At 44.1% G+C, this 288,358-nt stretch overlaps 5 protein-coding genes and 2 long non-coding RNA genes across 12 annotated transcripts; 5 read left to right on the forward strand and 2 right to left on the reverse strand.

Moving 5' to 3' along the window:
- Positions 1–1,875: 1,875 nt before the first annotated feature.
- LOC142557130 (uncharacterized) lies at positions 1,876–15,460 on the forward strand. 3 transcript variants are annotated; one of them, XR_012822725.1, is made up of 5 exons: positions 1,876–8,700; positions 9,786–9,832; positions 10,249–10,540; positions 13,271–13,437; positions 15,341–15,460. It is a non-coding gene; the product is annotated as an uncharacterized LOC142557130 (long non-coding RNA). The 3 variants fall into 3 exon arrangements; XR_012822726.1 differs by having other exon boundaries at positions 10,249–10,382; XR_012822724.1 differs by lacking the exons at positions 13,271–13,437; positions 15,341–15,460 and having other exon boundaries at positions 10,249–13,263.
- Positions 15,461–24,577: 9,117 nt separating this feature from the next.
- On the forward strand, positions 24,578–52,122 carry LOC142558445 (uncharacterized). Its single transcript, XM_075670579.1, has 8 exons — positions 24,578–29,356; positions 30,329–30,728; positions 30,811–30,824; positions 32,387–32,868; positions 43,852–44,074; positions 47,324–47,716; positions 47,804–47,869; positions 49,673–52,122. The coding sequence occupies exons 1-8, from the start codon at positions 29,266–29,268 to the stop codon at positions 50,092–50,094; spliced, it is 2,091 nt and encodes a 696-aa protein (XP_075526694.1). The 5' UTR covers positions 24,578–29,265; the 3' UTR covers positions 50,095–52,122.
- Positions 52,123–54,639: 2,517 nt separating this feature from the next.
- LOC142558446 (uncharacterized) lies at positions 54,640–147,316 on the forward strand. Its single transcript, XM_075670580.1, has 17 exons — positions 54,640–60,479; positions 62,472–62,564; positions 64,673–65,061; positions 78,291–78,310; positions 78,873–78,982; positions 79,684–80,078; positions 84,313–84,379; positions 84,802–85,181; positions 109,975–110,125; positions 114,320–114,745; positions 126,729–127,290; positions 128,446–128,454; positions 130,903–130,967; positions 133,881–133,943; positions 140,150–140,538; positions 144,619–144,625; positions 146,539–147,316. Exons 1-17 carry the CDS (start codon positions 60,293–60,295, stop codon positions 146,964–146,966), a joined length of 3,741 nt encoding a protein of 1,246 aa, XP_075526695.1. The 5' UTR covers positions 54,640–60,292; the 3' UTR covers positions 146,967–147,316.
- LOC142557128 (uncharacterized) lies at positions 95,108–109,802 on the forward strand. 3 transcript variants are annotated; one of them, XM_075668769.1, is made up of 5 exons: positions 95,108–95,448; positions 100,550–100,590; positions 100,980–101,044; positions 103,758–103,820; positions 108,213–109,802. In XM_075668769.1, the coding sequence occupies exons 1-5, from the start codon at positions 95,383–95,385 to the stop codon at positions 108,317–108,319; spliced, it is 342 nt and encodes a 113-aa protein (XP_075524884.1). In that variant the 5' UTR covers positions 95,108–95,382; the 3' UTR covers positions 108,320–109,802. The 3 variants fall into 3 exon arrangements, with proteins under 3 accessions (XP_075524884.1, XP_075524886.1, XP_075524885.1); XM_075668771.1 differs by lacking the exon at positions 103,758–103,820 and having other exon boundaries at positions 108,213–109,801; XM_075668770.1 differs by lacking the exon at positions 100,550–100,590 and having other exon boundaries at positions 95,378–95,448.
- Positions 147,317–150,393: 3,077 nt separating the features above from the next.
- Positions 150,394–160,066, reverse strand: LOC142557126 (uncharacterized). Of its 2 annotated transcripts, XM_075668762.1 has the most exons (3): positions 158,942–160,066; positions 154,383–154,496; positions 150,394–153,552 (listed from the first exon to the last, which is right to left on the reverse strand). In XM_075668762.1, the coding sequence occupies exons 2-3, from the start codon at positions 154,471–154,473 to the stop codon at positions 153,161–153,163; spliced, it is 483 nt and encodes a 160-aa protein (XP_075524877.1). In that variant the 5' UTR covers positions 154,474–154,496; positions 158,942–160,066; the 3' UTR covers positions 150,394–153,160. The 2 variants fall into 2 exon arrangements, with proteins under 2 accessions (XP_075524877.1, XP_075524876.1); XM_075668761.1 differs by lacking the exon at positions 158,942–160,066 and having other exon boundaries at positions 154,383–158,831.
- A 13,786-nt stretch (positions 160,067–173,852) lies between these two features.
- LOC142557131 (uncharacterized) lies at positions 173,853–192,600 on the reverse strand. The gene is made up of 3 exons (XR_012822727.1): positions 192,332–192,600; positions 175,560–175,673; positions 173,853–174,036 (listed from the first exon to the last, which is right to left on the reverse strand). It is a non-coding gene; the product is annotated as an uncharacterized LOC142557131 (long non-coding RNA).
- Positions 192,601–261,417: 68,817 nt separating this feature from the next.
- LOC142558447 (venom serine carboxypeptidase-like) lies at positions 261,418–272,037 on the forward strand. Its single transcript, XM_075670581.1, has 5 exons — positions 261,418–261,608; positions 263,576–263,695; positions 265,625–265,811; positions 269,671–270,001; positions 271,232–272,037. Exons 2-5 carry the CDS (start codon positions 263,589–263,591, stop codon positions 272,035–272,037), a joined length of 1,431 nt encoding a protein of 476 aa, XP_075526696.1. The 5' UTR covers positions 261,418–261,608; positions 263,576–263,588.
- The last annotated feature ends 16,321 nt before the right edge of the window (positions 272,038–288,358 follow it).

Here is a 288,358-nt window from a genome sequence, read left to right on the forward strand (position 1 = left end):
ACCAATATAGTGAGCCATGGAATACTGGTATCTCAGTGTGGAGTTCAGCACAATAAGCGACCTGCTGGCAACTCGGGAGGAGAACCTACGCAAAACATCACAGAGAGCAGCAAAGGTTCTACATCAAGGTTCTGTTGGGGTGCAGCCGCTTCCGGATTGGCCGAGATGTGGAAATCTGTGCATGTCCCTGGGAGTGGTTGGAGCAAAGGCAGCAAGAGGTGGGTCGTCTGGCCCTTGGCTGTCATGAGTGCATTGCAATCGAGGCCATTCAGGGTGATCTGGATTGATCCACATGTGAGGCGTGTGAAGCAAAGTGTGAACTTCCCTACGAAGGACGTCTGCACCTCATGGATGACCCACAATGGCCCAGGCATGTGTTTAGATACATCTGCATAACAGGGCAACAGACCCAGTGGTGCAAGCGGGCTCAATTTCTGCTCCGCAAATATGGATTTCTTGCGAAACCAGTACGCAAGGACCGGGAGTCCAAGTGGGCAGCGGCCGTACAGACCATGAGGTGGCGGAAATGTAATGGTGGTGAAATCGACTTTGTGGACCTGCAGCACTTGCAAAACCAACATTAAAATGGAGGAGCTGTATGATAACAGTGGTAACAGTGTGCTCCTCTTTGAGGCAATAGTGGGATCACTGCGCACGCTTGTGTACCGGCACCACTTTGACCCATCCGTTGACCCCATATGTTGGGCATGTCTGGAACACCTGGTCCTCCAGTGTGCTGGTTTGAGCCCATGACACACAGAGGGCACCACGCTACCGCTAGCACTACAGTCCAGTGACTAGCTAGCTCTGTGATTTGGGAGTGAGAATGTAGTGCGAGAGCAGGTTCGGTGGTGTCGTAACACAGTGCGTGTAACGAAGGACAGACTGGCACAGTGGTGGTGCACGACTTGGCAAGAGCACGAAGTGACTAACTCTGGGAGGAACAAATGAATTCCAGTGTTTCAATGTCAATGTCTGTGCACCAGGTCGGGCTATGTGAACAAAAGAGCTGGGGATGCCCTCTCTTTTTGTTCTTTCTCTTCCCCCATTTTTCTTTGACAGGTATATATTTAGATATGACAGGTATGACAGGTATATATATTTGCGCGCTCGCGCAACATCTGGCAGAGCACGGTGCAGGTAACACAGCGCAAAAAGACACGGTCGCACCCGATGAATTGGCAGGCAAAAAGTAAAGCGCCACCTCCTCACCGCAACTCCACCGCTGCTGCTGGAGCAACACCTTCTAGAGGGTGTTGGCTGGAGTCGCACTTGATATGTCCACACTCTAAGAAAAGTTTGCACCCTTTGCAGTGTATCTCTGCCACACAAAGATAATTGTCATCTGCGTTGATACGTTTCCTTTCTTGAAAACGCCGCGCCCACTACTTTCCTGTCGGGAATGCTATGTCAGGCTGGGAACGCGCATGCCGTTCGTTACTGGAAAGTACGGGCTCGCAGCGTTAAAGAAAGGAAACACGTCAAGGCAGATGACGATTATCGTTGTGCCACAAAGACGGAAAGATCACAGAGACGTCGTCACAAAGACAGATGCACTCCAAAGGGTGCAAACTTTTTTTAGAGTGCATGCGCGCTGCAAAGACTCTTTTCTGCGTTTGTTGAAACCATCGCTCGATCGGCGCTACCCAATGTGCAGGTGCATCACAAGGTAAAGTAAATAAAAAGCGTAGTTTCCCGTTCCTTTGCTTGTATGTTTTCCTGCATTCCTGCGTGCTTACATGCAAAAAGCATGTCTGCGCTAGCCGGCGCGTTTTCGCGCGAGCGGCGGGCGACACCAATCTGTGCTCGGAAATGCGAGTGCAAGTACGTAGCGAGCCGCGCCAATCCAATGCAGAAGACAGAGGAGGAGGGGGAACGAGGCGCCGCGAATGATTCTATGCTGTGACTCTAAACTCGGCCCAATAGCTCAGCGTTTGCGCTACAGACGGATGCATCTCAACCTGTCGCTTCCCCATCGATCTTGCTTCCATCTTCAATATCTATTCAACCAATGACTGAGGAAGGAGACGCTACCGTGGACGTCTCACTTCGCGAATATGAGCCGGCGGGCCAGTGCGACGACCGGTATTGCGGACACAGGGCGCAGCGTGATCAAAGTGTCCTAGTGGATAGCACCACCAAGCTTGCTGATTGCGGAAAGAAAGATGCGCGAAGATCCAAATCCAGCAACTTCCACAGAGTTGACAAATATAAGCTGGAGCGTAATCACCTGCAAGAGGACAGCCTTGTGTGTGACATTTGCTTTTTTAATAGAGGCAGCCTGGCAGAAGCAACCTGCTGCATTTCTTCTGCGTGACCAGATGAGAAACTTCCGGGAAAAAAAAAAAAACGACTTGGTTTGAGGAGACAACTCGTCACTGTGTTGTTCTCAGGCACTTGTCAACAATGGCTTGTGAACATCAGCAGGGCAAGGAACTCGTGAGACGTACTGCCTAGTATAAACACTCTGTCTGCAAATGTCGGTGTACAAAATGTAGAGACAGGCTTCACAAAGCTGATTGAAACATGGCTGCGAACAGAATGCCAGTATTTGCTGGCGCCCCAGTCCAGGGTGCGCTCTCTCACTGTTGATGAGATGCGGGTAAAAGAAACTCCAGTACCACAAGCAGCAAGACTGTTTTGTTGGCCACATAGACCTTGGCTCGAGAGACCACAAGGATATTGTTTTAGCGAACTCGCTCCTCTGTTTTGTGATCAGCGGATTGTCCACAACTTGCAGAATCCCGGTAGGCTACTTTTTGCTGACTGGCATTCAACTCCATGAGCTGGTTCTCTTCATCATGAAGAAAGTGGAAACTTGTGGGTTTCGCATCACGAGGCTGGTTACTGACAACCACAAAGTAAATGTGCATGCATTTAAGATCCTGGGACATGGCTGACTTATCGGATCGAACATCCCTGTGACCCTGAGCGACCCCTTCTCCTTAGCTTTGATCTGTGCTACGTTCTGAAAAATGTGTGCTCCCAGTTCTTGGCCCATGACACCTGGCCAGAAGAAAAAATATCATCTTCGCATCTCAAAGCTGTTTAAGAGCTTCATAAAGACTTGAAAATAAGACCAGTGCGCTACCTCAGTCACAAGCATGTCTAACCAAACAATATTGCAAAGATGAATGTCGGATGGGCTGTGCAGGTGTTATCTTTTGGTGTAACTGTCAGCTTGGAGCGCCTGAAAGAATGAGTGGGTCACACTTGCAGCGTATCATTTGCAAGCACAGGCCCTAGTATTACATTCATGAAGTACTTTTATCGTTGGTTTGTTCTTCATGACACAAGCAAAACAATGCAGCACCTTTGTCAGAACTTCGCAGATGCCCGGCATCATGATGATGACCAGCTCGAGTGACTTGAAGCTACTGTGCTAATGTACTTGGAGGAGTTAAAAAGAAATATAGCCATCCGAAGGAGTTTTTGACCAAGGAAACATATTGTCAAGAGCACAGTTGGCTGTGTAGTGGATTTGCCGCTTCTGTAGATGCTGAGGCCGACAACGACGAAGATGCATTCTGAGTGAAGGTGTTGGGCGGGAACTTTCTGCTTCCATTTGATTAAACTCAGTTTTCGTCATATATATAGTAATGTGACTGGTGGAGGTGCGGGGTAAACCGTTCCATGCACTGTGACCAATAGAAAGCTCCCAACTTAGATTGCGACACCTTTGACACTGAGCTTCGGCGCAGCCGGCGACAACTAAGACTATCACCAGAGCTGGACCCTCTCTCAATAGTACAACCATGACAAGCAGTTCAGTGAATAGCCAGACTGGAGAGAGCACCACTCCGTCTGCTCCGTGGATTTGCAACATGCCGTGAACACCAAGGTTGTTTCACGGTGACGCATTCGAGGATGTGGAGGACCGGCTGGACCACTACAATTGAGTTGCCAGCGTCAGTGAATAGGAGGACCACTGGAAGCTCCGGTATGTCTACTTCGCCCTCGAAGATTCGGTATGCATCTGGTTAGAAAACCACGAAGCTAGTTTGGCGACCTGGCAAGAATTTTGTAGCCAGCTGCGCAATACGTGCGCTCAATTCCAGGAATTGAAGACCAAATGAGAGTGTCGCCGTGTTTGTTGAGGACATGCCGCGGCTGTTCCGGCACGCTGATCTCGGAATGACAGAAGAAAAAGTATGCTTGTTGATGCAGGGCATGAAAGAGCAGTTGTTCATAGGTCTAGTGCGCCACCAGGCTACGTTACCTACCAGGTAATGTAGCCGAACTCTTAAACGACGCAACAATGATAGCGTGTATGCTACGGCAGTGGTCATCGCAGTACAAGCACCAAAGCATCTTCACATCTCGTCGTCCATGGCCACCCAATTTGACGACCCTAAGGGAGCTCATGTGCAGTATTGTACGCGAGAAGCTGCAACAAATTCCTGCAATGTCTTCTCCATCCCACGTGACTGGTTTAAGTAATGTGGTTCGTGAAGAGGCCAGGCAGCTGGTACAACTGCTGGTCGTTCTGCCATTCGCAGCCCCTCCTTGAAGTATGCTGAACCCTTAAAATCTCCTATGTCATCAGTCAGCTATTCGTCCCGCCCACCCACGCAACAGAGGACACAGCACTTCTCAAGTCCTCAGTACTTTTCGAGCCCTCTGCCTTCATCAAATCCAAGTCAAAATATGCGGGAATCCAGTGTTTGGAGCACTCCAAACAATCAGCCGCTCTTATACCATTGTGGTGAAGCAGGCCACCTATATTGTGAGTGTACATACCGTCAGATGGGCCTTCCTGGGTTTCGCCCAGACGCACATCGACCCCGTGATATTGAGCATCCCCGAGCTATTGTCGAGTACTTGGCAAGCCAGCAGTCCCCGACTTTTCCACAACGCCAGTCCCGCTCTCCCTCTCCTTGACATTCTATGTACCCCGGCCAACGCTTGCCATTTGCTCATGGCGTTGGGGGCAGATCCTTTTGGTCCGAAGCCCATGCCAGGGAAACTAGGAGGAGCGACCTCCGGGGGTGGGGCCACTGTTGACGGATTTTTAAAACTTCCTCGTCCCCGATACGCCAGCCAACCACCAATGATTCCCTTTCACCGCCACATGCCGTTGGCTACAAAAGTGTTTCCGCAGACATCCCCATTCAAGTCGACACCTACCCGGTCACTGCCCTCGTAGATACTGGCACCGATAATTCTGTTATCAGTGCCAAACTAGCTGCTGAACTGAGAAAAGTCATGACGCCATGACACGGACCAAGCCTTCGGACAGCAGATGGTCATCTCTTGAGGGCGATTGGGAGATGCACCGCCAGGCTCGAAATCCGCCAGTCCAACGTACTTTGCTTTGTTTATCGTGTTGCATGAGTGCTCTCAGAAAGTCATCCTTGGAATGAATTTTCTTCGCGAGCACGGTGCTGTTATCGATCTTCGGGAACTGATTATAACATTTTCTGTCAACTGTGCCCCAGTACTGCAAGATAGTAACACGCTTAAGGCAGCATTGCGTGTTGTTGATGGCACTGTGACACTCCCGCTGCAAACTAGTATGTTCGTAACTGTTGAAAGTGACTGCAACCATGATAGTAGCGGCATTGCTGAAGGAAACTTGTCGTTGCTCTTGGCTCGGCAAGTCTGTGTCGCCTGTGGCATTATTCAATTGAGCTGCCGAATGGCTGAGATTTTAGTTGATGAACTTCAGTGGCGAGTACCAACACATGGCACAGCGAACTGCCATTGCTCACTTTGAAGATATTAGAGGTGCAATAGGTCCTACGCGTGCTAAGCTTGCTGCAGCCTCTAAGAGTGACACCATGGTTGTCAGTACAGTCAATATAAATCCTGAGCTGTCAGCCACACAGAAAGAGTGAAAGAGTATTTTATGCATGTGCAGTGGTTGTTCCACATCCACGCAAAAAGTAACACAGACCCCCATTGCGAAGCACCACATTATAACATCCGATCGAACATCCTGTGCGTCAGCACGTCTACCGCGTGTCACAAAAGGAGCAAGAGGAGATTCCTTGTAAAGGGAAGCAAATGCTAGACGACTATGTAATTCAACCCTCAACCAGCCCATGGGTGTCGCCCGTTGTACTTGTCAAGAAGGACGGCACTCTTCGGTTTTGTGTGTGTGTCTACTCTCTTCCCTGTATAGATGACTCTCTCGACTGTCTTTGACATGCCCAATACTTCTCCTTAATGGATTTATGTAGCGAATACTGTCAGATAGAAGTAGATGAACGAGATTGCAAAAAGACTGCTTTTTAACTCCTGACGGTCTGTGCAGATTTAAAGTGCTGCCTTTTGGATTATGCTCAGCTCCCGCGACCTTTCAAAGGATGATGGACACTGTGCTGTCAGGTCTTGAGTGGGAATCATGTCTTGTCTATTTAGACGACGTTGTTTTTTCTCGGACGTTTGAACAATACTTGCAGCCACTTCAGTCTGTGTTCCTTGCAATTTGATCTGCAGACCTGTCATTAAAACCTGAGAAATGCCATTTTGGTTATCAGGAACTGACGTTCCTTAGCCACGTTGTTAGTAATGAAGGTGTACAGCCAGACCCAGAAAAGAGTATGGCTCTTGCCGTATTTCCACCACAAGCCAACAAATGTGATGTGCGCCGTTTCTTGAGCGCCTGCTTAAACTACAGATGCTTTGTGGAGAATTTTTACAAGATCACAGAACCCCTCACTCGTTTAACAAAGGAGGATGTTCCATTTGTTTGTGGTCCAGAGCAGAGAGCCGCCTTCTCCGAGCTTCAGAGGTGCCTCCAGACACCACCCTTACTTGGACACTTTGATGAATATGCTGTCATTGAACTGCACACTGATGCTGGCAACATCGGCCTCGGTGCAGTCGTCATGCAGTGGCAAGTTGGCGTTAAACGTGCTATTGTTTACGCTAGCTGCACCTTAACCTCTGCAGAAATGAACTACTCTACCACTGAAAAGAAATGCTTAGCTGTTGTCTGGGCGATATCTAAGTTTTGGCCATATCTATACGGTCGTCTGTTTGGAGTGGTTACCGACCATCATGCCCCTTGTTGGCTAGCCAATCTCAAAGACCCTTCAGGACGTATTGCCAGGTAGAACCTTTGTCCTTAATAATTTGATGTAACAATCGTCTACAAGTCTGGCCGGATGCACACTGATGCTGACTGTCGTTTGCGCGCTCCACCTGCAATGGTGTCAAGTGATGCTGACGATGATGGTACTTTCCTTTGCACTGTCAGTATATCTGACTTGGCTCGGCAACAGCAAGACGATTGAGAACTCAGGCAATCTATAGACTATCTTAAAGGCCGAAGTTTGCATCCTCCACGGGCGTTCACGCATTCACCAACTTCTTTCTGTTTCCGCAACAATGACTTGTATAAAAACAATCTTAACCCTTCAGTGACTGGACATCTGCTTGTCGTTCCATCCGCGCTGCATGCCGATATTCTGTCCGCCTGCCACGATGAGCCTTCTTCAAGCCATTCGGGATTCTTGCGTACTTTGACCCCAATCCGACAATGCTACTACTGGCCCAAGCTTGCCGAGGAAGTCAAGCATTACGTGAAAACTTGCCGTGACTGCCAATGCCGAAAGACTCCACCTCAGCTCCCAGCCGGTTTCCTGAAACCTATTACACCACCAACACAACCATTTCAACAAATCGGCATGGACTTGCTCGGGCCCTTCCCCAAGTCTTTTTCTGGTAACTGCTGGATCGTGGTTGCGACTGATTACCTGACGCGATACTGCGAAACTGGAGCCTTCCAGTGAGCCACTACTAGTGATATGCACTTTTTCATCCACAGCATAGTCCTCCGGCATGGTGCACCAGCAGTAGTCATTACAGATTGTGGCACAGGTATCACAGCTCAGATAACGCAAGATGTCAGGATGCTTAATGGAACAGCTCATCACCAAGCCAATGCATATCATCCTCAGACCAATGGTCCTACGGATAGGTTAAATAAGACAATCGCTGACATGCTTTCCATGTATATAGACAACGGGACAATGTTCCTTTCCGTTTACTCTACGGCCATGAGGCAACCACCATGCTGGACGCCATGCTCCTCCCTGAACAATACGACATTACCATTGGCACGGAGGAATTTACCCGGCTCACAGACACAGCTCACAAGCTTGCACGCAAGCAAATCCAGAATCAGCAACCCATAGACTCCTAGAGGTATAACGCTCGCCATCGCGAGGTTGGCTACCAACCTAGTGATCAAGTTTGGGTATGGACCTCGATTCGCCAATGCAACCAGTCGGAAAAGTTACTGCACAGGTACTTCGGCTCTTACAGAGTCATCTGTAGCCTCAGCGAGGTGAACTAAGAAGTTCTCCCTGAAGACACCAATTGGCGATCCCGTCTTGTGCACCCTACGGATATTGTGCATGTTTCCAGGATGAAACCGTACCACTCGCATTGATGAGACCATTCTCACTCCCACTCGCCTTCATTCCTCTTGTGTGACACTTTCCTCTTCACAAACTTTTATCTGTGTTGCCTTGTATGGGCTTTGTTTCTTTCCCTCCATTTCACATTTGAAGCATCAAGACAATGCTTTCTGGAGGGGGTAATGCCACAAGCGCAGTTGGCTGTGTAGTGGGTTTGCCGCTTCTGCAGAAGCTGAGGGCGATGACGATGAAGACGCACTCTCAGTGAAGGTGTTGAACGGGAACTGTCTGCTTCCATTTGATTAAACTCAACAGTTCTTCATCTATTGCGGTCAGTACTATTCTTCCACGACTCCTTGTAAATTAGTTTTGAAGCAGCCCTGTCATGTTGATAAAGCGTTGGTCACGTGCACTGTCAGTATTCATTTTTCTTTCTTTTCTTTTTTTCTTTAATACTTGGAGAACAAGTGAAGTGCATCACACTTAATTAAGTACACAGGCACCACAGTGCACGGTCTAGACAATCGGTTTGTTCGTGACAGCTGCATTCCACAAGCTAGTGTTAGGTTGTGCACTTGCACTGTCTTTAATGCAAATCAAATGCTATCATTGGGTGCGCACACAGACTCCGTCCATTGCATAATGCTGATTGACAAGATGATGTGGAACAATGCACTTTGTTTAGTGGAAACTGGTTAAAATTTTGGTCCGAAAAGCGTAGCTGCTGCAGTGCTTGCTTCTGTAGCTTACCTTTGGCAGCGTCAGGAAATTCAAGATTCCTTGAATAAAACGAAACGGCGTGAGACATGGGGTACGAATGGAGCGCATCAATGTGTTCTTACCGTCCCCTTTCCTCTCTCTCTCTCTTTGTCAGTGTGAATTATCTGGCCCATCTCATTATAGTGTAAATCCTTGAGATCGTTCAAACACCAATAAGAGCTAGTGCAACGAGCGTTATTTCAGTTTGCGTAGTGCAACATTTCTGCTGCTTCAAATTGTGGAGACCACATGTTCCTCATGTGTATGCCACTAACACACACAAGCAAGCACTATATGATTTAGCAACTGAAACACTTTACAGAAAGCAAGAGCAACTAGCTTTTTCCATAGTATTCTTTGGAAGGGCTACAGAACTGCACCTCTTGAAAGCTTAACCCTTAAACTGCCAAGCTAGCATGGTATTTGGGAACGCAACAGTATGAAGAAAGATGAGTGCCGAACTACTTCAGGCAGCAGGTTGTTTTGCTTTGCTCACAGGATACAAACTCACTCAACTAATTTCAAGAAGTGCAGTTGATCTAGGCTTCACCGATCCTTCCCGCTTGCACGGTTTTGTTATGTGTTTATTTTCTTGTCGCATGCTTGTAGAATGTTTTTGACATATGCATGTGTGTTGAGCAAAAACCTCTTTTACAGAATACGTTGAGTATTTCAGCGAATAAGAAAGACAAAGCATCTCTATGGTATGTTTTGCATACAGCAACATTGTATATTATTTTTTTTTTAAAGGGCTAGGGATTTAATTATAAGTGAATTATCCTGGGGGTTTAACATGATAAAGCAACAGTAGGGTATTAAAGAAACCAGTTTAATTTTGACCATTTGGGATTCTTTCAGTATGCACCTAATTCTAACTACATGAGCATATTTATATGTCACCCCCTTCGGAGTGTGGCTGTGGTGACTATAAGAATTAAATCCTGGCAGTACATGATCAGTAGCAGAGCACCGTAGCCACTGAGTTGTCATGGCAGGTTTGGTAGTTGGGAGGTTATTGCATCGAGTACATTATAAAACCCAATGTCGCATGCACTGCACATTTTCATTGCAGTTCTTGGTTGAAATCTCTGTGTTTCACGCTCTCATATTTTTTTTCCAGATACCACAATCATTACGCAAGCCAGCGGAAGAAAGACTAAATAAAAGAAGCAAAGCAAACATTTGCAGAGATAACGTTAGATACTACAGTGCATTGCATTTCCTCCTATGATCCAATTGCAAATTTCTGCCAAGGTGCTGAAATTTGCACTTTAGCCTGACCTTCGAGGTTGTATTGTGTTGGTGAAAAAAATGTTTTTGAACATGTTTGCAACTGGGGCACGGAGAATCTTAATACACACCGAATAGCCATATTGCAGCCCACCACAGACCTACCAACCTGTAATTTTGAGGTTTGTGGTTCAATAGAATCGTATCAAACAATATTTAGTACTGTAAAGAAGAGCAGTCAGGTTGAAGCGTTAAGCAGCAAATTATTTCACCACCACCGACGTGCTGCTCCTATCGCGAGATAGATATTTGGGCGAGTTGGTAAGGTTTCATGACGAAGTAGGGGATTGCAATCAACACATACAAAGCCGCAGAAAAGGACAACATGAGCACTTTCAGCTTCGTATGTGATGATCGCGCTCCCCTACTTCACCATGCTATTCCTCTGTTGGCCGCTGCCACAGAAAGCTATGAAATTCTCTTGGTGTGGGACATGCACCACAAGTGTAGCACTTTTCTCTGTTGGATGCCTTCTTTCTCTTTTCTTGAGGGTAGATATTTAGACCTGTTGGGCAAGGCATAATTCACTGTACAGTCTGGAAAGAAAGTTGGAAAATCAGAGGGAAGAACACACAACATTGTGACATGGGACAAAGAGGACAAGGGTGCAGGGGGCTATGTCGTCTCTTCTGCTTATTTGTCCTGTCTTCCATGGCTCACAGTGAATTATTCACTTTCCAGTGGCCACTGCTGATTTCGTGAAACCAGCTTGCCATGTTCTCTCACTTAAGTTTTGATGTGAATTTGTCCATGTTTAAGTTGTTTAAGGTAGATTCACATGATGGATGCAATGTTCTGCTCATAGCACTCACTGAAAATAAGTGAGTGGAACTGAATCCTACTGCCAGCAGTTTGTCTATCAAGTCCAAATGCGCATTTGGAGCTGTTACCTCTACGCCACATCATAATCGGTCAGTAAAGTAAATTGGGGACCTGGCCCATTATGTGAATCAATCTTTTTCCACAATTGTACTTGGTGTTGCACGTCTTGTTCGTGGTGTTTTTTTGAGACTGTGGCCAACAGGAAAGGTTAACATTCTACACTGTCACATTGTCAACAGGAGATTATAGCTGATTTTTAAAGTTTAAGATAGGGTGTGCAACTTTCAAGCAGTATTTGTGGTTCCCTGTTTTGCAGCATAGGTGTAATACCTAAACAAAAGCTTTTATCACAACACTACCTAACAACAAGCAGACTTCATTTACTGTTTTCAAATAATGCTGCAGAGTCCTTCCAGAGAAAACACTTGGAGGACGCTTAAGCTTCAACTGTAATAGTGGAACACAATGGCACTCAAAGATCCCTGACTGCTTCCCACACTTCCCGGCAACTGCAGCTTATGTAGCCGTAATGTTTACCAAGAAACGCATGTGAAGAACGCTATGCACTAAGGCGAGCTTTCTGGTAGAAACATGGCCTCTTGCGTGGGCCACGAATGCGCGGAGGTGAGCACCATCTGGATGGCGTTGTCGCAAGAAACTGAGCTCGCCACACTGCTGTAGGAATGGTAGAAATGCTGGAAGAGGGGCTTGAGTTCCTGCATATCAGAATTACGTTTTCTGGTATATTCAAGTTCTAATACACAGCTATCATATCTGTGGGTTATGTTTAGGTTGTACTTTACGATTTTTCTGATGCATACTACTTTGAGGAATTCATTTATTTCAGTAATGCCTCTGAGCCATGCAGAGGGCCTGCATTGTTGTGGTTGGGAATGATCTTTCGGGCGTCTTGCGTCTGACGAAAGTGTTAAGCTGTGCTTAATTAATGCTTTCACAGACATCATTTGCTGCATGCCTCCAAACTTGGTGCGTGCATATGTGCTTACTTGCACAGGCATCTGTGTGGTTTTTGAGAATGTATGAATGAAAAATAATTAAGCAGTAACTTTGAGCGAAGAGAAACTTTCCTCTACTTCACTGTTTACAACAGCTCATAAGCAACGCCTTTTGCAAAGCACTAATTCTTGCTTTGATATTTGACTGTTTGACTGTAGCAGCAAAAGAAGAAATTCTTGTCATGTGTACTGATGTGATGTATAAAGTTTTGAAAGTGTACAGATGGTTGTTGTCCAGTATATAGAAACACACTTTTTCCTTGTAAAGAAGTTGCATCCAGCACGGAAATACCTTTATTATATCTGATCGTTATTATAAGCATATGTTTGCTGTATGCCAATGTTGGCAAATGTTGTAGCCTGCAAGGTGGCGTAAGGCTCATGCTATTGTCGAATAGATGCCAATTTTCCCTTTCATGCAGATGTCGGAGAGAAAAATTTCAAGTTTACTTTGTTGTATCCTATAATTATTTATGTTGGTATTTGTTACATCAACATTTAACTGTAATTATGCTAGTGTTTGGGGCACTGAAGTGTTCGGAAGGATAGCTGTAGTCAGGGTGGTGATGGCAAAGAGGAGGAGGAGGAGGAAATAGCATTTCCTAGTCTCACAGGCTCCGCCACACTCTCTTGGTAGGGTCAGGCCTCCAGGCCCAGCACATCCATAACATCCTGCATCACAAACGACCACCATAATGTTTTTTACATCTGTTGAGAAGTTGTCCGCTCCAAGCTGCTGGGAGTTGTACTTCTATACTGTCGAGATCCATAGAAGGTTTGATGACGGCACACACTTTGCGTCAATCCTGCATGCTTCCTTCTCTTTAAGCCATCACTAGTTACTTCTAAATTATTGAGCATAGAGCATACAGTGTGCTCTCTTCAAACTGTATATACATTTCCTGTTACCCGTACTTGCAGCCACTGTTAGCTGGCAGATGCAAGAAATGCAAGAGTTGTGCTGTTGAACCTCCCAGAGAGTGTAGTTACTACATTGAATTGTCTGTGTTGCAGGCAGCGCCAGATGGCAGCAAAGTGCTCATCAGCATGTAGACTTGTCTGCCAGACAAGCAGGTCCGGAATCCTCACTACCAGCAACTAGTGGCAGTGACCTGTGCCTCTCTGAAAATGTCCACATCAACAAGTTGTATGTTTGCAGCTACTGCCACAAGTCCTTCACAGTGCGTACCAAGCTGACCACTCACCTCCGCATCCATACTGGCGAGAGACCATTTCAATGCCACCTGTGCCCCCTGGCCTTCACGCAGAAGGCGCATCTTGTGTATCATGTGCGGACACATACGGGGGAGAGACCTTTCCAGTGCCGCTTTTGTCCCAAGGCGTTCGCACGCAAGTTGCGGCGGAAACACCACGAGATCTCCGAGCACTGGAGAGGGACCACTGCTCCTTGAAGGGCTTGCCACACATTGGTGACATTGGTTGATGATGTCTTTACCTGTGTTCAGTTGCTGTGACATTGTGAGACGTTGCAGAGGAAAATGGCAATGTTTGCTCATACTTAATAAAAAAAAAAGTTTCTTGAGCAGCACTACCAAGGCGTGGGAAGAATCGGCATGGATAGTCATAGGGAGCTTGCATAAAACTTGTTGCAGCCATATTGAATTACTAGGACAACAGTGGAAAGCTGCTTTATTCCTGTCTGCATGTATTTAGAAGTAATCTTAAAGCTGTGCTGTAAAATTTTGTGAAGTATGAATGTGTGACAGTAAGTTCAACTGACATTGCATTCTGATAACATCCTTTCACACTGGATCACTGCAGTTGTGTAATAAAAGCGCTCTGATCATTATAAAGCAGTTGCAGTTTGCTTATCCAAGGTTGCTACCAATACATCTTTTTTTCAGTACATCGTGAAAGATTCCTGCACTAAACACATACTCTGTGAGATGCATGAAAACCTCTGCAGTAGACAAGTAGTTCCTGCCTGGAAATCACTTGCAATTGACAGAATACATTTGATGATTCTGCAATTCTTCCCATCTGTACTTGTGATAAGACATTGTTAATGAAATGGTGAAGAGCGGCCTCAGTGTTCGTTTGTGTTGTTGCTCTGTTTTGCTGTGTGGCGATTCATCATCTGACCAAAGCGGGCGCAGACAAAATAAGCAAAAAGAAGACAAATACTCATGCTACTAACAGCCATTTAATGAGCAAAAAGCATACATATACAATCACGCAAGTACAAACGTGCCATGCACTAATATACCACAACATTTTACGTAGTGGCTGTTGCTGCCAGCAGTCATTGAGATTAGGGATGCAACACTGGTATAGTGTGATGTTAAATAGTGAGTTCCAATATGGAAGTAAAGGACTTGCATTCAAGACAGCCTATTAGTGTTTCTGCCCTAAAACAAGCTTTTTACAGGGTGATGGCTTTGACTTGAAGGCTAGATGGCAAATATCAGCAAGTAAGTTTCAAGCTTGGATGTCTGCTGCTGTCGTTACTTGAAAAGTGATGAGGTGTCCTTCTTGCATTCGAATGCCCTGCAGGTTGTGGAGCAGGCATGCATCTCGTCATTCAAGCACACACTCAACATAACATGGACAGGTTTAGGAAATGAGTACCTCATTCTGTATTTTCAGCTAAGTGCCCTGGGGCTGCAAGCCAATACTCTCATTGACTTGGGAAGCTGTGCTCCATGTGTGTTGCTTTTGACATCTTCGGCTGCAAGAATAAACTTGGGAAACATCCTCTGTGGCTGCCCTTGCTACAGCGTGCAAAGATGAGATGCTGATCATACTAAACGGTTTAGGATTTCCCCCTTGAATGAGAATAATTTTGGTATGCTTGTCCAGACTATTATCAGCTCAGAGGGCTTTAATTGCATCGCAGCTGTTTTTTCCTCACATGTGGGCTGCATGAAAGGCTGTAAGAGTTGTGCACTTACTGATATTTATGTGCAAGTTCTTTTCATTACCTCGTCTCTTATGTTTCATTGCCACCACCATCTCACCGCAGTGTAGAGTGGCAAGCTGCAGCTCATACTGGCTAACCTCCCCAGCTTTCCCTCGAATGTTGCACTCTCTTTTGCTGAGAATGCTCCAATTTGCTTTGTGCAGACTTTGTCGCTGTGCGTCGCCGCCCTGGCCGACCACCTCGTCAGGACTCGCACGTGGGAAGGCGTCTGCGGCGGTGTCTCGTGTGTGGGTACACTACACCTTTCCACACTACCATGAAAAATCACCTAAGAATACACACAGGTGAGCGGCCACACAAGTGCAACTATTGTGGCAAAGCCTTCACGCAGAGGAGCCACCTTGTCGTACATGTGCGCCTCCATACTGGCGAGAGACCATTCTGCTGCCACCTCTGTCCCATGGATTTTGTGCAAAAGAAGGACCTTATGTGCCACTTGAAAACGCACAAAAGCAGGACACTTTGCCTAACGGTGTGTAAAGGAGGAGACACATGAAGTTTGCTGCTCATTCTGCCGCATCAAGTGCTGATCTTGGAGGGCCAAGGTTGGGGCTATTTGTCTGCATATGTGGTTGCGACTGCTGCTACTGAGTCACAAGAATGATGGAAAGACACATGGCATGACACCTGGAGAAGTGCAAAGTGTACACAAAGCTACTTTCAGTTTATAATTAAATATTGAATCCTATGCTTATGTCTGTGTTTATGTATGCAGCTAGGGATGCGTCGGGAAACAAGAGATTAGGACCACGGAGAATTGAGACTGCAAACCTGCAAAGGGCAGACAAATCAGCGGATCTCTTAGGCATGTAGGGCCCTCTGGGCCTTACTTTTTGGCGACGAGGTAGCCTAGCCGCCTGCAGGATTATGTTATGTTGGATGCTCGGTTGTGGTAGGTTGAAGTTCAAATCCTCTCCCCCCCTCCCCCGTTTTTTTTTTTTTTTTTTTTACTATGGTGTATTTGAATTTGACATCTCCTGTGCACTACATCTGCAGGCTTGGAGTGACGCCTGACACCGGCGAACAATGCCGAGAGTGACTGGGGCTATACTAATCCAGGTACAACCAAATTAGGAAGGCCCACTAAGGTTGAACAAAGATTCTCCCTCACCAGAACAGGAACTGGCCTCCTTGGTGCAGTATTCAGCCACAACCTCCCTGATGATATCTACAATTAACCAATAGCCCTTAGTCCCCAACAGCTGCGGAGCACCTGACCAAGGCGGCGTTTCAGACCTGTAACGCAGCAGAGGGTGCTAAGAATCTCTGGGTCTAGACAGGCCCCCAATAGAAACTGACCCTGTCAACCTTTAACCGCCGAACTCTGTCGAGTGAGGCTAGCTTAGCGGGACTCTGAGGAATTATCAGACGTTGTTTGGGATATTATCAGCCTTAGTGAGATTAGAAGAACTGGTGAGGCTTATACATTGCTAAATAATGGCCATGTCCTCTGCTACAGATGTCTGCCAGATAAGAAGCAATATGGAGTAGGATTCTTAATCCATAATTACAGAGCGGGCAATATTGACGAATTCTACAGCATTAATGAGAGGGTAGCCATAGTCGTAAACAAACTTAATAAGAAGCATAGATTAAAGGTATTACAAGCCTACGCTCCAACATCCAGCCACGACGATGTGGAAGTAGATCAGTTTTATGAAGATGTTAAATTAGCGATGAGAAAAGTGCAAACGTGGTATACAGTGGTAATGGTTGACTTCAATGCAAAAGTGGGGAAAAAGCAGGCGGGTGAACAGGCAATTGGCAATTACAGCGTCGATTCTAGAAACGCTAGAGGAGAGGTGCTGGTAGAATTCACAGAAAGGAATAAGCTGAGAATAATGAACGCCTTTTTCAGGAAGCATAGCAACAGAAAGTGGAACCTGGAAAAGCCCTAATGGTTAAATAAGGAATGAAATTGATTTCATACTTTGTGCCGATCCCAGCATAGTGCAGGATGTAGAAGTGATAGGTAAGATAAAGTGCAGTGATCATAGGTTAGTGAGGGCTAGGATTTGCCTCAATGTGACCAGAGAAAGAGTAAAATTGGTCAAGAAGGAACAGGTCAACCCAGAGGCAGTAAGGGTAAATGCAGGCAAATTTAGGCTGTTACTTGCAAACAAATATGCAGCCTTAGAACAGAGAGATGATGATGATGACATAGAGGTAATGAATTAAACCGTAAGGAGGCTGGCTTCAGACGCAACAATTGAAGTGGGAGGCAAGGCACCAAGGCAACCAGTAGGCAAGCTTTCCCACGCAAAAAGGACCTAATAGAAAAATGACAATGAATGAAAGTGTCGAACTCAAGAGATAAGATAGAATTTGCGGAACTGTCAAAACTGATCAATGAGGCGAAAATAAGTGATATTCTAAATTATAATGCGAAAAAGACTAAAGAAGCCTTAAAAAATGGGCACAGCCTGAAATCAGTGAGAAGCAAACTCGGCATAGGGCAAACCAAGATGTATTCACTAAAAGATAAGCAGGATAATATCATCAGCAATCTCAAAGGTATAATAAAAGCAGTGGAAGAATTCTATACTGACTTGTACAGTACCCAGAACAGTTAGGAGTACTCCATTCGAAACAATAATGAACAGGATACAGAAACTCTTATAACTAGAGATAAGGTCAAAAGGGCCTTGCAAGACATGATAAGGGGAAAAGAGGCAGAAGAAGATGGAATAACAGCCGATTTAATCAAAGATGGAGGAGACATCATGCTAGAAAAACTGGTGGCTCTCTATAAAAAGTGTCTATTGACTGCAAGGGTTCCAGAAAACTGGAAGAATGCAAACATTATACTAATACACAAAAAGGGAGACGTTAAAGAACTGAAAAATTATAGGCCCATTAGCTTACTCCCAGTATTATCCAAAATATTTACGAAAATAATCTCCAATAGAATAAGGGCAACACTAGGCTTTAGTCAGCCAAGGGAACAGGCTGGCTTCAGGAAGGGATCCTCTACAATGGACCACATCCATGTCATTAATAAGGTTATCGAGAAAAATGCAGAGTACAATAAGCCTCTCTATATGGCTTTCATAGATTACGAAAAAGCATTTGATTCAGTAAGGATACCAGCAGTCATAGAGGCATTGCGTAATCAAGGAGTACAGAATGCTTACGTAAATACCCTGGAAAATATCTATGGAGATTCAACAGCCACCTTAATTCTACACAAGAAAAGTAGGAAGATACCTATAAAGAAAGGGGTCAGACAAGGAAACACAATCCCTCCAATGCTATTCACTGCGTGCTTGGAAAAAGTATTCAAGCTATTAAACTGGGAAGGTTTAGGAGTAAGAATCGACGGCAAATACCTTAGCAACCTTTGGTTTGCCAATGACATTGTTCTATTCAGCAACACTGCAGACGAGTTACAACAAATGATTGAGGACCTTAACAGGGAGAGTGTAAGAGTGGGGCTGAAGATTAATATGCAGAAGACAAAGATAATGATGCACAACTGGGCAAGGGTACAAGGGTTCAGGATCACAAGTCAGCCTCTAGAGTCTGTGAAGGAGTACGCTTACCTAGGTCAACTAATCACAGGAAACCCTGACCATGAGAAGGAAATTCACAGAAGAATAAAAATGGGTTGGATCGGGTACAGCAGGCATTGTGAACTCCTGACTGGAAGCTTACTCTTATCATTGAAAAGGAAGGTATACAATCAGTGCATTTCACCTGTGTTGACATATGGGGCAGAGACTTGAAGACTGACAAAGAAGCTGGAGAACAAGTTAAGGACCGCACAAAGAGCGATGAAACGAAGAATGCTAGGCATAACTTTAAGAGACAGAAAGAGAGTGGTTTGGATCAGAGAGCAAACAGGTATAGACGATATTCTAATTGATATCAAGAGAAAGAAATGGCGCTGGGCAGGTCATGTAATGTGCAGATTAGATAACCGTGGGACCATTAGGGTGACAGAATGGGTACCAAGAAAAGGGAAGCGCAGTAGAGGACGGCAGAAGACTAGTTGGTGCGACGAAATTAGGAAATTTGCGGGTGCTAATTGGAATCGGTTGGCACAGGACAGGGGTAATTGGAGATTGCAGGGAGAGGCCTTCGTGCTGAAGTGGATATAAAACAGGCTGATGATGATGATAATTTCTTTAACTGCCCTTATCCTTATATGATGATGATGATGATGTGTTATGCCTGTGTGATGCATATGCTTGTCTATGTGTTTACACATATCCTGAAGTCACCTTCAGTAAACTGCTTTGCAAAGTACTGACTTGCTCATGTGTAGGATTGCCTCAGTACAGCACTTGAGTACAAGTCACTCGACATTTTGCTGCAAGAACAGGCACATTTTGTTCTTCTCTCATATCTTCTCTGTGTGAATGACTAACTTTATGTTTTATTTCGGTACCCAAAGCTCTCTGTTCTTCACTGGTCTCTTCCCTGTCACAAGTTGCATAATGGTTTGCTTCAAGAACCAACACATTTTGTTGTTCACTTACCTTTTTTCTGTATGAATTAGTGGCCTGAAATTTTGTTTCCAGCATGCTTTGATGACCAACACCATGCTTCTTCATCTTCCTTAATAAGGCTGTGCCTTAGTTCCATTTTTACTAGGATACTATTCACACATTCGGTGTTAGTATATGGAAGGGAAGGGCGAGTATTCTGTGATGTATAAACTGGATGCACCAGTTGCTGTTATCCATCCAGCACACTGCCTATGCTAGCATTGGGATTGAAGCACTGTCTGGTTTTATTGAGGCAAAGTAGTCCGGACTTGATTCACGACCCCGTGTGTAGCCCCCTGAGATTGGAGGCAAAGCTCACTCTGAGTGTTGCAGCAGTTGTTTCTCAACATATTATTACCATAATCATTTACAAAATTATGCTCTTGAGGCTCAGTATTTGTTGCAGCAAAGATATTTTGGGATCATTCGTTGTTTCATAGCATCATTCCACCAAGAATGGAGCTGCTCACTTACATGTCTGTAAGGCCAATACCCAAACCAATTCGCCTATCTTCATTACGATGCAGCATGCTTCCTTGCCAGTTTTCTCCCTTCAGTTATATGCCTTTCGTCTCATTCATCGTCATGCGTCAGCTCCATCTGTCCACTGCAGGTAAGAAACGAACATAGTGACACCAAACCTTAGCGTAGTAGGCCAGGAAGCTTCGTTTAATTGCCCATCGGAAACATGAGCACAACAAACAAAAGTTCTAAAAGCCGTTCTGTTTGCATGTTCAGCCATTAATACTGCACTACCACATTGAACTGTACTGCAGAGGCTCCAGAAGTGTATCTCGAATAGGGGGAGCAGGGGCTGGGGCTTATGTTGCCCCTACATGGTTTTTTGTTGCAAAACCCAGGCCTAAATTACTATAATAGAGCAGGAGGGGTGTATCAGCAATTTCCTCACATGGTGGATAGGGCAAATTGCTCCCTTGTAGGGACCCTTCAACAAATGTGCTTGGTCCCAAAAGTGTGTACTTTGCAATTGTATACATTAATTATGTTAATTAAACTTTCAAACTACCACACCCCTGTTCTGGACATTCTGGAATGGCTATGGAGCTTCTACATGGCTGTAGATCCTATTCTACAGACCCTGTTTATTTTATGAGCTTTTGCTTAGTAACTGCTGCCTTTTTGCTGCTCATCAGAATCTCACTTCAAGACCTGTAGAAATTCATGAGTGTGGCAGTTCTTAATTAAAAATCAGCACTAACAACGCTTCAGGACATTCGATGATTTTCACTACTGCTTTTTGCATGGTTATCCCAAGAACGTACAAAGTGGTCCGATTGCTGAGCTGTGATGGAAGCTACTCCCCACAAATGCAGAAGCCTTTTCCTGTTGTTGAACACTTGAACAAACAAGGAATAAAAATCTGTGAACAAAACAAGGAAGATGGGCTGTGTTGGTTGTGCCAGTTACGTTGCACTCTTTCTATAGAAACACTTGCATAAATTACTTTTAGTATGAAACTTACTATAATGTCGTGGTAACATTTGCCTTAATTCACAGAATGCTTAAAGGATCGAGCGTTGATATAACATCTTTTATTTTTCATTTTTAGCTTTTAATCAAGGTCCTCGACCTCAACACCCTAGAAATAATACTGGCAAACCTCAATGTGGCCAAAATAATTCACTGTAATGGCTTTTCCATGAAGCAGTTTTGATTTTGTTTCGCCGGAAGCATGTGTGTCATGGCAACATCATGACACACATGGTGTGCTTAAATGGGAGCAGAACATTGGGATGCCATATTCCTTGCTGGTCCACCTTACTCGGCTGTCTGCTACACTGCTACATGGGGATGTACCAGCCAGACTTGTACACATTACAAAAAGGAAAAAAAGTAATCGATTACAATTACATTGTTCAAAAATGTAATTGATCACAGTGACAAATCACTGCCATACAAAAGTTAGTAGTCAATTACTTTTACGTTAGTTTCCTCCCAACTTTTATCAACAAATGGAGAAAATTGTCATTAAACCAAGTGTAGCATGTGTCTTCAAAGGAAACCCATATGGTATTCTTCTATAAAAAGCTTTGCAGTTGAAGAAAAAGAAAAATGCCTTGAGTGGCCAGTTGCTCAGCAATTTTGCGTGTTTCGCAGGCTTCTTTCAAGCTCGGAAAAACACTTATATATGTATCACGTTTTGAGGAACAGAAATCTGTATCGGAAGTTTTTCATGTTGCTCCAAAATTTTCTCATTGACTCTTTTCATCTAACTATAATATTTCAGAAGTTGATTAAGTAACTAAGACTAATTATGTAATTAGGCGGAACACAAAAAATAATCTGAGTATCTCCAAGCAATGGCAAACATTGCCTTGGTTCTGTCCAGCTACGTGGTGTTTGCATATTTTGAAATCTTGGTGCATATTATACTTCGGACACCATGTATATATGTATACAGGGTTCTGAATATTTGGCTGCGCCTATCTGTGCCACAAGTCCATGCCAGGGCCAGCTTTTCAGACGCCATTTTTCTCATAGGCGAAAACAGTTTCTCATTTTTGTCTTAAAAAACAGGCAACGAATTGTGCCAAGTGTTATACTAAACGAAACAGGCAACGAAATGTGATCGTTCTGCAAAATTTGAGCAAGAACAACAGCGTGAGTGCAACATCTTTTTTTGAACACGCGCAGCCAAATATTCAGGACCCTGTGTGTATATATATATATATATATATATATATATATATATAGTCATATCATAATTAAGAAGCCAACAAACTCTGACACAAAGGAGACAACATAGGGGAAATTACTTGTGCTAAATAAATGAATTAAGTAAAAAAACCATAAATTAATGGAAATGAAAGTGGATGAAAAAACAACTTGCCGCAGGTGGGGAACAATGCGAAGCTTGTGGGATTGTTCCCCACTTGCGGCAAGTTGTTTTCTCATTGACTACTTTCATTTCCATTAATTTATTGTTTCTTTACTTCATTTATCACGCACAAGCAATTTCCCTTATGTTGTCCTTGCTGTGAGTGTTTGTTGGCTTGTTATGATATGACTAATAAAAATCGGGCCCCTCGGTTAACTCCCTTTCTTCTTGTTCATATATATATATATATATATATATACACACACACACACCGATTCGTTGTATGTGTGTTGTCACAAGTGCTGGCTTGGAAGGCGACAGAGAGAGGGCTCCTACAGCAGCATGTGAACAAGTGACTGAGTGCAATTTGGTGAGTGAATAAACTTTTATTGGGTCCAGCAAAACGTGATCCGACGCCCACCCAGCTAATCCCACGTGACATAGGGGGGTATTGGGGGTACGCGTGCAACGGAAAATTGCAAAAATCTAGAGCTAATAAAGCTGAAGTGTATTTTCCGCGTTACCACCATGCGTCTTACGTACTCCATGTTTCTTTCCTTTTGACCACAACAAACGGCCATCGGGTCCATAGTGTTTGTCCACGAGATGTTCATTTGAGGGATCGCCAGCCATTTGTGCACAGGCGCGAGAGAGAAACTCTGGGGGCTTTTGCTCCTTGAATAATGACTCTGCCTAGGCATTGCGGAGTGGAGTCGAGTTTGTTTACGCTCGGACGCTGGCTGCTGGCGTGGTAAAATAGGTGAAGCAGCGGGCACTGACGCCCGATTTGACGACCGCTGTGTTGGACAGACTGTCTCGCACCTGTGGCACTCGTGCTAAGTCAGTCGTGGCGAAACACAGCTTTGTCGCTCCTTACGGCGAAGTGCCTTGCAAATAACATCACAGATGTTTGTGTGGGAACAGTAGCGACCGTAGTAGAGCCCGGGCCGCATATATTGAATATCTATAAGGCAAATCGAGCGCCTTAACAACCGCGTTTTAACACAGGTGGCTGAAAGGCTGCCGGTGATGATGACTGACTCAGCACCGGCGCCGCAGGCGCAAGGAAGTCTGTCCGACGTACCTTCAGAGGCAAAGTTTTTACTGGTGTTGCAGAAGACACGGGGCGCGGTAGTGCTGAACTTAGCGTCACAAGTTGCCGGCTGGACGTAATTATATTTATTCAATAGTGTTTTTTTCTTTTTCTTATTGTAACAACGTGTCATTATTTCGCATTATTTGCGGCGCCTACAGGACACCAAAGCTAGAACCCGGACTACTCTGTGGGCGTGGGCTTGCCGAGGCCTGCGCGTGCCAGGTGTGTATAAGATCGGCTGTCCGCGACAACGGACAGCCATTTTTTTTTTTTTAATGCAAGCACATCCTGGCACGCTTCGGCCTCCGCGGCTTCAACCCACGGGCCGCCCTGCTTCCAGCTTTGACTCCCCCCCCCCCCCCCCCCCGCTACCCCTTGGGTGCCGCTGCTGGAGATCCTGCGCCGCCTGCTTTTTGCTCTCCTGAGGCCTCCGTTTGCCGGTTACATGTGCCCTCCTGGAGTAGTGCTTGTAAAAAATCCAATCTATCGTCGCGACGAAAAAAGCGACCCGCTACTTATACAACACCAGTCGGAACATTGCACCTTCGGACACAGCGATCACCAAAAAGGGACGTCCGCACCAACTGCCTCACCGCGCGGGCAGCCAGCGGCTGAGCGTGACCGCACACGGCAATGCCGGCATGTCTGGGGACAAACGAATACAATACGCACTAATATAAGGTCTCCGTAGTGCCTAGGCAGAGTCATAAATTCAAGAAGCAAAAGCCAAAAGCCTCCAGATTTTATCTCTCGCGCCCGCTCTTAGTCGCGTCTGCGCACAAACGGCTAGAGATCCCTCAAATGAACGTCTCGTTCCGATCATTATGCGTAGATTTAAAATGTAATTTCGTTTTCGTGAGACTCAGCAGTAGCTAAAAGAATGGTCCTGTTTCTGTCGTTTGTCCTCATAACTATTTTTACGTAATGCGTCCGCTAATAAAAAAAATTCAAATCTTTTTCACGCCAGGAAAGCCCCATGGTGATCAGCAGCAGCGAGAACGAGTTCCATCGGTTCTATCTTTGACAGATGTTGACTGTTTACAACGAAACTTCGTTGTTTTCCCGAGTGTTCGTGGCGCGTAGCTACAGTGGGGGATGCAGCCTTGGATATTTGTTGTGCACTCGACCGTTAAAAAAAAAAAAGAAAGTGTTTCTGCGCTGGCGCTGCTGGTGAATTGACGACAGCGTTCTACACCACTCCACACTGCTCTCGGCCGACGGCGACAACCGATGCCATTGAAGCTTGTTCGAGCAATTATGATGAGCAGCTTTTGAACAACTTACCTGAATAGTGTAGCAAAAGTTGTCTGCACTTGATCTATTGCGGTCAATGCTAATCGACTGTGACTCCTTGTAAATTAATTTTGAAGCAGCCCTGTCTAAATAGTTAGTCACGCGCACAGTCGGTAGCCGTTCTTTCTTTCTTTTCTATCTTTTTAATACTTAGAGAACAAGTGAAGTGCATCGCACTTAAGTACGCAACACTACAGTGCACCGCATAGAAGCTCGTTTTGTTCGCGACGGCTGCATTCCACAAACTTGTGTTAGGTTGTGCACTTGCGCTGTCTATCACGCAAATCGAACGCAGTCACCAGCAGCTGTGCACACAGAATGTGTCCATTGCATAATGCCTATTGGCAAGATGATGTGACAATATATGCGCTTTGTTTAGTGGAGACTATTTAAAAGTTTGGTCCTAAAGGCGTGGCTGATGCAGCGCTTGCTTCTGTAGCTTACCTTGGGCAGTGTCAGAAAATTCCAAATTCCTTGAATAAAACGAAATGGCGTGGGATGGGTACGAACGGAGCGCATCAATGTGTTTTTACCGAGCCCTTTCCTTTCTCTCTCTCTCTCTTTGTCAGTGTGAATTATCTGGCCCATCTCATTATAGTGTAAATCCTTGAGATCGTTCAAATGCCGATAAGAGCTAGTGCAGCAAGTATTATTTCAATTTGCGTAGGGCAACATTTGCCTCTGTTGCTGCTTCAAATTGTGCAGACCACATGCACCTCATGTGTATGCCACTAACACATACAAGTAAGCACTATGTGATTTAGCAACTGCAACACAAAGTATGTCTATGATATGTTTTGCAAGTAGGAACACGGCATATTAATTTTTTTAAGGGCTATGAATTTAATTATAAGTGAATTATCTTGGGGGTTTAACATGACAAAGCAACAGTAGGGTATTAAGGAAACCAGTTTAATTTTGACCACCTGGGATTCTTTCAGTATGCACCTAAATCTAACTACACAAGCATATTTATATGTCACCCCCTTCAGAGTGTGGCTGTGGTGACTATAAGAATTCAGTCCTGGCAGTACACGATCAGTAGCAGAGCACCGTAGCCACTGAGTCGTCATGGCAGGTTTGGTAGTTGGGAAGTTATTGCATCGAGTACATTATAAAACCCAATGTCACATGCACTGCACATTTTCATTGCAGTTCTAGTTTGAAATCTCTGTGTTTCACGCTGTCATTTTTTTTTCCAGATACCACAACCATTCCACAAGCCAGTGGAACAAAGACTAAATAAAAGAAGCAAAGCAAACATTTGCAGAGATAGCTTTAGATCCTACAGTGCATTGCAGTTCTTCCTATGATCCAATTGCAAATTTCTGCCAAAGTGCTGAAATTTGCACTTTAGCCTGACCTTCGAGGTTGTATTGTGTTGGTGAAAAAAATGTTTTTGAATATGTTTGCAACTGGGGCACGGAGAATCTTAATACGCACCGAATGGCCATATTGCAGCCCACCACAGACCTACCGACCTGTAATTTTGAGGTTTGTGGTCCAATAGAATCGTATGAAACAATATTTAGTACTGTGAAGAAGAGTAGTCAGGTTGAAGCGTTAAGCAGCAAATGATTTCACCACCACCGACGTGCTGCTCCTATAGCGAGATAGATATTTTGCCGAGTTGGTAAGGTTTCATGACGAAGTAGGGGATTGCAATCAACACATACAAAGCCGCAGGAAAGGACAACATGAGCGCTCTCATGTTGTCCTTCAGCTTCGTATGTGATGATCGCGCTCCCCTACTTCACCATGCTATTCCTCTGTTGGCCGCTGCCACAGAAAGCTATGAAATTCTCTTGGTGTGGGACATGCACCACAAGTGTAGCACTTTTCTCTGTTGGATGTCTTCTTTCTCTTTTCTTGAAGGTAGATATTTAGACCTGTTGGGCAAGGCATAATTCACTGTACGGTCTGGAAAGAAGGTTGGAAAATCAGAAGGAAGAACACACAACATTGTGACATGGGACAAAGAGGACAAGGGTGCAGGGGGCTATGTCGTCTCTTCTGCTTATTTGTCCTGTCTTCCATGGCTCACAGTGAATTATTCACTTTCCAGTGGCCACTGCTGATTTCGTGAAACCAGCTTGCCATGTTCTCTCACTTAAGTTTTGATGTGAATTTGTCCATGTTTAAGTTGTTTAAGGTAGATTCACATGATGGATGCAATGTTCTGCTCATTGCGCTCACTGAAAATAAGTGAGTGGAACTGAGTCCTACTGCCAGCTGTTTGTCTATGAAATCCAAATGCGCAGTTGGATCTGTTACCTCTGCGCCACATCACAATCAGTCAGTAAAGTAAATTGGGGACTTGGCCCATTATGTGAATCAATCTTTTTCTTCCACCATTGTACTTGGTGTTGCACCTCTTATTCGTGGTGTTTTTTTTTCTTTTTTTTTTGAGAATGTGGCCAACAGAAAATCTTAACATTCTACACTGTCACATTGTCAACAGGTGGTGATAGCTGATTTTTAAGGCTGAAGAAAGGGTGGGCAACATTCAAGCAAGATTTGTGGTTCTCTGTCATGTGACATAGATGTAATATCTAAACGGAAGCTTTTTATCACCACAGTACCTAATAACTAGCAGCCTTCATTTACTCTTATCAAGGAATGTTGCAGAGTACTGCGACAGAGAAAATTTATAGGACGCTTAAGCTTTGCCTTCAAGAGTGGAAAGCAATAGCATTAGAAAATCCCCGACTGCTTCTCACACTTCCCAGCAACTGCAACTTATGTAAGCATAATGTTTACCAGGAAATGCTGGTGGCGAATGCTATGCATGAAGGCGAGCTTTCTGGTATAGATGTGGCCTCTTGCATGGGCTGTGAGTGCACGGAAGCGAGCGCCAGCTGGACGGTGTTGTAACAAGGAATTGAGCTTGGGGCACCACTCTATGAATGGTAGCAACGCTGGAAAAGCGGTTTATATTTGAGTTTCAGCTTAGCAGAATTAAGTTTTCTGCTACAGTTAATCCTCAATGTAACGAACTTCAATTTAACGAAAATCTCAATATAACAAAATATTTAAAATTTCATAACCTTTTGTCCATAGAACACCATGTAATTAGAATCCCAATACAACAAAGTGTGTATGCGATTTCAATGTAACGAAATTTCGCTTCCACAGCAAAAGAATCCCGAGACAATAAATAGAAACTTCCGCGGACGCAGTTGGTCACATGATTGAATTACTAGCGACTGCTTGTAAACGCACCTCTCGTATCGCGCGCGGCGCGACAAGAGCAACCGCCGAAGTGAAGCCGCATTATGTTCCATGTAAAGTCCAAGTGCGATAAGGTCCTATCGCGCCCCGCGCACTTTGGTGCTTTAGGTGCGAGGGAAAGTGCGAGGGTGAGAAGCAAGATGGTGGCTTCACGCGCGAGTGCCGCCTCCCCGCGTGAGCAGAGGGAAATAGGGGGAGGGGAGCTCGCTCGCGGTAACGCGATCAAGCACGCGTGAGGAGAGGGGGGAGTTGGCGCGCATCGCGATTTCTGGCGCGCGTCTCTACCGTGGCTGTAAGCGCAGCTGATCGTATACGCAGCCGCATACCCTGCTTTAGAGGTCGTCTGCCACGCGTGCCAAGAGTAGGCGTGTCGAGACGGCGTGACATCGTGTGAGCGGTCTTCCCGCGCGTTTAGTATTGGTTAATTGCGTAATCTCCAATTTCGGTGACCCGTTGGAGCGAGAGGCAGACGAAGCATTCGCTCCCCGCTGCCGGCGCTTTTCATAATAGCGTCGTCCCAGTGCGGACGACGCTATCAGCCGCGGGGGTGGAATGCACGCGAAAGCATGGCTGGCTTCCCTTAATTCGTGCCGCCTATGTGAAGATATCGTCGACGTGGCATGAAACCGTATCATTCGTCGCCTGCTCCCAAACTTATATCAAAGTGAATGGTTACTCAAATTTGCTTTTTTTTTCGATAGCCCGATAATTCGGAAAATTCTGCTGCACCTTTCCCTGCGGGAAAGATAGATCGGCGGCGGCACATATTTGCATAAAAGGTCGAATTTCATTCAGTACAACGAAATTTCGGTACAATAAAGCAAATTTCTGATTTTATCTACTTTGTTATGTCGAGGTTTAACTGTATATTCAAATTACAATCCGAGGCTATCAGATCTGTAGGTTGTGTTGAGGTTGTACTTTACGATTTTTCTGATGCATCTTTGAGGAATTCAATAAGTTCACTGACGCCTCTGGGCCTGCGTGGTTGTAGTTTGGAATGAAATTTTGCCGAACGATGTCCAACGCAAAATGCCGACATCGAATTTTTTGTGACACAGGCCCTTAATACTGTCGCATTAAAATTTGTTGCTCAGATGCAGTTTTATAATTTCCTGCATGCCTCCAAACTTAGTGTGTGCATATGTGTTTATTTGCATAGGCATCTGTGCGGTGTTTGAGAATCTCGTAAAGAAAAGTAATGAAGCAGGTAAGCTTGAGTGAAGAGAAACTTGCCTCCACGTTACTGTATACAACTGCTCATCACCAATGCCCTTTGCAAAGCACTAATTCTTGCCTTGGTGTTTAACCGTAATGTGCATTGATAGCAGTGAAAGAACAAATTCTTTTCGTGTGTACTGATCTGATGCATGCTGTCCGGTGTGTAGAAACACACTTTTTTTCTTGTTATAATTAAGTCGTTTCCAGCACGACGATGCCTTCATTGTATCTGATCATCAGTATAAGCATATGTTTGCAATATGCGAATGTTGGCAAATGTAGCCCGCAAGGTAGAGTAAGGTTCATGAAAGCGGGAAAAGGCATCTGCCTGACAGCTTCATGCTGTTGTCGAATGGATGCCAATTGTCCCTTTCATGCAGATTGTGGAGAGAAAATTTCGGGTTTACTTTGTTGCATCCTGTAATTATTTATGTCAGTGTTTGTTATACTAACATTTAACTGTAGTTATGCTAGTGTTTGGGGCACAGAAGTGTTAGGAAGGATAACAGTAGTCACGGTGGTGATAGCTTAGAGGAGGAGGAAATAACATTTCTTAGTCTCAGAGTCCCCACTACAGGTCTTTTTGGTAGGGTCAGGCACCCAGGCCCAGCACATCCATGACATCCTGCACCACAAGTGACCGCCATGATTATTTTGCATCCCTTGGGAAGTGTTCCACTCCAAGCTGCTGGGAGTTGTACTTATATGCTGTCGGGATGCATAGAAGGCTTGATGACATAACACACTTTTCATCAATCCTGCATGCGTCTTCGTCTCTAAGCTGTCTATAGTCACTTCCAAATTATCGGGCAGAGAGAATACTGTGTGCTCTCCGGAAATCTTCTATACATTTCCTGTTGCCAGCACTTGCAGCTGTTAGCTGGCAGGTGTAAGAAATGGAAGTTGTGCTATTGAACCTTCTATGCAGTGTAGTCAGTACATTGAATTGTCTGTGTTGCAGGCACCACCAGATGGCAGCAAAGTGCTCATCCCTGTGTAGACAACTTGTCTGCGAGACAAGCTGGTCTGCAATCCTCATTCTTTGCAACTAGTGGCAGTGACCTGTGCCTATCTGAACATGTCCACGCCAACGAGTTATATGTTTGCAGCTACTGCCACAAGTCCTTCACAGTGCGTACCAAGCTGACCACTCACCTCCGCATCCATACTGGCGAGAGACCATTCCAATGCCACCTGTGCCCCCTGGCCTTCACGCAGAAGGTGCATCTTGTGGATCATGTGCGGACACACACGGGGGAGAGACCTTTCCAGTGCCGCTTTTGTCCCAAGGCGTTCGCACGCAAGTTGCGGCGGAAGTACCACGAGCTCTCCAAGCACTTGAAAGGGACCACTGCTCCTTGAAGGGCTTGTCACGCATTGGTGACATTGGTTGATGATGTCTTTGCCTGTGTTCACTTGCTGTGACATTGTGAGACGTTGCAGGAGGAAATGGAAAGGTTTGCTTATACTTAAGAAAAAAACAAAACAAAGATTTTTGAGAAGCACTACCAAGGCCTGGAGAGAATCGGCATGTATAGTCATAGGGAACTTGCATAAAACTTTGTTGCAACCATATTGAATTACTATAAGCACAGTGGAAAGCTGCTTTATTCCTGTCTGCATATATTTAGAAGTAATGTTAAAGTTGTGCTGTAAAATTTTGTGAAATATGAATGCGTGACATTAAGTTCAACTGACATTGCATTCTGACGACATCCTTTCACACTGGATCACTGCAGTTGTGTAATAAAACACTCAGATCATTATAAAGCCGTTGAAGTTTGCTTAACCAAGGTTGCTACCAATACTTTTTTTTTTCAGTACATCGTGAAAGATTCTTGCACTAAACACATACTCTGTGAGATGCATGAAAACCTCTGCAGTAGACAAGTATTTCCTGCCTGGAAATCACTTGTAACTGACAGAGTACATTTGATGATTCTGCAATACATCTCATCTCTGCTTGTGATAGGGCATTGTTAATGAGATGGTGTTGAAGAGTGTCCTCAGTGTTCATATGCGTTGCTCTGCTTTGTTGTGTGGTGATTCTTCTTCTGAACAAAGTGGGAGCAGACAAAGGAAGCAGTAAATAAGACGAGCACTCTTCCTACTAACAACCAATTAATGAACAAAAAGCATGCATATACAATCACACAGGTACAAGCGTGCCATGCACTAATATACCACAACATTTTACATAGTGGCTGCTGCGAGCAGCCATTGAGATTAATGATGCAACACCGGTGTAGTGTGATGTTAAATAGTGACTTCCAATATGGAAGTAAAGGACTTGCATTCAAGACAGCCTATTTTCTGCCTATTTTTCTGCCCTAAAATCACAAGCTTGTGACAGGGTAATAACTTTGACTCGGAGGCTACATGGCAAGTATCAGCAAGTAAGTTTCAAGCTTAGATGTCTGCTGCAGTCATTATTTGAAAAGTGGTGAGGTGTCCTTCTTGCATTCGAATGCCCTGTAGGTTGGGGAGCAGGCATGCATCTTGTCATTCAAGTGCACGCTCAACATAACATGGAAGGTTTATGAAATCAGTGCCTCAGTCTATATGCACAGCCAAGTGCTCTGGGGCAGCAAGCCAAAACTCTCCTTGACTCGGGAAGCTGTGCTCCATGTGTGTTGCTTTTGACATCTTTGGCTGCAAGAATAAACTTAGGAAACATCCTTTGTGGCTGCCCTTGCTTCAGCATGCAAAGATGAGATGTTGATTACACTAAGCGGTTTTGGATTTTTCCTATGAATGAAAAAAATTATGGTACGCTTGTCCAGTCTTATCAGCTCGGAGAGCTTTAAATGTATTGCCGCTGTTCTTTCCTCATGTGGACTGCATGAGAGGCTGTAAGAGTTGTGCATTTTCTTGTGTTTATGTGCAAGTTCTTTTCATAACCTCATCTCTTATGTTTCGTTGCCACCACCATTTCACCCCAGTGTAGAGTGGCAAGCTGCAGCTCTTACTGGCTAACCTCCCCACCTTTCCCTCCAATGTTGCGCTCTCTTTTGCTGAGAATGCTCCAATTTGCTTCGCGCAGACTTTGTCGCTGTGCGTCGTCGCCCTGGCCGACCACCTCTTCTGGACTCGCACATGGGAAGGCGTCTACGGCGGTGTCTCGTGTGCGGCTACACCACAGCTTTCCACACAAGTATGCAGAATCACCAAAGAATACACACGGGTGAGCGCCCGCATAAGTGTGACTACTGCGGCAAGGCCTTCATGCAGAAGGGCAACCTGGTCGCGCACCTACGCATCCACACTGGCGAGAGACCTTTCCGGTGCCATCTCTGCTCCATGGCCTTCACACAAAAGACAAGCCTTGTGGGCCACGTGCGAACGCACACGGGCGAGAAGCCGTTTCAGTGTCGTTTTTGCCCCATGGTGTTCGCACGCAAAATGCAGTTGAAGAGACACGAGGAGATGCACACATGGTGTGCAGATGATGCTGTGGAATCAAGGGCGGTGGCTCTTCCCAACCAGTCTAATGGTCAGGGCTAGAAAAGCTATGGGCTGTCACACTCGCTCAATGAGTGAACTCGCTTGTACTCACCCTCTTATGTGTGAGTGGATGTATGAATGTGGGCATAAATGCGGGTGAGCATAAGTGTATGTAAGTGAATGCTGGTGAGTGTGAGCAGGCAGGAATAGAAGTGCGAGGGAGTGCATATATTGAAAAAAGTGTTCGCTCGCAAGTGCCACCAGTATTTTGCCGACCTGTGAAAAAGAAAGCAGACAGTGTTAACGAATAAGTCTTTGCAAGTGGCCAATTTTAAGTATTTTCAGGTGGACTGCCAGAAAATGATCTCACTGACAATTCTTGCCTCCACTCTTCAAACCCTGCACACACACATATGCACACACATCAACAATAACTGATCTCTCTATTGCCAGTCTGAAACTGATAATGGATGCATTTAGTGGTTCTTACAGTAATACAGTATGATTCTTTATCAATATGGCTAGGGGTGGATCCAGAGTAGCACTGGTTATACCAACGAGTATGATTAGAGATAGCCTTCATCAAAGTATGCAGAGGGAGAATGGAGGCAGGAGGGAGACCCCCTCTGGTTCCACCTTGTGCAGATGCGTTTGCATGAGGCTCACCCTACGTGCAACGATCAGTAAAGGGCACGATGCTCCTCCAGTCCGCAATGTACAAAGGTGCTATGGCAGGGTTCTACTCTCCAACATGGCACAGAGAAGACTCGTGACTGGCGCAGAGAACGTCAACAAAAATGGGTTTATGCACATCGATCCCTGCAACCTGTGAGCATGGCTTAGGACACCAAAATGTGGAATTTATGCCTAATGAAGTTCTTTATCCTAGCCTTCAAACAACGTCTGCCTGTGCATAGGCATTAGATCTGCATACAGATTGATACCTACCATAATGGTTTAGAAGATATTTTTCCTCCTGTGAAGTGCAAAGCTTTGTGTCCAGTTCTGGGCTTTGGTGGCCGCTGCATTCTCATAATGGTAGAACACACTTGCATGCACATTAAAGAACCCTTAACAGTTAAAATTGATCTGGAACTCTACAGCATGGTGTCTTTCATGGACATAGGTCAACATAACGGGGAGATACTCGCTCATATTCGCTCACCAATATTTTTGCAGGTTATGTACCCACATTCTCCGACATTCACTCGCATTACTCGTGCTCTCTCATACAAGCACTCACTCGCATTCATAGTGACTTCCATTAATACCTACTGGCACCTAATCACGCCCACATTTACATCCACTCAATCTCATACATACACAGACTCATTGACAGTCACTCACACTCATACTAACGTCCACTCAGAGACTTTCATTAGTACTCCTGTTAATACTGGCATCCACTCACACCCTTCATTACTCACGTACTACCTCGGGGCTGTGATATGAGGGTGGAGTGAGTATGAATCAGTGTACTCGTGAGTGAGTAGGCCAGCCTATGCTCATAGGCCATTCTAAACCCCACCAGTTATTACTATGCTCTTCCATCCTCGTGCTGCCTGTGTGGGCTTCTTGCCAGAACAAAAGGTCCGCCTTGACATCAGCGCCCGTGAAAGTGCAACAGGAAGCTGGTACCAGCCTGCCTCACTTGAACAGTGTAAATCACAAAGTAGGTCCAAACTATGTCTTTGTGTGACAAATTTTACCATTTGAAAGGGTTGCAGGCATGTGGACCGGCTTTTTATGCTGAACCACCGTCATTCGACCTGTCTAAATTTAGCACTTGTGAATAAATAAAGAGTTTTGAATATGAACAAAATTTTGAACAATAAGGCCTGCGAACAAGCTGTTTACGGTATAAATGTCCTCCTGTTACCTAACTAAAGGTGGTAAGGTGTTCCACTCTGCAAAATAATACAGCTGCATGCTGCTGGATGACCCTTGACAAACCTTTCTGCTCTGCATGTGTGTTGTGACAGTTACACAAACAACCATAAACTAATTATGATGCATAGACATTTCAATGACTACTATACAAATGTTTCTTTCATTGCACTAGCCTTGTGCTACTCACAATATGTCTTGCATATTTATTACCTTCCTATGCATTTCCAGTTCAGTGTGTTTGTGTCTTTATAGCCTTCTTTTTCCTCTCATACTTTGCATAATAGAGATGTACAGTCAGGCCTTAAGACAACGAACTGCTTCATATTGGAAAATGTTTGCATAAGGAGAAGTGCATTATGAAAGGCTGGCATCTAAGGCAACCTTTTGGAAAGTCACCAAGTTCCAGAATTAACATCTGACTTGCAATTTTTTGCAAGAGACATAATGCAGTATGCTCCTCCAGTTCCTACACAACAATTGCACTCTCGTGGTGTGCGAGGCTGTCTACTTGCTTGCTACCTGTGGCCTATATATAGCATCACAAATTTGCGCAGTGCAGACATCTTGTAGCATTAAATTAATTGTAGGCCTTTCACTCTGTTTCATGCTTTTGCTTTAATAAATTCATGCACACTGGCAATGGCTCAGTGGCTATGGCATTCTGTTGTTGAGTGTAAGGTCGCTGGTTCAATTGCCAGTCATGCAATAATCGGAAAGTGTGCACCTGTATATGTATGTACGTACATACACGCATACTATACCAAGCTAAGGGTGCAGTCGGAAGAATCTCAGGTTAAAATTATTCCAATGCCCCTTGCAACATTTATTCTCATAGCTCTTGTTATGCATTTGTATGTTGGAAATCTTGTCTGTCAGTCAGTCAGTCGCAAATTTTACGCCGTCTTTAACAGCTGTGTGTTTTAGTCCTTTATTCCTCTCACTTTGTTGGATACCTCAGCATTTACGATTTTATCAAAAATGCTCTATGTTTAGCGCTAATTTATGATTGTCGTATTGACACAAATATTTTGCAATATTTTTCATTTGCAAATAGCTTAGGGCAAAAATAACTTTGAAGAGGTATTGACACAAATATTTTGCAATTTTTTTCATTTGCAAATAGCTTAAGGCAAAAATAGCTTTGAAGAGGAAGACAAGTACAGTCACTGAATAAATTATGCAGTCCAATTTTTGGGAGCCATTGATTACACGCACATACCCGTGTGGCAACGACATCAACTGATAGAGCCATTGTAACACGGCAACCGAATCTTCAGCAGCCATTACATGAATATTGCATTAATAAACTTCATAAACATTCCTGCTTGTCTGCGGCATAGATCATTGTTGCTTTGACTTATATGGAGCACAATGCTTAATCACAGCATCCCTGTAAAACTTAGCCTGCAAATTTGTAACAAACAGTCAACATATTAAATGTTCTAATCATTTTTACTAATTTCTAGTAAATTTCAGTATTTCTTTTTGCCTTCCACAGTTGTGCTTTTTGAATTGTATGATTGGCAAGTCTCCTTTGTATGTTGGCAAATCATGATGCTGCACCACAGTTTTATTTGCTTTAACTGAACTGGTGCAGCAAACAGAGCTTGTGTTTTATGACAGTTGATTTCTTTTAACCACATTAATTTGTTGCCTGCAGGACTGAGCGGTCGGACTGGGCGACTTGGGTATGGTGTGTGCTAACGTCGCGTGATGAACAGAATGGAACTTGGTACTCGGCACGCGAAATGTAAATTTTTTCAGGTGATGAAAAGTTATTTGTACTAAGCTAGAGTTGATTCTAAGTGGGGCCTATTTACGTGTGCTCTACAGTATGTAGCATACTTTAATTACACTGTCATGAGCGTGATCAGACAGCATGAGCAGACGACACTCTCTATCCATCTCTCACATTGTAAGCAAAGAAAAGGAAGATGGGCAGTAAGCTTATGCGCACGTGCTAGCACAGAACAAAAGAAAATGGAAATGGCAGTTACTGCCTGGGTTCCATGGTGTCTGGATGTGTGTTTGCTCTCACCCGAGCCCTGAGTTCACCAAGAGCTGATGTATTGCAAATAGAAATGCCCAAGTTCGCTGTTTCATCTCATTTATTCCACTGACATTATGTCTTGTATATTTATTAAGGTTCCACACATTTATATGCTAAGTGGAACTGTGTCCTGGTGGATGTGTTGGTCCTTTATTTGCAGTTGTCTTTGTAGGCTCATATCAGCAAGTGCACTGGTCAGTTATTGCTGCTTTCTGTACATCTCTTTTGTTTTTTTCCTGTTTTAAGTGCATAGTGCATTGAATGTCATGCAATGCACAATTTGTTCTTTTCTTTACATGCTACCGGTTCATTTTTACAGCCCTCCCTGTGTAATAATTGCGGGCAAATAAAACACCTTTCACGTTTTTAAAAGGTGGAAATGACTGCTGGTGCATGTAGGAATTGCACTATACCTACCATCTTCATGCTACATGCCCAAACCTTCCGGAATATTAAGGCAAACGCCTTATATGCTCCGTAAACCAGAAAATCCTGCGAGCGTCTGGCCTCAACATAGAATGGCAAGAAAATCCATGTTTTAGCGCTGGGCCTGCTGCGGCTTGCACTGCGAAATACCACGGTGAACAGCCATGGCATCCATCTGACGCCGTGGCCCACTCCCAAGATGGATGGTGGATTAAACTTGGTACAAATTAGAGCAAGGTGAATTAGGGTGGAGATTTAAATTAAGGTGATAACCTAGACAAGCCCTGATGCCTTCGCATTCAAATCCCGTAAGGATACTTGAGTGACTAAATTTAAACATTTTTTTTTCAAGGCTGTTGTGTTTCATAAACCTTACATAGGTTAGCATACACTATAAGTATAATTTATACCATGTAGTTTTATACTAAGCTTCTTAGCATAGAACGGGTGGGAGAGATCAGATCTTGTTTACGAGTGCACCGTAATAAAGATGGTGAATGCAGCCAGTGTTGCACTCCCCCCCCCCTTTTTTTTTTCGCATTCCGTTGATACTGGCCTTTGCTTTCTTAGAACTGAATTTCCCATGTCACGATCTCTCTCCTAATCTGTAACGGCCAATAAAATTTGACTAAAGATATTTCTGGCATGAAGAAATATTGGCGATTATAGATGCAGCTAAAAGAAGAAGTGACAAATGCTATATAGCATGCATGAACTAGAAAACAAGTACAGGCTAGTAACATTCTAAATCTGAAATTGGAAAGAAAAATATCAGCATTAATTTAACAAGAAAAATCACAAAATGCATATACGAGCAAAACTAGTCATTATTGACAACAACTTTGCCCTAAAGCCACTTATTTGTTTTTTTATAAGCTGTATTAATATACAGCTTATTGAAGAAGCTACATTGTTTTGAATGACCGGTCAAGTTCAGAGAGGTCAGTTGTACTTCGGTGGGCTGGTTTGCTGTATTTAAAAGAAAATGATGTCAGATGTAAAGCCACCGCAAAACAGCTTTGTGGTGCGCCTTGCAAGATGTTGCCTACTACCAACGGCAGTAACAGTTGAATGCTGCATCTGCAGCACTCATATTCTTTTTTTAAACAATTATACACACACACACACACACACGCACAGATACAACAAAAAAGACAGGCACAGAAAGAAGTGGCAATGCACTCAAGCACTCTTATGCCCAGTCTTTTTTATGCTGTAACCATGAATTCAGAATAGAGCTAACTTGTGCCAATCCTTTAAAAAACCAGCTCCATGCCACGCAAGTGCAATCAATGCTTGTTGTTGACTGCACTTTCAAGGTACTCAAAGTACCTGTAATATGAGCATAACTAATTACCATATTAATTAACAACCTTTTAACTTATTGATTTAAATGCAAACTCTTCAAAACAAAAGCTCCAGAGTATATTGAAAAATATCCACATGAATTCTTTCCATGAATATAACTGTTTATTTTTTCAGGGCTCCAAAGAAAGCTCGTGAAATCTGAAACAATACCTTGTGACTACAGGCACTTGCTCACAGAATCTTTTGTGCCCTCAAACATGGTTTGAATGAATAATCAATGCTGCATGCAAACAAAGTGTATGAATAAGCCGTAAGCAAGTGAGATAGATGGATGGATGGAATAACTTTACTGAAAGGTCCTGCGAGCTACGAGGCGCAAAGGCCCCATAGAGTGGGCCTTGTGCTCTGCCAGCGATCCCAGGTTGGGACAGGGAGTTTTAACTCCCTCGCCACATCGGGGGCTCACTGGACGGCCCAGAGCTGCTCCACCAGGTCTGTGCCGCGTAATGCTTCTTGTAGCCTGGCCGAGTCTTGATTCTTGTTTGCGTGGTTCAAAGACAACAGTACTGGCCTCCACTTTTGCCGCGATTATTTGCCTGTTGATAGAGCAGATGGTGCTGTTAAATGGGCTATAGTTGGTTGCAAGCTTCTTCATTCATGTTACCAGTGCAATAGAAACAAGGCACAAAGTGGACACACAGATACCACAAGCACTGCAACGAAAAGCAAATGCAGCCATGTGATGTAGCAATAAATAGTTTTAAAAAATTCTTGAAGCCCCAGCCATCGGCCTTTTCTGCAGATTGCACAGGCAAGGAGGGTGGTGATGCATCCGATGCAATGGTCGTGGCCACCACATTGCAGCCATAATTTTCGCTTGTAGCCTACATTATTGTATTATTATTGTTGTAGCCTATATTATTTATATTATTTAGGGTTATATCATTCATGTAACACATTCATAGGCATGTTGCCTTGTGCTCGGGGAACAATATGCTAGTGTGAAATAAAGCAATGAGCACAAACCTGTTGATGTTATGAAATTTGGCCCCTCCTGGCAAACAGCAAGGTGAATTTAGTTGATTGTATACACTGTGTTGACAAGAACAATATAACTATGCTACACCTACAGTCCCTTCCCAATGTACGTAAGTCGAAAGGCAAGCTCTTCGATGAGCGGAAACAAACCTGTATCATCAGCACGCACACTTTGCTTCGCACATGTAACCAAAAGCTTGCTACAGGCTTGATTGCAGGATCATTTAAGGTTGTTAGGTTATAAGATTCTCTGACATTAGCACTGGAAGCAAATGGAATTCCAGAAAGATAGTCCAAGGTTCGACGAATACTCGCCAGGTGAGGGTGATACAGTCTCAAAATAAAACAGGCCCTCGCCCCCTAAGGTTTAAAAGGAAATAAAACATTTCAAGACCTCTATGGCTTCCATAGCAATCTCGAAACGTCACTATATGTTTTATTTCCTTTTAAGTCTGAGGCAAGTGCTTGTTTTATTTTGCAATTCCAGAAGGAGCACAAACATATATTGTCACCTGACTTGGGGGCCATTGCAAGGACTGTCAATGTGTAGAAAAGAGGCCAAATTAACTTCGCCAATTGTGACAGCCCACACATTGTGTTCTGCATGAGCATACCAGGGAGGAACATGAGCGACTCTAAAATTAGTGGCCCTCTGGAGAATCGGAGCCCAGTGACGAGTCCAAGGTGAATAACTTGGCTCCTTGCTTGCTTGCCTTCTGTCTTCTTACTATGTGCCATAACTCTGGCATCTCGGAAGCCAATAATAAAAAAAAGAAAGTCATAGTTTCGCCCAAAAGACGAAACATTGATAGCGATAGCCAAGTATTAGACATTTACATGTAGCAAGGTTCTTGCGCTTATAGGCTAGCTGTACAAAATGTACTAGCAGCTCACTTATGCCGGTGTCACATGGCCGCTTTCGATCGTGATCATGCCCGATCCGGCTCGAATTTCTCGGTCGCGATTGGTTCCTTTGCGCAAGCTGCATGAGCGAGCCAATCGCTGTCGAGAATTTCGATGCGGATCGGGCATGATCACCATCATAAGTGCGCCGTGTGACACCCGTATTACTAACTAAATAAGCATATATGATGTCATGTGTGCACAGGCAAACACGAACAGATCTCCGTCAAACAGCACTCACTGTCACTATGCTGGCATAATGAGGAGAGCTGGCAGCAGGGAGTCAACGCTCCGTGCTGCTGCTCGATTCATTATATCAACTCTGCCGACCGCATATACTAAACACTGATAATGTGATCTCCAACACTAGGCATGAGGGGAGTGACAATGCGCATTCACCTTAATGAACAGGGAGCTACCAGCCATCTTGGCTCGGCCTCAACTTTTCACCTGCCGCAGACTGCCTTCAGCATTTGGAGAGGAGGAGACGCGCGCACTCAACCACGTGACCGCTAACATTGGACGTGAAGACTGCGCGCATCAAGCCATCCTCTTTGTAGGCTCAACCTCACGCTTGAGCAGGCCACTCATGCTCCTTGAACTCGGAGCATCACGGCGACGGCAAAAAAAATTGGAGTTTCCATATATGTTATAATTGCTACCGCAATCATAATTATGAAGATCCCACGCAATGTGGAAATCGCTGTACGCGAAGCCAGACAAAACATACACGCATGTACAAATCGCAAAATGGGGGGAATTGCCTAAGAAAGCCATCGCTTAAAAAGTGAACTCGGTACGTACGTGTGTCGTCCTTCGCTCGCGTGTTGGATGTGCGACCGCTATCGCCATACGCTAAAAGCATCCTACACTACACAACAACTTTAAACACATGTAGAGCCATTCATGTTATTTAGTTAGCTTTACGCAGCAGAGCAACTACATACGACTTTTTAGTTCCGACCGCTTCGCGGGCAGTATTTATGACAGTACATTGACGGAGCAAGGTCGCGCTCTTCTGCGCCTCGCTTGTTTTCAAAACACCCGCGCTACGTCACGATCCTACGTTCGATCACGTGGTTGTTGATTAGGCCATTCACTTTGTTCGTTGTTATCGCATGGTTCTTGCCCTTTATACCTCCTCACTCGGCCCCATAGAGTTTCATATTAGTATATGCTCGGCCCCAAGTGGGCGCCAAAAACCACCTTCCACAATGTGTATTCCACCGATCCGATTATTTTTCACACTCGTTTCCTCACATGTCTAGGAAAGCTCCATCGTGATTAGCAGCAGCGAGAACTCGTTTGACAGTTTTGGGCAGATAACTGTTTACCCATGCTGTTTACAAACAGTAGGCATGTTGTAGGTGTTCTGTGCTACAAGCGTTACAAGGGTGTTCTTTATAACAACTTGATACAACAGCGCGATCATAATCAGTCTTTGTTAATGCGTGCCCCGTCTTTACGTGAGAGTTGTGCCCTTTGCGCCGACGTTGCTTTGCGCTGCGCACTGGATACTCTTCGTGACTGCATAGAGAAAGAAATTCGTACCAGTCTACTGTTGTGCACTGAGCCGAACGACGACGACCTAAGCCGGCAGAGCTTCGCGCATTTGTGATGAGCAGAAGCAGTCTTTTCAACAGCTTGACTGAGTGCAGTAAAGGTTGACTGTGCTTGATTCACCGCAGTGAATGCTATTCGACCTTGTCAAGTGCTCTTAAAACAGTGCTGTCATCTGATAAAGCGTCTTGTAGAATTGGCGCGTGCTGGTTTTTTAGAGAGCAGAAGGTAGGGGGCACGATGGAAAATGTATTCTTGCGGCCATTGTGTTTAAATGCATCGCACGAAAGTGTGGCGCGAAGAAATTTCTTCGCGATCGCTTGCCTTCACAAACTTTTTGCCGGTAGTGCAGCGATCTCTTCCGCTGCATTTTATGCCACATCCACCGTTCGCGGCCCGTTGATACCATTAACGCGGGCGGACCGTCGCTCTGGCCACTGAGGAAGCGCGAAAAGGAATAGCATCGAAAACGGCATCATTACAATATCGCACCCCTGCTGTCCCATTATGCAAATGAACGCGATGTGGCGGCATGAGCATTGTTTAGTAGAGACCGTGAAGTCATTGATAGGAGAAGGCGCACACGGTGGTCTGCATTTTTGGCTGCGCCTGGAAACTTGGTTCCTTGGATAACCAAGAAAAAAACAATGCGAGACCTAACACGAAGTTTGATACAAAGACACCTTTTTTGCCATTCTTTTATTTTTTTTTGTCAGTGTGAATTAACTGGTTCACCGCTGTGGAGCCTAAATCGTCAATATCTTTCAAATGTTAATAAGAATGCAGCAATCGGGAGCTCTAGTTACAGTGCAACATTTCCCCTAATGCTGCATCAGGTTGGGAAGCATATGACATGAGTTCATTGTTTTTGTGTTGCAGACACACTATTTCAACCATTAATGCTTACATACTACTTAGTAACTGCTCCTAAACTCACCGGATATGCTTGCTTTAAAGCAAATACAGCAACTTAAACTGCACTTGGCTTCCGGTGTATTTTGTGTAATCTGAAACAGCTTCCACGTTCGACCAGCTCAGACACTTCCCCAGCAAAGCAAAATGTGCTAGATTTTCAACAGCACATTGCAGAAAGCTTTACCCCTGGAACTCTGAAGCGGAGTAGGCAACTTTTTCAAGTTTTTCTTTCTTTGCCAGATGCAAACTAATCTCTGCATGTGAGGTTGCATTAGGCCCCACTGTGGCCTCCACCTCAAGCATATTGTTTCGTATTTTATATTAATCTTTTTGCCAGATGTGAAACTTGCATGCTGAGGGAAAGTGTCTTTTATCATCATCAGCGTGGTTACGCCCACTGCAGGGCAAAGGCCTCTCCCATACTTCTCCAACTACCCCAGTCATGTACTAATTGTGGCCATGTTGTCCCTGCAAACTTCTTAATCTCTTAAGCTTTAAATATATTCGGTGAGAAAAACTATGCTTTTCAACAGAATACCTTAAAACGTGTGTTTTACAGAGAGGCCAGAAGTTATTTGGAAATTTTTCAGCATTTCTCTCGGGAAAGGGTTAGGGAGTTAGGTGGGAGCACTTGTTTTCCATGAGGTTTAATGCCCCAAGGCAACACTGTGGCTAGCAAAAACAACCTGTTTATCTGGAAATATTATTATGTGTGCCTAGGTATAAATAACACATGCGTATTTGTACATGCCACCTTTTTGAATGTGTTTGTGGCTGCCAGGTATCGTACCTGTGACCTTGTGCTCAGAAGCAGAATAGCTGCAACTTCGAATAGTGCAAGAGGGCAGAAAGATGGACAACTGCACAGGAAAAATGCCTGCATTGCTTTTGTGCTAAGTTCTTGGATCCATACCAACTAGCTTGATCGCAGTGCTTGTTTAGCAAAATAGCCACTGAGCCACGGTGGTCTGCTAGAGATTTTGGAGGTCAGCATAGGGTATATTAACCAATGTTGTATTTGCCACCCATTTTTATTGCAGTTCTCTCCTGCTGAAATGTGTATGCTTCATGCCCTCCTGTTTTGCAGGTGCTGCAGTGATTCCACAGGCCAGCAGACGGAATACTACAATAATGAAGCAAATTCAACATTTAGAGAAACAATTTTAGACCTTGGTAGTGTAATTGAACAAGTTCGCTGGCTGCAATGCCATGTTCTGGATTCAAGCTTGTAACCTGGTTGTGAAATTTGCTCCTTGAGAGGTTCAAGCGTAGGCATCATGCTAGTGAACAAAAAAAATGTTGATCAACTTGCAACTGGCATGGAGAACCTCTAGATGGACAGGACTGACATCTTGCAGTCTACTACAGACCTGTCGCCTGGCAATAGTTCATAGTGCACCTGAATTGCATCGGTGCATGGTTTGCGCTCCAGCGAAGGTACCATTCAGAATTCAGGACTTTGGTGTAGAGCACTCGCACTGAAGTGTTAAACAACAAAGTATTTCACAATCCTTGAGCCACTGCTCGTACTTTTGCCACTACTACATTAATGAAAGCTATGAAACCTCTAGTGTTGGATATCCAGCACAACTCTTAACTCTTTTTGCTGGATGCCTCCTTTCCTCAAAGGAAGATACTTTCACATGTTGGTAAGGCATAATTCACTGTACAGTGTGGGAAAATTTCTAGCAGAACTCATTCATGGCAACTATTCAACTGCAAATGGCTGAAATGCATCGTGCATGAGGCATGTACTGCAGCCGGACTCCTCTCTGGATGCTGCGCCATCTAGTGGTTACGTCGCAATGTCCGCACATACCCAGTGGCACACGCCCAAGTTGGTGTCAAAGAGGTTCACTGAAGAGTGGTACATACTCGGTGGCACATCCCCACGGGAACAGCCCACATATTTATAGACTGTACTACCTTTGGGATTGGTCCATATGTTTGGTTAGGTTAGAAACTGGTCTCGCATTGACAAGAGTGCTATTCACATTAAAACACTGGACAAAGAACAAGAGGGGGTCAACGAACAGCATTGTGACATGGAACAACCAAGCAGAGGTTGGGGGATGAGTGAGCCTGTCCGTCCCCTCTATTTATTCGTACTGTGTATTGCACACTGTAGAGTGAATCATTCACTTTTCAGTGTATCTAAAGTGGTCACAGCTGATTAGTGGATACAACTTGCCATATTCTTTTAACATATCGCAAAATATTTTCCAAGTTCCCATTGTTTGAGGTATTTACATGTGATGGATGCAATTTTGGCTAATTTCACTGAATCGGCTTGATGATGAATGGCACTGATTCCTTCTGCTAGCGCTTTGACTGTAGTACCCATATTAGTAATGCTTTAAAAAACTTTGCCTCCAAAAGCTGGTAATGTTCCATGATGCCACATTGTCAACGGTCAATTATGGTTAATTACTCATGAACAAGTGTGCAAACTTTTAGCAATATTTCATGCTCTCTGCCTTGTACATAGGTTTAATAATTAATATTTGTGCAGCAAAAATGTTCATCAATACTCAACCTAATAACTAGTATCGTTCATTTACTGTTTACAAAATGTGTTGCACAGCCCTTCAAGAGAAAATTAGTTGCTCGGATACAATGATATTCTTTTATGTATGCCTCCAACGTTGTGTACTTACTCTGTCTGCGTGTGTGTTTGTGTGTGGGTGCGTAGACAGGCATCTCTGCAGTTTTAGAAATCAGTAGAAAGCTACTGGAGCACATAAGCTTGACTGATGAAAGAAATGCTTGTCTCCACGACACTTTATTCAACGTCACTCAACAGCAGTTTCTTTTAAATGTACTGATTCTTCTTTTATATTCGATTCTCATATCCATGCAGTTATTTGGTGCATGGCTAGCACTAGAACAAATTATTGTCATGTTTACCAGTGTGATCTGCAAAGTTTCAAAAGTATGCTGCTATTGCTGTCCTCTGTATGCAAATAATTACTCTAGTTTCTGATGCGTAAAGTTGTTATTGAGAATAACAGTATTCATGGGGGTGAGCGTTTAGAGACAACAAAGTATGTAGGATCAATGTACAATGTTTTCTAGCTTATCCTTTGTTTCACGCATCCAAAAGCTGCACAGGCTGTGCGGTTAGGCAAGTCTCGTTAAAACCAAGAGCGTGAAGACAACAAAGACACAGACAGACATGAACACCACAGCATTTTAGAATGTGCCATGGTGTTCATGTCTGTGTATGTTTTTGTTGTCTTTGCACTCTTGGCTTTAGCAGTGCATTACCAGCATCCACTCTAGGGAAGTCTCAATCCATGCGTTTTGCAGTGCTGTTCTTGATCTGCAGCATTTTGCATAAAGCAACTGCTTCAGATATTACAACTACAACTTCTGTATGCAATTTTATGTCAGATCACATATTACTTGTGCTTTTTTGTTGTTTTAGTAGGCGACATACTGTGTTTTAGTCGTGAGCTCAAAGGATTTGCTGTGGCCGCTGTTTGCCAGGAACATATTACTCCGCTCATTTTGTGGTAAATAGCTTTATATCCGATTCCTTTCGTGTAATACATATGTCTTATTTTGCAGCATAAAGGTTCATTCATTTCATTCATTCATAAAGGTTCAACTTCATTTTACATTGAATTACATGGCGCATACCTAATAAATTTATATCATATGGTATGCACAACTGTTTGGACGCAGATGCAGACAGCGAGAGAAGTCTCTCTAGCCTTTGAACCATTGCCTTGTGCATGAAATAGAGTGTATACATAGTATGTGCTGCTGCCAAACCTATGCATTCACTGCTATTAGTAATTACATTCACAGTTAGCTTGCAGACGCATAACTGTCAACCTGTGAGCATTAAAATTAGTAAAAATCCTGCGCACACAACACCGGATAGAGTTGAAGTGGGGAAATGGGGGCACATACTTTCTTTTCTTTAGCTTTGCCCTGAGCACACACCTTTCTGGGTTACCACACACATTGTGGGGTACCATTAATGATGATTCCTTTTAAACACAGCACGTAAGCAAACTTGAAACACACAAACTAACATGCAACACTGTATTTAGATCACTGTGAATTTTTCGGTGACATTGTTATTGCCAATTTCACCTGCCTGAGGAACTCATCTGGATAAATGTGCTCGAAGCAAGTACCCCTCCAGTGTCCCTCTACCGTTAGTAGACTTCCAAGGAAATGGTTGGATACTAAGGAAATGGTTGGGTACCGACAAGTAACAAATTCTCACAGACGTTTTTCTGAAGATTTGACAAGACACTCGTAAAATCTTAGAATAAGCCCAAAATCATGAACTTTCCTGAAAATTTGGGAGATTTGTAGGTATGGGGGAGATGTAATAAATGCAAATTGCACCGTTGAACTTTCCATAGAGCGTAGCTCTTGCATTGAAGTGCACTGTCTGTCTTGCAGGCACCTCCAGACGGCACCGCAGTGCTCATCAGTGTGTACAAAACTCGCCTGCCAAGAAAGTGGGAACACAGCTCGCAGAAACTAGGGGTAGTGACCTGTGCCCCTCCGAAAACGTGCATGTCAACGAGTCATACATTTGCAACTATTGCAGCAAGTCCTTCAATGCACGTGGCAACCTGAACACTCACCTCCGCATCCACACTGGCGAGAGACCATTTCAGTGCCACCTGTGCCCTCGGGCTTTCACGCAGAAGGTGACCCTCGTGCATCACGTGCGGACACACACAGGGGAGAGACCTTTCCAGTGCCGCTTCTGTCTGAAGGCATTTGTACGCAAGTTGGAGCGCAAGGACCACGAGATCCGCAAGCACTTGAAAGGAACCGCTGCTTATTGAAGGGCTTGCCACATGTGGCTGACATTTGCTAGTGATGAACCTTATAGGAAATCTTTGCAAAATAGGTGTCTTTGCTTGTGTTCAGTTGCTATGACATTGTCAGACTTTGCAGAAGGGCGGTGTTTGCATATACATAAAGAGATGCACAACAGTGAGCTCCAATATGAAAGGAAACCTGGTTTGCACTCAAGAGTGGCTATAATCGGTGTGCCTGCTCTAAAGTCGCAAACACACCTTAGGGTACTTTCTTTGACACAGGGGCTGTGCGACAAGTATTGGCAAGAGAGGTTCAAGCGTGCACGTCTTCTGCAATTATTGACTAAAAATAATTATGCAGATCCAACTCATATGTTGGAATTTATGTGAAGCAAAGCTTTCTTTATTGGTGGTGACTATATTATGCTATATGTAGGCTGGTGTGGTCATCTTTCAATGTGTGTTTTAAAGGTCTTGCACAACATTATAATTTTATACAGTATTAGTTAAAATAAATTTTGACTCATTTGGTCATGAACATTTGAGTCAGTTGGTGAACAACAAGTGGCTTATGACTAGGGGTGCGTCATCGCATGATTCCATGGGCGATTCTTATTGGGATGATGGTGTATGTAGAACAGTGAAAAGAGGTCTGTGAGTATTAAAGTATGAAGTGTCAAGGTGAATGTCGATCGCTTTCATATCTAGCACAAACACGTGATCTGCTTCGGTACTATGATGAGTAAGTGCAACAGCCATACGCTCTGACAATTTCAGTTACGGCCGTAACAATGTTCTCACACGAAGCACTTACTCAGTGGATTAATATTGTAGTAGGCAAAATGTGCAAGAGAATAAAAATGAAAAATCAAAGAGGGCATGGGATGTAAAGTTGTATTACTTAAGAGTACTGAGTAAATCAACTAAAGCTGTTAATTATAATGATCTTGCGTGTCACATATTCACATAAAGGCGAATACAGTTAATGCCTCTACACCTCCCCTGTCATGTGGAACGTATGCATCATAAAGGACTAGCCAAGAGTGGGCACAAACCCAGTGGCACATAACGAATGCTTAAATCTTGGATTATCAAGGTAATTGAAGAATCCGTTGAGTATAATGCCAATTTTGATTAAGAGATGTGTGCAGTTTGGCAGTACATATGGGCCTACTTTATAAGTTCAGGTTTTACATATGAATTTAGCGTTTTTATTACACAAAAAAGAGGTGCTCATAGTTGCACTACATTGTTGGTCAGTATACACGACTAGCAATCGGCGCATACACCAGCCTTGTGTACATATGCACAAATATATCTGCTGAGGTATTTACCGACCCAACAGCCACCAGTAGCCACTCGAACCCTTGCAGTGTAGGCAAAACAAGCTTCTCTGTAATACTAATTAGTCGTCTATTTCACATATGACTTTCCTCCATGTCACAGTGCAGGCCTTAATCTTGTTGCTCGCACATGCTTGCCATATAACAGGGATAAGTTTGGCGAGAATGCCTTATTTCATATTCACAGCCAAATGCTTTGGAGTAGCGAGCTAATGCTCTCATAGGCATGGGGAGCTGTTCTCTGTGTGGGCTTCTTGCACTGCTTGTGATATCTGCTGCTTCAGGGAGAAAGTTGGGCTACATCCTCTGTGGTTGCCCTTACTACAGTGAAGATCTTGACCATGCTAAACACTTTAGAATTGTGCCAATCGAAGAAATTAATTCTGGTACACTGGTCCAGACTGTTATCAGCTCACAGAACCTTGAATGTGTTTCTGCTCTTCTTACTGACTTGTGGACTCTAACAGGCTACAAGAGTTGTGCATCTTTACGCGCGAGCTTTTTTCTTTTGATAATTTTGTCCCTCATGTTTCACTATCAACATCCCCTTATCCCAGTACTGAGTGGCCAGCTGCACTATATAGTGGCAAACCTCCCTGTCTTCCCCCTCGTTTGCCTGTTTTATTATAGTTGAGAATGTGCTATTTCGATTTGTGCAGACTCTGTCGCTGTGGATCGCCACCCTGGCCGACCACAGTCTCTTCAAGACAAGCACATGGGAAGACGTTTGCGGCGATGTCTCGAGTGCGGCTACACCACAGCTTATCACTCGAGCATGCAGAATCACCAAAGAATACACACGGGCGAGCGCCCGCATAAGTGCGACTACTGTGGCAAGGCCTTCATGCAGAAAGGCAACCTGGTTGCGCACCTACGCATCCACACTGGCGAGAGACCTTTCCACTGCCACCTCTGCCCCATGGCCTTCACGCAGAAGATAAACCTTGTTAGTCACATGCGAACGCACATGGACAAGAAGCAATTTCAATGTCGCTTTTGCCTGATGGTGTTTGCACACAAACTGCTGCTGCAGAATCATGAAATGACTCACGCATGACGTGCTTTAGATCCTGCGCCATCAAGTGCAGGGGCTTTGCCGCACCACTCAGTTGGTTAGGGCTATAAAAGCAGCGGGCTGACACATTTATGAGCGAACTCCCCTAGACTCATTAACTCATTTCTCAGGTGTGAATGATAGTGAGTGACAGTGAGCTTGAATGGATGTGATCAGTGGCTGACCTCATGATGACAGTGGCATGGCTGAGAGGTCTATCGACATAAGAGGGAAAGAATGAAAAATTAATAGAGTACTTGGAAAATATGACCTCAGGTTTATTCATGTAAGTGCCACTCGGTATACTATAGCCATAGGCTAGAATATAGAATAGGAATGCTCAGGTCCACCGTTGTAAAGCATTTTGCCTTTTCCCCCCCCAATTTGCAGTTGGTAGCTTTTGTCCTTCAGGATGGGTCGCAAAAGGTCACAACTCGATCTCATGGGCCATTTAGTTTTGCTGGTTGGCTAGTGGGCTTGGTTGAACACAGTATTGCTTTTAAGCGAAGGTTTCTTTGCTTCTTTCATTCACTTCGTGGCTGCTGGCTACAGTCTTGCAGGGTGGGCTGGTCCCGGAGATACTGCAAATCGAAGTGGCCCAGGAGAACCAGGGGTATCGGGTGTGAGCTTTAACAAAAACTAAATTGGCCTGAAGCATCTACTCGGCATGGAGGAAACCATAGAGTTTACTACAATAGTTACTAGGGGGAGCTTGGGTGCTGCAATCGTTCAGTGACCATGGGCATGGTGGGTGGTACATGGATTTGTATGATCTTTGTGATTGTGGACTCTTGTTCACTTTGTGGCTGCTGGCTACAGTCTTGCAGGATGGGCTGGTCCCAGAGATACTGCAAATCGAAGTGGCCCAGGAGAACCAGGGGTATCAGGTGTGAGCTTTAACACAAACTAAATTAGCCTGAAGCATGTACTCGGTGTGTAGGAAACCATAGAGTTTCCTACAATAGTTACTAGAGGGAGCTCGGGTGCTGCAATCGTTCAGCGACCATGGGGATGGTGGGTAGAACATGAATTTGTATGGTCTTTGTGCTTGTAGATTCAGACATTTATCTGCATGCTTTATCTGCCTTCATTGTCCTAAATATCAAAGCAATCTATATTTTTCTAAATGCAGAAGGCTCTGTAAAATTCATAATCGCTGCTAATTGCAGTGGTTCAGCCTGTCGAGATGGCCAAAATCTAAATGTGCCAAGCGATTCAATGCGCTGGTTTGCTTGCCTGCAAGAAATTCGTAAGGGTAATCTATGCGGCTTATTGATTCATGCGTCTATGGCATAATCGCTTCAATGTCGGGCTTCTGTGCTAGAGGTCCTGTGTCTAAATTCAGCCGTCTGTCAATTTTATTAATGATTATCTAATTATTTATGATGCTGTACTCTGTTGAAAATGATCAGTTTAGAAAGTCACAAAGCCATTTGAAGCCAGAAGGATGAAGTTTAGGCAAATCTATGTACTAACCATCATTCCCACGCTGGTTGAAGCGCCCTGTAAACCCTAGCTCCAGAGTACCCTCTAGTATTTATTGTATGAAACTCTATGGAGGAGACAGACGTTCAGAAAAAGTGCTAAGTAGAGCAGGAACGTCCTCTACCTACAGCGAAACATGGTTGGAACTCAAGCGTAAGCTTGCTCGTAAATGCAAAGTAGAAAAATGTTGAATAGAACCAATCATCTCTGAGGAGTGCAATGAACATCTCGCCCAGAAACGTGAAATGGAGAAGTATCAAAAAGCAGTGAAGAATGACTTGGAGCATGAGTGCACTCTTGCTCAAAAGGTGAAGCCGGGTGGCGTCGATACATAGTGATGAAACATAAGTAAAACAGGACCGTAATTTACGATTGCAAACAAGTACTTTGAGAAATTTTTCGTGCCAGATTAATTCGGTTCAATGTGTAATATATTTGATAGACTGTGGTTTGTGTTGGACACTTCTGGCTGTGGTGGAGTGTCAGAAGTCTACGTCGAGTGAGAGTTGTATTTTTTTTTCTTATTAAAATGTGTAATGTTGTCAAGTGGTCTATACTCTCTAATTGTTTGATAAACAAGAACAGTATCCATTCCCAGCACCAATGAAAGCTTACCTTAAATTGATTCCCCAGTGCAAGGGTTCTCAAAGTTTCTGGCCTTGGGAAACCCCACCTTCCTTCCCAGGGTGCTGCAGAAATTCACCCCCCCCCCTCCTCCCTACTTCTTTATTCAACTATGTATTTATCCACGGCCTCACGATGACTGTCGCTATGAATCAAGTGAACAATTAATTGAGCGAACATCCTAAGTGCAGATGTGGGGGTTTTAATTATTCAATACCAACTCTAATCTAAAAACCCACCAAAGAGGGGATGGGGTTTGATTTGTTTTGGCCTCTTGCTGAACTCTAAAATGTCGCTATTTGGACCCCTGGGTTCCACAGAATCTAGTTTGGGAACGCCTTCCTTAGTGCATGGGATCCACATAATTTTCATTTCATTTATTCCATGAACATTTCTCTTTCATATCTATGTGCATTTAGAACTACGTGCTTCATGAGAACCAATTATTTTGTTCCTTATATAATTTCCAGTTGGATGCATTAATTTTTGTTTTCTTGCGCCGTTGTCTTTGTAGCAATGCATCGGCAAGTGCACTGATCTGTTATTGCTATTCTCTCTCTCTCTCTCTCTCTCTCTCTCTCTCTCTCTCTCTATATATATATATATATATATATATATATATATATATATATATATATATATATATATATATATATATATATATATATATATATATATATATATATATATATATATATATATATATATATATATATATATATTTCTTGAACTGCAAAATTTGGCAATATATTTTGCTAAGTGTCACATCGGAAACAATTTGGCCTTTTCTTTATATATATGCTATAGGTTCATTTTTTTCAGCTGTCAACATGTAATAATTGTGGACAAATAAAACAGCTTTGACTTTGTTAATAGGAACAATCGCAAATACCTACCACTTTCGTGCTGCATGCCCAGACGATCGGGAATGTTTATACACATCTTCAAGGCCCCTGTATTTGCTTGATAAACCTTGAACATATGAGTGAGCACTATAGTATAATTACGCCCCTTTTTCTTGTTCCCAGTCAAATACATGCCTCCCAAAAAAAACAATTCCTGGCTACCCCACTGCCTTTCGCTCATTGCCCGTACTGGAAAGTTGGGAAGCCTGATTAATCTCGTGAAACGTGATTGCTCACACACGAAATTGCTGTATGGGTGTGCTAGGCCTAGAGCAACATGCATACAGCTACTGAATAGATTGGTCCCACTGGAGAAAATCTCAGGGACGATGGCAGTGCCATGACTACAAGATAAATACCTCAGCTCCTTGCCTGCTTGCTTTCTGCCTGCTTAATCCCACACCAAACTTGGGTGGCTTGGAAGCCAGAACAAACTGAACTCTACGCATGCTATGTCTTACGTTCGTGTGCTTCTTATGTGCATGAGCGCTCTCACCGAATGCAAATGCACCAATTAAAAAAGCCTACACAGCAGCATTACCAATGCATGTAGAGTGATTTATGCCACTTAGCTCTGCGTGGCAGAACAACGTGTGACTTGGTTTTTCAAGCCACTTTGCAGGCAGTGCTTTTACAGAACAAGTTCGTAGTCTGTTGTGCATTATTTGTTTTATTGCGATAGCAATTATATAGACACTCCAGGCGCATTTCTGTCGTCGGCGTCGCCGTGAGGTTCCGTATAAAGTCTAAGGCCGATAAAATCGTCGCCGCGTGCTGTATGCTGCATGTGCGAGTGAGAGCGTGCGAGAGTGAGTCGGCAATCGCGTCTCGATCTCGCGCACGCAAGAGAGGAAAGCGGGGAGGACGCGCGCCGTCTTCCGTCGCGCTCAAGGCTCCGGGGGGAAGATAGGGCCAATTTGATAGGGCCGGAGGGCGCGTTCTGTTCTACTCCAGGCGGCTGTCCGCGTCCGGCGGGCCGCTGTATCTTGAAAGCCATCTGCGACGGGGAGTCCGCCGAGCGCTGTGTTTTCGCGGCTTAGTTAGCGTTTGGGACGCGAGACGCAGCAAGAAGGCCAATTCGCTCGCTGCTGCTTCCTCGCCCCAGCGTTTTGACAGCGCTTTGACAGCGATTTTCCGCGGCCATCAAGCGAGATATGTTCATGTTTGCTTGTGCGCGCCTGACAGAATGCGTGTTTATTCAGTTCGTATGTCTGTATTTACAAGTTTATACGGCCTATAAAACTACTATCCTTACTTCGTATAGCTGTCTACTAATTTGCTGTCGCAATCGGTGCTTCGCTTTTCGGTCGATACTGCTACTTTTTTAAAACACCCGCGTCTTACGTCACATGCCTGCATTCGGTCACGTGAATTTTAGGCTGCGTGCTTTTTCTTTTTTTTTTCTTTACCTCTCCACTTTAATTCTTTAAGCCTTAAATTTTTTTTTCCCTTCCTGATTTCTGCTCGGGGAAGCATGGGGAAGCTCCATCGTGATTAGCGGGACCGATAACGAGTTTGGAGTTTACCGGTTGGTTCTTTATTCTATGAGTTTACTTTTATTGCTTTTACTTTCTTTGTGGAGTTTGCGCTTGTGCAGCTGTCTGACAGATGTGCCGTCCGGAGTCCCTTGCCGAGCACAGCGAAATATGTGTATATATATATATGTATATTTATTTATTTCTCTACTCTGCCGAGTCCCTTCGTAGCATCGTAGCATCGCGCGCAGATGCGTCTTTTGGCGACAGTCAAACTGCGTTCACCGGGGAGCTACTGAGCGCCTCGTCCCGCGTCGTTCCCCATGCTGGGGCAAGCCCCTGCACAAGTGATGAACTCTGTAATCAAGTTTGCCCCCTGTCGCATCAAGCGAGACTGCCCATCGTGGATCGCACCGTAAGGACGCCGACGACGAGTACACGGGCCACTTTCGATCGCGATCGAGCAGATCCGGATTGAATTTCTCGATCGCGATTGACTCGATCCTCTCCTCAGCCTGGGCAAAGGAGCCAATCGCGATTGAAAAATTATATCCAGGTCAAGCTCGATCGCAATCGAAAGTGCCCAGTATGACACCGGTAACAAAATACCGACGCAAATAATTGCGTGGATATCGAAAATGCAGCCGGCAACGTTAAAAAAAAAAAAAAATATCACAATCGTGAATCTGCACGACAGGGGTCCCTGTCCTTATCCAACCGTCAGACTGTCAGCAACTGCAGAAGATTAAACCACCCTCCTCAGCGCCAAGGTGCCGGGGCCAGCCCACCGTTCCACAGCGCACGCGGAGGCCGTTAAGTAGATTTCCCGTTGCAAGACGCAGTGATCCGACTACTCAAATGTTACAGCTTATGTGATGTCGCCGTTAAGTCCTTCATTCCGCTCGCCTATCAAAAGAACAGGGGCATTATCAGCGCTGTTCTAAAGTGGTGTTCAAACCAAGAGTTTCTGGGGTACCCGCATCCCCGAGGGATCGTGCAACCGCACCGCCTCATAACGCATTTAAGGGACAGCAACGACGATATTCACACCAGTGCAACAGACAGCTAGAGTTGTTCTGACTTTCCATCTGAACAGTGAACAACTTGCAGTCGTGAATCTGGGATTTATAAAGGTACGAGGTGAGTAAGTTCTTTGAGCCTGCACCGATGTGCTTCAAATGCCAAAGAATGAGACATGTCATGGAGTATTGCTGTAGCCTCATTGGATGTGTGAAGTGTGTCGGGGAGCATGACTTCAAAAAGTGCCAACTAGAAACTCCTGCGAAATGACCAAACTGCGCAGAAGCCCATATGGCTTTGTTCAAAGGTTGCAGAGTCTAAAAGCTGTCTCTAAGCATGCAAGAGCTCTTGTGGAAGGGTCAAAAGAATCGGCAGGAGTTACTACTGACAGCCACAAAGATGGATAAACAGACTCACGTGAATACTAATGACACTACAAAAACAAAGAACGAGACTGAGATAAATAAAGAACACTAGTTCAGATGCTCAAGTGGACAAATTGACTTACGCAAGCAAGAAGCCAACTGCCAAGATTAAGCTAGATGCGCTAAGAAACAATGCGCCTCTCGTATGCATCTTTAGGCAGTGTACAGAAAATTGACAGCTAGCAGGTGCAGATGGCCATGTCGACTCCTCCTGTGGGCAAGACGCCAGTGTTTATGACATCCAACTGAAGATCCCTGGAAGCTGTAATAACACTGCTATCACAACTTCATGAATGCTCGCTGTAGTGCGTGCCAGCAAGCCTGTCCCTAGAAGCGCCACATTGCCTTAGCCTTGATACATACAGAGGCTTCTGTTTTTCGCTTAAAATTGCAGAAAAATGATTTAGCCTCTAAGTGAAAGTTTGTAGAAAGATTGCATTTTATGGTCCAGATCATTAAATGTAGCACTTTGCAAGTTACTTGCCTCGCTTTTAAAAAATAAAAATTATGCAGATCCGACGCACATATTAGAATCATTACGGATTGGCAATTACAGAGTTCTAATGATTATGGAATCGCTCTACATGTTCAAACACCCGGAATGGAGGTGGAATGGAATGAGCAAGTCGTCCAGGAGCAGTAAATGGTGACATTTAAGCAGGACCACTAAACCAGTAAATTTGCTAATTAGAATAAGCTAGACTTGTCCAATTTATTACGTTTCTAAATTTTTACCCAATGACTGTTTCGGCATCTACCTATATGTGACTACATCAGCAGTGGTAATTTTAAACAGTACAGTATTCTACACATTCTGCACTTTTGCGGACCTGGAAACCTTTTTCCATTGCAAGGTAGAAGTGCATGTAAAGACAGCAACTCTTCATTGTCAAGAATGATTTGATGTAGTGAAAGCATGCTTGATCTACAGCACAAGGGTGCAGGCCATACATTCTTGTGTTGCAACCTGTTCAAGTTGACTCTGAATTGGAAAAGGCACCATGTTTTTTGCCTGCAGTCGAATATCCATAAGGAGTGATAACAGGCAGTTGGAGAGGTATGCTGGAACTAGTGGTGCCTGCTAATACGCCAGTAAATGCGAAATAAATAAAAAAAAGGCATCCTGCAAGACGTATAAATGCATTTTGATTTTATGCTAGTCTTCAAAGTGACAGACAGTTTAGCTGAATACACTGCACAACAATGTAAAATTATTTTGTACCTTAATCGAATAAACATAGTTTTGGATGCATTGTACATTTTTGGAAATGGTCTATTTCATTTAGAAGGCAAGTCTTGCTTATATCACGGTGTGCAATGTGGTTGTGAATCGCCTAACAATACTTTTTAAAACAGTAGATGTTAGGTCACAGGCTACAACACATTGTAGATAAACAGGCCACAAAGCATGTTTGTTACTGTGGAAAATATAGTACATAATATTGTATGTAATATTAAAAATTCACAAATATGTTTTCTGTTATCAGGCACGCAACATGCAAGTAGTAAACAATTAAAAAGAAATTGCTTCACTTACTGGAATTGGAGGAATAGAATAGATTAGCTCAGCGACTCCAGGAGGGAATGGCAGAATTCTCACTATATAAGGAGTTATAAGTAGTGAAATTACAGAGATTTATGCTCTCCGGAAAGGAGTGGGAATGGAATGAAAGGCCCTACTCCAGAGCTCTGCTTGGAATCTATGTGAAGCGAACCTTTTATGAAGCAGCTAACCAAATGCTATAAATCTGCTGATTCATTCCTGCATCTTAGGTGTAATGGAAACTGGTACTCAGTCGTGTTCGGGCGCACCTGTGCTGCGCAATGTGGCAAGCGGCGGTCATCTTAAAGAGCCAGTCAGCACGGTGTAAGTTATACGTGCGATTGTGGCCTAATGGTTAGAGCATCAAGATGCTTGATCCCAACATTGGGCATGCAATTCAATTTATTTTATAGTGTGAGCTATTCAATAAAACGGCAGCAGCACCCAGTAGCCATGGTCAGAAAAGTCTGGGAAGGTCCGCAAAGAAAGCTTTGCTTTGAAATGCGAAGTTTCCTGGTCTATGGAGAAGCTAGCCGCTGTGAAGGTGGCGCTAGCATAAACTTGGGTCACCTGTCGGCAGCTGTGGGAAACAGCCGTTCTGGGAGGGTTGCCACATGTAGCCTACCCCTCTGGAACATGGCCAACATTCCAGAGCCTGGTTCCAGAGCGCTCTTCCTTCTGCCTAGCAGGAGTAACTTTGCCTGCTGCATCATACCAACGTGTCTCACCCACTTGTATAACACTGTTCGAGGAGTTCACGTACAGCACCAAGTCTGCTAATGCTGTTGAAACTGTGGAGTTTCTATGGCTGCATGTCAGGCACTGTCAAGCCCCAGCCACACTGGAGGAAAAACGCATGGGGTGCATCACCGCCGATAAAACATTGCAGTGCGGCCACGCCGACTGGCGGTTGGTTTACCTCTGTGGCAGTCATGTGAAACCATGAAAAATCTTTCCTCATTTCTTACTCTGCGTGTAGGTGCGAGATGTTGTGCGCTTTCTTTCTTCATCTAATGAAAGATTGGTGCTGTGTTTACATTCTCCATCCTCTGTTTTTAACGTGAGTCATGCCAGGCGATGACGACGATCGACATCATTGCCACTGTGATCACAATCACATTGGTGTGCTCCTTTTTGTTGCGGTGTCGCTACATTCAAAAGAGAAGGAAAACGAAGTACTGTGTGTCGCCTCCACGTCCTTGTATTCAGGATCCGTCTTTTCATATAGAATCCTATACGGCCTACTGTCTACAAAGACATTTCCATCAGAACGTCTCAGTTTAGACTATCATTGTAAAAACAATTGCAAACCATGACAGTCAAAACAAGCACGAACGAGCACGCGTCACTGAAGGGACGTGTGCGCTGGAATTACATTATGGAACTCCCATTAACCTGCGGCACATGACAAGCCACAAAACATTGGTCCAGTACTGATTCCTCCTGTGGCATGAAAAAGATGTCACGCTGGAGCTTCCGCGGCATGCTGTGCGCGTTTTTCCTCTAGTGTGTTTGGGATATCACATCTTAGATGGGAAGCAAAACAAACGGCTATCTCCTACAAGTAGTCAACCATGGCAGAAGACTGGTTTTGCTTGCATGAATTCAACACCCCTCGTGCGCCTGAAAAGAACTCTAACCCCAGCAGTCATACAAGTTGAGCTGAAAACTGCTTATATACAGCATTACCCCTACCATTTGAGGGTCTGTACAAATAACTTGGTCAACAGACAGCATCATAGCATGACGACAGCTCTTTATATGCTTGATACCAGCAAAGAATGGGCTGATTGTGTGAAATATTTTGTATCATCCTCACAAACAGAAATCATCGCAATTAGCACAGCATTGAACTCCCTTATCTGCACAGACAATGTCTCCAGAGTGATATAATCATTGACTTCAAAGCTGTTGTGCAATGCCTTCAAAAGCCCGCTGACAAAACAATGTTCCTTACTCTTACGAAACCAAAGTGACTCCTTCAGGCTGGAAAAAAAATGTCGCCTTTCAGAGGGTGCCATCACCCATGTTGGAATAGTAGCAATGAGTGGGTCGACAGTGTTGCTAGGCCTGAGCATTCTTATCAGCCGACATCACAACTCCACCTGATGACCCTGGAGAGCTCTGATGCATGATCCATGGCCATATTGTATCCCTATCACCGGTCCTCTTGGCAGAGAAGCCGGTGTTGGTTACAGAAGGTTTGAACCACTTGGAGAGTTCTACATGGTTTTGACTGCATACCAACAGTGCTCGCACATTCAATTGGCATCCTTCCGGCACCGTCCATTCTCAAACTGTACTGAATGCCGCATTAAACCCGACCAGTTGCATGTGCTGTGGGAGCACTCAAAATACAGCAACAAGAGAATAACTTTGAACAAATGGCTTCATCACTTAGGATTACCACTACAGGACACCCATGGTAGATTTTTCTCACAAGGCAATATTAATTGGTGCCTTGTGGATCGGTGCATACTCTAGGATATTATGAAATTGGCTTCAGGTCTCGACGTGCTGCGATTTTCTGTGACTATATGTGACTGCCATATTAGTGTTTAGCTTGAGTTCTCGGCAGCCCTTCCCTGTACATTTATGCAACTCTTCTATATATATATATATATATTTAGAAGGGTTCAATCTCTCAATCTCTTTCAATCTCATGAATCAGTCTCTCTCTCTCTCTTTCTTTGACAGGTGCTGATTGTTTTTAGCAGCAACACCATGAGAAACATGAGTCTTCATTGTTGCATGCCTGATTTTGCACTGACACTGCTGACTCAAAGACAGTGCACTACACTCCACTGTTGTGCACTAAGCCAAAAGACGTCCACCAATGCCAGCGAAGTTTGTTCGAGCGCTTGTGATATACAGCACAGTCTTTTGAACAACTTGACTAAGTATAGTAAAGGTAGACTGTTCTTAATTCACTGCAGTGAATGCTATTTTTTAGAGAACAGAAGCGAGGAGGCTCCATGAAAAATGTATTCTTGCAGTCCGTGCATTAAATGCATTGCATTTGAGTGCACTGCAAGAAGCTCACTTTCTTTGCGACTGTTTTGCTTCACAACCTTGCGTCGAGTTGTGCGCTTGTGCTGTCCTATCATGCAAATTGAGTTTGATGTGTCAGTGTGCGCATGCATTGCTTACTGCTGTAGGTTACCGTGGGCTGTCTCAGTATTCCAGGTTCATTGGATAAATGAGACAGTGCAAGACTGTACATGAAGTTGGACACAACAATGCCTCTATACCAGTTTCTCTTTTCTTTGTCATTGAATTAATTGTCCCACTTCACTGGAGTTTAAATCATTGAGGTCCTTCAAATACTTACAAGAGTGGAGCAAACAGTAACTCGGGTGACACAGCACAACATTTGCCTCCAAATCTGCTTCAAGTTGTGAAGTACACAACATGAATCTCGTGCGTTTGTGCTGCACCCATCCAAGATGAAGCATTAATTCTAGGGTATCACTGAGTGGCTGCTCGTAAAGTCCCTGAATATGCTTGCTTTAAAGCATATGCAGGATCTTTAACTGCTCTTGGCTTCAAGTGTATCGTGCAGAATCTAGAACAGCTCCCATGTTTGTGCAGCTGTACACTTCTATGGAAAGCAAAAACGTAGCACTCTGCAGAACCCCCAGGCCTTAAGTGTTATTGTCATAAAACTACCAGTATTGACAGGGATGAGTTCAAGTTGTTTCAACTGAGGGGTGGCAGGGGGTGGGGTCTTGCTTTCTTTGCCAGGTACAGACTAATTTCAGCAGGTGCATTTGAATTAGGTCCTACTGCCCTTCCACCCTATGCATAATACTATATTTTGTATTTTACAGTAATTTTCTTGTCAGATGTAAAACCTAAATGGTGCTGAAGAGCCTGTTTTACACAACTAGCTTTACATATTTGGGATGGTTAAGAAATACAAAGCTTGTCTACGTTATAGTTTTCAAGTATGTACAATATGCAACAAAGACGAAGTGCAAAAAGACAACTGGGAGGATTTCTTTTGAAAAGGGCTCAGGAGTTAAACATGTCTCATTGACCTTTAACAGGTTTAATGTTCCACAGCAATATTGGGGTTGTCAAAGACATCTGAGTGGAGGACTGCAGATTAGTTTTTATTTGCCTGAGAATTTTTGTAGTTTCCACCATTGGAATGGGGCTGCAGGAGCCAGGAATTGAATTGATGATATTGGGCTCAGCTGCAGAATAACCAATGAATTACCATGGTGAGTATAGAACTTAAAAGCCAATTGCAACGAAATTTCACTTTTGCTAAATTGATTAAAAATGGGTAGTATGTACTACTGATGCTATCTTGGTAAAGCTGCAGGGCTGTTTATTGCATAATTGTCTAATCAGTGGTAGCCTCTAAGCAGCACCTGGTAATTAGCAGTTATGATACAAGTCACAGCATGTTGCCTCCAAGAGATTGCAGTACGCCACAGGTAGACGGTGGATGCTGCATAATCTCTGACGTCATGCTGGAGAGCCGTGCATTCTAGGTCATGCGTCACTTCTGGCGAACGGTAATGGTGGAATGTGTTTTTTTCTTTTCGATTTCGTTATTAAGTATGCCTACTTTTGCTGGCTTTTTATGACGCTGCTGCTAGCAAAATTTTATATGGATGCTCCTCTGTAACTACTCTAGTTTAAACTAAGCTTTTTACGTGGTCCGAAATTCTGTTGCAGTTGGCCTTTAAGAGGTTAACAAAGTGCATTGTAATATTCAATGGTGCTGTGCCATCCATCTTTATTGCAGTTCTTTTCTGTTGAAGTTTGTGTGCTTCGTGCTCTCATCTTTTGCAGATCCCACAGCTATTTCACAGGCCAGCACAAGGAAGACAACTTCCAAGAAAGAAATTCAACATTTAAGGAAAATCCTTTATGTATTTTGGTTGTGCAGATGAACAAGCCCAGTGTCTCCAGTGCTTTGCACTTACTCCTTCGGTTTGGGTTCACGTTTGTGCCAAGGCATTGAAATTTGCACCTGGGCCTGGTCTGTGAAGTTAAGTAGGCATCGTGCCAGTGAAAAAAATTCGTTGAGTATACTTGCAGTTGGCATAGAAAAACTCATGTATAAAACTGACATCTTGCTGTCCACCACAGACCACCTGATAGCTTGTACTGCACCTTAGAGGTAGAGTTTTTGGCTCCCACTGATTGGTCATACCACACACAATTGAGAACTTTGATGAAGAACACCCACACTTTTGAAATGTTTAACAGCAAAGTAGTTCACCACACTTGAGGCATTATAGTACTTTTGCCACTGCCGTAATATTGAAAGCTATGGAACTTTGTCAGTGTAAGATATGAAGCGTAACTCCAACACTTCTTTTTTGTTGGATTCCTTTTTTCTCATTCTTCACAGGCAGCGAAGTAGTTCACCACACTTGAGGCATTATAGTACTTTTGCCACTGCCGTAACATTGAAAGCTATGGAACTTTGGCAGTGTAAGATATAAAGCACAACTCCAACGCATCTTTCTTGTTGGATTCCTTCTTTCTCATTCTTCACAGACAGATATTTGGACCTGTTGGTAATGGTTTAATTCACTGTGTAGTGTGGAAAACGCGGGGCGAATGACAAAAGGGTGTCAACAAACAGCATTGTGACATAAGACAAACAGGCGGACGCGGTGTGTCATCCCCACAACTTATTCGTCACGTGTCTTCCGTGCTGTGCAGTGCATTGTTCACTTTCCAGCACATCTAAAGTGGTCTTGACTAGCTTTGTGAACAGAACTTTCCATATTCTGTCGATTATGAACACAACTTTGTCCTTGTTTTCGTTGCTTAAAGTAAATTCACACGATGGGTGTAATTTCTGGTTTATTGCACTGACTTGTCTTGATGTGGATGAGTACGTGGCACTGTATTCCACTGTCAGTAGTTTGTCTGTGAATCCCACAAGTATAGTGCAATTTGGTGCCATTGAGCCACATCACGATTGGTTAGTAAAATTAATTGGTATTCGGCCTGTTGTGGGAATTTCTTTTGTTGTTGTTATACCACTGCACTTGCTCTGGTGGCTCTTGTTTGTGATGTTTTTGACACTGAGGCCCTCAGGAGCTGGTAACATTCTATGATGCCACATTGTTAGCAGGGAATGGTAGCCAATTCATTAGGAAGCTCAGGAAGAGGTGCATCAGTTTGAGTAAGATATGTTCTCTGCTGTGTGTATGTGTTCATGATACCCAGCCAAAAATGTTCCATCATTGCAACCGAACAACTAGTACCATTGATTTAATGTCTTCATTATTTGTAGCAGAGCCCTTCCAAGAGAAAACTTGTTGCTCAGATGAAGTGGTGTTTGTTTGTGTATTCTTCCAAAGCTGTGCAACCTGTCTGTCTCTGTGTGTGCTTTTGTATGTGTGTGTGTGCAAGCTCACAAAACCTGCTCGTTAGTAGTGTTTTTCACATAGTACTAATTCTTGCTTTGATACTTGACTGTCGTATTGATACAGATCTCGGGTATAGGGATAGCAGTGAAAGAACAAGCTCTTGTCATCTGTACTGACATGATGTGCAACATTTAAAAACTGTAAAAATTGCCATTGCTTTCTGCTGAATAGAAATAACTATCTAGTTTTTGTTGGATAAAAGTGTTAAGAAAGATAATCGTGGTGACATATTGGAGACAAGAAAGGGGGCACGATTGATGTACAGCTTTTTCTAGCACAGCATGTGCTTTCATCAAACTTTCAGTTGATTCTTTGTTATTGTAACTAGAACTCTGTTAGCTGGCAGATGTGTACCTGCCGCCTGTGAACATCAAATTTGGTAAAACTGGTGCTATTTCGCCATCCCTGGCCCTTGCATCATAATAACCCATATATCACCGTCAGAAAATTGGTAGAAAACTCACAAACACTACATCAGAGAGGGGTAGATGGGGCAATAGCACATACTTTCTTTAAAGTTTCCCTGAGCACAAACCCTTTGTGGAGTACTCTCACAATTAATTAACGATCATATATTTCCTCAAGTGGAGCACACAAGACAACATGCAACCACACAAAGTGCTAAACAGCACACTAGAGTGCCAACTGTGCTTTCCACAGAGTATAGTCCTTGCACTAAATTGCATTGTATGTCTTGCAGGCATCACCAGATGGCAGCACAGTGCCCAAGAGCATGTAGACGACTTCTCTGTCAAACGAGCGGGACAATATTTCCCACCCGCTGAAGATGGTCGGGCCGACCTCTGCCCCTCTGAAAATGTGGACCTCGAGCTGCACCTTTGCCGTTACTGCAGCAAGTCCTTTGCAACACGGGGCAACCTAAACGCACACCTCCGCATACACACTGGCGAGAAGCCGTTTCAGTGCCACCTGTGTCCCCGGGCCTTCACACAGAAGGCAACCCTTGTGCACCACGTGCGGACACACACGGGGGAGAGACCGTATCAGTGCCGCTTTTGTCCCATGGCCTTTGCACGCAAGTTGCCCTGCAGGTACCACGAACTCCGCAGGCACCCAAAAGGGACCGCTGCTCCTTGAAGGGCTTTCCACATTCCAGTTACATTTACTGGTGATGAGCATTGCAGGAAACCTTCACATGAGAAATGTTTTTGCCTGTCTTCAGTTGCTATGATGTCGTCAAATTTAATTGAAGAAAAGGCCATTGTTTGTGCATTTTTAAAGAGACACTAGAGAGCAATGGTAAATCAGTTTAGATTGATGGTGTACTCCTTCAAAACTTTATCTTTAATTTCATGGAAAGAGGTTTATTGATAAAAGCAAAAGTGAACAACGACTTTCCAATTCTTAAATTTCGCAGCAAAACCCTGTCACCAGTAGGTCAATGTGACATCACGGGTTTCAATGTATTTTCTTGTATTTTGGCTGTTGTTGCTCCATGGAAGCCATTGATGCTTGTTACGTTCAGTTTATCTCTTTTAGAATACGGTGTACGCTGTCTTTGCCAATAAAGTTTTAACTAGGCTAGAGCAGACACCATCGAAATTCATGATGTCATGGCAAACTTCAGTGTGGCGATGCCACCTGCCCAATATTTTTGCATGTTTTCTGGCTCAGCAAGGCTCATCTCTTGGTATCAGTTGCATTGCTGGTATTGGACAAGTGTGACTAACTAATACAGATCATAATACAGATTACATATGAGAATTCTGCATTACATCCATCTGCATCTGCAAGTCAGCATTGCTGAGATGGTGTTGAAGGACTGCCTTGATGTTCATATCAATATTTACTCTGCTGCGCTACGTGGTGGCGTTTAAAGGTTTGCCTCGTATATGCCCAATTAATCTCTGTCCTTGGATTATTATTTTTTTTTGCCAGCTGCCATTCTTCCCCAGAACAAATGTAAGTCTTGAGAGTTACTTATCAAAGTGTAATGAATGACAGTTTCGCTGTCATTTTATGCACAGTAAATAGCAGTCACACTTGACACACTATGGGTGGATGACAGTATTTGAGGTAGTGCTTGTGTTTTATTTTTGCCCGCAGTATTGTTCACTTCCTGCTTTTCACAGTCACAAGTGGCACGTACATGAATGCGACAGTCGCGCGCCGCATTTCCAAGTGCATTTGGGAAGTTTACATGTAGAGCATTAACTCTCATGAAAATGTAGCACCACATGCGTGGCTTGCACCCTTAAATTTACACTTGCATGGTGCATTAATGCAACGTACCTTTCTAGCACATTACCTCTGTTTACATGAATGCGATCCACTAGAAATGCGATGTGGTGCACCAATGTTGCATTTATGTAAATGTGGCTACTCTGCGTAGGAAGGCAGAAGCATGCTTTTAAAAGCATTGTGGAGTGCTGAGTTTAAGTTGCACAATGTGCATCTAAAAGGTGCGTTGCTGGCAAAATTTCTGGCCAAATCAACAAAAAAAGTTTTAAGCGAAACATTCAAGCCGCAGTCAACCTCACTGCCACTTTAGTTTGTGCAGGTTCATCTTTTATCTTTATGTAAAACTTTGAAACATGCTGAAATGACCTTTTAACAGAAGTTAAGGCAAAAAGCTGGGCTAGTTGAAACCTAGACATATTCAGACATTTCCAGCACCTCTCTTGTCTTTTCTTCCTCTAAGGAGTTAGCTTATCTCTCTTAAGTGATGGTAATGTCACAGGACTTCCTATGTTGCAACATTCTGTGTTAACTAGAAAAGGTGTAAATTTCACGTTAAACACAGTTCTAAGGGTGGCGGGTCTGAAGCTCACACGACAATGTAATTTTGATTTCAAACTGTTGGACTACAGTTGATACTCTTTATTAGGAACATGAAAGAACCTAGGAAGAAATTAATCTTATCTGAAGTTACACCTTTCTTTTTGTACCCAGGTTTCTCTGTAATAGAACAGTTTTATAAAAAAGCATTCTTTTCTTTTTCTACTGATGCAACCATAATGTATTCTAGGTTAGTGCAGTAGTTTGATGAGCTGAACAATCTCCTTGATTTGTTAGTTTGGCCTGTCAGAATACGTACATCTTTTTGTGATGCAGTCATTTGAGCGAGTTGTTAAACCAAGGCAAAGGGGAATTTTAGGCTATTCTAACTTTTCGTGCATAGCAGTTGATTCATGACAACAACTTGTGTTTGTAAAGTGTCCAATTCTTTTATTCACCGAGTGCTGTTTGAAAGTAGCAAATCAGTTATTAATAAAGTCATTTAATATGTTTGTTAGAGCTGTGACATCAGCCCTACTGTAGCTTATTCTCCTTTGCTGACAGAAGCCCTGCTGTATTTGGGAGTCTTGAACATCCTCTTTAGTTTCTTAAGCACGGGAAACTGTGTTTGCAAGGTAAGCTGAATTAGTGATTGCCGATAGCTCTCAGGTACGTTGCAGATAAAGCAAGGTCATTAGCTGTAGTAAAAAAGAGTTGTAAGATGTTAGCAGAGGTGGCAGTAGTGCTTGTGAGCTCAAGGACAAACTGGGCAAGGTTAAAATCATGATAAACGCTTTAAGAATCCCTACATTCAAGCAAGTTTTATTTAAGGGTTACAGAATTCTCTTCCATATGAGATCTTGGCCATTGTCACTGTAGCTAAGATCCCCTCCACATATGCTTATATCATCAAGCTTGTGCAGCAAATAAGAGTAGATGCAGGATTCGTAATCACTGCATCTCATAGTATACCACAGTGGCATGTTTCCACAATAAGGTGTGCATTTTCTCTGGTTGTTTGCATGTGTATCCTACCATTTTGCTGTAATTTACTTTGCCTTCTCTCAGTTATTTTAGTGCTTCAGAACACACTGAATTCTAATGAACTACATATCATCTTTGGGGCACCGAATATTTTGCTCTGAAACTACGGATTTCTTCACAAATATGTTTCTTTACCTTAGTGAGGCCTGTTGCTAAAGTATCACAAGATCTATGTAATTTTAAGGCAGTGTAATAAAAAAAAATGATGAATGCAAAATGTAGTGCTATTACTTGTACTAGTATCTGTGTGCTTAGTCAGTTTTAAGTAACTGACTATTAGAAGAATTAGTTTGTTTGAAGATTGCATACCAGAAATACAAGCAATTCCATGCAATATTGCTGGAATAGTTTTAGCAGTAAGTTATTGTGCCCGGAATCAGTACTGCTCCGACCAAATGCCAAACAAACACCTTGTAGCTTAGCCATTAGAGCTGTGCTGCTGGCGTTGTAGAAGTAGTGCTGGTGTTCACAGATGAACAAACATTTGTCCAACAAACCATTCTGTGATGACGTACATAGTGGCTGTGACCTTCAGTAAGCCCAAATGTAATCTGAAAGACTTTGATGAACCTCACCTTCAGGAACCATTGAGGTGGGCAGTTCTCATTGGACAGAATGGGTAGCATGCCAGGTTGTTGTGCTGAGTGAACACAGTTCGAACCCACTGGACCAATTTGGATCACTGGGTATTTGACACGATGTACCACTCCTCAACAAATGCCGACAAGGGTCACTGGGGATGTGCGACTTGGTATGTGGCGTACGAAAACTGTGTATGTGCCACTTGGTCAGTGCTGCTCTCCAATGAACATTCTTGATGCCAGTTTGGGTAACTAGGCAATTGCCACTGCGAATGTGCCGCTCTGCAACTTCAAAGAAACAGGCAGACCCAATCTCATGATGACTGTCGACGGTAATGCGTTTAGCATTGAATCACTATAGCAAGCGACGCAACATATTGTTGCCATCAAAAGCGGGTTGTGTATGAGGTGTGCACTGCAGGCGGGACTCCTCTTTCCCGCATCCCCAAGAACACTCGGTGCCATCTAGTAGTGATGCGGTGAAGCCTGCATGTGGACTCTGAAATGCATGGTGCATGGCGAACGCTGAGCAAAACAAACCGTTCTGCAGTGGAAACCAGGCTCCTCGCTCACGCTTATTTCTGGACACGCTGCACCATCCAGTGGCGCTGCCGAGGAGTCCATCTGTAGCCTCCAAGACAAGTGTGGCATGCCGGTGCCTGCGAACGCTGAAAATTGTTCCCTCGCTTGCCAAACGACCCAAGTTGGCGAGAGGTTCATTGAAGAGCAGTACATACCCGGTGCATTTGCGGTGCAGCCTGCTAAAGTGTCGGGTTGCTGTCCCTGAGGAACCCTTGTGACATGGGTTTGATTTAACTCAGCATTGGATAAATTTAAGGGATCTTTTTCATGATTGTAAATGGCACATTCCTAGTTACCCAAGTTGGAATCAAAGAAGTTCATTGTAGAGTGGAACATACCTACTTGCACATACCCAGTGACCCAAATTGGCATCAAAGAGGCCCATTGATGACCAGCACAGACCGAGCAGCATGTGTCCAGCAGCACTCCAAGTTGGCATCAAAGAGTTTAATTCAACAGCGGCACTTACCCAGTCCTGCATCTACAGTGACCCATGTCAGCATAAAAGAGAGTCATTGAAGAGCGGCACATAATATGTACACATTGCCACATACTCAGTGAGCCAAGTTGGTCCGATGGTTGGTTTCAAAGCTTGTTCCCTCAGCACAGAAGCCTGATGTGCGAACCATTTGACCATGGACTGCCCCGTGACACAGGTAGGCGGGAATACAGTTAGATATGTACATACATAGCTGCCTGAAAGTGTGTGAAGTACCCCAAGAATGCCAACACATTGAAACCCTGTATATACATGCACATGAGGCCAACATGAGAATGGCAACTCTGGGAATCAAGCATAATTCCAAGGAGTGCCACCACATATTCTCACCCGACCCCTTGCACCCATTACCCAGACTAAACTCGTAGAGTAACCCAAATAACAATTAACCTCTTGAAATGGGAGTGCCCACACATGGAGTTCTGCACTGTAGATCGACATCCAGCTGAAATCAGCAAATTGGTGGCCCTCTTGAGAATTGAAGCCTGCGTGAAGAGGGCCGCAACAAGAGTCCAAGGTGAATACGTCATCTCCTTGCCTGATTATTTTGTGCCAGAGCTATGGTGTCCTGGAAGCCAGTGAGAAAAATCGGCAGTACTCATCTCATGATGACTGTCAACGGTAATGTGTTTAGCATTGAATCATACAGTGACACAACATATTGCCATCATCGAAATGAGTTACAAGGCATGTACTGCAGTGGGACGCCTATATTGGGCTTCAGTGATTTACTGCCATCACCTTTGAAACAGGGCTGTGACAAATAATCACCTAATAATCACCTGAGTTAATCAGGAATGCTATACATTCTTTTTATTCTGGCATTTTTGTATACATCTCCTTCATCTTTCTTCTCCTCGAAGCTTTTCCATCTACCTCATACTGCTACCTATGCCTACAGCGGATCTGGTCGTATCAATCTCTTCCCTGCTTTTTCTCCACCAATACCCTATCATCTCTTGCTTATCTCGGCTGCTGACTGGTTGATGCTTCTGTCTACTTTAAATCCAAGTGCTTCTGAAAGGTGTAAGTCACCTACAGGTGGGTCTCACTGGATGAAAACCTTTGCATTCCATTAGGATGTACAGAGTGATCTCCAGATTTTTGCTGCAGCAGACATATGTCTCGTTGCGAGTATTTGCTCCAGTATGTTTTTGTCCTTAGGCAACCAGCTCGAGCATTCCCTAGGAAGACTAAACGCTATCTTGTGGAGATGCCGCAGGGCCTGCGCGTGACCTCCGAAATGCATGTCGCTCCGAAATGTGTGAACGCTGAGAAACGCATTATGCGGCAACTGGGTTCCACTCTCGCGCTTCTCTCTGGACACGCTGCACCATCTGGTGGCGCTGCCAAGAAGTCCGCACATGGCCTCCGAGACGAGAAGCATGGTGCGCTAGGGCCTGTGAAAACTGAATTGTTCCCTTGCTTGCCGCGCACCCAGTGCGTTTGTGGCACAGCTTGCTAAAACATTGTGTTGCTGTCATTGTGGAACCCCTGCGACCCCTGTGTTCGGTTCCGCTCAGCAGGAGAGAAATTTAAAGGATATTTTTTGTCATTGTAGAGCGGCACATTCCCAGTGGCTCATGCCCATCATCATCATCATTAGCCTGGTTACGCCCACTGCAGGGCAAAGGCCTCTCCCATACTTCTCCAACTACCCTGGTCATGTATTAATTGTGGCCATGTTGTCCCTGCAAACTTCTTAATCTCATCTGCCCACCTAACTTTCTGCCGCCCTCTGCTACGCTTCCCTTCCCTTGGAATCCATTCCGTAACTCTTCATGACCATCGGTTATCTTGCCTCCTCATTATGTGTCCTGCCCATGACCATTTCTTTTTCTTGATTTCAACTAAAATATCATTAACTCGCGTTTGTTCCCTCACCCAATCTGCTCTTTTCTTATCCCTTAACGTTACACCTATCATTCTTCTTTCCATAGCTCGTTGCGTTGTCCTCAATTTAAGTAGAACCCTTTTCGTAAGCCTCCAGGTTTCTGCCCCGTACGTGAGTACTGGTACGACACAGCTGTTATAAGCTTTTCTCTTGAGGGATAAATGCAACCTGCTGTTCATGATCTGAGAATGCCTCCCAAACGCACCCCAGCCCATTCTTATTCTTCTGATTATTTCAGTCTCATGATCCGGATCCGCAGTCAGTACCTGTCCTAAGTAGATGTATTCCCTTACCACTTCAAGTGCCTCACTGCCTATCGTAAACTGCCCAGGCCAGTGTCAAAGGTGTTCATTTAAAAGGCACACACCTACTGGCATATACCTAGTGACCAAAGTAGGCATCAAAGAGGGTCTTTAAAGAACAGCACAGACCAAGTGCCACATACCCAGTGCTTCGTAGGTGATGCGAACCAAGATTTAGTTGAAAGACAGCTCTACTTACATTTGTAGTTTCGCCTGCATGCTTGTGCACTGTCTCTTGCTAATTTACATCGTCAGTGCCACCTCTCCTTAACGCCAAGGTGCTGGAACTCTAAACTGTGAATAATAATATGAGTGGTGTCGCGCAGCGAGAGCCGGCAGACCAAAATTGGGTGTGGGGCACTGATACAAATGTTGACAAATGTAATGTTTTTGCCTTTAATGCCTCAGCATGTTCCTAAAGCAGAGGGTGACTAGTAATGAAACTAAAAATCACTGTTTACTCCACATGACACCTAACATGCTGTGCAATTCAGTGTAGTCCTATCAAGTAATTCACATAGAATGGTGTCAGTAGTTTTCAATGTCTGTTTGCTATATGAAAGGCTACTAACGTTTTCTGAAGGCTAATAACAATTCATCTGTTGTGTTTAACCAGTGATTCATTTTATTACTTAAAATGCACAAGAAACATGGCAAGGCATTGCTACCACATGCAATATGAAAGCATACTATACACCAGCTATTAAACTAAGTATGTGTACTAGACATTCAGAGATGAAGAATCTCATGTGGCTATAAGTTCATCACAGTAATGTTTACTAATGCTTGATAAGCTATACTATGCACACAAAGATATGCTACTTTTTGGAAAAATGATTGGTCCCACATTAGCCTTGAAAGTTAGATAACCCATAATTTCACTCCATTTTGTCCCCAGCAGGAACACTTCGTGACGATAGCAAACACAAGTGCAATTTTCATGCTTTATTTGCCAGCTCTGCTATTTTAACTGCACATTGCTTTCTTGAGATAAGCTTAAGTTCGTACAACTCGCGACCTTGTTTTGCTGTTGTGCACAATGTTGCACACAAAAGGTGACATTTCTCATTTAAGTCTGAATTTCAGAAAAGGTTAGGCAACCCTTCCCAGTTATTTCGAACTTAATATTTCAAATACTATATAGAAACAAGTACTTATAGCTTTAACTATAAACACCTGACAGGCATGAGATATGATGCACCCTCGATGTGTATGTCAAGGATGTTGAAATTAAAAGCAAGCATTGTAGCCTTGGGGTTGCAGCCGGAATACACATGGTGACCATGTGGTGACAGCTGAGTTTCTTTTTCATGCTTGCAGTCTGTAGGTTTACATTGATAATGCCCTACTTAAGCATGTGCCTGAAGGAGAAGCAAAGTGTGTATCAGAAATGCAGAGAACAAATTCAAAGGCAAATAACACTAACACAAAACACAATAAGCAAAGTGATTAGAATATTGACAGCAAAGTGTGACACGCATGAAAAGATACTTTGCTTGGCTTTGCGCACTTACTGCAGCACTTTTACTGGAGAATTCTTCTTTCTTTGCAATTTAGTCTGCAGCGATTGTTTCTGCAGGTGTGATACATTCCTGATACTCGCTGTTGCAGTGAGTATGGGGAACACAGTGTCTATTTTGTAAGCTGACGTTCCATACGCTAAGTTTCGTCTGACCGCTACGCAAGCAGTGACGTCCAAGCAAAGACTCGCCAGCAGTATGCCTTTCACAGAGTTGTAGCAGTTTCAATCCAGATCTGCGTACGATGGAGACAGCGCCCTGCACGGCTGAAAAGCTCTACTTCTCTGCTTCCAAACGCATCACTTCAAATAGGCAAAACAACATGAGAAACCACAGTGCAAAGGGCTGGTTTTAGCTCATGAACCCAGAAGCCACGTGGCAAACCTTCAAAATTTTGAACTGTGACGGCATAGGTCACGTAGGAGGTTGATGATGTTGAACATTATTTTGCATTTGCGCTGTCTAAACACCACACGGTACTCAGGATTACTACATATAATTAAGAATAATAATTTTGTTATTTTTATCATGTAAAGAAAACGCCATAAGTATTATGGCACTTTTAGCGGGAGATAGTGCACTCATGGGGGTAAATATAAAGTAGAGGTACAATGCTGGTTTCTTGTCCTTCGTGGCGATTTGTTGAACTTGAGAGTATGCAAGGCCTCCAATAGCGTTTCCTCGCCTTCTCAAGTCACCTTTTTCATCTCCTGCCCTCCACTCATGAATGGAAACTGCGAGCTCCATGACTGCGTAGGCTCTACCCATTCTCTACTCTTTACAGTGCTTTTGCGAGGGGTCATGGATAATTACAGCTGTCAAGACGGTGTTGTGTCGATGCCCAGGGAGCTCCAGAGGGCGTGCACATGCGACACGATGGAAAGGTCCAAACGAATTTCTTGCGTCGGCTTTCCTCTCTGCCATGCTTCTGCCATGCATGTATGCTCTGGACCACCTCCAGACGCGGCGTGCAAGACAGCTGCAGCCGCATCAGCACGGCAGTGCAAAAATTGAAGGAAGAAGCAAAGAAAGCTTCGCTTTATGAGGAAGCTTTAGCTCGGGTCCAACTCCGATGCGGTCTATTCAAATAGATGTAAAACGCAAAAACATCTTTCTGAGATAGCCCCTGGACCGGTTTTAATGAAATTTGTTGCATTTGAGAGAGAAAGTTAAATTCTAGCGACTGTTGGAAGTGGAAATTTTATTTATGGCCTGAATTTTGTTAAAAAGATTTTTCAAAAATGCGAAGGTTTAAAAAAAATACAAGCACGAAGTTTACAAATTAATAGCTCTGCATCATGAACAGATATCGCGGTTCTGTAAACGGCGTCCATTAGATCATTGGAAGCGGACAAATTCTATATGTCATTGTATATGTTACGTGAATTTGTAAAGTTGTTTACAAGGTTCTGCAAAAGCTGTATTTCCATATTACTAAATGTTTTGATATTCTTTTGTAACATATCAATTTTGTCCACTTAAGATGACTATTACATGCAACTCACAGAATTGTGGTATTTTTCCTTGCCGAGTTACAGAGTTGTAAACTTAATTAGTAGTGTCGTTTTCTGAAAATTCTTTTACCTCTGCTAATGTTTAATAAAAAAATTGACGACTTAAAACAAAAATTCGAAACAAACAGCCATTAGATTTTACGTTTTTGTTTTTCATGCAACAAACCTCGCCAGATTTGGTGCAGTAGTTGCCGAGAAAAACGAATTCTCATTTTACGTGTATTTGCTAGGAGCACCCGAGCTAGAGCCACCTCTTAAGATGTTAGTTGAAGGGCGGCCGGCACACATGTGCAAATTGGCTCAGTGATCCAAGTCTGTCCAAGGTTTTAGTTTCTAACCCTGTTCCCTCAGCACAGCAGCCTGTTGCGCTACCCATTCGATCACGGGTGGTGCTAACCTACATACATCGATGAACAGCCAAAACTAAGCAATATGCCGTGTCCTGCAGTCGTGCTCTGGTGTACTTGTGTTCGCGTCATTGCGTCTATTTTTTTCAGGAGGCGCTGGTCCGCGCTCGCGGTCCGAATGCAAACCGTTCATTAGTACCCTACAGGCCTACACAGCAACTTTAGGCACTGATTTAGGGTAATTTATATGACTAAGTTAGCTTTTTGCAAAACAGGGACGACATACGGCTTTATTATTCCGGCCGCTGCACCGGTACGGTTTTTACGGAGGAAGTCCGCACGATCTGCTTCGCGCATTATTTGTTTTCAAGGCACCCGCGTCCACATCACATGGCTGCCATTGGCTGCGTTCAATCACATGGGTTTCAATAGGGCTATCACGCGCCTGTTTGTTTTTGCCTTTGTTTTTTTGCCATAGAGTTTCATACAATAATTACGTGGTTTTTGTTTTGCTTCTTCTTCCTTCACCTCCTCACTCGATCGCCGCAGGTACGCGCCGGAAACCGAATGAACTTGAGAGCAGATTGAAATATTTTTCGCTTATCTTGTTTTCCAAGATATCTGGGGAAGCTCCATCGTGATTCGCAGCAGCAAGAACAAGTTTTTGACATTTGTGTTCTGCGATTTCGGGCTTTTTGACTGCCGACGGATTGTAACGTAACAACAGCACTGTCTTCGTTGTCTCGTGACCTATATACTATTTTCATTCTGCCTTACGCACTCCTGATGACTGGACGATAGTGTACTACTGACAAATCTGTTGTGCACTCAGGCGAACGACGACCACCAATGCCAAGGCAATTTTTTCGAGCTTTAGTGATAATCAGCAAAGTTGTTTCTCTCTCTCTTTAAGCGAACAGCTTTCTTTGGATTTTCCGCCTGTTTTCGATCAGGATTGGGCTCGATCGCAATCGAAAGTGGCCGTGTAATACGTCGCCGAAGGCCAGTTAAACGCGCGAGCTGTCGCGCAAGAGCTTTGGGGCGTCTGAAGGTTTATGCCTTCAAGCGCATCATTCCTTTAATAAAGCGAATAACTCTAGAAACGTTCGGCTATTCACTTACATTTTCACCATCATTGTCGATGGACTCAGCATTTTCTTTTTTATTGCGATGACAGTTGTATGGACCCTAGAGGCGTATGCTAGGTCGATCCATATTATTGAAATGCTGAAGTTCTGACCAGGTTTTATGGCATTGACTGACATATTCATCAGAATTTTGGTGATTGCAATTAAAAATAGCCAAAGAATGTTAGTGCCTGCTATTTGAAATTGTAATTTCACTGGGCGCAGAATAATTCTGATGGCTCCCCATTTGCCTTGTCTCGTGCAGCGTCGACATGCGATGCCTGCAATGGCACTGGCACTTAATTTTCCTTCTGCCCAGCAGGAGTTGCCTTGCGTGCTGCGTTTCGTCATGTCGCGCCCACATATAGTTACAACACAGCACAGTCTGAGGAGTCCAAGTGCAGTGCTTAAGCTTGTTATTGCTGTCACTGCTTCTCCCTTCAGGCAAAATTGCCAATTTTTTCATGGCTTGACTAAATGGAGCTGTAAACTGTACTTGATCTACTGTAGCGATTATTAGTTCTTGTAAAGTAGTTCTGAAGCAACCCTGTTGTGGTCTGATAAAGGGTTTGGAAGGATTCGCATGGGCTTGTTGGTATCAATGTTTTATTTAGAGAAAAGGAGGAAGGGTGCCATGGAAAATGTTTTCTTTTATCTATACAGCGAAGAGAATAACTTTATTCGCGACTAGTTCTTTTCACAGATTTGTGGCCTGTTGCACATTTGCACTGTACTATCATGCTGTTATGCCAATCGAACACAATGTGGCAGCATGCACATTGATGGGGGGACTTCTAAAAGGTGCAGACTGGATGCTAATGTAGCTAACGATGGGATGCCGCTCAACATTAAAGACTGCTTAGATGAAAACGGAGAACAATGCAAGACACGACACGAAGCCAGGCACAGCAATGCCCTTCGACCTCTGTTTTTTTATCCTTGTTGGCGTGAATTATTTGACTCATCTCACTGGAGCTTAAATTTTTTAGATACTTCAAATGCTATTAAAAGTACAGGAAACAGTATCACAGGTGACAGCACATTTGCCTCCAATGCTGTTGGGAAGCACACTACATGAGTTACCCGTGTTTCTGCCACAAACACGAGATCAAGCACCATTTCCAGAGTACCATTCAGTATACTACACCTGAAGTCTCGGAATATGCTTGCTTTAAAGCATATATGGAAAGTTGAACTTCACGCATATTCCATTGCGTGGTGAAAAATCTGAAACAACTTCCATGTTTGAGCAGCTCCAATACTTTCATACAATGCAACAGCTATTAGCTCTTCCATGGAGTTTTGCAGAAATTCTCGCCCTTGAACTTCCCAGCCCTAAATGTTATTTTAGAGTGTACAAATAGCACCCGAAAGTGGCTTTGTGTGCACAAAAAATTATCGTGGTCTCTTGTACACCAGATGACAACATCCCCTAACTTAGGCTTGTCTACCTCTAAAACTCCCTAGTGTCCTAAAAGTACCAATGTCACCAAAGTTCAAGCAATACGTTGTTTTGCTTCATTTGGCCAATACAAACTAATTTCAGCACCTTTGGTTGATTTAGGCACCTCTGTCCCTTCACTCCACCTCAAAGTTCGTATTGTAAAATAATTTCTTTGTCAGATGCAAAACTTGCGTATGTCAAGGAAGAGAATCTTTTATAAAACAGCTAAATTTCTAGATAACTGAGAAAGACAGAGCTTGCCTACAGTATATATCTTAAGTAAATTATATACATAAAAATTTATTAAGTGCAAATAAAAAAAAATAATTTGGAATTTCTTTTTTTGAGGGCTAGGGAGTTGAGCGTGATCCATTGATCTTTAAGGGGTTTATTTTGGGTGCCGGAACAACAACTGTAGCTATCATGAACTGTTGCGGATGCATTCTATTAATTTTCTTTAGCTGTGATTTTCTAATATCGCCCAAACCTGAGCACACGAGCATAATTTTTTATGCACCTTCGTCAGAGATGTGTATGTGGCAACAAGAAATTGAACCCATGACCTCAAACTCGGCAGCAGTGTAGCCACTTAGCCACCATGTCGGGTTAGGAAGTGCAGAGGTGAACACAAAGTTTGTTATAAGACCCAGTGCCACATGCCAACCATGTCTGTTGCTGTTCTCATGTGTTGAAATCTCTTCACTTTGTGCTCTCATCTTTTACAGATGCCACAGCCATTTAACAGGTCAGCAGAGGGAATACAACATCAAAGGAGCAAATTGAACATTTACAGAAATAACTTTGGATCTTGGTTGTGTAGATGAACGAGCTCAGTGTGTGCAGTGCTTTGCAGTTACTCCTATGGCCTGTGTTTGAATTTCTGCCCAGAACTGACAATTTCAACTGAAACTCATCTGCAAAGAGTAGGCATAGGTGTCATGCTGGCGAATACATTTCCTCGCACTTGGCTCTAAGAAACTAGCTGCACGAAATCACCATATTGCAGTCCACCCCATACTTGCCGGTAGTTTATAATTGGGGATTGGATTTCGCAGATTAATACAATAAAGTCGTAGATGAGGAGAAGCACTGTGACATCGCTAACTGACCTCCTCGAGTATTACACCACTGTTGCAGAAAGTGGAGCCATACTGTGTGGCGAAACGTTCCTCACAAATTGTGGTTGCAGTAGACCAGCAAGTCATCGTTGTCAGCAACTTTACTTCGTGAACCGAAGCATGAAGACTTAACTGTTGACAACCGTTTGATTTGAGAGTTGCTTGCTGCTGTTTCACGACTGGGGTGTGACGCTGCCACACAGTTGATGTAGTGTCATCATTACCAGGAGTGTGCCATCGTCATCATCAAGCACCCAGTTTTCTTCAAAATGCATGTCCGAGCAGACCTGCCCTTTCAAGTACTGTGCTTGATCTACTGTCATTTGCTGTATCCAGTGTGAACATTGAAAGAGCATTCTTGATGCTTTATTCTGTAAATTGGGAAGAGTGTGCTGCAAGTTTGAAAATGGCAGAAGGAAAGATGCTGGAGGTTGTAAGTCTGACTGAAGGAAGAAAATACTTGCCTCCACTTAGGTGCTTACTACTGCTATACAGCATTATCTTTTGCATTTACTAATTTTTGAATTGTCTTTTGCACGAAGTACTGATTGTCGGCTTGATATTTGACTAATATCGAAGCAGCTATTAGATGTATAGATAGCAGGGGAAGAAAGAGTTCTTGTCATGTTTACCAAGTGATGTGTGCAAAGTTTTTCAACTGTACTGATATTGCTGTATGCAAATCTAGTTCTTGGTGACATGTGCTAGGGTGGATAACAGTAGCTATGGTGTTGGAAGCTGGTGTTGGTGTTATGGTGTTGATGAGCAAATATGCAGGATCCTAAAATCCTTTCTTGGCTGGTGTTCCCTGTTTTGTAAGGAGCGATGTATGTACAGTTGGTTCTGGCATAGTGTATGCTGTCATCAAACCTTCCATGCATTCCCTAGCTCTTACCAGCGCTTGTAGATGTCATCTGGAAGATGTAATAAAAGCAAATTGTTCAGTTTAACTTTAAACACAGTGTAGTTCTTGCACTAAATTGAATAACTTATCTTGCAGGCACCATCAGATGGCAGCACGGGACTCGTCAACACGTAGACAACTCGTCTGCCAGACATGCTGGACAACATTTCTCGCACACGGAAATTAGTGGGAGCGACCTGTGCTCCTCGGAAAATGTGGACCCTGAGCTGCACACTTGTGGCTACTGCAACAAGTCGTTCACAAAGCGTTCCAGCCTGACTGTTCACCTCCGCATCCATACCGGCGAGAGACCATTTCGCTGCCACATGTGCCCTCGGGCCTTCGCGCAGAAAGTTAATCTCACACATCACTTGAGGACACATACAGGGGAGAGACCATTCCAGTGTCGCTTTTGTCCCATGGCCTTTGCGCGCAAGTTGCCGCGAAGATGTCACGAGCTCCGCATGCACTTGAATGGGGTTGCTGCCCTTTGAAGGGCTTGCCTCATATCTCTCGCATTTGCTGGTAGTGAGCGTTGTGGGAAATCTTTGCAAGCAAGATGCTTTTGCCTGCCTCAAGTTCCCATGAGAGTGTCAGACTTTGCAGGAGAACTGCGTTTATGCATACTTAAATGGATTACGGACACTAAAGCATAACAATAAATTAGTCTAGTGAATCAATGAAATTGGCAAATATACAAGTTCTGAGGGAATATTTTATTCAAGTGTTCCTTCAAGACATTGCTTTTGTCAATTTTGTGGCAAGAAGTTTATTGCAAAAAATGTAAATTGAGGACAAACTACAGTTTTTTTTTATTTTATATAAGGACACCACCTCCAGTTTGTTCATGTATTGTCGCTGATTCCAAGGTATTTCAACATTTTTGGGCTTGTGTGGCTCAAAGAAGTCCTAAAAACTTGTCTGTTTTAAAATACAGGGTAGAAAATTTTTACTGATGAAAAATTATGGGTATCGGATTACGTGCTGTCACAATCGCATGTCACGACGTTGCCACTTGTTTTTTACCAAGTGTTCTCTTGCGGTAAGAGTGGCTTTTCTGGTATTATAGGAGAATAATTTAGTGATACAGATCAACCTATTTTTATGTTTAGCGTCCTTTCAAGAATAAACCACAACAAAGCTTCTTTAGCAGCATTCCAAAGGTCTGGTGAGAATGGTCACAGCTAGGCATATAGGAAACTTGGATGTTGTGGCAAGACAATTTATATTGCTTGTAGGACGGTTAAAAAGAACTGTGATTTCATCCTATCTACTTAATTATAGCAGTAATTCAGAAGCTGCACCACAGGGTATTGTGAAATATAAATGTGTATATCATTAGAGAGATATTTGGAAGAGACTAACATGCTCAGAAAGCAATGAAGTAGTGGCAGGCCATTTGCTGGAGCTGTTGGTGTCACCTTGCAAGTCTGTCTTCACGTGCGGCTAGTTTATATGTACATTTGTGTCATATGCTTCCTCTCCATACACTTTCTTTTCAATATTTTCGCACTAGGTCAAGGCTTTGTGTGATGAAAGCATCCCTGTCATTACAACACTGTTGCAGTTGGCTTGTCCAAGGTTGCTACTGTGGAATTTTTCAATTCATTTTGAGAGATTCACACACTAAAGCATACTAGATCTATGAGGTGCCTGGAAATCACTTGCAATGGACTGATTATATCCAACACTTCTGCACTACCTCCATTCGTGCCTGACAGTGCTGTTCACATGATGTTGAACTGTCAGTGTTCATTATGTACTGTTGCCCTGCTGAGCTATGTTGGGTTGTTTAGTGGTTCACCTTGTATGTGGCCTTAGAATATTTTTGCTTTGTGTCATTCAGCCTCAGAGAAAATATAGGTCATGAGAGTTCCTTGTCAAATCGTAATGCACGAGGTGACCATTTCGCTGTCACGTTTATGCGCAGTGATTAGTTGTTGCCCTTGTCATACTCTGTGTGGATCACAATGTTTGAGGTTGCGTTTGTGTTTTATTTAAGCATACATTGTTGTTCACTTCCTACTATACACAGTCAGTGTGCTGGCAGAAGCAATTCTTGAAGGCACTTCAGAACGCTGAATATAAGTCACAAATAATAGCACCGAAAATGTGTATTGCTGGCAGTTGGGGCCAAAGCAACAACAAAATTTTTAAGCAAGTCATGGGAGGTATACTAGTTAACGTGGCTACCATTTAGCTTGTGTATTTTTGTGTTTTATCTTTACATACACTTTCAAGACATAATGCAATGACCTTTTTAACAGTAGTTCAGGCAAAAAGCAGGGCTGGTTTGAACTTGGAAATTAAAACATTTCCAACATATGTCCTCTTGTTTATTCTTCTTGCAAAGTGTTCTTTTCCCACTTTAATTGCTGGAAATGTCACAAGGCCTTCTGCATTGCAATGTTCTACATCAGCACCAAAGGGTGTAGATGGGCTGGATTTCCTTTTGTTTAATATTAGATGTCTGAAAAATGGCGTTAAAAAAAAATTTTTTTTTTTGCAAGATTGCATTTCAACATTCTATTTTATTGTGTACAAAAATAGTGCATTTCTCCAACCTGAAGACTGTGAAAAATGGTTAGGCATGGTAGCTGTAGGGGCCTCATGTTTCCATTCATGCTCTACTGATTGCTCTCTGATGGTGCTCCCAACTAGATGTTTGCCAAAATGGTGAGCTTTTCTGATCTGACAACTAGCTAGCTCTAGCCCTGACTGAGTCTCATTCTTATTCTCAGTCTCATTCTCATCAGCTCATTCCCTACTTTTTACGGCCGTGCGTCCTACATATGAAAGAATTGCATGCAGAAAGCTGTTGCATCGCTGTATTCAGGGCAAACCCCAAGCTGCAGCCAAGTCTCTCAACATCAATATTTGGTTGTGTCCCAAAACAAAATTTGTTTCGTGCACGGTTGTGGAGATGGCCACTCGGGCCACAAGTTGGACATCTTTCAAAATTGGAAGTTGACCATTCTGAGGAACCAGTGAGACCAGAAATGAATCAAAGGAATCTCTGAAAAACAGACAGCTGAAGCTAAATCTCATCGTGGCAGTCTATCAAAAGAAGCCCGGTTGAAGGAGCAGGCTTGCAGAGGTTCTGAAGGTAACGCCTATGCAACAGAATAATTTTGAAGCTTTGCACTTCTCGTAGAAAGCCGAATTGCATTCTGGCCGAATTTCATGTATATTTATTATCTTTAATATTATTAAGCACGTGTAGAAACTTTCAACTACACCTTTTTTTTTTGTTTTTCATTTTAGACTGTTTTTACTACTCCACAAAACTTCTGTGACTCAATCTCGGCCAGAGTTTGCATTCACAAGTTAGCATGCACAAGTTTGCATGCACAAATTTGCATGCACGAGTTTGCATGCACAAGTTTGCATGCTCAAGGATGTGTGGAATGCAAGTGTATAGGCTTCACTGAATTTTTGATGTGTCTGACCAAAGTGCATGCATAGGAAATCATTGCATAAACAGGGGGGGCGCACTGACGTGATTACCGCCACTCGTTTAGCTCAAATTATTTCCACAAACTTGTCTTCAAGCTTCTGCCACAACTAAGAGACTGGCAGGTTTCCTCACTATGGTCTGCTTTTTCTCTAGTGTGCATGTGTGTGTGAGCAATGTTGATCAGAGATCAGCCTTGAGTACACGTGGATCCTTCAGTTTTCTTGGAATTTATATCGCCTTATCTCAGTTATATTAGTGCCTCAAAACACGTGTTCAATGGAACAGGATGCCGCCTTTGGGACACCAAATATTTTGTTCCAAAAGCCATAGGTGTGCTAATAAAAGCTGCTTCAGTTTATTGGAATATGTTGTTGCTGAAGTACCAAAAGACTCGTGTCATTTTATGGCACTGTAATAGGACAAATGCAATGAATGCACAGAAAACTGCTCTGCTTGACTTTATTGACTATTATTTGTGATAGCACAACCGCAAACTATAAGAAAACATTTGCATTAGATTCATTAGTAAGCACAAGTTGACAGAGAAGGAAAAAAAATAAAACCAGGCAATATCTGCACTAAAACAACCATACATATAGATGGCTTAATGACAATACATTTTGTCTCATCATCATTTAGTCTCCATTTCTGATATTCATAACTTGCATGGGTCCAGAATGTGGGTGCTTCTTTTTCACAGACTTCTAAAGGAATTAGTACGAAAACTGCATGCTACAGGTACAGATGACTACTCGTTGAAATGCGTGCATAGCTTCAGCAGTGCTCAGATCATTTACTGTTGTAGCTGAACCCTCCCCCCCCTCACACACACGCCCGTGTACATAACAAAAAGGTTGCAGTTTAGCCCTATTATGTCAGTGCTGTGTCATTAGAGCTGTGTCACATAAGTAGTGTAGATGTTCAGTTAATGTCAAACATTTGTGTTACAAACTACTCTGTGATAACTTGTATATTGGCTGTAAACTTGAATAAGCCCAAATAAAGTCTGAAACACATTGTTAGGTATCACTGTTGACAGCCATCCATATTAACCATGCAACAAATGTGCACACTGAACAGCAGTGCGAAATGGAACATGTGATTTGCATTCAAGACTGCCTAGCTGTCCCATTTGGCTGCTGTGAAATCAGACGCATGCCAAGGGACATTCGTCTTGCCAAGTGGGGTTCAATCTCGTGAAGTTCAATCTTGCAGGTCTGCTGTAATCAGTCAGGTAGTTGTCCATTTCACACTTGACTGCACTCTAGGTTGCAGAGCAGGTATACATCTTGCCACTGACATACACTCACCATTCAACGAGGACAGGTTCAGCACGTGAGTGCCTCATTCTATATTCACAGCTATATGACTTGGAATTGCAAGCAAACACTCATTGATTTGGGAAGCTTTGCTCCACATGTGTTGCTTTTGACGTGTGGCTGCTAGGAAAAATTTTGGCAACATTCTTTTCCCTCTCTAAAACGTTGCACATTGTAGTCTTTGCCCATGCTAACATGTTAGAAATTCCCCCATCAAAGGAAAAAAATTCAGTACACTAGTCCGGACTGTTATCAGCACACAAAGCTTTAGATGCATCACTAGTGTCCTTGCTGACATGGGGACTACATGGTAAGCTGCAAGAGTTGTGAATTTGGGCATGTTTATGTGCAAGTTCTATTCCTTGAGTACTGAGCTGAACCTTATACTGGCCAACTTCACTATTTAATTCCCTTTAATTTTCCTCTCTTTTTGCTGAGAATGTGCCATTTTGATTTGTGCAGACTCTATTGCTGTGGATCACTGCCCTGAGCAACAATCTCTTCTAGAATTGCACATAGGAGGTCACAAGAAGGGGAGTCTGCGGCGGTGTCTTGTGTGCGGCTACACCACAATTTTCAAGTCGAGCATGCAGAATCACCAAAGAAGACACACGGGTGAGCGCCCGCATCAGTGTGACTACTGCAGCAAAGCTTTCACACGGAAAAACAACCTCATTGGGCATCTACGCATGCATACCGGCGAGAGACCTTTCCCTTGCCACCTCTGTCCCAGTGCCTTCACGCAGAAGAGAATCCTTGAGGCCCATATTCGAACACACACGGGCGAGAAGCCATTTAAGTGTCGATTCTGCCCGATGGTGTTCACACATAAATGGCAGATGAAGAAGCACGAAGACACGCACCCACTGTGTTCATAGGGCGGATATGCTTTGTCACAAGACTCAAATGGTCCGGACTAGAAACGCTGAAGTCTGGCCATTTTTGAGCGGACAAGTGCAGTGCATACAATGTGTGCTAATGGTAGCGTCTGCTAAGTATTACATCCCTACCTTCTATGGAAAGAGCTTAACTTTCAAACCAAATGACGTTTGCCCTTCTCACAGGTGCCATGGTTCCAGCCGGAGAATCGACTGTCAACATATTCGCCGTATTGGCAGAAGCACGTGTGCCTACATACATGGCAGTGTTGTGACGTCATGGAGGAAGGAAAAAATATAAAAGGGAGCATTACGTCATGCAGCCAGCCTTAGCAAGTGAACACTCTGTGAAGCCACAGTGGTGGCCCAACACGTGACCTCTTGTGTCGCAATCACAGGGCAAGAATCAAGATTTGCCAAGATGTTTGGTTCCCAGTAGCTGTGCCAGTAGGTTTTATTCGGTGCGCGCTTGTTCAGATGTCCTGCATTCAATCTGCTTGCAGAGCGGGAACACTAACACCATCCGCACGCTTTGACGTGCGATCAAGTGTTGGACCACCAGTTTGGCTTCAATGGCATTGCGGTATGCTCCCTCCTATCTTTTTCCTTCCTCCATGTGTGACGTCTCCCAGTGACACGTGGCTTCGAGAAATATTAAAGGGAATATCAGTTCTTTGTTTAGTATGTTACTTCAACAGATTAATTACAATTTAGAAAAATAATAAAACATACAAACCAAATGTATTCGCGTTTCGTTTTACTTCGTACTGTAGCAAGAGAGATGTACTTCCATTCCGTCTGCTCGTTACCAACCTTGCACATAGAGAATGAAACTGTGTCATTTTCTACCGTGTTCCAGTGCTGCAATCATGCTCTTTCATCCTCTCACCTCTGACTCAATACTCGTGACTGTGGCACTGACTTGTACTGCTAATCAGTTGTTCTTGTAAAGAATGGTTGCGATTGTCACCAGAAATGCGCCACGCTGCAAGAATGTGCGCAAGAGAGAAAGAAAAATGAAGGCTGGGCCCATAGCATATTTTTCACGCGATCCTCTGGCTCCAGTATGAGCAAAAGCAGGGAAGGCATATTGCTTGCAGAGGCTAGACGGGGAAAGTGGAGAGAGTGTCTGTATTGGCAGCACTGACATCAGTGGTTGGCGGTGACGCTCACCTCCTGAAGTCATGGATTCGCAATACTTCAAGTATTTCCATCTCTGGTATTAATGAACTAATCTGAAGAAATGGCGAGGTTGAAAACTCCTCAGAGGCTGCTTAGCACAAAACCAAGATTTCCTACGTGGCCTGGTGAGGGGCCCTTTATTGATTGCACTTTCATACTCGCTCTGTACACAGTTGCGATTGATGAGTGTGACTAGATACAACTAAAAATATGGTAAGCAGTAGATGCGGGTGTGAATGTACGATTGCATAGATGAAAATAAAAGCAATTGTCCACAAATGTGAGCTTGTGTTTGTCCATTTTGCAAATTAACCTACGAGATAATACCAGACAACACCAAACATCCTAAGGACATCCAAAACAAGTACTAAAGTCTCGCGTCCAAATAAGGAAATTGTAGGGATGTCCTATGGGCTTCTGCAGAAGGATACATGTCCAGTAGATGTCCTGGCATAGTACTTGAAGAAATGATGCACTCTTTCTAGTGTCATTGTTTGTAACAAATACTTCATGAGCCATCCCGGTATACATTCCTTCTTTGTTCATGCTCAACTTAAACTTGTGTAACCCAGCACAAATTACATACGCTAACTATAATTTTCTATATGAATTCTCCTGCAGCGTGGGCTTTAGCAATTACGCAGTATGTGTAACAAAAATCACGGGATAATGCTACATTAGTAATTTCCCACATTTATAGAAAGCTCAACCTTGCGCACTGTATTGGTTCAATGTGCTGCTTTGATTGCACACGACAAGTTCAATGTAAATAACCATTAATGGGCATTGAAACTGTCCGTGTGACAGACCCTACATACAGGCTTTCCATTTGCCAAGTTCTCCAAGAAGTGGCAAGCAGTTCTGGCTTCATTTCTTTTATATTTGTATATATATATATATATTTAGACACGTCTTGCCACGACTGTTGTCTTGTAAGGTGAAGGCTTTTCCCTCTTTTACATCTGTTGGATTCGTGACCTTAGTGCACAGTTTGAATGGTGCCAAGCAAATAGTGCTAGGTCATAATGTTTCTACCACAAAACTATGCTGCAAGTATAGGCGAGCCCCTACTCTTTTTCTGAACTATGATCCACGAGTATTTAATTAATGTGAGATGCTCAATTACACCTGATCCATCATCATGTTTGTCAGTGACATTTTATTCTTTGAAGATTAATTACGACCAATTTACCTGACTTCAATTCCTTTATCTGTAAGTATATATACATATATATATATAGGGCAAGTAGTGACCCCGGATCCAGATCATGAGACTGAAATAATCAGAAGAATAAGAATGGGCTTGGGTGCATTTGGCAGGCATTCTCAGATCATGAATAGCAGGTTGCCATTATCCCTCATAGGAAAGGGTATAACAGCTGTGTCTTAGCAGTAGTGGCGTACGGCGCAGAAACCTGGAGGCTTACGAAAAGGGCTCTACTTAAATTGAGGACGACGCTACAAGCTATGGAAAGAAGAGTGATGGGTGTAATGTTAAGGGATAAGAAAAGAGCAGATTAGGTGAGGGAACAAATGCGAGTTAATGACATCTTAGTTGAAATCAAGAAAAAGAAATGGGTATGGGCAGGACATGTAATGAGGAAAGAAGACAACTGATGGTCATTAAGGGTTACAGACTGGATTCCAAGGGAAGGGAAGTGTAGCAGGGGGCGGCAGAAAGTTAGGTGGGCGGATGAGATTAAGAAGTTTGCAGGGACAACATGGCCACAATTAGTACATGACTGGGGTAGTTGGAGAAATATGGGAGAGGCCTTTGCCCTGCCGTGGGCAAAACCAGGCTGATGATATATATATATATATATATATATATATATATATATATATATATATATATTTATTTTTTTTTGAGCATTATTCATACACTTCATCTTCTCATTGGTACATACTCATCATCACCATTTTGGGACTGTGTTGTGGGGCCGGAAAGAACACCAAAGTGTTGGGCCACCTTATCAGTAGAAAAGATGGCGTTCGACCAGATCCTGACAAAGTTGCTGCTGTGATTCGGTTCCCCCATCCTAAAAAATCAAAAACAAGAAGTTTCTTGGGTCTGGCATCCTACTTTCGCCGCTTCATCAGTCATTTTGCTTCCATGGCATCACCCCTCCATAAGTTGCTGATGTCAGGCACTGCTTTCACTTGGGCAGATGACTGTGAACTTTCTTTCCAAGCCCTCAAGCAAGCTTTAACATCCAACTTCATCCTCTGTCACTTCAATGAGAATGCACCAACTTGTTTGCACATCGACACTAGTGGCCATGGGATCGTTGCTGTCCTTCTACAGTGTGATACCACTACATGAGAGAGTTGTCACTTATGCCACTCGCACATGAATGGCTGCCGAATAGAACTACTTGATAACAGAGCAAGAATTCCTTTTTTTATAGATACAATTTCTGGTCGAGATTTTAGTAGGGTGGGAAATGAGCAATACATTATTTGCTTTTCATTTCATGCAATTTTCATTGCTACTGTTTTTTCAAGATTGAAGGACATTTGCCAATTTTCACACCATGACACAACCCTTTGAGACGCTTGATTTAAGAGCAGCTGGTCAGATGTGCTTTTAACCTGAGAGTATAAAACACAGTCATCTGCGTATAGTTTAATTTTAACTGGGATGTCGTAACAATTTCATTTATAAAGATGAGAAAAGAAAGGGGTCCTGGACGACACTGATACTTTACCTGAGCAATGCTGGTCAAAAGATACAAATTGTTGGCGGTCAGTAATGTATGATGAAATCCATGATATTGGCTTAGAGTTTTGTAGTACCAAGCTTAATTTATAAAGCACTTTATTGGGAGAAACTGTATCAAAGGCTTTATGAAAGTCCAAAAAGATTGCATCAGTTTGATTTATATTACTTATAGAAACTGCAAAATCATGTTTAGTTTTCATTAATTGAGTTTGTGTAGAAAAGCCCCTGCAAAACCCATGTTTTTCTTTGGTGAAAAGTTGTGCCCCTCGATAAATACTGAAATGTGCTCATGTATTATGTGCTCCATCAATTTGCAAGCGATTGAGATTAATGATTTGGGATGGTAGTTTTTTTACACAGCATTTGCTGCCATTTTTGTGTAGGGGTATCACCTTAGCTATTTTCCACTCTCTTGGAACCCCTGCCTCCTGCAACGATTTCGAAAAAATTATGTGAAGGTACTTTGCCACCCACTCAGCACACCGCTTTAAAAATTCATTCGGGATGTCATTGGGACCACATGATTTTTTTATATCAATACTTAGTAGCATATTAAATATGCCCTTTTCGCTAATGACCATATCGGGTATGGGCAGAAGAAAGGAGCTGAAATTGGGCATGAAATCATTGTCTCTAGTGTAAACAGATTGAAAATAATTGTTAAATGCATTTGCTATTTTTGAGCAGTCTTAGGTAATTAATTCAGCCCTCAACATCAAAAGTCTTGCAATTGCATGATGAAGGAGCAACCAGACGCCAAAATTTTTCTGGGGATGCTGAAATAAGATGCGCCAATAGTACCCCATGGTAATTCTGTTTATGTTTCACAACTTGATCTCTGAGTTGAATGGTTAAGGTGAATATTGTACTCAAAAATTCGTTAGAGTTTTTTTTTTTAGTCTTTTCAATTTCCTTCTGAGCTGTCGCGTAGCTCAAGTTATCCAAAGGTTCTTACTTTTCTTTTTTTACAATACTAGGCACAAAACGATCAACACATTTTTTTAATAATATCCTTTAAATGGTCCCAGAGATTGTTTACATTACTGTCACTGCTTGAAAACATATCAAAATGAAAGGACAACATGTCTGTTATTGAAACATCATCTGCTCGCAAAAAGTTTGGAAAATGACAGTTTGTTTTATTTGCGTTCATAGATACGCCAGAGAGCATTAGTAGTATCATCTGGTGATCAGAGATGCCGGGATAAATTTCGCATTTAGCATTAGAAGCAGGAACACCACATATAAAAAAAAAGTCAAGCGTGGATATGCCCTTGTATCCTAGTAAAGTCATCAACAATTCGTAATAGGTCGTAGGCAAATACCTGGTGGATAATTGCTTTGCTTGCCCTGTCTTATTGCTTCTGAACTGTCAACGAGCTCCAGCCATTGTTAGGTAGGTTGAAATTGCCAGATAAAATAATGCGATCCCCTTGTTTTACGTGAATGCTCATATATTTTTTTCAATTAAACAAGATCGGCAGGTTCAGAGGAGGGTGGCCTGTAAACAACACCAATAATGTACATAACATTTCTGCGATAAGTTTTACAGAAAAGGGACTCAACGTTAGGTACATCATGCATTTTAATAATGTTCAAGAATGTTTAAAAAGAATGCAAACTCTGCCTCCTCTAGCTTCGCGGTCTTTCATGAATACATTGAAGCCAACTTGTACAAATTCACTGTTGAAGACATCATTCAACCACGTTTCCGTTAGTAATGCAATGTCGGGATCGTGAGAAAGTATATTACCTATCAGTTCAGTGGTTTTTTTAATACTCTTCTGCTGCATTTTATGTTTAGGATTCGTAATGAAGTGCAGGGTTGTGTTATTGGTCATTTACTGGACTGTTCATTTCTTAAAGCAGGAAAGCTGCTGTTCCATCCCATCAATTCTTTCAGTTAAGGCAGTGATCTTTTTTTCATTTCTTTTTGTTTGATTTGGATATTTTCTATGGTAGCACTGATATTATTTTGGCCAGAAGTGATGTGAAGTGAAGTTTATTTTCCCTTTCCTACAAAGGAGGAAGCCAGGGCTAAAGGCTAGAATGCTTGAAGAAGGCCTCGGCTCCCCTGTGCAGTCCGACATCAAAATACACAAAGAGATAACCGAAAATATAACTATATATAAATGCAAAATCACCTGCACTTGCAAGTGTTGCATGATTCATTTATTTAAGCATACTAAAGTAAAAACGGCGTTACACCAAACCAAAACCAGAATCGATAAGATATTTCTTTTTCCTTTTTAAACATTTTGAATGAAACATCAAAATCAACATATGTCGACATTTTAGTAATAGCCGCAGTTACTTGATAATTTAATTTTTGTTTGCCATAGTTAGTACTTATGTGTCTTGAGGACCCGATGAATTTGTTTTCGAAAATAGTATGTGTCATTAGACAAAGTATTGTTTTGAGTGTGTGACTTGTTGGCTTTAATATGCTGCAGCAAATGAAAAAGGTAGACTTGGTTCGCTTTACTCGAATCGTCACTGCGAAACGGCGACACGGAAAAATCTTTTGGTCTGCCATAGCAACCATGAATGCACCACAAAGCTCTCTTTTGAAGTACTAATAGTTTCTGATAGTTAGTGGTTGGAGTTGTTCCCCATACTAGAATGCAATAGGTTAACTTATTAACAATAGGCAGACTCAACCACACGGTTACCAGATTAGCTGCTTTGTAAAGACAGCTACCACTTTTACTTATTGATACTAATTTTGATACATGTGCGTTCCAGGAAAGGTTCTGGTGGAACCAGGCACCAAGAAATTTAATAAAATCAACTTCACATATTATTACGTGTCCAAAGTTGATGTTGACCTTATAGAAACCAGGAGTATTAATTGGCCTAAGAATAATATAGCTGGTTTTGGATAAACTTAAGGAAAACATGTTGTATCATAGCCAGGATTGTAAGTTACCTAAATACCTGTTTACCATAGCCTCAGCTTGGACAAGAGATTTGGCTGTAAAGAATATGTTTGCGTCATCAGCATAAATAATCATGTCATGAAGATAGCAGTTGCATCAACATTTCTTTTTCAGTCGAGCCAGGGTTAGACTCAATATCACCACATACCAACAAATCTTTGACATAGCAAAAAAAACATAAAAATGCACTTAGCAAAAAACTTGCAACTCCTCGCAATAGTTAGGGCCATAAAAAAATTTCGGCCATACCTTTATGAACGCTACTTCACTCTCATCACCGACCACCACACCTTATGCTGGTTATCGTCATGAAAAAATGTGTCTGGAAGCCATGTTCGCTGGGTGCCCCGGTTGCAAGAGCACGATTTTGATGTTGTTACGTCTCAATACGGCCAAAAGCATTAATTATACGTTTGCCACGAGGCAAACCCCACTCATTCATCAGCCCCTACCAAGAAGTCAATGCAGCATTGACACCGACTGCTGACAGCCCCCCCCCCCCCCCTCAAAGCATTACCTGACAGCCTGAACTAATGATCACCGTTAGAGGTTGCTATCACCGCTAGAGGGTACTCACACTCTATCTTCCAATCGTGGCACTCAATTTTGCCTAGGGTCAACGTTCTGGTCCATACTGCAACCACATTTTCCATCCCCTGTGCGGAACTTCTCCTGCACCTAATGCCAGGTTACGTTGACTACTGCAACTATTTAAACTCAAAAACGATGTGCTGCGCTGCTACATTTACGACACCAACAGACACCGCTGGGTACCGGTTCTTCCATGTTCGCTGTGCACACAATACCTTGAATCCTTTCACAACGACCCATCTGCTGGCCACTTGGGTTTCCGCAAAACATACAACCGCCTCCTGCTGGTCTTTTACAGCCTGTCCCATGTTCCGAGACACCTTTTGCCATCGTTGGGATAAACCTGGTCGGGCCTCTGCCCATATAATGCCAGCAGGTCATCAATGGATTGTGACAGCTGTCGACTATCTCACACAGTATGCAGAGATGTTCCTCTAAGCTCTAGTTTGGCCTCAGACGTTGCCGCGTTCTTTCTGGACGCCAGTGCGCTGCGTCATGGTGCACCTCGTGCACTGTTGAGTGATTGCGACAATACTTTCATGTCAACTATGATCAAAGAAGTACTCAGAGCTTGTGGTACAGTTCATAAGACGACATCCGCATGCCAGCCTAACAAATGGCTTAACAGAGTGATTTCATCACACACTAATGGAGAGGACATCGATGTATATCGAGCCAAACTATGACAACTAGGACATGCTTTTACCTTTTGAGACATTTGCTCACAGCATCACTATCCAACGAACTACAGGGTACTCACCTTTCTACCTCGTTTACAACCGTTCACCGACATTCACCATCGACGGTGCTTTCTTAAATGCCCCTACTGACACCTCGACCAGTATACCCGAACATGCAGTTAGTCTTGATACTTCACAAATGTCACCAACGTGCTCGCCTCAACACAGGAGTCAGTCAGTCACAGTAGATCGCAAGCAACGTTGCATCTCTTGTCGAGACATCTCCTTTCGTCCTGGAGAGGAAATGCTCCTTTGGACACCCATTCGTACACCCGGATTGTGTGCGAAGTTTGAATCACGCTTCCTCGGACCCTACATTATTACTGAACAAACATCCCCAGGGAACTATCGTGTTGCTCCTGTTGAGGTTTCTTCAGTCTGTCGTTACCGTGGTTCGGAGATCATTAACATTTCACCCCTCAAACGATTCGTTCAGCATTTCATTCCTGGCTAAGTCCAGGCCTGGCTGGCCACTCCGTGCACATGGGTAAATTAGTGTGAGCATTATTTTACGCTTCATCTTCTCATCTGTACATACTCATCATCACCGTTTTGGGCCTGTGCTGTGCTGCTCTCGCTCCACAGAATAAAGCAGAGTCTGACAGCCTAAACATTGTCTCACAATATAATTGGTTAAGCTTCAAAAGCCTAGCTTCATGCTTGCAACTAAACTGAAAGTACAATAATTACTATTAATACACTTTATCACACATGATTTGTTAAGCAACACGTGAAAGTAAAACTTCATCATTTTAATATGCAGATCATTTGGAAAGTGCTTTATGTGTTAGGTAGTCTAATGTGCAACTATGTGTGCACCAGATAAAGGTACTGTTGTGCTGTATAGCATAGAATAGCTATGATATTGGATTCCTATACTGACGATTTAAACTGTTGCATGCTAAATTTCTAAAGTGATTTTTTTTACTCAGTGGTGTTCATTTTAGTGATCATCCTGCAGAGGTAGCAATTAGTCCCACAATATATACTTAAGCCCAGACACTGCTGTATTCCAGCACTTGATTTTACAATCCTGCACCACCTGCTTTATTATAATCTCAGGTGCTCTCCTGAGGCCTCCGTTTGCTGGGTTACATGTGCCCTGCTGGAACAGTACTTGCAAAAAATCCGATCTATCGTCACGACAAAAAAACAAAAAAAAAAAACAAAAAAAAAAGAAGAAGAGAAAGGAAAGAAATTGCCTCGCAGCGCAAAAAGTGGGCCGCGACCTCTGCAACACCAGTCAGACCCTTGCCCCCCACCCCACACAAAAAAGAATTATTTATTCGGTGCTAGGTGGAATCGAACCCGTGTCGCATATACTCGGATAATGCCGTCTGAATATATATTCAAACACGATCTACGCGCGGACTTCAATGCGGTGCCGCTGGATGGCGCAGCGTGTTCAGTGGGAGGCGCGAGAAAGGAACCCGGCTGCGTACGCGACCCACAGAGCGCGTCTCTACGGTGGCAGTATAGAGGTCACTACATTGCTTCAATGCTAAGCATTAACGTCGGCATTCACCATGAGGTAGGTGCTGCCGTAATTTCTTATACGGAAGAAATGCACAATCGTTCGTGCATTATTTATTTTCAAAGCACCCGCGTTCGACGTCACATGCCTACGTTTGATCACGTGAATTTCCATGTGTACGCTCATGTGTGCCCTTATCTATTCACTTTGCTTCTTCTCAAACGAGCCAGTTATTGAGCACAGTAGCAGGTGTGGCTGAAACCGCATGGGAATCACCTGTCGCAATTTCGGCACAACCAAATATTTTTCGCACTTATTTTACGCGATACCTAGGGAAGCTGCATCGTTACTAACAGCAGGGAAGACGAACTTGACCAAATTTGACTGTTGTTATGACAGCTGCTGACCTGTCGCGTGCCAGTATTCACGTGAAGAAAGTGCGACTCAGCGACGATGCTGTGCTCCATTCCACTGTCTTGCACTCAACCTAACGATGATGACCGATGCCAGTGAAATTTTTTCAGCTTTTGTCCTCCGCATTTGTGATGAGCAGCAAAGGGTACGTTCGATTCCTGTGTTCACAGAACCGGCGCTTAAGTTCCGGCGATGCCGGCGCAGCTGGTGAACAGTGCCGCGGGTGCTGAAGCAGCACGCGCTGTGCAGGCGGTTTTGAATCAAGTGCGGAGGTACAGGCCGTGTCAGCTGCTTTTTAAGGCGAAAGCCCTACGTGGCTTATACCCCCGATGGCCTGGAAATCGTGGCGTGGGCTACAGAAAGTCATGTGAGCTCGCCTTAGGCAGACACGCGCTCGTACCACTTGTTCGCGCGTTCGTCGTAATCTTCCACAGCTGGCTCCGATGTCGCTCATCATGCCACTCGTCACGCCATTCATCATATCGGAAAGAGAGATAGATAGATAGGCAAAGTTAATTAAGATGGAGTTCATTCAGGCATTCGAACCCGCGACCTCCGGTGGTAGTCGAACCCGCAAGCTTATGTGGAAGTCGAACCTACTACCTCTGGTTTAATTAGGGCGCAGTTAATTAAGGTAGCGTCAATTAAGGCACTCGAACTCACCAACTTTGGTGAGAGAACAATGTATTCGAATGAGAATGTCAAGTAATTTAATATCTTTTGAGTGCGCAGGCTTTTGCTGTATGCTGAAGTGACTCAATTTCTTCCATCAAGTTCCAAAACATTCCCCGGTGCTGTGCCATAAACTATGTTGATTGCTCGGTCTGACAGCGCAGATAATCAAGCAAATCTGACAAGAGCTGGGAGGAAAAAGTTGCAGGCCTGCGCGGCTCACGCAGCACAGTCACAGTGTAAGCTGTAGGAGTGGCTACATAGGAGCTCTATTTTCGGTACTACGCAATACAGGTCTTCGTGGCAAAGTATCTTCGCGTTGTTTTCACATGAGCAATCTCAACTGTCCGCCCGGTGTAATGGCGAGCTGTGGCATGTCCTACTCTCTGCACAGTGGCCTGCTGAGCCTGATGTTGCTTGGTTGCAGCTGTGCGCATAGCTCTACAAATCGCTTCAGGTTCGTCCCTTGTGAGGAGGCGCCATAATGTGTACCGAAGAGTAAATACAGGTGTCCAGACTATGTGGCGCACATGTCGCATCCCTTGACCCGTGGCATGGTACGTTGCTGTTGATGATGGTGATGATAATGATGGCATCCCCTTCGAAACGCGATGGTGACAAATAGTCACCTAGCCTGCTACATCCAGGATCAGCTACATTCAGCAGGCAACTACATGTCGGGACACCTTGTGTAATATAACGGAACTGCAATGCAAAGTTTGTACGCATCGATGCTATGCGGTGCACATGTCAAATGGCACATTACAGTGGTAATGATGATGATGATTTAATGGCACCCCCTTTAAACTGGATGGTAAAAGCAGTCACCTAGCCTGTTTGAACTAATCAGGTGCATCATACATTTTATTCATTACATCAATATTTACACATCTCCGTAATCTTCTTTTCCCTCCTCAAGACTTCTCTGTCTACCTTGCATTGCTACCTATGTAGCTGCTACATGGCGAACCACCTGGTGTAATAATATGCAACTGCAATGCAAAGGATGCACGTATAGACGCTACGCGGCACGAATCTCGCATTGCAAAGCAAGTGGTACCATGTGATGCTAATGATGATCATGATTTATTGGCATCCCCTTTGAAACGCGGCTATGACATAGTCGACTAGCCAGCTTGGTTAGACAAGTGGCGTGATACGATGCTAATGATGGTGATGATGATGATTTTTTGCGTCGCCTTTGAAATGCAGCCGTGACATGTCACCTAGCCAGCTTGATTTAATCAGGTACACAATGTATATTTTTTCTAGCATTCTTGTATACAGCTTCTTGAACTTCTTTTATTTTCCTCAAACCTTCTTTAACTGCCTTGTACATGCATCATGCGCGTAGCTCTACAAATCGCTTCAGGTTCATCCCTTGTGAAGAGGCGCCATGCACATGTAGCAGATGCTACATGTGCATCTGCTACATGGCGTTCTACTTAGTTTAATAATGTGCAAGTGCAGCGCAAAATGCGCACGTATAGACGCTACGCAGTGCGCATGTCACATCGCATGTCTCCTTGCTTACTAGGACGCGTTTGTAGGGCTTTCTTCTGCTGCATGCTAGCGAGCGCTGGTGTGGCTCAGTTGGTCAAGATGTTCCTTGCTGTGTCTGCAGAATGGGCATTACACCAGCAGTAAAAACATTTTTCTTTATGCTGCACACCTCCACCCTGCCAGTTAAAACATGGATTCAGGAAAAAGGACTATATATACTCGTAATGGCAAAGTCTCTAGTACAATTAAAAAAGACAGGGACGTGACAGAGACACAGGACAGCGCTGTCATGTCCCTGTCTTTTTAAATTGCGCTAAAGCCTTTGCCTTAATGAGTAAACCGTACCAACTAGCCCAAGAATCAGCCATGTTGGACTATATATACCCTGGAATACAAATTGTAGACTTTGTAATCAACCCGAGACAATAGAGCATTGCTTTATATCTTGTCGCAACGCATTTCATTTTTGGGACATATTACAAAGAACTATCAAAAAAGACCTTCCTCTCGCATCTTATGGTATCCGCTTCCTTCCTTTCAAAAAGACAGCCAGTAATACATCATATGATTTGTTCATGTTATTGGGACTTCATTCATTATGGAAAAGCCGAATGATCGACAGACATGCTGAGTTATCTTGCTCGACAAGGTCTATCTTTTGAGAAGAGGCTGCTCAAGTGCGTAGTGTTGTTGCTACCTTTGATCCCGTACCTAAGTGGATTTTGCGTCTGGACGCTTGTGTTTGTTTGTCCGAATTTTTTACTTTCATTGGACTGCATACCATATGTGCACTTGTTTCTCATGTATGTTCAAATGTACTGTAACCATTTTGGATTGACACTACTCATAATTCCATGCAATAAAGAAAAAAAAAGTGCTAGCGTGGCTCAGTGGTAGAGTAGCTGACTTCCACACAGCGGGCCTGGGTTTGTTACCGGCAGGAACTGGGACATTTTTTCCCCATTCTTGGTGATAGCTGCTATGGACACTGGCGGCAGCAGCAGTGCACACCATCGCCACCTGAAACAGCTGTTGGAATGAGCCCATAACAGCTTGCGCTGTAAAAGCACCATTATATTCATTTCCACATCAAATTGCGATGTCGGACGCTTTTCCGGTCGTGAAAAGTCGGGAGAGGGTAGGGAGCACGTACTTGTCCACTTGAAGTGCCCACTGTGTATACAAACATCACCCATAGGTTTATTCAATTCAGCAAAGTTTTTTTGCACCTATTAACAGTGCGCTGTACCTACACCTTTGATTCCCCGAGGTGCAGCGTTGCACCCTGCAACCCCATGCTCAATTGAACGGGGTGCAAGGCAAGGTGCCACTGCCGTGCCGTGAAGCCTTAAACCTTGCAGTGAGTGGGTGCAGCCTGGCACACCATAACTGGCACCACCTGCACCTTTTCATTTGTAGTGACGTTCACCTTTTCTGATATGAACCAACCTTCTTGCGAGCATCGTCTGCATGGTGTTGTGCAACTTAGCTGCACAACCTCGCCAGCAGGTATTGAGGATTTCCTGCAGCTCGCCTGCACCCAGTCGCAATCGGTTCACCACATGTGAATCTAACAGACCTTGTTTGTTTGTTTGTTTGTTTGTTTGTTTGTCCTCTGTCACTGGCTCATTCATACCCACTATGACGGATCGGCCAAGATGCGGATAGAATTGGAAGGCGATGAGTAGTTCCAAGAAACAGGAGAGATGAGTAGGGGAAAAAAAGAAGGAAATAACAATATGAATTTAAAAAAAGAATCGTTTTGAAACAACTATAAACTCTTCAGCGGTTGAGCAAGCAACCTTGTGACATTGCCCAAGAGAGGAGGCTCTGAGAAAAAGAACTTCAGAAATTGCTAAATTCACTCCAATTTTTCTAAATGTTGCTTCTTAAATGACTTTTCTTGCACGTGTGAATCGTCTACAGAGTAACAAAAATAGTCAATTGTCTCCTCTTCACCACAGAATGAACACAGCGGGGAAGGAGCTAGACCAGCCCTGTGTTTATAAAATAGTTAAGGAAGGTATTTGACACTGTAATCGTGTGAAAGTTGCTCCAGCTTTATGAGTTTGAAGGAAATTGCTGGGCCAAGGGTATCGTTACTATGCAAAATTAGTTACAGCTGGCTTTAAAAAGTCAAGCATGATAGCACGTTACCTGAATCTAGCTGTGGTAATGCAAGCTGACATTAGCAGTACCGAGGGAAGCAAGCCACCGAGCGCCGCTCTCGGCAGGCTATCTACCATTTTATTCATAAATAATCCTTTATGCCCTGGTATCCAGACAAGTCTAACTTTGATTGGGCAGGCACAAGAGAATGGAATATATCAAATATGTGAGATTCACTATTGGCAGTGAGTGTTGAACATTAGGATGACTAATCTGTTAGGACTTCTGATGAAGGTGGTACACTTAGCTTTCTCACGGCTAATATTACCACGAGTAATTCAACTAAACATACTGGTATGAAATTGGGAATCCTGAGGGCGAAAGACCTATCAAGGCAGTGAAGAAAATGCCAATATCCGACTTCACATTTTGACACATCTGTAGCAACAATAGTATCTGCTGCACGAGTTGTTAAGTGATTGTGCAACAACCCATTTAAAATGCTATAGGAAAGATGTTTAGCATTAAAGCGTTCTTTTCTTTATAGCGGATGCACAATGCACACGCACTATACATGGCATGCTAGGCAATCGATGATGGTTGTTACAAAGTTAATCAGGATAGCCGACTGTATGTCTGTGTTATAGCATGCCAAGCTTATTCTTATCGGCTGCGGAAAAAGGTAACGATGGTGCTACAGTTTAGGAAACAGCTGTCTATGGCAGACATGATGAATTGCCTCTTACCTGTGGAGAAAAGGATCCTGTGCCTAATAGAAGGCAAGGAAGTTCTGTCTGTTCTGGCATCTGTCAATGCATGCAGTGCCCAAGTCGTTGCTATTCAAAGATGGTTTGTACAGATGTCGCACGATCAAAGGAAGCTTCATATATGAATTTGAATTTATTTTTGATGAAGGCAGCCAATAATATCAGTATGCCTGAGCTTTTCATTGCATTTTTCAGCGCCATGCTGTCTGCACTTCTTGCAATGCCTTGCGCCCTGCGTAAGTACATAAATCACAGTCTTAAACTGCTAAGCGACGAGGTTGAACTAGTTAGCTTGTCTTTTCATGACGTGTTTAACCTACCGTTCACAAAAACTACTGCCACAACGTCATAAAGGCTTTGTATATGTTATCATGATCAATGTTGACAATTAGCATTTTGCTTACCGACGCTGCTCGAGGAAAAGTTTTCGGTGAAGAAGTGAGTGCTACATATCTGCATTGGCCTCATCATCAGCTTGCCGATCCAGAGTTACACTACCGTGTTCTGTTTAGACATGCATCTGTTGGAAAGGAATGAAGACTTATTTAATCCTTTGGCGCTCGATTAGTGCGCTGAGGCATGAAATATATCTTGTTGCTTTTAATTGCTTTCTTTTATGGCTTAGATACAAGGTGTCAAAACATTGGAAACGCACCTGCATACATGGAGTCATATGGAGACACTGTGCTGGTAATCCTTGAATTATTTCTCTCTCTGGCAGCTCCGTTGCCAGATCATCTGTCTGCATTGTGAATATCCTTCTGTGGCTCTTTCTCCCACGTTTGTGGAGGTTGCACTTTCACTGCTGATAACAAAGGCACCGATGCATAGGCGTGCACACAACAGGTACTGGACAAACATGCTGTTGTGCGAGAGCTTTAGGACGTCTGGAGGTTTAGGTGCTGCGGTGGAGTGCTTGGTTTATGCAACCGCTAACAATGTGTTGGTTATGCAGCTATGTTCTCAACTGAATTATGCAATGAAAGAACCAGCTCTACCTAAACATCCCTACTGCAACAAATATAAGTGAATGGTTTCTAGAAGCACTTGGCTATTCACTTACATTGACAATCGTTGTAGATGGTTTCTGCAAAGTTATATTTTAACTTGACTAAGTGAAGTATATGTTGATTGCACTTGATCCCTTGCAATGAATCCTATTGGTCCTTGTAAAGTATGTAATTTTGAAGCAGTCTTGTTGTGGTCTGATAAACAATTTTGTAAAGGTTTGTGTGCACTTTCAGTAGCAATGTCTTATTTAGAGAGCTGCAGGAGTGAGGGTACCACGAAGAATATTTTCTTGTGGCTGATGCATTATAGGTCCACCGCAAGTACAATAGCTTTATTCACAACCGCCTCATTTTGCAAACTTGCAGCCAGTTGTGCCCCAGCATTGTCAATCATGCAAATCGAACTAAATGTGGCAGTATGTGCATTGTTTAGTTAGGGCTAAAAGGTGCACACCCCAAGGTTGTGTCTCAATAATTTAGACTTCTCAGTTAAAAAAGAATAGCATGAGTCTGGGCACAAAGTTGCATGCAATGACGCCTTTCTAAATTAAAAAAAAAATATTTTGTTTGTCGGTGGGCATTCATTGATTTACCTCACTGGTGCCTAAATTCTCTAGATACTTCAAATGCCAATGGGAGTGCAGCAAGCAGTATATCATGGGATGTGGCACGCTTGCCTCTAATGATGCTTCATGTTGTGAAGTACACAACAGGGGTCTCATGTGCTTATGTCACGAACACACAAGATCAAGCACTAAGCTTTGTTTCATTCATAGGAGGCAACACTATGAAGGCTCAAAAGACTTCTCTCACTATTTGCATTTGTGACCAAAAAGAAATGCATCACATATGAAAGAAAAATATTAGGTACCCGCTGTGTAATTTGAAGTGAAATTAGGTTTCGTACTTCTGCGTCGCACAACGTCACATATTATTACATAAATGGCGTCGGAGATTTACGCCTGCTTACCACTGCACGAGCAGACTAACGTTCCTGTGACCAGCAGTCACAATGCATCACTTGCGCCGCTACCAGAACATAGTATGTCGCCTACTAGAAGCACAAATATGCATAACCAGTGTGTGATATGACGTAAAGTTGCATCCAACAAGTAGCATTGGTAATGCATGACATAGTTACTTCGTAAAATGTTGCACGTCAAGAATAACTGCTCTGCAAAACGTGTGGAGTGAGACTTCTGTGGCCACACTGCTTCCGTAGCTTCCACAACGTTGCCTCCTATGTATGAAATGAAGTATAATTCTGGGATACTATTCCTAAAGTCACTGGATATGCTTGCTTTAAAGCATATATGGGAGCTTTAATTGCACACAGCTTCCAGTGCCTCATGCAAAATCTTCCACATTTGACCTTCTATAGAAAGAAAAAGCTTTTAGGTCTTCCATAACAGTTTCCACAAGGCGAACCTTGAACTGCCAAGCGTTAACTACTATCCAGAAGTTTTTGGAAATACTGCCTCCAAGTGACTTTGCATACCCGAAAACCCATAGTCCTGTGTATACCTTTTGCATTCTTTTGTATGCCTGCCTGATAACGTCCCTTAACTTTGAATCTAATTATTTTGAAAACTCCTGATTGTCCTAAAGATCCCATGCAGATAATGTTCCCCGAAGGACTGAGAATAGTTTGCAAGGAGATCTCGTGCCTTCTACTCACACATCTACAAGTGGTTGCAGGTTCCCAAACAGCAAAAGAGGTGGAGCAATTGCCTGCCCATACTTCCAGGTTAACATTGCCTGCAATATATACCTTAACCAACCATGCAGTTTCACAAAAAGCAAGTGCGACGAGTTCAGGCTGTGGGTAGTTATGCTTTGTTTCTGAGATACAAGGCAATTTCAGCACCTGCAGTTGTATTTGGCCCCACCTTCTCTCAACTCCATGCATGCTATTTTGTATTTTGCAATAATTTCCTTGTCATATATAAAACTTGCACTTGTTGAGTAAGAGCCCCTTTTACAGAACAAGTATTAGATATTCTGGGTGGCGAAGAAAGACAAGACTTGTATACAGCATATTTTTCAAGCATATGCATTGCTCATGAAAATTTGACAAAGTGCAAAAAAAAGATTTTAAATTTTGCATTTTTTTTTTGGTAATGGCTAGGAGATTGAGCATGATCCATTGATCTTCAAGGGGTTTACTTAATGTATTATAAGACAGCACTGTGGCTGTCAAGGACACCTTAGCAGACACATTCATATCATCTTTCTTTACCCGAGTAACCACTGAACTACCGTGGTGGGTTAGGAACTTGTAAGGTTAACACAAACTGCATTATAATAACCAATGCCACATATGGCACCCATTTTCATTGCAGTTCTCGTCTGCTGAAATATCTGCTTCATGCTCTTGTGTTTCTTTCTTGCAGATGCCACAGGTGTCGCGACACAGGGTAGCGTTCAGGCCAGGAACCCTCCAGGAATAGGGAAGAGTATGTCCGAGAGTAGGAGCGAAAAGAAGAGGTTTATTTGCATATTGAAGCAAAAATAGTCAGATTCTAGTCAGTGCTCCTCAGAAAACTGCAGCACGCTAAGATTTGGTTCTGCTGTTGCACAATACTTGCTCCAAAAACCTCACAATTCGCAGTGCAAGTAAAAAGAAAGTCACAGTTTTGCCTGAAAGGCAAAGCATCGATTGTGATAGCAAATTAGTGGATAGGTATACGAAGTAGGAATAGTAGTTTTATCGGCCGTATAAACTTCCAAACATAGCCATACTGACTAAATTAATAAGCATGGTGTCACGCACACATGAGCAAACATGAATACATCTCACTCGATGACCGCAGAAGCTCACTCTCAAAATGCTGGGGTGAGGAAGCACGTCAGCAGCAGCGAGCGAATTGACCTTCATGGCACGTCTTGCTAAGCCGCAAAAACACAGCATGTGGGAGACTCTGTCCTCGTCGCAGATGACTTTCAAGATACAGCAGCCCGGGCCGGAGCACGCGGCTGCACGGGCTGTCTCGAGTAGAATGTGCCCCCCTCCCTACCCTGGCACCGGAGCCTTGCACGTGATGGAAGACGGTGCGCTTCCTCCCCACGTTCATCCCTTGCGTATGCGAGATTGAGCTGCAATCACTGGCTCACTCTCTCACGCTTTCACTTGCACATACGACATGTGGCGACAATTTTATTGCCGTTTGACTTTATACGGAACCTCATGGCAACGCCGCCTGCAGAAATGGGCATGGAGTGTAGATTTATTGCTATCGAGATTTATCTATTGGAGTGTAGGTTTATTGTTGTTGAGGTAGATTTATTGCGATAGCAATAAATCTACCAGCCTGGTAAACATTACTGCAGAAACCAAATGCCTACCCACCAAAGTAACACCATGTTCCCGTGTCTTTCACCATATCAAATCAGTTGCAAGAAGTTGTTAGTCCTAAGTTGCCTTCAGTTGATTGGAACTCCAATAGCTCACCATTTCCCACTTATTTCCACATTAATATGAGGTGTGGCTTCAGTAGCTGGTTCAGATCTATGCTGAAAGTTGCTTTCTGCTGAGACATGCAACAGTTGTAATTTCTCTAGGCCTGTACACACCCTATTGGCCTTTAACAGTTCTAGGTTAAATGATGCAATGCATCTCGAGTGTAAGCCAGGCGCTCTTCCTATACTGTGCAGTCACGATGCACTGCATTCATCCTGCCGCTCACCATCCAATAGTTGGTGATTGGAGTTGGTCAGGGGTTCCGTTTCACCACTGTCAACCTGCGGTTAAGACTCTGGTTTTGATTTGTGGTTGAGAGTCTGGTGTCAACCAGAGGGTCGCTTGTCTATGCCACCAAAGCACCTAGAATGTGGTAACTGGCTTGTGTTATACCAGGGCGCTGCACTAAGCCAACTAAGCGGACCCAAGCCATTGTCCATCTGTGTCATCGTTAGTTGCTTGTTGGTGAGGAGGTGAGGTCGGAAGATTAAAGCAAATGAATGGTTTTGTGTTACATATTTACAAATGACTCCATGGTTATGGGAGCACACTACATGTCGGAGCACTACGTCTCGGAGCCCAGCTGAGATACACTGAAAAAGTATTTTTAAAGTAATTGTTCTGTCTATGTTCCCAGACGAGGGAATTCAATGACCTTGTCCTGGCCAATCCAAGTGGTCAACTCTTCGCAGCACTCTGCCTATCTTGTTGCACCACCTTGTCAGACTCCGCCCCTAATGTTGTGGCTTCGCTGCTGCATATGACGCCATCACAAGGCAATTGGAAAGTAGGACCTGGCGCCGTTCTCACAGAACTCGTACATTGGCTCCTTGTAGCAGTTAATTGGCTGTCCGTGACGGTCAGCTTGGGCTGCTTGCAGCAATTGCGGTCGCACGTGAACAATGCCAGATGACAGCCTCTTAAGAAACATGTAGGCTTCGGCAGACGAGTTCCACAATGACAGTGATGTGGAGTTGCTTGAATAGAGGTTCTTGACCTCTTCACAAATCTGATGCACCTTCCCTCAGGAATGCTGAGATTATCAGCAGTCCCATTACCTCCGCACCCAGTCATAACACAGGCCAGCCGAAGGACTACGTTAGAAGAAGGAAATCTAACATTTACACAACATCAAATCTTGCTGTCTGATTAAACAAGCCCACTGACTGCAATGCATTGCAGTTCCTCCTATCATTTGGACGTAGATTTCTGCCAAAATTATAAAGCTGGTACATCACCCCTGCTTAATTGTCCTATGGCTTCCAGGCTGTGTAATAAATCTAGAGTTGTCACAGTTAGTTTTGTACAACTTGCCACATTCTTTTGCTTAACATTTCGCCTGATTTTGACCTTTTCTTTTTTGCATTAAGGGCCACTCTGGCAATATTGTGAGGTCCATGGATCGTAACAATATTTCTGCTACATGTTCTCTTTGGCATGTGTAATATTGTGACAGAACGTTATTCAATTTAATTCAAAATGAATGTTAAATATCATCATACATGCTCTCGACTTATGCACATGATTGTGTGATTTTTTTTTTAATTGCCCTGTGCTTGCTGACTTCGGCACTTACTAGCTGACGGTGGTGACCGAGCAGTGTGTGTTTGCCAAGTAATCGTTTTTGCACATGTGCTCGTCTTCACTGCAAGGTTCATTCCTTGGCCGTTACACACAGTATTAAAGCACACAGAGCTCCTAATACAATGACACATAACATTCAGTGGCTTTTGTTGTTGTTGTGGTTGTTGTTGTTGTTAGATGTCTTATATTTGAACTTGATGGAAGCATTCAGGCTCACAAAGCCAAGTTTTAGTAGGCACTTGAAAGAGGACACTCTGTTGGCGCTCACTGTGTTCACAAAGGGTAGGCTCTGATGTCATCACACATAGTTAATCTTCAAGCTACCCTGAGTAGTCTTGGTTTCAATACATTGTTTTTTATGCTATTTAAAGTTAGTTCTAAGTTTCTAAGCTTATGAACCTCCTGTACTTATGGTAACGGGATCTATGTAAATTTAAGAACAAAATTTCTTCTACAGTTATCCTTTAAGGTAAATTTACACTGTAATGCAATTTCTGACTCGGTGCAGTTACTCAACTTGGTGTCGATTACTGTGGACAGCGCAAAACTGGTACCTTGCAGCCATGTCACGATTGATCTCTAGAATCAATTGATATGTGGTCCATTTTGTGAGTCTGTCTTCAGTTTTTTCCCCCACCCTGTATTTACTCTGGTGGGTCCCGTTTGTTAAGTTTTACAGGATGTGGCCAAGAGTAGCTGGAAACATTCTACAATGTGCATTGGCAGCAGGCAATGACAGCCTATTCATCAGGAAGCCCAGGAAGAAGTGGACAATGTTATAGCGAGATTTTATGCATAGGTTTAACAATGAATATCTGTGTAAAAATATTCTTGGTTATGTAGCCATGATAACCAGCATCAGCTGGTGAACAAGGCAAGGTAGGCCACATAGCTTCCTTGTCTGAATAGGCCAACTGCAAGGAAGGTGACCAAACAACTTAAGTTCAGTCATCATCATCATTATGTAACCCAATACCAGCTGAATTCATTTGTTCGATTCAAAATGTGTTACAGAGCCCTTCAGTTGAAACAACTACTTTACTTATTGCTTACTTAAATTACCCTCAGGCATTGGAGAAGGAGCTACTTGAAAAGAATAATGAAGTACTAAAAACAAAAAGTAACAGTATCCATCCAAAGCCATGCTGACTTTCCTTTTGTATACATGTGTATGTGTGTGTGTGCACGTGCAGACACTAACACGACTAAAGCATTCAACAAGGCTGGTAATACATCACATTGTTCTTGTTGGTTTCTTTATTATGAAAACTACAGCTACAAAATGAGACATAGGTGACAACACCGCACCATGTTGTTTTGTCTTCATCTCGTGTCCCGTTCCCTACCATTGGCTCGCATATTAGTTCAGCAAGGTTTCATGCGAGACACTTTTCCCATTTCTAAAGAGCTGGGGTTGCTGAACCTAAAAAGCTACAAGACCGTCATTTATCTTGTTCGTGGTTGTGTAGTTACCTTGCACTACGCCCCAGCCTGGTCAGGTTCTTAGGCTTACTTCCAGTCTTTTGTGTCATGTTCAGGTGCCTCAGGGCTTAAACCTTGAGCTCTTGTTGCTATTGGTATTTATTAATAATTTACATAAGAGATCTGCAATTCAGAAATGTGGCTTGCTGGTAGCTTATAGTAATTGTATTTGAAAGTAAAATTACTGCCATTTTCTGCAGAAAGACATCACATAGATTAAGCAATGGTGCTCGATAAACAGGGGTCAACGTTGAAGAAAACTTTCGTTGTATATATTTTAACAGAATGATTCACAACATAATATTCTAATATTTTCTTGCAGGTGGATCAATATGGTGGTTGAGTCAAGTCAGGTTCATCGATCTACAACTTGGTTGCAAGCTGGATTTTTGCATGCATCTATCCCATGTTGTTAACGTTGCACTGTAATTGCTTGGAATTGTTTAATAAACAGATTTCACAGGATGAAAACACTTTTGCAGCCTCTATTGTATTCTCATCCAGCCCTGCTTTGTATTGTGGAACTCTGCATGTATATTACAGCAATTTGATGGCAAATCTGCTTCAGAAGTTTGTGTGCATAGCATGTGACAAGACATGTAGGCCAATGTTTTTACAAGTATAAGTCTGCCCTGACAGACAGACCTGGAGGCTGTATGTGTCAGGAGGCTTGTGCATGATGTAAAATTTTTGCATCTATATAGTAGTACACGGTATGGTTTGCTGTGATGGCATTGTCATATTTACGATTCTGTGTGCCGCCTACCAAAGCATAGAAGCGTTTGCATATATTGTACACAGACAAACCAGCTGCCTGCTTTATGATGCATTTACAACAAACTTGCAACACAGTGTCTTACACTACAGTTTTATTTGAATGTTTACTTGTGCTATTATTTCTCTGTCATGAACTCCTCACTGTGTCATAACGTATTGTATAAATTACAGGACACTGGTACCTATTTTTTCCGATCATCACCATCATCAGACTATTTTTATGTTCATCGCAGGAATAAGGCCTCTTGTGCTGGCTGATTATAAGTTATGCCTGCAAATTTATTAATTTCATCATGCCACCTAGTTCTCTGCCCTTCTTGACTACACTTCTGTTCTCTTGGCACCCATTCTGTAATTCTGATAGGCCACTGGTTGTCTGCCCTACGCATTACATGGCCTGCCCAGCTCCATTTTTTCCTCTTAATGTCAACTAGAACATCGGCTACTGCCATTTGCTTTCCAATCCACACTTGTCTTTTATTGTACGGTAAATTTCTATAAGACATTTTATGCCATATTGTGTGCAATATGCATTTTGTACATGACATTGTATACTGTCGCAGAGGCCTCTGGGCTGTTGAGAAACACAGAAATCTGTCTGTCCGTTTGCCCGTCTAGTTAAAAATTGTTTTTAATGGCAGAAAGAGAGGTACTTGAAGACATAAGATTGAGCAATGAAGAAAATACTTGCCTTCATATAAGTGTTTACAACAACTCCTCAACGGTGTCTTTTGCTAAGTACAAAATCTTGCTTTGATACTTGTCTGTATTGCCTATGTAGCTTTTATATTTATAGATAGCTGTGGAAGAGAGAGTTCTTGTCACACTCATCAACTCATGTATGCAAAGTTTTAAAACTGTACTCCTATTGCTGTTTGCTCTATGCAAATAATGATGCTATTTCTTGGAGCATAAGTGCTAGGTACCACAACAGTAGTCATTGTGGTGAGAGCTTAGAGGTGAGGAAGAATGGAGAATTTATGTGCAGTTTCTTCTAGCATAGTGTGTGGCGTCATCAAACTTTGTGCATTCTCTAGCTGTTATGAGCGCTTGCAGTCTCTGTTACCTGGCAGATGTAAGAAATATAAACTGTGTCTTGAACTCTCGATACTGTAGCCCCTGCACTAAATTAAATCGTTTGTCTTGCAGGCACCATCAAATGGCAGCACAGTGCTCATCAGCACGTAGACGACAACTCTGCCACTCAAGCAGCACAACATTTATCACTGACAGAAGTTAGCAGAAGTGACATGTGCCCCTCCGAAAATGTGGACATTGAGCAGCGCACTTGCAGCTACTGCAACAAGTCCTTCACAAGGCGTAGCAACCTGACTGTTCACCTCCGCATTCACACCGGCGAGAGACCATTTCACTGCCACCTATGCCCTCGGGCCTTCACGCAAAAAGTGACCCTCAAGTATCATATGCGGACGCATACTGGGAAGAGACCGATCCAGTGATTCTTTTGTGGCATGGCCTTCGTGTGCAAGTTGTCGCGGAGGTACCATGAGCATTGCATGCACTCAAAAGGGACCGCAGCTCCCTGAAGGGCTTGCCACATAGTACTGGTGACAATTGCTGGTGGTTAGCATTGCAGAAGACCTTTGCAAGAGAGATGTTTTGGCTTGTCTTCAGTTGCTACGAGATTGTCACGCTTTGCAATATGGCAGTGCTTGCATATGCATAAAGGGATGCTGAAGCGGAACAATTAAAGCTACTTCAGCAACTTTCCAGAGGCCTGGAGAGGATGGACCCAGCTAGTCATATAGGGAGCTTGAATATTGTGGCGAGCCAGTTTGGTTTACAGATAGCACAGTGACAAACTGTGACGTGATCCTATCTGCTTAATTATGCAGTGATTTTGCAGCTGCAGAAGAGAGTATTGTGAAATATATATGCGTGACAGTGGGCACAACCGACAGTGCGTTTTGATGACTGATATTGTTACGGAGGTGTTTGGAAACTATGCTTGTGTGCTGAAAGTGGTGGAGAAGTTGTGGAAGACCATTCATTAGCTGGAGCTGTCAGCGTATCACCTTCTTGTGTACCTTTACGTGCGAATAGTTTATATGGCAGATGTTTCCATGAGGACTTTTAGTAATATTTAAACAAAGTTGTTTTGAAATAAAAGGACGGTTCCTTTGGAGACATGCTGTGAGCAGTGGGGACCTTTAGACTGTTAATTTCAGTGGGCTTATCATCATCAGAAACTTGAAGCGAGCTCTTTGTACAAGCCATATCAACTTATAAAAAAAGAAAAAGAAAGATTACATGCATAACTTTGGCATGAGGAATCTTTGCTATCTGAACATATGAAACCAAAACTGGGAGGTTGCAGTGTGCGCACAGTGTTACGTTTGGCGTATTTACTCAACAGCAGAAGCCGGAGTCATTGTGGTACCGACGTCAAACAACATCCCACTGAGTGAATGTGGACACTGATATGCTGACAGTGACGGCAAATTAGAGGTCGGTGTGAAATTGAGATGGCAGAGGTTTTCCTAGAACTTCATTGAAAGACGCCAGGACGTGGAGGAGCTTTACCTTCTTGTGAGCTTAGGCCATTGGTAGCATAGGCCAGCCCGCCTTTTCAAGATGCACCGGTGGCGTAGGCCAGAGAGCGACCTTCAGTGTGACGCCCGGCTCCAAGACAACACCCTGAATCCTACAGTAGCCGTGCCCCACGAAGCAATGTTGTGCTTACTTCCAGTGGTGGACAGCCTGTGCCTTGCGACAGCCAGGAGCAAAGAGCTGTAACCCATTGGCATGTAAACAATTACCCACCACTAGGTGATGTAAGCTGTACATTGCCTCGAGGGGTTGTGCTAGGCATGGGCTACAGCCTCCCAGTTCCAGTTTTGCATGCTCGGATGGCTGAATTGGGTTGTGCCACAGTTCTGCAGCAAATCACATCTATTCAGAAGCAAAAGTTGTGGCTTTTCCAGACGGCTTGCTTCAGTTTGCTGTATACAATGAGCCCACTGAAATTAAAAGTTTAAAACTTAATTATTACTGTAAAATCTCGAGAGATGCCCAACTCCCGAAAGATAACCCACCACTGATTAGGCTCCTGGCTTAAAAAAAGCTGAAAGTTACCCACCACACCGAAAGTTAGCCCACCTGACATTTTCACTCATTTTCTCTTAATTTTAGGCGGGCTAACTCTGATATTTATGGTAAACTATTGTTAATTAGTGACCAATTACATCATTTCACTTGCCATCCCATGGAAGCCACTGGTCACGGCTCATTTTAGAAGGAACTGCTCTTTCATTTCAAAACTGCTATACTTAAATATTACTTAAAATCTTTGTAGAAGCGCCAAGTCTACATTTCTGTCCTGCGAACTCTGTGTAACAGTATGTTTTCATACTGGATGAAGACTTTGTGCGATGAAAGCATTCCAGTCAAATTTGCCGTGCTTGGCTTATCCACAATTGCTACAAAATGCTCTTTCCAGCTTGCATTGAGAGATTCACATACTCTGTGAGATGCTTGCACTTCTAACTGGAAATCAATTGCAACAGACGGATTACATCGAAAGTTCTGCGCTATATTCCATAAATGCCTCTAAGACCATTGTGTAGGAGATAGTGTTGGAGAGTTGCCTCGGTATTCTTAAGTATTGTTACTATGCTGTGTTATGCGGTGGTGTTCAATGTTTTACCTTCCTCATATACGTCCAATTATTGTTCATCCTTGGGATGTTTTTTTTGCTTTGTGCCGGTCTGCCTCAGAACAAACGTAGGTGTGAGAGTTCTTTATCAAAGGGTAATAGATGACGATTTCACTTTCATGTCTATACGTAGTGAATAGTAGTTGCACTCAACGCAGTGTGGATGACAGTGTTGAAGGTTGTGTTTGTTTTATTTTTATCTGCAGTGTTGTTTACTTCCTGTGTTTCACAATCAGTGCGCTTAAAACACCAAAAGCATCTTTTAACGGCACTTCAGAATGCAGAATATAAGTTGCAAATGTGCATTTAAAATGTGTTTTGCTAGAACTTATGGCCATAGCAACAAAAAAGCTTCCGAAGCAACAGTTTGCTTGAGGCAAGGACTGTTGCCTGCCTTTGGTATTTGTGTACTAATAAAAATGTCATTTCTTCATTTTATTAGAGCTTGTTGTTGCTGTAGTACCAAAAGACGCATGTAACATTAAGGCAGTGTAATAGGATAAATGCAATGCACAGAAAATAGTGCTCCATGGATAACATTAATTTAATCTCTCAACTGCAAACCAGAAGGCATAGAATGCATGTAATTCATTAGTAAGTACAAATCACAGAGGAGAGCAAATAAAGCAAGGTAATTTCATACTCCAACAACCACAGTAAATGACTTGACATTTTGTCTCATCACTTAGTTTCCATTTTCGACCTTCATGGGTCTTTGTTGATCTTCGTAAGCTTCATGGGTTCAATATTGTGCGCTGACTTCCCAGACCGACTTTCAGTGGAATTAGTTCACAAGAAAATTGCAGATGACTACCCATCACCACAATGCATGCATAGCCTTAGCAGTAACGTTTACTAGGCCAATACCATTTACTGTCATAATTGAACCGCCCCATAAACAAGAAGATTGCAGTTTAGCACCCATATGTCATTAGAGCTGTGCTACTGATGTCGCATGAGTAGTGTCAATGTTTACTGGTTAACAAACATTTATTTTATGAACCACTTCGTGATGACTTGCATAGTGAAACTTCAATAAGCCCTAATGAAGTCTGAAAGACTCTAGTATTTGGGTTTATGTTGACAGTGACATCTCCAGCACCAACAGCTGTCAATATTAGCTATGCAGCACTGGTAGAGTGTGAGTGAAAACGCTGAATATCAATGTCAAGAGGAGAACCTGATTTGCATTGAATACCACATGTTCATAGAGTTTCTACTGTGAAATCATAAACACCCGACAGGGCATTTGTTTTAGCAAAAGAGCTACTGCAAGTGTGTTTCAAGCTCTAATGTCTGCTGCAATGGTCACTTGTACACTGTTAGTTGTCCGTTCCATATATGACAACCGTCAAGGTTGCGGAGCAGCTGTCCATCTTGTTGCTCGCACACACTTGCCATTCAACAGGTTTGGCAGAGGAATGCCAAACATTATGCCTTTCATTATTCACGGCCCAAAGCCATGGAGCTGAAAACAAACTCTCTCATTGACATGAGAAGGTATGCTTCATGTGGGTTCCTTTTGACATTGGCTTTAATTGCGATAAGAAACTCGGGCAAAATCCTTTATGGTGGCCCCCATAGAGCATACAAACATGAAATTTTGGCCATGCTACACACTTTAATGCTGCCCCCCACCCTCATAAAGAATTCTGATACACTAGGTCTAGATTGTTATCAGCACAGAGTGCTTTAACTGCATCACCACTGTTCTTTCTCACATGTGAGCTGTGTGACGGACTATAAGAGTTTTACACCTTATGTTTTTATAACAGTTGTGTAATAAGATGACAAGAGTTGTGCACTCTGATGTTTACGAGCAAGTTTTCATAACCTTATTGCTCATCATGTTTCACCATCACCGCCCCTTTAACCCAGAACAATGTATACTAGATAATACTGGCCAAACTCCCTGTCCAATTTCCTTTAATTTTCCTTTCCGTTTTGCTGAGAATGTGCCGTTTTAATTTATGCAGACTCTGTTGCTATGAATCACCGCCTTGGCCAGCCATGTGTCCCAGACTCGCACATGGGAAGGCGTCTGCGGCACTGTCTCGTGAGCAACTATGGCACAACTTTCCGAACAAACATGCTGAATCACCAAAGAATGCACACAGGCCCACACAAGTGTGACCTATGCGACAAGGCCTTCACACGGAAGAGCAGCCTGGTCATGCATTTTCGCAAGCACACTGGCGAGAGACCTTTCCCGTGCCACCTCTGCCCCATGGCCTTCACGCGGAAGAGAATCCTTGAGGCCCACATTCGAACGCACACGGGCGAGAAGCCGTTTGGGTGCCGCTTTTGCTCTATGGTGTTCGCACATAAATGGCAGATGAAGAAGCACGAAGACGCACATCTACAATGTGCATCAAGTGCAGACACTCTATCGCATTACTTACTGAAATAGGCTTTCATGGGCTGGCACACACGCTCATATTCACTCTCTTCTCAGCTGTGAGTGACCAGTGTGAATGCTGAAGGGAAACACTGTTTGAAGAAACAGCTGCTTCGCAGAGCTTTATTGTTTAATTTAATAAAACCAGCCTACTAATACAGAAAATATGTCTTGCATCATTATTAGTTTCGTACACATTTCAAATTCAGTGTGTTTGTGTTTAAGAGCCTTTTTTTTTTCTCTTGCACACTTTGTACACTAGACATGCATCAACTCTATAGACAATGCACTGCTTCACGTAGGAAATCATTCGCTTTAGCCCTTTAATCCCTAAAATAATTCCAGAAAGACGTATCAAATTTCCCCATTTCTTATTGCGATTGAAATTATATGGACTGTCCAACTTATGTTGTTGATGTTGCCGTGAGGTTGCATATAAAGTTAAAGGGTGATAAAATCGTCACCGTGCACCATATGCTGTATCTGCGAGTGAAAACATGTGAAGGTGAGCCAGTGATCGTGGCTCAATCTCACATGCAACGGTGGGAAGCAGGGAGGAAGTGGGCCAACTTACGTCGCACACAAGGCTTCAGGGGGAGGGGAGGGAGGGGGGGCACATAAATTGGGAGGGGGGTGCATAAATTTGCATAATGAGGGAGGGGGGGCGCATTCCACCCTGGGTGGCCCGGGCGGCTGCATGCGCCTGGCCCAGCTGCTGTATCTTAAAAGCCATCTGCGATGGGTACAGAGTCAGCGCTGCATGGTGTTTTCACGGCGTAGGTCACGTTGATGCAAGCGGCAGCACGAAGGTCAATTCGCTTGCTACTGCTGCCGCATTTCCTCACTGCATCGCTGTGACAGTGAATTACCACGGTTGTCGAGTGACGTGTTCCTGTTGGCTTGCGCACATGACACCATGCTTGTTAATGCAATTAGCATGCCTATGTTGACAAGTTTATACGGCTAATAAAGCTACTATACTTGCTTCATATAGCTGCCCACTAATTTGCTATCACAATCGATGCTTCGCCTTTCGGGCGAAACTGCTACTTTTTCTTATGTAACTGTGAATTTTTCTGTCATTCTGATTATGAAAATTTATTACTTAGTTATCTATACTTGATTATGTGCTTCCCAGACTTTTACCGCCCTCTAATGCTGAAAATTTAACCCTAAGCCAATTACCAACTGTAACTCGTCTTTGGCGGGAAGAGCATCACAACATCAAGTTGAGCGAGAATGACTTGTTATTGGCGATATTGGTACAACCTGCCACGATGAGTATAGCTTGCGATTCGAGGTTAAAAGTTTAAGAAAAGTGCATTATTAAAGGTTGCCCCGAAAAGCTGCTTTCCCAGAAGGCAAGTTGAAGGATAAACGTTTGGCGTGCAAAAATGGTGCACACGGACACAAGATGCAGTGTGTGTGGTATTGCTTCGACGGGGCGGCCGGACAGGAGTCCTATTAGGTGAGGCCTAATGGCCGGGGCATTGAGCGCCACAAGAGAAGAGCTAGACGGCTATAGTTGTTGACCAGACAAAGAATGTGTTTATTCCAGTAAGGGGAAAGGAAACACGGCAGGGTACACTTTTAGCATTGGGTACGGAGTAGCGCTAGCAGTCATAACCATTCGAAACCGAAACTGGGTATCAAAACAGGATATCACATCACCTCTCCCTTAAAAGAAAATGCACCACTCGCTCTCCTCGCACAAGAAAAGCCAGAACCATGACTTACCGAAGAACACAGAATTGTAAGCAGTTATACCATTAATAGTGGATGACATCTTTATGCAGTCAAAAATTCAGGAAAATCTTTGGTTTTTCCTATTTTTTTAAAGAAATAAAGCATACAATATAAAGATAATCAAAATTAACACGAGTTCATGAACACAATTTTACTGAAGTTCGCAAAAGTACTCGTCTTGGGCAGACAGTGAAGGCATATGTTCTTGCAAATACACGCCGTGCATGGTAATAATTCAGTGAATACAAGAAAGAAACAATGCAAACATCCATTTACCCCTTGGACAACACAAATGGGTGGCTCATTCGCTCAGAGCCTGAGTCTAGACAGCTCTGTGGCCGTCGTGGATCGAAAAATGTGCGCATTGCACATTTATGCTGCCAGAAATGCCCCCTTTGTAGGATACTACTTGTATACTGTCTACCTAACAAACATGTAAGGAAAGACATTTTTGGTGTAAGAGCTGGATTCGCATGGGAGGTTTGAAACCTCAGTACAAAATAAACCAGGGCAGTAAAGCTACTTGGAAACATAATCCTTAAACTGTACTGGGGGTTGTCTATGACATGCAGACCTTTGGAGAACTGATTCTGGTTGTGGAGTAGGAGCAGACGAATTATTACTAGTAAATGAACTGTAATGTGTGTCAGTGTCCCGAGTTCCTTCAGGAGCCCTATCTTTGGAGAGAGTGTCAGACAGGAGCTCAGGAGATTCTTCTGCATGGGATAAACCCGGTCGCGGGGGAGAAACAGGTGGTTGTAATGACGTGGATGCAGCAGGAAAACCGGTACCAGTAGGAACTAAAGTGGGAAACTATCATCAAAGAATGTGTAGTCATTGAAATGACTCCTTTCATCTAAGCTTTCAAGAGAATCCTATTGTACCGGGTATTTCACCAGTTTAGAAGCATTCCAACGATTGCCATTTTCAAGCTGGAAAGTACTTCGACCTATTTTACAATAAATCTTGAACGGACCGGAGTATTTAAAACCGGATTTCCGTGAGGTACGTATTCTGACAAGATCTCCTGGTTGAAACTGAGGGAATTTGGTTGCGCGGCGATGATCTACATACTTTTTGGTATCTTCTTGTTTTTGACGTACTAGTGCTTCCTAGCGCAACTTCAGAGAGGCAAATTCTGGATGAATTGGAGGCATGTTTGCGACGTCGAGTCCTTGGATGACGACTATGGAGCAGCATAGCTAGACACACCCGTAGTCATATGTGGAGTAAACCTGTAAATTGCCAAGTATTCTAAGACAGCAAACCTGAGGTCTCATTGTTCCAAAGTAGCAAACTGTATGAATTCTTTGAGGAGCCGGTTGAATCTTTCTACCTGGCCATTGGCCTATGGGTAGTAAAGACAAGACAAGAAATGCTTAATGCTTCTCTCCTTCAGGAAGTTCTGAAATTCTGCAGAAACAAACTGGGGCCCATTGTCGGACACCATGGTATCAGGAAATCCTTCTCTACTGAATATGAAAATAAGACTGCGCATAATGGTTTCAGATGTGATTGAAGGCATAAAAGCAAGTTCGGGCCATTTGGAATGATAGTCAACAATGACTAAAGCAAAACATTCATACTGTGGAGCATGATCAAGAGGACCTATTACGTCTATGGCTAATTTTTTCTATGGTCATAACTGCCATTCGACAGGTTGTAGTGAAGCAAAAGATGTTTGGCAGATTTATCTGCTTGTTGACACACAAAGCAGTTTCCCACAAGTTCCTCAACTTGTCTATCTATGTGAGGCCACCAGTAGATGCCTCTCAGTCTGAGCTTTGTTTTAGTGATGCCCAAATGACCCTCATGAGGAATAGACAGGAAATCTGGCATAAGGACGTAGGAGGAACGGTGTCAAGTGGGGTTCAATCTGGTGAAGTGAAGTTCAATCTTGAAGGTCCGCTGTAATCAGTCAAATAGTTGTCCATTTCACACTTGACTGCACTCTAGGTTGCAGAGCAGGTATACATCTTGCCACTGACATACACTCACCATTCAACAAAGACAGGTTCAGTACATGAGTGCTTCATTCTATATTCACAGCTGTACGTCTTGGGGTTCCAAGCAAACACTCATTGACTTGGGAAGCTTTGCTCCACATGCATTGCTTTTGTCATGTGTGGCTGTTAGGGGAAATTTTGGCAACAATCTTTTTTCCCTCTCTACAATGTTGCACGTTGTAGACCTTGCCCATGCTAAAGATGTCAGAAATTCCTCCATCAAAGGAAAAAATTTCGTTACGCTAGTCCAGACTGTTATCAGCACACAAAGCTTTAGATGCATCACTAGTGTCCTTTCTCACGTGTATACTGCATGGTAAGCTGCAAGAGTTGCGAATTTGGGCATGTTTATGTGCAAGTTCTATTCCTTGAGTACTGAGCTGAACCTTATACTGACCAACTTCACTTAATCTCTTTTATTTTCCTCTCTTTTTGCTGAGAATGTGCCATTTTGATTTATGCAAAACTCCATTGCTGTGGATCACTGCCCTGAGCAACAACCTCTTCCAGAATTGCGCGTAGGGGGTCGCAAGAAGGGAAGGACTCTGCGGCGGTGTCTTGTGTGCGGCTACACCACAATTTTCAAGTGGATCGAGCATGCGGAATCACAAAAGAAGACACACGGGCGAGCGCCCACACCAGTGTGACTACTGCAGCAAGGCCTTCATATGGAAAAACAACCTCATTGCACATCTACGCATGCATGCTGGTGAGAGACCTTTCCCACGCCATCTCTTGCCCGATGCCTTCACGCAGAAAAGAATTCTTGAGGCCTATATTCGAACACACACCATTTAAGAAGCCGTTTAAGCGTAAATTCTGCCCGATGTGTGTTCACACATAAATGGTAGTTGAAGAAGCACGAACACACGCACCCACTGTGTTCATTAAGCACATTTGCCTTGTCACAATAATCAAATTTTCCGGGCTAGAAAAGCTGAAGTCTGGCCATTTTTGAGCCGACTAGCGCAGTGCATACAATGCGTGCTAATGGTAGTGTCTGCTAAGTATTACATCCCTACGCACTGTGGTAAGAGCTTAACTTTCAAACCAAATGATGTTTGCCCTTCTCGTAGACGCCATGGTTCCAGCCGGAAAGTCGACTGTCAACATATTCGCCGTGTTAGCACAAGCATGTGAGCCTACATACATGGCAGTTCTGTGACGTCATGGAGGAAGGAAAAAACATAGGAGGGAGCATTACGTCATGCAGCCAGCCTAGCAAGCAGACACTCTGTGAAGCCACAGTGGTGGCCCAACACGTGACCTCTTGCGTTAGAATCACGGGGCAAGAATCAAGATTTGCCAGGATGTTTGGTTCCCAGAAGCTATGCCAGTAGGTTTTATTTGGTGCATGCTTGTTCAGCTGTCCTGCGTTGACTCTGCCTTCAGAGCGGGAACACTAACACCATCCGCACGCTTTGATGTGCGATCACGTGTTGGACCACCAGGTTTGGCTTCAATCGCGTTGCGGTATGCTCCTATCTTATTCCTTACTCCATGTGTTATGTCTGTCGGTGACACGTGACTTTGAGAATTATTCACGGAATCAGTTCTTTGTTTAATATGTTGCTTCGATAGACCAAAGAAAATTCAGAGAAATAACAAAACATACAAGCCAAATGTATATCTGCATCTTTGTTTTACCATACTGTAGCAAGAGAGATGTACTTCCGTTTCGTCAGCTTGTTCCCAAGCTTGCATGTAGAGAATGAAATTGCGTCATTTTCTACCGTGTTCCAGTGCTGCGATTTCAGCATTTCTCATTTCTCAGCAAAAATGCAAGAGCGAAAAAAAAAATGGCCTGTGGCGTATTTGTCGTGTGATCCTCCAGCTCCGGTATGGGAAAAAGCAGTGAAGGAATTTTGCTTGCAGAGGCTAGACGGGGAAAGCGGAGAGAGTGTCTTTGTTGGCAGCACTGACCTCAGTGGTTGGTGGTGACGCTCACCTTCTGAAATGACGGATTCGCAAGACTTCAAGTATTTCCAGCTCTGCTGTTAATGAACTAATTTGAAAAATTATTGCGGAATTGAGAACTCCTCAGAGGTCACGTAACAGTTTCCAGCACAAAAACAAGGTTTACCATGTGGCCTAGTGAGGGGCCCATTAATGAGCGCACACACTCATACTCGCTCTGTAAAACACAGTTGCGAGTGATGAGAGTGGCTAGATACAAATAAAAATGTAAAAAATAAGCAGTAGATGCGGGCGTGAATGTATGATTGCATAGATGAAAATAAAAGCGATTGTCCACAAATGTTAGCTGGTGTATACCCATCTTGCCAGTTAACCTATGAGATACTACCAGAAAACACACAACGTCCTAAGGACATCCCAAAGAAGTACTAAAGTCTCACATCCAACAAAGGAAATCGTAGGGATATCGTATGGGCTACAGCAGACGGATGTCCAATAAACGTTCCAGTATAGTACTTGAAGAAATGACACACTGTTTCTAGCATCATTCCTTACGACGAATATTTCACGAGCTATACCAGTATACGTTCCTTCTTCATTCACACTCAACTTAAACTTGTGTAACCCAGCACAAATTACATGCCTTGCGGAAGAGAGAAGAATGCAAAATGTCAATTATTAACTATAATACTGCATATAAATTCTCCTGCCATGAAGGTTTTAGCGATTGCACAATTTGTGTAACAAAATTGCAGGTAATGCTAGATTAGTCATTTCCCACATTTGCCGATAGCTCAATCTTGCGCACCGCACTAGTTCGACCTACTGCTTTGATTGTGCATGAAAAGTTCAATGTAAATAAACATTAATGAGCATTGAAACCTTCCTTGTGAAAGACCCTTCATACAGGCTTCCCATTTGCTGAGTTCTCTGAGAAGTGGCAAGCAGTCTTGGCTTCATTTCTTTTATATTTTTATATATATTTTTTAAACACATCTTGCCGCGACTGTGGTCTTGTAAAGTGAAGGCTTTTCCCTCTTTCAGATCGGCTGGATTCATGACCTTGCTGCAGTTTGAATGGTGCTAAGCAAATGGTGCTAGGCCATAAATTTTTTACCAGGAAGCTATGCTGCAAGTATAGGGTGGCTCCAATGCGGTGATAAAAATATGCCCCTACATTTTTTAACTGTGATCCACGAGTACTTACTCAATGCGAGATCCTCAATTGCACCTAATCCATCATCACATCAGTGACATATTATTATTTGAATATGAATCACAACCAATTTACCCGACTTCAATTTCTATGTATATACTATATATATAAATAACGTAAGTTTCAAACGCCGTCATACTTGCAACAAAAATGAAAGCGCAATAATTACTATTGAAACACTTGATCAGAAATGATTTTTACACAACATTTGAACGTAAAATTTCATCATTTTAACTTGCAGATTATTTGGAAAGTGCTTTAGGTATTAGATAGTCTAATGTACAACTATCTGTGCACCAGATAAAAGCGCTGTTGCACTGTATAACATAGAACAGCTGTGAGACTGGAGTCATAGACTGATGATTTAGACTGCTGCATGCTAAATTTCGAAAGTAATTTTTTACTCTGATGTTCATATTAGTGGTCGTCTTGTGTAGGTAGCGATTTGTCCCACACTACACTTAAGCCCAGACAGTGATAAATTCCAGCGCTTGATTTTACAATCGGCAAGCTGTAATCTCTCGAAAATTGTAAGTATGCCCTCTACTTTGCGGTTGAAATGATGAAATTTTATGATAATACACCTGCTTACTTTGTGGCATTATGTACATGTGCACCTTATGTTCACTTCGCAATCACAGAATGCAAATCTTAGTAGCAGGCAAAATGAAAATAGAGAGAGGCAGAACATTTTCCATGTGCTTGTGAAGCAGCAATCAAACGTTATTATTTCATACATTACTAACTTATGGTCAGCTTTGGCAGCGATACGCTTTCAAGGCAGGAGACAATGTATTCACCTTTGATGCCCTACGATATAAGTATAATGTCAGTGTTTTAATCAGCCTTGGGAGCATAAAAGAATGCAGGTTCAAAGGTACAGGGCAACAAAACGTTTGACACATTAACTTTGTTATTTTTCTACTTTCTTTCTACACCTCGATAATGACATCCAATTATTTGCATCGATGCCACATTTTCTGCCTTTGTTCACACAGAGCTAAAATGCCTATGGAGGATCGATCTGTAAAGACTCGGAATGAGTTGATTGTATTATCAAGCGAATGCTCACACGCCTGAATTATAAGCATTGTGTCATCAGAGGACCTCTTTCTTCTTTTTTTTCTATTTGTGGTGACTGTGTCTTCTCCACTAATACGAATTTAAAGAGCTTTTAATTCTATGTGACCCCAAGCACCGTATATTCTCCGTGCTGCGTTGTGAAAAAGACAAGTGTAGCATTTGCAAAATATACAGAGCTTTTGAGGAATGCAACAGAGACGCTAAGCAATTTTAAATGTACTAAATGTCATCATTCGATTATTTCATTTATGCAGCCTGGGGGCTCAGTGGCTATTACATGCTGTTGCTGAGCACGAGTTTGCAGATTCCATTCCCAGGAGCACTGGCCACTTTCCGATGAAGGCGAAATAGAAAAAAGAAAAGCCTTTTATTGCGGTGCTTTTCTTAGCCCGGACATTTAACTCTGCAAATCAATCGACCATTTAAATTCTCATTTCTACATTGCTCAGCAGTCGTGTTAAAAAAAGCTACTTCTTACATGTTAGTCAAGCTACCTCCCACATTTGAGATTTCATTCAGTAGAAAAAAAAATTGTGTGCTTTCTTTTCTTTACGGACACTATGTTCATTGCATATTTATCCACGGTTCCGTAATATAGAGCTTGAAAGTCAGACCCGGCACATAAAGGGCCTTCGAAGACAAACTAGCAGTTAACTTAAAAAAAGAAAAAAAGGCTATGCTGGCTGCAAGAATGCTGCTTGGTCACATTGTTATGAGACTTGTGAATGCATTTTCCGTGACCAATTACAGTGAATAAGTACATAATTGCTAACATTTTCTTCAGTAAATTCTTGAATATTGTGTCTGGTAAATGCTCATATTAGACACTTAAGAAAGTTCTCTTATCTGAAGACAACTTCGTATTTTTGTATATAAAGACTTCAAGAGCACTTCTGTTCGGAGATTTCACAATCAACTATCATCTCGAACTCACAGGCGGGAGCTGTTATAAGGCAGGTGGTGCTTATCACAACCTTGCACCTGCTCACGGCTGGCAAAAACAAGAGTGGTTTCCCCCTTTTCACAGCAAACATATGCAACACATCAGACAGCCGCCTCCGAGTGTGAAATCAGCGTTCTGAATGTCAGTTGCCTTCTAATATGATTGTCTTTGAGTTTCTATTACAAACATGCCATAATCGTTACGTGAATTTTGTTTAAATATAAATCTGGTACCTTTGCGTAAGCGCAAAAATTTAGTCTGCCAAAGCACATAAGCACCTGTTCAAGCAGCATTTATGCAGCCAGCATAGTTTTGTTTATTATAGTTACAGATGCCTTTTTTCTTGATATCCCTTGGGCCCCTCTGACCCCAATATTTTTCTCCGCTCAGCTACCTTTCATACTTTCTAACACTCTGCAATGCCACCTGCATTGGACATGAGACTCTGTTATTTCTTTCTCTGCTTTCGTTGCTTCAGATTTTGTTTGGTTGCTATTCACGGCTTTGTTGCCCTTTACCTATTTGTTGGGGCGTTCAAAGGTTTCACAGTCATACACCAGGCCACTGATATAGCACTGGAATACCATGTGTGACACTGTGGCATCTTGTTAAAAGACCGGTTGTTAAAAAGAAAATTGCGTTTCATCACACCAGGTGGTCTCCTTTAGCCCAAACAAAATTACACTTCATGATGTGGAATTTACTAGAGTGACAAATTGCACTCTTGTTAGCTAAGTAATAAAAGGCTTACACATGTCTGTTCATTTCAATACATTCTTGTTACAATTTCCACTTAACATATGCATCGAGTGGCCATTTATTGAGGGGTGATAGTGTACCGGGCACTTTTTGGGCTTTTCCGGTTACTCCTATGCAAGTCATGATGGCAGCAGAGTCCTGCGCATGACATCACCAGAGAAGAGGCTGTCAACAATAGCAGGTGTGATAGCATCTATGCTAGGAGTGCCGACTGTGCTTTAGGATAAGCGGGGGTGGGGCTGCCCATTTTGTACTACCGGACCTTCCGTGTAGCTTTCATTGAATCATCGAGGGCGATTAGAGGCGGGCAATGGAGGCGCCTTTCTTCTGGTGTGTAGCCGTAGCTTTGGGGTACATGCTAATAAAATTTCAATATGCAGAATATTGTGAACGAGCTGAGCAGCCTGGTGGCGAGACGGGACTGCGTGAGGAAGTTGCACAGTGTTTTGTGAGCGATCCTCCTGTGTGCGAGAGGAGCCACAGCCCACATAGTTATAATAGCGACTCATTGCTATTGGCTTGCAGCCTGTGTGCATGGTAGCGGCTCAAGAGTTCCTCCTGCTATGCCTTGAAAGTATTGCACCGTAGAAGCAAATGTTTGAGAGTGTTAACATAAGCATGCAGCTACTGAAATCGGTGACCCTCTGGAGAATCGGCCCCCAGTGATGAGGGCCATAACACAAGGCCAAGGTGATCGATGTTGGTTCTTCTTAGCCTGTGCCAAAACTTGGGCATCTCCGAAGCTCAGCAAAAAAAAGAACAAAATTAGACTGCTAAATTATTTTGTGTCCTGTGCTTGCGTATGGTTTTGCAACAACATTCACCGAATGCAAACACATCAAAGGCACCCTACACACAACTTTGCAGACTCATGTAGAGCCTTTTGAGTCACACAGTTGGCTCTTCATAGAAGAGCAACAACATATGGCTTTGTTGTTCCAACTGCTTCGCAGGAATGCGATTCGCATTCTTTATTTTCCTACTAGCTTCGGTCAACAAATGCGGCGGCCGTCTGCATCGCATCACTTGTCACTTTTGTGTGCAAGATCACTTACATGGGGCTGATACTTAATGACGAAAAGTGGCAAGGTTTTGACGACTGGTGTTCCAGAAGTTGCGGGACACGGTAGTGTTGAACTTAGTGTCCCAGGTTTCTGGATAAGCATGATTATACTTGCATGTATTTTTTTTTATTCATTGCAGCAACGTGTCATTATTTCGTATTGACAGTGCTTCCAGGACACCAAAGCACCAAGAGGGACTCCAAAGTTAGAACTTGAACTGGTCCGTGGGTAGGGGCCAGCTTAAAGACTGCCCAACTCCTCCCAGCTTCAATGCCCCCCGCTGCCCCTTGGGTGCCCTGGTGATCCTGCTCCACCTGCTTTATGATAATCTCAGGTGCTCTTCTGAGGCCTCCATTTGCTGGGTTACATGTGTCCTCCTGGAGCTGCACTTGTAAAAAAATCCCATCTATCGTCACGAAAAAAAAAAAAAGAAACACAGTGCCCTGCGACTTCTGCAATACCAATCAGAACCTTAATTGCCCGTCGAATATATATATATATATATATATATATATATATATATATATATATATATATATATATATATATATATATATATATATATATATATATATATATATATTCTGTGCTGGGTTGAATCGAACCCGCATCGTACATACATAATTCCGTCTGAATATATATATTCAAACACGATCTACGCGCGGACTTCACCGCGGTGCCGCTGGATGGCGGGAGAAAGGAACCCGGCCGCGCACGGCGACCCACAGAACGCGTCTCTACGGTGGCAACATAGAGGTTAATTGCTACATTGCTTCAATGCTATTGTCAATGCTAAGTATTAATCTCGACATTTATCATGAGGGGGTTCTGCGGTAATTTCTTATACGGAGGAAGTTCGCGCTCGTTCGCGCATTATTTATTTTCAAAGCACCCGCGTTCTACGTCACATGCCGTTTGATCACGTGAATCTCCATGCGTGCGCTCATGTATGCGCTTATCCAACGCTTATCTGCTTTTGCTTTGCTTCTCGATCTCAATCGAGTTTTGGCAGGTACTGAGGACCATTGGTGAGCACTATAGTGTACTAGAATAATGTCCTAGTGGCGCGAGCAAGAGGGAGAGGCAATGGGCCGGTTGAAGCAAACGCCAGTAGCCGCCGCCGGTGGCGCTGCTGCGCCTTTTTCTAGCTGCCGGTGCGCCGTCAGGCTGGCTCAGACACGCTCTGCGGCTGTTTGCTCCATGTGTTTTCCGAGCCGTGTTACGTTGAACGTGTTCATTCTGTTGACAAACAGTGGATGTGTTGAAGAAGAAGGCGTCTCTCTGCATCTACTTCACCACAGGAGGCACGATGCCAAAAAGAAAAACGGACTCCCATTGCTACGCTCCGGGCTGCCACAGTGGTTATCCGGGTGCTCCGAAAGCGTCACTGTTCGCCGCACCAACGGAAGAAGAACTTCGGAAGAAGTGGGAGCGCAATCTGCGAAGATCAGACAAGCCTCTCACTGAATCTTCAGCGGTATGTGAGCGCCACTTTGAGCGTCGATATATTTTGAGGGATTATGTCCACATTATCAATGGCACCGAAGTGCGACTTCCACGTGGGAAGCCGTCGCTGGCGCCTGGCGCGGTGCCTACCCTTTTGCCCGACTGTGCGTCCTACCTTTCTGTCGCACCTGTCAAAGAGAGGCCGGAAAGGAAGAGGCCAGCCGCAGCAAGTGCACCGGCGGTAAGCACCAAGCCACGCAAGAGTGCACGGACTGCACAAGATGAACGTGCGGCAGACGGTCAGCTCCGCCAACCACTTCACGAGATCCAGGCCGAGAGTGCTCAAATTTTGGGGAACATTTTGAGTTTGTATGTGCGCAATTGTATAGTCAAAAATAAATTCCGGGGTTTAATGCGCGAACCACACTACAATCTAATTACTGAGCATGCAGTAAAGGGGGGAGGGGCACTTGAATAATTCTGACCACGTGGGGTTTATAACCGGCAACAACACGGATATTTTTGCATTTTGCCACCATTAAAATGCAGCCAACGAGACCGTTATTTAATTCAACGCCCTCGTGCTTAGCAGCGCAATGCCGAAGCCGCTACGCACTTTCGTGTCACTCGTGATGAGCACGCGACTTAAATGGAGTAAATATAGCTGCATAGAAGCAAAGCAGGCTCAGATATACTGGCTTTCAAGCAGTAGATGAGCAAAAATAAGCTCGGTAAATTGCCAGCTGGCACAGGCGATGTCACGAGCGTAATCAAAGCGCCGGACTTCGCTAGCAGACGAAGTTGTCAATGCTACAGTATCGATGTGGCCTTAAAAAACTTCTTTTACACAATAATTTGTTAAATACAATCCTTGTATGTCATAATGAAAGAATTATATGTCCGTAAGAAACGCTTAGAAACACGGACCGCCTCAAAACTAGCGATTATGAGAGCAGCCGGTCTGCTAGAAAAGGTCGCAGTGGCGACACCTGGTGGCGTATACGGAAAGAGGCACGCGCGCTCCTCCTTGGTCGCGTCACTAGGCTAGTACACTATAGTGAGCACAGTAGCTGGTGTGGCTGAAACAGCATGGGAACCACCTCTCGCAATTTCGGCACAACCAGATATTTTTCGCACTTGTTTTCCCAGATGCTTTTAGATTTGCTTTGCCTCGATCTCCTCAAACGAGCCAGTTACTGAGCGCAGTAGCAGGTGCGGCTGAAAGCACGTGGGAACCGCAATTTCGGCGCTACCAAATATTTTTCACACTTGTTTACCGAGATGCCTAGGGAAGCTCCATCGTGACTAACAGCAGCGAGGGCGAGTTAGACAAATGTTTTCAGGTGCTTACTGTTTACAACAGCAACACATATATGAGCGTTGTCGCGTGCCAGTATTTACGTGAAAAAAGTGCGACTCGGCAACGATGTTGTGCACCACTCCACTGTTGTGCACTCAAACAAACGATGATGACCTGTGCCAGTGAAATTTTTTCGAGCTCTTGTTCTCCGCTGTTGTGATGAGCAAGAAAGGGTACGTTCGATTCCTGTGTTCGCAGCACCGGAACTGAAGTTCCGGCGATGTCGGCGCAGCTGGTGAACAGTGCCGCGGGTGCTGCAGCAGCACGCGCTGTGCAGGCGGTATTGAGTCAAGTGCTGAAGTACAGGCTGTGTCAGCTGCTTTTTAAGGCGAAAGCCTTGCGTGGCTTATACCCCCGACGGTCTGCATGGAGAACGCGGCATGCGTTATGCGGCACGCGCTCGTGCCAGTGCTGCTCGCGCGTTCGTCGTCTTCTTCCACAGCTGGCTCCGATGTTGAGGTCGAGCTTATGTTGAGGTCGAACCCATGACGTTTGGTGTTAAGGCGAAGCTAATTGAGGCACTTAATAATACATAGTTGATTAAAGTACTCGAAAAAACAATCTACAGTGTTGATTATGGCGAGGTTAATAAAGGCACAGTTAATTAATGTAGCGTCAAAAAGTAATGTGGGAAAAAAGTAATGAGTAATAACTCATTTGAATGAGAATGTCAAGTAATTTTATATCATTTAAGTTTGCAGGCTTTTGGCGTATGCTAAAGTGACTCAATTTTTCTGCCAAGTTCCAGAACATTCCCTGGTGCTATGCCATAAACAACGTTGCTTGCTCAGTCTTACAGCGCAGATAATCAAGCAAGTCTGACAAGAGCTGGGAAAAAGCAGCATTATAGTAATTTCCCTAACAAATTGTGATGGCAGACACTTTTCCCGTAGTGAAAAGTTGGGAGAGGTAAAGGAGCACGTACTTGTCCGCTGGAAGCGCCCGCTGTGTCTACAAACGTCACCCATAGGTTTATTCAATTAAGCGTAGTTTTTTTGCACCTATTAACAGTGCACTGTACCTATATGCCTCTGATTCCCCAAGGTGTAGCGGTGCACCCTGCACCCCTGTGCTCAATTGAACGGGGTGCAAGGCAAGGTGCCGCCAAAGTGGAGTGCATCCTTGAACCTTGCAGTGAGTGGGTGCAGCCCGGCACACCGTAACTGGCACCACCTGCACCTTTTTGTTCGTGGTACCGTGCACTTTTTCTGAATCGAACATACCTCCTTGCAAGTGTCGTCTGCATGGCGCTGTGCACCTCAGCTGCAGAACCTCGCGAGTAGGTGCTGAGGATTTCTTGCACCTCAGTGGCACCTCAGCGGCACCAGGCTGCACCTCGCCTGCACCACATCGCGATCGATTCACCACATGTGAATCAAACAGAGCTTGCCTGTTTGTTTGTTTGTTTGTTCTCATCACTGGCTTTTTCATGCCATGGATTGGCAAAGATGCAGATGGAATCGGAAGGCGATTAGTAATTCTGAGAAAACAGAGATAAGCAGGGAAAAAAATGGAAAAAAATATAGAAAATAACAAATAAGTATGAATTTAACTAACAAATTTTTTTAAACAAATATAAACTTTTCATCGATTATGCAAGCATCCTTGTGACATTGCCCAAAAGAAGAGGCTCGGAGAAAAATAATTTCGGGAATTGTGAAATTCACTCCAAATTTTCGAAATGTTGCTTGTTAAATGACTTTCCTTGCATGTGTGAATTCTCCTTCTAAAGAAGAATTCACACATGCAAGAAGATGAAGCATTCTTCTTTATAGCGAATTTGCAATTCACACGCACTATACGTGGCATGCTAGGCGATCAATGATGATTGTTGCAAAGATAATCAGGATGGCCAACTGTGCATCCGCGTTGTAGCACGCCGAGTTTATTCTTATTGGCTGCAGAAAAAGGTAGCGATGGCTCTACCATTTATGAAACAGCTGTCTTTAGCAGACATATTTGATCGCCTCTTGCCTGTGAAAGGATCCCAGGCCTAATAGAAGGCATGTAAGTTCGGAAAGTATGCTTTCTTATTTGTTGCGGCATCTGTCAAGGCATGCATTGCTGAAGCTCTTGCTATTCAAGGACGGTTTGTACAGATGTCGCACAGTCAAGGGAAGCCTGATATACGAATTGGAGTTTAATTTTGATAAAGGCAGCAGGTGATATCAATAAAACTGAGTTTTTTGTTGTATTCTTCAGTGCTGTGCTATCTGCACTTCTTGCAATGCCTTGCACCCCGCATAACTACATAAATCACAGTCTGGGGATCGAACTTATTAGCTTGTCCTTTCGTGCCGTGTTGAACCTACCGTGCGCAGAAACTACAGCCACAATGTTGTAAAGGCCTTATGTTTATATTTTCTTGATCAATGCTGACAATTAGCATTTTGCTTGCCGATGCTGCTCCAGAAGAAGTTTTTGGTGAAGAAGTGAGTGGTGCAAGCCTACATTGGCCTCATCATCAGCTTGCCGATCCAGAGTTACACTACCCCCTTCTATTTAGACATGCATCTGTTGGAAAGGAATGAGGACTTATTTAATCCTTTGGCGCTCGATTGGTGCGCTGAGGCACGAAATATATCTTGTTGCTTTTAATCAATTTTTTTTTCATGGCTTAGATACAAGGTGTCAAAACATTGGAAACGCACCCGTGTACATGGAGTCATATGGAGGCACTGTGCTGGTAATCCTTGAATTATTAATCTCACTTGCAGCTCCGTTGCCAGACCATCTGTCTGCATTGTGATCAGCCTTCTTTGGCTCTTTCGCCCATGTTTGTGGAGGTTGTACTTTCACTGCTGATAACAAAGGCACCGATGCATAGGCGTGCGCACAACAGGTACTGGACAAACATGCTGTCGTGCGAGAGCTTTAGGACGTCCGGAGGTTTAGGTGCTGCGGTGGAGTTCTTGGTCTATGCTACCGCTAACGATGTGCTGGTTATACAGCTATGTTCTCAACTGACTTACGCAACTAAACAACTAACTCTATTTAAATATCCCTGCTGCAACAAATATACGCCTTCGAGCCCATAATTCCTTTAATAAAGGGAATGGATGTCTAGGAGCGTTTGACTATTCGCTTACATTGACAATTGTTGCGGATGGTTCCTGCAGTTTTATTTTAACTTGACTAAATGGTGCAGTAAATCTTGACTATGCTTGATCCTTTGCAGTGAATGCTGTTGGTTCTAAAGTATGTAATTTTGAAGCAATCTTGTCATGTTCTGATTAGAGTTTGTAAAGGTTCATGCTCACTTTCAGTAAATATGACTTACTTAGAGAACAGCAGGAGGGGTGGTACGATGGAAAATGTTCTCGTGTGGCTGTTGCGTTTTAAGTGCACTGCAGGTACGATAGCTTTATTCACAACTGCTTCGTTTTGCAAACTTGCAGCCAGTTGTGCACATGCATTGTCCAGTCAGGCAAATAAACACAATGAGGCAGCATGCGCATACTTTAGTGGGGGCTAAACTGTGCACACTGCAAGCTAATGTACTTAAACATGAGCTGCGTCTAGATATTCCATACTTCTCAGTTAAAAAGGAAGAACAGCAGGACACTGGGCACGAAGTTGGATGCAACGATGCCCTTTTAACACTATTCTTTTAAATTTTACTGTGCATTTATGGGTTCATCTCACTGGAGCCCAAATTCTCAAATGCCTATGAGAGTGCAGCTACGTAGTATATCGTGTGACACAGGTTGTTATGCATATCATGCTTCAGGTTGTAAAGCACACAACATGAGTCTCGTGTGGTTATGCCGTGAACACACAAGATCAAGCACTAAACCACGTTTCATTCATAGCAGACAATGCCTTGAAGGCTTGAGAGACTTCTCTCGCTGTTTGCATTTGCGACCAGAAAGATGTGCGTCACGTATTAAAGAAAAACATTATGTATGCACTGTGTTAAGTCTCGTAGTTCTGTGTCACACAATATGACGTGTAGTGAAGAGGAATGTTCGACGCTGCAGCCACATCACCAGTTCTCTGGGGTGGCATGAGCTAGAGATTGCCTGGGCTGCTCGGACTGAAAGAGCAGCTGCCTGCTGCTCTCATGTTCTTTCCCTTGCTTGCTTTATGGACGTATTTATTACAGGAATAGTGTCGGAAATTTAACTCTATTTACCACCATATGAGCAAACTAATATGTTTCTACAACCAGCAGCCACAGCGCATTGCTTACGCCACGACGAAGACGTAGTACGTCGCCTACTAGAAGCACAAATTTGCATAACTAATGTGTGATTTGACATAAACATGCATCAGCAAGTAGCAGTTGTAATATATGAAGTCATTATTTTATAAAAGAATGTTGCAGATCAAGAATAACTGCACTGCACAACACGCAGTGAGACTACTGTGGCCACATTAATTGCTTAGCTTCCACAGCGTTGCCTCATATGTATGAAATGAAGTATAATTCCGGGATAATACTACTTCTAAAGTACTAGTCACACTACTCCTAAAGTCACTTGATGTGCTTGCTTTAAAGCATATATGGGAGCTTTAACTGCACCCAACTTCCAGTGCCTTTGGCAAAATCTGAAACAATTTCCACATTTGACCAGCCCTAACACTTCCATAGAAAGCGAAAGCTTTTAGCTATTCCATAACAATTTGCACAAGGTGAACCCTGAACTCCCAAGCATTAACTATCATCCAGAATTTTTGGAAATGCCGTCTCCAAGTGACTTTGCTTATCCGAAAACCTGTACTCCTTTGTACAACCTTTTGTATTCTTTTGTACACCTGCCTGGTAGCATCCCATAACTTTGGGGCTCACAATTTTGAAAACTCCTAATTGTCCTTAAGGTCCCATGCAGATAATGTTCCCCGAAGGACTGAGGATAGCTTGTAAGGAGATCTCGTGCCTTCTACTCACACATCTACAAGTGGTTGCAGGTTCCCGAACAGCAAAAGAGGTGGAGCAATTGCCTGCCCATACTTCCAGGTTAACATTGCTTGTAATATATACCTTAACCAACCATGCAGTTTCACAAAAAGCAAGTGCGACTAGTTCAGGCTGTGGGTAGTTTTGCTTTGTTTCTGAGATACAAGGCAATTCCAGCACCTGCAGCTGTATTTGGCTCCACCTTCTCTCAACTCCATGCATGCTATTTTGTATTTTGCAATAATTTCCTTGTCAGATATAAAACTTGCACTTGTTGAGTAAGAGCCCCTTTTACAGAACAAGTATTAAATATTCTGTGTGGCCAAGAAAGACAAGGCTCGTATACAGCATATTCTTCAAGCATATGCATTGCACATGAAAATTTGACGAAGTGCAAAAAGAGATATTAAAATTTTGCATTTTTTTTTTGTAATGGCTAGGAGATTGAGCATGATCCATTGATCTTCAAGGGGTTTACTTAATGTATTATAAAACAGCACTGTCGCTGTCAAAGACACCTTAGCAGACACATTCATATCATTTTTCTTTACCCGAGTAACCACTGAACTACCGTGGTGGGTTAGGAAGTTGTAAGGTTAACACAAACTGCATTATAATACCCAATGCCACATATGGCACCCATTTTCATTGCAGTTCTCGTTTTCTGAAATCTCTGCTTCATGCTCTTGTTTCTTGCAGATGCCACAGGTGTCGCGACACAGGGTAGCGTTCAGGCCAGGAACCCTCCAGGAATAGGGAAGAGTATGTCCGAGAGTAGGAGCGAAAAGAAGAGGTTTATTTGCATATTGAAGCAAAAATAGTCAGATTCTAGTCAGTGTTCCTCTGAAAACTGCAGCAAGCTAGTTCTTGTTAAACTCATAAGGGCATGGTCACTACTTTAAGGTTTGATTCCGCTGTCGCACAATACTTGCTGCGAAACCCTCACTATTCGCAATACAATTAAAAAACTACCAGCCTGGCATACATTACTGCAGAAACTAAATGCTTACCCACCAAAGCAACACCATGTTCCCGAGTCCTTCATCGTATCAAATGAGTTGCATGAAGTTGTCAATCCTATGTTGCCTTCAGTTGATTGGAATTCCAGTAGATCATCATGCTCCAATTATTCCCACATTAGTATGAGGTCTGGCTTCAGTAGCTGGTTCAGATCTATGCTTAAAGTTGCTTTCTGCTGAGACATGCAACAGCCGCAATTTCTCTAGGCAGTTGTGTATGCTCTATTGGTCTTTAACATTTCTAGGCTACATGACGCGATGCATCTAAAGTCTAAGCCAGGCGCTCATTCTATGCTGTGGAGTTAGAGCATAGGATCATGCTGCCATTCGCCATCCAGTCGTTGGCGATTGGAGTTGGTCATAGGCTCCATTTCACCACTGTCAACCTGCGGTTAAGACTGGTTTTGATTTGTGGTTGAGAGTCTGGTGTTAAACGGAGGGTCGTTTGCCTATGCCACCAGAGCACCTAGAATGTGATAACTGGCTTGTGCTATACCAGGGCATTGCACTAGGCCAATAAGCGGACCCAAGCCATTGTCCATCTTTGTCGTACTTAGTTGCTTGTTGGTGAGGAGGTGAGGTCGGGAGATTAAAGCAAATGAATGGTTTTATGTTACATATTTACAAATGGCACCATGGTTATCGGTGCACACTATTTCTCAGCAGTCTACACAACTGTATGAAAGCACACTACATGTTGGAGCACTTTCCATCTCGGGGCCCTCCTGGGACACACTGAAGAAGGCTTTTAAATTGTTCTCCCTATGCTCCCAGAGGAGGGAATTCAATGACCTTGTCCTGGCCAATCAGAATAGTCAACTGTTTGCAGCATTCTGCCCATTCTGTTGCACCACCTTGTCAGGCTCCGCCCCTAATGTTGTGCCTTCGCTGCCACATATGATGCCATCACAAGGCAATCGGGAAGCAGAAGCTGACACCATTCTCACAGAAGTCGTCGTACATTGGCTCCTTGCAGAAGTTAGCTGGCTGTTCATGATGGTCAGATTCGGCTCCTTGCAGCGATTTCGATTTTACACGAACATCCCCAGATGACAGCCGCTTGAGAAACATGTAGGCTTCAGCAGATGAGTTCCACAATGAAAGCGACATTGAGTTGCTTGAATAGAGGCTCTTGATCCCTTTGCAAATCTGATGCACTGTCCCTCTGGAATGCTGAAGTTGTCAGCAGTCCCATGACCTCCACACCCAGTCATAACAAAGCCAGCAGAAGGACTACATAGAAGAAGGAAATCTAACATTTACACAACTTTAAATCTTGGTGTCTAATTAAACAAGTCCATTTACTGCAATGCATTGCAGTTCCTCCTATCATTCGGGAGCAGATTTCTGCCAATTTTATAAAGCACCTTGGCCTGGTCTGCAAGTGGTAAGCATATGCATCATGCCAGTGAATACAGTTTGTTGAATATTCTTGCACTTGGCATGAACAACCTCTAGATGGATGGAGTTGCCATTTCACAGACTTGCCTGTAGTTTAAAGTTAAGATTCTGCATTTGCAAATTGATCTGATAAAGTCCTAAAAACATGCTCCGCTAAACAACTTGATAGTTTAGATTTAACTTAAAAACTCTGAATTTCGGGACCCTTCCAAATGTGAAGATGAAACTGTTGAGAGGGTTTGACATGTTTGAGCAGTTGTTTTCTGTTGTTTCACTACTGGGGCATGAAATTGCCTTGCTGGCAAGGTATTGTCATCAGGAGTACGCTGTTGTGAAATCCTTGAGCCTCTCATGTTCAGGAAGATGCATGTTCAAGACAGGCCTGTCCTTTCACGTGTTGCACTGTATCTACTGCCTTTTACTGTATCCAGTGTGAATGTTGAAAAGGTGTTCCCAATGTTTCATTCTGTAAACTAGAAAAAATGTGCAGTGACCAATCCAAGCATTAGTAAATATGCATGTATGTGTTACTTCTAACGACGATAAACCATTCTGCGATTGTAAATTTTGACTGTAGGTAAGAATGTTCCTGGAGCTATATGCTTCCCTCCTTTTTCTTTTTGCGGTCAATGGTGTTTTTGCAGTAGGAGAAGGTGGACGGCAAGTAACACTAAGAAGGCAGAAAAAGACTCCTAATTTCATTACACTGTGAGGGGAAGTTTCGATAAAATCTGACATTTGCTAACAAAATAGATAAAAAACAGCATCAGACTTGCTCCTCAAAAAACTAAAAAAATGCAGAATGTTTATAGTGCACCTGAGACGCATGGTGTGTGGTCCAGTAACGGGCCATACCACACAGCGATTCAGGACTCTGGTGAAGAGCACCTATGTAGAAGTCTCAACAACAAAGTAGTTTACCACCCTCGAGGCGCTTCTCGTGCTTTTGCCACTACCACGTTACTGAAAGCTATGAAATCCTGTGGATGTGGAGAATGCGCCATAACTCTGTAATAGTTTCCTCGGTGCCTTCTTTCTTTTTTTGTTCAAGGGTAGATATGTGGATGTGTTACTAAGACATAATTCACTCTGAATTGTGGAACACAGGATGAAGCAGCAACACACTGCATTCTGACATAAGACAAGAAAGCAGAGGGGAGAGGGGGATTCTGTGTCGTCGCCTCTGCTTAATTTTCGTATGGCTTCCAGGCTGTGCACTAAATCTAAAGTTGTTGCAGCTAGTTTTGCACAACTTGCTACTTTCTCTCACTTCACGTTTGACTTTGACCTCTTTATCTTCTTGTGAAGAGCCACTCTGGTGATATTGTGAGGTCTGCAGATCTTAACAAAATTTCTGCTGCGTGTTCTCTTCGACACGTGAACTTTTATTAAAGAATGTTATTCAATTTCACTTAAAATGAATTTTAAAGATCATGATACATGCTTTTGACTTACGCAGGTGATTGTGTGATTTTATTTTATTTTTTTTTACTAATTGTCCTGTGCTTGCCGACGCCGGCGCCTAATAAGTGACGGTGGTGACCGAGCAGCGTGTGTTTGCCAAGTAATAATTTTTGCACATGTGTTCCTCTTCACTGCAAGGTTCATTCCTTGGCTGTTAGACACATAGTATTAAAGCACACAGACCTCCTAATAGAATGACACATAACATTCGGTGCCTCTCTTTTGTTTTGTTAAATGTTTTATATTTTAACTTGATGGCAGCATTTGTGCTCACAAAGCCAAGCTACGGTAGGCACTTGAAAGAGGACACCCTGTTGGCACTCACTGTGTTCACAAAGGTAGGCTCTGATGCCATCACACATAGTTAATCTTCATGCTACCCTGAGTAGTTTTGGTTTCAGTAGATTGTTTTTTCTGTTTAAAGTTAGTTCTAACTTTTTAAGCTGTACGTGTGACGACAGGATCTATGTAAATTGAAGAACAACATTTCATCTAGAGTTGCCTTTTAAAGTAAATTCACACTGCAATGCAATTTCTGGCTCAGTGCAGTGACTCATCTTGGTGTCGATTAGTGTGGACAGTGCAATTTGGTGCCTATGTGTTACAGAGCCCTTCAGTGGAAACAATTACATTACTTATTGCTTACTTAAGATACCCTCAGGCATTAGAGAAGGAGACAGCTGAAAAGAATAACAAAATACTTAAAAACAACAAAGTAACAACATCCATCCAAAGCCGTGCTGACTTTCCCTATGTATGCATGTGTTTGTGTGCACGCACAGACACTAACACGACTGAAGCATTCAACAAGGCTGGTAATACATCACATTGTTCTTGTTAGTTTTTTTGTTATGAAAACTACAGCTAGGGAACAAGGCATAGGTGACAACACCGCATCATATTGTGTTGTCTTCATCTCGTGTCCCATTCCCTACCACTGGCTTGCATATTAGTTCAGCAAGGTTTCATGCGAGGCACTTTTCCCATTTCTAAAGAGCTGTGGCTGAAAGGTTTCAGAAGCGGCGCGTGGCCAGTGTGTAACACTGCATGTGCAGGATGGTGGCGCCATCTCTTGAACCTTCTTGTAACAGTTGCTAAACCTAAAAAGCTACAAGACGGTCATCCATCTTTTTCGTAGTTGCATAGCTAAGAACCTCGTCAGGTTCTTAAGGTTTCTTTGTCTTTTGTGTCATGGTCAGGTGCCTCAGGGCTTAAACCTTGGGCTCTTATTGCTATTAATTGGTATTTATTAATGATTTACATAAGAGATCTGCAATTCAGAAATGTTGCTTGCCGGTAGCTTATAGTAATTGTATTTGACAGCAAAATTACTGCCATTTTCCACAGAAAGACATTACGTAGGTTGAGCAATGGTGCTTGATAAACAGGGGTGAACTTCTTTGAAGAAAGCTTCAGTTATATATCTTTTAACAGAATGATTCACAGCATAATATTCGAATATTGTCTTGCAGGTGGAGCAATATGGTGGTTGAGTCAAGTCAGGTTCATCAATCTACAACTTGGTTGCAAGCTGGATTTTTGCATGCATGTATCCCACATTGTTAACATTGCACTGTGATCGCTTGTAATTGTTTAATAAACAGATTTCACAGGCTGAAAACACTTTTGTAGCCTCTATTATTGTACTCTCATCCGGCCCTGCTTTGTATTGTGGAACTCTGCATGTATATTACAGCAATTTGATGGCAAATCTGCTTCAGAAGTTTGTGTGCATAGCATGTGACAAGACATGTAGGCCAATGTTTTTACAAGTATAAGTCTGTCTGGACAGACATCGGCCTGGAGGCTTATGTGTCAGGAGGCTTGTGCATGATGTAAAATTTTTGCATCTATATAATAGTACACGGTATGGTTTGCTGTGATGGCATTGTCATATTAACGATTCTGTGTGCCACCTACCAAAGCATAGAAGCGTTTGCATATATTGTACACAGACAAACCAGCTGCCTGCTTTATGATGCATTTACAACAAACTCGCAACACAGTGTCTTACACTACAGTTTTATTTGAATGTTTGGTTGTGCTATTATTTCTCTGTCATGAACTCGATCTCATTGTGTCATAACGTATTGTATAAATTACAGGACACTGGTACCTATTTTTTCCGATCATCACCATCATCAGACTATTTTTATGTTCACCGCAGGAATAAGGCCTCTTGTGCTAGCTGATTATAAGTTATGCCTGCAAATTTATTAATTTCATCATGCCACCTAATTCTCTGCCCTTCTTGACTACACTTCTGTTCTCTTGGCACCCATTCTGTAATTCTGACAGGCCACTGATTGTCTGCCCTACGCATTACATGGCCTGCCCAGCTCCATTTTTTCCTCTTAATGTCAACTAGAACATTGGCTACTGCCGTTTGCTTTCCAATCCACACTTGTCTTTTATTGTACGGTAAATTGCTGTGAGACATTTTATGCCATATTGTGTGCAATATGCATTTTCTACATGACATTGTGTACTGTCGCAGAGGCCTCTGGGCTGTTGAGAAACACAGAAATCTGTCTGTCCATTTGCCCGTCTAGTTAAAAATTGTTTTTAATGGCAGAAAGAGAGGTACTTGAAGACATAAGATTGAGCAATGAAGAAAATACTTGCCTTCATATAAGTGTTTACAACAACTCCTCAACGGTGTCGCTTACTAAGTACAAAATCTTGCTTTGATACTTGTCTGTATTGCCTATGTAGCTTTTATATTTATAGATAGCTGTGGAAGAGAGAGTTCTTGTCACACTCATCAACTCATGTATGCAAAGTTTTAAGACTGTACTCCTATTGCTGTCTGCTCTATGCAAATAATGATGCTATTTCTTGGAGCACGAGTGCTAGGGACCACAGCAGTAGTCATTGTGGTGAGAGCTTAGAAGTGAGGAAAAATGGAGAATTTATGCTCAGTTTCTTCTAGCATAGTGTGTGGCGTCATCAAACTTTGTGCATTCTCTAGCTGTTATGAGTGCTTGCAGTCTCTGTTACCTGGCAGATGTAAGAAATATAAACTGTGTTCTTGAACTCTCCATACTGTAGCTCCTGCACTAAATTAAATCGTTTGTCTTGCAGGCACCATCAAATGGCAGCACAGTGCTCATCAGCATGTAGACAACTCCTCTGCCACTCAAGCAGCACAACATTTATCACCGACAGAAATTAGCAGAAGTGACATGAGCCCCTCTGAAAATGTGGACGTTGAGCAGCACATTTGCACTTACTGCAACAAGTCTTTCACAAGGCGTGGCGGCCTGACTGTTCACCTCCGCATTCACACCGGCGAGAGACCATTTCACTGCCACCTATGCCCTCGGGCCTTCACGCAGAAAGTGAACCTCAAGTATCATTTGCGGACACATACTGGGGAGAGACCGTTCCAGTGTCACTTTTGTCCCATGGCCTTCGCACGCAAGTTGTCGCGGAGGTACCATGAGCATTGCATTCACTCAAAAGGGACCACAGCTCCTTGAAGGGCTTGCCACATAGTGCTGGTGACAATTGGTGGTGCTGAGCGTTATAGAAAAATTTTGCAAGAGAGATGTTTTGGCTTGTCTTCAGTTGGCATGAGATTGTCAGGCTTTGCAAGATGGAAACATTTGCATATACAGAAAGGGACGCTAAAGTAGAACAATCAAAGCTACCTCAGCAACATTCCAAAGGCCTGGAGAGGATGGCCCCGGCTAGTCATATAGGGAGCTTGAATATTGTGGCAAGCCAGTTTGGATTACAGATAGGACAGTGAGAAAGGGTGACAGAATTCTATCTGCTTAATTATGCAGTAATTTTGCAGAACAGAGTATTGTGAAATATAAATGCGTGGCAGCAGGTGCAGTCGACAGTGTGTTTTGATGACTGATATTGTTACACAAGTATTTAGAAACAACAATTTTACACCGAAAGTGGTGAAGTAGTGACAGGTAATTAGCTGGACCTGTCAGTTGTATCACTTTCTTGTCTACCTTTACATGTGAGTAGTTTGCATGACGATTATTTATAATATTTAAACAGAGCCGTATTGAAATAAAAGGACGGTTCCTTTGGAGGCATGCTCTGAGCGGTAGTGGCCATGGTGTGTGCAGGGGACACAAATAAATAGTCACTAATTAACAAAAATCTAGTAACACTTAGACTGTTAATTTCAATGGGCTCATCATCATCAGGAAATTGAAGTGAACTCTTTGTACAAGCCATATCAACGTGTGGATTGGAAAAAAAAAATTTTGATTACCTGTGGAATTGCGGCACAAGGAATCTTGGCTATCTGAGCAGATGAAACCAAAACTGGGAGGTGGAAGCGTGCGCATAGTGTTACGTTTGGTGTATTCGCCAAAGAGTGGAGGCCAGGTTCACTGTGGTACCAACATCAAACAACATTCCACTGAGCTAAAGTTGACACTGAGAGGCTGACAGTGACGGAAAATTAGAAGTCAGCGTGAGAACGAGATGGTGGAGGTTTTCCCAGAAGTTCAGCAAAAGGTGCCAGGACCTGGAGAAGCTTTACCTTCTGGTGAGCCTGGGCCATTGACCTCTCCGTGGTCGTCAGTGAAACACCGGGTGTTGTGTGCTTGTTTCCCCCTTTCCAGGATGAGCTCGCGGGTGGTGCATGAGCATTGCGTCAACCTTCTTCTCCTTTGAGGCGGTGTGCTTTGCCGATACGAACCACGAGACTGGTTGATTGAAACATTACCCATTTTCCTAGTGAGTGATCTAGGGAAGACTGACGATTTTTGAGACACCCTATTAGTGTGTGGTTTACTCTTCCAGTCTGCTCTGACATGTAGCTCATGCTATGAGAATGATGTGTTCCTGCCAGTATGGATATCTTGTGCCTTTTCCTGTAAATAAGTTTGCCCATTTTCCCCCATGTGAATAAACCCCCTGTCCTATTCCTCCAACCTCCTGACCTCCTACTCATAAAAAAAATCACCAACCATTACTATTCTCCCCAATGCAAAATTTGAACACAGCTGTATAAGTGTACGAGGGTTGCAATGTGGGCTTGTTGGTAATGCATCTTCAAGGGGAGTATGGTAGCGCGATTCAAAGACGGGACAAGAGAAGACACAAAGGGACACACACAGCGCTATGTGTCCCTTTGTCTTCTCTTGTCCCGTCTTTGAATCGCGCTACCATACTCTCCTCTATAAGTGTCTTCATTTTGCAATATAGTGAGGCATCACACCGATTACCACACCGACTGGCAGAGCTGCGACGGATGGCGTTATATATAGAGAGTCCACACAGTTGCCACTTTCCGGCAACTGCAGCTTATGTAACTGTAATCTTTACCGGGAAATGCTTGCAGCAAGCAATATGCGTGAAGGAGAGCTTTCTGGTTTTTTTTCCCCTGCATGGCTGGTGCCGCTGCAGACATGCACGCCATCTGGTGGTGCTTCAAGGTGACTTGCTCCAGTTTCCTCCTCATGCTTGCACTGAACCCTCCTCCGCTTCTCTCCTTGTGCTCTTGATGTACAGTTAAACCTCGGTATAACGAATTTCAATATAAGTAAATTCTCGATATAGCGAAGTATTTAACTTTTCGTGACCTCTTGTCCATAGAACATCATGTATTTAGAAACTCAATTTAATAAAGTGTTTGTATGCGATTTCAATACAACGAAATTTCGCTTCTGCCACAAGGGAATGCTGAGACAATAAATTGAAACTTCCGTAGACGCAGATGGTCAAATGGTTGAGTTACAAGCGGCTGCTTGCAAACGCACCTCTAAAAACGCGCACGGCGCGACTGCCGAAGTAGAGCCACATCATGTTCCGTATAAAGTCCTAGTGCGATAAGGTACGCACCCCGTGCACTTAGTGCTTCAGGCGAGAGTGATAGCATGTGAGGGTGAGACAAGATGCTGTTTCGAATGCCGCATTGCCGCGCGAGCAAAGGGAAAGAGGGGGAGGGGAGCTCGCTGCGGTAACGCTATCAAGCGCTTGCGATGGGCGGGTGGCGCAGAAAGTTGGCACGCGTCTCGGCCGTGGCTGCGCATCGCTGTAAGCGCAGCTGAGAGCACACGCACCCACGCACCCTGCTTTAAAGGTCATCTGCCGCGTGTGCAAAGAGTAGGCGTGCCGAGACGGCGTGGCATCATGTAACCTGCCTTTCCGTGCGTTTGGTATTGTAAGTTGTGTAATCTCGAGTTTCGGCGACCCGTTAGAGCGAGAGGCAGACGAAGCATTCACTCCCCGCTTCGGGAGCTTCTCATGATAGCGTCGTCTCAGTGTGGGCGACGCTACAGCCGCGGTGGCGGAGTGCGCGCGAAATCGTGGCTGGCTTCGCTTAATTCGTACCGCCGATGTGAAGATATTGTTGACGTGGCATGAAACCGCTTCATTCGTCGCCAACTCCCTAATTCATCAAAATGAATTGTTTTCTCATTCAAATTTGCTTTTTCCGATTGCCCAATAATTAGAAAAATCCTGCAGCCCCTTTCTGCATAAGAAAAATTGATTGGCGACTGTACTTATTTGCGTCAAAAATTCAAATTTAATACAACGAAACTTCGATATAACGAAGCAAAATGCCTATTTTACCTACTTTGTTATATCGAGGTTTAACTATTTCATACCCCGCTGCAATCCGCGTTCGCTCTTTCATCCTTCACTGGGCTCATTTGCTTGGTTACGCCAATGTACAAGGCCAAAGAACGCCGACACAGCTGAGCTGCGCTCTAAATGTTGGCAACTCCTATCGAGAAAGTTCTGATGATGGTGTGGACCTTAGTCACCCTGCGATGCCCTGGTAGCATAGGCCAGCTACCTGTTGCGAGGCACGTCGGTGGCATAGGCTACAGAGCGACCCTCAGTGTGACGCCCGACTCCAAGACCACGACAGCCCCGAGTCCTACAATAGCCACGCTCCATGAAATAACGTTGTGCTTACTTCCAGTGGTAGGCAGCCTGTGCCTTGCCACAGCCAGGGGCAAAGAGCTGTAACGTGCTGGCTGCCCAGCGCTCGGTGATGTAAGCTCAATTTGCCTCGAGGTGCTTTGCTGAACTTGGTCATGCCACAGTGCTGTGGCTAATCGCATCTTTTCATGTGTGAAGGTTCGTGCGGCTTTTACGCAGGGCACCCTTCCATAGAGGTACAATTATTTCGGTGCTGCTTTTTAAGGTCTTTGTAGAAACCCCCAGTCTACATTTGTGTCATGCGAGCTCTGCTTAACAATATCTTTTCACACTGGATCAAGACTTTGTGTGATAAAAGCATTCCGGTCAATAAGTTGTTGTGCTTGGCTTGTCTAAGGTTGCTACAAAAAGCTCTTTCCAGCTCACATTGAGAGATTCACATACTCTGTGGGATGCTTGCACTTCTACCTGGAAATCAGTTGTAGCAGACGGATTACATTGAGAAATCTGTACTATATTCCATCTGTGCCTGTAAAACCATTGTTTAGGAGATGGAGAGTTGCCTCGGTGTTTATAAGTATTGTTGTTCTGCTATGTTATATGGTGGTGTTTAATGGCTTACCTCATATACGCCCAATTATTGTTAGTGTTTGGGATATGGTTTTGCATGTGCCGTTCTGCTACAGCACAAATGTAGGTTGTGAGAGTTCTTTATAAAAGTGTAATGGATGATTACTTGACTGTCATATTTATGCACAGTGAATAGTGTAGTTGCACTCAACACAGTGTGGGTGACAGTGTTGGAGGCTGTGTTCGTGTTTTATTTTGATCCTTGATCGTGATATTCTGATGTAGTTTACTTCCTGCATTTCACAATCAGTGTGCTTAGAATGGCAAAAGCATTTTTAAAGGCACTTCAGGATGCTGGATATAAGTCACAAATTCACATCTAAAATATGTGTTGCTAGTAGACGGTGTGGCCAAAGCAATAAAAAAAAAATTTTTGAAACAAAAGTTTGCTTGAGGCAGGGTCTACTGCCTGCCTTTGGTATTTCTGTACTAATAAAAAAGTCATTTCTTTATTTTATTAGAGCTTGTTGTCACTGTAGTACCAAAAGATGCATGTAACTTTAAGGCAGTGTAATAGGATAAATGCAATGCGCAGAAAATAGTGCTCCATTGATAACATTCATTTAATCTCGCAGCTGCAAACCATAAGGCATGGAATGCATGTAATTCATTAGTAAGTACAAGTCACAGAGGAGAGCAAATAAAGCCAGGTAATTCCATACTCCAACAACCACACTAAATGACTTGACATTTTGTCTCATCACTTAGTTTCCATTTTCAATCTTCATGTGTCTTTATTGATCTTCATAGGCTGCATGGGTTCGATACGTGTGTGCTCACTTCCCAGACTGACTTGCAGTGGAATTAGTTCACAAGAAAATTGCAGATGACTACCCATCACCACAATGCATGCATAGCCTTAGCAGTAACATTTACTAGGCCAATACCATTTACTGTCACAATTGAACCGCCCCATAAACAAGAAGATTGCAGTTTAGCACCCATATGTCATTAGAGCTGTGCTACTGATGTCGCATGAGTAGTGTCAATGTTTACTGGTTAACAAACATTTATTTTATGAACCACTTCGTGATGCCTTGCATAGTGAAACTTCAATAAGCCCTAATGAAGTCTGAAAGACTCTAGTATTCGGGTTTATGTTGACAGTGACATCTCCAGCACCAACAGCTGTCAATATTAGCTATGCAGCACTGGTAGAGTGTGAGTGAAAACGCTGAATATCAATGTCAAGAGGAGAACCTGATTTGCATTGGAATACCACATGTTCTTAGAGTTTCTACTGTGAAATCATAAACACACGACAGGGCATTTGTTTTAGCAATAGAGCTACAGCAAGTGTGTTTCAAGCTCTAATGTCTGCTGCAATGGTCACTTGTACATCGTTAGTTGTCCATTCCATATTTGACAACCGTCAAGTTTGCGAAGCAGCTGTCCATCTTGTTGCTCGCACACACTTGCCATTCAACAGGTTTGGCAGAGGAATGCCTCTTTCATTATTCACGGCCCAAAGCCATCGGGCTGAAAACAAACTCTCTCATTGACATGAGAAGGTATGCTTCATGTGGGTTCCTTTTGACATTGGCTTTAATTGCGATAAGAAACTCGGGCAAAATCCTTTATGGTGGCCTCCATAGAGCATACAAAGATGAGATTTTGACCGTTTTTACTTTAACATATGATGCATATGATAACATGATACAGCAGGTTCAGCTTGTTATCAGCAGAGAGTGCTTTAAATCCATCACCACTGGTCTTTCTCACATGTGAGCTGTATGACGGGCTATAAGAGTTGTGTGATACGATGAAGAAGAGTTGTGTAGTCTCGTGTTTACGAAGTTTTCATAATCTTGTCGCTCATCATGTTTCACAATCACCACCACTTTGACCCCCCCCCAGTAGAAAGTACAGAAGCTTATACTGGCTAACCTCCCTTTCTGTTTCTGAAGTGAAATTCCCCTTTCATTTTGTTTCCTTTCTTCTATTTTTCTGAGAATGTGCCATTTTAATCTACGCAGACTTTGTTGCTGTGAATCGCCGCCCTGGCCTCCCATGTGTCCCAGACTCACACACAGGAAGACGTCTGCGGCGGTGTCCCGTGTGCGGCTATAGCACAACTTGTCGAACAAAGATGCTGAATCACCAAAGAAGGCACACGGGCGAGCGCCCGCACAAGTGTGACCTCTGCGGCAAGGCCTTCACGCAGAAGAGCACCCTGGTTGTGCATTTTCGCAACCACACTGGCGAGAGACCTTTCCCGTGCCACCTGTGCCCCATGGCCTTCACGCGGAAGAGAATCCTTGAGGCCCACATTCGAACACACACAGGCGAGAAGCCGTTTGGGTGCCGCTTTTGCCCAATGGTGTTCGCACATAAATGGCAGATGAAGAAGCACGAAGATACACACCCACAACGTGCATCAAGTGCAGATACCCTATCGCATTGATTACTGAAATAGTCTGTCATGGGCTGGCACCACTCTCGCTCATATTCAGTCTCTTCTCAGCTGTGAGTGACGAGTGTGAATGCTGAAGAGAAGCACTGAAACTGCTTAGCTAGCCTAGTAATACAGAGAATATGTCCTGCATATTTATTAGTTACGTACATTTCAAGTTCAGTGCACAATAGACATTGAGTCAAGCCCACAGATAACGAACTGCTTTACATAGGAAATTGTTGACGTTAACCCTTTAATCCCCAAAATAATTACAGACAAACATACCAATTTTCTTTCTTTTATGTAACTGTGAATTCTTCTGTCATTCTGATGATGAAAATATATTACTTGATTCTTCATACTCGATTATGTGTTGTTTTTCAGCCTTATACCACTCTCTAATGCTGAAAATTTAACCCAAAGCCAAATACTCACCGTAACTCGTCTTTGGCAGCGGGAGCATCATAACATCGAGCTGAACGATGTGACCCATCATTGGTGACATTGGTACAACCTCCCATGTTGAGTACAGCTTACAGTTCAGGATTAAAGGGTTAATAAAAGTGCATTATTTGAAGTTGCCCTGAAAAGCTTCCTTCCAAGAAGTCAAGATGCAGCATTATTGTTCAGCGTGCAAAAATAGTGTACAGGCTAATTTTTCTTCCAGGCACAAGATGCGGTATGCTTTATCAGTTTCTATACAGCAGTGACCCTCACGATGTGCCTTGTTATCGGCACGTTTGCCGTGCGTATATGCCTATCCCAAACAAATATGCAGAGGCACAGCAAGTTAGATTGTATATTTTGTTGTATAAAATTCATTGTAAATGTTCACTCTGCCTTTTGTACTTTTGCTTTTACACACAGTGCAATGGCTCAGTGACTCAGCATGAGATTGTGGGTTCATTCCCCAACGGTGACAAAATTAAAAGGTTCGGCAGCATGTTGAATTCCTGTAACACGTGAAGGTGAAAGTATGCTGCACGCTTGGTAATGTGCCGTCTAGCATTCTCACGTTGCCGCTTTCACAGCTCGGCTTCTTTGGCTCGTTTTTGATGCTTAGCTGCGGTTGGCATGCTCGCATAGCGGGGCAAGACTTGTGCCAAAAACACTTCTCTTCGACTTTGCGTTGCATCCTCTGAGCAGGGGATTGAATTCTGTGTGTTGCATGGGCGATTTTCATGATTGTATGCACTGTTTGCTTCACTCTGCTGAGCTTTTGTAGCCTCAGTCTTACGGCAATATGAGCCATTGCATTTTTTGCTTGCTCATGGGGGTATGCGCCATTGAGTTCACTTTTTTTTTTTGTACCACTTGTCTAGACGCCGCATTTCTGTTCATTGTATGTGTGACTTCAATGAATGTATGTGCTGTACACTTCACTTTGCTGAATGCTTGTAGCTTCTGCATTATGAGAGGGATGAGCCATTGCATCTTTTGATTGCTTGGGGGGAAGGGGGTGGGAGGGGAGTATGAACCATTGCTGATGATGATAGTTTTTGTACCAGTGGACCGAACTGAGCATTTTTTTTCTTTGTTTCAAAGCCATCAGTGGTATCAGCCACTTAAGGCTTTCGCCCCCAGCCATAGGGGCTGCATTTCGATGGGGGCGAAATGCGAAAGCCCCTGTGTACCAAGATTCAGGTGCATGTTAAACAACCCCAAGTGGCTCAAATTACTCTGGAATCCCCCGCTACGGCATTCCTCATAATCGCATCGTCGTTTAGGCATGTAAAACCCCATTATTTAATTTAAGGCTTTCACCTTAAAAGCGCTCCTGTACCAAGCTGTGCATCCCGGTTGGTCAAAGTTTATCAGGGGTCCCTTGTTACTGCACCTATCATGGCCCCTGTGCTGCTTCCAAATGTTGAACTCTGTCAGCAACGAATGTCGGCCATGAATACATAAGAAAGTTGGAATAGTCTGTAGGATCATATCTGGTGCCCTTGCCATGCATGAAGCATACTCTTTCACTAATTTTTTGGGTGACCAAGTTAGTGAGGCTTCTGTTTTGCCTTTTAAGTTTCTGCATCCTGAGTTCATTCTACCTGTTTTGACCGAACAGGTGTGGAAACCAGAGCCCATAATGTATAACAGTTAATTTTCTTTTGTTGTCATCTGTTGGGTCCAGTGGCTGATGACCTCGGCAGTAATGGTGAAATGACTGTGTGCGAGCCAATGGCATGGGAGAAAATATAAGATATGACTCAAGGTTGCATTAAATGACTTACTTGGTAGGCTTGATATAGAATACCTGGATCAACAAAAGGTTGTTTGTGCAAAGTTATAGTTTACCCTAAGTGCGCCCTTTTTAAGTGGACTTTTATATATATATATATCTAAAAAAAAACTTCTATTTAGTGCCACAAGCACAAGATGCTCTCCTTGCATCTCTCACATCATATACATGATGAAGATTGGTAGTTAGCTCGTGCATGCTTGTGCTTGCATGGAGAAAAAGGAAATAAAAGGAAACAGGTCCTGCTTGGCTTCTTAATGTCTGGGTGTGTTAGTCCACTCCTGAACCCTGAATTTATCAACAGCATGTCACATATAGGAACGCACAGGCCCACTATTTTGTTTCAGTTATTCCATTAACATTATGTCTAGCATATTTATTAAGGTTCCGCAAATTTATTCACTTAGCGGAACTATGTCTCGTGAGTGCAGCTTAATTTGTTCCTTATAAACCTTCCAGTGGATGCAGTAATTTTTGTTTTATTCCCCGTTGTAGGCATGTGCCAGCAAGTGCACTGATCTGTTGCTTGTTCTGTATTTTCTTTTATTTATGTGCAGGGTGTGGAAATATCCTGTATTCACTTTCGTTTAATGCACACATTATTGTGATATGAATTATATGGACACTCCAAGCACATTTCTGCCGTCATTGTCGGCATGATCCGTATGAAGTCGAAGGGCGATAACATGTGTCGCCGCACGCTGTATGCCATATGTGCAAGTGAAAGCATGCTTACGTACTCAGTGTTACATGCCCATTGACCCAAGCTGGTCCAACTGTTGGTTTTGAACCTGGTTCCCTCTGCGCAGCAGCCATTAAAACAGTTTTCGTGCAGTTCAAAAGTTGCAACAAACATTTGTGCATGCAACGACTGCAATTCGCCTGTCATTTCCACATTGCATGCCCATACCATAAGGACGATTTCATGCTCACTAGTATGAAATCTAGCACTGCATTAGCCACCAGCAGAATGGTGAAATTGTCATGGGAATGATATTCAGGGGATTGATTTGTCTATGCTTTGTGCTGTCCTCATGCCCTTTGTGCGTTCCTTATAGATCTGTTTGAGGCCTCTACATATTTCATGCAAGGAAAAAAGTTTGTCTCATTTTGTCCCCAAGTGTAACAATTCGACTGCATTCAGGACACTATGGAAGAAAAATAATCGTTTTGAATATCAAAAATAATTTACCACTGGTGAACATTACTGACCATATATCATCTTAGCAGCACACTTGCTCTCTAAATGTGATTGATTATTGTGCTCAACCAAGCTGCTTACAAAGAGCATTTACTTGGCAAACATGCAACACAATTGAACCTTGGAGTTCCTTGTCAAAGAGCTGTCCAAAACATTTAAGAAGTCTATGTACCACCCATGATTTACACTATGACTGAATGACTGCAGCCACCATGTTTCCCTCCAGTAATCATCGCAAAGCCTTATGCATCTGGCATTTCATGTAGATTGCAATTGTCTAAAAAGACACTAAGTCAGAGAGGTAGGTCACACCTACAGAAAAAAATTATACAGAACAAGGCCGATATAAGGTAAAGCTATTCCACTCTGTTTTTATTCCCAATCTGCCATTAGCCCTCCGTGACAGGTCAGAATGGTTTGAGTTCAGCCTATATGGTTGGGCATCATGCCCAAATGGGCACAGCCCAAGCCATTCTGACCTATCATGGAAAGCTAGTGGCCAATTTGGAATAAAAAGAGATGGAATAGTTTTATGTTATACTGGCCCAAGTCCCTTTTGCAAGAACCAATGACTGCGAGTTACTGAAAATGACTTGAAAGCACAACAGTCCAATGTGTGCCAGTAATGTCCCAAAATGAAATCGACTTCTCTTGTGTGTGAACGTACAAGGTGTACAATAAATGGGTGGAGAATGCGAAACAGCATTTGTTCACAAACTGAATTAACACACCATTCCAAAACAACTTGGCCTTTAGGCCATGTGGTAATCGCAACCAAATGTGCGCAGATGAAACACCACAGGGGATGTTGACAATGAAGTACTACCAGGGTGCAGCGGCACTCTGTTGTTCCATGTTCTGTTCACAAGGGAACACAATGAGTTTGATGAAAGAACATGAAGAGCAGACAACAGCCATGCACTACCAGTTAATAGCAGCACTTCACCATCACCAGGCGTGTCCACAATGGAACGTGAATGCGGACAAAACGTCACAAAGAAGACAGGCAGCAATAAAGCGCTACCAGTCGTTAGTAGCACTTTGTTGTACCGTGGTGTGTTCACAATGGAACCTGTTGAGCACAGACGAAACACCGCAAGAAAGGCAGACAACAACAAAGCACAACCATTGGTTGCACTCTTGTCCAATGGTGTGTACACAACGCAAGTACAGATGAAGCATTACAAAAAAGACAAATATGTAACAGTGGTGAACTACCATTTGGTAGTAGCAATCCATTGCCATTCTTAGTGGAATTTCATCTATGCTCAATATTTTCTATTGTGAACACACAATGGTATGACAAGGCACTGCAGTCGACTGGCAGCATTCCAATGCGTTTCCTTTGTGGTGCTTCATCTGCACTCATGTTTCATTGTGAACATACCATAAATGGCAGTATCTGGGACTGAAAGTAAGTTCAAGATCAGAAACTCTGGAACCGTATGTCAGCTAGTGCTGAATTGAAGAGGCCTTGAATGAGACATACTCTTGTAGAATTTCTATACTATTCTGCAACTTTAAGTGCAGGTCAGTTTGCAGATCTCACCAGAGGCAAAGCCGGGTGGGTACTTTCATGTAAAAACATATCTGTTTAACAGTGTGCCAAGTAGGGATAGGTGGTACATAAGCGAAGAAACAGTGATTTTGAATGTAAGTGAACCCTCTATGTCTTTACTGTGGAAAGAGTTATTGGATCTTGATTGCGAAAGGTAAACATGTCATGCTCTTGTGCACTTGGTGACTACTGCATATATGCGGTTTTTCACCACACAAATAAACTGTATGGTTCCTAGTCAGTGCTTGAGTCTATCATCTGCCTCTGTCCCGTTCAAAATGGCTGTTTCCTTGCATATCTGTTTACCCTAATCAAAATGCCTACTCAAGCGGACACTCATTGAACAAGTACTACAGTGAACACGCTGAACAACTGCCTGGATGGTTAACGGTTTATGAATGCCTCTTGTACCATGGCAAAGCGAGTGATGTACTGTGCTTCAAGTTTAGAAAGAAAATGCAAAGGGTTTTAAGGCACAGACAGAAAGCCGACAGCATCACTGCCAAGTGTAGCACAAACAGCTGTTTCTTCATGCACATGACACACAAATAACTGCACACAACAGCACTCAAATATTTATGCAAGTAACCCATCACAGCTGTCAGCATTTGAACAATATATTCAGGAACAACTTTGTTTGCATCTTTGGTCATTAACATTGTACGTGCTGCCATGTTGAATCGCAGTGTGACCTTGTGAGAAGTTTCAGTGAAGCCACACCATGCATCAACAGAAGGATTTGCATGTAATTTGCATACCAACTTTGTACTTGAAGGTGTGAAAATATTTGGAGAGGGTAATGTGCATTAAAATATATTATGCACCGTGCTTATTTGATGAAATGTACAAACTCCTTTGGGGACCATTGCTAGAGCTTTCAAGAGAAGTGATTTCATCAGAGGCACCTGAAGTTAGTGTATGCCATCCACTCTGGGTACTTCAGAACTCAGGCCGAGTTCAGGTTCCATGCAAGCTGCTGACCCGATCCTTTGGATATGCTCTGTTGCATCTGCTGCTCATAAATATATTAAGGAGCTTTAATGTGCCCAAAGATAGCATCAGAGCCAGTGTGCATATGCGAAACCTAAACTCTGCTTAATATATTTTTTGTACAAGGCAGCTATCATTCACTAACTTTGGGTCTACTATATTTAAAACTCTCCATTGTCACTTGTTCACTGGTCGGTTTCACACAAGCGGTCTTCTCAACTGTGCTTTTGCCGTACGTGCCGGTAGAGGTTCCTCTTTACCGTAAACCTCTTGTAACAGTGGGTGCACTGGAATGGGCTCTCTTTGGTATGTGATCTCAGGTGGTCTTCCAGGTGAGAGGGGGCATTAAACATCATTGGACAGAGGTAGCAGAGATGGGGTTTCATTACGGCTGGAGAAATCCTCAGTTTAGCATCTTGCTTGTCGTTGGTGTTGTCTCCATTTGACTGCTCACCATGAGCTGTGGCAGGGGCGACACCCGTTGAGCCACTCATGGCCCATTCGATGTCGGTGATAGGAGCTGTCTCGCAGATGACAGTCATCGACTGAGGTGTCGCAACATCCCTACCTCCATGACGGGCTGCCTGGCTAAACAGGTCGGGAGTTGCTGCGAAACACAAAGTGTGGACAAAGTGCTTGAAAGAAAGGCCTTGTGCATTTTTGAGGGGCTTCCTTGTCTAAGTTATGTACAAGGTTGAAATGTTTAAGCTGAAGTCCCCTGGGCTGCAAAGACAACTTCAAGTAGTAAAGTGCGCTTGCACAGGATGACAGGCTCCTTCCTAAACTGTCAAGATTGCTCTCCCATAAAACAATATACCAGCATAAAGCTGACAGAGACATGCTTTAGAACACTTGGTTACTCTCACAGTAATACTGACAGCTAATGGTGATTTCCTCTTTGCAACCATCAATAACACTCTGCAGCTCTATAGGTTTAAGGCCATAAAAGTTTCAATTAAGAGGGACTACAATCCTTCCAATACATCCATGGCATTTTATATTTTGTTTCATGACAGCAAATCATTCATCAAAGCTGCTCTTGGGACTAGCTGGCGCAGCGTAACTAGATATATTTGCGCATGCAAGCGTTACTGAAACACGAAGGTAAATTGCATATTTGTGTGTTATTTTTGTTCACCACATCTACATGCTTTACACTTTAATAGTGTCTGCAGCACAAATATTGGCAGTTAAACTAGTTGTGCATAGAACGGATACCCCACATTAGAAATTCCTGGCTGTGTCACTGCAATGAACACTTGATGTGTGTCCCTTCTTCGAACACTAGACAGCTACGAGTTGGGTCTTTGAGAAACGGCTGTGTGTCACTAAATTTCACCTGCAATTCCGATGAACTTTTGAGATGTATTCCTCCTCATAGTGAGCTAGACCATGCACAGCACTAGAAATGCCATGCGTTTGCTACCAGCCACTGACCTGTATCGTGTGGGGTTTGCTTCATGGGCACTGGCTGGGACACGATGGGTACAAGGACATGGTGCTCAGATGTACTGTTCAAAGCAGACATGACAATCAGCGATGACGGCCATGCTGCGGGGAAAGTAATGCATTTGCTCTTCATCCATACTACTGTAGCTTACTAGTGAACTGAAAAGTTTGGAAATTTAAAGAGGCAACAATCGAAACCAGTGTGAAGAACAGCATGCAAACCCCCCACCAATTTTTCTTCCAGGCACTAAATTTGCCAGAAAGATACAAGAGTGATAACAGAAGCTCACCACATAAATGATAGGAGGGTAAATGCACTAGTAAGATAATAGTAACAATGCATGATAGAAATTCCTTGTCTTGAAAGAGTAAAGGAAATGGCCAGCGTGGTGCTATTCTTATTCAGGTTTCTAAGCTTTCTTTTAGGCTCTATCCCATTCTCGTGTTGGTTTCTGTGTACATATATAAAACTATTTACAACAACAACAAATGCTTACTTGAGCTGTACACTGCAATTATTTGTAAATAATTATAGCTATTCATTGTTTACTAAAATCAACCAATGATGTGAACTTACAGTCACGTGGAAATAGAAGTACCAGAACTTGACATAAATGTGGCATCTCGTATCAGCTTTTATAACCTATACAAATTGTACAATGTTGCAGTGAACAGAAAGTAACATGTACGAAGTCTCACAACACGGTGATAAAAAAAAAAAAAACAAAGCTGTATATGATGGAGCCATCTGAAGCTAATGCACAGAATCTTCTTGAAGTATAATTAACCAAGTGCATGCTTTAACAATACAAAGATGTGATGAATTTTCATTAAAGGGTAACATAGTTCCTGTCTTTCCACAATAATGCAACTGTAGCAAAGGAGATGTCGCTCTACTGGCGCTAGCTGCAAGGCAAGGGCTTGTGCTCGCTTGGTTTTTTATTGGCTTGTGCTTGCTGTGGACCAATTTGTCCTTGCGTACATATATATATAAACAACATTGCACAACTAACAGCCCGCTAATCATTACTGGTATATGTCAACGGTAAGAAAAAACGATAGAGTAAGAAAAGTACATTGGTGTTACTGTGCATAGCTGTACCTTTTTGATATGTTATGCACAACAGGCAAGGGTTAATTACTAGATGAAATACAGCTACTACTATTGCAACATTACTGACTATAAGCTCCTCTACGGAGTAAGTATGCTGCTGAAAGATACAAATATGCACACGCATAACAAGGACAAAAGCGTTATGTAGAACACCTTGTATTGGTTATACATGCACCACGGAAGAACTAAATGAAAATGCATTAAACAATTTTGCATCTGAATGGTAGGGTTTGTTTTTCACATATTGTAGGGTCAACAATTCTTGTTCTCTAGAAGGAACAATGCACGGGAATGTGAAAAAAGCTAAACAGAATTGCAGTGGAAACTGGCTTTATGTATTACATGTATGCTATAATAGCAAAACACTGCATTTTAACAGCTACAGGGAAATATTACTCGATCTAACATCAACATCACATGTGAACATACAATGGCAACAGTCTCCAGACCAATAAAAGCACGATGTATTTATTTCACTTGAACAAACAGTCACTTGAATAAGCAGTCTCTTGAGGTTCTTTTAAATTTGTTGAAATGAGCTTTCACTAGATGAGGTAGCCACGAATAAATGCAGAGGGATGCTATGTCTGACGACTCAAAAAAAGATACGATTTCAATGCGAACTAATGGTGCGCAATGCAACTGCACAAACGAGCTCAAAATGGAATGATTTACCATACCTTAATTGTTGGGGAATTCGAACAATATATTAGCATTCACACAACATAGTGTCGCAGCATGTGTGCTTGTACAGGACCACTTGCACATGTAAATGATGCTGTGTGGGTACACATTGCATTAAGCTAAAGCAATCTAGCAGAAATACAGTGTGCTGCTACAGAAAGCCAGATATGGACACAAATTGAGGTAGCAATCAGTGGTGTTTGCACAAATGCAACAAGTGGCGCATCATATCACATCCATGTAAGTGACGCAATGTGAAAGGAAGGGCTATTCGCATTGATGCAAACGGAAGAGTGCAATTTGATACAGGGCACGCCATACTATGTGGTTTGTGTAAATGTTGGTACACTGCGTTAAGAGAAAGAGGAAAATCGAGAAGGTTGTGGCCGTGTGGTCAAATCCATTCACCAGCGGAATGCGAATTGCTGGGACATGATTCAGCTTGTTTCAGTCGAAGAAGGATGGAACATGTGTACACGATGATGCACAAGTATTAAAGTGATGTGCTAAGAAACACACTGGGCTAGTGTCACATCCACATAAATGCGGCTATTAGGACCAATGGGCTGCTTTGTGCCATTGTTCCTGTCCCTTTCGTGGGCCTTCAATTATTATTGTGTCTGTTCTCTCCCTTTAGATGCTGAGAGGCTGGCTTTCCCACAAGCTCAGTAGCCTGATGGTTCAGCACACAGCATTGTCAAGTGTGAATTTGGAATTGTTCAATGCACTGCATATTTAACCACAAATCTGGAAAAAGAAAAAAGCATTATGTTTGAAGCATGGTTCTAATAACTACCCATGTGCATTCTTAAATCGCTAATCACATGAAAAAAAAAAAAACGAAAGCTCTACATTAGTGTGAATCTGACATAGTTGCACATGTGTTGACAAAAGCGTGCACATCTGGGCTGTAGTAGAGTAGCTGGCTGGGGAAAGTTGGTACATCTTTACATGCAAGTGAACAGCGCAAACTACAAGGGACACTAGAAGCAGACAAGACAAGCGCTGAGTCGCAGCTCGGCCGGTAGGATCACAACTTGAGCAGAAATGGCACAAGAATGAGACGTAAGGAAGGGATGCATGCAGCGCCATTGTCTGTCTCTTACTCGCAACCTGTTCTTTTGCAATGTTTCTGCTTCTATATTTGCGTGTGTGCTGGACCAACCAAATGCATTAAAACGTGAAGAAATGAGTATAGCTGCAACATTTCACTTTGCATGCATAATTTCGTTTCTTGCAGAATGAATGAGTGCTGTTCATTCATAGTGAATGCATATGGTGCTTCATGCTTCAGTTTAGCATGCCTGAAAAAAAAAAAAGATTGACGAGACAAACAATGACTGCAGCCAGGTAGCAAGCAGTCTTAGGTGGATTTGACACTGCTTCAGTATGCAACCTTTTTAATATGCATTTATTGACCACAAGTAGTTGTCACAAAGTGATTAAAAAAGGAAAGCAGCTAGCATTTGCATAATATGTTTTGACAGTGGCTGTCCACTGTAAAGGTAAGTGTGCCTGTGAAAAAATAATTGTTAGATGTGGTACTAATTAAACTGCAGCTCTACATTGACACAGTCTGCCTTTCGAGTGTTCAATTTTGAATTGTTTTTGTAGAATTGGAGCATGCTTCATTAAATATGGCAAGCTTTGACATTAATTAAATTACTGTGGACATACATTAATAAAACATTATGAATGCCAAGGCTATAAGTAGACAAACTATACAGGATAAATGCAATGAAACTGATGAAAAGTTATTAAAAGTGAATTCATATTTATCTGATATGATGTACACACACAGTATGTCAGTGTTACCACAACTTTGCAGTGTAAGAATTACCTTGCAAGAAGCAGGTACAGAGGGAAAAAAATGCAACTCAGTGGCGATTTAGCGGTAAATGCGAGATAAATGTGTTAGCATTACGTTGCACACCTCTTTGAGGTTCCAGATCCATGATATACACTGCGTTCACCACATTGCAAAGTGTTGTTCGTGAGCTCGCTCAACCCACATCCTGTCTCTTCGAGGAGCTAAGTGCAACTGATGGTGGCGCGGAACAGACTACTACTACTAATACTACTACTACTACTACTACTACTACACAAACACTTCGAAGCTCTCCCATCCCTTCTCTACCTGTACCACGTGACCGGCTTCCCACACTTCACACACATACACTTTTTTCCACTTTGACACTCATAATGCTAATGCATTAAAAAAATTTTGTTTATTGTCAGTACATGTTTTGCTCGCATAAACTTGCTTAAAACGGGATACTTGTGCTTAAGAATACTGCTGGAAGAACCAGTGTTAAGCTGCAAGATAATTTGCACATCTAAAACAATGCAAACACTTTCAGAAACAATAATGAAACAAGCAAATAAAAAAGGAGGCATGTTTTCCAAGCAGGTCTTAAAGAGCTAGCAATAGTCATGTCATGCAACAGCCTAGGGCACAGAGTCTACATTTCTTCGTTGACAATATTATGATAACGAAAGATTCTCAGTGACATATTGCCAATGACAACAGAATTTCAGAGGTTAGAGCTATCTACCGTATCATTGGTGCCAGATTCTCTAGATATTCTGTGTGCAATAGAGCATCTTGTAAACAGATTCTGTCACTGCAACTACTCTTCCTATGCATGCTTCAGCAGGAAGTGTAATTGTATGCCTGTCTTCTATGTAGGTGGTTTGAAAGGAATAGGGGGAATAGACATAGCTTGTGTCATAGCGCTCAATGACTCACCCTTTGAAGAGGCTCAGTAAAGCTGGTGATAAGCAACCGCACATTTAGCCATTTCAAAGATGAGTGGCAGTTTGGACCATGTTGGGCAGAATAAGCACCTACTCACTCACACTCGTTCGCCGATATTTTTGCAGGCTACGAACTTGCATTCATTGGCATTCACTCACATTCCTACTCATGCCCACTAATGCTTACCAACACTCGGTGTTCCCCCACATTTACTGGCACCCACTCACATTCATACTTATGTCCACTTCCCCTCACTGGCACTGAGTTGTGTACATAATCACATCCACTTAGACTCGCTGACAATCACTCATGTTCATACATGCATCTGCTCAATACCATCATCACTGAATTTCATTCGAGCTCAAGGTAATTGTTGCGCACTCTAGTTTATACTTGCATCCATTCACACCTGCAATAAAGTAGTAACTCAGGCTAGTTGATACGTTGCATCAAAAAACAAGTAACAGCGCAAGGCACAGGACATGATAAGGAGACGGAAACAGCGCTTCGTCTGTCTTCTTCTTATGTCCCGTGTTTTGAACTGTTACTCGTTTTTTGATACCATTCATACCATTTGTCACTTGCTAATGTTCTATTTCACGCCTGTGAAATAAGTGTCGAGCAAGTTTGAGCCAGTGTACCCATTAGTGAGTATGCTGACCTATGGTTTGGACACTTGCAGTTCTTTCTACTGTACTGCGCAGGTCTCTGTCAATGTCACAGCTGCACCCCTGCCTGATGCATGTTCACTGACAGTGGGTTTCTTCACTTGCAGTGGATACAACTTAAACAGCATGTAATTTACTATAAAGTACATTTGGTTCACTGTTTGCTCTTTCATAATTACTCGTCTTCTGGCTTCTCTTCATTATTTGCTTACAAGAGCATTGTAAGCCTCTTGATGTTAGTATGAAATCTCTCACGGCAGCCCAACTTTCAAGAGATGAATAAGGAATGCAAGCACTCATACAAATATCAGTTATTACTACTTTGTTGCAGGCGCATCATATATTACATTCACAGCTTAGGAATGCTAGTGGTGTAGTCAGGGTATTGCACATTGGGCACCTGCCCTGTTCCTCAAAATGTCGGTGTTACATGTAGCCTGTCCCCCGCTCTAAAAAAAAAAAAAAAAAAAAAAAAAAAAAAAGACAAATTTCTGCCTTTGTCACTGAGGAGAGGATACTGTAAATCTTGAGCAAGGTTTACCTCAATTCTGCTGTTCCTATGTAGGTAAGAACTGGAAATGGGAATTTAGGGCTTCATGATTTACAGCTGTGCTGCCCCACTGTGACTGCATGATGGTATTGCAATGTTGTTTCACTAGCTTCTTGCGGTCTAAAATCCCACTGTGATGCAACAACTGCCACAGTATCTTAGTGGCCATGGAATCGCACTGGAATCGCACTGTTTTCGGTTCAATCCCAGCCATGGCGGCCACCTTTGGATGAATGTCAAAATGCAAAAAAAAAGGACACTTGTGTACTTAGAATTAGGTGCACGTTAAGGAACCCTAGGTGATCAAAACTAATCTAAGTCCCCCACAACAGAGTGCCTCATAGTAGTATTGTGGTTTTGGCGTGTAAAACCCAAGAATTTAACAATTATTCTTTTTTCACTGTGACACAAAAGTATACCAAAGGATCAAAATAAAATTTTAGAATTAATAAGGAATAAATCACCATGAACTGACAGATACTGCCGGATTGTCATGCTGTACTACTTACCCCTACCCAGTCAATTAGTTGCAGCAATCAAGCAGTAGTTAAATAGCACTGTGGCAATTACTGTTACATAGTGCAGTTTTTTTTCTTCTTTTTCTGTGAAATCATATTCTATAGGACAGCATGACAGTGAGAGCACCTATTGAGCAAGGCAAGAATTGCAGGTGGCGGTTTGTCTAACATTTTACGCTGTGCTCTACTTCGTGTTTTCATACATACTATATTTTTTGCACCAGGCTGTTCTTATATTAGTATCTACCCAGTAATGGGTATCAACTAGTCATCAATTAGCACCAATAAGTAGGAGCTTTTGTTACAGAAGCCTTTCTTGTAGCTTCATCAAAACCTCTAAGGCAGGACAATGGGATGTTCCCAACCATCGGCAAGAGTGCCTCCATAGACTTGATGCTGGTTTGCGATTCCGACTTTCACTTTGGCTGCACAGATGCTAGCAAACAATACATCGATTACGGCTTGGTGTGGTGTACACTTGCCGATATCTTCACAAGATTGGACAGGAGTGGGACCATGACTGTAGCATCTATCACACTCTAGAGACAATAGACACGTATTGAGGGCACATTGCATGTGCCCTCAATATGTGGACGAGCGAAGGACACTTAAGAGTAGTGTTAACATTTGGACTCCCATCCCTTTTCGGAAGATTTTCGGCACATGGGAACGAGTTGACCATGCCCAATGCGCCATAAAATCACTCCTGAACTTTTTATATGAAACTGGTTTAGATGCTGACGTAGTATTTCTGCGGAAACCCGCAAGGTGGAGAGAAGTAATGAATAAAGGGAAATCAGACATCCACCCGTTCGTAGCAATTGCTACAAAGGAAACCCATACGGGTTCCACGTTTCTAGGACCAGTGTGATGTGAAAACTGTGCAAAATGTGTTTGTGTTTTGTGTGGACACAATTACTCCCGGTTGAAGCGCATCTAAAGCACACATCTGCATACTGGACGTTTGTATAGTTGCTCATTGTACTATATTATAGTTATGTGCCATCTATCTCTCTCTTTCCTTGCATCTCCCACTACCCCTTACGCCAGTGAGGAGTAGCAGGCTAGAGACACGCTCTCCAGGCTGACCTCTTTTCCTTTCTCTTCATTAAAACCTGCTTCTTGCCTTGCGAGAAATGACGCTCCAACTATATACTAACGACAGAATGTAAGCAAGAACTAACAATTTGCCTAAAAATGCAGTGGTTAACAGCCCATGCTAGTGCATGAAACAATGAGAAGCCAGTACCGAAGTGAAAGATGCTAAACAAAGCCAGAATAAAAAGGTCAAGAATAGGTTAGGCAGATCAGGAGGGGAAAGAAATTGTGGTTCTCTACAAATGTTGGCTTTATGATTAAATGGACATAAAATACTAGCAAAGCTTTACTCACAGTCTGCTACTACACATGAGTGTCATTCCCGTTTCCTTATCCTAGCTGGGAAAATGTAAGGGTTCTATTCCTATTTCCAATGCTTATATTTTTTCGTACTTTATCAATGGTTCCGCAGCACTCCGCCCTCGTTATCAATGGTATCGGCCGGGCATGCATGAACACGATGGATGATGTGAAAGGAATATAATCGAGCAAAAGAAAGAGAGAGGAAAGGCAGATATCCTTATGTGTTGGTCACAAATGCAAATAGCTATGCTGGCTGACACCCTAGGCACGTGACACCTTCTACGACAAGGCGAGCAGGTTCAAGTCTCCAGCTAGTCCCCCGTTTACTGCAGTCTCCCTCGCGTAAGTACGCTCCTAAGTACTCCCGATCACGAAGGTTTAAGGTAGGGTCCATCGACGCGCTTTTTCTCGCGCGCAGAGCCTACAAAACAAAATGTTTGGTAAGGCATACGTAGCCATTACGTGTGGAACACTCTCTTCATACTACTGCGTTTAGAAGTGCAATGGACGTTTCGCCTACACCGTGCTCTTGCCCGAGCGAATCGGAACGCATAGCCCGTCCGTCCGACTTTGTACGCATAGCCCGTCCGTCCGACTTTGTACTCTTCTTTGCGGAACTTGTTTAACTAATTTCTCTCTGAATATGGCAATATATCCGGTGGGCTACGTTATGCGAACGACCTGTCCCTACCAATTTTGAAATGCGCGCGCTTTTGACAGCTGCGCGATATGCGCGTGTACTTAAAGCTGCTCTTCTCGGTGCACAAGGACCTTTCAGCAGCCACTAACCTGTTAACCTTGTCCCGATCAAATGTAATTTAGCGGCTTAGCGTTCAGCCTATGGTTCATCCTTAGGTCACTTCGGTTGGAAGCACGCGGACGGTGAGGATAACACGCCGGCGCAAGCAACAAAAATGTCTTACGATACCATGAATGTCAGCCCAAACTTAGTGCGGTAAGCACGGCAACGTTAATTCGTCGTAGTGAATGCGAATAGCAGGGGCTCGCAAACTACACCAAGCATCAAGCTAGACATGCTAAATATGTGAGCAAACGCGACAGAAAACAAACCACATGTAAACGTAAAACTGCAATAGCCACTGACATAGCGCTCAAACAGCGGTAATTCTCAAAAAGCGCACGAACTTTTAACACGGCCGCTGCACCTACATGGCACTCGCATCGCTAGTGCGGCAACCACCTTTTTTAGAGCTTATTACTGTAACATATTTTTTTCAAAATGACAACGCACTGAAGTGACTGTAATGCATTCCAATGAACACATTTCTACAGAAATGCTTGATAAGGGCGAAATAATAACAGGGATACAAAGAGCGCAATATTTTATTTACTTTCCCGACCTCAACACGTCTTCCGCTGGGTCTGCCACTGATTTGTGATATTGGTGGTAAGCTAAAGTCATGTTCTGCCTCTTATTTATTTATTTTATTCTTTATCATCATTTATAATTTATTGTCCCTTAAGGATCCCTTTCAGGGTATTACATAAAGGGGGGGGGGGGCAAAAGCATCAAGAAACACTATGGTCATTATTATGGAATGGTTAACTCATTTGTACAACGGTAAACAAAACTTAGTGTACATGCTAGTAGACGATGGGCAAGAAAAATTAAAAAAACAAAACAAAACAAAGTAAGGTACGAACCGGCAGTACGAATGGCAACACAACAGGCAATATAACAGAAAAGTAAAAAAAAAAGTTACACTTTAGAGTAACAGCATAGTAGTGGTAGGTTAAGGGTTTAAAAAACATTACAATAGGTGTCTAAATTTATCTGGATTACTTTCATTCACTATGCTGTTGGGTAGAGCGTTCCACAATTCAATAGCACTAGGTAAGAAAGAGTTGTTGAAGGCATTAGAGGAACCATGGAGATGTTGCAGACTCAGGTTGTTAAAGAGACGCTTAGAAAAGCGGTTGGGCGGTAGTAAAAGAGTGTTCCTGAGATGTGGGAAATTATAATATAGTTTGTAGAAAAGGGAAAGTTGTGAAATCTTCCTACGAACTGTTAGGCTAGGAATGCTGAGGGATGATTTAATGCCGCTTATACTTTTATGCCAGTCATAGTTTGAAGCGATAAAACGTGCTGCGCGATTCTGCATTGCTTCGAGCGAGTTAATAAGTTAACTTTGAGCGATTAATAAGAGGGTTCCAAATTGCTGAGGCATACTCAAGTTTAGTCTGAATGAACGTTTCATAGGCGAGCTTGCGTACGGGAACAGGAGGCAGAAAAATCGATCGTTTGAGTAGGCCAAGTGATTTAGAACAGTCATTAATAAGTTGAGTTATGTGTGCAGACCACGTAAGCTGATTAGTGATAGTAACGCCTAGATAACGGTAAGAGTCAACTTTAGTGAGGGCTGTGGAATTAAGAAAGTACGGGTGGTTAATGATGTCCCGCTTGCGAGTTACACACATGTACTTGCACTTGGAAACGTTGAGGGACATGAGCCAAGCAGAACACCAATTTGCTACTTTGCTTAGGTCTTCCTGGAGTATTAGGTGGTCATTATGGGAGGATATGCGCCGATACAAGACGCAGTCATCAGCGAATAACCGAATTGATGAATGAATGCTATTAGGGAGGTCATTTATAAAAATCAGAAACAAAAGAAGTCCGAGCACAGAGCCCTGTGGTATGCGATGCTTCCATAGTAACCTTTCTATTTATGTTGGCGTAAGTTATATTTGGGGGCCTCTGGTAAAGATGCTGGAAAGTGACAAAATAGTGGTGAAAGGACGGGCGGGACACTTTCACAACTTCTGCTGTGCCGCTTCCCAGTTCGTTGGAAGTTAAGTTGGAAGGTAGTAGGGGCGTGCATGGGTGCGCGAGTTCTTGCTCGGGAGTAGCACATGATCATGAACAATCGCCCAATAACTTCGCGCGTGTCCTGATCTACGACGTCATTATGACGTCATAGTTGGGGCATAGACGTCAGAAAAGGGGACCTTGAAAGCCACCGAAAAACTATTTTTGACGTGCGAGTATGGGCTCTTTGCTGCATGCAAAGTAAAAATATTTAACTCGCATATGTTTATGAAAGCATTGTCTGCGGATTGCGTTTATCGTTTTATTGCGTTTAGTTTTATTGTCTTCAAAAAGCGAGGCCCATTTATAAGTGTGCTAGCAACAACACAAATACTTAAATGTTTTGTTAAATGAAGCGTACATATGACACCAAGTCATATTTTTTTTAATGGCACCATGTATTTCAATGTGTTTGGCTTTTTTTTCATTCACCTGTTCTGAATGACTTGCTGTTTATACTGTCAATTAATTCTCAGTGCATATGCTACATCTGATGAAAGGATTGGTCAGCCGCTGTAAGAGACTGCAGTGGTTAGTCAGGTTCTTATCACAAAGTGACTCGCTCAAAGAAGAAACTGTCTCGTGCATCGCGATAGGTACTTTAATTCTGAGCATAAGTTTATTTCATAATAACAGATATTGACGTGCACCAGCACACGCACAAAAAGAGAACAAAAAAAAAAAAAAGCAGACAGGACAGCACTTCACTTACAACAGAAAATTTTTGTTGGATACAAGTACACAAATTTCCGTTGTGAGTTTAGCACAATCCTGCAGGTCTGCTTTTTTTCTGTTCTATTTTTAATGTCTTCTGGTGCACTTGAAGATTTGTCTTGTCTATTACGAACATCAACCAACTAGCTGAACTCACGATCTTGTTGCATTACAAGTTTACTTCTAACAGCTTTACAATGCGCCGAACATCATCTCAGTGGGCAAATCATAATATACATGTAGTAACCAAATCATTTAGTCATCTATATATTAGCTACATTTTATGTTACCCTTGCTGGTACAGTAACTATATTTTGACCTAAGTGAATTTTTATTAATTGCTTCGAAGTCAAGCTTCATAGCACTGACCAACCTTCTTGCCCCCATGACCTCCAAGCCTCTACAGACAGACACAGTACCTGTTTCTCTATCAGAATACTACAGTGCCGAAGTGAAAGCCATTTTCATTCCTCCGTAAGTGTAACTAAAGCTGATGACAAACTATGAGTGCAGTCATGCAAATGCACACTTCTGCATAGCATGTCCCTCTCCATCTGAGCATCTGCTCAGCCTCAAGTACCAGAGCATGTCTCTCACATCTTCCACTCTAGTGCGACATAATGGTTAATTGCATGAAAGTGTCCAGCTCCACAGTATTTCAGTAACCTGTTTCCACATTGAGTTGTTTTCCTGCCTTACAGCTTAGACACTGCAGAAGGCTACCATATGTATAAAGAACATGTACTGTACAATGTACTGTGCTGTATGTATGCTGGATGTGTTTATGGCATGCTGGAAATTCCTGGCTGCTACATGTGACACAGGGTGAAAAACCTGATCTATTCTGCGACACATAGAGAGCCATTAACACCATAAGAGCTCTTGACTAATACCTCAGCTTGTCGTGAGTGACCGTCACTTTTCAACTCATGTGACAATCTTTTAATACAATGTTGATGGTGGTAGATGACATTCTGTCATTATCGCTTTTATAGAATTAGTTTTCTCACAATATTTGTAGACATACTATTGTGTTACAACCAGGTTATTAAATCGCGTACAAATTAAAAAGAAATTGCCATTATGGTAATTTTTTTTAAATGAAACAAATCCTTAAAGGTTTAACACTCAAGATTCCCAACTGGTCTCCTTTCCAAGGAGTGACCGATACTAATGCAATTTAGCTTTGATGTTCCCATGAGAAGTGTAACAACCAGCACAGCATGACCAATAGCTGAGCATACTGCGTGGCAGACAAGCTTTAAGGTCAGACTACCAATGCACTTGTGAACGTAAGTGTGCACATACATTGGAACACGAATGAGACACGAGAAACAAGGTGGCATCATTTTGCCCTTTACTTAAAATACCGACCAGCCATATATATACACACACACACACACACACACACATAACCCTTCAGTCAGGCCCCATAACACGTGCACCATACACATTATGAAGTGGAACAGATGCAATGGAATGTTAGCTATTAAGATAAATCTCAAGTTATCACATACTATGCCTCCTTGTCCAGCACTGGTAAAAAAAAAAAAAAAAAACACAATTTATGTATACAAGCCCTCCGAATAAGTGGAAATCAAGCAGCCATCCATGTTCATTGAACAATAAAGAACAGTGCATCTTACAATTTTAGCTGCCAGGGAATCGTCAACTTGGCAACAAATTGGGCACATGTTTCTTTAAGGAGTCACTAGAGACCACTGTTGAGTAAATTAATAATGTTAGATGAACTTTCTATAAACCTCGCAATGTTTGTTTTATGTCAAGAGATGACTTTTCAGAGATGTGGGTGAAAGAGCTGTGTCATATATCTTTGCAATTCGAACTGCCCATGTTGAATAGTGTCCCTTGTGTAGCCAGTACGTTGACCTTGGAAGTTGTGCCCCTCTGAGAATGGCTGCTTGCTTTGAAGCCTGCACGGAGAGGGTGCTGCACTCCTAAAAATAGTAAGGTCCCTAAGAAATAGCGCTGAGACAGTGGTGGGAAAGGTGGCACCCACGAATCCTTCTGCACGAAAATCAGATAAAACTGGCAAAGTAAAATTTTATTTTTCTTGGGTTGACATGCAACATTTTGTTTTGCTATCGATTGACAGGGACGTGCAGTGTCAGGGGAGCTGGCGCCATATTTTCACAACAGCAGTGCCGATAGTATCCCATTTTTAAGTAATTTTGCGACCTATAAAGGGTGTGTTCTAAGAAGGAAAGAAAGAAAACTGGTGCCTTGGAGATGTGGCAACACAGATCCATTATTTCATCTTGACTCAATATTTGCACTTAGTGTGCTTTTAAAGAAAGTATGCAAAAAAAGAAGAAAGAAAAAAGTACATCATGGAACCATAACAACTGAAAGCACATGCATTTTAATCTGCTGGGTCATGTTCCAAGAAATGTCACTAGCTCTCCACAGTTGGAATGCTATATTGCATGCTAGAAAAAAAGGTGGTGGCGGCGGTACATTCCAATATCGACTACATTTCTTGTCATTGATTCAATCGTAACTAAAGTATGGCTTCATAGAAATTACGTGACAGATGCTTTGAAAAATGTTATCCATGCTCTTATGATTGATAATGCTGGTTAATCCTGCCTTTTCTTATTTTTCTCTCTTGTCAAGAACGACTTGTCTGCCATGCATATATAATCTTTGTCTGCTACAGTATTATATTTTGTGGCCTCTGAAATATGCACAGACACCGCGCTGCCACTCTCAGTCTGCGTGGTGCACAAATCTCTGCAACAATTAGGCATCACGTGAAATTTTGGAAGTGTGCTTCGCCGTACACCTTCTTTGGCTCTCACGTGACGGAAGCCTACCCTCGGCTCAGTGGGGCCGTGAGTGGGAGGTTAGGCTAGGCTAAGGAAACTTGACATTCTGGAAAAGCCTACTTCTAGTATTTTGCACACCCTCCGTTGCCTAGTACAAAAGCTGCACAATAGGTGCTGTCCAAATTTACCCCCCAGCGACAGCTCCAAGTAACAGAAACCAATCTGAAAGGCTGCACTTATGCAGGTTAGATGTGCTGGAGGCGATTGCAAATGCCGGAAACATGTCACTGCCGCCATGTTGTGGGCTCCTAACTGCACATTGCTGCAGAGACATGAGCAAGTGGTGCAGTGATGGGCAAAGTGTTGTTTTTCTATGCCATATGGTGAGGGCGAAGCTCAGTATGAGGAAGGAAGTGGCCTGATGATGATGAATTGACAATGGTGCTGCTGCTAAGGTTTGAACAGTGTAATGGTAAGGACGGACAGACACGGTAAACGCAGTTTCGAGCCTTTAACTGCTGCCACAGTAAAAAAGTCAGAGGAGAGCATTCCACAAACAAATACCACTGCCGTTTTCCAACGAGCACTAAAACATGCCACTATACAGCAGAAATTGTCTGGAATTTAAAGAAAATCGCTTGAGGCAGACAGCATAATTCTTGCCCTTGAGTTGGATTATCTGAAGAGGTGGGAGCATGAGAAATCAAACACATATTCAACCAATCAACAAGAATTCACTAATCAACTTAATTACTTCATGACACATATTGTAATTTATGAGTTGTAGCCAGTAAATTTGCAAGACGTATCCACTTAAAATTAATCTCCAGGATGACATCAGTTTTGAGATATTATTTCCTAAAAGGTGGGATGAAATACATCGGTGTTCCATTTATTTTTGTGCTTGAACAAAGTGAAATGGTGCATTTTTACGCCGAGTTTCATGGTGCATATCTCCAAAACTGATGTCATCCTGGAAATCCATTCCAAATGGCTACGCCTTGTAAATTCACCGACTACACTTTGTAATTTGCAATATGTGCTGCAAAGTAATTAGTGAATTCTTTTAATTAGTTGAATATGTGTTTCGATTTCTCATTAAAGTCATGTCGACTTTTCTGTATAATCCAGCTCAAGGACTAGAACGATGTTATCTGTGACAGGCAATATTTAAAAATTCCAGAAAACTTAAAAATGATCACCCTACACGTAGTGATGATAAAATCAATAGGTGGTCGTTAATAACATTACTGAATAGTAATCAGGCAGAATACAAAATACACTTGTAGATTGTTCAGATGTCTGCTAAAAGGATACAAATGGTTCCATTTGCAAAGAAGGTGTTGTTTTCTTTTAATATTGTTTGGAACGCCTTGTAGAATGCATTAGCGGGCACTTCTCATCTGTAACCTGGCTTCTATGCTAGCTGCAAATGGTGACAGGAGACTTGATCATGAAAGCGTCTGCACAAACTACTAGGCCTAGAAAGTGCTACTTAAGAGGTATTACAAGATCTACATCTCCACAATGCCAAGATGTATAATCACGCAACACCCAACGCCAAGCTTTGCCATGAATAATGGCAAGAAAGCTAGCTTATAACCACTTATACCATCCCCTAACATCTTTCTGATGTCGGTGGCAAGCAATAAAATAGGAACCGCCACAGAACTAATAAATCACTACTTGTGTGTACACCAGGTGATTTTTTTTGGCTGCACCAAATTTGTAAAAGTTACCTGTGGCAGATGACACAATTCTAACCCTTGAACTAAATTACTCGATGAGGTGGACATTACTTTGAAGAGCAATTAAATGTGTGATTGGCTAATTAAGGAAATTTTACTTAAGTTTCGTACTAATCAATTTACAGCCCATATTGCAATTTATGAGCTGCAGCTAGCACATTTGCAAAGCATATAGACGAACGAATTCTGAGGATGGCACTGTTTTCATCATATGTGCCATCAAACTTGCAGTAAAAATGCAGTTGTTCCACTTACTTTCTAAAAATCCTACGCTATGCATTGAAGATCTGCACACGCCAATTCATTTCGTCGAACACCGTGAAAATAAATATCTAATAACTCGTGTCATCCTGAAAATGAATTTAAAGTGGATACTTTTGGATACTCCTTGCACACTCACCGGTTACAATTAATAAATTGTAATATGTTCTGTAAAGTAATTACTTAAGATGTTAATTAGTAAATTTATGCTAATTTGTTGATTATGCATTTTGATTTTTGTAGAAGCAAGGTCCAGCTTATTCAAAAAATTCGCAGCCATTCCATTCTGTGAATGTGGGCTACCAGCGGAGCTGTAAGAAAGACAAAGCATACCACTGAGTAAAAGTTTATGTATTTTGGGACTTTTCCCTTCCGTGTCTGTAAAATACCCTGCAAACACGCACGATCGCTACTACTAGAGGCTCAATCTGCCGAGGTGCCCAAATTGAAGTGCATCAAGCGTCTCAAGATGCTGACTTGCCTGCAAGAAATTCATAATGGCATCCTACCCTGCTTGTCAATGCCTGCATCCGTGGCGTAACGGTTTCAATGTCGGGCTTCTGTGTTGGAGGTCCTGTGCTTGAATCCTGCTGGCGGATGATTTTAATTATGTTTCTTTGATTACACATTACACAGTACACGTTTAAAGCCACAAGGATGAAGTTTAGGCAAATCCATGTACTTCCCATAATTCGCTTGCCGGCTGAACGGCCCCGATTGCAGCTCCCATTGACACTAGCATCAGAGTTCCCTCTAGTAATTATTGTATGAAACCATGTATATTCCAGGAGTATAGTTAGTTTGCACTCACTGCATGCCACAGCTTTAACCTCAGGATCTGAAACAGACGCCTACTTTTGAGTAAACTAACAAGTACGGCTTAGCCATGTGGAGCCATAAGCGAGCATCCATGTTCCTAGGTGTTATTTGCCTTGACCTACTTTGCATGGAAGTTTGACTTTGTGAACAAACACCAGTTGCCTTTTGTGACGAAATATTGGGGTATGGGGGGTGGGAAGGATGGTGAAGCTGTTACAAGAGTCCGCAGAACACCCCCTGCCCTTCCCCCCCAGAAGAAGTAGGAATAATACTACACGAAACAGCAACAACCAAGGCTCTTTGTTTAAATTAAGTGACATGCTAAGGTAGTTTGGTAATAAGCACTCGCGAGTTATTGATTCTGTCCAAAGTGCCTGCTTAGCAACTGTTTGCATCCTGTGAGCTCTCTAGGAAGAAGAAAGCCAAAGATTTCAGGTCATTGCTGACCTTCCCCACTGCCGTGTGGTTTGGCATTTAAATATTGCCACAAGGTTTCATGTGAACAGGAAAGCTGCCGTCTATCTAATGCACCATCCATTGGAACACAAAACACGTCTTTGTAGCATTGTGCTAACTTTGGGTGTATTACAATTTTTCTCTTTAAGAAGCTTCTTTCACCTTCAGATCAATGCAGAACTGGTTTATCATATTTAGTGTCGCTGCATGTTGAGTTGTCGATTAATTCAGCCTTGCTCTGCGTGGTTACCTCAGATGGTAAAACGATCACCCTGCAAAGGTGTTGGTCCGGAGCTCTATCTCCAGATCAGGACGAATTCTTTCTTCAACTGCGAAGTTTACTGTGAAACCTGTGTGGGTTTCCCTTGTCGCTTCACGCTACTGTTATGTGGATGAGTTTTCCATTGCTGTGAAATTTCCTTCACCTAGTGAATTTCTGCAGAGCTAGTTTGCCAATGTTCTATGCATATGTGAAGGACCACATGACAAGATGCCTAGGGATGGCTGTTTCCAACTGTGCACACAAATAAATGTAGTGGTTAGACCCAATAAGAACAGACCTGGAAAAAGGAAGAGAAGGAGAGAAACAGCAAACACTGTTAAGTCATAGCTTGTTTCCAGAAAAAACAAGAACAACAACTATAACCACACTTTTAAGTGTGCAGTTATAGAAATTAAATGAAAAGGCAGGCGTACAAAGCATGAAAAAAAGAGAAACTACACAAATGTTGGCTGTTTCTACTTTATCTGTCCACATTTTGTATGCATGCCATTTCATACCCATGAATTTACACCAGCTTGTTCAGATTTCTGTCTGTCTAAGCGACAAAAGACCAAACTATACATTTGTGCAAAATACACAAACACTATAGTACGGAGAACAACACCCCAACTTATTCTTACTGGCACAAACATACATGCACACTCTCGAAGAAAGAGAAGGAGATGGAGACAAACACATAGTACTCGACAATGGCTCTGAGCGTAAAGCTTGGATATTTATGCAACCAGTTGTCATAGTCCAAACAGTTCACTGGGTGTTCTTTACACTAATCGTCACTCCACACACTCTTGCAGAATGAGTTCTGGAAAGCAGCAACATCTTGGCACGCCTGCTGTACTAGTTTAGTTAGTCACACACTGCCTTCCTCTTACATGTGGACCTACACAACATAGTTGTAGCCATTTTTCTGGCTGGAACCGTCCAAACAGAAGAGAATCTTAGCGTCTCTTTGGTGTATGATCACACATGACTCTTACAGCTATATGAACATGCAAAATCATAATGAGAGCCCGTGGAAGATGAAGTAGTGCTTATTTTTCCTAAAAAAAAAAAATCCAATTTATCCCCTTTTCATACAATCTCAAAAGATCACACATACACCTGCAGTAACAATGTCCACAGATATACAACACAATTAACGCTGAACATTCTACGAGCCTTAGACATCCAGCAATGCCCCACGGATATCTACAATGTCCAAAAAGGAATGCCCGACGCACATCTGACAGATGCCTGAAGTTACTTGAGCACACCGCTTGAAGTCACTTGCCACTGCACAGTCTTGTGGAGCATGTCCAAAATGTACAGACATTTCGACACACAACCTAGGTGGCCAACATAGTGGTGGTGGTGATGATGATTCTGTTGCTTCAGGCCCAGATATGCCTGGTAGTCTTGGTCTGAGGTTCTTATTCCAGGGCACGAAGGCGAGTGTCTATCACTTCAGTTGCCTTCAGAAACCTCAGCAGAAGGTCTGAGACTACCTTCTGTTCAGACGCATGGGGAAGCTCTCTCATTCTAGTATGTTGTCAAGCAACTTCATTTTTTTGGCACGGAAGCACCGGCAAGACTAAGTGAGGCGCTTCACATTATTGCACTCTGTGCAACGTGGGGAAAGAGCAAGCTTGACCTTTAATGTCTGTATTGCTTTGATACGCTGCTCTCCTGCTCACATGTGGATTCGCATGTGTCGGTTGTAGTTGCCCTTCTGCGAGAAGCCCTTGAAGCAGTGGGGACATCGGTACGGTGTCTCCTTGGTGTGTGACCGCAGGTGTACCTGAAGCTGTGAGTGGAAACCGAAACTCATGGGGCAGACGTGACAGGCAAAGGGCTTGGGTGTCCTCTGGGACTGCGTTGCAACCATGTCCTGATCACTGCTGGCCCCTCCTTCACCCAGCTGCTGAATGATGGGCTCGCCGGCAGCAGCAAAGTCTGCAGCTCTAGCACTGTTGCCATGTGCTGATAACTCGCATTTGCTGATACCGGGCGCACAAGGCCCTATGATGTCGATGCCCCTCTGAAGAATCGCCGAGTCGAAGGGTGTGCATACTGTGGCAAGAGAGAAAGGATTAACAGTGAGCTCCTTGAAAATGTTAGGCCTTCAAGTAAGCTGTACAAGAAAAACTGCACAAGCTACAAGAACAGTCTGCATGTGCCAAGAACCTTGAAACAATGAAATTAGCACCACTTACTTAGGGAACATTCTTGAAGTGACCAGGGATATTGAACAACAGTTCATTGGAATGGACTGATTGTTGTGGCACTTTGTAAACAGAAGCAGCACTGATAGTGAGCACACAGAGACATACCGTGTGGTAGTGTATCCCTGTATCTCTTCGCCTTTTCCTGGTTCTAAGGATTGTCTGCTTTCACAATGGTGCTTTAGAGAGAGAACAAAAACTTTTATTTTGCACAATTACGTTGAATTTTCATATGCTTATGGCAAGGTCCTGATTTGGGTCACATGTTCTATGGTGGCGCGGTGCAGATGTACTGACGGTACATAAGTACTGGGCCAGCTTATCCAGAGAATTGGGCAGGCACTTTGGTGCACACAGACCACTCTGAGTAATCCCAACCGTATGATTTCAAGTGAGTCCGAGTTTGAGTGAGCTCCGTCAAGTCCAACCCTTGGAAGCCCGAGTGGGCCCTAAGCTAGAAGTTAGAAAATTAGATTAAATTCTGGAGTTCTATGTGTCAAAACCACAATCTGATTAAGAGGCATGGCTAAAAGTTAGAAAATTAGATTACGCTCTGGGGTTTTATGAGCTAAGAGACTCTGGATTAATTTTGACCAACTGGGGTTTTTTAATGTCCACCCAACGCAGTTACACGGTGTTTTTGCATTTCACCCCAGTATAAATACGACTGCGGCGGCTGGGATTCGATGCGGCAGCCTTGGGCTTAGTAGTGCGATGCCATACTATCACTATGCCACCATGGCGGATGCCCTAAGCTAAAAGTAGTTTTTACAAGGGAGTATGAGTGAGCTCCGTTTATTCTGTTACATACAAGGTTGTCAAAGATGGCATGGCCCCAAACTATGCATACAACCTGAAATCATGCCACATTATACAATTGAGCACCTCTACAATGAATGCCTCTATGCAACGAAATGACCTGTATAATGAAATAATAATTCCGTCCTGGTTCTATTGTAAGATGTGGGGTGCATGACTGCTACAATGAGGTGACCTGTATAACGAATGATTTCAGAGGTTCCAAGCATTTTGTTGTAAAGGCATTCGACTGCACAAAGTGGCAAAAATTGAAACAAAAGAATGCATTTTACTTAGCCTTATTCATTCACATTTCATTTGTCTACAATAACACATACAGGCAAAAACTATACCACACTGGCTTCCTTTACTTGTACAGATGCCAGTACCACTTGTACAGATGCCAGTCCAGTACTAATTGGACACAGAAGAACAAATAACAAAAATTGGATTGCAAAAAATTGCAATCTCAGCTTCATCAGGGCTTTCTAGCTAAAATGCAGCGTGGTCCTTGTGAAATTGCACAACACCGAAAATAACAGAGGAGACTTCAGCAAAATGCTGGTCACTCACCTATCCCATGAGGTGCGACGCTTGTGGCTGTAACTTGAGGTGGGACTGGTACAACAGGTCGGCGCTCGGCAGCACTGTCTGGCACAGGCGTGATGACGAGGGATGATGGCCATGCTGCGAAGAAGCCACCATTTATGCCACCGAGTGTGCAATCAGCCAAATGCCTGCTTGCACATGCATTGGTGCTTCTTGCACAGAGTGAAAGACGTACACAACTTTACAGTACAGCAGGCATTGGACTTTCTTGTTCATCTGCCTACATTTTGTTTCAATAATTCAGTACTGAAGGTAAACACCCAGCAGACATGAGTTGATTAGCTTTGAAATTCTCAAATATTGCTCTAATCGATGAACCACCAGAACTTCGGGGAACGGACAGCACTTCTCTTCCAGCTGAAGTTATCGCTGCAATTAAAATGTTCAATGGTAGTTTCCGAGCAGCATTTTTGTCATCAGACATTTTCACCATCACCTCTAAAGTACTTGTGTGAATGGCTGCTTCACAACCAACTCCTTTTTGCAGGAGCCATCAAGCAGCATTATTGAAAGTGACCCCCTCAATTGAAAAGTGGTGATATACTGCGCTTACTGGCATAGAGATGTGTTAACTATGTAGCAGAATGTTAGAGAAGAGAGGCACAGGTATTTTTTCTACAGGAAAACTAGCATTCCTGAGTCACTAGCAGCCAATACAAATGGGGCGGTTAAAAACCATCTCTGGAGATCAATGTGCATTGCAACATAGGGGAGCTCTCCAAATGCACTATATAGTTGGAACTTGCCAATTTATCTGTGCCCAGTATTTAAGGATTAGTGTTAATGGTTAACAGCTTATTAAGAAATGTCATTCTTGGATACCGGGATAAATGTGAAGTGTTTTTATAAAACACATAAGATATCCTATAAGGACTGGCAAAAATAATTTCGCTGGTCTTCGGATCTAGTGTATTTTGCATGTTCACAGCCACGTTATAACCTGTATTATGAGACACCCCAAGGTATTAGCACACTAAGGCACATCTACGGCAATAATCTATGCATTATTTTTTAATAATACTTTTGTGTGATACAATACTCAATAGATTGCCTCACTGTCAACAAGTTATGCATCTTTAGGGGCACTACAGTATCTAGTACAAGGTGCCTAGATAGAGTGTGGAAGAAGTTTGGGTGAGAACAGCTGAAACATAGCTCTGACTGCTCATTTCATTGGCAACCGTCACTTTCCATGACACTGAAAGACAAATGAAAAGCAAAAAAAAAAATGTTTCCAGGCATTAGCGGTTTCAACAAAACTTGTGTAACAAAGTTTCTTTGAAACTGTGTGGAATAGGGCTGCAAGCTCACTTGTGCATGTCCAGCCACGGTATGGCCATCCCGTTCGCCTTAACCAACATTGCCGTCAGTATTACTGCAGTTTTGTGACGTTGGTCTAAACAGTCACACACACACACACATACACACAAAAAAAGGAGGAGAGAGAGAAGCATTATCTGACAAGGTGTCCGCTACCAGAAGCATGCCCATTCACAAATTGCAGATGTCACACCTGCTTTTCTTTGCTGGATCAATGGTTGCGTGCTGAAGGCAACACATTAAGGTGTAGCCATTTTATGAATTCAATTTTCTATGCACAGAGTATATGACACTGCTGGGGCGCGACTTTGCTACCTGAATTACAAATACCATTTGCTTAAGGCATACAATGCATCTATTGTGATCTTCTTGATAAAAGCAGTCAGCTAGTGGTGATCCAAACTCGTAGTTCAAATGCTGAATTACAAACCAATCAGTTCTTCAGGACAGTTCGCTGTTGGGATATGGCAACAGGAATGAAAACGGTACAAAAACAAGAAACAATTTCTTGCTTGGCCTACTGTTTTAGTTCTAAATTCATTTTAAGCTGCTCAATTCAAGTAAGGGTTTCGGTCAATTCAATTATTTTGGCTTTTCCAGAGACAAGAAAGACAACCAGCACCTGCCAATTTAGGCAAGTTCCCAAAGCATTAATAGAGCATGCCCATGTTTGGCGTTTAAGCAGCTGTGTAGGATAGTGGAAGCCACCAAATATATACATGCCACTCTGACAGATCTGAGGATGACTCTCTCTTTCTCTGCACTATAGAACCTAGCTGTACTGTTTTTACACCTGCTTGCCACTTTCTGAGCAGGCCTGCTCCTATAATAACCCATAATTGCTTCCTAGCTTACTTTATTTAACTCTGGGGAATACATGCAAAATTTAGCAGTTCCTAGGAGTTCTAATTATGGCAATTCAGCTGCACTCTTTGCCTTCCTCTCGTGACATGATAATGTGCTTCATTTCGTTCCCTGACTGTTAATGTCTCTCTAACATTAGCGGCAAGCTTAAAGGTCCCCTGACCAGCTTTGGCATTGCAAAAAGACAAGCACGCTGGGCACATCATGAAGCGACCATCAGGTACGCAAAGTGTTAAACTGACTCAATATGATCAGTGTGGAGAAAGACGGGATCAGGAATAAGAAAATATCACTTAACCTGTGTTCTATTCTTGATCTCATCTTTCCCTGTGCTGATCATCCCGAACGTTTTCCACTCGCCCAATTTGGAATCCTCTTGCATTAAAATGATGCTTGCCACTAAAAGCAGCTGAATATTAAAACAAAAGCCCATGAGCAATTCATCTCAAAGGAGCCACTCGCCAGCACAGAAAGCTCCCCTGGCACCACCTCTGCGTCACACACAGAGCGCAGTGCACAAATAGCAAAGAGCAACATCGGGGTTTCTGTATAACATTGGGTGCGCAAAAGTGACAGTTGAAACGTGCTGCACAACGACAGCGGAATGAAGGCGGGGGTGGTGATCTGAATACTGCGTCGGCCCTCAGTTCTAATGCAAGAGAATGCAGCGGCGGAATGTTGCTTGCAGGCATTGGTCGAGGCAGTGAGAGAGGGGTTCTACTGTGTGGAGGGTCACTCACCTCCTTCGATGATTGTGTAACATTTCATTTGCTTTTGTCCTTGCTAATACTGACCCTATTTTTATAATTTTAGTGGTAGGAACACTCCCTAGATAGTGCCTTACAACTTCCAGTATATAACAAGAATTTCTGACTGGGCCTGGGGAGAGGGGCCTTTCTACAAATGGTCATGTACGGACACTTTACTAAACACAAGCTCAATTATACAGTAAAAATTGTCACAGTCCAAAGTACGATGTCACATAACAGGCAAAGCTTAGCCAAAGTGACAAAACTAACACAGTAGAAACAGGCTTGAAAACAAATATGGGACCAGCAACGCTACATCCAGCTTAATATAGTGGCATAAACTGCAGTTTAGACTAGTAACTTTCTCTACACTAGCACTGTTCAACTTTCATTCTGACAGAACTAATGCCAACTAAGTTTGCCACAACTGCAATAATTATGGACACCAGCCCACTTGTGCTCAGTGATGCAATGAATAAAGCCTTTTCTCGTTTTTATATCAAAATAGTGACAGCAGTGTCACGTCTCCGTGTCATGTTTTGCAGACTGTTGGTTTCTCCTGGTGTTTTATAAGCAAAAGATCAGTCATGAGCAGCTGGAAACTTTACTCATGAAACTTTATTAACTGCAGAAACTACACCGCAAATGGGCAATTTAGAAGATTACAGGTGCTGATCACGCTTTGTCAACACAATGATAAACATGTAATGCACTAACTTGGTAACAAAACTAAGTTACAAAGAAATGAAAGTTGCAACGAAGAGTAACAGCTAGACGTGAAATATACGTGGAGCATACAGCGAGTATTAAGAGAAAAGGAAAGATGGTTTTACCTCTTTACCACGAATCTGACCATGTTTATCTTTCCATGTCCTCTCCTTTTTTGCCAAAAGTTGAAATAATTTTGAGCAAATTCGAATATGTGAAACATCCGCCTCTCTCTTATAATGACTCCATTATGCTCAGCAAGCTCCATCCTGCCATGTCTTGCTCACAACTTTTCTGACTAGCACACTGGAACAAGAACACTCTAACACAGGAGATAAACAATAAAGTTAAATAAACAAACAAAGTATGCAATTATATATAACTGAAGTTATGCTGCATACAGAATATTCTGGACCAAACACTTCACTTATTTGGCAAAACGACATTAACGCCAGAGGTTTATGACCTTGATACAACCACAAAACTAAACAATCACACAGGTGCATCTAAAAAAAAAAAAAACGTCTTTATGCCTACCTCCCTGGCTCATTATAAATGACCACTCACATTATTACATGCTGTGGTCACTGTGGTTTGACTGTAAAATGCAATGTCTAACAGGTATTACATTTGCCTGAAAGTCTGGGTTGTTAGTCCAGTAGTGCTATTTGTTTTTCCTTTTATCCTGAGTAACTTAAGCCAGTTCATAAAGCCGTCGGGAATGTCTCGACAAGACTGGCATGCACGACACAAATAGCAGTAGTCATCAATCACTTTGAGAAATATTGGCATGTGTCTAGAACCTAGTGTACCATCTTACACTGGAATGATAACGCTTCTTGCAATATCAACAGCTCAATTTTCTGCAGAAACAAACAAATAAGAAAGGAAAATGGAACACCTGCATGAGACTACAGTTTTCTACAGTTCTCTTCATCGAACAGAAGAATGGCAGTGGGGAAGGGTATACTAGGGGTGGATATTCTGGATGTGAGTTGTGAGGATACGCTTGTTCGAAAATTTCGTCTTGCAGTGTAGGCACCGGAACACTTTCTTCTTGGTGTGACTGTTTATGTGGTCAAGCAAATTGCCCTCATAGACAAATGTTTCTGGGCACTGTGGGCACTGGAACATCTTTTTCTGCTCTCTTGAGGTTCGACGGAGCCTCCTTTCTTGCGACATGTCTTGCGGTGTTTGTTCTGATGTTGAGATGACCTTGAAGGGAATGCCCAAGGAGGCAGACCTTCGTTTTTTGGGCTTGGACTGTCCACTTCTGTCATGGAACTTTTGCTTAATCATAGAAATCGTCTTGTCAAGCTTCTTCACCTGTGGATCTGTGTCCTCAGCAGAATCAACAACAATGCCACTGCCAGGTGCTCCTTCCTCAGATTTCCCTATGGTTCCACAAAGCTGCAAAGAATCCTCAACAATGACTTTTGAGGGCACTGTGCACCATAGCTTCATGTGCTTTGTCGGGAGACTACAAAACACTGCTGCTGGGAGAGTGGAGGATGCAGCCTTGGGGCGGCAGGTGGCATCACAAAGTGACAGCTCTTCTTGAGAAGGGTTTTCAAACTCAATATCAGGGCCATTTCCAGAGGTAAGAGGTGACATATCGTGTTCAGTTTTGATGTGATCGGCCGGAATCTGCTGTGGTGGCCGCAATTTGGTCAAACCTAGTTGAAGCATGAAAGCAATGTTGCGATTGTCTGGCTCTCTCTTGTCACTTGCACCAGGTGCTGTTGTGGCAGTGGTCCTGACATCTTCTACCTGTTCTTGAGAATCTCTGCAAAATGTGACAGATGCTCCACTGCGCGGCACCAACCCTGTGAATCAAAACAGAGTTTATGTCATTAGTTAATGCACAGCGACTGAACCATGCACGACTGAAGTTACAATGGGACACTAACAGGCTAACGAAAGCTATGGATTGGTAGATTACATGTCCCGGAATTTCAAACGGCTCGCTCTGATCGTAAGTGAAAGCTTGGTAAGCTACAAAGGGTGCCAAATTATAGGCAGGTGGCGCGGCCACCTTGACTATCTCGTGAGACTAGCTGCCCCCTCGCTTAGTCACGAATTTAAAACTGCATGGGAATATTTAAGTGTTCATCAATCAAGGAAGATTACATTGTGTTAAGTAAGTCATAGATCAGCTTGCCTGTTGGGTAACTTTACCTAGCTGCGCAAAAATGGCTCGAATAATCAGAAATGCTGTGAAATTTGTGATGTAATGGCATCACGGGTCAATTTTTATTTTTGCAGAGAAATGCAAGTAAAGTTTTGAAGCAGCACTCTACCAGTCTAAAGTGCTTCACCACATACCTTCAGTGTCCTTTTAGAATGAGAAAAGATGTACTTTGCTAGCTGGTATGCAAATGAAGCAGCCATTTTGGATGACTCACTGAAGATTCATGAAATGGGGTTTGGAAACCACCACGGCTAATTGGCATTGTGTGTTATTTTTGGAGCTACATAAACAGTAGATTACTGAAGAAACCCTGCTAAATTTAGGCACCGAGTTGAACTAACATAATCATTTCTTCCATCTACCGTGGTTGATTAGTGGCTATGGTGATGGGCTGCTAAGCACGAGGTCGCGGGAACGAATCCCCGCCACGACGACTGCACATCGATGGGGGCGAAATGCGAAAATACCCATGTACTTAGATTTATGTGCACGTTAAAGAACCCAAGGTGGCCGCAATTTCCAGAGTTCCCCAGTACAGTGTGCCTGATAATCAGAATAAGGTTTTGGCACGTAAAGCCACATAATTTAATTCTTTCAATAATAACTTCTGTAAAAATTGCCAAGCAGAGACAAAAAGACAAAAATGGACAATTATTCGGCAACAGTAACACTGCAATAACGTCTGTATGACACAACCTCAATAGAAGAATAAGGTACAATATTTCGCATACAATGACAAACAGTGTTGGTTCATATGCAAGTTCGTAAAAGACAATCACAAATACTGGCACTAATATCGTCTTCGACGATATACCGCAGCGTCAAAAATAATGGGATCTACGATTTATAGAATGTTGATCAAAAAGCACATTTTTAAAAAATCATTTTCAATTTCATTCAAAGAACACAAGTAACAAAGCCGGTGCAGTTTGTGAAACAGCAGAGGCTTAGTTGTTTTGCTTGCACAATGTTCATGTATCATGAAAGAAAAATGAGTACATGTTCCAAACATGTAACTTGTGCTGTTCTGGCGAACCTGTGCAAGCTCAGAAAGTTTCACATGCAATATATGGATAATTTCAAGCCTTTAGCTAAGGTATCGCTATTGCTGTACATGCAGACACGAATACTGTCTGCACATAATGATTAGCCACCATCTCATAAAACTTGGCGATTACAGCAGTTGCTTGGCCATGGCACGCAAGTGGGATAAGTATGTTTTAGGCTAAATCAGAGGAAGCAAGAATGGAGTATTGCACAATGATTACAGTTCTCTCACAATGAAATTTGCATGTCATTGCTGTCGATGTTGGCAGAAAAGGCTACAGAAATATTTGCTATGCTTTAAAGGGCCCCTCACTAGGTCTGGCCATTTTGAGCTGACAAGCGCAGAGCATACATTGCGTGATAATGATCGTGTCTGCAAAGTATTACATTGCGATGTGTTGCGGAAAGATCTGAAATTTCAAACGGAACGCTGTCTCTCCTTCTCCTCGCGGCCACCACGCTCCAAGCCGGAGGACGATGTAGTCACGTCCCTGTGCCTATGTACTCGAGTCCGCAGTGTGACGTCGCTTGTGGTGACACGCCACTTCAAGAATTATTCAAGGCACCATCTGTTATTTGTGTGATCTGCTGCTTGAATTCACGAATTGAAGTTTAGAGAAATAATAAAACACACAAACGAAATGTCTGCGTGTTTTTTGCTTTACTTCGCACTGAAGCAAGAGAGATGCACTTTCGCTTCATTTGCTTGTTCCCACGGTCGTGCGGTCACGTGTGCAGGTACCGAAACTATGCCATTTTTTGCCATGTTCCGGCGCATGATCATGCTCTGCGATCCACTTGTTCTGCCTCAGTATTCGTGTAGCACTGAATTATACTGCTAGTCATGTGTCCTTGTGCACAGCACGCAAAATTGTGCGCTGCGCGCAACGCTGCCAGCAGAAATGCAAATCACTGAAAAAAAAAACAAAAAAAAAAAAAAACAGAAAAGCGAGGAGAAAAAAGAAAGGTGGAGGCGAGGCTTGAGACGTATGTGTCACGTGATCCTCGAGGTCTGGCATGGGAGAACACGGAAGGAATTTCGCTTGCGAAGGCTAGACGGGGTAAGTGGAGAGAGAGTCTCGCTATGCAGTGGAGCCCGCCTGCTGAAATCATGGGTTCGCGGCACTGAAATATTTCTATCTCTGCTATTAATGAGCAGACTTCAAAAATTTTTGTGGCAGAACACTCCCTAGAGGACACGTAACAACTTCCAGCGTATAACCAAAATTTGCTATGGGGCCTGGTGAGGGGCCCTTTAAAGTCAAGCTTCCTTTGCCTCTTTTACTCACACTGCAGGCAGGTGCTGAGGCAACAAGTGAAGTAAGCAACAGAAAATTACAGCTGGCTGCCGGGAAGTGAAAAAGTGTGGATAGAGTGTGCATTTAGCTGATCTACAGAGAAGTGCATGAAATGATTACGCTTGCGTAATATTGTGCTAACACTTCCGTCACAAGCATTACGTTTGCACAACATTTGTGCAGACATAAAAAAGCGGAACTTTTGTCCAATGTGGTGTGATCTTTTAACTTCTTTGATTTTTACATACCCATTAACTTATTTCTGGAGAGTCATTACTGTAACTATCAGGAGATAAAAAAATAATGTGCCGTTCTGCTTGGAGATTATTTAAATTATAGTCGCTTTCTTCACCGAGGATTATGAAATTCTGATGCCTATTGGAAATGCAAGTTACAGCAACTTGTTCCTAGCAATGTCAAGTGTGTTATGTGTGCTGTGGATTGTACGAAAGAAGGTGCTGTGAAAACAAAATGCTGCATAGCTCCGGAGGAGCGCTGCACAACTAGGGCCCTTTAAAGGCTTACAGCAAATGGTAAATGCAGTTTGACCTGCATGAATGGTACAGATTGTGTCACAATGAGCAATGATAAAAAAAAAAAGCACAAGCTATTGTTGGCGAATGCAAAACAATATTTTTGCAAAACAACTTCAGGCCCGCTTTTCTTTTCTTTTTCCATTTGGCTAGCTCGACCGTACCTTTTTTTCAATAGCAAGATAGAGCTTTACAATCAAGAAGCACATTAACATGAATACAGTAGGCAAAGCAACTGCAAAAAGAAAGAAAGTATAAGCAGCTTGCATCTGACATTACTGGCATCGATGAACTTTGTAGCATTGCAGCTGCAATGTTAGAAAGCAAATTTTTTATGGTGCACACAATGAAGAGACATTGCATGGAATATAAGTATGTCATCTGTCAGCAATGAAGGAAAGCACACACAGTAACACACAAAAATGCGATCGGCAGAAGCTTTCAGTCCAACTTCACTCATAGTTTCAGCAGTATGAATTCAGCCACTGCAGAAAGAAAGTGCTCACAATTAAGTACATGCAAAATGGAAACATGAAAGCTCTAAATAGCGACTCAATACAATGAGGAAGCATACCACCCATGTTAGCCAAACACACATCAAAGCACTTTTCTATGTGGAAGTTCACATCACAGTTATCAAATGTCGCATCTCTTACACTTGACAATCTCTCTGACTACAACATGCATTTCATAAAAGGTTAAGGTGACTAAACAAAACATCTTTTTTTTTTTCCATGTGGCTTGAGAGTGACGAGACTACAGTGCTATGTTACAACAGTCTTTGAAGACACAGGAATGCTGGGCCGTGTTCATTCCTGACCAGCTTTAGAATCAGACAACCTGAAAAGTATGGAGAAACAACTGGTTTAGCTTTCGATATCAAAACACTGAAAAAAAGTCCAGACCATGCAAGCCACAATCACACAGACATTTTATAATGCCAGTGCCACCACTGCAAAAACATGCAAGGAACTTAAGTGGGTAGCCAGAGGAGACAGCTGTGCAATGAGGTGGCATGTTGCATCCTCTCTGACCTGGACAGGTAAAGCAAGAGTTTTAAAGGTGCGACGAAATGATCGTCCAGTTATTTTCAGTATATCATTGTAACTAAGAGTATGGTTACACAAAATATGGTTACACACACACGCAAGAAAACTAGGTGCCCAGCGCACATTTTAACCGGAAATTTTAATTTGAAGTTGATGCCTCTGAGTGCCAGACGGCAACTACCATTTTGGCATGGCTGGCGGGATGTCAAGAAATGCGAGGCTGTCGCTGTGTCATCTGCTTCAAGATGTTCCAAAACAATGTGCATGCCTTGCTGGACTCTCTCTGCCCCGCACACTCTTGCATCCATCAGTGCAGCAAGGGTGCAATAATATGGCATATGGATAAATATGGCACAAACCGGACAATGCCAGCAGAAACTACCTTGGGCCGATTTTTGAGATGCACATGCAAAAACGAAACTCCACGTACACTGCGGGCATCGACCATGCAGAATGAACATCATTTTGTCATTTGTTAATGTTGCCAGACTGCTGTACAATCCAACTGCAACACAAGAAAATCGGAATACAAATTTCTACTGCACCTTTTTTTTCTCTAAAACTTCTACCGGCAAATATGCCATAGTCCAACACAAAGAGAATTCATACCAGGTGGTATTTTTAGACTACACAGAATTTTAATATATTGTCTGTCCCAAATAACACATTTCTAGTCCTTGAGCTGAATTACTCGAAGGGGTGGATATTACTTGCATGAGAAATTGAAGTACATAATCGACGAATTAAAAAAGTTTTAGAAATTCTGTTTAAAAAATTACTTACGACACATATTGCAATTTACAAGCTGTAGCTGGTGTATCTGCAGGGCGCATCTTCTTGCAAATCATCTGCTTGCACTGTGCCAGGGGGATTATGAACACTTCATTTCAAACCAAATAGAAATCTACGATTGCGCTGTTATAAAAAGACAATGTTATTTTCCAGTGGCTATCTGGGGAGGTATTCTGTAAGAGTCGCCCTAGTGGACATGTCCATTTTGTCTGCTGCTGAAGTGGTTACTGGCTGTGGCGCCTCGCTGCTACGGATGCCCAGCCCAGCCCAGCCAATCAGAACTTGAACAGCAGACGAAATGGACATGTCCACTAGGTGGACTCTTACAGAATACCTCCCCTGTCACTGCGGCATTTTTGGCAGACACCTGGCTGGTAAAGCTGCCAGATCAGCCCATGATGAATACACAAACCAGTCTGTGCGCCTGAAGATTCTGGAGCTTAAGATTCTGGGCATGAGTACTAACACTTCTTCTAGAGTTGCAGTGGAAGCCTTTTTTATCAAAAAGAACAGAGATTGTTGTATAAGTGCGTCGTCAATCACACTTCTTAACCAAGAGTTCGACTTCTGGTGCAACCGCCTTAGACCAACTTACACATTCTCCCTGTGCTGTTTCTGTATTTTTATAGTGCGCACACATGACTAGGTGATATATTTGTGAAACCCTTCCCGCTACTAAACAGTCGGGAGTGCAGCGCTTGTCTTTATCTTTTTTTCCTGTGCGAGTTGTCTTTTTGTTTGCGCTAATTTTCTTCACCAGCATGCTCATACCACTGTCAGGAATGGACACAGCCAGGAAACTTCAACGAATCACTCACAACATGCTGGCTCTTTATATTGTCTTGCAGCCATTGTTTGTGCATACCTGATCTATCACTGCAGCTGTGATTACCATCAAACCTCTCCCTATGTGTCACTACACTGCTGTGCTACCTGTAACTGGGTGTAGCTTCCACAAATTTATACTCCTTCCTCATTGGAATGGCCGACTCACCCATAAGTGACCTACATCTTAATTTTGAGGAGACCATTGAGCCCCTCCTTTTCCACAGCACTTGCTTTTACATCCAATTTTAGCCTATCCAGAGTGCACAGAGCCAAGTGGATAGTCGACCCTCTACAGAGGAAAAAATCTAGTGCTTGGCCTAATCCATCAACACAGAAAGCTACGTGCACTCCCATGACTTTTCTAAAATCAACGAAAGTGACAAGACGCTTACATAGACACCTTGCGTCTATTACTGTATGTTCTTTGCCTTCTAAAAAAAGAGAGAAGAAAAAGAAGATGGGGGTTTAACGTGCCAAAACCACAATCTGGTTATGAAGCACGCCGCAGTGGGGGACTCTGGAAATTAGACCACCAGGGGTTCTTTAACGTGCACCTAAATCTATGTACACGCGTTTTTTGCATTTCGCCCCCATCAAAATGTGGATGGCGTGGCTGGGATTCGATCCCGCAACCTTCTTCCGTCTTCTTTCTTTTTATTCCCTCATGTTTTCTCCCCCATGCAGATTACCAGACCAGATGTTCATCTGGCAAGCCTCTGTGCCTTTCTCTGCTTTTCTCTCTCTCTCTCTCTCTGAGGATGACACCAGTCTCGAGACATTGGTTTCCAAAGCATGCTAAGAAATACATTGGCAGTCGAGTTACTTTTGTGCTTCAATGCAGAAAACGTTTTATTATAAAGTAAGAGAAACAACAGTGTATTTTTATCCATAGCTTGAAGGCGCATACCTCGAAACCAATGCCACCCTTATAGTTAGTTGAAAACTTAATGAGTGACTTCTTTGTTAATTGTTGACCTATGCATTTCAATTGATTGCGCAAGTAATGTTTGCCTCTTTGAGCAATCCAGTTCAAGGATTTGAACTGTGTTGTCTGCCACAGGCCGTTCTTAAAAATTTTGCATACTCTTTAAAAAAAAGATAAGCATGTGCCAACCAATTATGTTTCCTCATCTTTATTATGTTGTTGCAGAAATGAGCTTCTTTCAACACCGGCATCTCTCAGGAAGTATGGTTTGCAGAGTGGAAGGCAGCAGGCAGGTGCAGCATGGGCACATAATATGACATTCTCTGCTTAAGAGGAAGCTTTATCTCGGGCCCAACTCCGATGCGGCCTATTCAAATACATGTAAAACGCAAAAACGTTTTTATGAGATAACCCCTGGACCGATTTTGATGAAATTTGTCGCATTTGAAAGAGAAAGTTAAATTCTAGTGACTGTTGGAAGCGGAATTTCGATTTAGGGCTTGAATTTTCTTAAAACGATTTTCAAATATTTGACCGTTTGAAAAAATTAGAAGCACGAAGTTTACAAATTCATAGCTCGCATCAAGAACTGATATCGCGGTTCTGCAAACGGCATCCATTAGACCATTCAAAGCGGACAAATTCAATATGTCATTTTACATCTTACGTGAATTTGTTACGTTGGTTACAACGGTTTTCCAAAAGTTGTATTTCCCTATGATTAAATTTTTTTATATTCATGTGTAACATATCAATTTTGTCCGCTTTAGATGTACTATTAGATGCAATTCACAGAATTGTATTATCATATTTAGTGGTTAAGTTACAGAGTTGTAAACTTGATAGTTTTGTTTTTTGAAAATTTCCGATTTTTGCCAATTTTTAATAAAAAATTGACAATCTAACTCAAAAATTCGAAACCAACAGTCACTAGATTTTAAGTTTGTCTTTTAAATGCAACAAACCTCGTCAAATTTGGTGCAGTGGTTGCCGAGAAAAACGAATTCTCCTTTTACATGTATTTAGATAGGAGCACTCGAGCTAAAGCTTCCTCTTAATGCCTTCAAGTTTAATGCATTTCTTGTGGTGCCACTGTGATGCACTTGATGTCATAGTGGCACCACAAGGCTCTGCAAGTATTGCACCGTTATACTTAATGCTGGCTGAGGCATAGTGCGTACTCAGAATTTATGCAGCCTTTGAATGTGTATTCTTGGTCCAATGTTAGCAGCTACAGGAATTCGAAAGAGGCATTTATGAACTTAAATAATTCTACATAAAATATGCCCATCAATGTGTTAGTATAATTTCTCAAACTTCTGCAAGCTAAATATTTCTGTGTGACACTAGGATTGTAAAACAAACTTACAGCGTTAACTTCACATGAGTGGCACTGATATTAGGGAGTTTGCACACGCAAGATTTTGCACACGCAAAGTTAGGGAAGACAAACCAGCAGGCTTACAAAAGAATGCAAGTTGGGCATGGTGCTTTGCTTACTTAAACTCGTCCATGTACGGAAAATCCAAAACTCCCTGTTTGTCACAGAGTATAGAAGGCTCATTCCTGCCTGGTGGTTTCATGAACCATAATTTCAAGGTCAGCAGTACACCACCGCTGCTACCAGTTTGGCCACCATACCACTGCACAAAATATCTGTTCAGGTAGTGATTGACTGGGAAGGAAAATGCTCTTGTGGTTTGAGGCATGGAGGAAGGCAACAAAACAGAAGAGGCCCCCCGACGTCATTTATCTCAAGCCAGATGTGACGACTAAGACACCTTGGTAGGCCACCCTTCTCCTCGTTAGACCCTTTCTACCATGCTCTTTTCAGAGGAGCCACTGGTTTGCACCATCTCTTATCGTGCTTTGTAGACCAAGCTTGCATTGTGGGGAATGCACAACACAGCGTGACTGCAAGAGCCCCGCAAATCAGTCTGTTGGAACAGAACGGAAACGTAACTGAAACATTATTTTTTTATATTCTTTCAGAATGAAACTGGAATAATTTTTATCGGCTTTCAATTCAACAGAAAAGTCAGCAATTCAAAAGAACCGACGTCAGGCAATGTCAGCATTAGCACGTATCTCAGGCAGGGATAGTAAGAATGATAGCCGGTCGAGCACTCCACTTAACCTAAGCCTGCCACTTGGTGCGCTAGCAGATCAGCATTGTAGCAAAACACAGGGCTTGCGCACTCAAGTGCTTATTGTTTTGTTTTCTATGTGTACAATGCTTTGTTACCAAAATTTTAGTTTGCTTAGGTTCATTTTATTGGCATTTCGGCGAGTACATTCGATGACGTGCTGCTTGTGAGCTCATGCTCAATACCTTGATTCTGAATTCTGAGATCATACTCATTACTGTGACCCAAGGCACTGAGCATGATCTCAGAATTCATAATTCAATTATTGAGAACAATAAAAAATATGTTTTTATTGTTACTCTGCTTCAAAAATTTTTTGCAGGCAGACAAAAACCATTATGAACCGTTACGGATCACTTTCTCTTTCGTACCGGAGCAGAACCGGAACGGAACTTTTTTCAGTAAAATGAAACTAAAACCAGAACGAAAAACCTTTCGTTCCAACACCCTGCTGCAAATGCACGCAGCGCCATGACAGTATTGCATGTGCCTGCTCTGTGCGTGGTGCAAGCGCAGATGTGCCAACAGCTGAACAACGGTTATCAATGTTGTCCACACTTGCTCACCCGAGTAGGGGATCGAGGAGCTGTTGCAATGACTGTTTGGACCGCTAGTCCCGAAGACACACAATTTGCACCCCACTTTTTCCAGTGCGGCTGGGGCCTCCCCAAGCTTTCTTTCCTTCAACTTGAAGTGCGTAAAATTAAGTAGGGTGTGGCTTCTACATATAAGTCGTACTGTACATTTTATTTCAGAACTGAGGCACAAAGTACTGTTGCAATGGCTTGTTGTAGGGCGCCTCGTTGTCCTCCTCAGCCGCTGCTTCATACAGCGTGGAGACAACCGCGGCGTCTGCTACGGTGTCGGGCATGCGCATGCCCAACACCGTAGGGGCGTGTCGCTGGCGCTCGTGTGCATCCGCCATACACGTGCCCAACGCTGTAGTAGACAACGCAGTTGTATTTACCCTGTATGGAGCAGCGGGCAAGGAGGACATCGAGGCGCTCTCACCTGTTGAGATGTTGCAAATACTGTTGTGCACCTACCACTTTATCATTGTTGTGGATCAAGCAACAAGATCATTAGCAGTCTGAATATACTGTAAACGAAATGGAGTGCACGAACAGGTGTTAAGAGCAATGAACAGTGACCTTTGAAATTACCTGAATGCGAGTCGTACAGCCCCCAAATACCGTGAAATCTTTGTATAATTACAGTGACTGACTTCATATTGAATTGAGAAAACGCATGTTCCAGTTCCTAAGTTATAGTGGTTGCATTCTATTCTGCACATTTGTGTCAAAATTCGGGCATTACAACCTTCCCTGGAGAGGTGACTGTGAGCTCTATTTGCATTTCTGGCTCAATGATGTGCAATTCAGCCTGAAGTTAATGACTGCTGATTCCATGTACACTTTTCAGTTATTTACATGTTACTGTGGATTGCTTAAAATGCAATTTGACAAAAAAAAAAAGATATCTCAAATTATGACTGAATTTCAACAGCAGAATACTGAAATTGCTATTTGAAATTTTCAAATGTTTGCACACACAAACAGTTAGCAAATGGTCGAGTGGGCCAACTATTTATGCAAGGGATAAAATGAACTCACAGCAGCATCGCAAGCTCAATGAGGTTGCTGTGCCAGCACTTTCTCCAACAGCCTTGAAATATTGCTATGCCGCATGCAAATAAACTGAAATTTTGACACACTGTTCAGCCTTATTTCTGCGCGGTTAATACGTATCTCCATCATGTTTTACGGTTAAATCTTGCTGAAAAGCTACAACACCTAAGAGACGGCAGTTGGGAGCGGAAATTTAAACGCTGTGATCAAAACCTCCAGATCTCTCAAAGGGCTTTGCTTGTTTCATTTTTATAGAAAATAACTGCCAAACACGATAACTGTATCATTCGCATGGAACTATTAATAGACCGATGAACCGCACACAATTACGCAAAAGTTTAGCCTAGAGCAATTTCGGCTGACGTTTTCCTTCCTTTTTCGTTTCCTTCAGGCAGCCGCAACGGGAAAACTTGCGGCGTCAACGCCACGGTGATAGCCAAAGCTTTCGCATTAAAGAGTTTCTGCGGTTAGGGTAACAGTGTGCTGACAATGTGCTCGCAGTTATTCGAAAACATCGTTACCGCGTCAGCGAAAGCAGCACGTCAGTTTTATAAAGCGCGCGCATTTCGATCTCCCAGCACGATCAAGAACCACACACGAAATGCAAACCAACACTCTCGAAATTTGAGTTAGTACCGACTTCACTGCAGTACTCACATTACATGGACACTGCGCTGGCCATCTATTGCGCGGCATTTCTTTAGAAAGCTTGGCGCGCAGGCACATTTGAGGATGCAACATGCCACTTCAGCGTTGACTAAAACCGAGCACGGTATGCAGGCTGGATCACAGAATAGCTTCAACAACAGACTCGCAAGCGTGAGCACAACACTATCTACGCATAACGAACATTCAAAGCACCAAATCCGCACAAGCACTCTACAGAATGGTTAAGCTACATCCGACGAGAGATTGCGCCGGTTGAGTTGCACTGCAGAAATGAAAAACAAAGAAATGCACAGCAGAGCGCGTCGAACGCTAGTTGAACGCTGAAAAGGCCCGTGCGTGGAGAAGTGCTGAGAATGGCCACCGTATTGCCTAGCGCTGCCATCGTTAACGAGACAAAGCAAGGAGAGAGAGAGAGAGAGACGGAGAAAAAAAAGTGTTTTGTCTTGCAGGAGTTGGGGAACGGAACAGACTTACATATAGAAGAGCAAATAAACTGCCAGCGTTAAAAAAAGCGATTAATTTTGACAACGAGCCTGGGGCTCTCTAACGTGCACCCAAACACACGAGCCGATGCACAAGCGTATATTTGTTTTTGTTTGTTTGTTTGTTTGCGTGCCTCTGGTTTGATTGCTTACCTTATTATTGCGGTAGCATTAAAAATTAAATTATGGGATTTTACGCGCAAAAACCACTATTTGATTATGATGCAACCGTAGTGGGGGACTCAGGAAATTTAGACCACCTGGAATTCTTCACCGTGCGCCTAAATTTATACTCCATTCCATACATAGCAGTCAACGCCGTGGGAACTACGCAAGGAGTTCGGTCAAGAAAAGTTATCACTCCGCGCTTTCCATCGATCATATTATTGTATGATCGTATGAAACTCTATGCCGTCTATGCTTCGTCCATGCTTCGCTGGGCGCCAACAGCGTCTGCTCGCGTGAGCGTGTACGTGACGCTTCCGGCGACGTGTTGCACCGTGGGTTGCAAATAAAGAACACGAAAAAAACAACAATAAAAATGAAAAAAAAAATGATTTAAAACAACGCATTAGCAGCTGTATGTCGCAATGTGTTTCTTTCTAAGGATTACAACTGTTTCATTCAGTACTGAGCTTATATATAAAGAACAGTCGGCCACAGTTGCGGTCAAAAACCATCGAACTATATTCAAGTGCGAACGAAGCCATTGCAAGAAGTCTCTCTAGCCTCCACTAGTGTTCCTGTATATGCTCCCCCAGGGAGCATATACAGGAACAGTAGCCTTCACAGCGTTGACTGCTATGTATGGAGCGGAGTATAAGTACACGAGTGTTTTCGCATTTCGCCCCCATCGAAATGCGGCCGCCAGAGGCCCTACACCGTAAAACTATTCCAGTATGTTGTTATTCCCATCTCCTGATGTCAAATTTGCATAACCGCCGACGCAAGCATCGGGCGGTGACCCGCAGGGTTGTCTGAAGAGACCAATCAAACGCTCTCCTTATCTATAGGAGGTCATTTTTGTTTGCTTTAAAAACGAATAACATTGCCTACACTGAGCGGTTTGTCTTAATTGGCTGAGAAGAGGTGAGGAGCACCCTCAAGTGGAGATGGTTTCGGTGGGGCCGAGCCAATGCACTGAAAATTGATAACCGGATGAAGGAAGAGGGTGGTGCCGGCGTCTGCGATTGGTCCTGTTTGGATCTGACTGCTGGTACGATCTGTTGGGAACTCGGCGCTGACGCCCGTGGTTGTACCTGGGTCGCAAGCCCCAAGGGTAGCGTTGGCCTGGCGGCCTGGGGTACAACTGGAAGCATCCGAAGGTCCCGGCAAAGCATGAGTCGACTGGTAACAACGAAACAACTTGTTTATTTTAACATCGCAAAGAGTTGGTGGTCAGGTTTGACCGAAGTAGAGAGACGGGAGAGCACTTCACTCAACAGAAGAAATCGGAGCCCTCCTTTTGGCGTCCGGGGGCAGCTGTTTTTATACTCTCGCAGTGGAGGGCAAGAAGGAACCCCTCAAAAGACGAGCACGTGAATGTACAATGGGCTAATGGTGACGCACACTGTCGTAGCGCTGCGCACGATCTCGTAGCACCCTGTCGTGGCGCTGCGCACGATCTCGTAGCACCCGGTCGTGGCGCTGCGCACGATCTCGTAGCACCCGGTCGTGGCGCTGCGCACGATCTCGTAGCACCTGGTCGTGGCGCTGCGCACGATCTCGTAGCACCCTGTCGTGGCGCTGCCGGTCGGACACAATGACTGGAACGAGATCCCTGCTTTGGCATCGCCTGTTTCGGGCCCAATAACTGGAATGAGATCCCTGCTTTGGCATCGCCTGTTTCGGGCACAATGACTGGAACGAGATCCCTGCTTTGGCATCGCCTGTTTCGGGCCCAATAACTGGAATGAGATCCCTGCTTTGGCATCGCCTGTTTCGGGCACAATGACTGGAATGCGAGGAGGATCCCTAGGCGGTCGCATCGCCGCAGACGCGCCTGGAAACACCTGGCGATGAGTGTTGCGGCGACGACGATCGGGCCAAAATGTCTGCCGCCCCGCCGCAGACGCGCCGGCAAAACCACGTGTCGCAGGCGAAACGCAACAGACCGCCCCGCCGGGGGAAGGAGATCCCGATGGACAGGGGACTGCATCCGCTGTCCGGAGGGATGTCGCTCGATGATGCTCATAACCGAAGTCGGGCGTCCCTTGACGTTTCTTGAGCGCAGCGCACAGAGAAGGCCTCGTTCTCTCGTTCAGGTTCGCACGGGACACTGCAAAGTGACTTCGGGAGAGTTCACATTTTTGTTCTCGTTCCCGGCAAGCGTTAGAACTACGCTGAAACTCAACCGCTCAGTCAGCAAGCACGGCACAACCCTCACTAAGCCCTGCCAGGCTCTTTCCCCTTTTTATACCACTGCCTAGTTCCTTACAGTAGTCTAGCATCACTCAGAACGCGTCCACAAATTGAAAAATTGCACTAGAAAGCATATCATCACTTTGAAACACTAAACAAAAGCAATATGTTAAAAAAAATCCTGCCTCAGGAAGAAAAACATCAGTAACAAACAATTTTGAGGCTGATTCCTACGTTAGGGGCTTCGACTTAAGCCATCGGCGTTACCGTTGAGACTCCCCTTTTTGTAACGCACCTCAAAGGAATATTGTTGTAAAGCGAGGCTCCAGCGCAGGAGGCGGCCATTTTTGGGAGAGATGGTCTGCAGCCATTGGAGAGGGCAGTGATCCGTCTCAATGATAAACCTCGAGCCGGCTAGATAGCATGACAATTTCTGAACGGCCCACACGAGACATGCACACTCTTTCTCGGTGGCGCTATACGCCTGCTCACGACTGGTCAGCTTACGACTAGCATACAGGACGGGGTGTTCTACTTCTCCATTTTCCCGTTGGCACAGTACAACGCCCATGCCTCGCTCACTAGCATCGCACTGAACAATGAACCCTTTTGTATAGTCTGGCGATCGTAGCACAGGCTGGCTTGTTAGGGCACTCTTTAGGGCGCTAAAAGCTCTTTCCTTTGTCTCGTCCCAGACGACTGTTTGAGGCTCTGTCTTTCTTAGAGCATCCGTCAGGGGAGCCGCGATATCAGAGTACCTAGGGATGTACCTCTGATAGTAGCCGGCGACACCCAAGAACGACCGAATATCGGTCTTGGTGCGCGGTTGCGGAAAGTCTCGCACAGCGGCCACTTTTATTTCAGAGGGGCGGCGACGACCCTGACCAATCACGTGACCGAGGTAGACAACCTCGGCCTGTGCTAACTGGCACTTAGGAGCCTTGACTGTCAAGCCCGCTTCGCGCAGGCGGGTTAGCACTGCCCGCAAGTGTGTCATATGCTCAGACCAGGATGCGGAGAATATCGCTACGTCGTCTAGATACGGTAAAGCGAATTCTTGCTGTCCCCGCAACACTTTATCCATGAGACTTGAAAAACAGTATGGCGCGTTCTTCAAACCAAAACTCAACACTTTAGGACGGAATGTTCCCATTGGTGAAATGAACGCCGCATACCTACTAGCCTCTTCTGTAAGTGGAACCTGCCAATAACCCCTGACAAGATCTAGGGTGGAAATAAACTGAGCGCTACTAACTTTCTCAAGGCGCTCCTCGATGTTAGGGATCGGATAAATTTGATCCTTAGTGATGGAATTAAGCCTGCGGTAGTCGACGCAAGGACGAGGTTCCTTGCCCGGTACCTCAACTAAAATCAAAGGGGAGGTATAATCACTCTCACCTGCCTCAATAACACCGAGCTGTAGCATTTTCTTTACCTCAGCCTCCATAATATCGCTCTGGCGGGGTGACACCCGATACGCCTTGGATCGTACTGGCTCTGTGGAGGTAAGTTCTATATCATGAGTAAGTACAGAAGTCCTACCAGGCCTCTCAGAGAACAGACCTTGAAACTCTTGTAATAGCTGGTGTAGTTCGGTTTTCTGCTCGGGCGACAGCGGTGCTTTACTGATAAGGTCACTAATGACTTGACCGGTGTCTTCCCTGTTCGTCACTGAGCCTAGTCCTGGAAGCTCGACCGGAAACTCTTCAGGAACGTTTACCATCATGCACACCACTGCTTCCCTTTGTCTATAAGGTTTGAGCAGATTACAGTGGTAAACTTGCTGTGCTTTCCGCTTTCCTGGCAGACTTACCACGTAGTTAACGTCCGACAGTTTCTGAACAATTCGTGCTGGGCCCTCCCACTGCACGTCTAGTTTGTTGTTTAGCGATGTGCGCAATATCATGACCTCATCGCCAACCTCAAAACGACGGGCCCTGGCTGTCCGATCATAATAAACCTTGGCCCTCTGCTGGGCCTTTGTCATTGCTTCACCTGACAACTCCTGTGCCCTTCTTAAGCGTTCGAGGAGCTTAAGCACGTACTCCACCACGACTGGGTCGTCGCCCCTACCTTCCCATGATTCTCGAAGCATGCGAAGCGGAGATCGAAGCGAGCGACCGTACACCAGTTCAGCTGGCGAAAACCCCGTAGCCGCATGCGGCGCGGTCCTTAAAGCAAACATCACCCCAGGCAGACACAGCTCCCAGTCAGTTTGATGTTCAAAACACAAGGCTCTCAACACGCGCTTCATGACGGAGTGGAGCTTCTCAACGGAATTCGACTGTGGGTGGTACACTGAGCTGTGTAGCAGCTTTACCCCACACCTTTCGAGAAAAGTTGTCGTCAAAGCGCTAGTAAACACTGTGCCCTGATCTGATTGGATTTCTGCAGGAAAACCAACTCGCGCAAATATGGACAGTAGTGCATTAACTATCTCAACTGAGCTGAGTTCTTTAAGCGGCACTGCTTCAGGGAACTTTGTCGCTGGGCAGATCACAGTCAAAATGTGTCTGTACCCCGTGGCTGTTACCGGCAGAGGTCCCACAGTATCAATAACGAGCCGTCTAAAAGGCTCCGTAATGATAGGTACCAATTTCAACGGCGCCCTCGATTTGTCCCCTGGTTTGCCCACCCGCTGACAAGTGTCACATGTCCTCACGAAATGGTCTGCGTCCCGAAAACACCCTGGCCAATAGTACTCTTGCAAGAGACGGTCCTTAGTTTTCTTAACTCCTAGGTGTCCGGACCACGAACCCCCGTGTGACAAGCGCAACAGATCCTGACGATAGCATTGAGGCACGACCAGCTGATCGAACTCCACTCCTCTGCGGTCTAGATACTTCCGGTACAGGACTCCACCCCTTTCCACAAAACGAGCAGTTTTCCTGGCGATACCTTCTTTGACATTGCAGCGCACGTTTTCCAGGCTGCCATCCTTTTTTTGCTCGGCTATCAAAGCCGACCGGCTGACTCTTAGCAACCTATCAAGTCCGTCTGACGTAGGCGCGATGAGCAAATCTGTAGATAGCTCTTCTAACTTTCCCGTGTCGGGCGTTTCCTCTCCAGTATCTGGCGCCTTTAACGTTACAGACTCAAGTCTATTCAGTTCGGGCGTGCTCTGAATATCAGCTTGCTGCGCCTCTGACCCTTTTTCGTTGTTTGATAACGTCGGCCCCGCAACTACCGCCTTTGCAGCGAGCTCCCGAACCTTCGATCTGGTTAAGGCCTGAACACTAGCTTCACCAAACAAAAGCCCCTTCTCGCGCAGGAGGTGATCGGACCTGTTTGAAAATAGGTACGGGTACTGGGGTGGCAGCATAGATGACACTGCCGCCTCTGTCTCAAGCGCTCCGAAAGGTCCTTCAATAAGCACTTTTGCTACCGGCAGACACACGCTATGAGCTTCCACGGCTTGCTTGATCCACGCGCACTCGCCCGTGAACATATGGGGTTCTACGTAAGATGGGTGAACTACATCCATCGTAGCTGCGGAATCGCGAAGCACTCGGCACTCTTTCCCGTTCACGAGGAGGTCTCGCATGTAAGGCTCGAGAAGCTTCATGTTCTCGTCCGTGCTGCCTATTGAAAAAAACACAACTTTTGGTGTTGTTTCCGGACACTGTGCCGAAAAGTGACCCGGCTTCTGGCACGTATAACAAACGCCCGCTCGCCTCATCTCGAACCGCTTTCTGCGTTCGGCTTCGGCTGCCGTCTCTTTACGTTTGGTCGGATTGCTTTCACTCGCATCCTCACTACGCGTGTCCCCCTTAAATCTCATGGGCGTGAACCTTGGCCTCTCAGACTTGGAGCCAAATTCACCCTTTTGACCGTCCTTAGCTCCGCGAGCTCGACGCGTCACAAACTCCTCGGCTAGCTCAGCGGCTCTAGCCACCGTACAAACGTCTGGCCTATCCAAGACCCAGTATCGCACGTTCTCCGGTAACCGACTATAAAACTGTTCTAGCCCGAAACACTGCAGAACTTTATCGTGGTCACCAAACGCTTTCTCTTCTTTGAGCCACTCCTGCATGTTCGACATAAGCCTATACGCAAACTCTGTATATGACTCACTTTTGCCTTTCTCATTTTCCCGAAACTTCCGACGGAACGCCTCCGCAGACAGCCGGTACTTTTTTAGCAGACTCGATTTTACTTTGTCGAAATCCTCTGCTTCCTCTCTATCCAAGCGAGCGACTACGTCGGCCGCCTCGCCGGGTAACAAAGTGAGCAAGCGCTGTGGCCACGTTTCCCGAGAGAACCCCTGCTTCTCGCACGTTCGCTCAAAGTTAACCAGGAACAAACCAATGTCCTCTCCAAGCTTAAACGGCCGCATCAGGTCAGTCATTTTGAACAATACGCGTTCTCCTGCACCGTGTGCCTGACTTCCATTACGAGCGCGTTCCATTTCTACCTCAAGACGCTTCATTTCCAAAGCGTGTTGACGCTCTTCTTTTTCTTTCTGCTCTTTAAGTTCGCGCTCCTGTTTCTCTTTTTGCTCTTTAAGTTCGCGCTCATATTTCTCTTTTTGCTCTTTAAGTTCGCGCTCCTGTCTTTTTGACCTCTCCTCAATAGTCTCAAGGCATTCCGACAGCTCGTCATCCTCAGCCTCTAACTCAAGAATAGCCTTTAGCAGTTCAGGTTTTCTTAGTTTGTCTGAGACATCCAGACCCAACTCTCTTGCAAGCTCTAACAATTTCGGTTTGCGCAACGACTTCAAATCCATGGCTGCTCTGAATGCTGCTTTCTCTACTGCCTATTATTGTCTTGCCGCAATCTAACCCGGCAGCAACGACAACCACAATTACCAGCTCTGTTTCTGACACTAACAAAAGCCTGGCAAAGCTCAGAAGAAGAAAGTCCCGCACTCACCAAACCTCGCAGGCAGGAATTCCGCGCAGTCGTTCCGCTGCAGGCAACCAGTCGTCACACAGGGCTCGTTGCACTGCTCCCGGATCGTCGTTGAGCTGCTCAGCATACTGTCAACTGCATCTCTTTGCTGCTGGCCTCCGTTGTCGCGATCTCGCCGCTGGCAGACAGTTGTTTGAAGTCGTAGGCGATCCCACCGCTGCCACCAGATGTTTGGATCTGACTGCTGGTACGATCTGTTGGGAACTCGGCGCTGACGCCCGTGGTTGTACCTGGGTCGCAAGCCCCAAGGGTAGCGTTGGCCTGGCGGCCTGGGGTACAACTGGAAGCATCCGAAGGTCCCGGCAAAGCATGAGTCGACTGGTAACAACGAAACAACTTGTTTATTTTAACATCGCAAAGAGTTGGTGGTCAGGTTTGACCGAAGTAGAGAGACGGGAGAGCACTTCACTCAACAGAAGAAATCGGAGCCCTCCTTTTGGCGTCCGGGGGCAGCTGTTTTTATACTCTCGCAGTTGAGGGCAAGAAGGAACCCCTCAAAAGACGAGCACGTGAATGTACAATGGGCTAATGGTGACGCACACTGTCGTAGCGCTGCGCACGATCTCGTAGCACCCTGTCGTGGCGCTGCGCACGATCTCGTAGCACCCGGTCGTGGCGCTGCGCACGATCTCGTAGCACCTGGTCGTGGCGCTGCGCACGATCTCGTAGCACCTGGTCGTGGCGCTGCGCACGATCTCGTAGCACCCTGTCGTGGCGCTGCCGGTCGGACACAATGACTGGAACGAGATCCCTGCTTTGGCATCGCCTGTTTCGGGCCCAATAACTGGAATGAGATCCCTGCTTTGGCATCGCCTGTTTCGGGCACAATGACTGGAACGAGATCCCTGCTTTGGCATCGCCTGTTTCGGGCCCAATAACTGGAATGAGATCCCTGCTTTGGCATCGCCTGTTTCGGGCACAATGACTGGAATGCGAGGAGGATCCCTAGGCGGTCGCATCGCCGCAGACGCGCCTGGAAACACCTGGCGATGAGTGTTGCGGCGACGACGATCGGGCCAAAATGTCTGCCGCCCCGCCGCAGACGCGCCGGCAAAACCACGTGTCGCAGGCGAAACGCAACAGTCCGCTTTCCCTTAATTAGCTTGCGGTGGCTGGTAGAAAATTGCGGCGGCATGCAACGGAAGGTTAAGAATGCTGCTAAAACGGATCCTCAGCAAAAAAGAATTGGCAGGGCGAGGTGCTAAACGTGCCGAAAGTGCTCAGAAATGTTACACGACCACGCAAAAAGTTTTATTGTACGCAAACAAACCCATGCTCTTCGGCAGGTGTGAGTAGCCAGTGCCTGAGCGATTGGCGGCGGCCATCTTTTATTCCTTTCGGAACGGGGCAGCCTGGGGCTATTCAGAAAAAAAATTCAGTTTTGTTCGGCATATTAATGCATCTTTAACGCGTACACGTTACTTTGACGGGATGAGTTTTCGCGGTTTTGTGACGTCGCGTGATAGGCAGGTGAAGTGGCTGCAGCCCTAAATCTTTTGACCGATAGCCGAGGTCTAATGGCGAAAAGGCGTCGAATCAGAAATAACTGTTTTTCTTTTGTTCGACCCAATCATGCATAATGTGTGTACGCGTCATGTCAGATGGGGAGCCATCGCGGTTTTCGTGACGTCGCGTGACAGACAGGCGACGGGGGGGCGGGGCGGAGGGGGTTCAAAAAAGTTTTTGACCAATCGCGGAGGGGTGATTGCAGAATTAGAATAGAAAAGTTTGGAATAGCTTTACGTTATAGCGCCCCAGGTTAGAGCATCAAAGAGGAAAAAATGTATATATGTGAAGTGTGGGAAGCCGGTCACGTAGTAGAGGTAGGAGAGGATGGGAGAGCTTAGAAGAGCATGTATGCACACACACATATGACTCCAAGGTGTCTGTGGTTGATGTAAGGTTAATAATTCAAAAGTTTATGCGCTTAAAAAATTTTGGCTGATGGTTTAGCTCTTACTAAGCATGAACTATATTGCGCGTTAGCACCGTCTACCCTAACTTTGCATAGTTTGTCCTGGCGTGTCATGGGTATACATGCCCCTCAGTATATGCTAGTCTCCAATGAACCTCTTTGGTGCCAACTTGGTTATTGGGTATGTGTCAGAAGGTGTGTGCTGCTCTTCAAAGAACGTATTTCACCAATCGCGCGCCGCATACTCTGCGGTAGTGTACTTCGCCCATCGAGTCCTCATAGCTCGAATGTTGGCGCCTATATATGCGGCGTTGTAGCCGTTCGGGAGTTTCGTTAGCCCGCGCATTTCTCGTGGCCTCGGCACCAGGGTGGAGATGGCGTTCCATCTGTGCAGGAGTTTTATTTGCACGTTCACATTTTTTCAACCTGTATGCTTCTAACTTCTATTTTTAGCCACAGTGTCAGGATCAGTCGACGCGCGCTCACGTTTCAGCCGTAGTTGGGCGTTTCGTCGAGCCCGGCGCTCCGCGTTAACCAACCCAGATGGACCCGCCGCCTCAACCATGGCTCGTCTCTTAAGTTCGACACGACTTCCGACACGCTACTTAACTACCTCAGAGATGAGAAAAACCGCGCGTAGCGCTCCCCCCCCCATCGGCATCAACTACGGCTTCCTATTGGCTGCAGCTGTCGCGGCGCGCGCGCTCTTGAGTGGCAGCGCCGTGCCAGGCGGGAGCGCGTCATTGGCTCCAGACGGATGCTCTTCTCTAACGCATGACGTACCTACTCCTCGCCTCCTCTCCACCGCCCGACGCTGCTGTTGGCTCTTCTTCCTCTTCGCAATCACACGCTCCCTCTGGTTGTGCAGCGCACGGACAGACAGACGATGGCTTTTCGCCAAATTGGAAGCGCTAGCGCACTAAAAACAGGTTTATTGCGTCGACGTTGTGCCTCAGCAGTTTATTGCGTCTACTGCGTTTCAGGACTGAGTCTCAGTCTTGAGAAAGGTCGGCCTCAGGCCGAAACGATGACACAATAAACAGTTGTATGAGAAGTGCATCAAGTTTTATATATAGTGCCACTTGGCAGCAGCGGCATTGCATGACCCAAATCTAAGCCAGAATCTTCTGTTTGCGCAGCTCTCCTTGTCGGCCTCTGTTTCTTCGGCGATCATCTTCGTGGTGCTGTCCCACCGCTTTGCTTCCTGGAAGGCGCTGCATCATCCACACGGGGTGAATCTGCGACTGCGTAGCCTCATCGGGGCCTGCGCCCAGCATCGGCAAGATCACCACTGGAGTTCGCTGCGATCGCAGGGCGCCCTATAAACAAGCCGACATCGACGCCTGCTCTTCTTTGGCAGCAGCGGCATTGCATGACCCAAATCTAAGCCACAATCTTCTGTTTGCGCAGGTATTCAGACTTTGATCCTTTTTTTCTTTTTTTTCTTTTTTCTCTCCACTGCTGCTGCTGCCATCAATCGCGTTTCTTTTTTTTTCTTTTTTTTCTATCTGAGCCTGTTTTTAATACGCATACCATGCCGACGAATGCAGAACTATCGAAAAAAATTGAGGAGCTGGAACTAAAGATTAACAACATGGCTAAAAACACGCATGAACTCGTCTTTGGCAAGATCTTGTTGAGGATGAAGGAATCTGGGATTGATGTTGTGGAACTAAAAAAGGAAGTTGATTCCTTGAGTACAAGCACTGAACACTTCAATGGACTTATAGAAGAACTACGTAGCCAAAATGCTACACTAATCGTTGAGAACACAAAGCTGAAATCTCAGAACCAGTCATTGACTCGCAAGGTTGAGGAACTAGAACAGTACTCTCGCCTTAGCAATGTCGAGGTCAAAGGCGTTCCCTGTTCCCAAGGAGAGGACTGCGTTACAATTATGCAAACGGTAGGGGACAGAATTGGCTGTCCAGTATCGCCTAGCGATCTGGACATTGTTCATCGCGTTCCCACCAGATTTAATGACCAGAAAAACATCATCGCTCGTTTTCATTCTAGAACGAAGAAAGCTGACTTTGTTAGTAAAGCACGTAAAGCTAAACTCTGTCTTAGTGACATTGGATTTTCCGGCTCTTCCAACGCTCCCGTTTGTGTAAATGAGCATTTGACCCCATCTAACAAGGCTCTCTTCTCCAAGACTCTAACTTTGAAGAAAGAAATAAAATGGATGTTCCTTTGGACGGACAACTGCCAAATTAAGGCTAGGAAGACCACTAGCAGCAAAGTTCTGCGTATTCGTGACGAATCCGACTTAACCAAATTAGACTAAGCATAAATTGTTTAACCAATTGACACAACAAACATGGCTTCTACACTGGAAACCGATCAATTGAATTCTTTCTTAAATGAATTTCATTCCATCATTCATCTTAATGCTAGGAGCCTTCGTAAACACTTCGACGCTATCGATAATTTCCTCGCATCTGTTTGGATTGAAATCAGTAACTGCTCTTTTACTCAAGATAACAAGAACTTCATATTTGGCTGCATTTACCGTTCTCCCTCATCGTCAGTCAATGAATTCTGTACCAATCTCGATCATATTTTACATACTATATCTCTAGAAAATAAAAATGTTGTTATAATAGGTGATATAAACATTAATTTACTCGATGAAACATCACCCATCTGTATTAACTACACTAGTTTATTCCACAGCTACGGTTATGATTGCTTAATCAATGTGCCCACACGCGAAGTCTCTTGTGGTACAGGCTCACTTATTGATCATGCTTATTCTAACCTGCTTCATTCACCAGAGGCAAAAGTTTTGCACATCGACATCAGTGATCATTACCCCCTGCTTTTACGTTTCAATTCTAATGTACGACCTTACCCACTTTCACACACTAAAGACGTTCTTGATAAAGATGGCTTCATAACTGCTGTTGCTAATACAAACTGGTCTGAAATTAAATCACTACATGACCCACAGAAAGCTTTTTCCAAATTTTTTTCTCTAATTACATCATACTACCGTAAGTTCACCTCCAAAAAGAAATGCAAAAAAAATGTGTCATTTGTTCACAATCCATGGCTCTCACAGAAGTTATTAGCACAAATGCGCAAACGGGATAACTTATATAGGAAAACTAAAAGGCAACCATTTAACATGAACTTACGTGCCAGATATAAAAACTTCTGTAACACTGTTAACTGTAAAATAAAAACAGCTAAACGTTTGTATTTCGAGCAAAGAATTTTACAGGCAGCTAATAACACTAAAAAGAAATGGGAGGTTGTCAACTCCTTTATAAATAACACACGACTACACCAGGTAGCCAGAATTTTAAAGGATGGAGTAGAGCTCGATTCCCCTGCTGAAATTGCTGAGGCTTTTAGTAGTTTTTTCTTTCCTAACAATCCACCTAATCCTGCAGAAAACATTAACATGAACCGTCTACCTCATTCGTTCTTTTTATTTCCTACAACGCCAGAAGAAACAACTGCCGTTATAAATAACCTAAAAGTGACAAGCGCTGGAATTGATGAGGTCCACCCTGCTAACATTAAACTTATCTCGCACCTAATTTCAGACATACTTTCATTTATTGTTAATTTATTATTCAGGACTGGTTTATTTCCCTCTGAACTGAAGCGCGGCAAAGTTATCCCAGTTTATAAAAAAGGCGACAACTCACTACTGCACAATTACAGACCTATTTCCATTCTGCCGTTCTTTGGGAAAGTTATTGAGAAACTAATTGAAGTACGGCTAACAAAATATCTCTCTAAATTTAATATCATCTCTCCATTTCAGTTCGGTTTTCGCCCTGGGTATTCCACAGAGCTGGCACTCATTCATCTTACGGACCAACTAAAAAAATTTATTGACGGTGGATTTCTCGCCGCCTCAGTTTTCATTGATCTAACGCAAGCATTTGATAGCATTAATCATAATATCCTATTTTCTAAGCTCGAAGCAATTGGCATTTGCGGTCCCGCCCTTTCGCTACTAAAAAGCTACTTATATAACCGGGTTCAAGTTGTTTCAGTTTCCAGTGCTTATTCTCGACAGCGAACTACTAACATCGGTGTGCCTCAGGGCTCCATCCTGGGGCCACTCCTATTTTTAGTTTATATTAATGATTTGCCTAATTGTCTTTCTTCGACAAAATGAATTCTGTACGCTGATGATACCACTATATTTACTTTTCATAAAGATATCTCATCTCTCGTTAACAAACTAAATGCTGACTTAGAAAATATTCGGAGGTGGTGTAATGTTAACATGTTATCTATTAATGAAACTAAGACTAAATTTGTTGTATTCTCTTCACATCAGCGAAACATAGCGTCCATTCCATCTATCAGTCTTGGTCCCCACTGCCTTCATCCAAGTTCATGTTCATCTTTCCTTGGCGTTCTACTTGACTGTAATCTGAAATATATTGCTCACATAAAAAAGAAAATAGCTTATGGTATACGCATCTTAATTAAAGCACGCCCTTACTTCACACGTACCACGTTGCTCTCACTTTACCACTCTTTCGTCCACTCTCACATTACTTATGGGATCATATGTTGGGGAAACACCTATAATACTGATATTAAGTCTTTACAAACAATTCAGAACCGAACCATCAGAATAATTACATATAGTTCATGGTTTTCTAATGCCACTTCCCTACTACACGAGAATAACATCCTTACTATTTCCGGGCTCACTACATACAACCTGGGTATTTTTTTCTGCAGACTTCTACATAATGAGCTACCGTCGATCACATTTTCACCATCTAACCTGACAACTAATAGTACCACCAGATTCGTGTTAAATAACAATTTTCTTTTACCACGAATCCACACTAACTACGGCAAACAAACCGTGGAATTCACTTCCATATCTGTATGGAACACTCTTCCTCTCATTATGAAAAATAGAAGATCTTTACACCAATTCAAAAGGGAACTCAAAATGCATTTATTATTGACAAACTAATCAGAAAACTTACTGTAACCGTTTTTTTTTCGTTCTTTCTCGCTTTTTTTTGCCTTTTTTGATTGTTTTTGTTCTTGTAAATAAACTACTGGTATATTTTTCACATGCAATTTTTTATGTTACTGTGAGATAAGCTAAACCTTGTTATTATTTGTAATGAATTCTGTATTTTGCTCTGTTAACGTCCATTTCCTGTTGCTTGTATAATACCTTATTATATGCTACTATTGCTTTGCGATGTCAATTATCATAACTATTCTTGTACAGGAGGTCCCGATACAGTCTTTGACTATGGGACCTCCTCCTGCATACTAAATACATGTAATTTGACCCAAATTCTAACAATAAATTCTGATTCTGATTCTGACTGATGGTAGTCTGCTCCGGAACACCGTCAGTTGCACTCCGCTCCTCGAAGAGGCAGGACGCGTGTCGAGTGAACTCTTGAACAACGCTTTGCAGTGTGGTGGACGCGGTTTAGATCATGGATCCGGTAGCTCCAAGAGGTGCGATGTAACGTTAATGCATTTCTCTGGCATTTACCGCCAAATTGCCACTTAATTTTTTTTTAGGGCGCCTTCGCAGCGTCTGAATAACTCACCCCACAGTGCAGCTCACAGAGCTGGTGGCGACCGAGCACTCACCGCAGATGTTCTGGGGTGTGCCTCTGTGATAGCAAGCTGTGCCATTGTTACGTTTCGCTTATCTGTCGAAGTACGTGCTAGGAAATCTTTAGTCCGGTACAGTGCTGCCTTTCTTCCCAGTCTTACCGCGCACGCACGCACGCGCGCGCTCTCCCCAAAGCAGGCTTTACCCCACAAGGTATCACACTGAGGCGAAGTCGACTTTAAGAAAGCTAGATGCGGAAGCAATGCATATACGCTCGGTAAGTCTTAGATACATTTTGCCACAATAATTGCATGTAAACTATGTCACCGGTAATAATGCATGGTACTCTGGTCATCACTGATGCTTCAAACTGCGTGCCAACGTACACGAAGGTTCAGTGACGCGCCGCATGTGTCAATGGCGCCTGCCATTGATACATCATTGATGCATCTAATTTTAACTGACTGAGTACTTGCAATCGACTATATGTCTTTGTAGTATTGCAACTGATCATTTAGACAATTTTGACGGCAACCTAATAATACAATTACTTTTTTTGTAACGAATTAGAAGTAATGAGTTACATTGTTCAGCAAATAAGTTGAGCCATGGATACAGCAATAAGCACGTGGAGGTGGTATCAAATAGTTGGGGGTGCGGCAGCGGAAAAGTTCCTTTGCGGAAGGACAGAATGCTTAACTAGTTGTTCGGAGAAGCCTCTACTGTGAGCATGCCCTAGCATGAGCATTCCCTGAGCTATTGTATATTCTCCTTGTATACAATAACTCTGGCGCATAAATACTTTTTAAACCGTAAAGCTAGTTTTCCTGCGAGGCAGTTTGCTTAACTAATGCAGGCGTAGTCATTTTTTGCAAACAGCGTGTACAAGCACAATTTTGCTGTATTAATGACGCGGAAAATGTGGACGTGGTTTCCTTGAAACCATACGCAAGATACAATGGGATGCTGCTGCTGCTGCTGATGATGCTGATGATGATGATGACCTTAAATTCATTGGCACATACCTACTGGCGCAAACGTGATGTGATTGTGATAGAACGTGATTGGCCAAGAGTCGGACAGAATTTAGATGCGTGTTAAGGAAATATAGAGATCAGTAATTTTGACCAATAAGTTAAAGCGAGTAACATACTACAAGACGATTTATCAAACAGTCGTTCTAACAGAACGCGCAAAAATAAAGAGAACGTGCAAATACATTTATAAAAGAGACAGTGAGCGAAGAATAATATTAGCAATGAAATCGATTAGCGATTAGCAATGAAATCTATTAGATTCACGAACAAATTTCTCTGTACCAATGCTTATATCCGTGTGTGAGTGTACTCTTGAGCACAGAAGCCCCGAAAGAGAGCAGCACCAGAGAGTTCAATTTCAGGACGATGTATAGTGTACTATAGCCGAGCTGTCGCATTGGTCCAGCATGATGTTGTCGTTACCTCAAAACACAGTTTCCTCTGCGAGTGGCCCATGCCCAGTGTGGGGAATTGGCCAGGAATAGGGTGACTAGGAAAAATAATTAGTCGAGTCTAAATAGAAACATAACGATACATATTGAATAGATGAAAAAGAAAGAATGAAGTCGGATAAATATTTAAAGCATTTAGCAAGGAAACCGTCCCGATTCAATTGTAAGCCTGCACAACGGCTTCACCAACATGACAATATGACAATGCGCTAGAGAGGAGGCCCCAAAAGATAGAATATCGGGAATGGCAAAATTCGATGTTTCGTTTTGTTTCGATTTCCTTCGCTGATGGCGCATACACCCCCGTGGGGGATGTGCAGCTAGCACTTCGTCTTCATTTGAGCGTTGAACGGCACTACCGTTGGATGTATGGATGTTATGAGCGTCCCCTTTGGAACGGGGTGGTGGGTTGCGCCACCAAGCTCTTGTTATTATTATGCCTAATATCCGACCTAGGTTAAACTACTGTACGACCCGCCGTGGTTGCTCAGTGGCTATGGTGTTGGGCTGCTGAGCACGAGGTCGCGGGATCGAATCCCGGCGGCCGCATTTCGATGGGGGCGAAATGCGAAAACGCCCGTGTACTTAGATTTAGGTGCACGTTAAAGAACCCCAGGTAGTCGAAATTTCCGGAGTCCTCCACTACGGCGTGCCTCATAATCAGAAAGTGGTTTTGGCACGTAATACCCCATAATTTAATTTTTTAAACTACTGTACGGTTAACTGCACGCTGTACGATTACCGTTACTAAAATGTTCGAGCGCACTCTGGCGGCGTGCAAATTGCGAATCTTTACGAAAATGGCGAAAATGGCAAGTTCAACCAATTCGAAGTATGATTATCTCGACAAGCCTCATACCTAGCCTTCGACTTCGTGACGCATAGAGCTAACAGTTACAGGCGACGAGACCGTACCGTGACGACTCTTTCTTTGTGGGTACAGGGTGTGCAGTTATAGAAAAAAAGTGTATAAAATCACGCTAAAAGTAATCAATTGTTTTTTTGTAATGAACCTTGCAATTTACTTTACTCATACTGGTATTGATAAAGCCAAATCGATTGTATGCTAGAACGAGGTGGGTTTAAGCATGACCAGTTACTCTTCTTCAAGTAATGTTTTAACGTACTTACGTTAGACGCGTCCCGAATTCTCGCTAACCAAGTTTGTTAGCAAATTCAGGGCGCTTAAGATGATGTCAAGCTATTACGAAGAGTATACAGCCTAAAACCGTAACGAAAACATCACCACACGGATGGTTACATTACCTCCCTTCGCGAAAGCGGAATGTGGTACGAACTCGTAGAACGGCGATCTTTTTTTTTTTTGTTGCTTCGAGCTATCTGCGCACATGCCGTTATTTCCATAGTGCCTTAGACATCATAAGAATTGTACCATTGACCGGGAAACTGAAAGTAAACACTTTATTAAGTTGTCCAACGTTGACTGCTCGTTCGGTGAAACAGTGCAATGTTACGTCCTGGATCACCAACACAGGTGCTTTTAGAAACAGCATATTTGAATGCCACGTAGCAGTTTTGATCACGTGATGTTCTTTAACGCTTAACAAGAGCTTGATACACGAGCGTTTTTTTTTTGCGATATGCACACAATTATATGTGCCCGTGCTGCAGCGGGAAATCGAACCTGGGGGTTAGGCCATATTGATAACCGTGGGGGGAGTGAAAGCGTGAGAGAGTGAGCCGAGGACTGCGGCTCGATGTCGCGCGCGCAACTGAGGAAGGCGAGAAGGAAGCGTGCCGTCTGTCATCGCGCGCAAGGCACGGGGGGCGTTCTACTCCGGCGGCGGCTGCGTATGGTGCGGCTGAGCGCGGCCGACGCGGCCGCGCAGGTCCCATCTTGAAAGCGGTCTGCGATGGGTGCAGAGTCTAGGTGCACTGAGGGCTGATAGCTTCGTGTGCGTGGTGTTGCAGTGAACTGGAATAGGAGTTCTAGCTCTGTGTAGCTTAGCAGGATGCGTTGTTGGGCAAGTTGGTTCATCGTATTTGGATAGATTGGATGCGCTTTGTAGACGATCACAAGGAAGAAGACGGGACAGGCGCAATGTAGCTGCGTTATCGCCGCTTAGTTCGCGTTGAAGCAAGAGACAGCTCGCGCGCTGTAGCTGCTGCAGCCCTTCCTCACGCCAGCGTTCTGGCACCGAGTGTCCGCGGTCATCGATCGAGATGTGTTTGTATTTGCCTGTGTGCGCGTGACACCGTGCTTGTTAACTTTTTAGTAAGCGAATGTTTACACGTTTATACGGCCGAAACAACTACTATCCTTACTTCGTACAGCTGTCCAATAATTTGCTGTCGCTTTCGATGGTTCCCCTTTCAGGCGAAAATTCCAATTATGTTATAGATAGTAACCGGACTGGAGTACTCGCGCGTGTGGTTCCGTCCGGCCGTGCTCAAACAAGATTCGCATCGGTTATTTCATGTCCTCGCTACACGTGTTCGGTGCTACATGCCAAGCGCAGCCTTTTATTTTCACTCAATTCGCCCCCTGTAAGTGCATGGCGTCGCCGTTTTCAGGCTCTCGTTGCACCCGCCTATAATTCCCGCATCCAATAATCACATGTGATTAGTGGGATCATACGCGCATTCTTACATGAGGTCCCATATGATAATGTGCGAATACTAGATACAGGGTTTATGAGGCATGTTTTTATTTTCGATAAGGTGGCGTAGGCACACACGAGTGAACCCTCCATCTCCTACTAACCCTTCCCCCCATCTCTCGTGGTGGGTTAGAATGACAGAAAGCTGAGCTAGTTGGTAAGGATTCATTATGTAAAAAAAAAAAAAAAAACGTGAGGCGCGCAGACAGGACACAAGAGAAGAGAAGTGGACAACACGAAGGTCGGCGTTCGTGTTGTCCACTTCTCTTCTCTTGTGTCCTGTCTGCGCGCCTCACCTTTTTTTTTTACATAATGAATCTCGTAGTGGGTAACTGCCAAACGAATCAAAACAATAGCTCCCCCGCATAGAGGTTTGTGCCATTTCGCTTGACGCCAACCAACAACCCAGGAAGTTGCACCTCGTATGGGTGAGCGGATTCAGCATTTGTCGTCAATTGAGACACGTTTTCATTGGGTATACCGCTGTGCCTTCCCTTTACGCCGCAGCAGCGGCTGAATTACGTGACATTCGAATATACGGAGGGACGGTATATATAAAAAAAAAGCAAGGGCGCTTCTCGTGAAACTGCCAGACTGGAGTGACTCGCAGCCTGTGCCATTGACGTACGTCCTCTTGCTCCTTATTCACCGCTGTGGGCAAACAGTGACGAATTATCGTGAAAGAGAAATACGTTCATCAACTCAGATTGAAGCACGAAGCTACAAGGAAAACCTATACGGGTATTTCGGAAAGAAAGCTTCACAGTCGAAGAAAAAAAGGAAGAGCAAAAGATCCGGGACCAGGACGAAATATTCTTCAACTGCGAAGCTTTGTTTCTGTGGAAACCCATATGGGTTTCCCGTATGAAGTTTTCCCTTTAGGGGACTTTCCTCCACCTTGTGGGCTTCAGCAGAATTAATTTGCCAAAAATTAGCGCTAGCAGTGCACACACAAATATTACGCGCTTTGACGAAGCCTCTCGGTTTGCCGCAGCGTGCTATTGTGGGGATGTCTATAGCAGGCACTGGGCTGATGGCGGCTGTCGCCTCCGAAACTTCAGTGCACGCATCTGGTTGGCTTTCTGTATTATTTTTCCTGGTAATTACACAGATGACATGCGAGGCGCCTCAGACAAGATGACCACTAAGAATCCGAGCAACCGCCAAGTGTGACTTTCGTACAGCCAGTGAAAGCTTTAGTTGATTACGCATCTCCGAGGCACGCAATATACGCAAAATATTTCACGGACAAGTGTGAACAGTAAGCGTAACTTGATTGCTATCGCAAGTAAACGCAGCTCGCACATGGCGTAGCGGTTTGCACCATGTGCTGGCAAATCGTGACATGCAGCTAGTATAACCGCAGTGTAGCCGAGGTAGCCAGTCAATGATAAAGCATTCGTCGAACAGACGATTGTGCGGAAAAGTACTACTTGTACGCGAAAATACTTTTCGATTCGCGATATCGCGCTGACCTAGCGACACTGACGTTTGGGTGGGATATGAAATGAAATTAAAGTGTGACCTTAAGAGGTAGCTATACCTCTGGGTCAACTGCAATTTCCCTATTCAAATATATGTGAAACGCAGGAAAGCCCATTATGACACCTCTGTACCAATTTTGATGAAAGTTGAGAAAAAAAGTTGTACTCTAGTAATTACAAGAAGCAGAAACTTGAATCGAAACCTTGCATTCATTAAAAAGAAAATTTACAATTGTTTTGCAAAAAATTGACGGTCTAAATAGAAAGTCCGCTTTTATAGTTCAAAGAATTTTGGATTTTTCTTAAAATGCAACAAATCAAATCAAAATTTGTGTCGCGGTCGAGAAATACGATTCATCTGTTACCATGCATCTAGATAGGGTCGAGCTTCCGCGCTGCATCTTCCTTTTTTTTGCGTACGTAATCAACTACTACCTGCCAAATAAATGCAAATTGAGCTTATGACGAATACCTTACGTATTTAACTGAATTTTGTATTTCGGTGTAGTGTTTTTTGAATTATACACAGCAGCTATTTGGCGACAGACAAATATTGCCTGCCGTCCGCTTAGTGCTTGTATTGGCGAGCAAAAAAGAAAAGTAAGAGACCTTTATTGACCGATCAGTTACATGAACATTCTGTTGAATCAATAGCTTCTCTAATTTGAAAGTTTGTCTTGAGGCACAATACGCGTAAATCATGCATGCTATATGTACAGGGAAGTCCAACAGATATCTGTGGCGTGGGCCATAGATTCACCGATGGTAGTTAGGCAAGTGGCTTGGGTGTGGCGCTACTTTTGAATAGTAGTGATATCTAGACGAGCGCACCCCACAGAAACTCCACAAGAGGGGTGCGGTAGATCCGCGAGGACAGCTGAGCATCCTGCGAAGTGCAGTGCATGGAGGACAAACTTGTTTGCTCGCAAGTGCAAGGCGTCCTTGAACTTACCCAGCACTCTTGAGCGGGCAACTCTGGTTGCTTAGTTAAACAACCGTCTACTACACCGTAGCGTACAGTTACTTAGCAATGCCAGTCGTCAGCTTTCCTATTGCTCGCTGAGGCCAAGCATTGATCCTGAAGGAAATAATAAAATACTCTGGCACAGAAGAAAAAGCCGCCGGCTGCAACTGTAAGCTCGTCACTTTCCTGAATCAAGGGGCTGGCGCTTGCTCGATCATGGGCGCTTCCCACTGAAGTAACCACTTCTCAAATTTGTTTATACACTGCTTATTGTGCTCAGTCAGAGTGAACGTGCCCCACTGGAAGGGCGCGTTGACTCTAGAAGATGGAGTCGCACATGGAAGCAAGCAGTCGCCCCCTCAAGAGGAGTTGCCGGCACTCCTTTTAAATTGCTCCCACGCACCCTCTTGTTCCGCATCCTTTGCGGCCTACCTTGTCCCCAGGACACAGGGAATTTTCGCTGCCTGCTCGTACCGGTGTATCCTAACAAGCTCCACGCAGCTGCTCAGCGGGGCCCCTAGCGCACACTGCTCATGCTGGCAGGGAAAGATGAAACGCTGCCCGTATACTGTGCTAATTCAACGTACGTCGTACTCTTATTTTTCTTCATTTGACGACCGGGCCAGCGTGATTTCCTCAGCGACACACAAACACACACGCACACGCGCACGCACACACACACACACACACACACACACACACACACACACACACACACACACACACACACACACACACACACACACACACACACACACACACACACACACACACACACACACACGCGCACGCACACGCACACGCACACACGCACACACACACACACACACACACACACACACACACACACACACACACACACACACACACACACACACACACACACACACACACGTGAGATCAACGCAGTTCTGTGCAGAGAAAAAGAACAAAAAAGCCGCGCTTTCGCCGGAAAAGCGAAGCCATAGACAGATATAGCAAATAATTAGACAACTGCACGAAGTAAGCCTCATAGCTTGATAGGCTGATCAAATTGCAGTAAATATTCGTCTATTAACAGATTAACAAGCATGGGGTCACGCGTGCACAGGCAAACTTGAACAGATCTCACTCAATGACCGCGAACACTCGCCTCACAACGCTGGCCTGACGAAGAGCGCGAACAGAGGGGAGCGAACGCTTCTGCTGCGTCTTGCTTCAACGCTTCTCAGAATTGACATTTAGATTATGCGACCTCCGGCAGTAGACGCGCGGTAAGAGAGCGCAGATGCAGCCACCAGGCATCTCGGCTCGCCCCAGTCTTTGCACCAGCCGGGCGTGCAACATTGGGCGCGTCAAGGCACCGTTCCTTTTGGCTCACCCTCACACTCCTTCTATCGTACCAACGGCATACGGCGCGCGGGGAGCGATGAGATCCGATCGCACTTGAACTTTATACGGGACCTCACCCCGACGACTTCACCTGAAGTGTGCGTATAATTGCTATCGCAGTAAGAAGGCAAACTTCTACTTTCTCATTGCTACAAATAAGTAACGCACAGTTCCTGCAACACTCACTTCCGCCTCTTTCTACTTCCACCAAGTATCTTACACTTTTCCAGTAAAAATGAAACGAATAATTTGGTCGGGAAACGTGCTTCTTCTCAAACTCTTCTTAATTGACATATTGTCTTCGATCCCATAAATTAGCATGTTGGTGACGTGGCCCGTTTCTCTTCTTTCACGCTAACGAAATTCAAAGTGCCTCACATCTGCCTCCTCAAAATATATTGTCGAGAAGTTCGTCTCCCTCCCGAAAAGAGAAATCTTGTCAAACTCTCCCCTCCCCGAGTTCAATCACCCTATAGTTCTTTAGTAGCTAGGCTAGCCTGTCCTGTTATCCGTGAACATGGCCTCACTGCCGGGACGTTACTCACCACAAGACGCACAACATCAAAGGAACTCCATTTTTTTTGGTGTCCGAGTCTTGCCTCTAAATAAAGTGTCGCTTCGTTGCTTTCAGGTGACGACAAGGAAGACGAAGAAGCTATTGCTGATGGGGAAGAATGTAAGTCTCTTTATCAGTGCCAATTCTTCGCATGCAACCTTTTGAGGAAGGCGAATATAATATGCGAGCGTTACCACATTCCAGCGAGCGAAAGCACCGTTCACCATGGTAAGTAAACTTGATCATGTTATTGAATTCTTTGTGTATAAGTGGTCGTAAAATATCTTGCAGGAAACGAAGAATCGAAGTAAGTATGCAGTAACAAAAATTGTTGCCTTATTTGCCCGAGTTCTCTTTCCATCATCCCAGAGACAGAATCGCAAGAGCGGTGAAAATTGGCGCGCGCATGCAAACTGAAGTTATTCGATAAAGAAGTTCCGAATTGCAAGCGAATGAGTGTAGTACACATTCGGCTGGAACTTAAGAGCCTTCTTGAGAGTACGGAATCGAACTATAGTTGGTTTCTGAATAACATGGTGAACAGAGCAGACAACGAGATAATAAAGAATGAATTTGTTATGCAATGCGAGTGTGGCATGGAGGTCAAAAAAGAAAGAAAGTGCGAGTTTCTCAGAACGGAAGCTTCGCAGTTGAAGCTGGTCCGAGGAACGAACCCCGGACCAACGCCATTCCACGGCGGTCGCCCTGCCATCCGAATTAAAGAGAAGAGTAGCAAATCACAGGGCCGGATATCTTAGCTTCCTGGTTTAGGTTAGATCGCTGGGAGACCAGCCCGGAAAGGTGTTGGTGCCGGGTTCGATCCTCGGACCAGCTTTAACTGCGAAGCTTCCGTTAAGAGATGACCGTGCGCATTTTCTTTGTAGCTCTATGCTATGCAACACAATAGAAAGCATTGTGAATTCGGACCATCTTCTATTCATACCTTCTTCAGTCCTATATAGAGCGACGTCGCCATGCAACGAATAAACTCGGGTGAATGACAATTTCTTCCTTTCCCCAAACTTCTTCAATCTAGACGTACTTCCACAGAACTAATTTGGCAAGAAAGAATGTGTCGTTGTTGTGTTAGAGGGCTCGTTCACACTGTTTCAGGGCTTTTATTTTCAACGTGTTAGACTAACTGTCGCAAAAGTCAGCGCTACACGTTTGCTTGTAGCCTGGTGTTACACTGAGGTGCAAGCCGAAATTCCCCTGTAACTGAGCGCAACGACGAATGGCGCAGTTTGCCACCGCGCGAAAGCAAATTCTACGCTGATGGCGATTATTGTCACAGGCTGCGCTGCATTACGGTGATCGCAGGCCTAAGACAGGGTCGTTCGTGTGCCCCGTCGTCAGCGTGCTGCTGCTGCTCTGCGCCTTGGTGTTCATCGTCGCCATGCTGATGATGCCTTCAGCGGGTGCGTCCGTGCGTTTCACTCAGTCAGTCGGAGGTCAACCTCACGGTTGGCCCGCTGTTGCACACACCTCTACTTACGATACTGTCTATACACGCCGCAGGAACAACGGCTGAGGCGCTTTGTTTCTGAGCGCGACTTCACGGCTGCTGGGCGCGATATGTCAGCCGCCACGTCATTGTGGGCGGAGCTATAAAGCTTGTGTGCTGATATTTTGATGCTCTTAAAGGAAGTTCAGTGGCCAAAATTAACGTGGAGCCTTCTTCAACGGCATCGCTCATGTGGTATGGAGGCACGCCTTCTCGAAGTCAAAGTCTAAATGTTGTATAGTAGGTCGCCTCGTATCAGACACGGGTCGTGGGGGGGGTGTACTATGTCCTGGGCACCTTAAAATTCAGCCGTAGTGTCGACTTCGCCCCCTCGTCAGCTCGTCAGCGCAAAATGCCGACATTTATAGTAAATACGGCGAAATTTGACGGTGACGAATTAGGACTGGATTTTGACTAATTCTGACAAATTAGCACTCTGGGTCGGTTTGGGACAAACTGGGTTGGTACTAGTCTTGTCGAGTCATGTCGAGATGTGTATGGACGTTCCGGGTCTGGTCAGCTCGGCCGGTACGTCATTATTGATCACATACTATATATGCGCTGTTCCCTGAAGCGGGCAATTAAGATTCCGTTTCAAGCATCATGTGGGGATGCGGAGGTCACGAAACTAAATAAATATACACAAATGCGACAGCGATGACTTAGGCGTGCATGGTGTCCGTAAAAAAAAGAAAAAAAGAAATGCGACTGCTTAAACTTACAGCTTCAGACCAGCCGCTATTTGAAGGCTCGAGTGCAGATTCGCGGTAATGCGACGGTGATCGCTGGAAGGCGCCACAGGCGTCGCGGCACGAGAACTGCAAGGTACTGTGAGCGCGTTTCTTCGAGGAAGCGGCAACGTCGTCATTTTGATGACACGGCAAAAAAAAAAAATAACCAGGTGAAATATAAAAGGAGGATTAAGTGACGAATGCTCGTGACAATATAGCAATAAAGTACTTGCGATCGCAAATTGTAATAGCATAATATTTTCGATTGGGAATTATAGTAGACTACTTGCAAGTAAGTCGGAAGATGTGCTGAGGTATGTTGTTGTTTACACGTCTTTATTCACATTTTTTGCCCCTAAAGGGCTGCGGTGAATTAGCTTGGGAAGTGGCGGGAGTGAGAAGGTAAGGGAAACAGTGATAATGGGGACTCAATTATCTACATCATGGGGTCTGATGCTTTCGCTGGTACGCTCGAGATGAAGAAGCATGGTCCCAGTGGCTGGAGCCTCAGGATTATCCAGGAATTTGTGCACTGGACCGCCAGAGCTCGTTGGCGGTCGCAGCACTGCTGTGTCTCGGTATCACCCAGGTCTGTAGGGAGGTTGGTCGCCATTCCAGTGGGAGCGAAGCAAGGGCCCTTTGCCTGGGCCCAGAATACAGCGGGCAGTCCCAGATTAAGTGCACCCTGGTGTTGCAGGGGCTGCAGGTACCAGGACGCGAACATTCCAGGCCACGAGGGTCTTCCTTTCTGCGAAAATGCTGCACGAGGAAGGGAGTAAGGAGGGTGCTAGTCTGCACCTGCCGGAGCAGAACCTGCTGCCGACGAATGGCAGCCTGGGAGGGAAGGGGAGGAATGTACATGGGATTGGGCGTAGTGAGGAGATAGCTGCGCCGAGGTATATGATTACTGTGTACGCGTCCATGCGAGGTTGCCTTGCAAGCAGAAGTTTGTGGTGGATGATGACCGCATCACTTCCCCAATTTTCTGCCGTTTCGACAAATACGTGCTTGCTATAGAGTGCCCTGTGCTTTCACTCTTCTCTGGCACAAACAGACTCAACTTACTCCTTCGGTGAGTGCGAGAGTTGTAGAAAATAATATTTCACGTGGATTACGCAGACATTCCCGCAAAAAGAGTTACCCCCGATCCACTTATTTTCTCACAGTGTCCTCGATAAGTTTACGCGACCACGGGGGTAGAAATCTGTGCTGCAGTGAGCCCGTGTTTACAACCGTACTTTTTGTCGCAGCGAACGTGTTACGTGCAGAAATTTGACAAGTATATCCTGTCATTATGACAGGAAATTTTACGTCATCGTTGTGAACTCAATATGAATGGCCTACGAAGGAAACGATGTGCAAGAACAGGCATCGAAAGTGACAATGCCATGCGCGTTCATATTGTGACGGGTATAAAACTGTTTACAAGATGTATTTACAAGGCATATATAAACAGCAGCCGAAAATCTCGAGAGACTGTTGCCACTTCGTCGTCTTTAGCATCGACGACCTTGTCCTCTTTTCCACCGTAACAATATGCATTGTCCAAGACATCGTAAGGTGCCTGAATGTAATTTTCGAGAGCTGCCGTTAGTCAGTATTGAATGGCTCTGTTACTATAACCAACTAAATGAGGCAGCTAGAACTCAAATATTTGGCGGCCCGCTGGAAGACGTTAAATATAGAAAAGAAGCGTAGCACACTTTATAAACACGAGCACAAATACAATAAAAGGGGCGAAGAAAAAAATTACGTCGCGAAAGATACAAAGGCAACGACACAAAGGAGTTGTCAATGCTACAACTACAGCGTATGCAAGTTAACACTAAAATTTTCACAGTTTGTTGGGAACGCTGTGGTATTGCCTCGAATAATGTGCCGTATCGCGCGGTGGCACGATGTATTTGCGCCTTTGTAACATAACCAGCAGCATCCGGTCAATGTGCAAACAAGTTGAATGCTCGAAGAATACCAGCACGCAACTGTCCTGTGAGCAAGTTCTTCAAAAAAAATACGTTTCTTTATTTGTGCCCTCAGGGCTAGAGCCGCAACAACTGCACGCTGAAGGCGGAGGTGGAGGGGGTGTCACGAATGCGAGCGAAGTCACCGTGGCGCAGGCTACTACAGCGCCGGCTGCCGGGAAATTCAAAACCCGACCACGTGACAAAGGTGAGCCTCTATCACGCCTCTATGTAAACTCCATTTCATACATGGGATGCAAGGCCGTGGAAGCTACGCAAGTAGTGCGGTCTCCAAATTGTATCACTCCGCGCGCTGCGCGCCAGCGCTGTTTGATCGCGCGAGCATACACGTGGGGCTGCCGCGACGGGCTGCAAATAAATATCAACGAAGAGCAAATTGATCTAAAGAAAAAACGTGTTAGCAGCCGAATGAGCACATGTTTGTTTGTTTGTTTCGAAGGGTAAATTCTGATTTTCATTCAGAACTTGCCTTATATAGAGAACGTTTTCACAAAAATCGGTCAAAGACAGCGAACTGTTTCTAAGTGCGAACGCAGCCACTGCAGAAAAGTATCTCCAGCCTCCACAGCGTTGCACCTGATGGATGAAACGGAGTTTCATTCGATTCGCGCGCGCCACTTTCTGAACTCTGCTTCACGAGGCGCCGCACTTCGCCGTTGGTTTCACCACCGGGTCAACATATATGGCGGCGCCAATATTTTTCACTCGGTGCGCAGGCTTCGTGCAGGACGAGTTCACAACGTTCCTCGCACTCGTCAGAAATGTGTATAGCGTATACAGCGCTTCGTGGCAGGAGCTGCCGATGCCGGTTCCGCGTGAGCAAGAACTGCCGCTGAACTGGCGGCGGGAGCCTTAGTTCCCGAAGGGCAGGGAGAATGGAATAGACTTTATAACCCGTACTCCAGAACGTGGCTATACAACGCTTCGCTTGACTCAAGAAAGTAAATTAGAAAAAAAAATATCCCCCCGTTTCGCAGTGTCGCCTATCGATCATCGGACCTCGCACCCAACAGCCGAGCTTTTTAACTATTACGCTACGTGCGCCGCTACGAAAAATGCGAATAAAGTTCAACAATATTGCACGAGGCGCTTTGTAAATAGAGAAAAGCGCAGTTGCCCTCGCGCAGCGTCTCGTAGCGGTCTGTGAAAACGCGCGGGCGCGTTTACTTGGCGCCAGGGGTCGCGTGCAGTTAACGAAGACGTGGCACGTGCAGTTGGGGTAACATGAATGTCCCCTTGCGGTCTCTCGAGTCCAGAGAGAATGCAGCGGGGCTGACGTATCGTGGCTTCTCTTGCTTTGCGCTGCACTGCGCGGAATATGAGAGCTCGGAGCGTCACCGCGGGCAACTACAAACGAGGAGGAAGAGGAAATCACTTTATTGCGTGCCCTGCGAGCTGGTGGGGAGGGCCAAAGGCCCCGCCCAGGTGACGGCCAGGGGTTCGTCGGTCCTGGCGGCATCCTCGGCCCGCTGGAGGGCCCACAGTTGATCCTCGAGGGCGGGGCTGAGCAGCGCGGCTTCCAAGCGCGTGCGAAGGGTGTTTCTGGAGGCTGCGTTCTCGTTATTTTTTATGTATCCCTCGGAATTCCCATAATATATGCTCCAGAGTGGCTCTGGATTCACATGTATTGCATTTGTCCGTTTGATCTATATCCGCATATATGATGTGCGAGAGCGCAGGATTCGGATACGTCCTAGTTTGTAACTGCCGCTATGCGACAGACTGCTTTTTTTGTCAATTTTGGGTGAAATCGCGGGAATATGCCCCTCTGTAGCCTACAGTGCTTCGTGATGTCATTAGATGTGGTCATTCTGTACTCCCACTCCTACTCATTTAGCGTACCATCACGTCCGGAGGATGAAACGAATAAAAAAGATTACACATAACATTTGCGTCATCGTAGTATACAGAAAAGCTTCGCATCGACTTAGATAATCGTCGTAGAGAGTTTCTGCCGTGAAATTCTTCATTAAAGCCTCCCACCAAGTCCCGCAACGACAGAAATCGGTGCGCCCTGCCCACGCAGTCCTTTCGAGCCTGCGTAATCAACGAGCCTATATACGAGTCCTCCTTTCAGGAATTAGCTTGCCGCACGGGAACTAAAATGCCTCCGATTTTTTTTTGTGCATGGTAAACATCACTGCATGTGCAAACCCTTTTCAATATCCAGTAGTACAGTACACACTAGAGAGCGTTGTTCAGCGACTATTGGCCGGTGGATTATTCTCGCAACTCAGAAGGAACCAAAGGGTTACGTAATTTAATGTCGGCGGTAACTCGCCCAGCCCCGAAACGCAGCATCTTTATTATACAGTGATTTTTTTTTAAATGCGAACCACTCAAGAAGGACAGGCGAGTTGAAGAAAGTCCTGCTTTTGCCCACTCGTACTCGCGGACAGTAAGGCACGCTCACATGCGGACGTCGACTTTAAGATCACCGACTTTGGTTCGTACTAATCTTAACCGGCACTCACTACTGCTCCTACTCACTCTGGTTTATGCACACATCCACTCACGCCTTTATTCACTCGCTGACGCCCTCTCTCACGCCTGTGAAATGAGTGTCGAGAGATTGTGAGTCATACCAGGAAAGGGGCGGAGTGCTCGTGAGTGAGTATGCCGACCTATGATAATAAACACTTAGGTTTATAGCATAATGAAAACACAGTCAAGGTATACAGGTTAGCGTCCCTTCTGTTGCTGTTTAGGAGAAAGCGGCGTGTATGTATATATCACCTTATAGTGGGGACGAAACAAGTGTCCTTCAGGTTATTACGTTTTTTCTTACAGCCACGGAAACGAGCATTGTGACGTCAAACAATGCGGACGGCACCACTGCTGGCATGGTGGAGAGGAATGCGTCAAGTACTGCGACGACCACCACAACAAGAGGTGAGGAGCGTGTTTATGCGCATGTGCTTTATGTGACCGTGTATTAAAATGCAGAAATAAACTCGCATGCACGAACGTAGTCAGCAGAGACTCGTTTTGAAGCGTCACTGACCGCAGGTAGCTACACCGTGGATGACATCGGACTGGCGCCGCTTAAAGGCAACCGCAATGAAATATTGTACCCTGTAAAACGTTCGTTTTATATTGCGTGGGTATGAGAGTCGTCGGTGGAAAAACTTACGTTTGAAATATGGGTGAATTTGTCACGAAAAGATAATAAAGTTACGAAATTGCCAAAACTGCAAGAAGAAAACGGTCCAAATGGGGAGAGAAATTCGTTAGCATTACGTCTCGCCTTTTTGAGGTAAGACGCAACTCCTCCTTTATATATATATATATATATATATATATATATATATATATATATATATATATATATATATATCCTCGACACCAACTCCAAGATCAGGTGGCGCCCACGGTGAGCTGATTATCTCGGAGTTCATGGTCCGAAATGCGCGTTATATTCGCTAACCATATGATGCCCGCATCGTCCGCTTAGGCGCTACTTTAGGAGTGTTAATGAGATAATTAGGAAAATACCAGGCCTGCAGTTTCATTAATTTATACGTACTACTCGTCCAGAAGCAATTAAACCAGTGATATTTCGCTGTAGTTTGCCTTTTACCGAGGTCAATGTCCTCTTACAGTAGTAAAACTTTGAATTTGTCTGCTTTTCCATTATCCAACAATATGAAGCTGTCATCATTATGTTTCAAGAAGATAACAGTTACACAAACGTATATAACAAACGAGGGTCCCATAGTCAACAAACATGACTCACGTGACTTAAAGCCGACCTATAGGCCTAACACGAAGTGCGCTAACGTCACCGAATATTTCAGAGGTGCGAACCAGAACGACGACCACCACAACAACGGGTAAGTGCTTCTTGTTTTCTAATTATTTCGTATTCATTTCATGGTTGTAAATTGTGGTATAAGAAGTTTATGAACGATTAATACGGAGCAATAGTACTGAAACATTCGCTGTAATTAACAACGTGACTAACGGTAAAATAGAATATACGGGTCAGGATTAATTTGCAGTCACGGTACTCATCCATCTCTTTCGAGGCTTGCGCTGGGGCGCTTTGCAATTTGCAACGGCAAGCGGTCCCGCCCGAGGACGCTTGCTGTTGATCGTAGTGATCGTCACCCTGTGCGTAGACATGCAGCTCCATTTAGTAGTCATATATAAAAGGAATTGACGATACGATTCCCGAGGGGTGGATGTTATAACTGCTTAAAGGGACACTAAATAGGAACAGTAAGTCAAGCAGTATTAACAAATCACGCTTCTGCAATAGCAAGTAACTGTCCATGTTAGCTTGACACCAGAGAGGTTTCGTAAGCGAAAAGGGACGCCATAGTGGACGGCGCTGCCCCCTTGGAAGTTTCTCAACGGAGTCGCCGTAACTTGATGAGTTCCGTCAGCGACTGCTCTGGCATCTGTGGTTAGTTGTGTGTCGGTAAAGGAGGCCTACATTGAATTCTAAAGTAAGCAAGAACTTCACCATAGCAAGTCTTCTAGAACGTTTGCTGCGCCAGGAGTGTTCAACTACGAGAAAGATACCTTGAAATGTGTCGCACCGACATGTCGGCAATGGAGCTTCGGGACGAAATTCAAGGAAAGTCGGGCCTCAACTTTCTACACTATAGTAATCAACGACAAACGAATGAAAACAGGGCTTTGAAAGGACACGTTACCAATATAAACTTATATAGCATTGCTGTGTGCTTCGAATCGTCGATTCCTTCGGTCTCGCTCTGCAAGCTTGCTGTCTCATGCGGTATAAAGGGACGAGAACTGAAACACGTTAGCTCCGGGTTCGAACCCTGAGATATTGTTTTTTTCGTTTGCTAAGCTTTCAGTCAGTCAGTCAGTCAGTCAGTCAGTCAGTCAGTCAGTCGGTCGGTCGGTCGGTCAAGTCGGTCGGTCGGTCTTTTTTTATTTGCAGGAAAATCACATCATCCTGCGGGTGGCAGAGACTAAAGGCATGATTGCCTGACGAGGTCTGTGCCCCCGTAACAAAAGGAACAGTCTACAGCAGTACAGCAGAGAGCTGGTACAAAAAAGAGAAGCGGCGTTACAAATAGTACACGCATACATCCTATACATCATACATACATCATACATCCTATACAATATGGCTGTACTTAAGCACAATGGACAATTTATTTTTAAGAATCACATTGAAGATTCGCTCATATCACAAAAACACTTAAAAGGAAGTGAACAATTGAAACGGAAATTTACATTTATTATTGTTACTGAACTATTTCAACGGAAAACAAAATTGACCGCAATTCACGTTTGAACGTTTTTCTGGGTAGGCAGAAATCCAAAATAGAAGCACAGTTATTTAACATGTCAATGGCCTGATATTCCAGATCTTGTTTTCCATAATTTGTTCTGACTTTTTTATTTCTGCTTTTGGTGTTACGGATATCATATTGCGCCAAGACAGGTGTGTAAACACTGTGGAGTTTCTTTCTCAGAGAAACACATATAGGTTTCCTGTCTACCCTGGTGTTAGTATGGGGTGAGCGTATTTTTCTTTAATTTCATGAACCTTCCTCCTCCTTCTTGCTGATTTCCGTGGAAATGATTGGCCATATTCGGCATCTGTACTCTATACTGATACCCTCCTGCACAAGCGCAGGCTTCGGGCTGGCCACGAGAAAGCGATGTTCCTAAGTCACGACCCCGAATTGTTCTTTTTTAAAACGGTGCTCCTTCGTAATGAAGCTGCTCGTTGCTTTCCCATCTACGCGCCAGCGATGCCGTACAACTCGTTGGTCTGCACCTTGAACGCCAACACGAGCCTGAACTCCGTGTCGGAGTTGCCCGAGGACGGCCTGTGCGATTTCAGCTTCTACCAAGCGTTGGAGGAAAGGCACTCCATGCTGCAGGGACCCGGCGGTCCTTACGCCGCCACCTTCGAGCTCGTCTTGCAGGCCGCCGCCCAGCACAACAAGACAGAGTACGGCCTCAGCTTCGACTACGAGTGAGTTGGGGTGGGGCTGGGGGGTGGGCAGAGTCTCTTGCTTGCCTTGGTATTAAAATTAAATCATGGGGTTTTACGGGCCAAAATCACTCTCTGATTATGAGGCACGCCGTAGTGGAGGACTCCGGAAATTTCGACCGCCTGGGGTTCTTTAAAGCGCACCTAAATCGAAGTGCACGCGTGTTTTCGGATTTCGCCCCCATCGAAATGCGGCTGCTGTGGCCGGGGTTGGAACCCGCGAGCTCGTGCTCACCAGCCCAACACCATAGCCACTGAGCAACCACGGCGGGTTGCCTTGGGATACGACCGGGCTGTAGGAAACTGCGGTTGTGCGCGCCTGGAGTGTTGAGATCCGTACGGTTGTCGATGGCTCAACGGAACAAACCTCTGTGGCAGCTATTATGAGTGAAGTGCGCTGAGAGCGACTGACCGCAGCGGATGGAGATGATCATATTGTAGCAAGGATAACGAGTTGGGCCAGTTGGCTTTAATTCAAATGATAATTTTTTTTTTTTGCAGCCGTAACGATTAAACACGTAGACAGAGATGATACAACAGGTAGGGGAAGATGACGCAGGGCCCACAAAACTAGACGTTAACCGAGTATATCAGCATCTCTAGAGTGCTCTTTGGTTCCTTCAACGAAGGTTTCCTATTTCGTCAAAGTGTGCTTGGGGCCATCAAACTAAATCAGCGTAGTCTCCCTAGCGAATAACACGGTGTTGTTTAGCTCGGTGGCAGAATTTGAGCTATTACGTCGACTCTCTCGCTTGAATTCGCGCAACTTGAACCAACCTTTTACATATATGCCTAAATTCCTGGTTAGAATTGTGACTTCCTGTACCGCGTGTTCCTTTTAGTTCGAAACAGTTTTGCAAAATCGCATGGAGCCTCTGGCGCCATTCGGCCTGTTCAGGTAGATTACCTGAAGAGGCGGACACATTTTGCGCTGTAAAGCGCGATATACAGCGAGTTAATTAAAGAAGATGAACTAATGAAAACTTTTAATGTTCATTTTAGGGCACGTGGTCTAATGTGAATGTGGAACAGGACAATAGTAAAGTCATGTTTGCTTAGTACAAATCTTAGGAATAGCGCCCCTTTCGAGATGTCCGTCGCCAAAATCTGCTAAAAAAATCTACTGGAGTTACAATTAAGATTATGTTCTCGTACTGCGTGACACACGCTATGGGGAAGCTATTAGCTGAAACGACCATGTGTTCAGAAGCATATCTTAAGGATCAATATGTCGAATGTGGTGCTGGACTTAAGATTTCTGTTAAGCAAACTTGATTTACCATGATTATTTAAATTGAGCCTTGACTCAATTTCGAGCTTGAAACATGTGCCCTTAAATGAATAATCCAAAGGGAAATAATGAATCTTAATTCGTTGCCTGGACGTCCCGGTTTGTCACGTAAGCAACGTCCTCCTCGTCCACTTGAGCAGCCCTGCGACACTTTCTGAATACATTAAGAAAGCGTTGCTGATGTGTAGACGAAGCTCCGGCGAACATGTGAGCCAAATATCATTCCACTGCATGCAGTAGGAACTTCACAATATCGTGTCAAAAACAGCGAAAGAGCCATGGCCTGCTCTCTCCTTCGAAATGTCGTCAGCAGCTGCACCCCAATCGGTCGAGCAGCAAACCAACCGGTATTGGCGGATTCGGTTATCGCGAGAACATTCTCGGTAATACTGTTGTTGCTAATAGTGATTTAAATAACAATATGTATATGTGTTTCTGATTTAAAAAAAAAGAACTTATAAAAGTATTTCAACACATCACTTCCGGTCTACGCACGACAGTTGCGCGCAGCTGCGTCTACAGCGCGTGGCCTCAGAGATCGCACCGGCGTGCTGCCCATGGCCTCTGAGATCCACCACCGCGCAAGATACGCGCGCGGGGGTAAATCTGGGAGGCCATGTGCTGCGTAGCATAGATACCGCGGCCGCCACGGGGTGCCGCGACGAGCCGTGGCCACTGAAAACCGCGTGTTCTGATTGGCATGTGTGGGGGACGTGGTTTAGAGCATATCGGCCGCGGCTGTGTCAACGACCCCTACCAAGTCGCCTCAATTGGCTGCCACTGATTAAGCGCTGTGTGAAAGGAGCTAAGAGAGATAAATCAAAACAGATTTCGGTAGAAGTTCTACGCCGAACCTCTTATAGACACGGCTGAAGTGAGACCTCGCGTCACTTGGCCAAAATGTAATGGGGAACGCGAGTTGCCTATATAACTAAACAAAAAGAAACCTCTCGAAAGCGAAAGCTTTGTTTCACGCGCTGAACCATGTGCCACGGGATTTTGTGAAGAGAATTTTTAAGGCACAGCTAGACATGACTGGAACAAAGGCTACCTAAGATTTTAGCCGTTAGCGTAGAAAAGACACAGGGACAACGTAGACAGACTTAGACGATTCCCCGCAGGGGCGTCTGCGTCAGCAGGCGTTTGGTGTGTTGCGACACCACGGACCCGAGCACACGAGGGTTGGACCCTCCCGCGTGTAGCCGTGCGTGGCTTAGCCGTGTCCGGGGAAAAGGGGATCCTGGGGGTTGAGCCAATGCCGGGTGTTTGGACCTTTACGGCCCCTCGGCGGCGGCAACACACCCCTTTGGCCTCGGCTTCACGTAGACGGCACCCCCGGACTGACCCACCCGGGGGAAATCGGTAGTTGCCTTTTCCTGTCTCTCTCTTCCTCTAATCTTCGTCTTTCTCTCACTTTTTATCTTTCCTGTCTTCTCCTAGCTTCCACTACTTCCAATTTTTCCAGGCAGCAAGGGTTAACCTTGTGTGAATAGCCAACCTAGGTTATTTCGTATTTGGTTATAGTGGTAACGTACTGCTGGCGTTTGCAGGCCGTGTTTTACGGATCCTGCAGCGTCCCCTTGTAGGACTCCACGGTGGGTGGCTGGCGTTACTGCCGAAATTACAATCTCTTATGGCTTCTTCTTTCCCCCCATTACCTGATCGCTCCCTCAAGAGGGGGCGCACCGATGATGTCTTTGAATTTTTTGCCCGCCAAAAAGAAACTTTTCCTCGTTTCCATGTAGTGCACTCTGAAACACCAGGCAAACCCGTGCGAACAATCTCTCCATTCCTCGTGTCCAAGTCTCTTACCCAAGTTTTTGGTACAGGTTATAAAGCATCCAGGATGGCAAGCGGCGATCTCCTCTTGGAGCTCCGCAACCAGAAACAATATGAAAATCTACCCAATCTAGTTTCATTTGGTGACGCCAAAGTAACAGTGACTCCTCATCGTACCATGAATACCACCCGTGGCGTAGTCTCCGATGATGATTTATTGGAGCTGACCGAGGCTGAGCTCTTGGAGGGCTTCAGCGAACAGAATGTCATAAATGTCAGAAGAATCAAGATGAGGCGAGACGGAAAAGAAATTGCGACCAAACACCTAATACTCACCTTCAACTCCAGTGTCCTGCCCGAGTCAATCGAGGCCGGGTACATCAAGCTTCGTATAAGACCGTATGTGCCGAATCCCTCGAGATGTCTCAAATGCCAACGTTTTGGCCACAGCTCGCAGAGCTGCCGAGGCCGCCAAACATGCGCCAAATGCAGTGCCCTTGAACACGCAACTGAAGCATGTAAGAACTCTCTACACTGTGCAAACTGTGACGGGGACCACGCCGCGTACTCGCGGTCGTGCCCCTCCTGGAAGAAGGAAAAAGAAATTGTGACTATAAAAGTAAAAGAGAATATATCGTTCAAAGAGGCACGAAGGCGGGTAGCATACCTGCCAAAGAAAACCTTTGCCGATGTGGCGCGTCAGGGGGCAGCGTCACAACGGCCTCCGGCGGCTGTCCGACCCACAGTCAGTGAGTCGGCAGTCACGCCATCTGCCCCCACGGTGGTTGCAGCTAGCGCTGCTCCGCCAACCGAGCAGACGGAGCCATCGACCCCGAAGGTGGGCGCAGCCGAGGCTGCCCCAACCTCCGAGGCCCCCTCCAGCGCTGGCAACGGCCAGCACAGCCAAATCCCTCAGGGAGCCCCATCGACCTCCGGGCTGGTGAGCGCAGGGGTCTTGCCCTCCAAGGCGGGACTCCCCCTGAAAACCTCTCGCTCGCAAGAGCACGTGTCCGGAGCCTCACAAGAGGCAATGGACACTACACCTGTCCCCAAGGCGCACCAAACGCCTAAGGAGCGTCGAGAATCGCTCGAACGCTTCAGGAAGAACAAAACACCTATTACAGGGCCTCGAAAGGGCTCTGTAACCTAAGGCATCTTTCCGTTTCCGTACACACAGCACTAATTTACATTAAATATGGATACACAAATCATACAATGTAACGTCAGAGGTCTCCTTAGAAACCTTGATGATGTACAAGAACTAATCCACCAACACAATCCAAATGTGCTGTGTTTACAGGAAACACACTTAAAATCCAAACACACAAACTTTCTCCGACAGTACATAACTTTTCGCAAAGATCGCGATGATGCTTTTGCATCATCGGGCGGTGTCGCCATTGTTATCCATAAGAGCATTGCGTGTCAACTTTTACAGCTACAAGCGCCTCTCGAAGCAGTGGCGGTTCGAGCTGTTCTCCTAAACAAACTCATCACCATTAGCTCTCTTTACATACCTCCACATTACAAATTAAAGAAACAAGAATTTCAATCCTATATAGATCAATTGCCAGAACCTTATGTTGTTCTCGGCGATTTCAATGCGCACAGCTCCCTGTGGGGCGACGCTCGTACAGACGCGCGAGGTCGTCTCGTTGAACAGTTCCTCTTTTCTTCAGGTGCGTGCTTACTGAATAAGAAGGAACCCACGTATTACTCCCTAGCAAACAGAACCTTTTCTTCAATAGATCTTAGCATAGTTTCCCCGTCCATACTGTCCGAACTCGAATGGGAAGTAACGAACAATCCTTACGGGAGCGACCACTTCCCTATACTGATAAGAACATCTAAAGAAAACGAATATCCTCCGCAAGCTCCTAGGTGGAAGATAGACACAGCCGACTGGGAGAAATTTCGAACTCTCACTAACATCTCATGGGCCGACATGTCTTCTTTAGAAATTGATGCTGCTGTGGAATATCTTACATCATTAATAATAGATGCCGCATCAAAATGCATATCCGAAGTGAGTGGTCTGGCATGCAAACGACGTGTGCCGTGGTGGAACAGCGAATGTAGGATCGCCCGTAAGAATCAGAACAAGGCGTGGGGGTTGCTACGCGCTTCTCCCACTGCAGAGAATCTTATGAACTTTAAAAAAATAAAGTCCCAAGGCAGGCGAACCCGCCGACAGGCCAGAAGAGAAAGCTGGCACAAGTTTTTATCAAGTATTAACTCGTTTAGGGATGAGGCCAAAGCCTGGAACAGAGTAAATAGGATTAGAGGGCGGCAAACACATTCACTCCCCCTGGTAAACACGCAGAGAGATACACTGGAAGACCAGGCAGACTCACTTGGGGAATATTTTGAGAGCGTGTCAAGTCCAACAAATTACACACAATCCTTCCTCAAATACAAAGAAACAGAAGAACGTAAGCCATTAACAAGAAAAGGTCGAGAGAATGAGCCTTACAACCGTCCCTTTAGCATTGCCGAGCTAAGAGCTGCCTTGATCACATGCAAGAGCTCTGCACCAGGACCTGACAGAATTATGTACGACATAATTAAGAACGTACACACTGATACACAACTGACTTTACTTGCACTTTTTAACACTATTTGGGCTGCTGGATATCTTCCACTTGCATGGAGATAAGCGATTGTGATTCCCATTCTGAAGCAAGGTAATGATCCTTCGTTGGCGTCAAGTTACCGCCCGATAGCCCTCACAAGTTGCATTTGCAAGCTGTTTGAGAAAATGATTAATCGGCGACTCATACATTTCCTGGAATTAAACCAAATGCTTGATCCCTTTCAGTGTGGCTTCAGGGAAGGGCGGTCCACAATTGATCACCTTGTGCGCATTGAGGGAAACATTCGCGACGCCTTTCTACATAAGCAATATTTCCTATCCGTGTTCCTCGATATGGAGAAGGCGTACGACACAACGTGGCGCTACGGAATCTTGAGAGACTTGTCGGGAATGGGCATCCGTGGCAATATGCTCGCCCTAATAGAAAGTTATTTGTCCAACCGTACCTTCCGAGTAAAAGTCGGTAATGCACTGTCACGTCCTTTTACGCAGGAAACTGGTGTACCCCAGGGAGGTGGGCTCAGCTGCACTCTTTTTATTGTTAAGATGAACACACTACGTGCTTCACTGCCACCGGCCATTTTTTATTCCGTATACGTCGACGATATACAAATAGGCTTTAAATCCTGCAGCCTCGCAGTATGCGAGAGACAGGTACAGCAGGGCCTGAACAAGGTTTCCAAGTGGGCTGACGAAAACGGATTTAAGATCAACCCCCACAAAAGCTCTTGTGTTCTTTTTACTAGAAAGAGAGGCCTGGTTCCAGATCCTTGTGTTCAACTGTGTGGACATCAAATACCCATAAACAAAGAACACAAATTTTTAGGTATTATACTAGACTCCAAGCTTACTTTTATACAGCACATTAAATATCTTAAAGAAAAATGCCTAAGGACAATGAACTTACTTAAAGTTCTATCCCACTCAACATGGGGTAGCGACAGGAAGTGTCTGATGAATGTTTATAAGAGCCTAATTCGATCACGATTGGACTATGGTGCCGTCGTATATAACTCTGCCGCTTCGAGTGCACTAAAGATCCTAGATCCTATCCACCATCTAGGTATCCGCTTAGCCACTGGTGCTTTCAGAACAAGCCCGATTGAAAGCTTATACGCGGAATCAAATGAATGGTCGCTCCATCTACAGAGAAGTTACATCAGCCTTACATATTTCTTAAAAATACACTCCAACCATCAACATCCATGTTTTAACACTGTTAACGATATGACCTGCTCTACACTATTCCATAATCGTCCTTCTGTAAGAAAGCCTTTCTCGCTTCGAGTAAAGGAGCTTAGTGATGAGATACATGTCCCACTCCTCGAGCTTCGCCTAATGCATCCAACCAAGTTGTTACCGGCTTAGGAGTGGCAGGTCATAGAATGTGACATATCCTCTTTAGAAATAACAAAACACGCACCAGAGATCGAAATACGAACTCATTTCCTAGAACTCCAGCACAAGCACTCCTGCGCAGAGTTCTACACAGACGCTTCAAAGTCTAATGCCGGGGTGTCGTATGCTGCCGTCGGCCCATCCTTCTCAGAATCCGATGTACTACACCCGGAAACAAGTATATTTACGGCCAAGGCCTACGCATTACTGTCTGCCGTGAAGCATATAAGAAAATCAAAACTCCAAAAGTCAGCGATATACACAGACTCCCTAAGTGTCGTGAAGGGCCTGATGTCACTTTATACACACAAAAATCCAGTACTTAATGAACTATATTCCGTCTTGTGTAAAGCGTACAGATCTAACCAGCATATCATAATATGCTGGGTGCCTGGCCATAGGAGTATCGAGGGTAACGTTCTGGCGGACGAGATGGCCACGTCAATCGCATCGCAAGCTGTTAACCCTACCGCTGCGGTGCCTGTCACAGATCTGAGACCTTTCTTGCGAAGGAGATTGCGAGACCACTGGCAACGCATGCGGGACGCGGAAACGGATAATAAGCTCCACCTGATAAAACCACAGTTAGGATTCTGGCCCTCTACTGCAAAATCACGCCGAACAGATGTCCTATTCTGTCGTCTCAGAATAGGACACACGTTTGGCACCCATAATTTTCTACTCACCGGAAGTGAGCCTCCAACTTGTGGTAGATGTGGGGAGAGGCTGACCGTACTCCACGTCCTCCTGGAGTGTCGGGAAGCCGAATCTGAGAGAAAGAGACATTTTTCATTAGCATACCGACAGCACATTCCTCTTCATCCTGCAATGCTCCTTGGTCCAGAACCGCTTTTTAATACAGACACAGTGCTACGTTATCTTAGAGATGTGGTCTTACATGTTATTAGTCCCATGAATTCGTAGCGCCTCCTCTCTCGAGAGGATGCCACTGCGATAATTGTTTTGAATAGCACATGCCTCCAGGCCCTTGTGTTTCAAGGGCTCTAAGGAGGCAGTAGTGCTCTGGCATTTCTCATAATCTGATATATTTTACCTATCGTATCATTCTTTTTTATATGCATCTAAATGTTCATAGTACAAGTCATACGTCATCGCCATAATTTTATTACACAGATTTTACGCGCTTTAGAGCGTATATTTTAAGGCCCCTTCACAGCCACGACACACCAATTTCATAGTAATCATAGTTACACCGCACACCCACTACCACAGGCATGGCACTCTTTGGCCATTCCTGGCCCTTGCGCCATGAAACCCCATACATCATCATCATCAGACTTAGACGAATCGCGCACTTCCATGTACTCTTCGATATACCGAAGAGCTTTTTCAGTAGTTCTATTTCACCGCTTTCTTTTAATGGTGTCAAATTTGTGTTTATGTTGCACAAAACACAGGTACAGGGTACTTTCAAGACCTGGTAGCTCTGGTCTAGTACGTTTGTGCTCTTCGAAGGTAATTACATCCTGTGAACTGATGAATTGATGAACGAGGAACTGATTCGAACTGATCAGAGCTCGAAAAAAAAATAATCATATGTTTCTTTATCTGCAAACTTTGAATAGCACCGCTGATTTAATGCGAAGGTACAACATTTGCCGTGTGCAGTGATCTAGCTACGCCAGTCCAACTTAGTTGTGTGAAACGTGAAGTTAAAGACGAAGGAAAAATAATAGCAATCTTCCGCACAGCCTTGACACACGGACAAACAGAAAAAAAAAACAAAACAAAACAAAATCAAAACAGATTTCGGTAGACGTTCTACGCCGAACCTCTTAGGATTCAAGGATGTAAAAGGTCACAAGCAAGCTTGCATACAGCACTGATCGAGAATCGGCTGCTTCCTACGCCACCGCTTGCCCGGAGACACGTGCTGTAAAAACTTGTTCATTGAGGGCCCCAAGCTGGTGCTTTGTATGCGTAAAATATTTGCGTGTTCCTACTGGCCGACATTTGTGAGAAAATTCACGAAAAGTGCTTCAAATCACTGACTCAGCTTGTTTGAACCTTTGTTTACTATCGCTTGTCGCGTTCACACTTGAGGAGCGGTATGTTTCCTAAAGCGCTGAGTGCAGGGACTTGTTACGAGGAGGCGGCAGCGCATCACAAGACAAGGTCAAGGAAGCAATCAGGACGGGTACTAACTCGCTACCTTACCCAGCTACACACGCCGGAGCGCCGATATTCCACTGCGCATGCGCGCATAAAGAGCTGGAAGACAAATAAATATAAATAAAAATGGAAGGAAGAATGTGATAAATGGCCACCCAAGGCTTCTCCGACGGGTCACATGACGTTCTGTCCTTCTGCTCGTCTTTTGTCTCGCGCCACCGTCTCATCATGATGAATCATTACTTAAACAAGTCCGGTTGTCAGTTCTGTCGGAGAGTCTTGACGAGATATTGGTTTTCTATTTTTCAGATTTATGAATAACACGGAAAAACTACTTACTCAGGATATAGCCACAAAGACACTGGAAGATCTGTGGAGAAAGAACATTTACCACTACGCTTTTCTGAGGGTACCATACTACAGCCTGACCAAGAGATCATACAGGAATGTATTCCATAATCTCAACGTGAGCTTCTTCGAATAACCTACGAAACTGCGTTTTAGCTCGTCAGTAAAAAGCTCAATTTAGTGCTCGATCTCGTTAGCCCGCCTGTTTTGTACTGTGCTCTCGCCAGTTTTATTGAAAAGTATTCCTCCCAATTCAATTCAACTCGATGCACATATTTACCAGATACTTCCGGCTGTCTACCTTTGATAAAAACTATAAGAAGCATAGCGAACGCACAGATAGCCAATGCAAAGTATATATATATATATATATATATATATATATATATATATATATATATATATATATATATATATATATATATATATATAACGAGCGAGAGAGAGGTTGGTTGAGTGCCGGAACAGCATGTCAGATACAGAAATAAGCAGTGCAAAACAAAGTAAATCAGAAAACTAAACAGACGGTGTTTACATTAGATAAAAACTACTAATAGGAATAGCCATCTGAAATATCTGAAAACAACAGGAATAGCGACATGAACTACCCTCATACAAGGCTTATCAGAAATGCAACCAAGTAAAAGCCTTAGGCAAATGCCTATCGTGTGTCCTTTCTCTCTAGCGTCCATTTCATATCGTTAAACTTGCCAGCCTCTTCCTGCATACAAAGCAAAAATGACAGTTGTCCGAATCACTCGGGCAAGCAAGTCAAGGACATCTGCTTTCAGATGTATCTTGTTATATAAAAGCAAAAGTTCCGGTTGAAAAATAAAAACAGTCAGAGGGCAGCGAAGGGGGACATCAATGACATGATATTGTTGTGCAGCAGCACAATGAAAGCTGTGAATAGGACAAAAATATGGTGTTATGTGGCGTCACATGAGTATCCCAATATATTCGCATTTTTTTTTTTGCACAGGACAGTTGTTTTGGCAAGCAATATGTCTAGCTGAAGGTTTGAACCTATACTGACTAGTTTGCATATGTGCGTAAGGATATGCTAACATCATCAACAACAAATATTAGTAGTAGTAGTAGTAGTAGTAGTAGTAGTAGTAGTAGTAGTAGTAGTAGTAGTAGTAGTAGTAGTAGCAGTAGTAGTAGTAGTAGTAGTAGTAGTTTGCGCCACAAGTTGACGTGAAATCGGAAGCTCCCGCTTCGTGCGGCGCTGTACCAGATAGAACTGAAAATCTCCAGCTGGAAATCACCTTCTAAGCAAAAACTAGAAAGAGCTGACTGAAAAATGCCAGGCACGAAATGGCCTTTCGATCTGAGGTGGCTGGACTCTTTCCTACCGGAAAGCGCTACTTCAAAGTAGTTTTACGAAATTTACGGTTTGAGTTGTTGAGCTCTCTACATAAAACTGGACAAAAGCAGTATGAAACCCTCTCCATGATCTTGTGGGCACGGTGACTTCTTGCTTCACCTTTCATAATTGTGCGGGAAAATACTTTTTTTTTATGAGGAAGGAACAGTGCCTGTACAACGCCTAAAGGACACACAATAAATGGATATACCATTTTAAGCCAAGTGGTGACATCATATTTCTGTTGCCAAACCGTACGTAATTGATTCTGAGAGCGTTTTCTCGAGACTAGGGTTACTCATTTATCAAAAAAAAAAGTTTTGTTGCACTTGAAAGAAAGCAATGACGCAACGTGAAGACATTTGCGAACGTTTTCTTTATACAAGCGGGGGAAGGCCCACTGAAATGCCTCGGAATCTGTGGTCACACCGCCATGATTGGTCACGTGGGTTGGATGCGAAGTTCTATAGAGCATGAAAGTTGGTCTTCATTTTCTCCGCCAGTGATTACGATCCTCCGCAAATCGAACGCGGAACTGCTTCGAAAGAACATTGTAGCAGTGAAAAAGTGATTTCTTCGTTTCCCTTTCGTGTCCCTGTCAGCCCACTGGCTTCTTGTGCGGTTGCAGATATTTTCATAGGAATTTCGGGCGTAGTACCTGGTCTCATTATGTATCTAAATCTTTGTTGTTGAAGATCACATTGCATTGCGAAATAATGTACTAGACTAATTGTGTTGGTCTGGTGTATATTTATCACTAAGCCACTCTGGTATGTGTCTTATATTCTCAAGGGGTTAATTGGGTGTGTTGCTGTAGTGACTAATGTATAAACCTTGTCGCGAAGACGTCGAGAACAATGTATTGCTTTCTTTTCTCATTGTTGGGACGCAGAAAGTTAAAGAAGCTCTTCACAAAGGACTCCCACCGTCACGGCCAAGTTATTTTCTCATAGCTGAGTCTTACCCGAGCATGGGATGGGCTCGCCATGCATTTAATAATATCAGGTACGTGTAGCGCTCTTTCCATTCCCTTTCCGTATGGGAATTTCGAGCCCTTTTCTCCCAAGTAACAGCGAGCTATTGATTTCCGGTGCCAAATAGGGAAATCGGAATGTGTTTCTGCATTTTGTGCAGCCGTTCGATGAAGCTATACCATTGTGGCCCTGCGCTGGGCTATTTTAACCGCTGAGCAACTATAATTAAGGCTATCGTTGGTAGGACAAAAATGAAACGCGTGAACATTTCTTTAATGCAGCAACTGAACCGATTTGGCATTCTTGCATTTAAAAGAAATAGATTGTAATGATGGTTCCGAGGTGACCCTTTCTGCGCAATTGCACACGAAAGATAACCAAACACGCGGCAAAAAAAAAAAAAAAAGCTATTATTGTAGCGTATGACGAAAAAAAGCTTCGAAGAATTCAAATTCGTAGTTAATTTGTTTCTTTGGATATTCTTTCAGAGATAGAAAAAAAACACCAAAAATCAGCCTAAGTCCACTGCAGGACGAAAGCCTCTCTCTGCGATCTCCAATCACCCCTGTCCTGCGCCAACCAATTCCAACTAGCGCCAGCGAATTTCCTAATTTCATCGGCCCACCTAGTCTTCTGCCGTCCTCGACTGCGCTTCCCTTCTCTTAGTACCCATTCTGTAACCCTAATGGTCCAACGGTTGTCTAACCTGATCATTACATGACCTGCCCAGCTCCATTTTTTTTCTCTTAATGTGAATTCGAATATCGGCTATACCCGCTCGCTCTCTGATCCAAACCGCTCTCATCTGCCTCTTAACGTTAATTATGCCTAGTATTCTTCGTAGATCATATCTGATCTACATGTTCGGTGCACTGTGTGGGTCCTGAATGTAGGCCATAAATATTGCGAAAATTTTCAGGCATCGGACGAATTCGGCTGACGGAGCCAAACGTTGCGAAAAAGGGGAAAAAAAAAAAACCTTTGCGGGGCCTTAGTGGCTGTTGATGACAAGGTCACGGGTTCGTATCCCAGCCATGCCGGCCGCGTTCCGTCGGGGGCAGAATGCAAAAAAGCGCTACTGTATCGGACACTCTAAAAAAATGAAGCTTCCAGGCGACCAAAATCAATGCGGAGACGTAGACTGCGGAATCCATAATCATAATCCACCGTACGCTTCGGGACGTTAAATGCTACAGTGAAAAAAAAAAAAAAAAACCCCGTAATGAATTGTCATCCACCAGTAGCTTCGTGCTAAATAGAAGTCGATTACGATTGGCCTTTTTACGAAACTTTCCCCATCTTGCGGATTTCCTAAAGACTAATTAATATGCACTAATACAGGCTGATGATTTTGATGACAATGATTACGTCTACCACAATTCAAATCGGAGTGCTGCCGTCATTTCGTGACAGAGTTAATCTGAATGGTTTTGGAAAGTTGAAAAAAAGAATGCGCTGACACGCTTATGTTGCTTCCTCCAGGCAAAGGATGCACATTCAAGCAGCTGTCATTTACGGGCACGTGACCTTCGACGACAGGGGAGGGGGCGTAGTCGTACCGCCCACCTTCTGGAACTCGTCGGCGATAGCGGCACACTATCCTGTCAATCTGGTGAGTGAAGTCCTTTACGTCAGCTGCGTGTCGCGTAAGTTCCTTTCCCTAAAGTGGTCGGCCCAGCAGTGGTCCCTGGGATATCGTCACCCAGCGTGTAGATATCGGTTTTGCAAGGGACAGAATCAGAAATTCTTCTAAAAGAAGTACGTGGCGCGACGCATACTTATTCGTCGCAGTGCAACTTTCTTTGCGTACCTCACCGGTGCTTGGCGTGGCTGCTGCCATCTACTGGGTCTGTCACCAGAGGAAAATAAAAAAGACCAGTACTTCACGTAGTCGCGCTGACATTCATTCGCAACTGTATTAGCTGATCAATTAATTCTACGCTTCTGGTTGGAAAAAACTGGCTGCGATTGGGAGGCCATGTTTAGCGAAGCATGGTATCCGAAAAGTTTAGTTGCGAATTGTGTAACAAAACTATGCACGACAACAGTGATACGTACGTTTACGACGAAGTTCTCGGGCATGCGAGTCTCACTGTCAAGCCTGCGCCGGTCTTAGGGGTGCAGCCGCGGAATAGGCACTCCAAAAACATGAAGCTTCAACTATACGCACGAAAAAGCAAAAGAACAAAGAGGCCAAGCGTAGTATGATGAAAACAAAAAACAAACAATACTATCGACCTTGTTTTGTTTGTGGTGTTAGCACCTAATGTGGAACTTGGCTGAAGCCAGCCGTTTTTTACAACGAACACTCTGCCGATGTAAAGGCCGTTGTTAACAGCCTTGCAGCGGGCGAGAGCATTGCTGTGAGAAGGTCTCCAAACGCGCTACGCCACGATAAACTTTCAGGTGACTTGGCGAACTGGTGCGCTCCCTTCAGGTTCTCAGACAACATCGTCGAGAAACTCTCGAATGCTCAGACGCAACTTTGACCCGCGGGCTCATTTTGAGCATTCAGGGACGGTTGGCGCGCCATCCTCAATCGGACCAGCTGGTGACAGAATTATAGTTGGGAACGTGAATCTCTCTCGGACGAAAAGTCCCGGGGTTTTCGGCACTGAAAAATCTATCAGACGTTCTGACCGGCGAACATTATGGAATTATAGAGGGCGCTCAATTATCGAACGTTTCGAAGTACATATATGTGTCCCTAACTTGGAGATTAGCTTTCACTTTCTGGCATACAAACTGATACTCAGTGAAAAGAGGCTAACAGGAAAACCCGAAAATCTTGAGGTGGTGCTTGTTTGTCACTGCTTCACGACTTTTTTCAGCATGTACAGTCATGCCAAATTTCAGGTAAAACTTGTAACCCATGCAACTTCCATGATTCTGTTTCATAAAGGAAGTGAAGTGAATTTCACAGAAAACGAATTTAGTGGACTGTGTTCCTTAGAATATCATAATTTATCCTTAGATGCACAGTGGAAGTTCTTATCAATTCAACATATACTGGTCACGCCTACACGACAGCATTTGGCTTGTATGTGTGCCTTAAGTGACAGCTTTAGGCCTGTTACAAGCACCCAAGACAGCATTTTTTAGAGCATAAACATCCGGTATGAAGTAATTAACGACTACATTGTAGAGTTTGTTTTACAAATATATCGTATTTATACTCGCGAACATTTTTGTGTGGCAGCGAAGGGGCAGCTACAGAGGAAAACGGCGCACAATTTAGGGTGCTTCTGAAAAATAGTCCCACATTTTCATTCGTGTTAGCTTAAGCTGTGGAAGAGAAAACGTGAGCGCTGTACCTGCAGAATAAGACAAAATTCACCACCGAGTGTTCAATTTCACCCCTTTTTCTGTTCTTTTTTTTTTCTTCCGCGTAGGGGCATATGCGAAACTGCCGCGCGTGGAAGCTACGCCGAATCAGTATTTGTGCCAAGGCAGCTAGGCAAGCGAAGGCGCGGTCAAACGCTGCCGGACTACTTGGCGCAGTAAGACACGTGCGGAAGCTCCGCCCCTGTAGCTTTCCCTTCATTGCCACAGCAAGTTGGCAATGCCTGCGTTTACATTTGATCTTACTGCGCTCTTAGATGCTCGGCCTCTTAGGGGATATTTCGAATGCAGCTTGAGCGCGATCTGCAGAAAAACGCGAGCACAGCCGTCGAGTGACACGGTTATGAAACGCGCGCCATGGCTCTTCGCGACGCGTGCAGGACACGGCCCACACGGCTCTCCAGTACATGGCGACGCTGAAGCTGGGCTACACGCAGCTCTTTCTTTCGGTCACAATGGCCGGTCGCCACTACAAGCCGCACAAGCAGCCCGGCTTGCTGGAGAAAAATTACGCGATCAAAGACCCCCTTTTCGTGAGCGTCGCCCTGGTACGCTCTCGTCGTTTGCTTTTGGGCTTAATCGGCGCATAACCCATCGTCATATTTCTCTTCGCGTCGTCGTCTTCCGCAGTGCGCAACTAAGGCTCTTTTCTTTCTTCACGTTTGCACACTGAGCTACATCCAAATACTTCTGGTACTTCTCTCTGGAACAGACAGCTAAATTTGGCGGGTGAGAAAGGGAGTGTCGAGTTGCAATAGTTGTATGTAGGATTGTACGTATGAAGTTGTATGTAGGACCCGTCGGCGGGCGCCACTATTGCTGCGCAGTTATAGCTCAAAAATTGGTAATTGAATTTTATTCCGAAACGGACAAGGAAGCTGCGTACATGTGTTCCGGGCGCACTCAGCATGCTTCTCATATTTGAATACACCAAAACCATGTACAGTCTTTGTGAAAGGTATACGGGCTCATACGCGGCTTCGCCATATACATGTCGTTCGGCTGTGCGCTGCTGTAACCGCGGCGTTCCTGACACTCAGGACATGTTGAATGGCGAGCACGATAATTCTTTTCATTCTGTATGGCCCTGTAATTTATGCCATACCCCAGAAACTTGTTTAAACGTCAAGTCACCATCGCAGGCAATGTCACCCGTACATTTTCGGCAGGGACTCGCACATGTGGTCACCTACAGAGCCAAAAATACTACATTTTCGCGAACGAACTTCGACCGGAAGTTTTATTGAGTCACAAGCACAGTACCGCAACGGAGCCGATGAAAAGATCGGCTGAACCATCGATTCGCAAGTTGAGGAGGTGCGGGGCAGCCGGGACTACTCCTTCATTTACTTCGGTTCTTCCCCCTGCCCCATTTCCTCGTCACTTCCTTTGTCCCCATATTCTTCAACAATAAATTATGGCTGTCTTTCTAACGCGCCAGCTCTTCCGAGTGTAGGTGCACGTAGGCTATAATAACCAAATAAATATGTAAGTTACTGTAAGGAAAAATGAAAACCTAAAGTAAATGTAGACAGCTAAACGGTGCCATATACAATGAGCTGCATTTTCGGAGATAGCAAATGAAGTGTGAGCCGTCTACTTCTTATTTTCCGGGGACGTATTCTCGGACGATCACTTTCGGCGATACCATCGCCTTCGCGTGACGTAGTGCTCAACCAGCCAATCAGCTCATCCGATTTCGCTCAACCAGCCAATAAGCGTGCGCCTGGTGGCCGAGGCGACAGTATCGCCGAAAGTGATCGTCCCAGAATACGTCCTCTGCTCTGGCAAAAGAAACGTGTCAACCAAGTCATCATCATCATCATCATCATCATCATCATCATCATCATCATCATCATCATCATCATCATCATCATCATCATCATCATCATCATCATCATCATCTTCTTCTTCTTCTTCTTCTTCAACTTCTTTTATGTCCACTGCAGGACGAAGGCATCTCCAATTACTCCATCTCCAATTCCATCTCCTGCGATCTCCAATTATTCCTGTCCTGCGCCAACCGATTCCGAGCAGCGCCTGCGAATTTCTTAATTTCATGACCCCACCTAGTCTGCTGCCGTCCTCGACTGCGCTTCCCTTCTCTTGGCACCCATTCTGTAACCCTAATGGTCCACCGGTAATCTAACCTGCGCATTACATGACCTGTCCACCTCCGTTTATTTCTCTTAATGTCAGTTAGAATATCGGCTATCCCCGTTTGCTCTCTGATCCACACCACTCTCTTCCTGTCTCTTAACGTTACGCCTAACATTCTTCGTTCCATCGCTCTTTGTGGGCTCCTTAACTTGTTTTGGAGCTTTTTCGTCAGTCTCCATGTTTGTGATCCATATGTTAGCACCGGTAGAATGCACTGATTGTAAACCTTTCTTTTTAATGGTGATGGTAAGCTTCCACTCAGGGTGTTACAATGTCTGCCGTATGCGCTCCAACTCATCTTTATTCTTCTGTAAGTTTCCTTCTCATGATCAAGTTCCCCTGTGAGTAATGGACGTAGGTAAACGTACTCCTCCACATACTCTAGAGGCCGACTGGCGATCCTGAACTCTTGTTCCCGTGCCCTGCTATTATTATCTTTGTCTTCTGCATGTTAATATTCCACGCCACTCTTACACTCTCTCTGTTAAGGTCCTCTATCATTTGTTGTAACTCGTCTGCATTGTTGCTGAATAGAACAATGTCATCGACAAACCGAAGGTTGCTCAGATATCCGCCGTCGATCCTCACTCCTAAGCTTTCCCAGTTTAATAGCTTGAATACTTCCAAGCACGCAGTGAATAGCATTGGAGAGATTATGTTTGCTTGTCTGACCCCTGTCATTATAGGTATCTTCCTAGTTGTCGAGAATTGAGGTAGCTGCGGGAATCTCTGTAGACATTTTCCAAGATATTTACGTATGCTCTGGACGGTGCAACATGACCAAAGAGGGCACTCACTTCACAAGGCGTCAGTCCTTTCTTCACGCAAAATCCGATGTATCTTGCATGGCATGTAGTTGCGACGATATAACTGGCGATTGTGTCGACGCTAGGAAACGAGTTCGGAAAACGCGCACAAGAAGACAGGCCGGCTGTACTAGAAATATATTGCAACAGAACTGCTTGTTGGCCTAGTTGGTGCTTGCTAAAAGACATGTTTTTTGCCGCAGTCGAACACTCACAAAAAAAAAAAAAGACACAAAGACAACACGGGCGGCAGCCGCCCGTGTTGTCCTTATATTTACGTAAGCATCCTGTATTCCTTGATTGCGTAATGCATCTACGACTGCTGGTATCGGTACTGAACCAAATGCCTTTTCGTAATCTATGAAATCCATATAGGGAGGCTGATTGTACTCTGTGTATTTCTTGATTACCTGATTGATGACATGGATGTGATCCATTGTGAAGTATACCTCCCTGAAGCAAGCCTGTTCCCTTGGTTGACTGAAGTTCAGTGTTGCCCTTATTCTATTGGAGATTAATTATCTTGCTGAATATTTTAAATAATACTGAAAGTAAGCTGATGGGCCAATAATTTTTCAATTATTTAACGTCTCCCTTTTTGTGTATTAGTGTAATGTTGGCATTATTCTGGTTCTCTGGGACCCTTGAAGCCGACAGAGAGTTCGTGTAAAGGGCCGCCAGTTTTTCAAGCATTGTGTCTCCTCCATGTTTCATTAAATCGACTGTCGTTCCATCTTCTCCTGCCGCTTTTCCCCGTTTCATGTCTTGCAAGGCCCTTCTAACTGCATCGCTAAATATAGAAGGATGCCCTGTAACCTGTTCGTAACTACTTCGAACGGAGGTATCGTGCCTCGTTTGTAGCCAACTGCTACTTTCAGGTGTTTACCAGGTCTTGCTGTAACGAATCTTACTCCAGCTCGCGAATTTTAGTACTGCTCGTTCAGTCGATAGTGTGCCAGCGTTGTTGTTCAGACATTTGTCGACGGCGCAATTAACAGAACGTAAATTACAATCTTTCTGTTTGTTTGTTTCTTGATCTTTTTTTTATCGAACGCTTGTAGGCATGCAAGAGCTATGATTACATCTGGGGCTACCACAACACGACACCCATAGGAGCGTATTACCACAGCTGGAAAAGGCTTAGGACGCTCACGTACGACGACGAGGATTCCTTTCGAGTGAAGGCGAGTGCATTATCGGCTACTGCCTGCCTGCAAAATATGAATAAAAAAATCATACGTGCCAAAACCACTTTCTGATCATGAGGCACGCCGTAGTGGGGGACTCCGGAAATTTGGACCACCTGGGGTTCTTTAACGGGCACCTAAATCTAAGTGCACGGGTGTTTTCGCATTCCGCCCCCAACGAAATGCGGCCGCCGTGGCCGGGATCCGATCCCGCGACGTCGTACTTAGCAGCTCAACGCCATAAGCAATCACGGCGGGTTGCCTGCCTGCAAACAGACCACTTCTTGGCTCTACATTCTCCATCTTATTGTGTTACGTCTGCTTATTGTGTCTGTTGTAACGTTTGTGCAAATACGAAAGTTGGAATGCCGGTGGGGGCGAAATGCGAAAACACCCGTGTGCTTAGATTTAGGTGCACGTTAAAGAACCCCAGGTGGTCAAAATTTCCGGAGTCCTCCACTACCGCGTGCCTCATAATCAGAAAGTGGTTTTGGCACGTAAAACCCCATAATTTAATTTTTTAAAGTGGGAATGTGAGTTCTTGCACGATTATTAAAAAGAAAGTTAAATTTGCCCATTTATAGTATCGGGGTGATAAAGTTTTCTTATGAATGATGAATATTCGTGCATTTATGCGATCGCATGAATGAAATTCGCTCCAGTATTCCTGCTAAAGTGTTGCGGACAAAGATTCGAATATTTTTTTTTTCTTTTTAACCTGTTGGCATCTGCCCTCGTGTAAGTGCGTTTTGTTGAATTTGCTTAAGGTGTCAGAGCCGCAACAATGTTACGCGAATGAAGGAGTAATTGCTCTGAAGTCTCTTTACAAAATATGTTTGCAAAAGATCTGCCGTGCTGTGCAGCGTTATAGCTTACAGCTCGAGCAAAAGGGTCCATTGATCCTCGTCTTCGACGCGGGGCTCCCGCGCACATTGTTACAAGCACGTGGTACAGGAGACGCGCGCAGGGTTCACTAAATAATGGGCGCGTTAAGTTACCGCGTTCCGAAGTGCAAAGCCACGCAGTGGAGCGCGCGCTCGGGCGCTGCGCTCCAAAGCGCCCCCTGACTAGTGTAAAGCCCGGACGACATGTACGCTTGCGGACGCGCGCAAGCTCGCGTTCACGCGCCCACGCATGCGCAGACAGTGCGGCATGGCTCGCACGCGTCGAAACGCGGCGTGGTCTCGGGACACAGCTCCTCTCTGTTATCGCGCGCTTGGGTTGCCTCGCGTCGGCGCGCCTGGCTACGCGCCACGGCGCGGAACGTTCAACTCTCAGTGAAGCAGATTTATATCGTGCAAGAAAGTGCTTCTTCTTTCCTTTCTGCGTTGATCTAACAGCGATAAAAATATAACAATTACGTTTATAGGTGTTGAGGCGTTTTGAAACACTGTCGATAACATAGTACTAAGCGGCGTATGTGAGTGAGCCCAGTGAGCGCGCGCTGTCGCGCGTCTTTGTGGATGCGAACCGCCATTACTCGCGAGGCGCGGCAGGCGCTAGGCGCGTGGACGCGAACTTGCGCGCCTACGTGCGGTCTTGGCGTTACGTCGCGTCCGCATCCGCTATCGCATTTCGCGCGCTTCGGGAACACGCCATCGCTGGCACGCTGCCGCAATTCTTGACCGACAATGCAGAGTATAACACAACGCGCAGCGATGGAGGCAGCACATCGGTTGGCACGCTTGCGATGTTCGCGCTGCTACCTACAAGTACCGCAGCGCACCAATAGTTTCTTTAAGTTCTTTACTCCGCGGTAGGCCTACTGTACAGTGTGACTCGTTGCAGATCGCAGGAGAACGGATATAGCCTTACGATTCGAGGTGTTTAGAATTGTGCGGTCTGCCTATATAGTCGCCGAAGGACAACGATTGTTTGGTTACGTACCACTGCGTCTGACATTGCAGAGATTGCGCAGCCGTGCGCCGTATTTTTTTTTTCTGCGCCACACAAGAGTGCGAATGCGAGACCGAGCAAGCATCGCGGTGCGCAGTGCGCTGGCTGTGCCTTGAAAGGGTGAAAGCGCAAGGTGGCCGGAAACACGTCATCTTGCCGGAAGTCGTAGAAAGGCACGAGTTCCTGCGCACCACCTCTGCGCACTGGAGCGCGTAGAGCGCGCTCCCTTATCGCACACCGGAAGTTTCTTCCGGCTGTTAAAGCATGCTCTACTGGCCAGAGCACGCTCGAGTTTCTTAACGCACCCAATACGTGTCTTTTACGCTGCGTTCTCGTCAAGTCCCCATGACAGCTTTTTTTGCTCAATAGTTCCTCTATAGTGTACTTATTGGTAAATAATATGAAATGCACTGTGGTAAACTTGAAGGCGTATATAATATCGGGCACTTAGAGAAAAGCGAGAGCGCATTCATTAGCTGTGTAAACGAAAATTCTTGCAGACACGGTAATTGCATGGCTGTGGAGAGACTGCTCTGGTCGCTCTTCGGCTGGGCTAAAACCAAAGAGTAAAGTTCTACCGCTTCGAGTTTCTTGCTTTGGTATATTACTATTGAGATTTTGCTCAATTCGTGGGTACACGAACTGGATTAGCCAAAGACGAAAGGTGTGCTCTTATAGACAGCTCAACTGGCCTTCCACCGTATAAGGTGGCTCACTACTTCACGAAGCAGAAGACAGTGAAATATGCGGCAAGCTTACTTATGCTGAATATAAATAGATGCAGTGGACTCCAGAAAAACGAAACTCGCCTAAAGGAGAATGCCGGATAAACAGAACAATTGTATCATCTTTGGTTGGCCGCTCGTAGGCAAAATGTTAAAAACTTGGGGTAAACGGGACACATCGTTCTAGGAACTCCCGGTTAAACGTAAATTCGACCTCAACTACCACTTACCTCATCGTCGTATGGAGCAGGAAATGTCCGACAAACATGTGAAGTGGCAATGCTATTAATAATGAAGAAAATGGAATCTGTCAGGCAGTTGCCGCAATGTTGATGCAAATTAGAGGCGCCGAAGTTGCGACAATGTTTACGTCATGAGCACTTCGCTAGGCAAGCTATGATCCCTGAAAATGAAGTGGCGCTTGCGTCGTAGGATAGCGTCTTGAAGTTAAGCGCCCGCTATACTGCTCCGTTCAGACCGCCAGGAATAATTAAGCAAGCGTTACACGTTTGTAAAGCGTTAACGCGAAAGCGTATGGGAACGTATGGTAACGTTGAGCGTATCGGAACGCTGGCATGACGAGCGTCGTCAGAGCCAGCTGTGGAAGATGACGAACACGTGAGCAGTGGCAAGAGCGCGCCCCTGTGATCACGTGACGTGTGCAATCGGGCTTAGCCGCGACTTCAGGGAAGCGTGCTCGTCTGCCCTCTCCCCCCCCTCCCCCCCCCCCACCCGGAGGTCTCGGTTCGTTTGCCACCTAGACCGATATGTGCCAAAAGTTCTTTCCAAACCCACTAATTCAATTTGTTTACCGGAAACTCCTTCAGAAATGTGACGTCAATCCGAACATTTGTAGACGTGGTTTTACTCTTTACGTGGTCGGCCATTTTTCGTCAGGGCGCAGTTTCGCCGCCGACGTAGACACCTACTAGGGGTGCGATCTTGTACGCGTTTCAAAATAGAACGGAGGCGGTCCGTTCTTTACGTCGCGAAATAGGCGGTCCGTTCCATTGTATTCGTCCGATAGCCGACGACACGGAATGATTGACAGCAGATATCACGGCACAATTGACGTCATGGCATTCGTCACGGTTCAAATTGACCAATCGTGTGTGGCTCGGTGGAACGGACCGCCTCCGTTCTATTTTGAAACGCGTACAAGATCGCACCTCTAAGGCCTTCACCTTAATGACAGATCTCAAGTGATGTTCTCGTTACCTGCTCTACGGAGACAGTTGAAAATATTACCGGTGACGTTCGTGGCGAATACTATGGTTCTATAGAAGAAGACATATTATCACTTCTTTATTGCGCGTTACAGTTCCGGACTATACGGCAGGAGATGCACTTGAATGTCTGGAGGTCGATTTTGAATACTGCGCCGAATTGGAAATTCTTTCGTGGATGAACACATACCTTGCGCAAAAGAAGCTAAAATATTAGAAACTGAGCTTACGTAAAGTCTCCCTGTTTTGTTTTGACACATTATCAAAACACTCGCACTATTTTCGAATAAAACGACTATCGGGGGATCGTTTGTGTCCGTCGAATAAATAAAACTTCGGCTAAACATTCTTCTATCTCTTAGAGTTCCATTTAGGCGGAGTTTACAATAAATAAATAAATAAATAAATAAATAAATAAATAAATAAATAAATAAATAAATGTACATATGTGCAGCTCGCGTAGAACAGAATAAATAGGCCTATTAACTATGCGCTCCAAGAACTTGAAAAATAAACACGCTGTGTACAATGCGCGGGAACTGGGTTGCTTGAGCGCCAACAAAAAAAAAAAAAAATGTAAACGCAGGCAAAATGAAAGCGAAAATGGGCATAACGTCTCAAGATACGGTGAAAGCACCGACGGAATACTGAACTGCGTCATTTTCTGGTCGTGTTTTTGTGACATGGTACTTGGTCGAGTGACAATGGAAGACCGTGGGGTAATCTTTGTTCTAGTTGGCGACGCACGTTGTTATTACCAGTCACCGATATGCTTGCCGTGGATCTGTACGCAGCTGTGCAAAGGCAAGAGGCTGATCCCGAACGTCACGTACGGACTAGCCGCGTACGACGCCGACCTCGACGACAGGAGCAACGCCTGCGGCCACGGCGCCTACGCGCGACTTCGCTTCCTCAAGAAGCTCTTGCACTTCTTCAACGAGAAGTTTCGCGAAGCCAGCGATTACGAAGACTGTTTGCGAGTTTAGCACGACTTTTCTTCCCGGACCGTTCCGAGACATCACAATGTTTGCGCCATAAGTTACGGTGCTATACATAAACAAAAATATCCTTAATAGAATTGAGCCTTTGGACGCACAACATACAGCATTGATAAAGCGATGATTTCGAACGGAGACATACATTGGGAGTAATGCCTACGGTTCTTGCCGTTCATGGTAAATACGAAGGTACGGCAACGCGTCTCTCAGGTTTTCCCGGGCGGTAATGAGTAGTGCTGATAGCGAAGTAGCCCCCTCCCCCCCCCCTCTCTTTAAGGTGGTGCAGCTGTGGCGATGTGGGGATCATGAAGACAAACCAATTAATCAAAACAATAAGAATGACTGCATACACGCGTTCGAGAGACTAGAGCTAAAGCGAGAGGACCCGTTATTCTTCTGTCTGGTTTGCTGCGAGGAAGCTGCTTGCAGAGACCCAGTGCTTTCCTTCTTTCTTCATGCCCAACGACGGGGTTTAATAATACGCGAAGGCTGTAGACTGGTGCTACACATTGGTAGGCTGCCGGCCCGCACTGTATGCATCTGTACATACAGGCGCGTGCTTCGAATGTCACGATGGAGTACCTGACAATTGTAGAATGTAGTTAAAAAATAATGAACTAGTTTCGCAGAAGCAACAGTAGTCCGGTGTGTCGTATAGAATTTCAGTGTCGTATGTGAAGTGCAAGTTTCTTTTCTTCAGCTGCAAACGGCAAACAGTTGGAACAGGATACTTCAGCAGTGCGCTCGAACTGCGATAACAGCGCCTTCTGGGCAGCGCTGGCTTTCCTCAAATTTAGGCTAGGTGCGCCTAGCAATTTTCTACGCCTGTCATTACCCTTCTTTCCACGACAGGAGTCGTACACATCGCCTCCGGCTTCGTCACACACCGGCCAGTGGACTGTCCACACTGTACATCGGCCTGATCTGGTGCTTGCGTTTCGGCACGTATAACTCGTGAACGGTGTGTTGCACAAATATTGCGCGAGATTCAGTTTGTGACATTTAATCGGCGGATAAATGCAGATAGTATACGTGAGGTTGCGCGGGATAAAAGTAAGCGCAATTGTAGGCATCCCCGTTATAATAGGATTTATAATACGCAACGCTTGACTAAAACTTCGCTTCGCATAAATTACTACATATGCGACGGATCTGCGTAGTTTCTTTTTCTTGCATATAATATTTCAGTATACTGTGTGTACTTTTACTACGAAGCTGTTAGTGCGACTAGAAGCGCTGAACAAATACGTTTTTCACGGTGCACATGTCTTGGGAAAACTAGGTCATTAAGTCAGTTTGCAGTTAAACTAAATCGGGATAGGAGGGCATTTCAGTGGTGACCTGCACGTTAATTTGGAAGTGTTTTTTGCTAATTAAGCGCTAAATGAATATGGCTAAACACGCGCTTCTGGCTGTTTAGAAGCGTTGTACGAAATGCTTACAAAGTTCTGCTTCCGTGAAGGAACGAATTCAAGCAGCAGCCTTATGATTGTACGAAATGGAGGCCACGTTGTGGGCGACGAGTACCGAAACTTCGGTGCGTAGGTTCATTAGTTAAGTATTCTGAAAGTAATTACTGCATGCTTGTTTTCCTGTTATATTTATGTGTTATAAAGGACGCGTGGTTGGTTTCCTAGGTGAACTGAACAGAATCCGGTGAACTGAACGAGGCACACAACTTTTTTCATAATAGCCATTTTTTGTGTGAAATAGATGATCAAAGTTTAAAACGTGTAGGTTGATTAGTGACTATACGTATAAAAATTATTCAAGCGTACTAGAGCATTAAGCGCATATGTTACAAACCGCGTAGAAAGTTTGCCTAATATCTTGGAACGAACTCAACGTGTTACTAAGATTAAATTTCAGGTGTTTAAAGGCCATCTTATGAGTAATTAGTGGGCGAAAACTTAAGAGAGTCATTTAAGTACCAGCTTAACTGGAAGCTTATCATCATCAGTAAAAAGAAAGGTGCACAATCAGGGCATTCTATCGGTGCTAAAATATGGGGCCGAAACTTGGACACTCGCGAAGCAGCTCGAAAACAAGTTTAGCACCGCGCGAAAAGCGATGGAACGAAGAATGTTAGGCGTAACGTTCAGAGACAGGAAGAGAGCGGTGTGGATCAGAGAGCAAACGGGGATAGCCGACATGCTAATTGGCATTAAGAGAAAAAAAATGGAGCTGGGCAGGTAATGTAATGCGTAGGTTAGATAACCTGTGGACCATTAGGGTTACACAATGGATGCTACGAGAAGGGAAGCGCAGTCGAGGTCGACAGAGGACTAGGTGAGGTGATGACATTGAGAAATTCGCATGCGCTAGTTGGAATCGGTTGGCGCAGGACAGGGGTGATTGGACATCGCAGGGGGAGGCCGCCGTCCTGCAGTGGACATAAAATACGGCGATGACACGTACGCACGCACACGCACCCACGCACACATATACGCACACGTACACACACTCACATACACACGTACACACATACACACACGCAAACACACACACATGCACACACACACACACACACACACACATACACACCCACACACGTGCAAGCACACACACATACACACACTCGCACACACACTCACACACATGCGCTTGCAAGCACAAACACACACACACACATGCACGCACACACATTTACACACTCGCACACACACTCGTACACATGCGCTTGCAAGCACAAACACACACATACACGCATGCACGCACACACATACATACAGATACACACACACACACGCATGCATGCACACACACACGTACCCACACACGCAAACACACATACACACACGCGCGTGCAAGCGCACACACACATACACACACGCACACACACTCACACGCATGCACACACTCAAGCACCCACGCATACACACGCATGCACGCACACGCGCACGTACACACACACGCACACACACACACACGCACACACACACACGAGCGCGCGTGCAAGCACACACACACGCGCACACACGCACGCACGCACACGCATGCACGCACACACGCGGCGTGTAAGCACACACACACGCACACACAAATACACATGCACAGACGCACGCACACGCATGTACGCACACACACACTCACACGCGCGTACAAGCACACACACACGCACGCATACACACGGGTACACATACACACACGCATACACACATGCATACACACGCATGCACACATACACTCTCACACACGCGCGTGCAAGCGCGCACACACACACACACACACACACACACACACACACACACACACACACACACACACACACACACACACACACACACACACACACACACACACACACACACACACACACACACACACACACACACACACACACACACACACACACACACACACACACACACGCACGCGCGCACACACCTTGTTAGTGTCCTAAGAACTTACTACACTGAGTACACATTTAGTGGAGATAGGGATCTTGTCTAGGGTGATGTTTGGCGAACGTGTAATATTTTTTGGCTTAGTTACGAGCGTTCGGAATACGAAATATTAATTCTGTCCCTGGTATTCGTGCGTTGTATTTGCGCTGTAGGTTTCTCCGGGGTATTCGACTAACTAAATGAGGCACCTTGATTAAAGTCTATAGGGGGTGTTTGTTTTTTAGACCGTACATCTTTTCTATGAAGATGTAATGAGCGCAGCGAACGTGGCGTTCGTGCAGATAGCTGCAGAAGTACATACACCGAGGCGGATGCACTTTGCCGCCAATAACGTAAGTTTCAGAATACTAATAAAAATGCATTAACTTTTTTTATCATTTAGGTGGGGGTTGTTGTTCAAAGGCTCATTTGGAGACAGATACATTTTAACGCACACCCATCTTTAAAAAAAAACAATCTTGAAAATCTTGACGATAATATATGGCGCATATTATCGTCAAATTTCAAAGCTCAATCGAGGCAACATGATCGAGCGCGTCCAACTGCTCGTTAGACGGCAACGCGTCCCGTCAAGACGTGTGGGGCGGAGTTTGAACGATAGCGTGCCGCGGCAAATCCTGAGCCCGACACGCATGCGCAGGTGCTTGCAATGCAAAGCGTGCCACATCGATGATGATGATGATGAAGCCTCAATCAGTGGCACAAACCCACTATGGGCGATAGGCCACGAATCGGGTGGTAATATGATTGAATAAATAAGAGAATTTCGTTAATAAATAACTAACACAAAAAGTATAGCTGATGCGACTGGCCGAGGCGTTCGGTTTCCAACTTCCTCGCGCTTGTCATCACGGGGCCTTTCGGTCCGACATGACAGCGGAGCCGCCTTTCCTGCGCTTCCGAGGCGCTCGGTTTCGATATCGCCCGGATTTACCGTTGAAATTCGGTCACGCATATCTCGAATTAGGTGCTACTTGCAGGATATTCTATAAAAGCAAGGCACGTTAAAATGCGACTTCCTTCAGATTCGTCATTTATAAGTTGTCCCTAGGGCACTAATAAGAAAAAAATTGATTAACAAAGTTTTAAAAATTATTCTCTTGAAGCTCACGTTATTAGCGGAAAGTATGTTCGCCTCGCCCGTGAACTCCTCTGCGAAAACACCACGCTCACTGCATGCGCTTATGGCCTTTTTATGAAAAAATTTGTATTGTCTAGAAAAAAAAAAAAAGAAAGAACAAACACGGAACACCCTGTATTTGGTGAACGTGATGTAGAGGCTAAGGTTGAGGCGTACGCCTAGTTGAAAGCGTTGAGCTAAGCACGGCCTTTGGGGTAAATTACCTACGCAGGGTGCTCAAGAACGTTGCGTGTTTTACGAACGGCGCAGAATTTAGACAGCTTGTCTTGGGAGAAAGACAAGTGCCATCGAGGTGTAATGTAGCGAAAACGAGGAGACCGAAGTTATGACTGGTGGGATCGAGAACGAAAATGGTTGTGACTGCAAAACAGATTTGGTAAAGAAAGAGTCTCAATCTCGTGCGCGAAAGCATTGAACGGCCATTATCTGCTATGTTACTTAGCGAGCCGAGAGAAATTTACGTCACACCGAGTTTACATTTGATGCAAATACGGGGATTGCTAAGTGTAAGGTGTGACGAAATGTTACCGTTTTTTGGTTTATGCTGTCTAAGCTGTTTAAACTACTATTTATGAAATTTTATAAGCTATTTATAGGCTGCTCACGAACAGTCGTTTTCTACCGTCATCAGTGGTTATACGAGGCACGCACGGCGTCCTCGGTGAGCTAAACAAGGCACCGCATTTATGTTTCGATTAAAGAGCGGGGTAAGTATATGGGTGATGCGTACGTCGAATTTAAGGTGTTGCTTTAGTTACATCGTTAGTGGCAAGTTACTTACGCAAGCGCACCAGAAGGTAATAGTACGTGTCTTTCGCGGGCGGAGTATGGTGTGGTATGACTGGCAGTCCCGGCAGAAGCATAGCGGCCATTTAAATCAAACTGCCTGAAAGTGGGGAAACATTGTGGCTGAGAGGCGTGCGGAGGTAGATGTCTGTGGGGAAATAGGGCCTATGGTAAAATTTTCTCGAGCAGTGGTCGAAAGCGTTACTTGCGGGGAATGTTTTAAAACGCGGAATTTATATACAGACAACGGAATTCTTTAATGTGACTGTTTCAATGGAACTTCACCGAAAAGTTAGCGGTCATATCCTTCAAAGTCGCACAGCTCTGCTGTATTTTGTTTTAACAAGCGTATCGTTTTCATTTCTCTCTTGCTTAGTGTGCTCATTTACATCGATGCTGTGTAGTGTAGTGGTTCCACTTGTAGTCTAAACGGTACTTGTTTCTATGATTTTTTTTCTTCAACATCTTTGTTCAACGGTCTATACTCCGGCAACGTGAATTTCCTTATTTTTCGTCGCAGCTCATTGTTGACCCCATGTTTAACCAGGGTTTCGTTGCATTGCTTGTTTCTGCGAAACATCAGGCACAATTACTGTATTTAGAACATGAATGAATGAATGAATGAATTTTCCCCAAGCTTCACTCCCCCCCCCCCCCCCCAACAATAAGAAATAAGTTATCGCACTCCTACACGTTCAACAGCTCTTCACAGTGAGTGCTGTCGCCAGCGATCACTGAATTCCATATGTAGAGGTATGCACAAACGTTTTTCAGAAACACCGTGTAATTCTGCTGATAGCGCCCGTGTACCGTATGTTGTGTAAACGATTATCGTTGCGTCCATTTACGAGGAGGGAAAATGCGCTTGTTGACATGCGGCACTCTTTCGAATTATCATGTCTTTTCGAGAAGCCTTGTGACCTGTAATCACATTAACTTAACGTGAGAACTGAAAGCCTCCCTCAAGGCTACGTGCTCTGACGCAGCTCTTCACAATAAGCCACTGCTACGCATTAATAAAACAATGATCTTCAAATGTCAAAACAATCCTTGCCAATGCAAGGCTAACGTTCGTTTGATGCGGACGCATGAGTCGCTGAACAATACACTCTTCTCTGGTGTCGCTTTGGCAATGTTTAAAAAGGTTCACAGTTATTTTAACTGAACTTACATAAAAATGAGTTAAGGGGAAGCATCAGTGTTGATGCATACAAAGAGGAAAAATGAGTGGCATTTGGACAACAAAGGACATTGCGTTATGAAAAGTTAAAGGATACATTTAGAAGTAGCCCTAGTTTTTAGCCATACTTAACGAATATTTAATAATGTCTGGATAAATGCAACACTGGTGGCTTAGCTTCAGCATTGTCGAAAAACAGCTTACGGTACATTTCTTCTGTTAGAACTAATTCTAATATGTTCAACATAGCTACCACCATCATGCTCCAGGAAGCTTGCACGCTGGCTTATTTATTTTTTAATTTTTTTCTGTAGCGCTGATTAATCTACTTCAGACCCACCCCTTACATAATACCTCCTTTTGCATGTGTATTCCTGTATTTTTTTAATACTGCAGTTTCGACACTATTGCATTGACTATTTACAGCGTGTGCCTCAAGAAGAATCTAACGGTGCAAAAACACATTTGAATGCACATGCATACGTTCAGAGGTGTTCAGGAGGGTACAGCAGAAATCACCCTAAGTCTGATTAGGATTTCTGCGAAACGAATCAAAACTCCTGATGTAGTGCTAATGCAGCAGTCTAAATAAATGTCATCGGAAAAGTGGAGTGTAGTAACCTGAAAAAGCACACACCAATTAAGAATGCATCAAAATAACCGTGGTTAACATGTTTTAGGATAACACCAAGAATGCCGAAGGAATCGCATAAGAGACACAAAAGTCAAATTGAAACCAGTGCTGCGGATGCCTACAAAGCGGAGAAAGAGCCATAAAAAGGAAAACTTGTTATCCATTCGCGAGTAGCCGAAGTCGCAGAGGAAGTCCACACGTTCATGCCAGAAAATAAAGCTTCGTATTTGAAGGAAAACTTGTCTCGTTGCGGGTCCCAGCTTCACAGAACTTGGGATCCACGCCTTTCCAGGGCGGTCGCTCTACTGTCTGAGCTAACTGAGAGCTCGCAGAGCAAGGGAGAAATAACTGACGACTGCAAGCACAGGGACATCGTCTGGTGAACCTGATGCAATAAGTCATTAGAGTTAGACACACATCATTGGACACACATCAGATGCTTTTAAGGGTTAGGTAACAAAACGAAATGATAAGCTTTTGTGCGGTGAAGATAAAATGAAACCTCAATAACAAAAAGAAAATTGCTACGCAATCGCAACAGCTCCAGAGAACAAATACTTTTTCTAGATGATGACTTTTCTCCTGATGTACCAAGAAAGAAGACAATGGTTTTGAGATATCTATGTACAGAACAGAAAGAGGCCAGAAGTTGCGCCATTGTTTGACGAAATTGAACATAAGTGGCGCTCGGTACGCATTCGGCGATTCCTCGAACCGACCATAACGGGTGATCAATCACCTGACCGTGCGAAAGTGCTGCTTGCGAAGGACTAAACGATTGGTTTGAGTGTCGGGGGAGTCTTCGACTACCACTCTAAACTCTCGTCGCTTTGTTAATGGGACTGTAGGTAACGAGCACGTTTTCACTAAGCGAACGTGAGAGCATGAGCACTTATGAGAAACGCGACTATACAGCGTGTCCCTACTATTATGCACCAAGATTAAAAAAATATGCAAGTGCCACGTGGCTGGGCAGAACCAAGGTAATGTTGTTTGCCGTCCGTTGGAGATACTCAGATTGTTTTTTTTTGCATTCCGCCGAATTACATATTTAGACCGAATTAATAAATAAACTTCTCAAATATCATAATTAGATCGAAATTGTCAACAAGAAAATTGTAGAGGAACATGAAAAACTCGCCGATACAGCTTTCTGTTGCTCCGTATGCGCTACATAAACGTGTCTTTCTGAGCGTGAAAGAAGCTCGCAAAATTGCGGCGTGACTGACCGCTCGAGGCACTTTTCGTGTATTTGCGGGCTTCTTTCCCGCTCGGAAAAAAATACTTTTGTGTAGCACGTTTTGAGAAACGGAAAGCTTTATTGGGAGTTTTCATGTTGCTCTAGAATCTTCTCATTGAAACTTTTAATCTAAATATGATATTTCAGAAGTTGAATTTATTAATTCTGTCTAATTATGTAATTAGGCGGGATGCAAAAAATAATCTGGGTATCTCTAAGCAATGGCAAACAATATTAGAGAGTTTTAGATGAAGGGGACGCAAGCGTTGGGGCCCCCTAGCGCTTGGTGCTCGTCTGCGCATGCGCAGTGCCGTGGCCCCAAGCGCTAGGGAGCTCCAAACGCTTGCGTCACCCTAATCTAAAACTCTCTATTACCTTGGTTCTGTCCAGCTACGTGGCAGTTGCATATTTTAAAATTGTGGTGCATGATAGTTGGGACACCTTGCATAACAGATTGTGAGATGTGCATGTCCCCCTTTATACAACGTGGTGGCGTTGCCATGTTTATTGATAAGAGAGCCCTAATTATACGGTCCTTCATAAAGCGGCTGACTCTGAAAACGTATGGCGTAAAAGTCTTGGGGTGCAGGCTAGGTGACTGTTTGTGACCGCTTCATTTCAAAGGGAATAATAATAATAATAATAATAATAATAATAATAATAATAATAATAATAATAATAATAATAATAATAATAATAATAATAATAATAATAATATCAGCAGAATTGTATCATGCCCCTTGTCACGCTATATGAGATGCGTGGCACGTAGCGTCGATACGGGCACACATTGCATTGCAAATGCATATTATTGTACCAGGTGGCACGCCATGTAGCAGTTGTTTAGGTAGCGACACAAGGTAGATAAGTTTTGAGGAAGAAAAAGAAAATTAAGGAAATGTACACGCACACACAAATAAAAACGCTAGACTGAAAAAAAAAGCATGTATAGCATGTCTGAATAAATCAAGCGGGCTGGTTGACGATTTGTCAATCCCCCGTTTCAAAGGGGATGCCAGTAACGTCATCATACGCAGCAGGATCGTATGATGTCACTTGTCATGTAATCTGAGATGCGCGCCGCGTAGCATCAATACGTGCACACTCTGCATTGCAGTTGAGTTGTATTCCATTAGTTGTCAGGACATGTAGCAGTTGTATCCTATTTTGCCACGTGTCAAGAGTGAGTGAGTGAGTGAGTGAGTGAGTGAGTGAGTGAGTGAGTGAGTGAGTGAGTGAGTGAGTGAAAAAATTTTTATTGGTTCCAGCAAAACGCGATAAAACGCGCACCCGGCTGATCCAACGACGGGACTGACAGATTTGGTCTGCCGGCCCGATCGCGGGCGCGCTGGACGGCCAGGATTTGGTCCCCAAAGACGGGACCTCGCACGAGCGCGTCCCACTGTTCCTTCTTGAACTTCGGGCCCAGCGACCTGCACTTTCAGAGCATATGAGGCAAAGTAGCAACCTCTCCACAGGCCACGCAAGAACAATTCGGATAAATCTCGGGATATATGCTGTTAAGGGACGCCGGATTTGGGTAGGAGTTCGTTTGCGAGAGTCTGAGCGTGACCGCCTGCGGCCTGCTTAGCTTGGAGTGAGGCGGCGGAAAAACTCTTCTCTCTAAGTAAGAGAATTTAGTAAGCTCATTGTGCGTGATAGGAGCGTCTCTGCGTCCGGGGAGAGAGTCGCCCGATCCGAGGCCAGCGCGGTCGGTAGAGCCACGCGCAGCCTCGTGGGCAGACTCGTTGAGGTTCAGAGGAACCCCCTCAATCGCCCCGACGTGGGCAGGGAACCAAATGATGGAGTGTACGGAGGTGTCGCCGTGTTTGGCGCCTTTCAGAGATGTGAAATGTGCGCCGCGTAGTCTCGACCCCTGCGTTTACTCTTCAATACACGTCATGGCGCCTCCTCGCAAGACACGAACCTCTGCTGAAGAAGCGAATCGTAGAGCCACAGCAACGTCGGGCTCGGCAAACCGCTGTGCAGAGAGAGCAGCACAAGCCGCAGCTCGCCGTCGACGCCGGGAGGCCATATTGTTCTCGCGAAAACGATGCGAACACCCTCCACTGCGTGCTGCCGAAAATGGAGGTCCTATGGGGCCATTCCACCAGCTTACGCTGTGACTGTGCTACATGGGCCGTGCAGGCCTGTGACATTTTTTTTACCGGAGGGCATATCTTCAGGCTATACCGAGGCAGCGGCACGCACGATCAACGCTGCCCTTTGAACAAAAGATCGCTGACGGTTATCTGGCGCAGCCTAAACAGTGGATTGCGTCGCACCGGAGCATTCGGCACAAACTCGTTAAAAGTGTCATATCGGGTCGACGTGTTGCGCGATCGAAACCCGAAGCCTGAACAGCCATCTTCTCTTCCCGGATGCTGGCGAAGCATGAAAGGACTCCGGCCGAAGAGATAATGGTCGGGTGGGCGTAGCCGGGAGAGGGCGAAGTGTCCCACTTCCGCGGTCCTTCTCGCGCCAGCGGATGCAAGAGGATTATAGGAAACGCATTTCACTCTTTCGGCGGGAAGTCTGCGTGCTCCGTTGCAGTTTGTGTAGGTTCGAACTCCCGCTGGACGTGGGGCGGCAGACCGGTGGATTCGAGAATTAATGATCGACGTGCGACCCGAGGGGCCTTTCTTAAGGTGTCTGATCTACTGAAGACAATTGAACTCACAACATAAATCGCTCTAAAGAGGATTTACGGGCGGCTTTGACATTTACGCAAGGTGAGCAAACTTCGTTTATTTTTAAATACGATTTTGCATTTTCTTTTCTGCTTGGAGAGCCGCGTTGAAAAAAAAAGAGAGCTGCGATCATTGTAAAAAGAGGGGAAGAAAACCCACACTTTTTCAGGAGACTGGAAACTGTTGCTTTCTGTGGAAAGTGATTCGTTTTGCTGAGAACTTGAATCATTGTAGTCTACTTTTCACGATTAGTTTTTCTTTGCGTTCACAATGTGGTTCTCTCAACTATGGCTTTGTCTGTTCTCTGACCCAATGCTTTTTCTATCTTGCTGCAGTTGCACCAACTCTGGCATCGCTCGAATTGATTTGTCCAAATACCGTAAACGAGCGCATAAGAACTTTTCAGACTGCATAAGATACTGCTGCACACATATTGCGTGTAGGGCCATCGAATGGGCCAGAGGATAATCGAACTGACTATGGAATACATTGCATAATTTTTGAATAATGAACAGCCATTTGAGCCATTAATACACGACGGTGCTTACATGCTAGTACGTTTATTCACAGCTTTAGAAATCTTCTGTCGTTACCTTGCATATTACGAAGCATTGTTTATTAACCGCACAAACGGAGCATTTAGAACAAATAAGTAGCTTGTTTGCATACTAAGCACTCTTCGTTTAGTGCGAATGATATCGATATAGCCGGGAAAACCTTGTTCTCTGCGCGACGTACTGCGTGCTTCACTGCGCAACATCAAGATTCTCCAAGAGAAAAAGACCCAGGACAAATAGCTGCCTTGAAGCAGCTTGACGGGGTTCGGGGCCCGTTTACTTCTTGACACCAGTATATAGTTCAAATTCTTGCTCCAATATTATGTTTGATCATGCACAGCCGACGATTTAGTATAATCAAAAACTTAAAAAAATATTCGTATTTGCGGATAGTGACTGTTTGGTTCGAATACAGGATTGAATTGGGCAACAGTAGGTTCTTTATTCAAGAAGTTTCGAATAATCGCACACTTATAAAACGTAGTATTCACTGCACGCCCAAGTATCATTAATGTAACTCCATAGAAGCGTGCTGTTAGGCTGTGTTCATTTCACTGAATAACGTCGCTCGAAATGGGGCTTTACAACAAGAGATGGCCTCCAAAGGCTTGTACGTCAGGACTACCGCTTGTGGCTTGGCGTGGCCTTCACGAATGTATACTCGTTTTGAATCGGAATGGCCAACAGCCCTACATGCGATAACTGTAGCTGTGAGGAAACAATCCTCCACCTTCTCTGTGAGTGTCTCCGCTTCAGTGCGCCCAGGAAAGAACTTTCAAAAGTGTTAGATAGTCTTGACAAACGGCCTTTGTCGGAGGTAAAGGCGCTGGGACACTGACCGAGACCGTCCTCAACACAGAAGGCTTTGAAAGCGTTGCTGCGCTTTTTGCGGAAGACTGTAGTTAGAGACAGGCTTTAAGTACTGCCGTATTCTGCTTTCCCCTTTCTCTTTTATTTCTGCCATCCTTGACGGCGCTAGCGCCGTCAAGGATGGCAGAAAAGTAGGTAAGTGAATGAAATTAGGAAATTTGCAAGCGTAAGTTGGAATCAGCTAGTGCATGACAGGGGCAATTAGAGATCACTAGGAGAGGCCTTAATCATGCAGTGGGCAAGAAAAATAGGCTGATGCTGATGTTCTCCACAGCTTAGGAACGTCAGTATCTCATAGAAAAATAAATTTACCCTGTCTATAGACTTCTTGTAGACGGCTCGAAAAATTAAAATTAAAGAGCAAGCTTCCACACATCACAAGAAACACCCGTATGCCCCCACATCTAATAATCCTGTATGAACATACGGGGGGGGGGGAGGCACGCCACATATGATATATGGGAACATGCAGGTATTTATAGGCAATTACCATACATTCATGTGGCTGTATTGAATATGGGGCATATATATAAACGTTCTTTTTGATGGGGCATTAACTCATTTGACAAATTTTACTTGCAGGCACTGAATCGACATGCACGGTTATGGGAAAGCGCTCCTGTGCCTGGCCTGCTTTGGGTTGCACCTCTTTGCGGACACGGCAGCAAACCCAAGCAATGAAACTGCACCCTTGGAGCAAAGGTATAGTGTATAGTTTTTCGTAAGTACGGACCTCCAATAATTGGCCACAGAAGGACTCGGACCCTAATTAGGAAATCTGATCTCACGCTAGAGAAATTATTTACCGTCCGCATTTGGTGTCCCGACAGGTGTGATAACGGTCGGTGTGATATGTGATGAGCAATCGGTGGCTGCACGGGGACGGTCAATTATCGATGGCTCATATACACATCTCTCGTGTGAATTTGGGCTTGTTTGTCTTATTGCGGGCTGCTTGCATTCGCACCGTGCACTGTCCCATCTGCGAGTGCGACAGTTTTGTCGTCTGTTCTCCGATAAGTATCGTCTGAGTTAGGAGCTCGCCTTACACGTATATTGCGCACTTTCACTGTTTGGTCGTTTTGATCAATAATTATTTCGCAAGGTCGTATGTTATATGAAATTTTACTTCCTGCATTAGTGTGAAGGCCCACTGCGTTTAAACTGGAGGCCACCTATTCAAACATGGGTGAAAAAATTGGCGGTTTCGGTCTAAGGACGAAACACTGGCTGCGATGGCCAGGTTTCGTGTCGCGCTTGAATTTGTTGGACGTTGTTCCAACTGTACGCGGGTCCGACTAACGCGGACGCTATATATACATGGGTGCGCTATGGCATCTTGAGACGCTTTAATACGCCGAGTAGGGCCTCTAATGACATCGCAGAGGCCCTACACGCTGCCCGCAATGAGCCGCGCCGCTAAAATTATATCACTTTCACGTTTGAGCTCTAATATCGTTCTTTTGAGCTTTTTGATTTAACAGATCGAGAGGGTTTAAGATAAAAGGCATGCGCAGTGAGTGTTACGTTTAATGACATTTGTTTATGGGCTGCCGTTCTCAAAATCCGGCGGAATAATTTAGCCAGGAATGTAAGACCTGGCATGAGCAACTCTGGCGACAGAATAATGTAGCAATATAACGTGCACATACAGCGTGGCAGGGCAAATTGCATAGGTATACCTAAATATATGCACAGCCCCACGGCAACGCCGACGATGAAAATACGCTTGGAGTGTCCATATAATTGCTTTCGCAATGAAAAAACGGAAATATGAGTTTTGAAATTTCAAAGGTGAACAATCTTTTTGTAATGTTTTATTTGCAATCTGCCAAGCTACGTATACCTTTTCGCTTGCTTCGTGTCAACGTAACGGTTATTTTGCATTCTCAGCGAAAAACGACAGCCATGCCTTGCTTGCACGGCGTCAGAGAAGCTGTTTGATTATAGAGTTGGCTGCTGCATTTGCGTCTTTCTATGCCTCCAGCACATGACATAAACAGACAAAGGAATCAGTTCTATTTAAATGCACTGCGGTCCTCGAATGCACCCTAATTTAACAAAACCGCTGCCTCAATGGCCGCACTGTTTCTTTGCGCCATTCGTAATCTTTCTCACTGCTGGTAATAGCCATAAAGAAATGCAATTAACATCGATGAGGTAAATTTTTAAACGAAGTATACTTTTGGAGGAATCACCTCCTCTGTAGTTTGAGGACTGAACGCAAGAAATACGCAACGTAGAACAATTATTAGCGTTTAATTTCAGCACAAATATGATGCACACTCAAGAAAAGCTTACAGACGTGCTTTTAAATGATCGTATACATTGTTTTCTCTTGCACCCTTTCGTGGTTCAGTCCAGTGGAATACAAGTGCGCGAATGAACGAATGAATGAATATGGATAATATAAGATTGAAGTTACGCCTAATCCGGTATAACCTACGGATTACCTTTCGCTAGATTCTATCCCTGTCTTGTCCACCCCTCACGACCGGCCGATCCCGGTGACAACGTGTATTGGCGGGTCGCCGTTCGGACCGCCCTGACGAAGCGCGGAAAGCATTGCCATTGCAATAGAATTGCTGCCTTACTGCGGCCCTAACGCATTCTTGCTGTCCCATTATTCAGGGTCACGGACGACGCACCGCTGTTCCTGACACCGTACATACTGAACGGGAGCATCGACGAAGCTCAGAGAAGGAGCAAGGTGGACCTGTTCGAAAGTCGCGTAGGAGCGAAGGCGCATTCGGGCTACGTCACCGTGAACGAGAGCACCGGCAGCAACCTGTTCTTCCTCTACGTCAAGGCTGCCAATGTACGCGCACTGCTGGTGGGGCACTCGAGCGGTATACGAACAGAAGCTTAGAACGACAGAAAGCTGAGCTAGTTGGGGTAAGGATTCGTTATGCAAAAAAGAAGTGGGGCGTGAAGAAAGGACACAAGAGTAGAGACCAGACCTCGTTCGGGGTTCGTGTTGTACACTTCTCTACTCTTGTGTCCTGTCTGCACGCCTCGCTTCTTTTTTTGCATAACGAATACGAACAGAAATTGGCATATACCGTGGGTCACTCGTCGCTTTTCTGTAGGCGACACGTTATCGATTAGTGGTGCGCGAATAGCAATCTTTCAGGCTGAAGCGGACGCGAATCGAATTGTGCCAAAATCGAACATCGAATACTTTTGGAATACCCAACAGAGATTTTCACAAATGTTTTGGAAGGATGTTACCCGCCGTGGTCGCTCAGTGGCTATGGTGTTGGGCTGCTGAGCACGAGGTCGTGGGATCGAATCCTGGGAACAGCGGCCACATTTCGAGGGGGCGAAATGCGAAAACGCCCGTGTACTTAGGTTTAGGCACACGTTAAAGAACCCCAGGCGGTCAAATTTCCGGAGTCCTTCACTACGGCGTGCCTCATAGTCAGAAAGCGGTTTTGGCACCTAAAACCCCATGATATAATTTTTATAAATTTAAATTTAAATGTTTGTTCATGTTCTAGAATTCGCATCCAGGTGCGACGTCCGCAGCGCCACTGGCGGCGTCCTATAAATCACGCCCGCGTTCTGAGACGCCTGGCAGCTGCCCGAGGCGCTGTTCCTTCTGCAAACAAAAAATAAACACATAGTCACTTTGCGTGCTGCATCGCGCCAGCATGTGGTACAAGCCTATGGTTGGTTAGAACACCGCCAGAGGAGTTGGAGCGCAACACCAGATCTCGTTAAGTCTGTGAATGCATTAACCTTCGGGCGAAACTGCCAATTTCGTTTCCTTCCGCCGCTGTTTGTGTGGTCTTTAACTTCATCTCAACCTTCTCTGTTAACCCCCACGTTCCTGCACCGTATGTTCCTACAGGTAGAATGCAGTGATTGCACCGATTATTTTTTCAATGATAACGGCAAGCTACCGGTAATGATTTTTGTAATGCCTGCGCCTTGCGCCCCAACCCGCTTTCATCATCATCATCATCCTGGTTACGCCCACGGCAGGGCAAAGGCCTCTCTCATACTTCTCCAACTACCCCGGTCATGTACTACTTGTGGCCATGTTGTCCCTGCAAACTTCTTGATCTCATCCGCCCACCTAACTTTCTGCCGCCCTCTGCTACGCTTCCCTTCCCTTGGAATGCAGTCCGTAACCCTTTATGAGCATCGGTTATCTTCCCTCCTCATTACATGTCCTGCCCATGCCCATTTCTTTTTCTTGATTTTAACTAACATATCATTAACTCGCGTTTGTTTCATCACCCAATCTGCTCTTTTCTTATCCCTTAACGTTACACGTATCATTCTTCTTCCATAGCTCGTTGCGTCGTCGTCAATTTAAGTAGAACCCTTTTCGTAATCCTCCAGGTTTCTGCCCCGTACGTCAGTACTGTTAAGACACAGCTGTTATATACTTTTCTGTTGAGGGACAATGGCAACCTGCTGCTCATGACCTGAGAATGCCTGCCAAACGCACCCCAGCCCATTCTTATTCTTCTGATTATTTCAGTCTCATGATCCGGATCCGCAGTCACTACCTGTCCTAAGTAGATGTATTCCCTTACCACTTCCAGTACCTCACTACCTATAGTAAACTGCTGTTCTGTTCCGAGACTGTTAAACATTACTTTAGTTTTCTGCAGATTAATTTTTAGACACACCCTTCGGCTTTGCCTCTCCAGGTCAGTGAGCATGCATTGCAGTTGGTCCCCTGAGTTACTAAGCAAGGCAATATTAACAGCGAATCGCAAGTTCTCCATTAACTATTATACCCAATTCTTCCCAATCCAGGTCACTGAATACCTCCTGTAAACACGCGGTGAATAGCATTGGAGAGATCGTATCTCCCTGCCTGACGCCTTTCATTATTGGGATTTTGTTGCTTTCTTTATGGAGGACTACGGTGGCTGTGGAGCCGCTATAGATATCTTTCAGTATTTTTACATATGGCTCATCTACACCCTGATTCCGTAATGCCTTCATGACTGCTGAGGTTTCGACTGAATCAAACGCTTTCTCGTAATCAATGAAAGCTATATATAAGGGTTGGTTATATTCCGCACATTTCTCTATCACCTGATTGATAGTGTGAATATGGTCTATTGTTGAGTAGCCTTTGCGGAATCCTGCCTGGTCCTTTGGTTGATGGAAGTCTAAGGTGTTCCTGATTCTATTTGCAATTACCTTAGTAAATACTTTGTAGGCAACGGACAGTAAGCTGATCCGTCTATAACTTTTCAAGTCTTTGGCGTCCCCTTTCTAATGGATTAGGATCATGTTAGCGTTTTTCCAAGATTCCGGTACGCTCGAAGTCATGAGGCATTGCGTATACAGGGTGGCCAGTTTCTCTAGAACAATCTGCCCACCATCCTTCAACAAATCTGCTGTTACCTGATCCTCCCCAGCTGCCTTCCCCCTTTGCATAGTTCCCAAGGCTTTCTTTACTTCTTCCGGCGTTACCTGTGGGATTTCAAATTCCTCTAGACTATTCTCTCTTCCATTATCGTCGTGGGTGCCAATGGTACTGCATAAATCTCTATAGAACTCCTCAGACACCTGAACTATCTCATCCATATTAGTAATGATATTGCCGGCTTTGTCTCTTAACGCATACGTCTGATTCTTGCCTATTCCTAGTTTCTTCTTCACTGCTTTTAGGCTTCCTCCGTTCCTGAGAGCATGTTCAATTCTATCCATATTATACTTCCTTATGTCAGCTGTCTTACGCTTGTTGATTAACTTCGAAAGTTCTGCCAGTTCTATTCTAGCTGTAGGGTTAGAGGCTTTCATACATTGGCGTTTCTTGATCAGATCTTTCGCCTCCTGCGATAGCTTACTGGTATCCTGTCTAACGGAGTTACCACCGACTTCTATTGCACACTCCTTAATGATACCCACAAGATTGTAGTTCTTTGCTTCAACACTAAGGTCCTCTTCCGGAGTTAAAGCCGAATACCTGTTCTGTAGCTTGATCTGGAATTCCTCTATTTTCCCTCTTACCGCTAACTCATTGATCGGCTTCTTATGTACCAGTTTTTTCCGTTCCCTCCTCAGGTCTAGGCTAATTCGAGTTCTTACCATCCTATGGTCGCTGCATCGCACCTTGCTGAGCACGTCCACATCTTGTATGATGCCAGGGTTAGCGCAGAGTATAAACGTACATTTTCACCGGTTCTGGAGGCTGAATCGAAGTCAAATTCTTTTTGCCAGGTTATTGAATAGTAATGTTAGTACCTTTGTCTTCTGCACATTCACCTTGGGTTACTTCTGAATGGAAAAGCTTCCTTTTACGTGCACAAATGCGAGCAAAAGTTCGAAGACCACGGCATCAGCAAGAACTTAAGATATTTCTTGTAGAGCTGCTCCACAACCCGGAATTGCTTCAATATGCGCTAGATTCTTTATTTTTGTGAAGACGAGCGCGTAGGCTGAACCACCTGACTTCAACCAGCATGTCCAGGCTGAGAAGAAAAACGAATATTTCGTGGCACCAATGACATCCAAACTTTTGTCTCGGGTCTGCACATCAAAAAGCCTAGGAGCCAAGAGCCTATTCTCAAGCCCTCACTACACCGTCTTTCATAAAACACGTGCTGGCACGAGAGATTTAAGACCAATTGATACAAGTGCACGCAAATGACGCAATTATTTTTACCGTTTCTCTCTCTCTCTCTCTCCCCTACCCTTTATCACAGAACCGAAGCGGCGAGACGCCGCTGGTCCTGTGGCTCGAAGGCGGTCCCGGCAAGTCGGCGCTGTTCGGCCAATTTCTCGAGAGCGGACCGCTGGGCATCGGGCCCGACGGGCAGCTCTATCGGCGGCGGCCGACGCTTCAGGAGGAAGCGGACGTCGTCTACCTGGACCAGCCCGTCGGGGGCGGCTACAGCTTCGCGAGGGACCGTCGTGGCTTCGCCCGCACGCTGGACGACATCACCGACTCGATCGAGGAGTTCCTGCGGCAGTTCCTCGTGCTGTTTCCAGAGAACAGAAATAGGCGCTTCTACGCGATCGGAGAGTCGTACGGCGGTGAGGAGGGGGCGACTGTGATTTGTCGCCAGATTGCACAATGTCATCGGGAACGAGGAGGAAGCAAAAGTGGTAAAAAGAAAATTGGGGCCAAGGGCACGCCCACACTAGCGCGGGAAGAAAAATAATGGGGCCGCGAGTGTGGCGCGTGGGGCAGAACGTGCTCTGCGGAAGCGGAAGTACGTCAACTCCTTTTTGACGTTTTCCCGCAACGAATGGTGCTGTTTGGGGCTATTTTTCGCGGCGTACCGCAGAAGCCGAACGCCATTAAAGAAAAGTAATCTAATCTTTCACAACGGCAGGCGTGCTGCAGGGAAACGCCCCCTTCTCTCGACTGCAAGACCGGTGTCGTTGTGAAACGCCACTTGAGACAAGCTAAGTGTTAAGGCCGTCTCTTGAAAAACCAAGCGGCAGGGACGCCCGCTAGTGTGGCTGTGCCGCCGCCCACGCGCGCTTGCAGCGAGCATTCCGTCGCTGACGTTTTTTACCGCCAGCGTGGTCGCAAACTTCTTGTATATTCGGGGTCTACGAAGCAAATATAGAAGGCCAGGAAGGGCGCGCAAGCCATGTATCCCCAGCGTTTCGTACCTCAGCGCTTTCGTCCAAAGTATGAGAGTCAAACGATTTGTTCTGACTTTGTTCGTGAAATGAAAACTTGAAAGCGAGTAATGTTTTTTCTTGCGCGCGCGCGCGCGCACACACACACACACACACACACACACACACACACACACACACGCGCGCGCGCACGCACACGCACACACGCGCACGCACACGCACACACGCGCACGCACGCACACGCACACACACACACACACACACACACACACACACACACACACACACACACACACACACACACACACACACACACACACACACACACACACACACACACACACACACACACACACACACACGCACGCACGCACGCACATGGCATCTGAGATAACATGTTCACGCTGCCTTTCATAATCTACGACGCATGCAGCATCTAGCTGTTCAAAACTAATGACACTTGGAAACTTGTGCATCGAAGTGTTTTACGTCTTTGTGGTGTAAAGAGTTAAAAGTTAAAGCAACGAGACTTTAGAATTAACGTAAGTTCTTACGTTCGACTACTCGCGCATGTTTTCATCTCAGCTTAAAAGAAAGAAAGAGATATAACCACGTAATTGTTTTTCGACTTCAAATCTCAACTCCTCGTTTCCCTTTTTTCGTTTGTTCCAGCTCGATCAGCGCTTGGGATCGTGAATCGGCTGCAAGTTAACCGGAGCCTTCCATTGAGAGTATCAGGGGCGATCCTCGGAGTTCCTTTTATCGCCCCTCTCCTGGACCTCATGGACTCTTCGGACTACCTGTACAGCACCGGACTCATCGATGGCCGAGGACACCGGCTCTTCGCCGAGCGCTTCCAGCAGATCAAGCTCGCTGCCGGGTTCAACCGTACGATAGCCGCCGCACTACTTCTGAAGACGGTGTTCAACGCGAAATTCGACGACGAGCCGACCCTCTACCAGCAGCTCACGGGCTACACGGACCACGGGAGCGTGCTGCGGACGAGGCCGGAACCGGAAAGGCTCAAGTACCGCGATTACGTCACGAGCGACGCGTTCAAGAGGGCCATTCACGTCGCCGGAGCGACGCCGCTGGAGGCTCAGAAGCTGGCCTTGGGTTTAAGCCTGGCGCAGAGCGATTACTTCACCGACATCAGCGACACGTTGGCCAACGTCCTCGACTCCAACAGGGTGCTTCTGTACACGGGGCAGATGGACACGGTCTTTCCGGCGGTGAACACCGACCGGTACCTGCGCCAGCTGAAGTGGAGCGGTCAGCTCGAGCTCGAGAACGCGCAGCGCGAGACGTGGTACTCGTTCGCCGATGCCCACAGGCCCGCGGGATACGTGACTCGCGTGCGAAACTTGACCTACGTGCTGGTCTCTCGCGCCGGCCATCACGCCACCTTCGACAGGCCTGAAGCGCTGTTCGACCTCATGTACAGCTTTATACACGGCAGGAAATACAGAGCGTCGTGAGCGTGTCGCATGTGGGCGTTTCTTGTTTCTTGTACTTGCCTTTTCACGAGCGGCTTCGACTCGTTGACTGACTGTGCACGCCTCTATACCCTCTCTCTGTCTCTCCATTCTCTCTCTTCCCCTTCTCCCTTCTCCCAGCGTAGGGTAGCCGACTAGACTCTAGACTGGTCTAGACCTCCTAGACCTGCCTTCCTTATATATCTTCCTCTTTCTCTCACTTCCCTCTCTCTATTGTATTTGCCGCTGTGTTCATTCTGAACGTCGCTGTAGTACTGCGGCTAAGATTCGACATTATTTTTCGCTTTTAATTGGTACCATTTGACAGTTTCAGGAGCACTATATACAGAGAAAAACGTAATTTTTTTTTACAACACCATGAGCAAGAACAGATGCCAACTTCTGAGGTACAGCAGGTGAAGATTTGGCGATGTACGAAGCGCCGTTATGTCGCCGGAAGTTGCACGACGAGAAATGAATTATCTCAGAACGTAAAGCAGTTCGCGGTGCTACTGAAAATCACGGCGCACTCGAAGGGTCAGCCTGTAATTTGTGCGTGCACAGTGAAAAAGCAACAACAAATCTTACTGCTATACTGCAATACTGTCGACGATGCTTCCAGAATTCATCTTGCAAACACTTCTTGGGCGAATTAAATATATTCTTTAGAAAGGTCTTATAGGGCTGTCGCTAAATCCCCAGGAATCTCTCGCCACGAACTCGTATAGTATGTCCTGTTTCGAGATAAAAATATTTCCGATAATGAATAAAGGAATCAGGGACTCAAATACGTTGCATTGACAGAATATGTCAGAATCAAGGAAAAGTATGAATAAGTGTTTCTTTTTTTAAATATAGAAGATAACGCTTCCTTATTGCTATCAATTAGATTTTCTCTACGTATATGCAATTACGTTTCTACACGAAGTACGATGATATCTTCAAAGGACAGTGGCTGAAATTTGCTTTATTTATTGACATTAACGCAACTGCTGGAATACGGCTGTTGTATCGCTATTCGACATATTTTTCTGCTTCTGTTGGGCCTAAATGACATTCAAGTTTCCTAGCTATTATTTCCATTCTGAAGCTCTTTCACAGGTATTGGTGCCGGAAAAGATAAAACTTTGTAGACTTTTAACTTGCGTACAGCCACGTGGCTAATCGTGAAGGCCGTTCCTGTAAGCGTTATGTTCTTCAAATTGTTGCTGAAAAATACAATGAAAATTGGGTTTCTGGGCAAACGCGAATAAGCCAATATCTTGCGAAGTACAAAGCGCTCGCACGGATGCATAATGTTAAATCTGTATTTCAATCGCTTTCACTGCGTAGTATATTTCTTAAGATCTAAGAAAGAAACGAAAATTTCATGCCATCTACGGTTGAATATAAAAACGCTTTTACAATGTGTGCTCTGTAGAAAAGCGGCATGAAAGAATGGAATGACTGTCTGTATGGTGAAAGGTGTCACTGGTGTCGCATGTGAATTTCAAAAAGCTTGCAATCCTTTATAACGCTATGTTTCAAGACTTCAAGCGTACTAGAGACTTCAAGGAATGCCAGCCTTAATTCAGATGAGAAGGAACGCTTAACTACTTAGTTTTAGATCAGATAGCTTGCGTACGGACTGTAAAAAAAAATTCGCTAGAGTAATTGCAAATTAAATTGGGGCGTATTATTTTGGCCAAATTAGAAAGCCGACTGGCTTTAGAAAGTGGCATTAAGCAGTGTAGCACGTCTATATCTTCAGTAGGTGAAGCGAGAAGCTTGTATTATGCAACCTCTGTATATATTTCAATAGCAGTACCAGCAATCGTAGAGGCACTTCGAATCTAAGGAGCAGATAAAGCATACGGGAATATATTAAAAATCATTTACACAGAGATTGCTTCTACAATTCTTCACAAGATCATTAAGCAAGGGCTGAACAGTAGCATAAACCTGTTTCAAATGTGTAGAATTTTTTTTCGAGCCGGTCACTCACAACAAAATACCTGGAATTTAATTTCGGTTAGTGCTCTCAGGTATAACGTGAAATGAAAATTGAGAATAATATTATCATCAAACAACAACAACCTCTTGACAACCTTTATTTCACTGAAAAATTGGGCTGAAACATGATGAAAGCTTTTTTTGGAGTTAGTTCTTTAGAAGGAGCTGGCCTAATTTATATGCCGGACGATATCCTATGATTTTCTTCAGCCAGGCGGGCACATGTCCACCGGGATTCCATCTGGGCTGCAGGACAAAGATGGATGGCTTCAGGCGCCTGAGGCATTTGCTGGTGAGATTCTCGTCAAAACTTACCGGGATGGAAGTTACAGGAGGAGAGCGCGGCTGCTGGACAGTGCTGTCCGGTGACAGTTTATACATAGAAGAGAACTGAGTGGCGAAAAATTCAGCGACTGCTTTCAATTCCCCACTACAGGAGTTGAACTGACGGACACGATATCCACGCCTGCTGGAGCGCGCACGAAGGTGACTCCAAAAGGTGCGCCGCTATTCTTCAATGACGCAATACGGGACTTGTGGTCTCGCTTATACAGGCGATTGCAAAGAGACCGCAAGAGGCGGAATTCTCCTATACATTTGTTATGCTCGGGAATCTTGGCGTTTCTGTGGACACGCTCTTTACGCTTCAGAACAGTTCAAAGTTCTGAAGAGAAAGAACGGGGAAACTTACATAATTTGGCGTTTGCGCTGATCGTTCTGAATGGCATGCATGACTATGCATACCATTCAGAACGATCTCGGTAAACCTATGGAGATGTTCGTCCACGTCTGATATACTGGTTACGAGAGACCAGTCTACCGCAGGGAAGAACCTTAATAGGAAAACACAGTCACCAGACTTGAAAGCAAAGCGGCAGAAATTACTCTGCCCATCCAATCGTTATGGCGCAAGGCCGACAAGGACGTAGACATCTTCAGCGGGAAGTGAAACTTGTCAGGATGACTTAGGGAAACGTCAGAGTACAAATAATACCGTATTTGCGCGTAAATAACGCGACCACGAACACAACACGAGGCGCCTTTTCAGGCGGCATAAATAACACGTTATATTTGTCCAAGTTCAGCAATGACAATCAATCAATCAATCAATCAATCAATCAATCAATCAATCAATCAATCAATCAATCAATCAATCAATCAATCAATCAATCAATCATGTTTATTTAATGTGCCCAGGAGCAACCCTAAAGTCCGAAGGCTGGCGCACAGATACATTAAAAGCCCAAACCGAAACAAAGAAACAACCCAAAAGAAAACATCAGGGGAATATGATTGAAAACACACGCGCACATGCAATAAATAAAAAGAATAATTGCGAAATGAAAGTGTACCTACAATAAAGCGCAAGGCAAAAGGAAAAAGGAGCAGAAAGGCAATTGAACATTGCGTGAAAGTATGACACAACAAGGCAGAGCGCGGAAAAGAATGGCCGCGAGTTATGCAAAATATAAAGAGGACTAAAATAGGCGTTATGAATAATAATAATAATAATAATAATAATAATAATAATAATAATAATAATAATAATAATAATAATAATAATAATAATAATAATAATAATAATAATAATTGTTGCCACGTTACCATATTCGTACATCAGAAGGCAGGCCCGTCAAAGCCGAAGAAGTGGCTTGCGTGACTTGGCCCGGCACGTCGGCAAACAGAGACAAAATGGCAACATGTACCGAAATGAAAAGCTGACGAAGATTATCACAACAAAATTAAACAGAAACGCAGCTGAAATCAGTGACAACAGAAATACAAGGAACGAGGAAGGGAGAACATTATTTAGTATTATACATGTCTTACAGTGCCTTCAACAATTTTTTCTAGTTTCGCTTCGTTGTTGCAGTAAATGCATGATCAGGTAGGTTATTGAATATTCTTGGGACATAAACATACCTACTAGCTCTGCCAAATATTGTGTTGCAGTGCGATACTATAAAACGCAATGTATTCCGTAGGGCACGGGGAGCAATATATTCCTGTTTGAAATCGGGGTTCCATAAATGTCTCACCACAACAGTTTGAGTGAACAAAGTTTTAAATTACGGAAGACCCAGACGTATAAACGTGTTGACATTGTCGGCCGAGGAAGAGTTATACGGAGTGGACTTCAACATACTCTTTTAGAATTCTGTCAATTCGACACTGTCAACTAGAAGAGCAAAACCCGAAAAATGTAATGCCATAACGTAACACATTGTATGCTAAGGCGTGCATGATAGTAATTTTTACAGGCATCGGAACAACGAATTTAATGTTAAAATGCAGTGATGAAACACTTCTGAGTCTGCCGCAAATATATGTCATGGGGTCATACCATGAGAAGTCACTGTAAAAGAAAACACCAAGGTATTTAATGGAGTTTACATATTCTACGGGAGCACACTGACACGATTGGCAAGTGGGACAATGCAGAAACAGGGACAAATTTGTAACAGTTGTTTAAGTGGATTTCTAAAACATAACATTTTTGTTATTTCCTTGTTTATTGAGAAACAGTTGTTAGCAAACGAAGCCACTGCATCGTACACACTCTCTTGAAGTAACGCAACTGTTTTTGAGTAACATGTATGTTTAGTTAAAAGAACAGCATCATCTGCATACTGAAATATCATACACTTCGATACAGCTGAAGAATGACCACTTATAAGTATGTTAAAAAGAAGAGGAGACAAAATAGAGCCTTGAGGCACTCCAGCTTTCAAAGGTAGCTTGTTATTGATGAATAACTGGTTGTCTAAAGATATCACCTGCGAGCGGCCGGACAAATAGTCTCTTAGGAACTGGTAAAATGGCCCCTGAAACCGAGCAGGTATAGTTTTTCAAGCAGGAGTTCGTGGTTCACGGTATCGAATGCTTTAGAAGTATCGAGAAACAATGTACATGGAAATATGTTTTGTTCTAATAATAATAATATTTGGGGTTTTACGTGCCAAAACCACTTTCTGATTATGAGGCACGCCGTAGTGGAGGACTCCGGAAATTTTGACCACCTGGGGTTCTTTAACGTGCACCTAAATCTAAGCACACGGGTGTTTTCGCATTTCGCCCCCATCGAAATGCGGCCGCCGTGGCCGGGATTCGATCCCGCGACCTCGTGCTCATTTTGTTCTAAAGCTGTGTTTAATTTGTTTGAAAATTCCTCGAACAGAGCAGTTGTGCCGTGTACCGCAACAAAACCAAACTGACGGCTCGATATGACTGAAAACTTCTCTAGAAATAACGTCATCGTTTCTAAGAGAATTTTTTCTATTTGTGACATGATAGGCAAGATCGACATAGGTCGGTAACTGTTCACAATACCTTTATTTCCTCCTTTAAACAATGGCGTTACAATGGCCAATTTTAATTAGGCCGGCATTGTGGCTGTCTCTAGCAATCCATTAAGTATGACAAGAAGAATACCCGATAGCACGTTGAAGTTTCGTTGGAGCAGTGATACTGATATACCGTCTATACCAGCTGGCTTATGTCGCCTAAACGCAGCAACTATTCTTGCAAGTGCGTCAAATGTTATCGTCGGCAAGAACGCGGAAGCTGATATGATTTTTTCTTTTCCAGAGCGGCCAGCTGTGCAAGATAATAATAATAGTAATAATAATAATAATAATAATAATAATAATAATAATAATAATAATAATAATAATAATAATAATAATAATAATAATAATAATAATAATAATAATAATAATAATAATAATAATAATAATTAGCTGCTGCTGGGCCCAAACGCGCCCAGCAGCTACCGTTATATGCCGGGCCCAGCAGCTAGCGTTGGACATCTCTGGCTGCATCCGGAGCGCCCAGGAGGCCGCCGTTCCCACGCTCTACACAAGAGTGACACCGACTGTACGGGCATTTGCTGCCGGGTCTGCCGAAGCCTTCCGAGGGTTTGTATGGCACAGACGTGACAGTCGCGGCAAAATTGCAATTACAGGCTCTAGAGCATAACTGATGCTGCAAAATATAAACTAAACCTCTTCATATTCAAGAGCACGTACCAAAACAAGTTACCAAGAAACGCACAGTATAGAGCGTAAACGGAGCTGCATGTCATCGTCAAACAAGATGGGTCGCACTACTACATGAATGTACACTGAATTGGCCAATGTTCTAAAGGAAAGCCGTGAAATGGATACAGGTATCATGCTCAAACAATTCGCGATGCTCACATGCAGGCAAATAAATGTTAGCTTCGTCCGAGTAACATTCTTTTGAATACTTCTTCTTTTAAGGCGTTCTTTAAGCGGGATGAACTTCCTTGCTCCAGTACTGAGGTCGTGAACTCATTATACAAATTAGGAATTTAATATTGTCTTTGCCCTTTGCCATAATTTGTTTTTGTTCGAGAAACAACATACCTAGAGGGATTATGTAGATTCATGTGCTTTATAGCGAGTACGCGATAATCGCTCCATAGATATCGCGGCGCAACAACAAAGGGAAACACTAAATCAAAGTTTTGCATTCTCAGAGACCTTAACGGTTATCCATATCCATTTTTGTGTTGTAGGCTACAATTTTTAGAATATTCTGTACTAAACTTTTTGCTTTGGATTTCCATAAGCTGCTGCAATTAAAAAAGAAACAGCAGGTACCATATCTTATATGCAAATAAGCTAGCGCATGCACGATCGTTTTCTTTATCTTAGGAGGATAACAACTAACGCGGCAAAGTAAGCATGCAGCTCGTCGAACTTTAGCACAAATGGAAGTCATATGAACGTTCTATGACAAATCATTGTCAAGGTGACCTCCTAGATATTTACTACTGTCAACGTATTCATTCGATGTACATTCACAATTCAAACAATCGGAGCATGCAAAATGACAGGCACTGTGGCATCAACAACTTTGAAGGGGTTTCTAAAACAGACTAATTGAGTTTTTCGCGCATTAATCTTTATTTCATTACGTTCACACCAGTCTACGACGTTTGCGGCATCAATTTGCAGAAGAGCAACCGCCGTATCATATTTCAAGCGTCTTGAAGCAGACAACGTGTCGTCCGCATATTGAAAAACAGTGTTTGTGCCAACGACCTATCCGAATAGTCACACACGTATAAGTTAAATTGATAAAAGCGGTGACAACACTCAACCCTGTGGCCTTCCAACCGCAGTGTGCTGTGCAGATGATTCAAACAAACAGTTTGAGACCAATTCAACAGATAAATATTAAGAAACTCTAGAAAATGTCCCCAAAAGCTATAGCTGTCAAGTTTGCTGCAAAGGAAGGATGGTTAAATGCCTTTTATATAACCAAAGAAAGAGTCCACAGGTCGCTTGGTTTCTTTGAAAATTTTCCTGTAAAAGATCGGAGAAAGTTTCAGAAAGTTTCTGCCTAGCGCTGCCTTGAACAAGGCCGTACTGGGAAGCTGATAAACAGTTGTGCTTAAGAACAAAGCTGTCCGACAGCTTCAAGAACATGCCTGTCCAGCAGCTGCGCTAAGAAAGGAAGCATGGACACGGGGCGGTAGTTTTCTGGTTTTGACGCATTTCGCCCTTAAATAGTGGCATAACACGCGCTCTCTTCATTCCGTCGGGTGCAGCACACGTGTCTAGAATAACGATCAAAAGAAAAAGAATCGGCGCAGTTAGCACAGTGATATTACGCATTTTATCTTCAGCTGATATTCCATCTAAGCCTTGAGCACGGCTCTTTCGTGACCAACGCAGCAATCGAAATAAGTCGTCTTCCACCACCGAGGGCAGAAGCGCCGAATCTGATAGCGGGCAGCTAGCTGCGATAAGGCTCTGCAGATTAAGGGGCTTTCCCATATCTGTCGCCACTAAAGAAAATGAGTCATCGAAACAATTAGCCACCGCTTGCGACGGAGCACCGAAACCTTTTGGCATCTAAGTAGGAGCTCGACGTGGTTCTCCTAAGCTAGAGGTCACATGTTTGCTGGTTTATTGCGCGAAAAAGAAAATTGACCGCTAAAGTAGCTTCTCTTGAAACAGCGCGTCATTGCCGCAAATTTATTTCGTACGCTTCGGTAAAGACTCCTTAAAGCTTCATCTGCTAGATGCTTTCGAGATTGTTTCCAAAGTTCGCCTTTCTCCTAAATAGCTTTCAATGATTTACTCAGTGTAAGTGTGCTTTTTACCTGCGTACCAAAACGGATCCTTTACACCCTTGCTTAAGCTCGGTAAAAACATCTACAAACTTCTTCCACGCACTGGTCGAACAGCTATGCGCCAAGAGTGTGTCGCAGTCATATTGGGAGGAAAGTTTGTCACCTGTAACGTAATCAAATTTTTCTAAATATTGGGCCTCGTTTTTTTTTGACACCATAAGCGCCAGGAGATGAGATCTGGCAGCCGATATGGTAAAGATTAGCCAGATTGTTTGTTATTCGAATGGATTTAACGGCCAACAAATAATTGAACGAACTAAGACGTGGTCAAAGCCCGAGGACACACTGCGTCCTGAGAACACTTCTTGTCTAGTGGCTTCGTTAACGGCAGATTTCATGCTATAGTCTGCAAATGCGTTTCAGTTATTTTAAACAAATGTTTTCTCCGAGCTTAGGATATCTATATTTATTTATATCTATATTTTTTCCCACAAATAGAGAGAAAAATTAATGTTAAGAAGTTTAAGAAGCCTTGGATGAACAAATCACTTTACGCAAGGATAAGAAAGAAAAATAAAATGTATCATGAGTTCCTCCATAGCAGAGATCTAGCTCTGCTTTGTCAATTTAAACAATTTAGAAATAAACTTAACAAAGACTTAAAACATGCTAAATCTAATTATTACATAAGCCATTTTTCTCGTATTCAAAATGATAGTCGTAAGGTTTGGCAAGAGGTTAATAACTTGAAGAATAACACAAAATGCACACAACTTAGTGAAATAATTACAACTAATGGTAAATTGACGGGCCGTGAGCTATCAAACGCCCTGAATGACTACTTTATTAATGTTGGTTCACCAAATCTTTCTACGCGTACTCCGGTTGATAGTTTTATGGGCCTCACCCCTCCATTACTGAACTCTATAGCACTCGCACCAGCAACCCCTCAAGAAGTAGCTACATTAATATTTTCTTTAAAGAATGATGTATCCGCTGGATATGACGATATAAAAGTAATTCCCCTGAAGTATGTATGCAACGTTATATGCGATGTCTTGTCACACATTATAAACCTTATGTTGTCAACGGGTGTTTTTCTGGACAAATTAAAATTGGCCCGAGTGGTTCCAATATATAAAGGTGGCGACATAAATAAACTGTCTAATTACCGACCTATTTCGGTATTACCTGTTCTATCAAAAATTTTTGAATGCGTTATTAATTCAAGGATGGCCAATTTTCTCCATAAATACAATGTCATTGCTGATTCACAGTATGGGTTTATAAAAAATAGGTCCACAGAACAAGCGCTATTAGTTGTTAAAGACAAAATAATAGATAACATTGAAGGTAAAAAATATACCCTTGGCCTATTTTTAGATTTTCGCAAGGCCTTTGATTGCGTACATCATGACACTCTCCTTAAGAAGCTTTGTGACTACGGGGTTCGCGGTATTGCGCTGAACCTGTTGAAAAGTTACCTGAGTAATAGGTCCCAATACGTACGAGCAAATAACATCTCCTCCGATACACAGACAATAATGCATGGTGTCCCGCAGGGATCAATATTAGGGCCTTTATTATTCATTACATATATCAATGACCTAGCCGATATATATAATTCTCCAGATCTGGTAATGTACGCTGACGACACAAATCTTTTCTTTTCCTCCCGCTCATTACTCACCCTCCAAAGCATCGTTAACACTTATTTACTGAAGCTTCGTGATTGGTTACACGTAAATAAGCTTAGTTTAAATATACATAAAACAAAATATATTCTTTTCAAGCCGATCAACACCATGGAACGTTATTCTATACAGATTTATTATGATAATACACAAATCAGTCAGGTTTCTTCTCAAAAATTCCTCGGTGTGTGGTTTAATGAAAATCTCTCTTGGTCTGTTCATATTTCAAAACTTGCTTCTGAACTAAGCAAAATTGTTGGTCTGCTCTTTAGGATTTCTAAACTCTTACCTGTTTGGTTAAAGGTGTCCATGTATAACGCACTGTTTTTCTCAAAACTGTCCTATTGTAATCTTGTATGGGGTACGACTACGTCTTCAAATTACCATAAACTACTACTGCTGCAAAAAAGAGCCTTGCGTGCTATTGAGGGCTATTGCGGCGCACCACATAAATTACGTACACAACCCTTGTTTGTTGAACATAGCATATTAAAAGCTGAACAAGTGTATTATCTACGGCTGTTGCAATACATTCATAGAAACAGTTTGTACTCTATTGCTGACAGTACTATAAAATACAACCATCGTGAGGTAAAACTACGTGTACCGCGTACACGCACGAATTATGGTAAACAAAAGTTAAGTTTTCAAGTACCCAACGCCCTCAACAAATTTCCCTTTAGAGATGATTTCTTTTTATCTAAAAATGTGTTAAAAAAAACATGAAACGACGTTTGATTGAAGGCGAAATTCCAATGTAAGAAAATGTATCTACCGTTTCTTCATAAATACGTTTCTTTCTATATTTCTTGCAGACAAGCAACAATAGTTTGCTGCATTTGCATGTTTTCGCGTCTTAATTCAGCAGCCATGTACGCATTGCATTTGTACGTGTATAACTATGTATGCTTGCATATTACCTTGCACATGTTTTTTTTTTTGCCGAATTAAGTTTCACTGCGCACATTGTAGCTTTGTTTTGACATATTTGTCGCGCCTTCTATGTACATTTTTATTTTTTTTGCATTTATATTGGTGTTGCCAACTGTATGGGTGCCGGGGCCTCGTCAGGCCTTACCGCCTTTTGTCCCGGTCCCCTCTTTTCCTTGAAAAGAAGAATAAACGTCACTTCACTTCACTTCACTAAAACACTGATAATGCACATGTTATTATGAGAAGGTGAGCCATCTAAATTTTGCTTCAGTTCACCGAGAAATGACTGCACGAGTTCTGAAAGTGGACTATACATAGCGAATAAAGAGACAGCAGTGCTAGAATTTTAAAGGATGAATGCAAGGCTTTCAGCAACCGAAACTGAATACGTCATCGGTGTAACTAACCATTTAGTCTCAGTGAAGACCGCTGTGCCCCCTCCTCTACGTTTATGCAGAGTGCCACTGCGCACTTTTCGCGACAAAACGGACTTGTGTTAAGGCACTTATCTGCTAGTGCAATGTTTACGCTTAGTTTGAAATTGGGGTCTGTGTATTTGTACTGACGTATTTAACACTTGAGCTCATGTCGTTATTTATTGCTTTATTTTTCTGTTGTTGTTCCCGTGTTCAATTATGTATTATGCAAATAACGTACTGATGTGTACGCACCCATTACTCCTATCAAGGAGTTCTCAAAGTAATAAAATGAAGTGAAGAAGCAAAAAGCGAAAAACGGCGTCAACGCGTGCGCGGGGAGGTATGTATGCTCCGAATCAGCTCTTTTCAGAGAAGCGATTGGACCTGGCTGAGCCAGCATTTTTATGGGCTATAGGCTTGCCTTTGTTAGATTTTTTTTTTTACGGGCAAGCCAATAATCGCCTGTCTGTTTATTCATCGCACAAATCGACGTCAGCACGAGCATACACAGTGACGAATGCGCCGAGAGACGTGATTAGACCTGGCTGAGCCAAAATTTTAGTGGGTTGTATTCTCAGCTGTTTTTTTTCATTTCTTCATGCAATGCAATCTGCGCCCATGAGAAATGATTCGGCCTGGCTGGAGAAACATGATAGTGGGCTTGGCGTTTTTTTCATTTTTTTAGGTAGCCTAGTCTTCCCCTATCCGTTTATTCATCGCGCACATTGGCGTCTGCAGAAGCACGGGGATTGATGTATGCGCCGAAGCTGCTCAATAGAGAGAAGTGATTCGATCTGGCAGGACCAACATGGCAGTGGGCTTACTTTTTTTCTTTTTTTATAGGCAATAAAATTTTCGCCTATTTGTTTATTCATAGCGCGAATCGGTGTTAACATGTGCATGGGGAGTGACGCATGCGCGGAAGCAGCACTTTTGAGCGAAGTGATGTGGCCTGGCTGCACAAATATGGTATCGGGCTATAAGCTTACCCTTTCTTTCTTTTAACGGGTAAGCTATTCTGCACGTTTAGGGGCGTTCCGATTCTGGCCAGCATCGGAGACAGTCCACACACACAGCTAAGGAGACAGCCGAGACAGCTTCGAAGCCACGTAATGGAACGCGTTTCGAGCCGTCTTTGAAGACGTATGGAAGACGCTTTTCCGACGTGACGCCACCCCGCGACGGCAGAAAAAAAAGTTGAGAAAAGCAAACATTATTTCTGTATTTAATGTCTTTGCGCCTGCGAACCTATGAAAAGCACGAAGTAGGTTACATAAAGAGAGTAGGATAGTGCGTCTACGTTTTCTTGTGCGCAGACAACCTTCCCGTCCGCTTTCCAAGCGTCCTGCTCAGCCACCATCTCGTTTGGACAGCAAAGTAGCCTGCATATTTTTTTACTTCAATGCTCTCTTCCCGAAACTGTCTGCTTTGACGTCTTCGTGGCAATCGGAACGAGACTTAAGCTGACTGCTGTTGGCTTAGCCATCTACTTTGCCGTCTACGGCGAGTGTAGGAACACAGCCTATATAATCGCATAATTCGGCGAGAGCGCGTGCATATTGAGTGATTTATGCACCGTACCAGAGCTTTGAAATGATGTGTTTATACCTGACTGTGCCGATATTTTAACGTTTTATAGGCCCATTTGTCATTCCTGTGAATATCAATTAGATCTCGTGCCTTTATTTATCGCGTCATTCGGCGTTAGCAAGTGCATTGGCCTGGGGAGTGATGTAAGCGCTGAACGATTGCTTTGCAGCATATTGATTGGACCTGGAGCTATGCTCGTGCCGGTTATGGCTTCTGTGGAGGTGACGCGTTTCCGCCTTTCTTCCGGTTTTACCCTTTCTAGGCGCAATTGAGCATTGCTCGCGCTGTTTGGTTTCGCGTTCTCCTTCTAGCTTCACTCGAAACGGGAAACTGACTGAACGATCTCTGTTTGTCAAACGCACTGACAAGTAAACCAAAATTCGTTCTTCGGCGACAACTTGTAGACCACATATAATTAGTCAAGAACCTAATACGGAATGGCTGTAATCATAAGGCTGTTCCTGCGTTCTGTAATTAGTTACTTTAGTCTCCCGGGGATACCGCCGAGTCTAAGTAATTCTTGGGATGTGCCTGTGATAGCAGCGCTTGACAACCGTAAATCACAGTCGCTTCCTCCGTCACCGAGCATTGAGTTCCTGGAGTTCGTGATCATCGAACAAGAACTGAAGCTGCCTTTCAGCGATGCCATGTTCACAAAGCGCGCGAAATTGATCTTCCGATGGCGCATTGGTGTTCCAGGGTGCAGTCGCATAAAATTGCCTTTAACATATATGCTCTGAAGGCGTCGCGCCCGAGTGCACTTGAGCTCGGAGCTTTGGAGTTCGGAGCGCGGTAACTTAACAGGCCCAGAGCCTGTAAACTGCGAAGAAAACTACAACAGTTTGCTCGTTGGGGCACATCTCGCCCTAATTCGAGCTTTGTCTCCCAAGGTTAGCTACGCACGTACGCACGGACATCGCATGCGAGCCAATCAAAGTGTGCAGCTGGCAGACGTTATCTGCTGACAAGTACTGTTGCTAGAGTGTTTAAGGGTCACCACGCATATCTTCACGGACTCCAGGTCGGCGGCGATGGCCTTTCTCGCCGGCTCTGTCTCGGCCGAGGCTGCGGCAGTGCTGAGGACCCGCAAGACAGGCACGGCCCGTCACGTCATCACTTGGTTCCCGGCTCACATGGGCCGGAACGTCTCCCCCGGCTCGATCAACCCGAATGAGCTGGCCCACGACCAGGCGCGAGGTCTCATCATCCGCGCCGGTCCGAGGGGCCTGGCTTCGCAGGGGATCGACCGAACGACGGACCCGCTGCTTACTTTCCACGAAATAACTGCTCACTACCAGCTGGGACGCAGGCAGTTTCCGGCTCCTCACCCGAAGCTAGGCAGACCCCAGGCCTCGGTGCTGAGAATGCTGCAGACGGGCTCCTTTCCGTCTCGCTCAAGGCTGAGCCACTACACTCCGGGTGTGGATCCCGCTGCCCAGACTGCGGCGAGGAACGATCCACTTTGAACCACTTGCTGTGGCAATGTTCTGTGTTGCGCCACTCGGCTATCAACAGGCAAGAAGATTGGGATGAAGCCGTCAAGAGCGACAACCTTCAAGTCCAACTTCGGGCTGTCCAAAGGGCCTGCACCAGGGCTGAAGATCACGGTCTTCCGCCCCCGGCGCGGGTGCGGCCCGCGACTACGACAACGTAGTCCCTTAGGATCAATTAAAGTTTCTTGTCTGTCTGTCTGTCTGTGGGTCGCGCCCATAGATGAGCCTGTCAACGACGGGAACGCGCCGTTTGCGTCATCTGTCGTGCTGCGACGAAAACTGAATTTCCTCCTCGCCAAACCGTGACGCTATCGCACCACCCGCGCGCGCTGTACAGTAGCCAGCGCGCGCTATACAGTAAATATAGGGTGGTCAGATTGACCGGTACCGGAGTTTGGGCAAAGACGCACCGGATATAGCGTTAATTAGGGTGACACGATTGATCGGTACCAGACATAGTGCAAACATAGGATATAGTGCGAATAACGCTGGTTCCGTACATAATGAAAGCAAACGCCGGATAGAGTCTGAATTACAGCGGAGCGATGGGTCCGTTCCAGACCTAGTACAACTAAACACCGCATATAGTGCAGATTAGGGCGTCCCATATTACCCCACATAGTGCAGACAAACAGCGGATATAGCGTGAATTAGAGCGGCATGATTGACCGGTACCAGATATAGTGCAAGTCAAGACAGCCCGCGGTACCGGACACAGTGCAAACAAACACCGGGTATAGTAATGTGAATGACGGAGGCCTGTGGCGGCAAAGGGTGTACGAGAGTGCGGACGTGCGTTCCACCACCAACGCGCCGTCGTTGTCCTGCCGTCGTCGTGATTTCATCACCTTCCTGCCATTGTGATTATTCATGCGTTATCATATTGGCGCCATATTTTCGCCGTTTTCACTCCGTTGCACTCACTGCAATGCCACATCGTCGTCACCACGGCACCAACTTCGAGCCCTCGTCGTCATTCCACCCTAATTATTCCATCGTCATCATTTCATCGTCACTATGTCATAGTCGTCAGGCCGTCTTCGTCATACTGCAGTTGTCATTGCAGCTCAGTCATTGCGTTCATCGCACCATAGTCGTCATATAATCGGCACTGCGATGTCGTCGTACCATCGCCGACAGTCTAGCGTCATCACCGCATAGTTGTCACGCCACTGTCGTGTCACACCGTCGTCGCCATACAAACGTCGTCACTCCAGCGTCGTCATCTTTTCGTCATTATGCAGTCGTCGTCACAACATCGTCGTCATGCCCCTCTCGCCACACCAGTACCGTCATCCTTAGGTCGGCGCCCGCGGGCGTCACAGTATCTTCCTTATACCACAGTCGTTACTCCAGAGTCGTCGTTATTCGGTCTCTACGCCGTGGTCATCGCTTCGTCATACCACTACTCCACCATCGTCATCCCATGGTCGTCACGCCGTCGGGGTCACATCAACGTCGTCACTCCAGTGTCGTCGGCTCGTGGTCATCAAGCAGTCGTCATCATGCCGTTGTGGTAGTTTCATCGTGGTCGTTTCGTCGCGATGACTCCAATGTCACCCTGCCTTCTTCTTCATTTCATCGTCGTCGTTGCATCGTCATCCTACCGTCATCTTCACGTCGCCGTCGTCGTCGTTCTATCGTTGTAATTCCTTCGTCGTCATGCGTGTCATGTGTCGTCATCGAACGCCACAAGCTTACGTTGAGCGAGGCCGTTCCTAGTGGAAATGTCCATCTGGGTCGTGTGACCTCTACTTGCAAATTATCGCGAAGCACACAGAGCGTTCATGAATCCCACCAATGAAAATTTTGAGTATATGGATCAGCGCAGCGCCCAGGTTCTGCACATTACCTTTTATTTGTAGTATAGCGTTTTATTCTTGGCAAATCCCCTGTATGGTGCATCCGTCAGTTTTTAGAAGGAAACGAAAGGAACCGATATGTTTGCGTGGCTGAGTAACCGTAGAATGATGAAGCACGCATTACGCTACTATATTTTTTCCCTGATGGAGACAAATAAATGGAATGCCTTCCTTACTTGCAAACCGCCATTTTTAATCAATAAACTAACTCTCCCTCACTCAATCGGGAGAGAGG

Source organism: Dermacentor variabilis, chromosome 9 (genome assembly GCF_050947875.1).
Source record: "Dermacentor variabilis isolate Ectoservices chromosome 9, ASM5094787v1, whole genome shotgun sequence".
Lineage (NCBI taxonomy): Eukaryota > Metazoa > Arthropoda > Arachnida > Ixodida > Ixodidae > Dermacentor > Dermacentor variabilis.

What these genes read in the sequence shown, in the direction of transcription:
- LOC142558445 (XM_075670579.1), top strand. Translation starts at nt 29,266, where the DNA reads ATGCCTCCAAACTTAGTGTGTGCATATGTGTTTATTTGCATAGGCATC. An exon ending in ACCAGTCTAATGGTCAGGGC is followed by an intron (nt 32,869 to 43,851) that starts TAGAAAAGCTAT and finishes TTAGCAAAATAG; the next exon opens with CCACTGAGCCACGGTGGTCT. An exon ending in ACATAAAGAGATGCACAACA is followed by an intron (nt 47,870 to 49,672) that starts GTGAGCTCCAAT and finishes ATTATAGTTGAG; the next exon opens with AATGTGCTATTTCGATTTGT.
- LOC142558446 (XM_075670580.1), top strand. Translation starts at nt 60,293, where the DNA reads ATGAGAAACATGAGTCTTCATTGTTGCATGCCTGATTTTGCACTGACA. An exon ending in GAAATTTGCACCTGGGCCTG is followed by an intron (nt 62,565 to 64,672) that starts GTCTGTGAAGTT and finishes TATGTCTTGCAG; the next exon opens with GCATCACCAGATGGCAGCAC. An exon ending in CATATGGAGGCACTGTGCTG is followed by an intron (nt 130,968 to 133,880) that starts GTAATCCTTGAA and finishes TGTTTCTTGCAG; the next exon opens with ATGCCACAGGTGTCGCGACA.
- LOC142557128 (XM_075668769.1), top strand. Translation starts at nt 95,383, where the DNA reads ATGATGACCGATGCCAGTGAAATTTTTTCAGCTTTTGTCCTCCGCATT. An exon ending in CATATGGAGACACTGTGCTG is followed by an intron (nt 101,045 to 103,757) that starts GTAATCCTTGAA and finishes TCTTTCTTGCAG; the next exon opens with ATGCCACAGGTGTCGCGACA. An exon ending in CCCTCCAGGAATAGGGAAGA is followed by an intron (nt 103,821 to 108,212) that starts GTATGTCCGAGA and finishes ATTTTCTTGCAG; the next exon opens with GTGGATCAATATGGTGGTTG.
- LOC142557126 (XM_075668761.1), bottom strand. Translation starts at nt 154,527, where the DNA reads ATGAAGAGCAAATGCATTACTTTCCCCGCAGCATGGCCGTCATCGCTG. An exon ending in GCAAACCCCACACGATACAG is followed by an intron (nt 153,553 to 154,382) that starts GTCAGTGGCTGG and finishes TGTGTTTCGCAG; the next exon opens with CAACTCCCGACCTGTTTAGC.
- LOC142558447 (XM_075670581.1), top strand. Translation starts at nt 263,589, where the DNA reads ATGCACGGTTATGGGAAAGCGCTCCTGTGCCTGGCCTGCTTTGGGTTG. An exon ending in TCTACGTCAAGGCTGCCAAT is followed by an intron (nt 265,812 to 269,670) that starts GTACGCGCACTG and finishes CCTTTATCACAG; the next exon opens with AACCGAAGCGGCGAGACGCC. An exon ending in GATCGGAGAGTCGTACGGCG is followed by an intron (nt 270,002 to 271,231) that starts GTGAGGAGGGGG and finishes CGTTTGTTCCAG; the next exon opens with CTCGATCAGCGCTTGGGATC.